General features: G+C 37.8%; 1 protein-coding gene across 4 annotated transcripts; it reads right to left on the bottom strand.

Moving 5' to 3' along the window:
* Positions 1-110,286: 110,286 nt before the first annotated feature.
* TTLL7 (tubulin tyrosine ligase like 7) lies at positions 110,287-264,384 on the bottom strand. Of its 4 annotated transcripts, none has more exons than XM_046017964.1 (21): positions 264,171-264,384; positions 210,638-210,833; positions 210,304-210,435; positions 205,426-205,547; positions 204,512-204,579; positions 200,195-200,353; positions 195,271-195,487; positions 189,739-189,903; positions 184,482-184,640; positions 179,531-179,625; positions 177,024-177,171; positions 176,865-176,938; positions 175,699-175,834; positions 168,150-168,236; positions 163,424-163,622; positions 159,259-159,464; positions 158,135-158,269; positions 156,089-156,169; positions 142,549-142,709; positions 125,337-125,510; positions 110,287-115,050 (listed from the first exon to the last, which is right to left on the bottom strand). In XM_046017964.1, the coding sequence occupies exons 2-21, from the start codon at positions 210,660-210,662 to the stop codon at positions 114,930-114,932; spliced, it is 2,664 nt and encodes an 887-aa protein (XP_045873920.1). In that variant the 5' UTR covers positions 210,663-210,833; positions 264,171-264,384; the 3' UTR covers positions 110,287-114,929. The 4 variants fall into 4 exon arrangements, with proteins under 4 accessions (XP_045873920.1, XP_045873927.1, XP_045873942.1 ...); XM_046017971.1 differs by lacking the exon at positions 264,171-264,384 and adding an exon at positions 247,836-247,925; XM_046017986.1 differs by lacking the exon at positions 110,287-115,050 and adding an exon at positions 124,346-124,716.
* Positions 264,385-288,358: the final 23,974 nt, after the last annotated feature.

The following is a 288,358-nucleotide window of genomic DNA, read 5'->3' as shown; positions in this document are numbered from 1 at the left end:
GATATGGAGTCATTCTCTTCCCTCTCGTGTTTCTAGAACTTGATGTGCCTTCTGATACTGTGGTAACACCACCTTAATGGTCAAGAGGATACAGACAGAAGAAAGGACACTCGTATCTCTCGAACCCCTCACACAGAGTAAGCGCCCAGCTGGATGGCTTCGAGCATCTCATGACAATTCTCACAGCAGCTCAGTTAGGCCAATCTCACGGCTCCCGATTTTTCACAATGAAGAAAAGTACTAAGCAAATCAGGAATAAAGCAAGCAGGTCACAGGCTGGAAAGGGACAGTATCAGATGGGACTGCATACGGGAGATACTCCATGAATATTTGTTAGTCTGTGTATGAATTCGTTTCCAGATACCTCTACTGCTCAGGATTGTGCTAAATCTTTAGTTTCCGTGTACAGCGCCCTACCCCATTACCTTCCATCATCGACAAGTTAGAGATGATTTACCCCATTGTACAGCTGAGGAAATTGAAGTTCAGAGAATACAGTCATACAGCTAGTTAATGTCAATACAGCCTCACACTGGGATTGTCCTTTCGGTGAGCTCATATATGGATATTGATGAAGAACATCAGACATGGTACCACCAACCAATAAATTTACCACCAGAGAGAAAAGTCATGTTTGTCATGAAACCATACAATGTTTTTTTTTTCCAATCTGCGTATCTCATAGGCATGATTATTGACCTGAGCATACTTGACCACAGTGCAAGGTCAGGAGATTTGGTTCTGGTCCTGGCTTACCATTTATTGTAGATACTCAGTTTTCTCATACAGAATCGGAGAATAAAGTATTTCCTTCCATTTTGGCTTACCGTGTATTCCAGGCATCAGTACCTGGAACGAATCAAGTCCTCAACAAGTACTTACTGAATAAATACATGAAATGATTGCCTCACAAGCAGTTACAGGAACAGTGCTTGTTCTCAGTAGATTGAGGAGTGATAACCCCACATCTCTAGGCCTTGGTTTTTTGGGTTTTTTTTTTTCTATTGAAAATACAAGTTCCTAGATATTTATTTATAGAAAGCAGCTGCCTTTTAAAGTTGTCCAAGATGGTACATTTGTGTAATTTATCTTTTAATAGTTCATTTGGTCTGGTTTTTATATTAGTCTTTATTATGCTTTAAGCCAGTAATTGTCTTCTAACTACACAATGCAAAGATTTAGGTCAGGGGTCAACAAACTTTTTCTGTAAATGTCCAGATAATAAATATTTCAGCCTCGTGGGCCATATGGTCTCTGTTAAACTACTCAACTCAGCCATTGGAGCACAAAATCAACCAGACTTTATCTAGACAAGTGAATGGGCTGAGCTGGGTGCCAACAAAAATTTATTTTAAAAAATAGATAGCAGGCCAGGTTTGGGGCTGTATGGTTTGCCAAGCTCTGGTCTAGTATCTAAGTGACCACCAGAGAGCACTGTGTCTATCATTATCATGTTACCACAGGTGCTTTGTAGGGAGTTAGTGCTCAGTACTACTTTGAGGAGCTAAAAGAACTTTTTGAGTTGCGCTAGCCACCATACTGTGCACCCTACAGAACATAACGGAAAAGAAGATGGCAGCCTTGATTGCTTATGTCAAATGGCACACCTGAGAAAAGAGTTCATCAAGAAACACACCCAGGAGGGCTAATTGGTCCATGCAGTCCCTTCCTTGATGATGTTAACACAGACAATAGAAGGTGTTAGAATAAGATGTTCCTTTTAGGTTTGGGGCATATTCGTTCGCCTACAATATATTAAAGTTTCTGCAATGATAAACTATGAGCTATAATATCACACCAAGGACAAAATGAGAAACACATCTGAGTGATCTTTGTCAAGTCGAACACATCAGAAAAAGATCTTAGCAGGAACTGATTTCAGAGCTGGATTTTAAGGGCAGAGCATGTAGAGAGGAAGAGAAAGGTAAAGGCATTCCAGGTATGAGGGAAAACATATGCAAAGCCATAGACCAAAGCCAAGTAAAAGAGAAGTAGGTTAGTTTACATGAAACGGTTGGTAAATAAGGCACAATGTCAAAGATTTGCACAAGACCTCGCTCCCTAAGAGTCCCTCTTCTTTGTACACTTTATTTATCTTGAGAATTGGAACGATGGTCTAACAAAAAGTTCTAAAAAGCTGGCCGCGTGGAATGAGATGATTTGTGGAAATCGTTCTTCCTAAGCACATCTGCCAAAGGTGACTGTTTTAGTATGATGGGTAGTAGACGATGACAGCAAAAAATGAAATTCATGAAAAACTTCTATTGCTACACCCGCTTTGACCCATCAAAATTCCATCAAGTAAAATTCTACCCAAGCAACAGGGTATCCCAAGTGTAAGACCTAAGCACAAGAATTTCCTGGACTTGCCAGGGATGCTGAGCTACCTTCATTCTATGGTACATGTAAGGTATAGTATAGTTTGTCACATACTGTCCCCTTTATGGTCTTGAACTGACAATACTTGCAACAGGCCACAGCTATCAAAATGCTGCTGGCTTTAGTGGACTGGCAAACTTCAGTAGCCAAATCTCTTTTTTTAAATTTTCACCTTCATAGAAAGCAAAGGTCATTTTTAAGGCAAGGGACAAAATAGCTAACCCATATGCTCCCTACTTGGAAAAGCCTCCTATTTGTCCTGGGGTTAGAGTTTTTTGTCCTTTCTGCCTGAAAAAGCTGTCCTCAGGGCTGGGAATATTCAAATGTCTCCCAGGTCGAGACAATACATAGGGCTCAGAGATGGGGTCTCTCTTCACCATTCATCCTGGAAAAAACAAGTGTTAGGGTAGAAGGTGGGAAGAAGCCTTGGTTCACAGACACCTTTAAGAATTTGTGAGTTAAAAAAAAGAAAAAAAAGGAAAAGAAAATAAACTTTCTTAGTTAAAGGAGAAGTTTAGTGCCTGGAGAGTGCCTCGTGAAATACATATTTCGTGTTCCTAGCAACTCAAGTTGCTAGATTTCTAGTTTTGTGGAGTCTCCAGCTTGGTGCAATCCAAACAAAAAAAAAAAAAAAAAAGGAAAGAAAGAAAGAAAAAAGAAAAAAGCCTAATCAGTGCAAATTAAAATTAAAAAGCAGAGCAAAGAAGCAAAACCAAATGGCCAACAATAAGCCATGTAAATCTTACATGGCAAGGAGTCATCTCCGAGATTCTCTGTGGTCCATTGATCTACCACGTGCTGCAACTGTAAAAACCAAAGTCACCTATTACCTGGAATGCCGGAACAGGTGGGTACACTAAAAACAGTTCTCGGATTGACCTTAATTGCGATTAGTAAATTACTCTGTTTCTTTCAAAGCCCAGGCCTTTTCCTGGAAGACTGAGATGGAATTTGTCTTTGATGGGAAGCAGGGAAGCAAGTGCTTCCACGGGGCAAAGCCGTAGCGAGGAAGCACCAAGCACCGTGTCTCACCAGCTCTGCGGCGTGCATTCTTGAAGACAGAGTGACATCTAAAGGGATTTTTGAAATAGCCAGGGCTGCTCTATGGCAGCAATCCTGACAAAGTCAAGGGCATGTCATATTTTGGAAAACTGATGAGTTTTCAGGTTTCCTGTGCTTGATTGTCCCAAGTAACCATGAAAAGAGGATCAAATTCCGATTTTAATGACATGCCTCAGGGTGCCCTCAGGACAACTGCCATTTTTATCTTAGATTCTGCAGGTCCTCAGTGAACAAAAGGGGGGAAAATCAGCTTTGAATAGATTCCTTACGCTCTTGTCAAAAGTAATCCAACTCTGAATATCTATATCCTAAAATATCATCATGCGGGCAGTTTTTATTAACCTAAAGAATTAATAGAGCAGAATATTTAAAATGGGGTTTCAGTTATTGATTCTCCAATTAGATCTCGTGTTCCCTAGGTGCTGTGTATAATAATGGTTTTCGCTCCGTCTCCCGCGCTCGCTGGCTTGCGCTCGCTCGCTGCCTCTCTTTCTCTTGGTGTCTCTGTGTTTCTCCTAAGCAGACATGCTCTGAATACACATGTGATGCATAATGACCAGATCCGGGAGGCGAGGCTGCATTCGCAGATTCCGATTATGCTTTTGAAAAACACCCCCAATCCCCAAATTTAGTCTTTTCCAAGGTTATAATCCCCCACTCTCCTTCCTTCCGCACAAAATCATTTTTACTTTGGAGTTGACTCCCCTAGTATGTGGCAGTTTAGCCAGAATGCAGGGCCTGTGTGCTTGTTAACTGCACCCTGATGTTAACAATGAACTAATTACTTTTACTACTGATGTGCTCTGGGGCATTATTTCCTTTCTGTGCGCTTTCCTACTCAACTATTGTCATTACTCAATCAGAGGACTGAGAAAAGCAAAAAGCAAACAACAACAAGGAAAAGTGAATGTGTTTGCCTTCCCAGAGCGGACAGCAGAGTCCATAGCCTAGGTCTCGTTTTTTTCTCCTCTTTCTTTAATTGTGCCTTCCTTGGGAAGTACGAATGCCTTCCGATGCGTTTTTACTTATTTATGAAAAAGAGTATAAAATCATGCAAGGCTCCCGGGATCCTCTAACACATTTATAACCATGATGCCCCAGTGAACCGCCAAAGCACAGATCAGCTGCAAACCGAGAAGTTACTCTTTATTCTTTACGAAGCTGAGTCAAAGTGGTAAAACAGTTTGTGGTGTATTCCCTTTTCCATAAAATCGCCTCTGGAAAGGAGAAGTATGTGCGTTTCTCCATTTGCTCCATAGTATTTCCAGTTTTATTGGAGTTGGGGGGGCATGGCAGGGAGGGGAAGCGATGAGAAAGGATCACATTAGCCCAGAGAAAGCGATGATCAGAGAACATTTGCAGTGGGATGGCATTTGCAGCAAAAGTGTTATTTTGCCTGAAGACAGAATTTGCTCACACAACTGATTTTCTGTGATTGTTTTTATACAAAACACCCACCCTAGACCCATTCGCACATCTACCCAAACAACAATATTTCACTTTCACGTCAAAAGAAGTTGGCATAGAAAATTCAGAACAAAACATGGAACCTGAGGCGTCGAGACGACAAATAATGACAGGACCTTTCAGCTCATCTTAATAAAAAAGATTAAAGCAACATGTAACCTAAGATGCATGTTAATAAAACAAGCAGTGAAAAATAATACTTGACTACCCTAATAACAGACGCATATCTTTACATTTCAATTAGGCTGTTGTCAATGCTGTCTTTTTTTTTTTCAACACTTACGAATATATTGCAATCGTAGAAAATGATGATTACCAAGCCCGAGTAATTCTTGAAAATATGACTGTTCGGGTTGTTGTTTAAAAATAAGTCATCTTTCGCATACGGTAACTTTTCAGTCCAAGCCATCTCAATTAGAGCAGGGATCAATCATTGTGTGTTCAGATGCTGCTCAGTTTCCCAGGGCTGTCAGAGCCCACACCCTGCCTACCTCAGAGGGCTGGAATTCTCATAAGAAATCAGAAATGTAAAGGCGGGGATGAGAAATCTTGGGGGCATGGGGACAATAACAATTAGAATAGTCTTTACTTCTTCTAATTCACAGACCAGCGTTTAGGGCCAGAAAGAAATCGGCTTCCTACTAAGAGTGCAGCTTGAACTTCATTGCTGAAATATTTCTTTGAGCATGAGTTAGAGATTCTCATTTTGATTCTTTTGTTCTTCCAATAGTTATTTTTGCACTAAGATGTTGAAGGTTTAGCCGTTATCCTGCAGGAGAGAAACTATGCTAATACAATAGGGCTTTGTTCCTGCTTCTTGACCGAGTTAAGCAATAACAAGTGAAAAGAAACAGTAGAAGTGAGGAAGCAGACCGATGGCATCACTCGTCTATTATGCTGTATTAGCGTCACCATTCAATTGCTAAGTCTGGCTCAGCTCTCGTTCCCATGTGAAACTGTAATTTTATGTGGCCATATCGGAATTTTAGGAAGTTGTTTCTTTTATAAAGGAAACAGTCTTGAAGACTGGATTTATGAAAGAGTACAAAGGTAAGCAGTGAAAACTCTATCAGAAGAAATATCTCTGAGAAGGATTATACTAAGCTATATACCACTTAGAGATCTTTCAATAGCGGTAAATAGAATCACAAAACTAAAATGCGGGCCAGTGCATGAATCCAGCGAAAAAAGGAAAACCTTACATTTAAAAATTTAAAATTGAAGCCTCACCAAAAGTCTGCTGACTTGATATTTTTAAAGAGGAAAAATAGGAAAAGCCTCTGATTAGAAAACAGATCATTTCAAGATTCTATGGTCTATTGCAGCAAGAGAGGGAGAAGGACAGAGCGCCAGAGCAAGCACGTTTGGGAGTGAGGCAGCCCATTCATTGCCAACTTAGCCTCTGTGGATTTTCCTGTGTCCTGTGGATGATAGACTTGACTTAGACATAAACTCTTTATCTTGGAAAAAATTAATGAAGGCTTGAGCAATACCAAAATTCAAGTAATGGTTGTTTTTTTTTTTTTTTTATTTATTTGACAGAAATCACAAGTAGGCAGAGAGGCAGGCAGAGAGAGAGGAGGAAGCAGGCTCCCTGCGGAGCAGAGAGCCCGATGTGGGGCTCGATCCCAGGACTCTGGGATCATGACCTGAGCCGAAGGTAGAGGCTTTAACCCACTGAGCCACCCAGGTGCCCCTCAAGTAATGTTTTTTAAAAAATTTTCTTGGGAGTTTCTGCAAGTTTACATCTGAATTATTTGGCCGCGATTTGGACTATTATGAAATAATCTGCTTTTCCTTATGCTGAAACAAATAATCCATAATATTCTCATGCATCACATGTCATAATTTTTTAATGGTATATGATTTAGGCAACACTGGTGTAGAAGCCAAAAGGAAGAAAAGGACGAAGGGCTTATCTAGAGGGATTTAATTCCATGAGCCTCATGTGGCCAAAAGCAGGGTCCCAAGCACTATTTTCTCCTTGATGGAATAATGGTCATTAACATCTGGGAAGAGTACGCGTAAGGGGTGCTTTGGACAGGCCGCCATCAGTTTAAGTCCTAACAAACTGAACGATGCAGAAATTGATGAATTCCACACCCGGCGTCACCACATATCCATCCAAATTGTGAATGGAAAATACAAGATGTAATTACAACGTTGGCTGAGCTTAGCTGACACTATTTCTGTCCTGAGTTACCAAAGACTTCCACTCTGGGCTACACATGCCCCCCACCCCAACCCCCGAAGGAGGGTGTCTTTTCCTAGTTCTAATTTTAACTTGAAAAATCACATCTCAGGAAACCCAATATATTTTTTAAGAGTAAGAACAATCAAAAAATGTATAATATATTCAGTTCATAGCAGAGTGAATCATTGGGGCAACTTCCAAGATATGAAATGTATCTGTTAAAGCTTAGACTTGGCTTTGTCAGAAAAGCAGTATTAAAAATAGCAAGGTGATTATATAACTGTGGGAGGGAAAAGTAAGACATTAGCAAACAATGAATGAAGGGAAAAAATAAATCTAAATACCACCTTTATGAAGGTATCAAGAAATGAATTGTCCCAGAACAAGAGTGTAAGTTTCCAGCCAATGGGGAATCCACGCAAGAAGATGGATGTATTTCCGTTGGAACTAATGAAGCACAAGTTACTGATAAATACGTGGAATGGCCTTGTAGCTTCTCTCAAAACTTCACCCTAGGCTACTTTCTTGTCGTGACCGTGGATTTAGAACAGTATCCTTAACACCATATTGCAGAGGACAAAGCTATGGCCTACATTTAATTCTCCTAATTTTCTTTTTTTTAATGATTTTATTTATGTATTTATTTGAGAGAGAGAGTGAAAGAGAGACATGAGAGGGGAGAAGGTCAGAAGGAAAAGCAGACTCCCCGCAAACCTGGGAACCTGATGTGGGACTCGATCCCGGGACTCCAGGATCATGACCTGAGCCAAAGTCAGTGGCTTAACCAACGGAGCCACCCAGCTGCTCCTCTCCTAATTTTCTTAACATCAACTCAGACTTTAGTCTTTTTCCTTTCTTTTTAAATACCCTGAACCCCAACTAACATAAAAGATACGTGTTTTCCATAAAAGACTCAAACAAACTGAGGGTTGCTGGGGGGAGGTAGGTAGGGAGAGGGTGGTTGTGTTATAGACACTGGGCAGGGTATGTGATATGGTGAGTGCTTTGAAGTGTGTAAACCTGGCGATTCACAGACCTGTACTCCTGGGGCTAATAATACATTATATGTTTATAAAAAAATAAATTTTTTTTAAAAAGACACGTGTTTTCTAAGTGTCTATTGAATGAGGAAACAATTTAATAACTACCTCTGTAGGTAAAGATGTGCAAAAAGAAAAAAAATATTCTCGAAGCACATTCCAAACTTCTGTCTCAATTATTTTTATTACAGATGTTACCTGCAATCAGAAGACATCAAGATTGGCCACAGCATTCATTTATTCAATAAATATTAATCGACGAATACGGTGTGACAGATGTGCAGATACGAAGATGAATATAATCTGGTTTGTGCTCTCAAGAACCCCAAAGGACTGCAAGGCAATGTCCCTATAGTTATAAAATGATATGATAAGTATAGTAATAGACACAGCCGCAGGATACTACAGTAGTTCCAAGGAAGAATACAAAATACAGCAGGAAAATGAGGGGGAGATTCATAAGCAGCTCCCTGGAAAAAGTTATCCAGGTAAAGAGGGAAGGGGAAGGGCATGGGCAGGGATTTCGAGCAAAGGGGTTGCACTGGGGTCCCCAAGGCTACCCTCAGGCTTTATGGTTCTCTAGGAGGACATATGGACTCAGCATATACTCACAGCTATGATCTCCTTCAGGGAAAGGATAAAAAGAGAAATTGGCAAGGGGGAAATGTACATGGTGGTTAGGGGAAACCATAAATAAGATTCCAAGAGTCTTCTCCCAACCAAGTCACACAGGATCCACCTAAATCTCCCAGAAGAGTTGTGTCAACAAGTGTGAAATGTTGCCAACCAGGGACGCTTGTTAGAGACATAGAACCCAGGATTTTTACTGGGGGATAGTCACAGAGACATCCTTTACCTAGAACATACCATACTCTCAGAAGGAGAGCAGGTGCTCAGCATAAACCATATTATTGGCATAGTTATCAGCTCCAGGAATGGTTGGAGCCCTCCTGAAATCCACATTTCCAGATGCAAACCAGGGACCATTTGCCACCAGGCCTTTCAAACGAGAGCTGTTAGGCCTCCTGGATCAACTTTTTTTACACAAGGGGTTAACATGAATAACTTCAGATAAGCAAAAACTAGCTGAAGGCTTGTAAGAGTAAAAGGAAGATCAGTTAAATGCTAGGCCGGATGAAAAACGCCCTTGGTATGGATACACGAAGCAATAGTTCCGTGCGGCTAGAGGGCGTGAGTCAAGCAAGAGTTGGCTGAGGCTAGATCAGGGAAGGCTTTGAATTTTCAGAAGTTTAGTTTTATCCATGGGTGGTGAACTAATGAAGAGTGCTCAGTAGGAGAGGACAAGGCCACAGTTGTCTGGAAAATCTAATCTTTTTAATTGATGAGAAATGCAAAAGAGAAACTGCTTCTCCCTTTCCCTCAATGTACCACGGCAATATAATGCATGGTAAAGAGCATAGACCTAAGCCCCACACTCCAAAATTCTAATCCCAGATCTGCCACTTACTAGCTGTGACCTTGAACAAGTTAACACCCCATGCTTCAATTTACTCACTTCTAAAAATGGGTAATAATTGTTGGTCCCTTCATGGACATTTATGTGGGAATTAAATGAGCTACCTAATATTTCATCAGTTGGAGTCACCATCAACTGTAAGACACAGCAGACAAAAGAAAGCACACTACTAATTAAACAATGGCTCATTGCCTTCTTATCACTTAAAATTTTTGTTTTAGTTATGAGTTAGACATGGCTTTTCTCCAATATTACTATTATGCATACATAAAGGGGAAAACACAATGAAATAAATTGGTTGTTGCTTTACAGGAAAACTTCCAAATTATGAGCAGTCCTCCTACAACATTTGCTTCACTAACACTACACTTTACTGGCTTTTCTTGCTTTTCTGAACACATGCTATCTTTTGGTTTCAGTGCTGAATCATAACGTAATCATTTTTACAGTGTTTACCACTGAAACTCAACGTAGGTACCAAAACTGCATACAGCTCAGAGGAAATGATGATAGTGGGAACAGCCAGCCCTCCCCAAGGTCATGCACACACGTAGGCAACAATGACTGTGCCGTGACTTCTGCCTGGCTGACAGCAATTACAAGATGCCTCAGCTTATAGCACATGTTCCATTTCCAGAGATGTTAAAAACGGCGTTGGGGGTGGCGCGGGATGTGCATCTCAAAATAAATGAAAGGCAGTAATAGAAGTGGATTATTGCAAGCCTGAGGAAGCTTCAGCTTCTCAATCATAGGCCTTTTCCAAAGCCCTGCCGGGAGCCCTAGGAATGTATTGACACAATTACATTGTTTTGAAAATCTTGTTTATCTATTAAAAAATAAAAAAAAATTAAAAATCAGTGATCCAAGCTTCTACTTAAAGAAGCTAGAAAAACAAAATCATATTAAACCAAAAGTAAATAGGAAAAAAAAAGCAAAAAAAAAAAAAAAAAAGAAGAAGAAGAAAGTAAATAGAGAAATAGAGAAAGTAAATAGAGAAAACAATACTGTAAGTTTGGAAATCAGATAAAACATTAAAAAAAATCAACAAAGTCAAAAGTAGGTTCCTGGAAAGGATTTGTAAAATTGATAAATCCTTCAGAAGACCAATCAAGAAAAGAAATGAGAGAAAATGCAAATTGTTAATATCAAAAATAAAAAAAGAATATCACTTGACAGGTATTTAAAAAGATAAGGGGATACTATGACTAACACTATGCCAATACATTTGACAATTCAGATGAAATGAAAAATTCCTTGAAAAACACAACTTAACAAAACTGATATAGGAATAAATGAAAAATCTGAAATGGCTCCATATGTAGTAGACAGATTCTAATAATTACCTAACAATTATCCCTACCTCCTAGTATTCATGTCCTTGTATAATTGCCTTCCCTTCAGAGTGGGTGGGACCTGACTTGCTTCTAATAATAACGTAAGGCCAAGTAGAGGGGATGTCACTTCCACAGCTATGTTACATGAGATTGCGAGCCCTATTGTGCCAGCAGACTCTCTACACACATTCTCCTTTGCTAACTTAGCGAAACTGCCACGTGGAGAGGCCCACATGACAAGAAACTGAGAAAAGCCTCCAAACAGCAGTCAGCAAAGAACTGAGGCCCATATTTCCTGAAAGGAACTAAATTCTATCCATACCCAGACAACCTTGGAAGTAGATCTTTCTCCGGTTGAGCCACAGATGAGACCTCAGTCCTGTTCAACACCTCACCTGCACCTTTTGAGAAACTCTGAGGGAGAGAATTCAGCTAAGCCATGCATGCCTGCCTTCCTGACTTGCAGAAAGTGTGAGGTAATAAATACCTGACGTAAAGCTGCTAAGTCTGTGGTAATAAGGTACCTGGAGGAAAGGCCTCAATGAGAATAGGGTACATTGTCCCCACGATTCCTCACACTGGCCACCTTTTCCCACCTATCCCAATTTTATTTGTTTGTTTATTTATTTATTTATTTTTAAAGGTTTATTTATTTCAGAGAGAGAGAATGAGCGGGAGGGGCAGAGGGAGGAGGAGAGAGAATCTCAAGCAGACTCCACACTGAGGGCAGAGTGTGACTGGGGTCTTGATCCTGCAACCCTGAGATCATAACCTGAACTGAAACCAAGAGTCTGACGCTTAACCGACTGAACCACCCAGGCGACCCTCACCTATCTCTGTTGTAACAGCAAACACTGTCCTTTCTCAGTCCGATCAATCCATATACTCAGGCCACAGGGCGACTTCTCCAGTATGGAGGGGGATGCAAACAATTCATGAGGGGGACAAAGGATCAGTTGGAGCCAGGGTACTTCAGGGATATAGGAGTTGTTAAAATTCTCCTTGGAGGCAGCACAGGGCAGGGGAAGGAGAGACATGCCCAAGATGTCCTGCTCCATCTCTTAGAAAGCTATCCCAGCAATAAATAAATACAATTCATTTTTTATTGAATGTGCAATAATGTTCTCACTTCAAAACTTCAGGCCCAGAAGACTTCAGTGGTGCATCTTACCAAACAACTAAGGAAGAAATAATACTAATCCTACAAAAACTTATTTCAGCATACAGAAGAGGATATTATGAAGCCAATATAACCTTAAAATCAAGATCTGACAAAGTTTTTATAAGAGAAGAAAATTACAAATACATTTCTTGAAGATGGATATAAAAATCTTTAACAAAATACAAGCAAATTAAATCCAGAAATACATAAAAGAGAAAACACACCGTGACCAAGTGGGTTTATTCCAGGAATGAAAGTTTGGGTCAACATTTGAAAATCAATCAATGTAATTCACAGCAGAAGAAATGGTGGGGAAAGATCATCTAAGTAGAAGAAGAAAAAAAAATTGGCAATGCCGATCTATGATTAAAAACTCTCAGCAAGCTAAGAATAATAGGGAATTTCCTCACCCTGATAAAGGTATGTAAGAAAAATCCATAGCTAATGTCATTATTTAATGGTTAAAGGTTAAGACTGAAGACAAGGCAAATATGACTGTTCTCACTACTACTTTTTAACATTACATGAGAATCTCTAACTAGTGCAATAAAGGAAGACAAATACATAAAAGACATAACTATTGAAAAAAATAGTAAAACTGGAATTAGTTATAGACAATACGATTGTGTACATATAGAACCCCATGAATCCACAAAAAATGACAACTGATAAGTGAATTTGGTATGGTTACAGAATACAAAGTCAATATTAAAAATCAATTTCATTTCTATATACTAGCAATGAGCAATTGGAGCATGAAAATGCAGTATACAATACTACCAAAAATATAAAATATCTAGGAAAAAAATTAATGAAAATGTGCAAAAATGTTATACCAGATACTATGAAACACAGCTGAGAAAAGTTATTAAAGATGTACATAGATGGAGAGATATATCATATTCATGGATTGGAAGATTCAATAGTGTCCATTTTCCCATGCTTACCTATATTACCCACCCAATGCAATCCCTATCAAAATTCCAGCAAGCTTTTTTTGAAGCAATTGGCAAGTTAATCTTAAACTTTAGATGGGATATGATAGATCTAGAATAACAAAATATATCTTGAAAAGAAGAATAACCTGGAGGACCTATATTACCCGATTCCAAGAATTATTATGAACCGCAATAATCAAGACACTGTGCTACTTAGTATAAGATATTAAAGCAATGGAAAAGTCAGTCAAGAAATAGACCCTCAGGGACGCCTGGGTGGCTCAGTTGGTTAAGCGTCTGCCTTCGGCTCAGGTCATGATCCCAGCGTCCTGGGATCGAGTCCCACATCCGGCTCCGTGCTCGGCGGGGAGCCTGCTTCTCTCTCTGTCTCTGCCTGCCACTCTGACTGCCTGTGCTCACTCTCGCTCGCTCTCTGATAAATAAATAAAATCTTTAAAAAAAAAGAAAAAGAAAAAAGAAATAGACCCTCATATAGAAGGTCAATCAATTTTGCACCACAGTACCAAATTAATGGGGAAAAGAAATCTTTTTAACAAATGGTGCTAGAACAACCAGATAGCTATGTGAAAAACTAATAAGAAACTTGAGTCCCTATTTCACTCCACACACAAAAGTTAATCTAAATGGATCATAGACCTAAACAAACAAACAAAAACCCAGAACCGTGACATGTCTAAAAGAAAACGTAGACACAAGAGCATGTTTTTGCAACCTTGAGCTAGGCAAAGATATCTTGGACAGGACACAAAAAGCAATAACCATAAAAGAAAAATTTGGTAAATTAGACTTCATCAAAATAACACTTTTCTGCTTATCAAAGGATGCTGTTAAGGAAATGAATGGGCAAACCACAAACTAGGAAAAATATCTTTAAACGTGTATGTATATTGTCTGTATATTTGAAAGGCCATGTAAATATGCACAGATATTAAGAATACATAAACAAGTCCTACAACTCAAGAATAAAAGGACAACTAAATTTGGGCACCTGTGTGGCTCAGTCGGTTAAGTGTCTGCCTTTGGCTCAGGTCGTGATCCCAGGGTCCTTGGATAAACCTGCGTCGGGCTCCCTGCTCAGTAGGCAGCCTGCTTCTACCTCTCATCCCTGCTCATGCTCTCATTCTCTCTCTCTCTCACTATCTCTCTCTCAAATAAATAAATAAAATCTTAAAAAAAAAAAAGGACAATTAAATTTTAAAAGACCAAAAACCTGGGATACTTTACAAAAAAATATAAACAAATGGTCTAAAGCACCATTCAGTGTTCAATATTGGGAAAATTCAAATTAAATCCACAATACGATGCCACTTCACACCCACCATAATGAAGAAAATTTAAAATATTGAAAATGCCAAATATGGGTGAGGATGTGGAGCAACTGGAACTCTCACAATGGTGGACATGTAAAATGGCACAACAGCTTTGAAGAACCGTGTGGCAAGTTCCTATAAAGTTAAATATACATTCTTTGCAAACCTGAAATTCCATCCTAGGTTTTTGCCAAGAGGAAATAAAAATTATCCACACAAACAATTGTACTAGACTGTCAATGGGTCAAAACCTGGAAACAACCATTTGCTATCCATCAGTAAAACAAATGGTATTATATCCCTAGAACGGAATGCTACTTAGTAATAAAATAGAAGTACAAATTCAAGCAACAACACAAAGGAAACTCAAAAACATTAAGATGTGGAAAACAATCCGGATGCAGGAATATACTGCATTTTTTCATTGGCCTAGAATTCTAATAACAGGCCATGGAAGTAGGAAGTGGTTGAATTCAAACATGGGAGTGGACTTGATGAAGAGACGTGAGCAAACTTCCATGGTGATGAAAATGTTCTGTTTTGGGCGGGAGCAGCACTTATAGGTTAGAAAGAATCGGCAGACCTCATCAAATGCATAACTGAGATGTGTGAATTTCATTGTATGTTAATTATATGCCAGTTAAAAATTTTAAATTCCAAATCAGCAAGTATATATTGAAAACCTACTATTTAGAAGACACTATTGTACTGTGAAAATGCCACATTCTTGAAATTGAGAGGAAGGAAGATAGATACACACCCTTAGCCAGGTAACCCTATCTCCCAGCCAGTTAGTTAACAAAAGTTTAATCAAACCTGTATATTCACACCAACTGTACAATCAAGAAATATGTTTGTTCTTTAAAGTTCAGAAGAAAAAGACAGACTTATTCATCCAGACTAAATGGAAAAACGGCTGCCAAGAAGTCAATTTCCTTGAAACGAAAAATCCAGGGCATTCAAACAGGTAGAAAACATCAGGAGTAAATAAAAAGTCAACAGGAGAGGGAAAATAAGGTTGATCATGCAAAGGCGCTTTGGCTAGGATGCCTGTGACCTCTTCTAGTCATGAAGTGACTGGCTCTATCATTGTTCTCGTTCAGGGTTCCCACCGAGTTTCTCACCACGAAGACCAAGGCCTTATCCAATCAGCACTCACTTTGTAGGCAAGATAGTGGGCGAACCTTTTCCACATGCTTTCAAAATGCTGGACTAGGTAATTTCGTTTGACGCTGCAATAAGGGGGTAAGGGGGACTCTTTATGAAGGATTTGAACTCCAGTTACCCTGATCAGTTTTTATTTGTATTTTTGTGAGGTTTTTGCTGCTGGTTTTTTTTGTTTGTTTGTTTGTTTTTTGTTTTTTTTTTTTAAGATTTTATTTATTTATTTGACAGAGAGAGACCACAAGTAGATAGAGAGGCAGGCAGAGAGAGAGAGAGGGAAGCAGGCTCGCCGCTGAGCAGAGAGCCCTATGTGGGACTCGATCCCAGGACCCTGAGATCATGACCTGAGCCGAAGGCAGCGGCTTAACCCACTGAGCCACCCAGATGCCCTTTGCTGCTGTTTTAAAATGAAATCAGTTAATTTAAATATTTTCTGGGATCAAGCCTTAGAAAAATCTACCTTTGCCTTTGATTAAACATCTTTGCCACCATTTCTTCATCCTTCTGCTGTTAAGAAAATATTGTGCACTATTTTATAAGCCACCTAGAAGCCATGGGGACATACCACTTGGTACACAATACATGGGTTCTGATAAATATTTGTTGCCTGAATAAATGAACAAATGTCATGGTTATAACCAACATTTCATAACACCATGTTCCAAATCCAGAACTGAACATGGTTCAAAGTACTGTTCAAATTATGGTCTTTGGGGTCAGTCTGCAAAATCTTGATTCCCAGTTTTCAAAATTATGAGATTATGAGATTATGGGCAATTTCTTCATTTTTTTTTTTTGGTCTCGATTTCATCTTGTGTAAATGGGGATTAAAAACTATTTACACCTGGAATGCCTGAGCGATTTAGTCAGTTGAGCATCCAACTCTTGGTCTCAACTCAAAGACTCAACGGTCATGAATTTGATGGGTGTAGAGCCTATTTAAAAAAAAAAAAAAAAGGAACTATTCACACACCTAGTATCATATAATGTTTACAAAGCATTTTGCAGCTGACTTGTAAAAATCTCTCAACATGTACTTGTTGCTATTATTTTTAAGTTTTTTTCCATTACTGTTTTGTATTATTTTTTTTATGTCTGATAGCAACAGTACAAACTCTGAAGTTCACCCTCTGTGGCCATTAGTTTTCACATCTATATGATTACTGGTAATGGTGGTGGTACCTACTGCACAGGATTGTAAGGAGAATCAAATAAGTTAACAAGTGACATGCCTAGAACTGTAAAAACATCAGTAGAGTTAGTTGTTCCTTTTGGTGACATTAAGTGATGTGTCCACCTGGGTAAGTGTGCTCTGTGTCATCTGGGTTTGAATCCCAGCTCGGCCCATTTCTTTGCTCTGTGTTTTTGAGACAGTTAATTAACCACCCTGTGCCTCCTCTTCCTCATGCTCAAAGAGAAAATAATCCCAGTACCCATCACATGAAATTAGAGTTAGGATCAATGGAGAGAATGCACATAAAGCACTTAGATTAGGGCCCCGAGGAAAACAAGCAAGTAACAAGGGTTTGCTGGTATTGTGAGGAAGTAGCTGTCAATCTTCACCATCATCTCTGCCAAAGGAATCCATACTTACAGTTGAAGGCATCAACAGGTAAGAGCTCTGTCTCGAATGAACGCACAGTCAAGATTCTCCTGTAGCATTTCTTTCATTCCCAAACCCAATGGTTCACAGTTTCAAGGTCCTAAATCTCGTAGCTGTTTTTTTCACTTTCTTGTCCATCTAAATAGTTCAAAATTATAGCTGCCACCAACAAAGGCAACCCTTCCACGTTAGATTTGGAGGTCATTTTCACATGAAGTCAGCTATTTCTTTAAAACTAAAAATATAATAACTACAAATCCTGTCCCATAAATATCAAGACATGTGAATTCTGTGCTTGAAATTGCCACTAAATTAAATGTCGTTGGCTTACTCATCAGTTCTCTGAGTTGTGTCCATTTTTCCTCAGCAAGTATGTCCACAAACTAACCTATAATCTTAGGCACACCCAAACCTGCATGTGAAAAATAAACCAACTCAGGACACCAAACAAATACTCTACATTGGTTGTAATTACCATCATTAAAATTCCAAGAAAGTCCATCCGAGATATGGCTGTAGTTGTCCTTCAGCAGTACTGGCCAAAGCTGGCTATTATAAACCAGTCATGCCCTCTTCATTCTGTCCAGTGGGCAAGTAATATTCAATAGCTACTAGGAAAAAAAAATAGAATTAAAAGATCCCAAAGCTGAGTGGGAAGAGCTATTAGAGACCAATCTGGGTAAGGAGAACATGATAGTAAAAGATGTTAAATAACTTGACCAACACTATAAATTTATTTGGGGTAAATTTAGAAGTCAATTCTTAATGATGGTAATAAAAATATCTTATACGGAAACCCCTTTACAGTTTTGAGAACATGTTTACACTATTGCATTTGATCCTCATGGCAACTTGTTGAGGTAGAAAAACAAAAAGAAGTATTATTATCTACATTTCATAGCTACAGAAACAAGCTAAGAGTGGTGACATGATTTAACCGAAGTAACCCAGTAAGTGCCTAGCAGAGCAGAGATCAGAAGTCTGTTCACCTAGATTCCTGTCTCCTGCTTTTATCTACTGTCTTAGACTATAGTGTCAAGTCATCTAATAAAAGAAAAGCTGTGTGTTATTATAGTCTGAATGTGTACCCTCAAAATTTATGTGTCAAAATCCTAACTCCCAAAGATGATGGTATTAGGAAGTAGAAGCTTTGGGAGGCGCTCAGGCCATACAGGGAAAGCCTTCAGGGATGGGATTGGTGCGCAATAAAAGAGGCTAAGGAAAGAACCCGAGCTTCTCCACCATGTAAGGACACAGTGAGAGGCACTGGCTATGAACCAGGAGAAGGGCTTTCGGTAGAACCGGATCATGTTGGCGCCTTCATCTAAGACTTTCCAGAACAGTGAGAACTAAATGTCTATTGCTTACAAGCTACCCAGTCTGTAGTATTTTGTGACAGCAGCCTGTGAGATTAAGACATGATGTTTCAAGGGTGTGGCTTTTTGTTTTATGGTAGGAAGAATACAGAATATTTCTTATGTATTTTCCTCATATTGTAGAGATGGAAGGATCTCTGAGACTTGATCTGTTTTTATCCTCCAGCATCAAAGCAGGATTTCACATAGGTCATATCTGGTGGACCAGGTATGTATTTGATAAAGTGTTTTTCAAAATCCCCAGGGAAAGTAGTCTCAACCAACATCATTCACAATATGTTTTTTACAAAATAATTTGACCAAATTGGTCTTTTATGCTTAATATTTTATGGAACTCGTAGAAAACTAAGATTTCTTTTGTATTCTAATTCAGAATAATTCAACTATTCTAAACTGAAGAGAATGTTTGAGTATCAACATGTATTTTATTTTAAAATAGCAAAAATGATTGGTGGTTTAAATACTTATAAAAGGTCCTGATTAACCTAATCTTATCAGTGATCTGAATCTTTCAGGCTATTATGATTGGTTCAGTGATGGGCCCATAACCCAGTCTGGACCAGTGAGACAACAGGAGACGGCTCCGAAGGCTTCTGGGAAAGGAGAGATGTTTTCATTTCCTGCTGGATGTGGAAGAAAAGGCACAGTGCCTCAGGAGCTGATCAAAGCACTTTGAGTCAGCAGTCTTGGGCGAAAGCCAACACTGGCAGTTTGGAAAACAGCAACAACAAAACCAGGAGTTTGGTGAAATGGTTGATGCACAATGTAACAGCCTTGTTTAAAACATATCCTATTTATTCACTTTAAGTGACTCGAGCCAATAAATGCCCTTAACTTTTTTTTTTTTCCCCCTTTTATTAATTTTTTCAGCGTAACAGTATTCATTCTTTTTGCACAACACCCAGTGCTCCATGCAAAACGTGCCCTCCCCATCACCCACCACCTGTTCCCCCAACCTCCCACCCCTGACCCTTCAAAACCCTCAGGTTGTTTTTCAGAGTCCATAGTCTCTTATGGTTCCCCTCCCCTCCCCAATGTCCATAGCCCCCTCCCCCTCTCCCAATCCCACCTCCCCCCAGCAACCCCCAGTTTGTTTTGTGAGATTAAGAGTCATTTATGGTTTGTCTCCCTCCCAATCCCATCTTGTTTCATTTATTCTTCTCCTATCCCCCTACCCCCCCATGTTGCTTCTCCATGTCCTCATATCAGGGAGATCATATGATAGTTGTCTTTCTCCGATTGACTTATTTCACTAAGCATGATACGCTCTAGTTCCATCCACGTCGTCGCAAATGGCAAGATTTCATTTCTTTTGATGGCTGCATAGTATTCCATTGTGTATATATACCACATCTTCTTGATCCATTCATCTGTTGATGGACATCTAGGTTCTTTCCATAGTCTGGCTATTGTAGACATTGCTGCTATAAACATTCGGGTACACGTGCCCCTTCGGATCACTATGTTTGTATCTTTAGGGTAAATACCCAGTAGTGCAATTGCTGGGTCATAGGGTAGTTCTATTTTCAACATTTTGAGGAACCTCCATGCTGTTTTCCAGAGTGGTTGGACCAGCTTGCATTCCCACCAACAGTGGAGGAGGGTTCCCCTTTCTCCACATCCTCTCCAGCATCTGTCATTTCCTGACTTGTTAATTTTAGCCATTCTGACTGGTGTGAGGTGATATCTCATTGTGGTTTTGATTTGTATTTCCCTGATGCCGAGTGACGTGGAGCACTTTTTCATGTGTCTGTTGGCCATCTGGATGTCTTCTTTGCAGAAATGTCTGTTCATGTCCTCTGCCCATTTCTTGATTGGATTGTTTGTTCTTTGGGTGTTGAGTTTGCTAAGTTCCTTATAGATTTTGGATACTAGCCCTTTATCTGATATGTCGTTTGCAAATATCTTCTCCCATTCTGTCAGCTGTCTTTTGGTTTTGTTAACTGTTTCCTTTGCTGTGCAAAAGCTTTTGATCTTGATGAAATCCCAATAGTTCATTTTTGCCCTTGCTTCGCTTGCCTTTGCCGTTGTTCCTAGGAAGATGTTGCTGCGGCTGAGGTCGAAGAGGTTGCTGCCTGCGTTCTCCTCAAGGATTTTGATGGATTCCTTTCTCACATTGAGGTCCTTCATCCATTTGGAGTCTATTTTCGTGTGTGGTGTAAGGAAGTGGTCCAATTTCATTTTTCTGCATGTGGCTGTCCAATTTTCCCAGCACCATTTATTGAAGAGGCTGTCTTTTTTCCATTGGACATTCTTTCCTGCTTTGTCGAAGATTAGTTGACCATAGAGTTGAGGGTCGATTTCTGGGCTCTCTATTCTGTTCCACTGGTCTATGTGTCTGTTTTTGTGCCAGTACCATGCTGTCTTGATGATGACAGCTTTGTAATAGAGCTTGAAGTCCGGAATTGTGATGCCACCAACTTTGGCTTTGTTCTTCAATATTCCTTTGGCTATTCGAGGTCTTTTCTGGTTCCATATAAATTTGAGGATTATTTGTTCCATTTCTTTGAAAAAAATGGATGGTATTTTGATAGGGATTGCATTAAATGTGTAGATTGCTTTAGGTAGCATAGACATTTTCACAATATTTATTCTTCCAATCCAGGAGCATGGAACATTTTTCCATTTTTTTGTGTCTTCCTCAATTTCTTTCATGAGTACTTTATAATTTTCTGTGTATAGATTCTTAGTCTCTTTGGTTAGGTTTATTCCTAGGTATCTTATAGTTTTGGGTACAATTGTGAATGGGATTGACTCCTTAATTTCTCTTTCTTCAGTCTTGTTGTTGGTGTACAGAAATGCAACTGATTTCTGTGCATTGATTTTATATCCTGACACTTTACTGAATTCCTGGACAAGTTCTAGCAGTTTTGGAGTGGAGTCTTTTGGGTTTTCCACATATAGTATCATATCATCTGCGAAGAGTGATAGTTTGACTTCTTCTTTACCAATTTGGATGCCTTTAATTTCTTTTTGTTGTCTGATTGCTGAGGCTAGGACTTCTAATACTATGTTGAATAGCAGTGGTGATAATGGACATCCCTGCCGTGTTCCTGACCTTAATGGAAAAGCTTTCAGTTTTTCTCCATTGAGAATGATATTTGCAGTGGGTTTTTCATAGATGGCTTTGATAATATTGAGGTATGTGCCCTCTATCCCTACACTTTGAAGAGTTTTGATCAGGAAGGGATGCTGTACTTTGTCAAATGCTTTTTCAGCATCTATTGAGAGTATCATATGGTTCTTGTTCTTTCTTTTATTAATGTGTTCTATCACATTGATTGATTTGCGGATGTTGAACCAACCCTGCAGCCCTGGAATAAATCCCACTTGATCGTGGTGAATAATCCTTTTAATGTACTGTTGAATCCTATTGGCTAGTATTTTGGCGAGAATTTTTGCGTCTGTGTTCATCAAGGATATTGGTCTGTAGTTCTCTTTTTTGGTGGGATCCTTGTCTGGTTTTGGGATCAAGGTGATGCTGGCCTCATAGAATGAGTTTGGAAGTTTTCCTTCCATTTCTATTTTTTGGAACAGTTTCAGGAGAATAGGAATGAGTTCTTCTTTAAATGTTTGGTAGAATTCCCCTGGGAAGCCGTCTGGCCCTGGGCTTTTGTTTGTTTGGAGGTTTTTGATGACTGTTTCAATCTCCTTACTGGTTATGGGCCTGTTCAGGTTTTCTATTTCTTCCTGGTTCAGTTGTGGTAGTTTATATGTCTCTAGGAATGCATCCATTTCTTCCAGATTGGCCAATTTGTTGGCGTAGAGTTGCTCATAGTATGTTCTTATAATTGTCTGTATTTCTTTGGTGTTAGTTGTGATCTCTCCTCTTTCATTCATGATTTTATTGATTTGGGTCCTTTCTCTTTTCTTTTTGATGAGTCTGGCCAGGGGTTTATCAATCCTATTGATTCTTTCAAAGAACCAGCTCCTAGTTTCATTGATTTTTTCTATTGTTTTTTTGGTTTCTATTTCATTGATTTCTGCTCTGATCTTTATGATTTCTCTTCTCCTGCTGGGTTTAGGGTTTCTTTCTTGTTCTTTCTCCAGCTCCTTTACGCGTAGGGTTAGGTTGTGTACTTGAGACCTTTCTTGTTTCTTGAGAAAGGCTTGTACCGCTATATATTTTCCTCTCAGGACTGCCTTTGCTGTGTCCCACAGATTTTGAACTGTTGTGTTTTCATTATCATTTGTTTCCATGAATTTTTTCAATTCTTCTTTAATTTCCTGGTTGACCCATTCATTCTTTAGAAGGATGCTGTTTAGTCTCCATGTATTTGGGTTCTTTCCAGCTTTCGTCTTGTGATTGAGTTCTAGCTTCAGAGCATTGTGGTCTGAAAATATGCAGGGAATAATCCTAATCTTTTGATACCGGTTGAGACCTGATTTGTGACCCAGGATGTGATCTATTCTGGAGAAGGTTCCATGTGCACTAGAGAAGAATGTGTATTCTGTTGCTTTGGGATGAAATGTTCTGAATATATCTGTGATGTCCATCTGGTCCAGTGTGTCATTTAAGGCCTTTATTTCCTTGTTGATCTTTTGCTTGGATGATCTGTCCATTTCAGTGAGGGGAGTGTTCAAGTCCCCTACTATTATTGTATTATTATTGATGTGTTTCTTTGATTTTGTTATTAATTGGTTGATATAGTTGGCTGCTCCCACGTTAGGGGCATAGATATTTAAAATTGTTAGATCTTCTTGTTGGACAGACCCTTTGAGTAGGATATAGTGTCCTTCCTCATCTCTTATTATAGTCTTTGGCTTAAAATCTAATTGATCTGATATAAGGATTGCCACCCCAGCTTTCTTCTGATGCCCATTAGCATGGTAAATTGTTTTCCACCCCCTCACTTTAAATCTGGAGGTGTCTTCGCGTCTAAAATGAGTTTCTTGTAGGCAACATACTGATGGGTTTTGTTTTTTTATCCATTCTGATACCCTGTGTCTTTTGATTGGGGCATTTAGCCCATTAACATTCAGGGTAACTATTGAGAGATATGAATTTAGTGCCATTAGTAGCCTGTAAGGTGACTGTTACTGTATATTGTCTCTGTACCTTTCTGATCTACTACTTTTAGGCTCTCTCTTTGCTTAGAGGACCCCTTTCAATATTTCCTGGAGAGCTGGTTTGGTGTTTGCAAATTCTTTCAGTTTTTGTTTGTCCTGGAAGCTTTTGATCTCTCCTTCTATTTTCAATGATAGCCTAGCTGGATAGAGTATTCTTGGCTGCATGTTTTTCTCGTTGAGTGCTCTGAATATATCATGCCAGCTCTTCCTGGCCTGCCAGGTCTCTGTGGATAAGTCTGCCGCCAATCTAATATTTTTACCATTGTATGTTACTGATTTCTTTTCTCGGGCTGCTTTCAGGATTTTCTCTTTGTCACTAAGACTTGTCAATTTTACTATTAGGTGACGGGGTGTGGACCTATTCTTGTTGACTTTGAGGGGGGTTCTCTGCATCTCCTGGATTTTGATGCTTGTTCCCTTTGCCATATTAGGGAAATTCTCTCCAATGATTCTCTCCAATAGACCCTCTGCTCCCCTCTCTGTTTCTTCTTCTTCTGGAATCCCAATTATTCTAATGTTGTTTCGTCTTATGGTGTCACTTATCTCTCGAATTCTCCCCTCATGGTCCAGTAGCTGTTTGTCCCTCTTTTGCTCGGCTTCCTTATTCTCTGTCATTTGGTCTTCTATATCACTAATTCTTTCTTCTGCCTCATTTATCCTAGCAGTGAGAGCCTCCATTTTTGATTGCACCTCATTAATAGCTTTTTTGATTTCAACTTGGTTAGACTTTAGTTCTTTCATTTCTCCAGAAAGGGCTTTAATATCTCCAGAGAGGGTTTCTCTAATATCTTCCATGCCTTTTTCGAGCCCGGCTAGAATGTTCAGAATCGTCATTCTGAACTCTTGATCTGACATAGTACCAATGTCTGTGTTGATTAGGTCCCTAGCCTTCGGTACTGTCTCTTGTTCTTTTGTTTGTGGTGATTTTTTCCGCCTTGTCATTTTGTCCAGATAAGAGGATATGAAGGAGCAAATAAACTACTAATAGGGTGGCAAAGACCCCAGAAAAATGCGCTGTAACCAAATCAGAAGAGACCCCAAATTGGGGGGGGGGGGGGAAGGGGATAAAAAACAGGTTCTGAAAAAAAAAAGAAAAAAAAAAAAAAGAAAAAAATTTAAAAAATAAAACAAATAAAAAAATACAAAAAAGAAAGAAAAAATATATTTATTTAGATGAACTAGTCAAAAAACGTTAAAAAAGAAAAGGGTAAAAGTTTTTAAAAAAATTTAGCAGAAGAAGAAAAAAGAAAAAAGAAAAAAAAATTGAAAAAAGAAAAAAAAATAAAAAATTGAAAAAAGAAAAAAAAATTGAAGTAGCCGCAAGACTAAAGAATCATGGGGAGAAAGCCATGAGTTCCATGCTTTGCTTTCTCCTCCTCTGGAATTGCTCTGCTGTCTTAGGAATTGAATCTGCTTTCTCCTTGATAGATGAACTTCGTCCTGGCTGGATATTTTGTTGATCTTCTGGGGGAGGGGCCTGTTGTAGTGACTCTCAAGTGTCTTTGCCCGAGGCGGGATTGCACCGCCCTTACCGGCGGCCGGACTAAGTAATCGGCTCGGGTTCGCTTTTGGGAGCTTCTGTTCCCTGAACGCTTTCCGTAGAGTTCCGGAGGACGGGAATGAAAATGGCGGCCTCCCAGTCTCCGGCCCGGAGGAGCCGAGAGCCTGGGGCCCCACTCCTCAGTGCGCCCCCAGAGGACAGCACCCAATCACTCCCGTATCCCCAGCCTCTAGCCGCGCTCCGAGCTCACCCAGCCCGCGACCAGTTCAAGGTAACCCCGAGCTGAGAGTTCAGTCCTCGGCTCTGTCTTGGCAGCCGGCTTCTCCGTTCTAATAGCTGCGAGCTCTCCGACACTCCGACACCCCCGATCCTTCTGTGACCCTGCGGGGCCTGGGGCCACGCTGGCCCCGCGTGGGCTTCACCCCGGTTTAGCCCCTGGAGCAATGTCCCTCAGTGGAACAGACTTTTAAAAGTCCTGATTTTGTGCTCCGTTCCTCCGCCGCTTGCCGGGAGCCGGCCCCTCCCCCCGTGGTCTATCTTCCCGTCGTTTTAGATTCACTTCTCCGCCAGTCCTACCTTTCAGAAAGTGGTTGATTTTCTGTTTCTAGAGTTGCTGTTCTTCTTCTCTTCGCTCTCCCGTTGGATTTGTAGGTGTTTGCTATGTTTAGATAAGCTATCGAGCTGATCTCCTGTTACCTGATGTAGTCTCAGCCTGCTACTTCTCCGCCATCTTGACTCCTCCCCCTGCCCTTAACTTTTTAGTCATTCTAAACTTCCCAGTTTAAATGCAGTGTATGCAGTGTCAGTGTGTGTGTGTGTGTGTGTGTGTGTGTGAGTGTAGCAGGCAGTTGATGCTGACCCTTCCATGAGGCAGAGGAAACAGAGAGAGGGAAGAGGTCTTTCTCTGGCCACATAGACAAATGACACGTGGCATTACTAAGCAATATATCTTGTGGCCTGCCCAACAGGAGATAGTCAATGATACACTGGCAAGCCCCAAGAGGGGGGGATGGGTGGGAATGCTGCCCACTTTCCTGGAGAGTCTTCTTCTTCACTTGCCCAATGGTCCAGGAACATAAAAGATGCAGAAAATGCAAGCTTTGCGATGAAGGCCTTCAGGAGCTAGTACATCAGCTACGAAAAGCTAAAACTCCAGGTGCTAGTAGATCAGGCCATCATGACCTAGAGACAGAAAAAATGTTGCTACTCAGTCTTACCCCTAACTATCAAAGCCTAAGGATAACAGGTGCCTCCAGAGGGAGCAGCTGATGGGAGAGTAGCTATCATTTTTTTAACACTTTTCCTTGTTCCTGTCACAAGCATCAGGTACCTCAAAATACTAGATAAAAGCCCTACGTTGGAAACAAGATGACAAGAGAAATTTCACCTCCACCAAACTGCTACTTCTGCCCTTGCTTAATGGAGAGACTACCTGCTTCTGTGGTCTGTCGTGCTACTGAAAATTCAACTGCAGTTCCTAGAAGGTCTCGGAGCTCATAAGAGAACTGTTTAAAATTGCCCAAGTTTTAATTTACCCATCCTAAGACTAACAATCAATTATTATAAATTGGATCCTTGAAGAATAACTCCACCTCCCTGTTCCTGGAGACAGCAAACCCCACCACATCCTTGGCTTCTAGAACTCACCACACTCCTCAAACCACAATACTCCCTTTAACAGTAACTATAGCTTACAACTGTATAACCTCTCCCTTTCCTCAAATTACATACAGTAGGAAATAACATGTCCTTCGAAAGACCCTTAGGAAATCCTTGGGTTAGCCGAGGACTCAGATCATCATTTAACAGAAGAAATTCTTGGATAGGATGTTTCATGGGAGATAGCCTGGCTTTTCTCTAAACCCATATGGAACACTAAGCCCCCAGAAAGAAGCTGAGGAGGGATATATGCGTGTTTCCACTAATGCTTTTGGTCTTCCAAGTACAATTTCTTTTTTTCCCTGAGCATCCCCCTCATATTCTGCTTACCATATTCTACAGTGGGAGTACTCAGGAAGGAAGTGCTAGTGTCTTAGTCCAGTCAGGCCACTGTAACAAAGCACTATAGACTGGCTGGTTGTTAGATGATAGCAATTTATGTCTCATGGTTCTGGAGGCTGGAAGTCTGAGATCAGGATGCCAGCATGGTTCAAGTTCTAGTGAGAGCCCTCTTGTGGGTCACAGACTGCTGACTTCTCATGCTATCCTCACATAGCAGAGAGCAGAGGGATGCTAGTTTTCATGATTGTTAAAAGGGCACTAATTCTAAAAGGGCACTAATTCTAATTGGAGGGCTTCACCCTCATGATTTTATCTCATCCTAATTACCTCTCAAAGGTCCCACCTCAAATACCATCATATACTGTGTGTGTGCAGGGGATGGGTGGAAGGGGTTCAACATACAAATTTGGGGGGACACAAACATTCAGTCTATAACACCAAGATACACTGAGATATCTTGGCCAGCTTAAATACTCTATCCTTTGGAAAGGGTGGAGCCCAGATTGCTAGATATAGGAATATGACTCTAACTTCATAACTTTTTTCATCATATATTAACTGAGTAAATCAGGAAAACTCCAGCCCATTTATACCTTTGAGCTAGTCCAGTACTCTCAATAGCTATAATATTTTGCCTCCTGTTTTCCCTAAACCTGTTTTATCTTATTTCTATAATATATAGAAGATAGTTTCACCTGTTTTCAATATGTTCCCTAATACTGAAAATGTAGTCCCAGTCTAATTTTTAAGTATACTCATTAGGGTTATGTATTTCATAACTGATAGTGTCTAGTTTAAAGGGTAGCTTTCTATCTATAGGGAACATTTTCTTGATTTGGGGTTTCAGTGAGGCTATCTCTTACCACTTCATAAGATCCCCATGACTCTTTTTCTAGAAAGGTAGACTCTCAGGGGGGCAGAATGAATACCATACATTGACACATTAATGAAATGTATATAAATAATTGTATTAATATGTGAACAACAGCTTTGAGTGAGGCATAAATTCTTTCCATCACTTAAAGCCCAGAACACACTGGCACTAGGGGAAAAAAATCAGAGACTCTTCTTCTCCTTCTTCCTGTAATTTTCTTGCAAATAGCATATTCACTGATGTTTTTGGAGAGCTCAGTTACTCGGATGAAATCTTAGAAGGAGAAGTAGGCTATAAGATGGAAATATTAATTGATAGTTACCATATTTCCTGCAAGAAATAATCTTTCTCATATTCAAAAATAAAATTAGGGTATCTTATTGTTTCAGGTAACCAATTCATATAGTTAGTAGACAATTATGTATGGTATTTTGTAGGCCACGAAAAGAAGCAACATACCATTTCTGATCTTCAAAGCACACAAACCCGGTTAGAAAAATAGTAAAGGTTTATAAATGCTAGAATATTGTCATTTTTCTTTAAAATAGAGAGCCACATTTTTTAAGACCAACAAAAAAGGTTTTAAGCTTTATGGAGATGGAAACTTCAGATCAGGTCTGGAGAAATTAGGTATGATTTCCAGAAGGAGCATTCTGGGAAAGATTGAAGTAAATCAGTGAGGAAATAAGTAAATTCATTGATTAATTAAGTTATATGTTAATGATGGAACTAAGAAGCTCCCGAATGAGAGCATAATAAATTGTTGCATATAATAAATAAGTAACTAGTATATGCACAAGTAATAAATACATGAAACTTTTCAGTCGTTTCATCTGGAAGGCCGTTGCCCTCAACAAGAACACTTGATGTTACCCTCTGGCAAGATACAGCTGGAACTGTGAAGTTGAGTGCCAGTGGTTTAAATTAAGAAACGGCTTGTGATATTAAAATTAAGACACTTTTGAATAAAGCAACAAGACATATCACAAACTTCACAGACTTATAGAGCCTTTCATATGGTTCAGCAAATACAGGAGCATGATTCTCTTTATTTATTAATTTGATATGCATTCATTAGGTACCAACTGTCTACCCCATATTGCCCTAATTACTAGGAAGATGTAAAAGAAAGCATGGAAAGAGTCCTCTCCCGACAGGTTGCCTAATATCTAAGAGGTGAAATAGAATGTGTAAAAATTAAGTGGGAGGATATTTCTGGACAAAATATGAGAAATTGAGAAATGCAAATGCTACCTACAGTTTTTCTCTCTCCCAGGGGGCTCGCAGCACATCATAATTACCTGGCAGAAAGTATCATTCTCATAAGCATTTTTGCAACGTGATTGGCAGGGATGCAGAGAGTCTAAGCGATCTGTATAAAAACCTTGTGAGCTGAGTGGGAGAACTAGAAATTAGTTTTCTGTATGGTATATTGCCAGGAATATTGGTAGGTCCAGAGGCAAAAGTGCTCAAGGTTATTTTTCCCTCTACTTTTGAGGTATCAGGTAATTCCAGGAAAGTTATTTCTGAAATAAGGTTTCTCCCTCTGTGGATGATATCCTGGGATATCTACCTTATCTACCTCACAGGGGTCCTGTGTGAATTGAATTAGCTGAGGGAGGGGGTGGGGAATTGTAAAGAGCTTCATGATCCACAAAGCATTTTGTAAGTATCTGGTAAAATATCAATATTGATTGATTGATTGATTGTGAGCCAAGATGTAGGTGAAAGGTGAAGAAAGTGTCCCCTAAAGACTGACCATTTGGAGAAATCTGCTATGCCAGTTGGTAAGCCTGCCAGTAGGCATAGTGTTAAGCTTTAGGAGGCAGAAGAAGTGAGAAGGGCTGAGAGATAGATACAAAAAGCCTCAGGTGCCCAGGCACAAATGCTAGAGGATAATAGAGACAGCTGTGGAAGCATCTAGATTACAGAGGATCTGGGCAGCCCCACTGCCTCTCTCTCAACTATGAAAAAAAGCACTGAAGTCTTTCCAATCCCACAAGATGGGTTCATAAATTAACTGAAAAAGAGAGAAAGCCAGCTGGCCCAAATGAGACCCCTTGGTTGTCACAGAGAAGTACCACAAGAGAAAGCAATAAAGACCATAAAATCAGGAACAGTATAGAAACACGGGGATGTGGCTGCTCAGTGAGCACCAGCGTGGAGCAATGAACATGCCCAAAGACCTGCTCCAGCAGGGACAGACAGCACTGAACGGCCGCCTAACTCCCAGGTGATGCCCTCAGCTGTGTCATTCCCTCGGAATCTTGCTGCCAGGAAAAGTGAGATGAAAAATAAAGCCTAGCAAAATCACGACCAGCTGAGTTTCAACATGAAATGACTAAGAAAAACACGAAGTGACCGGGGTCATCTACAGTGAACTGGAAACATTTTCCACCACGAGCGAGTATAGAAAACCTGACATAGAAGTGAGGTATGGAAAAAATGGAAGCAGACGAGTGGCATCATCAGAAAGGAGTGAGAGGATGTTGACAGAAAGAAGTGGGTGGTGGAAGCACACTACAGAGCAGTCCCCAGGACCTCAGTGATCCTTAAATGGTGATGTGCGCACAGCTCACCTAGGGGGCTTGTTGAAACGCATATTCGGATTTTTCCTGGTCCTGAGTCACTGAGGCTGATGCTTCAGTCCACGGAGCGTGTTTTGAGTAGCAAGTGTCTAAATGACAGGTGACTTAAACCTGAACGAGGCACTAACAATGGAAACGCAGAAGGGATGTGGCTGAGAAGCAGTCAGAAAGAGAAAGGACAAGACTCAGAGACTGATTAGGGAAAGAGGAAACATTATAACTCCCAAGATTTTTAGGCCTGGACAATAGGTCAGGTCATCGGGCTATTAATTGAGTCCTTAGTAAATAAAAGTCTGTGCAGAAACACCCTAAGACCTTTCCATATGTGTGTTTTATGCCTACTTACTTCTACCGAGTTACTGAGAGATGCTCCTACTGTGTGAGATTGCTTTTTGGAGTCATTCGAGATCGGGATCCACCTCTCTCTGCTTCGTGGGTCTGGGCGGCTTTGTTTTCGTTGCCCATTGCTCATGGCTTGACCCTGAATAAACTGAAAATAGACCATTAGGGAGATTGGCAGACATGGAATGTAAAAGCACGCTAGGGCAGCAGGAGACCTATAAAGGGAGTTCTTCCTAAGTAAGGAAGAAAACGTGGCGAACAGGTGTTTTAAGATTTTCCAAGTAATAGTCTAGAGAGGGCCCTGGACTCCAGCAGCCATCTTCACTGGCTTGTGAGTTTAGCTCTCGATCCGAGGGAACGATAAACAGATCAGGAGAGACCTCAGATTCCGCGAACACTCAAGAGTCATTATGGGTGCAGGAGAGAGTCCAGAGGGATCTGTGTGGTTGCCAAAAAGCATCCACGGAGATGAGCTTTTGGAAATGGTTGTGAGATTGTAGTTCTTGTTCCAGAGTCTTAGTGAAGTCAGACCAGATTAGACTCAAGCCCCAGTCTGTGCTCTGTGTGCGTTAGGAGTGGGGGGCGCCCCAGGGACAGAATGACAAGGAGGGCAGGAAGGGTGGTATTGTGCTTCTGTGAACTGGTTTCCGTAATGCACCGAGGTAGCACTTAATGGCGGTTCATGGCTTCCCCAGGAAACCATTCTAAGTGGGCCAGGTGCCCAATGGTTTCTATCCCAGTTAAGTAAATAAATGAAATATGCTAATTAGCACCCTATTAGCTCACGGCAGGGAGTAATCCGTGGCATTTTGATTGGAAAGAATTCTATCATCCAAAAGACTGGTCTGTAACAGAATGCAAACTGGCCCAATTTCCTCCCTCCCTTCCCGGTGGCAGTTGTCCAAATGTCTGAGACGCAGACCTCACAACTGCGTGCAATTCCAAGGGTGTCGCGGGGCGCTGTGAGAGCACCTCCTGGCCTCCACGGAGCCTGGCGCCGCGCCGCTCTCTGAGAACAGATTTATACAATCCAGAAATGGGGGCCAGAACTCAGAAGCATCGAGTGGGTTTGGGAGGCGCTTTAGGGGCAGCTCTTTTTCCTTTTGTTATGACAATATCCCCACTTTTATTCTCTGGCCCTCCCCGACTCCAATCCAGAGCGCATTTTCTTGGCTCAAGCAGACGGGCGTGGGGCCGTGGTCCGGTTCTGTGGAAGGAGGGCTTCTTAGGAAAACGCTAGAGCTGCGGAGTTTCAGTTGGGGAAAGGCAAGCTTGGGTAGGTTATCCTCTTTATATTTGTATTGTTTCGGCTGCAGAGAATCCACCTAGTGCCTGTTCTCTTATTCCTGTTTAACTGTCTAGATTCACATCTTGCCCATCTCCTACCATTTTGCAGAAGGAGGGATTTGGGGGCAGCGTGGACCCTGAAGGAAAAAGCTCAGGACGAAAACAGCGTGTTTTCCAATTTGCTCTTTTAAAACATCCACTCTCCAAGAGCTCTGGGTGTTTACAGGGATTAGACATCATGACACATCTGTCAGGCTGCCTCAGAATTTATCAGAAATCCCCATCAGAGTGGGACTTAAGCAATGAAGCTTACTTATATCACCGGGAAGCTTCTAATACTTTTTCTGTTCTTGATACCAAATATTATAGGGATCACCTTGTATTTGCTGATGGCTGCTTAATAAGAGGGGTGAGATGGGGAGATAGGGTTTTTAATCATCTGAATGTTATAGAGGCAAGTTGCCAGTATTGTTGGGGTTCCCCCCCCAAGCGTGGTCCTTTCTATGATGACGTATGAGAACCACATAGATATTGAATGCTTATGACAAGCCATGTGAAAACACTTTTCTCTGCACGCTCTTTTATTTCCTTCCTAATAAAAAAGTGATGATACTTACTTAAAGTTTAAAATTGTTAATGGAATGTACTGGTTACAAGTACATCACTCTTTTTTCTCCCCCATACTCGTTTTTCTTTTTCCTAGGAAGAGAATCTATTAAATCTTGACTAGATACAAATTCAAATCGAATGCTGAATACCAGCTGTTGTATCAGCAACATTTTAAAATTCAACTTTAAGAAAAACCTCATAGTAAAATTTATGTCTCACTCACTAACATTACTATACCACATTGATCACAGTACCTGAAGAAATCATTCAGAACCATATGACATTGATGTCTATTTAGAATGTTTTTTTTTTAAATCCTGTATTGGAAAATAAAGCACATTACCTAAATGATTCAAATGACAAAAAAAAAAAAAAAAATCATTCCTGAAAGCCATCTGTGAATTAGCATATGGGCTTCTGGAACCCAACATCTTGGTTCTGTATGTGAGTCAGAAGAAAAAAAAAAAAAGAAGAAGAAGAAAAGAAAGAAGGAAAGGAAGAAAACGCGATCCTGTCTTTAAATATGAAACATGGAATAATTTTCTCCAATCAAGGGGACTTCAAAGAGGGAAGGCATTTATGACAATAAAGCAATCAGCTGGACCTCACAGCAGCTTGCCCTAAGACTGGTCCCAAGAGCAGTCAGTCACAAAACTTTTAAGTGAGCCAAGACCAGATTCTGCTAATGGAAAAATGTGTTCCTGAACCGGAGCTCTGGAAATCTAGGCACGTTCTGAATGCAATATAGGCTCTGTTGCTTTGGCAAATCTGTCTTGAACTGGAAAGCAGTTTAGTAAGGAATTAAGCGAGGACAGATATGAGTTAAAGACAAGAAGCCTAGCAGTGGTAGCGCCACTGAGATTACTAGGCAAGTGTTAGCGAGCATTGAAAGACCCTCATCGGCACAACTCCCTGCCCCCAACCCAGTTGTCAAAGTGTAACTTCTCTGCTTGGTAAAAAGCTGAATGTTCCTCTTGCATTTATCAGACACTGTATATCTGGCTTGAATATGTAAGTTGATATAACCTAGCCAAATCATGCGGATAGAGGGATGACGCCTAAATGCTTTTACATATTTTGGGTTTCTGGGGAATTTTTTTCCTTGAAATTCACATGTTCCAAATATCTGTCTTACTTTGAGCCTGAATCCGAAACGGAGAACTCACAACCTGGGAGTGAGAACAAAAGACAGACAGAAAGTCTTTGTTGACACTTTAAATTAGATGTGGTTTCGAGGCCACTCAAGATGAAAACTACCCCCACTGCAGTCCTGACTGACAGATTGCAAGTAAACATGCCCACTACCTGGTAATTCTACCTGCTAGTTACTTGGAAAGATTCAGATACTCAACAACGGACCTGAATGTTTTCGTGAGTTTGAGGGCCCATTAGGGAGGGGAGGGCGGATGTCTTTAAAAAAAAGCATGCAGTGAAGTTGACAACAGGACCTGCTGAAATTCTATCAAAAAAAATTCTTGCATTTGAAAAAAAATATATTCTTGCAGCATAATGAAGCTTTTCAAGCAGTCAGTCTCTCCAGACTTTTGCCTTTGCCAACAGTTATAACAATAAGGAAAACTGTATTAGCGGTGTGGCAATTGTGTGCATGTGTGCGCTGACCCTAGAAACGCCCACTGAGCTGTCCGCCGGCTCTGCCAAGGGGCAAGTGCGCAGTGAATTTCAGACAAGAGAAGACTTTGGATTCCAGCCCTAGAGTGATACTTGGGAGGTGCATGCGTGTCTTTCTGTGTGGAGGAGAGCAGACGAGTGTGTGTGTGTGTGTGTGTGTGTGTGTGTGTGTGTATGTGTGTTAGGGAAGCAAGAAAGATGAAAAGAAGCAGATGAAGAAATTCAGAGACAAGCTAACACCACCTCCTTTTGCTTGTTTTTCTCCTACTTGTTCTCAGCCCTCCCAGTGGTATAGCATCCAGGGAAATCCTGGGGCCTCTCCCATGATGAAGGCCAACATCAGTGCTGTGGCTGGCTCTGGTTATGAAAAGAACTGACCCCTGAAGGGAATCCTGGCCATGGAGCACTCCTTGGGGACAGAGCTGAGAAGTCCAGATGGTGAATGACTTGGCAAAGGTCACACAAGTTGCCGTTCAAGGTAAGGATAATTAGTTCATCCATTCAATGGAAATTTGCTGCGTGCCCATTATGTGCTCGATGGTAGAGATACATGGTCCATATACATAATTTAAGGACAATCATAGCTGCTATGGAACTCATTCACTAAAGATGAAAAAAGCATAGTTCCCCACCTCTTGGAAGCTCATAGTTCTAGAAATAATAACTATCCTTATATCTTTACTTTGTACTGTGACAAAAGCTATTTTATTGTATCCTCATTATACCCCTTATAAGGTAAAGAGTATTATCCCATAAATTTATAATTGAGGAAAATGAGCCTTAACCTTGCTCAAGGTCACATAGTTAGGAAGCAGCGGCACCAAAACTTGAACTCAGGTGTCTTGATTCCCAGGTGTCTGGGACCACCATCCCAGCTACCTGGACCTTGGCACACTTGTGAGTTTTGGTGGAATAAAACTCAATTGAAATTAATACCAGAGATCTCCAAGCCCCCACTGGAAGCTGTCCACACTCAATGATGTGTGCCAGACCACTACTACAAAGATGTAAGAAGAGACACAAAAAAAGATATGAAAGATCTCAAATCAATAACTTACCTTTACAACTTAAGGAATTAGAAAAAGAAGAACAAACTAAACCCAAAGCTAGTGGAAGGAAGGAAATTATAAAGATTATAACAGAGATAAATTAAATAGAAAACCAACAGAGAAAATTAACAACACCAAAAGTGGGTTCTTCAAAAAGATCAACAAAATTGACAAAACTTTAGCTAGGTGAACTAGTAAAAAAGAATACGCAAATTGTTAAAATAAAAAAGAAAATGCGAACATTTCTGCTGATTTTACAGAAACGAGAAGGATGGTAAGAGAGCACACTGAGCAACTATGTACAAATAAATTGAATAACCTAGATGAAATAGTAAAGTTCTTGGAAACACAAAATCTCCCAAGACTCAACCACAAAACAAATAGAAAATCTGACTAGACTTCTAGCTAGTAGAGAGATTTAATCAGGAGTCAAAATTCTCTCAACAATAGCAACAAAAGCCCTGGAGCTGGTGACTTCACTGGTGAATTCTACCAATAATTTTAAAAAGAATTAACACTAGAATTAAATTTTTTTTTAATTAAAGTGGAGGGGCCACTCCATAATTTATTTTGTAAGACCAGCATTACGTTAACACCAAAGGCAGACAAAGGTGCTACAAGAAAAGAAAACTGTAGGTCAACATTGGTGCAAAAATGCTCAACAAAATATCAGCAAATGAAATTCAGCAGCATATTAAAAGGATTACACACCAAGAGCAAGTGGAATTTATTTATTCCTGGCTTTCAAGGATTGTTCAATATAGGAGCACTGATCAATATAAAACACCACATTAATAGAATGAAGGAAAAAAAGAACATATGATTATCTCAGTTGATACAAAAATTCAATACCTTTTCACGATAAAAGCATTCAGAAAACCAGTAAGAGAAAGAAACTTCCTCAATATAATAAAAGCAATATATTAAAAAAAAAAAAAAAAAAAAAAGCAAATACACCCAGTGGTTTAAGACTAGAAGCTAGACTAGATTGGGAACAAAGCAAGATGCCTGCTTTCATTGCTTCCATTCAACATAGCATTGGAAGTCCTAGCCAGAGCAATTAGGCAAGAAAAAGAAGTAAAAGGCACCTAAATTGGAAAAGACGTAAAATGATTCTCTTCACAGATGATTGATCTTATGTATAGAAAATTAAAGATTCCACACACACACAAAGAAAACCCTGTTAGAACTAATTAATAAATTCAGCAAAGAAGCAGGATACATTGCATTTTTATACACTAACAATGCACAATCTAGAAAATGAAATCAAGAAAACAATTTCATTTGCAATAGTATCAAAAAGAATAATACTTAGGAATTAACAAAAGAGGTGAAAGACTTGTACAATGACAACTATAAAACATTTTTGAACGAAATTAAAGAAGACAATTAAATGGAAAGCTATCTCATGTTTATGAATTGGAGGACTTAACATAGTTAAGATGCTGAGGCTACCCAAAGCAGTCTCCAGACATAATGTAATCCTTATCAAAATCCCAATGATGTCTTTTGTTAGAAATAGAAAATTCATCCTAAAATTCACATGGTATCTCATCATCCTAGAAGGGAAAAAGCTAGAGAACTCATACTTCCTGATTTCAAACTGATTTCATACTTCCTGATTTCCTTTATTTACTATAAACCTACAGTAATCAAAATAGGATGGTACTAGCATGAAGACACACATACAGACCAAAGGAATAGAACAGTCCAGAAAAGCATCCTCACATATATGGTCAAATGATGTTCAGGGGAACCTGGGTGCCTTAGTTGGTTAAGCATCTACCCCTTGATTTTGGCTCAGGTCATGATCTCAGGGTCATGACATAGAGCCCCATGACCTGCTCCATGTTCAGCGGGGAGTCCGCTTGAGATTCTTTCCCTCCTCCCCTCCCCCAACTCACGCATGCTTGCTCTCTCTCTCTCTCTCTCTCAAATAAAATCTTTAAGAAAATGATGTTCAACAAGGGTGTCACAACCATTCAATGGTAAGAAGACAGTCTTTTCAACAAATGGTGCTGGAAAAACTGGCTATCCACCTGCAGAAGAATGAAGTTAGGCCCTTACATTGTGCCACACACAGAAAATAACTCAAAATGGGCCATGACCTAAATGTAAGACCTGAAACTTATAAAATTCTTAGGAGAAAATACAGGGTTAAAAGCTTCATGAAACTGGATCTGGCAATGATTTTTTTGGATATAACCAAAGACGAAAATAACAAAAGAAAACAAATTGGACTTTATGAAAATTAAAAACTTCTGTGTACAAAAAGACACTGATAAACAGTAAAAACACAAATCACACAGTGTCACAGTGGTTCATGAGATCACAGTCAGCTAGTACTGCAGCCATCTGAAAGCTTGACTGAGATTCAAGGATTTGCTTCCCAGAGGATTCAATCACATGGCTGGTGGGTGGCCTCAGTTCCTCGTTGTCTATTGGCAGGAAGTGTCAATTCCTCACCAAGTGGGCCTCGCCATAGGGCTCCCTGAATGACCTTTCCAAATGGCAGCTGTCTTTCCCCAGAGCAAATGATTCAAGAGCAAGGAGGAAGCCACATGTGTCCTATGACGAAGGCCTGGAAGCCCCACATTATCACAACCACCACATTCTGTTTGTTAGAATCAAGTCACGAAGTCCAGCCTTCACATAAGGAGGAATTAGCTTATATCTTTTGAAAGGAGATTATCAAAGAATTTATGGATGTATTTTAAAAATCACCACAGTAATCGTATTCGGGTTATAAGAGTGTCAGTTTTTCTTGATTAAACCAATTTTCTGTATTGTATTAATTATATTTTTACAATAAAAAAAACTTGAAAAGATAAACTTGTATTTCATCATAAAAATTACCTCTGTATTTCAATGCACTCAGAAAACTTTTTTTAATAAAGACACCTCCAAAGGTCAAATTCAACTCTGTTAATTATTCCTTTGGTCTTTATCACACCCTCTGAAAATAATACATACAACAGAGAGTTCATCCTCAAATTGCCACTATACTTGGAGAGGAGGGAAGATTTGGGGGAGCAAACCGAAAGCACAGGACCCACATCTGTCTACTCCCTAAGGCATTCTTGTGTCTATCCATCAGTCCAGGCCAGTGCATCAGCCTAGCTGCCCTTAGAATTGTCTTAAGTTGTACGAAAGCCCTGTGCCTTCAGATTTTCTCAGTTCTTACAAGAAATAGCCATCTGAAACCTGTTAGTATAAATTTTGTAAATCTGTTTTCAAGGACATTAAATACTATGCCTCTCAGTGTCATTTATAAAAGATTCCGTTGGAGAAATATTTTCTAGAAGGCACTGCCAGGAAAAAATTGCTCCTGTGAAGAGTAAGTGTGCTTAGACATCTCTGAGTTATAAAGCTTGACATTTTCTTTCTTTGTTCTGGCTACAAGGAAACTCATAGTAATGTACTGTCTTTTGCAATTATCATAGGTCTCTTCTTTTCCACTATGTTGATATTATAATACTGTGAACTTATTTTACATCAGCCCTTTATTCAAAGCCATGAAAAGTTTTTTTGTTTGTTTGGGTTTTTTTAGAAAAAAAAAAAAGCATGTAGGAATCACAGCTACTATTTTAGTGCTTATCATGTTAACCACTAGCTAGATCTGTATATATGTAGTGAGGTTTCCAGTAAAGGAGGAACTTTTATTTTCTTTTTAAGCAATAGAAGTACTATTTGAAAGAGGTTTACAGTTTTCCATTCTCCAGATAGAGACCTTTGGAACATCCTTTTGGGAGTAGAAGGTTGAAATTATTATCAGGAAAATGTACTATCAATAATGCAAAGAAAGTTCCTATCCATAGTTTTTGGGGGAGGAAAAAACTGGATGTTGCCATAAATTTTAATGATCATGAAACTAAGATAGTGAATGTCTTGTTTATTTCTACAATATAAACTAGATCGAGACTTAACTATGCTATATCTTGGCAACTGTTGAGAAATGTGTTTCCAAAATATAGATTTAGACTGGATTTTAGAGCCCACACATAATATTGCTTAAGTTGGAAAAGACCTACTTTTTCAACAATATACTCTTAGCTTTTTTATTGTCTTGTCAGGACGATAGAGTTTAGGCCATAACTCTGGGTGGGGTTAGGAACGGTCCTGAAGAAAATAAAAGTTTCCACTGTCAAACGGAAAACAACATGATGGCCTTGGATCCCCACCGATCTCATGCTGAGGACTGAGACAGGTGGGGGTCTGAGGTGAAAAGCACTGTGATCTCTAGACAACCTCATGATGAGTGGGACCTCTCCTGCATGGAAGCCAGTGGGGATCAAAGCAAAGACCTTCAAATGGGGGTCAGAGCCTGTAAGCCCCAAAAGTAATTACCATTGGCAGTAGAGTATATCGTCACTTCTATGTCTTCACTGAACATTTATTGAAGACTTTCTCTTAATCTAATAGTGTGGGGCACCTGGGTGGCTCAGTGGGTTAAAGCCTCTGCCTTCGGCTCAGGTCATGATCTCAGGGTCCTGGAATCGAGCCCTGCATCAGGCTCTCTGCTCAGCAGGAAGCCTGCTTCCTCCTCTCTCTGCCTGCTTCTCTGCCTACTTGTGATCTCTGTCTGTCAAATAAATAAATAAAATATTTAAAAAAAAATCAAATAGTGTGATTTTTATATACACTTCTAACTCACTTCATGTTATTGGACACAATACTGACTCATATTTGTTTTTCTCTAAAATGTTTTCCTCAAAATAAAAAAATTTAGAACATAAACATTTAATTGGCCATCCACTAGAGTCCACTTACTGCCTGTGGATAATACATCAGAGCTGGGGGTGCCAAGGAACAAGGAGGTTGGATGCCACAGACACTCTCATAGGGTAGAACACATTCTGGAATCTTCACTCCTCTATTGTTCCTCTTCCTGCCATTCATTTTTGGCAAATAGTTCTGATGCATAATAGCTGATAAAAGTAAGCAAATGAAGTTTTCTATTTGCCACAAAGAATGAGAATTAAACTCAATGGTTCAAATACAAGTTTTCTGGCTGGTCAAGGATACAATGGAGCAAACCAAGGGTAAAGATCAACAGGCAGAATTTTTTTTTTTTTAATTGATTTGACAGAGAGAGAGTACAAGCAGGCAGCACAGCAGAGGGAGAGGGAGAAGCAGGCTCCCTGCTGAGTAGGGAGCCCCATACAGGACTGGATCCCAGGACCCTGGGATCATGACCTGAGCCCAAAGCAGAGGCTTAACCATCTGAGCCACCCAGGCACCCCAGAAGGGATGGTCTTTTGACATTAAGAAGGACTTCGAAAGTATCACTGCAGAATGGAAGGATATACTAACATTCTTATAAATGGTATCTGCAAGAAACTAACAGCCCAAAGCATGTCATGGCCTGTCTGCTCTTGTGTCCCTTAGAATGTTAATTCATATCAATCCTATTTTTTTTTTTTTTTTTTCAGATTGGGCAACTAGAATCCCAGAAAGTTTTGGAAAAAGCTACTTAATGTTTCCAGCTAAGAATTCTTATACAGCCAGTGTTTGGACACAAGAAATCCGACTCTAGGACCACTTAATGGGTCACTACTTAATGAACCACTTTAATGGTTCACCTAGAGAGAGCTGAAGGCTCTCTGTACTATTATTTTCTTATTCTTCTCTGTATTCAATTAGACTTCATCAAGTAAGGCTCAAGTGATTTTGAGCAGGGAGATGGGGTAATGGTAAAGGAGTGACTGGGTCCATGTTTGGAGCAAAGAAGAACTGGGAGCAAGAAAAACCGTGTGAGAAATTACCAGTTGCCAGCTTCCAAGATCCATATTCCCCTCCTCCTTAATAATAGAATCACCACATAGCCATGTACCCAGCTAATAAGATAACATTTCTGTTCCTTTGCAGGCACTTGTGTCATATGATTATTTTTTGGTCAATTTGATTTATGCACAATGATCCATGCCCACTCCATCCCTCCTCCTTCCTACTACTTAGAATTTGGATAAAATAGTGCGAGCTCCATGGCTATCATGAGCCATCAGATGACCCTGATGATAGAAGCCATATGCTGAAGATAGCGGAACAGAAAAACAAGAACCCAGTGCTCTCTTGACACTATCAAGTGGTCAAATCAGTCCTAGAAAAACCCACTTCATTTGCAGGAGCAGGAAGTAAACTATTATTTTTTTAAGCCAGTATTACTTTGGGATTTTTCCATTACATATAGCAAGGAACTATCCTGTTGATCATGGATATATTGGGGGTTTTTATTGCCCAAAAGTATCTGGCAGAAAAAGAGGGATGGGGTCTGAAATCCAACCTGCACCCCCTCAAATACAGACCATGAATCCTGAGATGGAGCTGAGTGCATTTGGATAAAGAGGACACTCATTTCTCACGCATCCAAAGGACTAATCTTCTCCTGGAGGCCATGCCCCTATCAGAGGGGGCACCTTTTTGTACTACATGGGCTAGCTGAGGTTTCCTTCTAACTGATTCAAGGCCAGAAAAGTGAGGCATGCGATGGCATGGGGTTTTCGGGAGTACCTGGAGCAGGCAGCTCTCAGAGAAATAACTATCACCTTAATTTGCAGAATTTGTATTTTTTTCCGGTATTCCCAGAAATAACTTGGGGAAAGAGAACCCAAGGGAAAATTGGCCTTCCAACAATCCCCAAGATACTGGCCAAGGGTTAATTTCTGAAAGGGAATGTGACTTTATTTTAACCATGGACTATTGTGCATTTATTACCTCATTTAATCCTCAAAACTACTTTGTAATTTCATTGTTCCAGTTTTACGGGATTAAAAACAAACTGGGAGTAAGTAAGTTGTCCGAGAACACAGCTAACCAAAGGCAAAGCCGGGACTCCAGCCTCGATCTCTCCAGCTCCCAGACTTACCCATGTAACCACCACTCAGTACGTCAGCCTGGCTGCACCTACATTCTTGCGTGTCTGAGTTAGTGAAGTCCTAAATCTGGTCAAGCTTAAGCTTGGTGGAATCCTAAAAACCCTTTACGACAGGCCCTGCTGATGCGTGAGGCTCCTGCGGTTTAGAAAAAGAGGTTGCCTCCCCTCTACAGTTCTTTCTGCTTCTGAGAAGAGGAGCACTCCGCAGATGTGTGAAGCAGCCAGGAGTCCGACTCAGCATGACACAGCCCACCCGGCAGCAAGAAGCCAGACCCCGAACCCTCTGTGGAAAAGGGCGAGTCCTCTTTAGCAAAATTTCTCCTGTGGAGCCGTAGCTTCCTTCCCTCTGGTGCTCGACTTCAGTTCATCTTGGGATCACCGTATCCTAAGTTATTTTAAGGCAGTATTCATGTTTTATGACTCATTTCCTAGTTTCCTGCTGGGAAAAAAAAAATATCACAGCTAGGCATTCGGTCTCAGACACTGAAAACAGCTGACGTGTAATTTGGAGATGTGTATTTTATTGTGAGTGGGAGGATATGCAAGAAATAGGAAAATATTTTTGTTGGAGTGATATCTGCTCCTTGTCCTCGCTTTATTCTAATGCCCCAGCAACCACACACGCATACACCTGGGCTTCTGCCGACCTCTGCACTAACATCTCCTCTAGGACTATACAATGTCCCCTGGAGAGACCAGGTTTTGTTACGGAGCAATTTTTGCCTCAAAAAGTTGACTCGAGATCATTTTGCGGATATGTCCTTGGATTATCTTGCCTTTTTATTCTCTCGGCATCTTCTTTAGCCTCAAATATGTGTGTGTGTGTGTGTGTGTAACAATTTGAAATAATATATATTTCTTCCTCCAAATAACAGTTAATCCTAAATAAAGAGAACACTAATGTAATTGGCCTAGTACCGAGGTGAGATCGGAAATGCATGTTTTCACATGCGGTTGAAAAGGACATGAATTGTTAGTATCTCCCTCTGAGTGACACAAAAGGCCCTGGGCTGAATCTATTCCAAGTGAGCTCTCCCACTGACCCCATGCACAGGCAAAGCAGACATTCCTTAGGCCTGCTCCTGGAACTACTTACACCACACCAGTCAGAGGCGAGAAACAGTTTTCCTATGGGTAACTAGTAAAAATTGTGCTAAAAATAAAATAAAAGCAAAGATAAAACAAACAAGAGGGGAAAAGCAGGAACAATGGCTTACAAAAACAAGTTCTGAAAAGTCACTCACTCCACCCGACGGTTGAGACCTGTGGTGCTAGGGTCACGCAGCTGGCCGTAGTCAAAGCTGTGAGGACAAGTGTACATTAGCATTAAAAAGCATTTTATAAAACAGAGATCTGCCACCATCTTACATTTGCATATTGGCAAATTTGTATGAATTTCTACAGACTCATATGATTTTTAAACATACATCCTAGGGGTGCCTGGGTGGCTCAGTTGGTTAGACATCTGCCTTCAGCTCAGGTCATGATCCCAAGGTCCTAGGATCGAGCCCCAGGTCTGGCTCCATGCTGGGCAGGGAGTCTGCTTCTCCCTCTCCCTCTGCCTGCTGCTCCCCCGGCTTGTGCTCTCTCACTGTCCAATAAATAAATAAAATATTTTAAAAAACAAATATATATCCTAAGGAAAAGCATTTCTTTGTCTCATGTTAGAAAAGAACTTTGGGGGGGGGGACAAGAACTGACTTTCCTAATTTGAAATACATAGTTCCCTTTTAAAAAAAAAAATTTAACAATAGTTGAAGGATGACTTTATGCTAATCACATTATTTATTATTTCATTTACTCATCACATACTACATACCTGATATTGGTATTATTTTTCTCCCTTTTTAAGGGATAAAGAAGGTGAGGCATAGAGACTAAGTAACCTATTCAAGGCCATATACTTTTGAGCCAGACCTGTCCCGTTCTACCACTCAAGTTTGGGAACTCAAACTTATGCTCCCAGATGCTTTGTCTAAATTTGTTCAGCAGGAGATGGGGTGAAGAAGGTATCAGTGTAGACTGCTGGGATACATACCAGGGAAAAAGACTGAAATTGTTAGAAGCCCTTGTGTGATACAACATTCTGTGGACACCAGTAACTGAGAGCATAGTTTTCATGATGCACTATCTTCGTATAATAGTTTAAAGATGCACATTTTCTTTGTAATAACCTTATAATAAACTATTGTACATTTTTCCATAGACCAAAGTGATAAAATTATAATCTCATGAATGATCACAAACAACTTGTAGATTCCTACTGAGCAAGGCATCACAATGCTCAATAAATTGAAACTATTACATTGTTGTTGTTTTTGTTCTTATTATAGAAGACGTAGTATCTTGATGTCCTTAGAGCAAATGCATTTCCGCAGTGCATCTCTAACCAAACCACAGAACATATCAGGGCTAATCCTAAATGACTATATCTTTTCATTCAATCACCAAACATTTACTGAGGGCCTTCTCTAGGCCTGGCACTATTCTAGGCTCTGGAGCTACTGCAGGGAAGGAAATAAAATCCCTACATTCCAGGGATCCTCCATTCCAGAGCAAAAGACAAGCTTTGAACAAATAACAAATACATGTTTGTATGTATAGAAAAAGTAAGCTGATTAAGGGACAGAAAGTGGTAGTGCTCATTAGCTGGCCTTAATATAAACAGGGTGATCGGCGAAGTCCTCTCTGAAGAGGTGATATTTAAGCAGAGACTGGAATGTCCTGGCTATGTAGGGAGACGGGCATCCAGGCATGGGAAGCAATGAGAGGGCAAGTCTTACTTGGGACCTGAGCTCTGTGTGGTGGGAAAGCCGGAGCGAGGCCCGTGGGGTTGGAACACAGTGATTAAGGGAGAAAATGAGGAGATGGATTACAGAGTGGGCAGAGCCAGGTCTCTTAGGGGACCTAGACTAAGGCTCTGACTTCTATTCTAGGTACGATGGTAAGCCCCCGGATGACACTGAGCTGGACAATACTTATTATCTGACAAATTTTAAAGAATCACTGCACTCTGGCTGCTGTTTCAGAAATAGACCATAATAACTTGTAGTGAGCATAACATAATGTATAGGCGTGTCCAATCCCTGTGTTGTACACCTGAAACTGATGCAACACTGTGTGCCAACTATACTTCAGCAAAAAATAATAATAATAAATAACTAAACAGACTGTAATATGTAATGATACTAATGCTAGGTGACAGCCACTTAGTGGTTTGGAGGTGACCGTGGTACTAAATGTCAGCCGCACTGATTGCTGGTGTCTCCACCCTTGGCATGCACAGAAACCGAGCCAAGGCAATTCAAACCTGCCCCTGGGGGAAGCGTTAAGGTGGGGGTATGTGAACTGAGCAGGAATGTGAACTTACGTCATAAATATGAACTTAAAAATGTACATGTTTCTATTTTTTTAAGATTTTTAAAATTTATTTATTTGAGAGAGAGCATGCATACATATAAGCCAGGGGGAGGGACAGAGGAAGGGGAAGAAGTCACCTCCCTGCTGAGCAGGGAGCCCAACACAGGGCTCTGTCCCAGGACCCCAAGATCATAAACTGAGGCAAAGGCAGATACTTAACCAACTGAGCCACACAGGCGCCCCAGAAAGTTTACATGTTTCTTCTGAAGCCATTATAGTACAAAGTAACAGACTTCTGTTCTGGCATAAGGTGACGTAGGGCACCTCTGGGAATCCCAAACATTTAACCTCCCCTGTGAGATGGAGAAGGAGACCCTGATGGAGTTACACAGGAATGGTCCAACTATGGAGTGAGCTGGTGATTATTTATTGGCCTCAGTTTAGAGCCAGGAGAGAGGGGGAACAGGGAAGGACAGGCATGAAACAAGAAAGCCAGGGTGACGGGAAGCAAAGTGGGCCTGCAGGAAATTAACTAGGGGGAAATTAACACTGCAGGCGAACTAGGTGTTGGGCACTGTACGAATATGATCTTGTTTAACTGGCACAACAACGCTGTGAAGAAAATGAGGCTCAGATATGTTCAATAGCCAGTCCAAGGTCATGCAATTGGTGAATGACAGAGCAGACATTTAAGCTCAGGCTTTTTTCTTTTTTCCCAAAGCGTGTGCTTTTTTATGCAACATCTAGTTATACTGATGGCATTGGCACAGTGACAGTGAGAAGATTGTCCTAAATAAATGTAAAAATAAATCCTGGGCTATTCATCACCCAAGCTTTATAAAAAAAGCCATCTTTCTCATGGCAGGACTGAGCTGAACTCAAGAAATCTCAATGCACACATAAAGAAGCATCATTTAGTTTACGGTGCCTTTACTTGCTGGATCAGAGGGGCGGGGTCTGGAGGAGGAAATATCCCCCAAACTCTTTTACCTGGAGCCCAGTAAATAAAAAGGGAAACAGAATTCCAGCTAATGGAAAAAGATCTCTCACATCAAGCTCTCCCTTTCATGCAGGAAACATTCATTGTTAGTTTTAACCAATTCTTATTAAATCTCTATCTGCTTTGGAATTTCGATGGAGAACGCAAATTGTAAAATGTTTTTAAAACATAGTCAGTGGCCTGAGTCCACCTCCATGAACATCAGCATCATTGGTTAATGCTTTCTTTTATGCCCTCGTTCAACAAATGTTTATTGAGCATCAATTTTGTGCCAGGCACTGGGGTAATTTGGCCAAGAAATTTCTAAATTCTGTTGGTATTAATGCTAAAGCAACCATGTTCCTCCTGACACATCACCAATTCTTTTCTTTTTTTTAAGATTTTATTTATTCATTAGACAGAGAGAGAGATCACAAGCAGGCAGCGCGGCAGGCAGAGGGAGAGGGAGAAGCAGACTCCCCGCCAAGCAGAGAGCCTGATGTGGGGCCTGAACCCAGGACCCCAAGACCACAACCCAAGTCGAAGGCAGAGGCCCAACCCACTGAGCCACTCAGGTGCATCTACATACTAATTTTTTTTTTAGATTTTATTTATTTATTTGATAGAAAGAGATCACAAGTAGGCAGAGAGGCAGACAGAGAGAGAGGGGGAAGCAGGGTCTCCGCCGAGCAGAGAGCCGGATGCAGGGCTCGATCCCAGGACCCTGAGATCATGACCTGAGCCGAAGGCAGATGCTTAACCCACTGAGCCACCCAGGTGCCCCTACATCACTAATTCTTAATAACAAATACCCACCAAAGACCCCCTTTATATACAGTGAAATTGTATATAAAATCTACTGCCTTTGGAATTTGTAAATTTACATGATATGAAAAAATAGGACGTACGGTTTATTGCCCTTTATTTTTCAGTAGTCTTGCATCTTGTTCTCATTCTCTTAAGTCTGGTTATTATTAAGTAGAGAGTATTCTCAGAACACTACAGCATATTAATTTCCTTTGGCAAACTGTCAACTAGAATGACCGATTTTTATGTGTGGTTGCCATGTGCGTGTACAGAGGTTGCTAAAGCTTCCTCATGAGTTCTGAAACTCAGACAGGCCTGAGTGTGGGAAGATGAGAATCCTTTCATGGACCAGTGTTGCTCCTCTGGCTCGCGACCTTCTGGCTCCACCAGCATCTCCAGAATTGATATTTGGAGGCCCTCCAAGGAAATGTTCTCTGTGGCCAGTTCCCAATTGAGCCTCGAGTCACGCTGCTGGAATTATTCACGCCAGAAGAGAGCATAGATTTATCTCGAAGGCCATCACTGTGCTATTAGACCAGGGTGTGCTCCCTTCCTGGAGTTCCGCATGTCAGAGACACTAATCCTCCTGCCTGAGGAGAATTAAATCAGGCCAAGGTGACCAAACTGCCAAACCAGGCAGCCCCACATTAGTCAGAGACCTCCCTGGGATAGCTAGATACAGAGAACAGAGAGTTTTGGAACAAAGACCACCGCAGAGCTGGTGGTGAGCTATAGTACATGAAAAACAGGAATCAGGGTGTTGAAGTTGAGAGCTAAAAGAGAGCTACATCAACCTCTCATTTTACAAATGAGGAAAGAACCATCCAGAGGAATTAGGTGCTTTCTCGAAAGACATTCCATGTTAAATGGCAAAGCCAGGCCTGGACTCCACAGCGACAGAACTCTCACCCCAGCTGTGCACTTGGAGCCACCGTGAGCAAATTCCCCTGGTGCTGTATTTTCCAGAGATGTGTTTGCAATGGGCTATCCAGGTAACCCCCATGAACATGGTGGCCGAGAACATGTACAGGCCTCTCCATAGGCACTTCTTTCCCCCAACTTTTTTTTTTTTAAATAATCTCAAACTTGGAGAAAAGTTGTACACAGTACAAAGAGCTGTTTTCCCTAAACCATTTGAGAATAAGCGGCTAACATATTCTCCTGAATCCCTAAGTACTTGAGTTTATACGTCCTATAAACACAGACAAGTCTCTCATATTATTTTTAAAGCTCTCAATATATTTCTCTTATATCATCAAAAACAGTCATCAAAATTAGGAAATCAACACTGATACATTACCACCATCTAATCCACATAGCCCGTCCAAGTTTCCTCAGTTTCCCAAAAACATACTTTAGAGCAGAGGAGTCCAGTTGGAATCATGAAATATATGTAGCTTTTATAGCCTTTTTCAACATGGAATGGTTCCTGGGTGTTTTCTTGACTTCTGTGACCTTGACACTTACAAAGATTCTAGGGCAGATTTGTAGAATGGACTCCCTTTATCTTTGTCTGGTAAGAGTCAGGTTTTTACACTTTGGGCCAGAATATCAGAGCAACGATGCCACGAGTCTCATTGTATATAATCAGGCTACACATGATTTCGGTTTTTGCTTCTTGTGATGTTAGCATTGATTACTTAACCAAAGTGGTTTCTGCCAGGCTTCCCCACTGAAAAGTGCTTTTTCTTCCTTTTGTAATTAATTAGTATTTTGTGAGGAATGAGTCAACATGCATCGTTGTCCCATCCCTCATCAAATTTTCAATGTATTCATTCAGTTACATATATCAGCGTGAATACACAGATTTCTAGTTTATTCAAAAGGTTATAAATAATCTGTTACCAGTGTTATTCATTTTGATGCTCACGTTGTCCCAGGATTGGCCAGTGAGAGTCCCATCGGGCTGGAATCTGTGTCCTTTTGGCATGTTCTCATCATTCTTGGAACTCATAGCTTCCAAAACAACAAGATTTTGCAGACTCTTCTTGTTCTTCCCCTGCCCAGCTATTGAATCGGACAAAGACCTGGATGTTTGGTGTGCTTGTTGCTATAGGTCTGCGACCCTTGGCTTACAGGCTTGGGAAGTATAGATACACAGACCAAAAACAAAAACAAAAACAAACAAACAAACAAATAAAAACAAGGCATACTCTTACATTTGTTCCTGAATCTCTCTCCACATATTGAAAATCATGAGTTCACACTGAAAACCCCTAATTCTAATACAACACTACAGTGATCGATCTCATTTTCCCAATCCCATATGTGGAATTCCCTTCTCCAGTGATGGAAAATCTGCTTCACATTATGCTGAACATATTTACTTATCTGATCAATTTATACTGTGGCCGCTGCAGTCTCCTCCTGCAGATACCTTCCCCCGTTCTTGAAGTCTGACACCACGTGGAGACACTTCTGTGGGCAGCCCTGCTTGCCCCACTTTGACTCCAACACCCCAAACTGGGCTGTGACCAGCTGTGTGGACACTTTTTCCCCTTGTATGGAAGGACCACAGAGGCTTCCTCTCACCTCCTGGAGACAACTAGTAGTGGGTGCCTGGGAGACTCAGTCAGTTAAGCCTCTGACTCTTGATTTCGGCTCAGATCATGATCTCAGGGTCATGAGATTAAGCCCTGTGTCGGGCTTCCTGTGGCTCCATGCTGGGAGCCTGCTTAAAATTCTCTCTCTTTCAGGGCACCTAGGTAGCTCAGTGGTTAAAACCTCTGCCTTCTGCTCATCCCAGGGTCCTGGGATCCAGCCCCGCATTGGGGGGGTCTCTGCTCAGCGGGGAGCCTGCTTACCCCCATCCCCCGCCTGCCTCTCTGACTACTTGTGATCTCTGTCTGTCAAATAAATAAATAAAATCTTTTAAAAAATAAATAAATTTTAAAAATAAAAAATTAAAAAAGATTCTCTTTCTCTGCCCCACCCCTCTGCTCTCTCCCTCTCAGGAAAAAAAAAAAAAAAAAAAGACAACTGGTTGGCAGATTCAGTCCTCCCTAAAGCCTTTGTGGAGAATTGTTCAGGAGGAGAAGCAAAGGGGGAAAATAAAGAAAAAGAAGAAGAAACCCTCCTCCCCTTTTTTCCCACATGACCAACTCCCATACTCAGGTCCAGCCTAACACTATTCCATGGTCTCCAGAACCTCCATCACTCCTTTCTTATGTGTAAACTGGCATGAATCCCATTGTATGATGATCACTTGTACACATGTCTGTCCTTCTCACTGACTCTGACCTACTTGAGGCAGGAGGTATAGCCTACTCATTTTTTTTTTTAAGATTTTATTTATTTATTTGACAGACCGAGATCACAAGTAGGCAGAGAGGCAGGCAGAGAGAGAGGGGCAAGCAGGCTCCCTGGTGAGCAGAGAGCCGGATGCAGGACTCGATTCCAGGATCCTGAGATCATGACCTGCGCCGAAGGCAGTGGCTTAACCCACTGAGCCACCCTTGCGCCCCTAGCCTACTCATTTTTTATACCCATAATCCAGCATAATACTTGACATAGAGTAGTGACACAATATATACCTGTCAAATAAATAAATTAAATACTACATAAAAGAATGGATTAAACACTTAAGTTATAGCCATCTATTCACTCCTTAGAAGCATTTTCCTTTTAAATAATGTCTCTTAAAAATGAAATGTTTTCTAGAGCCAAATGAATGAAATAGTTTTGTTTAGTAGGAGTAGATAGGTAGTAAGTATCTTGGTCCATGAGCCCATTCGGGCTGCCATATAACAAAAAACCATAATATCTGGTAAGTGATAATAGTAATTTTAGTAGTCAATACCCTTTAACCTACATACATACTACTATTTTTGAATAATTTCAGCTGGCTCTAGGACATAGGGGCTGTCTGTGGTTGTCTGGTACCTGGTCCAGAGTGTGAGGGCCTAATAAGTGAGATGACAGGGGATGTGGATTTAATCAACTGTTCAATAATGGGAATAGAATGGTCTCTCCAACCATGGCCTCAAAACTGGGTCAAGACAGTATTTTTTAGAAATGTATTATATTAAAACTTATTGTGCTAAAAAGAAATGAGCTATCAAGCCATGAAAAGATATGGAGGAATCTTAAATGCACACTGCTAAATGAAAGAAGCCAATCTAAAAAGTCTACATACTGTACAATTCCCATTATAGAACATTGTGGGAAAGGTAAAACAGTGAAGACAGTAAAAAGATCAATCAGTGGTTGCCGGGGATTAAGGAGGAGGGTGGCATGATTAGGCAAAATGCAGAGGAGTTTTAGGGCAAGGAAATTCTTTTGTATGATGTTATAATGCATTCATCTGAATTCCACAGAAAGTACAACACCAAGAGTGAACCCTAATGTCAACTGTGGACTTTGGGTGATCCTGGTGTGTCATTGTAGATTCGTCAACTATACTACTCTGGTGCAGGATATGGGGAGTGGGAGAGGTTGTGTGTATCAGGAGTATATAGGAACTCTCTGTACTTTCCACACAATTTTTCCATGAACCCAATGCTGCTTTAAAAAAGTAAAAGCTATTAATTTTTTAAAAGAGGGGACATATGAAAGTCATCTAGAAACAAAAAACTAAAGGAGCAATTTCCTCTAAAAATCAAGAAAGAAAGAATGGGGACAATTATGACACCAGGAAGCAATGGAAAGTAGTACAAAGGTAGGTGATGGAACCCTGTTATTACTAAAAGACAATCTAGAAAACAAAACCAGAATCATAGAATATTTATTGGAGGCAGGTTACATGCCAACCATCTCAAGAAGCATTCAAATAATGAGACAGGGGATGCCTGGGTGGCTCAGTTGGTTGGACCACTGCCTTCGGCTCAGGTCATGATCCCGGAGTGCCGGGATCGAGTCCCGCATCGGGCTCCCAGCTCCGCAGGGAGTCTGTTTCTCTCTCTGACCTTCTCGTCGTTCATGCTCTCTCTCACTGTCTCTCGCAAATAAAATATTAAAAAAAAAATAATGAGACAGTATCTCATGTCATCTTATTTAACCCTTATTTATTCCTCATGTAAATGTGTTATTAACCTGTTTTAAGTTGAGGAAATTGGGGATCACAGTTGGTAGGTGGTTTGTCCAATTTGATTAATTCAAGAAAGCAGCGTTGTCTCCAGTGGACCAAGCAGTGCACTACACTGAGAAGATCCCACAATAAGTAAGAACCATCTTCTGAGAATTGACGATTTCAAGAGAAGGTGGCCATCTAACCCACTAACCGTATAGCATTCAGGGCACAGGAAATGGAGAAATGCGTAAAACAACAGACTTCACTTGGAAGACATAAGGAGGATCCATAAACAAGACAGCATTTAGAGCTGGGACTTGAAAGATGAGTACAGTTTTTAATAAGCATGAAATGTAGGAAAAAGTATTTCTGATGGGAATAATGGCAAAGGCAAAGAAATATAAAGAGCTGTAGGCTCAGAGTAGATGAAGTGTGGCCCCAAAGTGAGATAGAGAGCAACCAGATCCTTTGAGGAGAAGGTTACACAGTTCAATATATGGTTTTGGAATATTACTTGTGGAAAATATCAAATATCCTTTGGAATATCATCGTGGCAGTGTAGGACTGACAATTAGAACCAGCACTGGGGGTAAGGAGACCAGAAGGAGGCAAGGGGGCTACAATGATGTCCAAGTAAGGCAAAGACAGAACAGGGTTCATGGAAGGATAAAACAATCAAGTCCGAAGTACTGAGGTTTTAGGCACCTGGGTGGCTCAGTCCCCATTAAATATCTGACCTTTGATTTTGGCTCAGGTCATGATCTCAGAGTCACAGGATGGAGCCTCAAGTTGGGCTCTGCGCTCAGTACAGAGTGTGCTTCTCTCCCTCTTCCCTTGTTGGCTCTAACTCTCCCAAAAATAAATAAATAAAATCTTTAAAAAAAAAAAAGTGCTGAGGTTTTACTCAGAAAAAGTATAGTATACTCTTCAAATTGCTTCTGAGTAACTTTTGCTCTAAGTGTTTGTCTAAATGTCATCTTCTCAATGAGGTCACTGCTAACCACCTAGTTAAAATTGCAACTTCACCTCAGACTCCTGATCTCCAATCTGCCTTACTCTTTTCTTTTTTTTTTTTTTTTTTTCCCTTTTTATTTATTTATTTTTTTCAGCGTAACAGTATTCATTCTTTTTGCACAACACCCAGTGCTCCATGCAAAACGTGCCCTCCCCATCACCCACCACCTGTTCCCCCAACCTCCCACCCCTGACCCTTCAAAACCCTCAGGTTGTTTTTCAGAGTCCATAGTCTCTTATGGTTCGCCTCCCCTCCCCAATGTCCATAGCCCGCTCCCCCTCTCCCAATCCCACCTCCCCCCAGCAACCCCCAGTTTGTTTTGTGAGATTAAGAGTCATTTATGGTTTGTCTCCCTCCCAATCCCATCTTGTTTCATTTATTCTTCTCCTATCCCCCTAACCCCCCATGTTGCTTCTCCATGTCCTCATATCAGGGAGATCATATGATAGTTGTCTTTCTCCGATTGACTTATTTCACTAAGCATGATACGCTCTAGTTCCATCCACGTCGTCGCAAATGGCAAGATTTCATTTCTTTTGATGGCTGCATAGTATTCCATTGTGTATATATACCACATCTTCTTGATCCATTCATCTGTTGATGGACATCTAGGTTCTTTCCATAGTCTGGCTATTGTAGACATTGCTGCTATAAACATTCGGGTACACGTGCCCCTTCGGATCACTATGTTTGTATCTTTAGGGTAAATACCCAGTAGTGCAATTGCTGGGTCATAGGGTAGTTCTATTTTCAACATTTTGAGGAACCTCCATGCTGTTTTCCAGAGTGGTTGGACCAGCTTGCATTCCCACCAACAGTGGAGGAGGGTTCCCCTTTCTCCACATCCTCTCCAGCATCTGTCATTTCCTGACTTGTTAATTTTAGCCATTCTGACTGGTGTGAGGTGATATCTCATTGTGGTTTTGATTTGTATTTCCCTGATGCCAAGTGACGTGGAGCACTTTTTCATGTGTCTGTTGGCCATCTGGATGTCTTCTTTGCAGAAATGTCTGTTCATGTCCTCTGCCCATTTCTTGATTGGATTGTTTGTTCTTTGGGTGTTGAGTTTGCTAAGTTCCTTATAGATTTTGGATACTAGCCCTTTATCTGATATGTCGTTTGCAAATATCTTCTCCCATTCTGTCAGCTGTCTTTTGGTTTTGTTAACTGTTTCCTTTGCTGTGCAAAAGCTTTTGATCTTGATGAAATCCCAATAGTTCATTTTCGCCCTTGCTTCCCTTGCCTTTGCCGTTGTTCCTAGGAAGATGTTGCTGCGGCTGAGGTCGAAGAGGTTGCTGCCTGCGTTCTCCTCAAGGATTTTGATGGATTCCTTTCTCACATTGAGGTCCTTCATCCATTTGGAGTCTATTTTCGTGTGTGGTGTAAGGAAGTGGTCCAATTTCATTTTTCTGCATGTGGCTGTCCAATTTTCCCAGCACCATTTATTGAAGAGGCTGTCTTTTTTCCATTGGACATTCTTTCCTGCTTTGTCGAAGATTAGTTGACCATAGAGTTGAGGGTCGATTTCTGGGCTCTCTATTCTGTTCCACTGGTCTATGTGTCTGTTTTTGTGCCAGTACCATGCTGTCTTGATGATGACAGCTTTGTAATAGAGCTTGAAGTCCGGAATTGTGATGCCACCAACTTTGGCTTTGTTCTTCAATATTCCTTTGGCTATTCGAGGTCTTTTCTGGTTCCATATAAATTTGAGGATTATTTGTTCCATTTCTTTGAAAAAAATGGATGGTATTTTGATAGGGATTGCATTAAATGTGTAGATTGCTTTAGGTAGCATAGACATTTTCACAATATTTATTCTTCCAATCCAGGAGCATGGAACATTTTTCCATTTTTTTGTGTCTTCCTCAATTTCTTTCATGAGTACTTTATAATTTTCTGTGTATAGATTCTTAGTCTCTTTGGTTAGGTTTATTCCTAGGTATCTTATAGTTTTGGGTACAATTGTGAATGGGATTGACTCCTTAATTTCTCTTTCTTCAGTCTTGTTGTTGGTGTACAGAAATGCAACTGATTTCTGTGCATTGATTTTATATCCTGACACTTTACTGAATTCCTGGACAAGTTCTAGCAGTTTTGGAGTGGAGTCTTTTGGGTTTTCCACATATAGTATCATATCATCTGCGAAGAGTGATAGTTTGACTTCTTCTTTACCAATTTGGATGCCTTTAATTTCTTTTTGTTGTCTGATTGCTGAGGCTAGGACTTCTAATACTATGTTGAATAGCAGTGGTGATAATGGACATCCCTGCCGTGTTCCTGACCTTAATGGAAAAGCTTTCAGTTTTTCTCCATTGAGAATGATATTTGCAGTGGGTTTTTCATAGATGGCTTTGATAATATTGAGGTATGTGCCCTCTATCCCTACACTTTGAAGAGTTTTGATCAGGAAGGGATGCTGTACTTTGTCAAATGCTTTTTCAGCATCTATTGAGAGTATCATATGGTTCTTGTTCTTTCTTTTATTAATGTGTTCTATCACATTGATTGATTTGCGGATGTTGAACCAACCCTGCAGCCCTGGAATAAATCCCACTTGATCGTGGTGAATAATCCTTTTAATGTACTGTTGAATCCTATTGGCTAGTATTTTGGCGAGAATTTTTGCGTCTGTGTTCATCAAGGATATTGGTCTGTAGTTCTCTTTTTTGGTGGGATCCTTGTCTGGTTTTGGGATCAAGGTGATGCTGGCCTCATAGAATGAGTTTGGAAGTTTTCCTTCCATTTCTATTTTTTGGAACAGTTTCAGGAGAATAGGAATGAGTTCTTCTTTAAATGTTTGGTAGAATTCCCCTGGGAAGCCGTCTGGCCCTGGGCTTTTGTTTGTTTGGAGATTTTTGATGACTGTTTCAATCTCCTTACTGGTTATGGGCCTGTTCAGGTTTTCTATTTCTTCCTGGTTCAGTTGTGGTAGTTTATATGTCTCTAGGAATGCATCCATTTCTTCCAGATTGGCCAATTTGTTGGCGTAGAGTTGCTCATAGTATGTTCTTATAATTGTCTGTATTTCTTTGGTGTTAGTTGTGATCTCTCCTCTTTCATTCATGATTTTATTGATTTGGGTCCTTTCTCTTTTCTTTTTGATGAGTCTGGCCAGGGGTTTATCAATCCTATTGATTCTTTCAAAGAACCAGCTCCTAGTTTCATTGATTTTTTCTATTGTTTTTTTGGTTTCTATTTCATTGATTTCTGCTCTGATCTTTATGATTTCTCTTCTCCTGCTGGGTTTAGGGTTTCTTTCTTGTTCTTTCTCCAGCTCCTTTACGCGTAGGGTTAGGTTGTGTACTTGAGACCTTTCTTGTTTCTTGAGAAAGGCTTGTACCGCTATATATTTTCCTCTCAGGACTGCCTTTGCTGTGTCCCACAGATTTTGGACTGTTGTGTTTTCATTATCATTTGTTTCCATGAATTTTTTCAATTCTTCTTTAATTTCCTGGTTGACCCATTCATTCTTTAGAAGGATGCTGTTTAGTCTCCATGTATTTGGGTTCTTTCCAGCTTTCGTCTTGTGATTGAGTTCTAGCTTCAGAGCATTGTGGTCTGAAAATATGCAGGGAATAATCCTAATCTTTTGATACCGGTTGAGACCTGATTTGTGACCCAGGATGTGATCTATTCTGGAGAAGGTTCCATGTGCACTAGAGAAGAATGTGTATTCTGTTGCTTTGGGATGAAATGTTCTGAATATATCTGTGATGTCCATCTGGTCCAGTGTGTCATTTAAGGCCTTTATTTCCTTGTTGATCTTTTGCTTGGATGATCTGTCCATTTCAGTGAGGGGAGTGTTAAAGTCCCCTACTATTATTGTATTATTATTGATGTGTTTCTTTGATTTTGTTATTAATTGGTTGATATAGTTGGCTGCTCCCACGTTAGGGGCATAGATATTTAAAATGGTTAGATCTTCTTGTTGGACAGACCCTTTGAGTAGGATATAGTGTCCTTCCTCATCTCTTATTATAGTCTTTGGCTTAAAATCTAATTGATCTGATATAAGGATTGCCACCCCAGCTTTCTTCTGATGCCCATTAGCATGGTAAATTGTTTTCCACCCCCTCACTTTAAATCTGGAGGTGTCTTCGCGTCTAAAATGAGTTTCTTGTAGGCAACATACTGATGGGTTTTGTTTTTTTATCCATTCTGATACCCTGTGTCTTTTGATTGGGGCATTTAGCCCATTAACATTCAGGGTAACTATTGAGAGATATGAATTTAGTGCCATTATTAGCCTGTAAGGTGACTGTTACTGTATATTGTCTCTGTACCTTTCTGATCTACTACTTTTAGGCTCTCTCTTTGCTTAGAGGACCCCTTTCAATATTTCCTGGAGAGCTGGTTTGGTGTTTGCAAATTCTTTCAGTTTTTGTTTGTCCTGGAAGCTTTTGATCTCTCCTTCTATTTTCAATTATAGCCTAGCTGGATAGAGTATTCTTGGCTGCATGTTTTTCTCGTTGAGTGCTCTGAATATATCATGCCAGCTCTTTCTGGCCTGCCAGGTCTCTGTGGATAAGTCTGCCGCCAATCTAATATTTTTACCATTGTATGTTACTGATTTCTTTTCTCGGGCTGCTTTCAGGATTTTCTCTTTGTCACTAAGACTTGTCAATTTTACTATTAGGTGACGGGGTGTGGACCTATTCTTGTTGACTTTGAGGGGGGTTCTCTGCATCTCCTGGATTTTGATGCTTGTTCCCTTTGCCATATTAGGGAAATTCTCTCCAATGATTCTCTCCAATAGACCCTCTGCTCCCCTCTCTGTTTCTTCTTCTTCTGGAATCCCAATTATTCTAATGTTGTTTCGTCTTATGGTGTCACTTATCTCTCGAATTCTCCCCTCATGGTCCAGTAGCTGTTTGTCCCTCTTTTGCTCGGCTTCCTTATTCTCTGTCATTTGGTCTTCTATATCACTAATTCTTTCTTCTGCCTCATTGATCCTAGCAGTGAGAGCCTCCATTTTTGATTGCACCTCATTAATAGCTTTTTTGATTTCAACTTGGTTAGACTTTAGTTCTTTCATTTCTCCAGAAAGGGATTTAATATCTCCAGAGAGGGTTTCTCTAATATCTTCCATGCCTTTTTCGAGCCCGGCTAGAATGTTCAGAATCGTCATTCTGAACTCTTGATCTGACATAGTACCAATGTCTGTGTTGATTAGGTCCCTAGCCTTCGGTACTGTCTCTTGTTCTTTTGTTTGTGGTGATTTTTTCCGCCTTGTCATTTTGTCCAGATAAGAGGATATGAAGGAGCAAATAAACTACTAATAGGGTGGCAAAGACCCCGGAAAAATGCGCTGTAACCAAATCAGAAGAGACCCCAAATTGTGGGGGGGGGGGGGGAGGGGATAAAAAACAGGTTCTGAAAAAAAAGAAAAAAAAAAAAAAAGAAAAAAATTTAAAAAATAAAACAAATAAAAAATATAAAAAAGAAAGAAAAAATATATATATTTAGATGAACTAATCAAAAAACGTTAAAAAAGAAAAGGGTAAAAGTTTTTAAAAAAATTTAGCAGAAGAAGAAAAAAGAAAAAAGAAAAAAAAATTGAAAAAAGAAAAAAAAATAAAAAATTGAAAAAAGAAAAAAAAATTGAAGTAGCCGCAAGACTAAAGAATCATGGGGAGAAAGCCATGAGTTCCGTGCTTTGCTTTCTCCTCCTCTGGAATTGCTCTGCTGTCTTAGGAATTGAATCTGCTTTCTCCTTGATAGATGAACTTCGTCCTGGCTGGATATTTTGTTGATCTTCTGGGGGAGGGGCCTGTTGTAGTGACTCTCAAGTGTCTTTGCCCGAGGCGGGATTGCACCGCCCTTACCGGCGGCCGGACTAAGTAATCGGCTCGGGTTCGCTTTTGGGAGCTTCTGTTCCCTGAACGCTTTCCGTAGAGTTCCGGAGGACGGGAATGAAAATGGCGGCCTCCCAGTCTCCGGCCCGGAGGAGCCGAGAGCCTGGGGCCCCACTCCTCAGTGCGCCCCCAGAGGACAGCACCCAATCACTCCCGTATCCCCAGCCTCTAGCCGCGCTCCGAGCTCACCCAGCCCGCGACCAGTTCAAGGTAACCCCGAGCTGAGAGTTCAGTCCTCGGCTCTGTCTTTGCAGCCGGTTTCTCCGTTCTAATACCTGCGAGCTCTCCGACACTCTGACACCCCCGATCCTTCTGTGACCCTGCGGGGCCTGGGGCCACGCTGGCCCCGCGTGGGCTTCACCCCGGTTTAGCCCCTGGAGCAATGTCCCTCAGTGGAACAGACTTTTAAAAGTCCTGATTTTGTGCTCCGTTCCTCCGCCGCTTGCCGGGAGCCGGCCCCTCCCCCGCGGTCTATCTTCCCGTCGTTTTAGATTCACTTCTCCGCCAGTCCTACCTTTCAGAAAGTGGTTGATTTTCTGTTTCTAGAGTTGCTGTTCTTCTCTTCGCTCTCCCGTTGGATTTGTAGGTGTTTGCTATGTTTAGATAAGCTATCTAGCTGATCTCCTGCTACCTGATGTAGTCTCAGGCTGCTACTTCTCCACCATCTTGACTCCTCCTATCGCCTTACTCTTTTCTTTCACAAAACTTATCAATAGAACTGCTAACATTCTATATAATTTACATTTGTAATTGTTTATTGTTTTTTGGTGTTTTTGTCTGTCTTTTCTCACTGGAATATAAGTTTCATAGAGAGAGACATGTTTAAGAGCGCCTAGGTGGCTGCAAGCATCCAAATCTTGGTTTTGGCTCTTGGTCCTGATCTCAAGTTTGTGGGATCCAGCCTTGTGCCCATCTCTGTGCTCAGTGTAGAGTTTGCTTCAGATTCTCTCTCCCTCTTCCTTTGCCCCTCCATTTTCCTGGGCATGCTCGCTCGCTCTCTCTCTCTCTCTCTCTCAAATGAATAAATAAAATACTTTTATTAAAAAAATTGTTGGGTTTATTGATTATTGCAAACACTTAGAGCAGAGCCTAAGACATAGTAGATGCACAACAAATATTGCTGAATGAATGAATGTGTGTGTGCGTTGACTCACGTCCGGCAGTGCTTTAATGTAAGCAGCTGAGATAGCAGAAGCTCTCCAGGGTACTAAGAGGTGAAATGCTCTCTAGCAAAACACTTATACATGTAACTAGGTATAAGTAACTAGAAAAGGGATCCCTGATCAGTAAATAGCACATAACATCAGTCAAGGAGACCATATTTTTTACATGTACTAAAACCTTCTTTGGTACTAATATTCTCATAGATTGTAGTGATTGATGACAAGGAGGAATGTTGTAGGTGTGGGGATTGAGTCATGGCAGAAAACTGTGACAAGATTTGACACGCCATATTTATCACTTTAGCATGTCAGATTTATTTTTTATATATTTTATCTCAATTTTTGTAAAAGCATGACATCACTGTAAAGTATAGCTATTTCTATCTAATGGAGGAGGAAACTGAGGCTCAAAAAAGGTGACTGGTTTGCCTTTCTGTGACATAGTTCAAACAGGTGCATCCAGTTTCAATGCCTGTGTGCTTATCACTATGCCAAGAAAATTTTAACATAACCAGGGAAAAAAAATATTTTACTGAACATTTATTCTGGACCAGACACTGTGCTCCTCACATTATAAGAACCATATAAGAAGGTGAACATTAGTTTATTATTTTACATATGGGAAGTCTAGCAAGGAGAGTTGAAGTAAATTGTTCATGAGCACATGTCTAGAAGGTTCTAGAACTAGGACTCAAACACAGGCCTTATGGACTCTAATGCCAATGCTCATAACCACTACACCATATTGCCAAGTGGAAAACAATGATAACACCAGATGGAACAGGCTGAGGTTTTGCTGATTTAGGGGAAAAAGAACTAGTAAAAGATCGGTTTCCACAAGGCAAGTGCAAAGAGATAAACATTTAGCAAATTAATGCAGTAATTTGAAGGGTAGTTTGAGCAGATGCCATGTGGAAGCTACCAGAGAAAACATCAGTTCTTTAAGCCAAATGGTATTTTGAGAGTATGAAAAGAATGTAATTATAAGATTTTTTACCATAAAAACAAATCCATATACATAAACACTTAGCTAGAAGGAGAACGGGGCATATTGCTGAGAATATTACATTAAACAAGTCTTTTACTAATTAATAAGATATTGGTCATCATGAAATTATAAGTGCTCAAATGCGGTATATTGGCATTTGATGCACGATTACTGATGTTAATGTTTGTACAGGAATATGACTCTTCCCACTCACTTCTCCAAGCGGTGGGTCCTGCGAGGCCACGACAGAAGCCGAGAATGTCTCATCCGTGACAGTTCAGGGCCCGCCAACTCAGAGAACACAGCCAGGAGCCGTGCTAGAAAAAGAAGTCTGAAGGGAGCTGAAATCCGTCCCCAAAACAAGGATACCATGGCAGAGACCAGCAACCGCCTAAACAGATGCTGTGCTTCTCACGTAAGCCATCTTGCCTCTCGCTTTTATCTGCACATCGGGAGATATGAGACGGAAAGAGCCAGGTGGGAAAGGGAAGGAACTTAAGAGCTGACAGAGAACTCTGACATGTATGAATTACCTTACTGGACGATACATAATTCAAAGGCCGTAGGTAAAGCTAATCCATCTTTGTTACCCAGCTCCGGGTGTGGGCCTACCAAGTTGCTCAGCAAAAGTCTGTTGACAAAAGAAGGACTGGTCTCATCATCAACACACCAGTGATGACTCTTTGACTGGAAGGAGCAGCTTGGACAGGCCAAGGGATAAAAACCAACTACTGAAATCATCAGACATCTCTAACTGCCTATATATAGCTCAGTTCTTCCCTGCCATATTAGGAGATGATTACCAGAAACAAAATTCACTCGTCTGACGCGACGGGTGGCCCAAGTACCTTGGGTCTCAGTGCCTCAGGTCAGGTCAGCAGGTATTAAGCATAGGTGTGCGCATGCCGATGTGGAAAGAATAGGACACGTCTATGCTGACCGTTATGGGAACGAGACGCACACACACGGAGAGAAGAGCTCGCTAATGAACAGCCATCGTTGCACTCAATGGTGAGGAACGCTCACGTCTCTTCCCAGCCCGCTCACTTTGAGGAATGGAAAAAAAACAAAAGCTTTTCTCATTCTATCACATTTATTCTACAAGCAGTAAACATCTCTGCCGTCGCCCTTCTGAATGCCATGCTCAGATGGAAGTCTCTGCCCTCTTCTGCATTGTATAAAAAAATTGTAAGGCAGAAGTGGAAGGAAAGGCAAAACAAGGATGGGGCAAAACAAGAGCAGAGAAATACTTGACCAAGTGAAAACTAACAAACTAATTTGGTAGTTTTTATTTTCCTAGTCATTGGCAAGTCGATCTTAGGAAGTTACAAGTTAAAAATACTGTAAACGATCACGTGTATGACACGTGATTGGTACTCGGTGAATACGTGTCAAATGACTACATTTCTCCCAGCTTTAGCAGGACCATGCCAGGTGCGAAGATTCAGCATCACTGTGTCAACATCGCCAGCTCCACTCACCTGACTTCTGTCATGCCATGCTTTGCTGATTCTCATTCTTCTTCTCCGCCAGTGTCTCCTTCATTGGCATTCCCTTCCTCTGTCTACGCGAAGACACTGCATGCCCCAGGGACTGGATGTAGCTTCTTGTTCTACTGCATACATTCCATGTGTGTGCTTACTCTGGTCTTACCCCCAGCCTACATGGTACTGACCCCATGTTTCCGTCTCTAGCCTAGACTCTCCCCTGAGCTTCCTGTGTCCACCTATCCCCTCCGTCCTCTCCTGCTGCTTCCCCACATCCTCATCAGCTCTCTTCTGGACTACTGCAGTGTCACCCATCCTCTCCCTCAGACTTTCTTCTCAAATCCATTCCACCCAAGCTGCTAAACGCAAACTAAACCGTACTAGTCACTCGCCTCAGGTTGAATCCCCCACCCCAACCACCGCCTATGGCGGACCACTTCACCTTTCTTGTGTGGCAACCACATGTCTCTGCTTCTTTTTCTACCCTCCTCTGTTCCGTTCTTTTTTTTTTTTTTTTTTTAAATTTCATCTATTTGTCAGAGAGAGAGACAGAGAGACAGAGCACCAGCAGGGGGGCGGAGCAGGCTGAGGAAGAAGCAGGTTCCCTGCTGAGCAAGGAACTTGATGGAGGACTGGGTCCTAAGACCCTGGGATCATGACCTGAGCCAGAAGGCAGGCGTCCCTGCTTCACTCTTTATCTCACTCTCTAATCACTAGCAATTCAGGCTGCTTGGGACTCCATGCTGTTTCATGCCTCCCAGTCTTTGCCTTCCTTGTTTCCCTAAACCCCACTTCCTTTCAAAGATCCAGTTCCAGCAGCCACTCCTGCCCTGAGGCCTTCCTGACCTCTCCCGACCCCCTGTAGACTGGGGCAGGCACCCCTGATCCTGAGTTACCCTTTTTCATGCCCAGGGCTATCAGTGAGTTTGCCACACGGCCTTCACATAATCTGTGAGTAATTCCTCCTCCCACAGACCGCACTGAGAGAGGACTAAGACTGTATTTCCTTCAGCTTCTGGTATTCAGCCCATAATGCTGGTCTCTGGTACTGACGATAAAAAAAAACTCAATATTTGTTGAATAAAACTGAACTGATGGTTGCAGATGTGTGAATTAATTAGCATCTCAACAATCTCTGAGTGCCTGAGCACAATCAATTATTCCATTTTCTAAATTCCCCTGAGGAAGGAACTTGCCCCACTCAATGCCATTCAGAGGCACAATTGCTTAACTGATACGGCCAAACTGGGCCTCAAGTAATGAGAAAAGCTCCATACCCTCAGCTGGAAAGGTTCTGGCCCACACAAAACGATGCTAGGATCCTCGTCTCTTGGCCTCCGTTGTTAAGACATGATTCCCCATTAAGTACACTTCAAGTAACAGTGTCCCAGACCAGAAGAACAATTCTGCCACAGGTAGGCTTTCCGGTTAACTTCGCCGGAATTCCCATTTCTCTGTCTCTGCCCTGTGTGCAGAAATAAATTGCTGGTTCTGTTGATGCAAGCACATTCTCAAACAACTTGAAACTACTCCGAATACCAACAGCCACGTGAGAGGGGGAAAAAAGACGAAATGTAGTTTGTGGGAAGTAAATTCTTGATGATGTTGGAATTAAAGGGTATGTGCTTTGCTGCATTCTCAGGAGTTCCAGAGAAGAGGCCCTGTAGTGTTTTACCCCTACGTCAAACACAGGGCTGGCAATTTACTGTGCAAAATAAACAGATGGAGAAAAATAGAAAGGTGGGATGTCTGCTTTTTAACTACATTCCTCAAGGGTCATCACGAAGAGAGAAGTCATAATTATAGCAACAGAGCGGGTGTTCTCCTGCCTCTTAGAAAGCTTTATAGGCCAGTTGTTTACTGCTAACTTTTGGTGAAAGACTAGTTTAAGTATATCAAAGCTTTATGGCCTGAGTGGGAGCCATTACATATGGAAGCTGACCTGACTGTTACTTACCAGGGGACCAGAGACTGGTATTCAAAAAATAATAATGTGACTATTGCAAAGAGAGAACAAAATTGTCCTAGGAGATCATTTTGAGGAATCAGGGCACTAGTTTTCTGCCACCTCGATGTGCAGAGACAATAGGTGCGTTGACCCCACTGAAAGAGAAAGAAAAAGGAAAGAAGCTCTACCCTGAGAATTGGTGAGGGGGCATACACTTCTAGAGTTGGAAACAAGTCAGGGCTAGCATCTGGGGCTCGTTTTGAGGTTACTAAATAGATACAAAATAAAACTCCAAACAGCCCAATGTGTGCTAAAGACTGGCTGACATTCAGCTCTTGGCTGAGCTGTTACAGATATAAAAATGGTGATGAACACAGCAATGTCCAGGTGTTCTTAATCCCTTCTGTTCCTTATGGCTTTTCCCATGGTCAAGAGCTTCATCCAAGATATTATTCTTTCAGACGTACTTAACGGAGCTCCTACCTGAAGACTTCCCCTTTTCCAGTCTCTTCGTTCCAACCTAACCTCCGTTGTCTAGACCTTAAATACTATTTAGGTAGCACAAACATCCACCCACTTCCGTTCCTTCGGGAGACTCTTGGTTCCCTCTTAAACCCTGTGTTTCAGGCTGAGGGAAAGATGCTGCTAATCTTAAGTATCCCCTCCGAGATAAGAGCCTTACCTGGAGGGGATTCATCATGCCTCTCCATTGCCTTTGCTGCAGTTGGTTGGGGTACATGCTCAAAATTTTTACTGGTAAGAAATCAGCAAAATTTGAGACTTCTGCACAGATGGATTTACTGTGAAGCTAAAGAGGTTGACTCCTTTGGACCCATTGCTAGAACAGGCTCCTGGGAGTCCCGGACATGCTGGGAGTGTCCTAGCAGGGAGGGAGGGAACTTTTCAGTCATGTGCATTTTGATGTAGGCATTGCTGGTAACTCACCAAAAAAATAAAATAAAATAAAATAAAAAAATCGCAGGGGATGGAAACCTGAATCTTCAAGACTCCAATAAATTGGTGAGGGTTTTTTTTTTAATTCTAAATAATTTCTAATTTATATATGTAAGTTTACATCCACAACTTTCTATTCTTTTTCTTAAAGAGGGTCCCTCAAATCATATAAATGACAGGCTACTATTCCAAAGCAGAGCTCTACATGTTATCAGTCTTCGAAATCCCCTCTGATATATGTCCCATCCCAGCCCCCTTCCTCACGACCCTCCTGCCCACGTGCATCCCAGGTTCCATCCTCCCCACCTCATCCCTCCTCCAAGGTCCTGCTCTCTCCAGCTTAGTCTCTGCACATTCCTTCCACGTGGGATCAAGTGCAGGGTCAGCCAAAGACCAATCCTTCAGGTCCCGCAAAAACCCCACCTTCTCCATGATGTGATCCCGAATTTTAATTTTACTGTCTTTCCACGCTCCTTGTAGAAAATGAATGAATATTTGCTTAATGAAATTGGATTAGGTTAGGGTACTCATCGCAATAGGCCTTGCATTAGTTACCTGCATGTCCATTTTTTTTTTCATCTTTATGAACTTCTGGAGGTTGAGACTCTATTTGCTTCAAGTTTACATCTCTACAGCCCCTGTCGCGGCTTTGCACAAAATGAGATCTCGACAAATAACCGAACTGAATTGAACAGATGTGCTCATTAAATAGCTGCTGATTGACTACAGGATTTCTATTTTGGCATCTATATCCTGGGCTCAGTGGCCTGGTATGCTGACATAAAGGCAAGGACTTCTTTCCATTTTTTGGATTTTCCTCCTTCAGCACAAGGAAGTGCACGGCGGGAAAACGGGCACAGCTGTCTTGTACTATCCGGAGTGGAAACTGAAGTGCTGTTTAAACAATTTCCCTCCCCCACACATTCCCAGCCCACAGTTATAACTCCTTTGCTCCTGTGAGGCCCTGCCTAGCCAGGGTTATTGGTTTGTGATATCCGCTGGCAATCAATATCTTACCTCCTTACAACTTTCACTAAACAAGCCTCGCTGGAGGGTATCTGAAGAAAGGCATAGCCAGGGACCCTGAGGGGTAGACGGCCAAAGCAAAGCCACTTTTCCAAACCCTCTGTTGAGGCAATAAAATCCATCTACATAAATAAACAGCAAGACCAATCACGTTTCATCGTGGTTAATCCACTTCTACTCAGGGTATATGAGAGGAAAACATGGAAGACTGCAAATCGCACAGGAGCCTGGATTGCTCGGTTCAGATTCAAGGCATATTGCTTGAGGTTACTTGGGGGTGATTTGTTAACCATCTTCTTAGTTTTTGTTCAAAAAAAATTGTTCTTTGTGCAATGTTTAGGTCCAGATCTACACAGCAGGGTCTTTCCTATATTGTATGCACTTCTTACAAGGCCGCTGTTTGCACCAGAATATTTCCCTTGTAAGGCTGTAATTTGAAGCCTGTTCCTTTTGCAAGCTCAGGCTGCCAAAATAAGGAAGGCATCCTTCTTTCCTACCAGCCCCAGGTATCTCACTTACGATGCAGAGAGAGTAGCTCAGTCAGGGGAGTAGCTAGAATCCACAAGCAAAAGGGAAAAGAAAAAAAAAGATTCCATTTTGGGCTCGACCTCTGCCTGGTCCAGGAAGATTGAATTTGCTATCCATGTCTGAACAAGCTCCCAGAGGTTAGTGAGCTCTCCCATTCGAGGCTCCCCTTTGTCACAGGGTAAAGAATTTATTAGTGAAAAATTTCAATGTCAGACCTTCAAATTGCCTTGCTTGGTCTCCAGTTCTGTCCTTACCGTGTATTTTTTAATACACTTCCTACCATTGTTTGAACATCTTTGTTCACCCTGTAATCCCTTCCATGTTTGTTTTTAAAGGGATTTTGTTTTAAAACAGAGGAATTATTACTCCATTTGAGCAGTTTTATACAGTATCCCAAAAGATTCTTAACAGGCTCATGGTAGTTCTTAATGGACTTAGCCAGGAAAAAAAGCTGCACATGCGCAGTGCCACGCGCTAGTCAGCCGGCAGCGCTCTGCGGGTGGGGCGCCCGCCAGCCCACGTGGAGATGGCGTATGCCGATCCCTACCTTCCTTTGCTAGAGCTACCCCAGGAGAGAGCCACAGCCTGGGTGGCTTAAAACAACAGGAACTTGGGGCACCTGGGTGGCTCAGTGGGTTAAGCCTCTGCCTTCAGCTCAGGCCATGACTCCGGGATGCTGGGATCAAGCCCCACATCGGGCTCTCTGCCCAGGAGGAAGCCTGCTTTCCCTCCTCTCTCTGCCTGCCTGTCTGCCTGCTTGTGATCTCTGTCAAATAAATAAATAAAATCTTAAAAACAAACAAACAAAAAAACAGGAACTTGCTGTCTCACAGTTCTGGAGGCTGGAAGACAGAAAAATGTACTGGCAGGGTGCCTTCTGACAGTGGAAAGGGCCGGGGTGGTTTCGTTTCCAGGCCTCTTCTCTCTGCCTTCATTCTCACGTGGTGTTCTTCCTGTGTGAGTGCCTTTGTGTCCAGATTTCTCCCTTTTGTAATGGTACCAGTTATATTGGATTAAAGCCCACACTAATGACCTCATCTTAACTAGTTAAATCTGTAATGACTCTATTTGGAAAAAAAAAAAAAAAAAAAAGGCCACATTCGGAGGTACTTGGGCTTTGGACTTCAACACACGATTTTGGGGATGGGGACACAACTTAAACCATAACCATCACTAAGAAGAGGCCGGGAGGCCATTGCAAAAACCCAGCGCCATGAGTCAAGACTTTATGTCATTTATCAATGATAATCCTGTGCTAGTCGGAAGAGACTAGGATATGTTTTGGTAAAAATAACTCATGGCTTAACATACTAAAGGTTGATGTCTCACTCATGTCAAAGTCTGATATGGGTCTGGTAGCCTTTTCAAGGATAGGAGAGAGACGCTTTCCTTTAACAGTGACTCGGATCCTCCAGGCTGCTTTCACCTTGCATCTCCAACAGCTCACAGTTCTTCCTTTCCAGCCTTGCAGATGGACAAGAAAGAGCATGAAGAACTCACCGTTGTTCTCAACTGCTTTAGATTAGAAGTGACACATACCATTTCTACTCTAAGTGAATAGACCAGAATTAGTCATGTGATCTCAACTCAACTGCAAAACAGGTTGGAAAATGTAGAAAAGCATATGGGCGTTTGGTGAGCACAAGCTACCCTTGCTATACTTTCCTTCACCTAGAACATGATAGATTTGATAAGTGATTCTAGGAGGTAGAATAGAAAAGCATTAGTTTAAAACCTGGAGTTTGAAGCAGGACTGGATCTGAATGCTAGCTCACCACGTAGTAGCTAAATATATTGACCAAGTGACTTCATCTCTTTGTCCCTCATTCTCCTTAGAAAAGGAGGATAGTAATACTTCCTATCTAATAAGATTGTTCTGAGGATTCAGTGCGTTATGAGTTTTGAATATAAGTATTTCTAGGGCATGATATCACAAGAATTGAGCCATTTCATTTGCAGAAGATAATTTACATATCTTAAACAAAAAAGTGGGAGAGGGTCACGTAGGAAATATTTTGTAAATTTTATTAATCTCAGTCCTGAGTAAGTATGTGTCTTGGTGTCGGTAAAGTTTGGCAGCCCAAATGAGAAAGAACAGTTATAATTGATGTCATCACTGTCAATCATTTCACTTACAAGAGTAGGTTAGGTCATGTTGCTCCTATAAAGCTGGGAGCAATTATTTCTGTAGAACATTGCTCACCCCTTACATAGATGAGAGAACCTCCATATTGTGGCAGAATTTCACTAGAAAAATTAGGAGAAAGAGTGTAAGTAATAATCTGGTTCTTAATATCATCCTTAGTAGAGCAAAAAAAAAGATGGGACTTTGTTGAAAAGGACTTTTTTATATTTTTGAACTTTTTAAACTGAAGTAAAATGCACATAACAGAATTAATTATTTTAATATGTGCAATTTGATGGCATTTGATATATTCAAAATGTTGTGCAACCTACTTCCAAAACATTTCTGCAGCCCTAATGGACATCTTATAGTTATTAAATCGTAGTCATTTCCCATCCCCTATGTCCTCTGAGCCCTTGAAAACCAATCCTCTGTTTTCTGTCCCAATGGATTTATCCTAATCTCAGGAAACAAACTGAGGGTTGCTGGATGGAGAGGGATGGGAGGGTTAGGGTGGCTGGGCGATGGACATTAGGGAGGGCATGTGCTATGGTGGGCACTGTGAATTGTGTAAAACTAATTAATCACAGACCTATGCCCCTGAAACAAATAATACATTATATGTTAATAATTTAAAAAAAAAAAAACCTGTAGCCATCTTAGTGGGTAGGAAGTGGTAATTCATTGTGGTTTTGATTTTTAGTTCTCTAATGTTAATGATGTTGAGTGTCTTTTCATGTGCTTGTTGGACATTTGTATATCATCCTTGGAGAAATATCTATTCAAGTCCCATGCTAATTTTTTTTTTAAAGATTTTATTTATTTATTTGACAGAGAGAGAGATCACAAGTAGGTAGAGAGGCAGGCAGAGAGAGAGGAGGAAGCAGGCTCCCCGCGGAGCAGAGAGCCCGATGCGGGGCTCGATCCCAGGACCCCGAGATCATGACCTGAGCCGAAGGCAGCGGCTTAATCCACTGAGCCACCCAGGCGCCCCTCATGCTAATTTTTAATTGGGCTTTTGTCATTTTGTTGTGGGGTTGTGAGAGGTCTTTGTGTATTCTGGATACTAAGCCCTTATTATACATGATTTATAAATATTTTCTTCCACTCTGCAGGTTGTATTTTCACTTTCCTGATAGTGTCCTTTGATAAACAAAAGTTTTTAATTTTGATGAAATCAATTTATCTACTTTTTTTGTTGCTTGTACTTTTGGTATATCTGAAAAAAGCCTCTTAGAAGATATCTGGTTTTTAAAGTTTGACTCACAAACTAATTGGAAAGAAAAACTAATTTATTAATCAGGACCCAGGAAGAGTAAAGCAGTTTTCTGTGATCTTCGCCACTTATCTTTGATCAAGAATTTACTAAAATTAGTTTCCAATTTGTAATATATTTCCCCAAAATATGTATCTGTCATTAGTATGTCTTTGTAGTTATATGGAGAATCAGACAGATATGAGAAATATGCAGAATACAATTAGATATCATTAAAATATCTGTAAGTGCTATGGCCCTGAGGGGCAAAGAGAATATGAAAAAGATCCAGAATTTAATCAGGAAATTCAGAAAATAAAGAGCAAACTGTTGGTAGTTCATTATATCCTGGTTGGGGGCAGAGACTGGCACCTAACCAAATTAGCTGAAGCAATTAGATAAAAACGTATCTTGAACCCAGAAGATAGGAGTTGCCACACAAACCTCATCTAAAGGATATAACTTAGAGTCTTCGTTTTCATAGCAACTACTAAAAAGGGCTCCAGGTGTCCATATTTGAGATAACAAGAATAACCCTGAACATGCAAAGCCTCAGATTCCACATCTGAGATGAAAAAATTTTCATGAGTGTCTTTCCAAATCCAAGATGGTTGAGTATTAATTATACAGATGATGAAGTATTAATACTTTAGGGTCAAGTTCAAGAATAGGTTTTTAATCATCGGGACAATCTGTGCATATTCGGTGTTTAAAGTGTTTGTAATGATTTAGAATTGGTGTAATAGAGATTCTGACAGATTAGCCTTGTGATTCCAATTTAAAATATGTAATTGACTTGTGATTCAAGTTGCAGGTATAAGATTTTTGACTAAGTTTGTAAACAGAATAAGAATGCTTAAGAGAACTAGATTTACTAAATTTATATGTTTACTAATTTATTAGACTGGAAGACAGTTTTGCTCATTAGAGATATAAACTTGTCTTGTCTGGTCAAGTACCTAAAGTATTTAAAAAGAAAACTGAATATATTACATTTATAGCTGCAGTTTAAAATGCCCATGTTTATAAATGAGACTGATTGTTTAAAGAGATCTTAGTTTGTTAAGTCAACAGACACATTATCAATTCCTTAAAGTTATGGTTCTTAGTTACTAAAAAGTTTGTACTTTTAACAACAACCATATTTGTAAGTTGCACTTCAAAATTTAGGAAAGACTACAGGGTCTTAATTTTAAGAATTCAATACTAATTGAAATTATAGGTAAGCCTGATTGTATAAAACTGGATTTTGAAGTTCTCAAATTTTATAAATAATGGTGGTTTTCAGTATAGAGAATCTCTAGTAATGGGACTAATGGATATTATAAAGTAACTTCTCACTGATCTATTTTTGTTTGGATTGCATTATTTAGAAAGAGCCAGAGAACTTTCAGGTTAGCAAACTATAGATAGGATAAGCTGAAAATGGTTCTAGAATTTGGTTACAGTTGATATGAATCCTACAACTTGAGTGCTTTTTGGTCACAAAAAAAATCAAACAAAAAATGAAAGAGAAATGGTCAAAATCCTTAAATAGGCAATATATTTAAGTACCCCCCTCTACAAGCCATTTTCGAGCAGACTCGGTGTTATGTGAGATGCTCTTGGTCATCATCCCCATTCAAGTTGTTTAATCAAGGAGCAGTCTTTCTGGGATAAAGAGAAATGCTGTTAATGAGCAAAGGTCAGTATGAGATAGACTGGGTGTGGGCAATTCGACATAAATTAAGGAAAGGCTTAGCTTTTTTTTTTTTTAGTAAGTGGAAAAGTCAGTTTCCTTCCAAGCAATTAAAAAAAGAAAAAACAGCTTTAGAATAAGGTATTGTTCCCTGAATTCTGCTAATGGAGAAATATAATTGCTGTAACTAATACGTGTCTCTGAAACACTGGTGACCAGACTAAATCTCCCAGGTAAGACAAGGTCTTGACATTCAGGATGGCTGAGCTCAACATCCTTTAAACTGCTTGCATATGACTTTGTGGTTTTAAAATGAAAAACCTTTAAAGACCTGAAGGAGTGAATAACTGATAGAGTTCTCTAGTGGAAAATGAAGTGCCATCAGATGGCTTAGAAGTATGTCTTTGGAGTCAGATACCTTGGGTTCAAATCTTAGCTCAGCCACTTCTTAAATGAAAGACCTTGGACAAATCATTAATGCTCTGGAAGTTCAGTTATTTAGTAGAACCATAAGTAGAGAAGGTAATAACTATCTCCTAGGGTCATGAAATATTATAAAGAGCTTAACACCACAATCAACATGTAAGAACCACTCAATAATTTATGTCACTGCTTTCGCTTGCATTGTTAGAAGTAGGAAATTTCTGTAAAAGGACGTGAATCCCCCATTTACACGGTTGCCATCTTTTTCTGTCTTCAGCCTCTGGCCAAGAAATATACTTTAGTGTTTTACATTAAGTTTGTGTTTTTCATGCTGCTTAAAGCAAGTTGTCTCTTTAAGACTGAAGAGTGATACACTGTCATCTGTTAAACATTTGAGGAAAGGACATAAATGCTGAAGGCTTTTATTAAAATGTCTCTAGATATGAAATAACATTATTCTCATTGAATGGTCATAAATTGAGAAGTATGAAGAAAGCCAGTTGGCACAGCTGTGAACATCTACTTATTGTAAAGCAAAAGTTGACTTTTAAACACTTCATCCATGTATAAAACTACAATAATTAAAATATGTGATAGTTTAGGAATGTTAGACATAATTTTGTTGTTCTCTTAACTGGTGTTCCAAAACTCTACTGTTATTTAAATTAATTCTCACAGATCAGCCTTGACCAGTTAAAAGCATTAATAAAATGACTAGGACCATACCATGTATGTTGTTGGGTAAATATGAGATTCTAGGATGACTGTAGAGAACAGTGTCATGTAAGGTCTCTGAGGACTCCTTGGAAAATAAGGGAAACCACCCTTCTGAAAACTACCCCATGGTTCACATCCAATTACCTAAATTTCCATAAAGACAGTCTTCCTGTAAGAAAACTGCTCTGCTCAATAAATATTACAATGAGACTTGAAATTTGATTTAGTGGCAAATGACATTCTTCAAAACAATGTGTTCCCTATGGTTTCAATAAGTAGCAATTTTTACTGAACTTATAAGAAACTGGGATTTCATTTGTTTTCCTTAATTAAGGAATATTTCAAATAAAGAAATCAAGATTTCATTTTTTAATCATTTTTTATCATGAATAAAGGAATTGTATACAGATATGGACCAGCTGTCCTTGATCTTCATTAGAAGGGGGAAAATTAAATTAGGAAAGGAAGCCCTCGAATGCACAGGACATTTAAAGGATGAGACTAACCGAAGAAGGTTTTGGAACCTTTGTGCTTGGAGGTCTTCCAAAGGACAGTCCACAACCCACCCGGGGTGACGAGGTCCTCCTGGGCCAGATGCCATTGCAAAGCCCCAATTAATCTAAATATTCCATTTTGACAGATACACTCTTGGGGTTTCTATGACAGGAAACTGAAATTTATAGTTGAGAAGTGCATCTATGATTGTTAAGCACTGAAATATCTGCCCAAATTAGCCTGACCCAGGATGTGGACTTTGATCTCAGAATGGTTGAATCCTGAAAATACTGTCATTGTCTTTAAAAGCCCCAAGAACTGGAGACAGCTTTTTAAGTAGTATAATTAGTGGGGAAGCATAACATTCCATGAACCTGAGAGACTTCCTCACACCCAGCAACTGGGATGGTCCCATGTACCAAGTTCAAAAAAAAAAAAAAAATAAAATAAAATAAATAAAAAGTCTTGAAACCAACTAAGGCACACTTAGGGCTCAAAAATTGAAGCACTTAAGAGGATTTATTTAAATCTGCCAAATAACAGCTTGAAAACAAATCCTGTTAAATGCTCCATTTCCCTGTTCTTGTCACAAATTTTTGCTTGGCCCTTTCCCTTTGATTAAACTCTGTAACTATTCATTGTATTGCAACATAACGGGTATGGTTGTTAGCAATCACCTGCAGCTACTGGCGCTTCTGAAAGCAAAGCCTTAAGACTGCTCTTATGGTAATGCTAGATTATGAAGGTATGATTCATCAGAGAAAATAAACGGAGGCAATTTTTTTTGAAATGCTGTGAACACACACCCTCTTCTTCAGATCTTTTCCCCCATTAGCATCATGTGCAAGAAATGTTTGCCCTATAAAGGATTACCAAAACCAAGTTTTCAACTGAATATATAGTACTGTAAAAATCCAGTGGGGTTTGGTTGTCCCAGAGCCTGGTAAGGAAGACCAGCCAGGTCTTATTTACAAGAAACTCAAGGAGTCGGGAAAGCCATGGAAATTCTGGGGCTGACACATGACTTCCAGGGCTAAGATCCTTGCTCTGTCTAGAAGTGAGGCTTCCCACAGGCCCAAGCAGGGCACCTGAATAGACATGGTGAAGGGATGAAGAAGATGATGTTGATGGTCCAATGGGGGAAAGAAGCCATATGAAGAGGAAAAAGTGGAAGTCCCAACACTTGACCAAGGGACATGTTTGGGGAGGGAGGCAGGGGGGGCAGGGTATGGTTAGTCACAAGGGATGAATGACTTCAAATATCTCTTGGTTTCGTGACACTCATTTTCTTCAAAGGAAAACGCATATAAAAATATTGAATCACGTGGAATAGGCAAGCTGTCAGATATGAGAAATGAACAAAGCAAGGGAGAGAAGAGGAGTGTTTTCCCCCTTCCATGTGGAGACCTCTGGAGCAGGACAAAACAACAACCAGAACTAAGCTACTTGAAAATAGCAGAAGAGAACACCACAGACACCTGGGAGTCTCCAAGCCATTGCTGAGCAGCTGAGCAGAAATAACAAGGTGAGACATGGAGGTGTCAGCTGTATCAAAAGACTTGATAAGAGACCCCAGGGTACTTCTTTCATCCATAGGAAGGATTTGGAGGAAGTAGGGTTCCAGTAATTTCACAGGTGGGTGCTAAGCCAGAGATTATTGTTTCCCAACATTTTATTGTGGTCCTGTTGGGGGTGCAGATAAGAATCCCATAGAAAGCAAGTATAAATGGTATACTTAACAATCTGAACCCTAAAGGGCTCAGTCCTGTTGCATACTTCTTATAAGAGAGATACACTCTGACATGATTTCTTCCAATCTCCTCTCTTTATCTGCACCTCCTTGCTGCTGGTGTCCCTTCATCTGGCACTTGGTCAGCATCCTGGCCACATGGTACGAGACCAGCTACCTTCCAGAGTCCTAAAGGTCCAAAAGAAACTCATAGACCCCTACTAGGGCAAACAGTAGTGTCACTGTGGACAGTATTTCCATTCCCTCTCTTCCTGACAATATTTCATTCCCATTTCTCACCAGCTCCTTTACCCTTTTTTCAACTCAGCGAATCCACTTTATATGCAGGTGCCCACCTGTATAAAAGATGTCAGTCTCCCCCTTTTTAAATTAAAGTCCCCCTTACAAATTTAAAAGGTTCTCTTAGATCTCCCCTCACTTGATTTGATGGGTGGAGGAGGGAGATGCTCCAAGACTGTGATACGCACTAAGCAGACAATTTCTCTGATTATTCTTTTTGACGCCTTTATAAAATGAAGAGGATATAGCAGAGCTGGTTTGGCCATTTTTTAAGTAAGTTCTGCAAGGATTTGTGGAAGCTGCCTTTAGAATGGGACACCTGCTGTTCTCCTTTTAGGAGATTTAGCTGCCTATCTGAGGCAAAGAAACATTTCAGTTTGACATCCTGTTATATCCAGTAGACACCGTAGTAGAGAGACGTCAAATGAGGTAACAGAAACACTTCTACTCAAAGGAACAATCTTGAATCTTCATTAAGGTAATGTCACTGTCATTCTGCTGAGACAAAATATGACAGAAATATTATTTTTATCCCCATTCTATGGACAATCAAAGTGGAACTCAGATTAAGCATTTTGCCAAAGATCACACAACTAATAACTAAGGGGTGAAGACAAGTATCTCAGTTCTGTCTTGAACTGAACATGACCGTTTGACTTCTTATTTGTCATACTGTCACTAGTATCTCATATTTTGTCCTCTTCATTGTGAATCTCTTATCTGATTAAATCTGTATCCATGGGTTTATGTGCCTGAATATTTGTTACTAAAAACATAGCGTCTCAAGTAGATGTTACTTGAACATTAGCCTAAACTTACAGCTAGATTCTCTATATCCAAGGGAGTAATCATTTGTAAATTGATTCTTCATATTCTAACTCTAATTGTTTTGGTAAAAGTGAGAATTTATCCTCTAGTCACGTGAGGAGAGCCCAGATTTCACAAGTATGATAGTTCTTAGGTAAATGTTCTCAACTTTACACTACCTTATACATCCTTTAATAAACACAGGCCAATTACATGACAATTAGGTGGTGGGAAAAAAATCATTAGTGAAACTAGATCTAGCACAACTGGCTTCCCAGGCAAATACCTCTGCAAGAGAAAAAAAATTAATCTGACCCAGCTTGACCCTAAAGAAACCGCAATTATATATACTCATTTTATCATGTCCAATACAGCATATCAGCAATACTGGTAAATTTTAACATTGTATCTAAAAATATTGCTAAATAATGACACACAGATTTGATAAACTTTGTATAGGGTAGATAACTTTTAACTCTTTTCAGCTTTTTAGAGACATTGGTTTTTGTTAAGATTTTATTGATCTATTTATTTACTTATTTAGAGAGAGAGAGCATGCACAAGGTCGGGGAGGTGGGCAGAGAGAGAGAATCTCAAGCAGACTCACTGCTCAGTGTAGATCCTGGCTCGAGGCTCAATCCCACAACCCTGAGATCATGACCTGAGCTGAAATCAAGGATCAGGTGTTTAGCCAACAGAGACACCTAGACATCCTGGAATTGGGTTTTGTTTTTGTTTTTGTTTTTGTTTTGAGAGGTTTTAGGTTCACAAAACAATTGAGAGGACGGTACAGAGATTTCCCGTATACCTACCACCCCCACATATACACAGCCTCTTGCATTATCAGCATCACTCGATAGAGTGATGCCTTTGTTACAAGCGATGAACCTATGATACAGACACATGATAATCACCCAAACTTCATATTTACAGTAGGGTTCACCCTTGGTATTCTACATCCTGTAGGTCTGGACAAATGTATAATGACATATATCCGCCATTGCAGTATCACACAGAGTAGTTTCACTGCCCTAAAAATCCCCTGTGCGCCACATAATTTATCGCTCTCCCCACCCCAACCCAGAAACCACTGATCTTTTTACTGTCTCCACTGTTTTGTCTTTTCCAGAAGATCACATAGTTGGATTAATACAGTACACAGTCTTTCAGATTTACTTCTTCTTTTGCTTGTATTCATTTAAATTCTGGTTAGTTATCATACAGTGTAATATTAGTTTCAGGTGTCGAATTTGGTGATTCATCTTACATACACACATACATTCATACTTACATACAACACCCAGTGCTCACTTGGTAATATGCATTTAAGTTTCTTCCATGTCTTTCCATGGCTTGATATCTCATTTCTTTTTATCCCTGAATACTATTCCAGCATCTGGATATACTATCGTTTATTTATCCACTCACCTACTGGAGAACATCTTGTTGCTTCCAAGTTTTGGTAGTTATTAATCAACATCTGTGTAGACAGGTTTTTGTGTGGATGTAAGTTTTCAAGTCCTTTGGGTAAATACCAAGGAAAGCAATTGCTGGATCATATAGTATGCTTGGTTTTGTAATTAACCCATAGCTGTTCTAAAATGGGTGCTGCATTTTATATTCTTATCAGCCATGAATGAGAATCCTTGTTGCTCTACATGCATTTAGTGTTGTCAGTGCTCCAGATTTATGCCACTTTCGTAGGTGTGTAGTGGTATCTCATTTTATTTTTTATTTTTGTTTAAGATTTTATTTATTTATTTGACAGACAGAGATCACAAGTAGGCAGAGAGAGAAGGAGGAGGAAGCAGGCTCCCCATCTAGCAGAGAGCCCAATGCAGGGCTCAATCCCAGGACCCTGGAACCATGACCTGAGCCAAAGGCAGAGGCTTTAACACACTGAGCCACCCAGGCGCCCCAGTATCTCATTTTAATGTGCATTTCCTTGATGACCTAAGATGTGGAGCATCTATTCGTATGCTTATTAGCAATTTGAACATCTTCTTTGGTGAGGCTTCTGTTACAGTCTTTGGCCCATTTTTTAATCCAGTTACTTACTTTCTAAGAGATATTTACATATTTTGGATAACAGTCCTTTATCAGATGGGTCTTCTGCAAATATTTTCTCAAAGTCTGTGGGTTTTCTCCTCATTTCTTGACCAGCTTTTAATTTTGTCCTGAGTTTTTCTAATATGACTCAGGACATGTGAGACAAAGACCAATTTAAGTTCTTAAGACCCGGCAAGGATGAGGGCCATGGCCTGAGCCAAAGTGAATTCACAAAGACAAATGCCACTTTATGAGTTGGGAATGAAGAGACTTTATAGAAAATCCAGTCTAACTCATCTCAACCTCCCCATCCATTATGGGTATCCTATTACATATCATATCTGAAAAAGATTGTTTGACCTGGTGGTTTCCAAACTTGGTTTTATATCAAAAGTATCAAAGAGGTTTAAAAACAATACAACTCCTAGACTCCCAGTCCTGGAAGGAATTCTCAGGTGGGCCTAGGAATCTGTGTATTTAGGCAACCTCTCTAGGTGACTCTGATACATCCTATTCCACCTTCAGACTATGCTGAGGACTAGAAAGTTCTTCCTTTTACTGACTCAAAATGTACTGAACTGTAGATTTATATTCATTAGCACAAATTTTAATTCTTGGAGTAAAAAGAATAATGATTCTTCCCTCTTTTCCTCAACAACTTTCAGATACATAAAGGCAACTACTTTGTCCTACATGTCCTCCTCCACTTTCAAACTATCTCAAGGCCTGTGACTTTCAGCATTTCTCACCTTTCCTCTCATGCCAAGATTTAAGTCCCTTTATCTTCCAGGTTGTCTTTCTCTGATGCTCTTCAATTTATTCTTTAAGTTTTAGATATTTGATTCATTCAGACAATGTACCCATTTTTGCAAACAAAGATCACATTAGCTTATGTTTGGTCATATCACACATGGTCCATTGGCTAAGCTCTCCAAATCATTTTTTTAGCAGAAGTTGTTGCCAAGTTAGTTTCCTCCCTCTTTCCCTGACACTGTATCATTGTAGTTTGTTGACTTTTTATTTGGACCCACATGCATGACCTTACAGTTAACTCCTTTAAAAATTTGTCTTCTTAGGGGCGCCTGGGTGGCTCGGTGGGTTGGGCTGCTGCCTTCGGCTCAGGTCATGGTCTCAGGGTCCTGGGATCGAGTCCCGCATCGGGCTCTCTGCTCAGCGGGGAGCCTGCTTCCCTCTCTCTCTCTCTGCCTGCCTATCTACTTATGATCTCTCTCTGTCAAATAAATAAATAAAATCTTTAAAAAAGAAAAAAAAATTTGTCTTCTTAGATTCCGCTTATCCCTTCAGCTTGTCAATATCTTCAGATATACTTGTCATTTTGTTCTCTATATCAAAGTGCCTTGGTTCTTCAAAAAGTTAAAAATAGAACTACCCTATGATCCAGTATCTGTGCTACTGGGTATTTACCAAAAAAATACAAAAACACTAATTCAAAGGAAAACATGCACCCTATGCTTATTGCAGAATTATTTATAATTCCAAATTATGGAAGCAGCCCAAGTGTCCATCCATAGACGAATAGAAAGAAGATGTGATATATATGTACAATGGAGTATTATTCATCCACAAAAAACAATGGTATCTAGTCATTTGCAACAACTTTGGATAGAGCTAGAGACTAAGGCTAAGTGAAATATGTCAGTCTAAGGAAGACAAATACCATACAATTTCACTCATATGTATAATTACGAAACAAATGAGCAAAGAGGGAGAGAGAGAGAGACCAAGAAACAGACTCTTAGCTATGAGAACAAACTGATAGTTACCAGAGGGGAGGTGGGTAGGGGGGAGTGGATGAAATAGGTGATGCAATTAAAGTGTACATTTATGATGATGAGTGTGGAGTAATCTATAGAATTGTTGAATCACTGTATTGTACACCTCAAACTAATGTAACACTGTACGTTAACTATGTTGGAATTAACATGAAAAACTTAATAATAAAAAAGGAGTAGCTCTTCTGTAAGTTCTTATGTATTTTTTATAGATTTTATTTATTTGAGAGAGAGGATGAGAGAATGAGCAGGAAGAGTGCAGAGAGAGAAGGAGAAGCAGACTCCCTGCTGAACAGGGAGTCTGATGAGGGGCTCCATCCCAGGATGCTGGAATCATGACAGGAGCAGAAGGCAGATGCTTAAACAACTGGGCACTCAGGCACCCCAGTTTTTATGTGTTCTGCTTAGTTTCCTTAACTCCCATTCACCAAATCTCTAGATTCTTAACATGTTCCATGAACCCTTGGGTTCCTAACATGTCATGGGAAGAATGACATTTAGAGTATAACCTTCTGTGCTAGGAGACTCGAGATCATGTAGAATATCTTGGTTTTCTCAAAATTTGTCTCCTTGGCTCTGTTTTTCCTGTATAATTTCAGTTCTGTAATATTTAGTTTCAAGATTAGTTTCCTTCACAAACGACGAACAAAAACAAGTGGTTATGGAGTATTTATTTTTTCTTTTCTTTCAATATTATGCCATCAGTCCTTAACAATTAAATAAAGTTTGTGTTTTAATCTGGTTGATTAGTATAGGGTGAGTCCACTTTCTTTTAATTGTGGTTAAATAGCCTTATTTCAATAATTTATCCATGTCCTTTGAATTCACTTATTCCAAAAATATTTCTGGGAGCCTTCTATTTGCCAGATCCTCTTCTAAGCTGATGATACATTTATGAACAAAACAAGGACAAAGTTCTGTCCTTTGGAGCCTACATTCTAGTCTGAGGAGAAAAAAATCAGCAAACAAGTATAAATATAACATCAGATGGTGAAAGTGCTGTAATGAAAAATAAGGTCATGTAAGAGAGATAACAAATAAAGGTGATGAAGAAAAGCCTCTCAAGGTCACATGTGAGCAGAGTGGAAGTGAGGGAATGAGTTATAAGGATTTCTGGGGGTATAACTTATTAGGCAGATAAAATAAAATAAAGCCTTGAGGTGGGACTGTTTGGTTTGCTTGCTGTAGTGGATAAGTGAGCAAAGCAGGGAAGTGAGTAAAATAAAATGGAATACTGAAAGTAGAAAAAGAATACAGGAAAAAGATTAAAAGTAAACAGATGGAACAAATAGAAAATAAATAGCAAGATGGAAGATGTAATCCAACCATATCAATAATTACATTAAATACATATGGTGTAAACCAATTAAAAATCAGAATTGTCAGTCTGGTTTAAAAGCAAGACTCAACTATATGCTGTCTGTAAGAAACAGCTGTGTATAAGAATCTTTAAATAAAATGATTCAGTAAGATTAAAAGTAATAGGATGGCAAAAAATTTATATATAATCACTAACCATAAGGAACCTAGTATAGGAATACCAATGTCAGAAAAGAGACTTTAAGACAAGAAGGTTTATCAGTATATAAAGAAGGATGTTTTATAATATTAACAGGGTAGATTCATCAGGAAAACATAACAATCATTTTTTATTGTGATAAAATGTATTTATCTTATGATAAAATTTGCTATTTAACCACTTTAAGATATACAGTTCAATGGCATTAAGTACATTCACATTGTTATACAACCAGGTCCATCATTCATCTCCAGAACTTTTTCATTTCCCCAAACTAAATAATTTATACACATTAAACAATAACTTCTAATTTCACGACTACCACCACTCTGCCCCCAGTAACCACCATTTCACTTTCTGTCCCTATGATGTTGACTACTCTAGATACCTCATATAAGGTGAATCATTCAGTATTTTTCTTTTTGTGTCTCGTTTATTTCACTTAGGAAAATATCTTCAGATTTCATTCATTTTATGGCATGCATCAAAATTTCATTTCCTTTTAAAGCTGAATACCATTCTATTGTATGTATATACCACAAATGTCTATCTGTCAATAGACATTTGGGTTGCTTCCACTTTTTGGCTATTATAATTAACACTGCTATGAACATATGTGTACAAATATCTGTTTAATTACCTGCTGACAATTGTTTTAGGCATATATCCAGAAATGGAAATGTTGGATCATGTGTAATTCTATAATTATTTGGGAAATAGCCATACCATTTTCCACAGTAGCTACACCACTCTACATTTCTACCAGCTATGCATAGAGGTTCTAATTTCTCCTCATCAACACTTATTTCTCCTTCCTTCCTTCTTTCCTTCCTTGCTTCCTTCCTTCCTCTCTTTTGTAACCATTGTCCTTAATGGGTATGAAGTTTTATCTCATTGTGGTTTTGATTTATATTTCTCCAAAGGTTAGGGTTGTTGAACATCTTTTCATGTGCTTATTGACCATCTGTGTCTTCTTTGGAGAAATGTTTTTATTCAATTCCTTTATCCATTTTTCGTTGTTTGATTTTATTGAGCTGTAGGTATTCCTTATATATTCTGGATGTTAATCCCTTATCAGGTATATGAATTGCAAATATTTTCTCCCATTCTGTTGGTTGCTTTTTCACTCTACTGATCTTGTCCTTCAACACATATATAAAAATCTTAATGAAGTTCAAAATACATGAAAAAAAATTAACCAAACTAAAAGGATAAGTAGACAAATCCATGATCACAGTTGGTTCTTTTAACATCCCTCACTTAGGAATTGATGGAATAATGAAACAAAATACTTGTCAGGATAATGAAGATTTGAATAACCAAGCTGACCTAACTGATATTTTTTTAAAAGTTAATAACTACAGACTAAAATTTTATAGAATATATTATCTGAGCACAATAGAAGTAGAAATAAATAACAGAAAGAGAGCTACAAAATGCCAGAATATTCTTAAATAACTCATGAGCCAAAAATAAATCAGTTTTAGTTTGATTAAAATAGATTTTAATTAAATATTTCATTTACAAAGAATCAACAAAGAATCAACACATCAAAATTTGTATAATGCAAATTAGAGGGCAATTTATAGGTTCTAATACATATATTAGAAAGAAAAAGTTGTAAAAATGTGATCTAAACTTCTACCTAATGAAGCTAGAAAAGAAAGTGCAAATGAAAGCCAAAGCAAGTAGAGGGAAGGAAATAGTAAATATCAGAGTAGAAATAAATAAAATAGAAAACAAAAAACAGAAGTTAACAAAATCAAAAGATGGTTGTTTGAAAAACTAAAGTTCTAGTGGCCTGAACAAGAAATCAAGACAGAAAAACAAATGAGTAAGAGGAGCTACCACTCCAGATCCTACAGAACTGAAAACTGTATTAGGGTCATTCTACGTCTAGGTTAGACATAGAAAATTGCAAAGGACCATCACTCTCATTCTTTTTTTTTTTTTAAATTTTAGATTTTATTTATTTATTTGACAGACAGAGATCACAAGTAGGCAGAGAGGCAGGCGAAGGTCGGGGGAAGCAGGCTCCCTGGTGAGCAGAGAGCCGGATGCAGGACTCGATTCCAGGATCCTGAGATCATGACCTGCGCCCAAGACAGAGGCTTAACCCACTGAGCCACCCAGGTGCCCCCATCACTCTCATTCTACCAACCAAAACAAGGTAAATCAGATGAACTATAAAATCACAGTATTATAAAACCAATTAAAATACTGAGGATAGAAACAACCACAAATCAATTAAATGCAAGAAATGAGGAGCCATATTAAGTAAGAAAGGTAATACTCTCAAGGGTTCTCATTCCAGGCAGAAATGTGAAGGATAAAGAGTATACCCTATAAAATCAGGATACAAGATAATAAATGCAATTAGATGTCTATATCCTGGTAGTAAAAAATTGGAAAGTAAGAGTTTTTAGCAAAAGATTAGAAAGTAAGAGTCCTCCATTTAAAAAGTACCAAAATTTATAATACTTAGCAACATAACTAACAAAAACCAAGTGAGGCATGTATATTGGAAATCCAAATTATTCTGACAAATATTAAAGAAATCCTCAACAAATGGATGAATAAACTATGTTTAGACAGTAGAAGATTCATTGATTTAAGATGTTAACTTTACTTAAATTGATGTATAGATTCAATGTAATCCCAATCGAAACCCCGAATTTTATTAAAATTGACATACATATCCTCAAATTTCTATTCTAATGTAAAGGGGTTTAAAACAGCAAACAATATCAAAAAAGAAAGAAGGCAAAATAAAGCTGGATTTTTAAGATTTCATTAAAAACCTCCCATAATTAGGTGATATGTATGTGGCATTAGTGTAAAGATAGACCAAAAAAAAATATGAAAAAGATTTGTGAAGATGATCAAGAGATTTTTGACTGAAGTCAAAGACATTCCAATGGGGAGGAAAAAAAAACTTTTCAACAAGTGGTACTGGAACAATAGGACATACTTATGGAAAAATAAATAAACTTCAGCCTCTATTTCACTCAGTACAAAAGTTTCTGATAGATTATAGACCTAACTGCAAAAACTAAATCCATAAAACTTGGAGAAGAAAATATAAAAGAACATCATCATCTTTACAAGAACATGTAAAGGTTTCTTAAATTGGACACAGAAAGGAACACTGGCCATAAAGAAAATGTTGATAAAGCAGCCCATCAATATTAAAGACTTGTTCTTAAAAATATATACAACTTAAGCAAATACAAAGGCAGGCAATGGACTGTAAGAAATTACTAGACTATGTGCATCTAACAGAAGATTTGCAAACAGATACTATAATCAACAATAAAAAGAAAAACAGCCCCATTTTTAAAAATGGAGAAAAGACTTGGACAATTTATAAAGAGATATGCAAATGGCTAATAAGCACATGAAAGGTGCTCATCAGAGAAGCTCGAATTTAGAGGAAAGTGTCCTACCACCTCACACACGCTGGATTGGCCACTATTAAAACACTGACACCATCATATGTTTGTGAGAACGTGCAGCGACTGGAACTCTCATACCCTTCTGGCAGAAGTATAAAAATACTACAACTGGCAAAATTAGCAGTTTCCTCTACAGTTAAACAAATACCTACCCAATTACCTAGCAGTTCCTCTCCTAGATATTTACCCAAGGGAAATAAAGACATATGCCAACAAAAATATTTGCACAAGAATATTCATAGTTGCCTTATTCATAATAGCCAAAAAATGGAAACAATGCAAATATCCATCAGCAAAAGGATAGAGTACAAGCAAACAAAATAATACAACAAGGGCATAGCCATAGGATGGGTGACTATTGAGGAAGAACAAAAAGAATGCATTATTGATTCAAGCACCACCTGGATGAATCTCAAAAACATTATGTTGGGCACAAAACCGAAACACATACTTTATTATTCCATTTATACAAAATTCAGAAACAGGCAGAACAAATCTAAGCATGAAAAATCAGAACACTGACTGCCTATGGGGATGGGGAACGTTCAGATTCATCTCAATGAGAGACGGAGAGAGCTAGAAAAGGAGAGAGAAGCAGAGAGAGCAAACAGAGAGAGAATGGGAAAAAAGTGCAGATGACAAGGAGGGAGAACTCTCTGGGGAAGTACTGCTTTAAAGAGTTTCAGGAAAAAATGGCACAGGAAGGAAATGTGGAATCAAGATAAGATTCTTTTGGGATGCCTGGGTGGTTCATTCAGTTAAGTGCCTGACTTCAGCTCAGGTCATGATCTCAGGTCCTGGGATTGAACCCTGTGTTGGTCTCCCCACTCAGCAAAGGAGTCTGTCTCCATCTGCCCCTGCCCCCCACTTGTGCGTATTCTCGTTCTCGCTCTCAAATAAATATGTAAAATCGTTAAAAAAAAAAAAGATAAGGTTGTTTTTATAAAGTTGGGTGATGTTCTAGAATTTTTGCGCCATGATTTGGAAAAGAGGGGGTATATGAAGATGCAGGGGGAGGGGACACAAAGGTAGAAGTGACATTTCTGAGAAGGAGAAATGGGGGGAGGACCCAGCATCTGAGTGGAGGGACTTTTCAGAAAGGGCTGTGAACAACCATCCTGGTTTCTGTAAGCATCCCAAATTGAAAGAGATATCACACTTAAAATGTTTATTGCAATTATATTCAGTTGTCAAACAAACTCCTGTTGCTGTTCCCCTCTCTCTTCAGTGATAACACAGATCACACAGCCTGGTTGAGATTTCACAACAACGTTATCTTTCTTCCAGCATGCAAAGAAAGCAAACTTTGTTAACTAAGGAAGGCTGATGAATATGGGTTAACGGATGGCAACAAAGGCTTTAGAAACTGATAACTTTAATAGCTGTTCTCAAAAGACAAGCACAGCAAAACGGGGACATGTAAAAAGCTTCTTGGTCCAATTCAAGTTCAAGAGCTGAATGAAGGTTACAGGAGAACAACCGCTAACCGTGCTTTTCTCATTCTGATCAGATTACAAACTCCGACTCTTTCATAAATGCTGCACATATCCTTAACTGCCTGCGATTTCTGCAAGCCTCACTGGTTTAGAATTAATATCAACACTCCATTCTCACCACATACAGGACTCTCCCTCTCTCTCCCTCTCTCTCTCTCACACATGCACACACACACACACACACACATACATAAAGCCTGCACTCCACATCGACAAATACCCACAGTTTGAGATTAATAGTCAGGAATTAGGAGGGCAAGAACCTTCGATAAAAGCCACATGTAAAGGCCAAAGTGGATTTTTAATATTGGGACAACAAGCATTAACTAATTTTTCCTACTGGAGTGCGCTGTCCTTTAGTCTCTATTTTTGCTCCTAATTGTTCCTGCAGGTAGTAGGTTAACACATAACGGTACTTAGAGAAGGAAGCAATTGAAGATGGCATAGATACTGAAAGAAAGGGCTCAATAAAAGAGCAGCGTGTGCTCTAATCTGGCCTTTTACAACATCCACTATCAAAGAGCTTTGGGGGTTTAAGGGGATTAGATACCATAACCCATCTGTCAGGTCATTATGTAAGGAAACACTCCTGCTGTTTTCAAGGGAAGATGCCCTACTGTATATTATTATCATTAAGCGTTTACAGAGGACTGTAGACTCACAAAGCTCTTTCAAGGCATTTTTATTTGTTGCTTCTTACAAAGTACTGTCAACTCTGAGTCTTATTTACAAATGAAGAAACTGAGGTACAGGAAGATGATGGCAAACACCTCAGTTCCCCAGGGAGTAGCAGGAGTTATGAGGGGAACCTGGAGCCTGGAGAAAAGGGAAGATTTACTATAGACTTCCACCTAAAAATACGCCAAAGGTTTTTGGAATTTCGTTCGTTGGCTTGCCTTTTTTTTTTTTAAGCCAAGATTAATTCTCCTGTGTTTTCCTGCAATCTTATACATTATTCTGTAACAAATACTTATGGGTTATGTTCTGTAGATACAAGTTGTATCTTAACAACGGCTGTATATCATGATTGACACTGTTCCATATGGGAGGAGAAGCAGGATGCGTTCAAGCGTGAGCACCGCGCGTGTAAGGATGAAGTGATATATCGTAACTATCATTTACAAAACTGGAGATCCCAAATCTAAGGCATAATGAGGCAAAAATGAAATACTACATGTCTATTCATCCATGTTGCTTATAATTTGCTAGAGATAATTTAGCATTCTAGTAAACCGTAAGCAAGCAACTTAGTATACAGGGGAAAAAATAAAAATACCTGCTGGAAAACAGCAGAGCTATCTACTGTGGGCTCCCTGGAGAGCTCTAACATGTCACAGTAACATGGAGGCGGTTACCTGGGAACATTTATATTTCTAGGGTTTTCCCTCCCATTTAGAACTGAATTATGGGACTCCATTTTGTGAATTGTAACATGAAAGGATTATAGTTTCCCTCTGAAAGAGAATTAATCCCCACTTAAAATAAAGGAATGAACAGCGCTGATATATTTAGACCTTAATGTCAGAAAATATATTCCTCAATTGTGCAAAATTGTACAAATATATTGGTCAAACTTGAAGACTTAATTAAAAGACCATGCTTTGTATCTTTTACAGTTCCTGCATCTTCCCCCATTAAGAAGGAGGAAACTCATACCATTCTTTAATTGTGAGTTGATAAAGTACTGATCTACTTATTATCTACTGAGGACCAACTATATGCCAGACATAATTCCGTTCCTAAGGAGTCTATAGCTGGATAGAAGAGTTAAGATCGGGGCGCCTGGGTGGCTCAGTGGGTTAAGCCTCTGCCTTCAGCTCAGGTGATGATCTCAGGGTCCTGGGATCGAGCCTCACCTCGGGCTCTCTGCTCAGCAGGGAGCCTGCTTCCCCCTCTCTCTCTGCCTGTCTCTCTACCTAATTGTGATCTCTCTCTCTCTCTCTCTCTCTCTGTCAAATAAATAAATAAAATCTTAAAAAAAAAAAAAAAAGAAGAGTTAAGATCTATGCATATGCAACCTTATACAAGGTAGAACGTGATGGTAAGTAAAGGACAGGTAAGTTATTCCGGAGTTTGAGGAAAAGCCCAGCGCTGGACAAGACTACCATCTCCCACTGGGGGAGGCAGAGCAGGGTCCTGTGAGGAAGGAGGAGAGATGTGGAAAAGCTTTACGTGAGAGATTTCAGTTGCGGTGGTCCCCCAAGGGTGTGTAGGAATTGGGTCAGCAGGAGAGAAGGGAACAGATCATTCTAGGAGAAGGTGGTGGCACAGGGAAAGGGGCAAAGAAGATACGCAGGGGAGTATGAAGGACAGTGGGGTAGTTCGTTGTTACTACTGCAGTCTAAATGGTCAATGGCTCACAGCTGCACGTGAAAGGAAACAGGAGAGAAGGTAAAGCCAGACCAGTTAGCGCTATGGTTCACGGGTTTGGTTAATCATCAAGGAGATTCTGACCGAGGGGGTCTGGCATACAGCGTTTCAATCTATGTAGCTATAACTATCCGTAGGTCATTTGGAAATTCAGCCAGTGGCGAGTGGAGCCTTGGCTACTTTCAGTTGTCTCTCATTCAGCTGTCTCCTCAGTTCACACCCACTCCCACAGCCCTACTTCAGGTCTTGTTTACCTACCACCTGGAGGAGCACAAGAGCCTGCTGCCTCACTTCTCATTATCGCTAGAATCATGTTTCTTAAATGGATGTACACTCCTCACCAGCCCACCTCAAAACCATGTACGACTCCACATTGCCTCTTCCAAAGGACATGGCTTACGAGGTTAGTCGAAAGCTGGCCCAGCCTACCTTTCCTGCTTTATCTGCTTCTAGCACAAAGTGTGCTCACCATTCCCACTCCAGAGCCCATTCACCCTTTGTTGGAATGCTCTGTGCCCCCCTTCCTTTCTGGTAAAGATCCAAATGTCCTTTAGCCTTTTGCTCCTGGAATTTATTCTAAAGCGATCATCTAAAGTGTCTATGTTAAAATCATGTTGAAGGACCTCCCTTTAGCCCCATCTCCTGTCGTGTCGCACCCCACTCCCTACTGCCAGGTGTAAGAACTACTTGCAAGTGTTGGTGTCTTCCTGCCTTTGGACATGGTCCACCTCTGCTTGGTGTCTCCTTCCTGGGTAATATTTTCTCCCTGCTTGCTTTTCACCTACCTGTATTTTACCTTTAAAGAACCAGTTCAAAGTCCCCCTTAACAAGTTGTCTCCATTCTGTTAAACAGTTGGCTGTGCCCTTCACCAAACTTCTTAGTGCCTTGACCATATCTCCACGAGCGCACACATCTCACTGCATCAGAACGATGCCCAGTCTATTGCTCTCTAAACCACGAGGGCCCAAAAAAACCAAAAAGCATATCTTGTCCAGCTGTGAGCTTAAATTTATAAATCATGCACAGTAAGAGATTAACAGCAATGACAAATACTAAAAAGAGCACTGCTAACAATATACTGTATTAGAATTCATGTGAATGTGGTCTCTCTCTCTCTGAAAACATTGTATTGTATGGTACTCGCCCTTCCCATGATGATGTGAGGTAATAAAATGTCTACAAGATGAAGTGAGCAGTGACGTAGCGTTAAGCTACTGACCTTCAGATGAGTCTTTAGGAAGAGGATCATCTGTTTCGGGATGGCGGGTAACTGAAAGCAGGAGAAGCAAAACCACAGATAAGGGAGGGCTACTAGGCAGGTTCGTTGCCTGTTAAATGTGAGTGGTAAACCTAAGTGACAAGTCAAAGGCAAAGTCAAGTTTAGGTAATGGGGATGATGATCCTGTCCACAGAAATCAGAAAACGTAGGAGGAGAAAGAGGTTAAAGGGGGGAATCTTGACAAATTCAGCCTGGGGCTTCAGGCAGGGGAGAGAGCTCTGGGTTCCAGACACAAACGCGGTGCCACACGGATCAGCTCATTCGTCCCTCTCCTCAGGCTGGGAGATCAGAACTTTTCCATGCTCTGCGTACAATTCTCCAGTTCTCCGTCTTTTAGCTCTCAGGCTATTGAGATGCAGTGTGGCTTGCTATTAGTCACTGTAGGACCACATAGGATCAATAGATGTGTAACCAGTTTATTGAAAAGGGCTGTGTGTAATGAGTACAAACAGGAAGCATCTGTATTTTCCTCCTACCACTGCCTTTCCACGTGTCAGATTCCCCTTTCCCATACCTTAATGAAATTTCGGGCAACTCCAGTAACTTTCTGGCCATTTTTGGCAATAAAAACAAAAAATCAGTCTCATGTCAGTAATTATGACTCACTTCAAGGTAGTAGAAGGCTCTGTTAAATTTAAGACTTTAATCTCACATCTCATTCACGGCTTCTCCCCTCCCGCAACACAAGCTCTGGCCCAATCCGACACCAGGCTCCTATTGAAGAGAAACTGGGCATCATCTCTCTCCTCTCCCTTCATCTCCTCCATCACTGACTTCTGGCTTTGCTAGAGTCCAAGCAAAATGAGGAGTGTGTACAAAAGGGAACAAAACATTTTCACTTAGGTGGTACTGATTATAGTCTGGTGTTGACTGTTGCTACTTATATACTATCTGTATGTTCATGTTATCTTTTTTGCAGGGTCTGTTTGTGGGTAGTACAAGCCCTTTATGCACTGATGTGGGCCCTCTCCACCTATCTTCTTATTACACACACACATACACACAGACACAGACACACACACATACACACGAAAGTCCCCCCCTCCCCCCCAAAGCATCTGGAGCCTGGTGACTCCAAGCACTTGCTCTACGGGAAATACATATTTGCGTGACACCAGATGATGGGAGCAGAGGCTTGCCTTAATGCTGGCCCCTCTCCCTGCACAGGTGGCTCCATAAGCCCCACAAAATCCTGATGAACCCATCACTCAATAATGAATAGCCTTTTTTGTCTCTGGGAGATCAGCCTTGTTATAACAGGAATGAAAAGGGAAAAAAAAGAAACAGTCAATGCTCAGATTTTAAATTTTAAAGTAGATTTGTGAAACTGATAGCAGAGACAAAAGTGTGAAGGTTCTTGCAAGCTTTTCTTTGCAAGAACCAGGCTATTTTGCAAAAAAAAAGAAAGAAAGAAAAAAATTTTTCTAACTCAAAAGCATGGTTTGGGGAATTGGGCGAGGAATAAGAAGGAAAAGTACTGAAGAAACTCAGGGCATAAAGTTTATGCCCTAAACATTCATTAGAAAGACCAAAAAAGAGCCAGGTTATAGCACTCCAGAGGAGCTAAGGATTCAGAGCGCTGGAGGAGGAGGATGTGACCGGTGGGAGGGGGTCAGTGAGGCCCAGGACGAGGGCCTGAGCCTGCAGGAGAAACAGTGCACCCAGAAACTGCCCAGCCTTAGTCCGGTCAAAGGCCGTATTTTACCAGCACCAGAGAGGCATAGAGAAGCCTCTCATTGCCCTATGTCTATTCTAAGAGCATCCAGTGGGTCACAGCACTTCACTTCCGCTGAGAAATTCCACAAGCTCTTGTCCATTACCATCCGGGAACTTTCTCTGCACCGCGGTGTATTTATCACCTGCTGATCGTGCAGGAATGAAGAGCGCCACCCTGAACCCTCCTTCATAGATAATCCACACCCTCCCACTGGCCCTGCAGTAGCTCCGGACTCTCCGAAGTTCCGACAATATCCCGGAGTCTTCAAACCATAGTGTCCCAGTAGAAGGAGAGGCCCTGCGCCCCCACATTCTACATGTGGATCGTACTGAGTGATTACTGTCACGCAATACCCCTAGCAGCAGCCACCTCCCATGCCAAAACACTACGGTTATATGTCTTTTCTCTTAGGATAAGGTCTAAACACACCTTAAAACCATAAACCATGGCTTACCTAGCAGAAAAGCATAACAACAACAAAAATAAAATCTGTCAATTCGGAAAAACAAAAACAAAAACAAAAAACAGAATAAGGCAAGTTTCCTTCCCAGTACTACAGGTTATTCACATCAGCTGTCATAACCCCTTTCACCACCTGAACATGCAGGAAAATGGGCTTTCCTGGGGAGCTAGGCTTCAGACCAAGTTCTTCCTCGTCTCATATATTAAGAACAGTATAATAAGAATACTACAGTCTTTTCTAGAAGCTAGAAGCGGCTTCAAATAGGTTTCAAGCCTTATCAAAAGAAAACCAAGAAAAGGATACTATGCAGAAGTGATAAGTTTGTGAGGAGGTCCAAAGTCCAATCAAGATAGGTAGTAAGAGACACTGTATACTGGATTTGGTAATACTTGGTTTTCCAAATTAAATACCAAAATTTAAAAAAAAAATTTTTTTTATTTTTTTATTAACATATAATGTATTATTAGCCCCAGGGGTACAGATCTGTGAATCTCTAGTTTTACACACTTCACAGCACTCACCATAGCACATACCTTCCCAATGTCCATAACCCAACCACCCTCTCCCTCCCCCCTCCCCCCAGCAACCCTCAGTTTGTTTTGTGAGATTAAGACAAGTTTATTGTTTTTTATTTATTTTTATTTTATTGACAAGTTTATTAAGATAAACTCTTATGGTTTATTTCCCTCCCAATCCCATCTTGTTTCATTTATTCCCTACCTACCCTCTAAGCCCCCCACATTGCCTCTCAACTTCCTCGTATCAGGGAGATCATATGATAATTGTCTTTCTCTGATTGACTTATTTCACTCAGCATAATACCCTCTAGCTCCATCCACATCATCACAAATGGCAAGATTTCATTTCTTTTGATGGCTGCATAGTATTCCATTGTATATATATATATATATATATATATATATATATATATATATACCACCTCTTTTTTATCCATTCATCTGGTGATGGACATCTAGGTTCTTTCCACAGTTTGGCTATTGTGGACATTGCTGCTATAAACATTCAGGTGCATGTGCCCCTTCAGATCACTACATTTGTATCTTTAGGGTAAATACCCGATAGTGTGACTGCTGGGTCATAGGGTAGCTCTATTTTCAACTTTTTGAGGAACCGCCATGCTGTTTTCCAGAGTGGTTGCACCAGCTTGCATTCCCACCATCAGTGTAGGAGGGTTCCCCTACTCCGCATCCTCGCCAGCATCTGTCATTTCCTGACTTGTTAATTTTAGCCATTCTGACTGGTGTGAGGTGATATCTCATTGTGGTTTTGATTTGTGTTTCCCTGATGCCGAGTGATGTGGAGCACTTTTTCATGTGTCTGTTGGCCATCTGGATGTCTTCTTTGCAGAAATGTCTGTTCATGTCTTCTGCCCATTTCTTGATTGGATTATTTTTTCTTTGGGTGTTGAGTTTGCTAAGCTCTTTATAGATTTTGGATACTAGCCCTTTATTTGATATGTTGTTTGCAAATATCTTCTCCCATTCTGTCAGTTATCTTTTGGTTTTGTTAACTGTTTCCTTTGCTGTGCAGAAGCTTTTGATCTTGATGAGGTCCCAATAGTTCATTTTTGCCCTTGCTTCCTTTGCCTTTGTGGATGTTTCTAGGAAGAAGTTGCTGCGGCTGAGGTCAAAGAAGTTGTTACCTGTGTTCTCCTCAAGGATTTTGATGGATTCCTTTCTCACATTGAGATCCTTCATCCATTTTGAGTCTATTTTCATGTGTGGTGTAAGGAAATTTTTCTGCATGTGGCTGTCCAATTTCCCCAACACCTTTTGTTGAAGAGACTGTCTTTATTCCATTGGACATTCTTTCCTGCTTTGTTGAAGATTAGTTGACTATAGAGTTGAGGGTCTATTTCTGGGCTCTCTATTCTGTTCCATTGATCTATGTGTCTGTTTTTGTGCCAGTACCATACTGTCTTGATGATGACAGCTTTGTAATAGAGCTTGAAGTCTGGAATTGTGAGGCCACTAACTTTGGCTTTCTTTTTTGATATTTCTCTGGCTATTCGAGGTCTTTTCTGGTTCCATATAAATTTTAGGATTATATTTTCCTAAATAATGAAAATTTACCAGGTCCTAGAAAACACTGATATTGCATCATTCCACATTTCTCTAGATAATCACAAGTTTATATGCCATTCAGCCTTAGAGAAATTTTCCAGAAGGTCTTTTGAAATGAATTTGTACTGACCATTTCAGAACCTATCAATGCAGACCTCGACAATTCCAAGTCACAACTCCTACCTTCCAACGCTTTCCACATCAACAGGCTGAAACATAGGTGAAAATCCTTCAGCATTCAGTTAATTTTTTCCAGTCCTTGGAGAAGTGACTAGAGTTTACATAGGCTATTCACGACTAAAGTTGCAAGGTACTTTGTAGGCTATGAGATGGTACTTGATAAAATTGTTTTCTGCTTTTTCAACATTTTAACAAGCTCTTACCAAGAACCTACTTTGGTGTGCTAGAAGCTAAGAACACAAATAAATGGGAAACCACCCTTGCCTTTAGGAAGTTCATAATCCCTTTTATTTGGTGTATTTATATAGCATTATTCTCTTCTTCTTTCTATTCAACTTATCTAGATAAATGAAGCATGCATGTGAAACTTTGCATTAATACCTATGTTCCTGTGTTTGAGGGGAAATCTGATTTCTATCTCCCCTTCTTCGTGGCTCTCCATATGAATGTCCGAGGTCTATTTCTTTTTCTGTTCTTTGTCTCTCTCCACCTCAAACTTCCTTGTATTGATTCTGTTTTCCTGGATGAGTGAGATGAAGGTGCATTTTATTTGCTAGGTTTGTTAAATTTTTGTGTTTCCCTGATCTTACATTTAATTTTTACATTTTGATTTTTTCTTTATTACTTATGTAGCCCTTGTATGATTTCTCCTTCTACCTGTCAGTAGAACTTGACAGAAAAACACATTCCCTATCTTCCTAGCTGACAGATTCGAGGTTTTTATATGTTTATATATATATGAGTGTGTGTGTATATGAATATATCTATATGTTTAGAGTTTATCCCAAAACAGGTACCTATGAAATTCAATGATAATAATAAAAACCCATAAGTAATAGAGGGATGATTACATTCCTTTCTCATTTCTACTTATTGTCTGATAGCAAAAGTCCTAGTCTATGAGTTTCATTAGGCTTGACCCGATTTCTTTTATCTTCGTAGTAAGTGAGCCAGGATAAAGCGATATAATTTGAGAGCAATAAGAGATACCTTTGAAAAGAAATCAGGAAATGGATGGGTTATGAACAAAAATAAAAATTCTGTAATACCTAGAGAATAACATATGAACAAACCCAGTTCAATCACTGTTTTACTTTACTTCATGTCCCTATATAATTAACTTCCTGGTACAAAAGGAAATCAGGTTTTACAAGTATATTAATTGCCCCCTGGTTTCTGAAACTCCCAACATTCTAAAATCAAATTATTCACGTCATTCATTCTTATTTTGGGACTCTTCATTATTAAGCCTTAGCCTTAGCTCAAAGTACTCAGTGACTCTATCACAGCTGGTCTCTCCTGGAAAGTTCACCTCCAGTCTGCTTGTGAACTCCCGGCTGCAGAAAGCTGCAGCTCCCTGTTTCTCTGAGGCCGCACACAGGTCTGAGTTCTCTCTGTGGGGACCTTCCATCCTTTGTTCTGATAGCTGCCTTCTTTCTGGGTCGTGTCACCTGTCTGCATTTGGAGTTTAAAGTGGAAGTGGATGGCACCGCTTGCAAGGCTACCTCAAGCCCCCCTGTGCTCCAACATTTCCGACGCTCTCCTTCTCCCCACCCTGGTCCGCGCAGGCCTCCTGATCAACTCATACAGCTGGACCTAAGGAATGCTTAGAGGTTTCTGGAATACATACTCTGTGCCACACAATCTGATAGGAGTTTTGAGATACAAAACACAAAGAGAGGAACCTTGCATTAATGAGCACACAATTAATAGGAAAAGCATATAATATTTTAGTGCAACTTTAGAGAGAGTTTTAATCTCTCTCTAAAAGTTTTAATGCAACTTTAATCACAAAACATTTTAATGCAACTTTAGAAAGACCTCTATCAGCCTTAACATAAAGGACGGGGAGGTTACTAATGAGGATGTCAGGGGCAGGTAGAGATTTCAACAGATTTCACGTAACAGGAAAACATTTTACAAAAGGAAAAGCAAGGAGGCGAGCAACCACTTCTTCTAAGAATTGCCTCAAACAAATGTTACGGATAAAAAAGAGGCTCAGAGAGGTTCTGTAAAAGGCCTAAGATGGCGGGACAATGTTAGACTGAGAACGAACGCTCAGGTCTGTCTGACTCGAGTCCACAATCGCCATGCCACTGCCTCAGAATGGGATGCGAGTCACTGTCCACATCACACATAGATAACAACATGAGACGCCTTCTCAATGCTGTGTCCATGCTGGTGTTTCCCACAGTATGTTCAACCTAATTTGAGTTTTGCTCTGCTGAAACTGTTCTTGTGATGATCACAAACAGCCCCGTGTTGACCAATGCACCTCTCTCTTCACCTTACTCCACATCTGTGGAACTTTCCTCTCCTTGAACTAACCTTTCCTCTTGACGTCTATGACCCATCATATCCCTGGTTTTCCTTGGACTCCAGTGGCTGCTCGTTCTCAGTCTCCCTTCTTCTCTCCTTCACCACCTCTAACGGAAGAGTACACAGGCATGGCTGTGTGTCTTTCTACTCTCCATCGAACTTCTCTTCCCAAGTGAGCTCATTCCGGTACCACCATTGTAAGTATCTCTGACTCTGTGGCAGAATGACAGAAGTGTAGACTCTGGAACCAGGCTTTCTGGATTCAGATCCCAGCTCCACTGACTAAACTAAGCTGGTGACCTTGGGCTAGCTGCTTAACCTCCCTATGCCTCATTTTTCTCATCTGAAAACGGGATAATAGTAGCTGTTTTTATATATAACCATCTTCTCCTCACCTCTGCTTGGATTTCATATTAAAAGTGTCCCGAACTGAATTCCATATTCCCTAGCCCTCACAAACATATCTCTCCCCGTGTGAAAAAAACACACATCATACACTCAGATATTCGAGTCAAAAAGGTATAAAAACATCCTGATTCTTTGCCTTTACTGACTCCTAGCATGAGCAGTTCCATCTGCTCCTCATCCCAAATATATCTGAAATCGCTCCAGTCTTCTTCACCTTTGCTCTCCCACCCTAATTAAAACCACCATCACCCCTTACCCCAACAATGTTAGTAACCTTCCAACTGGACTCATAGTCACTCTTGCCACATTACAGTCTGTTTTCCACACAGGAGTAGGAATTACCTTTCTGAAAAGGCATAGGGGCGCCTGGGTGGCTCAGCGGGTTAAAGCCTCTGCATTCGGCTCAGGTCATGATCCCAGGGTCCTGGGATCAAGCCCCGCATCGGGCTCTCTGCTTGGCTGGGAGCCTGCTTCCTCCTCTCTCTCTCTCTCTGCCTGCCTCTCTGCCTACTTGTAATCTCTATCTGTCAAAAAAATAAATCTTTAAAAAAAAAAAAAAAGGCATAGCAGCACATCACCCCTCTGCTTACAACTTCCAGTGGCTTCCCTCTGAACTTAAAATCAAGGTCCATACCATGACCTAGGAAGCCCTGTGTCAATAGCCCCTTCCTCTCTATCCTCATCTGTACCGTCCTCCCTGACACATTACAGGCCCGCTACTGGCCTTTCTCTGTTCCTTCAACACACTCTCCTATTCCCATTCCAGGCCCTTTGAGTGGAATGTTCTTTCACTGGCAGAGATATTTTACCACTGGATTTTAGTTCTTACAAGAGTGCCTGAAACATAGTATGTGCTTAGTATATGGCCTGTTTGTTCACTTGCTTGCTGGATTGAGGGTTTTTTAAAAGTCTGTAGGTCAGGATTTCATTCATCTAATTTATAGTTTAAATTCTTTAGGGGAGCTTTCTGTGTAAAGGAATTCTGAAGTAAAATATTTTTAAATGTGTAGAATAATTCCTAAATTATAATTATAGTTATAAAATTGTGACTTTTCAAGTTATATAGTTATTTTGCAGCTATCATATATATGTCTGATCTAGGGATGCTTTAGAAAAAGTGGGTGGATGGAGCACCTGGGTGGCTCAGTCAGTTAGGTTAAGTGCTGCCTTCGGCTTAGGTCGTGGTCCTGGGGTCCTGGGATCAAGCCCCGTATGGGGCTCCCTGCTCCACTGGGAGCCTGCTTCTCTGTCTCCCTCTGCCTGCTGCTCTGCCTACTTGGGCTTTCTCTCTATCCCTCTGTCAAATAAATAAAATAAATAAAAATCTTAAAAAAAAAAAAAAAGAAAAGAAAAAGTAGGTGGTTCACTGAATACATAAAATTCACTATATTCAGAGGTAACCATGTCAAGTATGGAATTAGACCCAGGGTCTTAGATATAATTACTGGTTGTTTGTTTGTTTTGTTTTGTTTTTAAAAACTAAGTATGAAAGGACAAGAGTAACACCAGACCTCAAGGGTACAAAGACACAGGGCAACGCCTCCTTGTGGCATTAACATTCCTAGCTTATGCCTGTCAATATTCCTGAGACCAAGCTACAGAAACCATGCAAATATTTACATGGAATTTTTTAAATCCACAAGCTTCTTCCTATAAAGACTTCTAAAAATAAACCTTTAAAAAATAAATGCCTTTGATGTATTTTAATTTTTAAAAATTTTCCTGAATTTAAAAGCACATGAAAACAACTCTTAAAAGCACAGAATTAATACATTTATTTGTAGCCATGACTTTGGGTTTTTTTTGTTGTTGTTGTTTCTTATTTTCTTTTTCTGCCCTCACCCTGGTAAATGACCCCCCAGAGGTTGAAAGGTATCTAAAGATCCATAAAACATGAATTTAATAAGTATAATAAATCATTTGTCACTGGCATTTTTAAGATTTGGCCTTATCGAGTTTTAACTGATATGTTTTGCAGGTATTCCTGCTGTTATACGGAAGCAATAGAAGTTTAATATTCAGTTACTGCAACCCAAAGACACCATGTTTTACTGAAGTATGAAAACCTTGAGAGGAAATAGTGTCCCCAAAAGACTTAAGATTTTTAAGCCACAGATCCAGCAAAAATTTTAAAGTTAATCACAATTAATTCTTTGAAAGTACATACTTTATTGGTGAAATCTTCACACTCTGCTTTATGGTCAAATGTCAGCTGTTTGTATTTGGGGCAGTGAGTACATTTTATATCACTAATCTCTTCCGAAAGACAATTTCCAGACACACCAGTTTTCTTAAAGTTAGATGTTATGCGCCTTGATTATGTTAAAACAACAGGAAAGTTAAAAATCCACCACTCGTGTATTTAAAATTCTTGCAGTTTTACCTAACTTCATTGTACCAGTTGGAGAAAATAGATCCTGTTGAAAACCATTTCTGACAGGAAAAACAACGCCAATATTCAGAAGCTTATACACATGCACGGTGAGTGAAATCATAAAGAAGAAACACATTATGCATAAAAATACACCTGAAAATAAAATTATCATCCTTACAGAACTCACCATCAACTGCCGATTTGCCTAACTAATCACTGCTCCTTGTCGACAAAGTTCAGAAGCAGGTAAAGTAACAGGTTCCTAAATAAAGCAGGGACACGAGGCCACCACTCACAGCGTTGAATGACCATGGAAGCGTATTTCTGTAAAGTGTGCTTATGTTGCTCTCTCTTGGTGAAAAAGTAGTACTGTTCAAATTGATTGCCACTGATTTTATAAACTTTTTTTAAGGTTTTCTTTTTAAGAGAAACAGTCTGTTTTGATACAGGATTTTCAGTGCCATTTGCACAAATTAAAGTGCTAATTGCTAACCTTAGAACAGCTAGAACTACTTTAAATAATTCTAAGTTTCTAAATTGACATGAATTAAAAAGCCAGTGAAGGGGCACCTGGGTGGCTCAGTGGGTTAAGCCTCTGCCTTCAGCTCAGGTCATGATCTCAGGGTCCTGGGATCGAGCCCCACATCAGGCTCCCGCTCAGCAGGGAGCCTGCTTCCCCCTCCCCCTCTGCCTGCCTCTCTGCCTACTTGTGATCTCTCTCTGTCAAATAAATAAATAAAATCTTAAAAAAAAAAAAATTTTAAAAGCCAGTGAGAGCACAAGCTCAAATGTTTTCATTTATGGACTCACAGGAAATTTCCTTTTGTGATAAAGTAGCAAAGAGAATGAATCGGAGGGTACAAACTCTGTGAGAAATGCTATGTGAGTGTGGAAACCTGATTCACTGGAAGAAGCAAAAATAATTTCAGTGCTGTAAGTGCTCTACTGATTTAATGTTTGCAATAACAAGCCACAGTCCATTTGAAAAGAAAATTTAGTGATAGACACAAGTAATGGCAGAAGGTTTAAATGTTTAAAAACAACACCACCACCACTAGGGTGAAGACCAATTTTAGAATCAGAACCCATGGTTTACTGGAGCCAAATGGTATCACCTTTTAAGACCTGATTGTGCTCCTAACTTCCCAGTTGCATGGTTAGTGACGTAGTGCTGATAGTTGAAATCTGTCACGGCAGGAGTGTTTACATTACAGAAATTGGCAAACACTATAAATTAGAGTTTTGTGTCTGTGTGTGTGTGTGTGTGTGTGTGTGTGTGTGTTGCGTGTGTGTGTTTGGGGGGTCTCACGGTTAAACATTTACCAGCATACCACTAGAAATGCAAAAACTGAAAGAGCATGCCAAAAAAACCCTTTGCCTTTGATCAATGACAATTGATAATCGAATTAGCAAATTTTCCTAATTACAGTGAATGTGAATACTGGATAAAGGACCTCTCAGAAATTGTTACATGTTAACCATTGTATAAGTGCAGATGCTACCAAATTTACTGTGGTATCTTGAAACAAAAGGGCATCTTTCCCCCTCTTTAATCCACTTAGAAATCCAACGATAGGGGCACCTGCGTAACTCAGTGGGTTAAAACCTTCACCTTCAGCTCAGGTCAGGATCCTGGGGTCCTGGAATCAAACCCCGCATCAGCATCATCAGGCTCTCTGCTCAGCAGGGAGCCTGCTTCCCCCCCTCTCTGCCTACTTGTGATCTCTGTCTGTCAAATAAGTAGAATCTTTTAAAAAGAAAGAAAGAAAGAAATCCAATGATAAATACCACTTTGTTGTCAGAATAGAAACTATTTACAATGACTATTTCATCATATCCTTCCCTCCAAATCAAGAGTCCTTTCAGAGAAGCACTCCAATCATATTTTTAAACAGATCTCTACAACGGTCAAACAGAGCTGGGTAACCTTTGGGAAATTTTTAATTTATCAAAATGCCACATTCAACCAAAGTGAGAGAGTGTTTTGTATGCTTTTGTATTTTTAATATGAGACTGAATAAAGTGGATGTTCAAAGGAATAAACGAAGGCATAAAAGATGCAAGCCAAAGTTTGACAAAGACCTTGACAATGATGTTCCATAAGCCAAGGCCTTTGTGTCCTCCCTGGGTGACACTCACCTTTGGGAAGCAAGACTCAGATTTGTCAGTCTTCCTCTCCCTTGGAAGGCTTACTCGTACATTTAGAGAACTAAACTCAAGAAACTACAGTTCGTCTGTTTAAACCTCAGAACAGGTCCTCTCTACAAGACAGGAAAACCGAACTTCCACGCTATGACAGCCTTCTGCTGCTCACATATGTCAAAGGCACTGAAATGAGCTCGTCACGCAAGGCCTAGCAGCCCACAACTGTATGAGGCCCAGCTCACTGTGTGGGGAGGATGATCGAGGGAAGGTCTGATTGATTATTATGCCAGTTCTGCCTGCCCCCTGGACCCACTTGAAGATGTTATACCTCGAGGTTATTATTTTATTGGAAAGAATATAATATTAATTAACGATTACATATAAATAATGGAAAGAGACTAATTGAGCAATAGTTCAGTTAAATGGCTCGGCCGACGTCACTAACAGTGACAGCACAGCTGAGCAGTTGATAAACAGTACCAGACATCGAGGGCAAAAATAGTGCCACTTAAATTCATCTTTCCATGTATTTCTTCATGATGAAAACCAATAATGGAAGCATATTTGAGATGAAAAGATGTTTGAGAAGATTTAATCGTTAAAGCAGCAAGACTCGTCTCTTTATCATTAAAACCTCGGAATGGAATACATCTAGTGATGTAAGATTGTTTCTAGTATTATTGACAGAAGGACAGGAAGATCATCGTATCGATAGCACAGAAAGAGCGAGCTATCGCACTGCAAAGAACAATCAATGGGAGTGCAGTTTTCAGTGTTACAAGTCATCCAATTGAAGATACATGAGAATCGGTTTTAAATACAATCTATCATCAGGATCTATTGTGAAACCATGTAAAATAAAGATGACTTTTTTTAAAACTGCGCCAAATCAGTAAGGTATTTATTTAATAAAATAAAAACCTCACTTCTGGTACAGTTATTTTGAAGGTTGTTTATCATAAAAAATGAAAAGAAGACTTCATCTCATTGAACTCTTCAGAAAGGCACCAATCAATCTTCATAACCACTTATGGCTACTATCACTATTATCCCCATTTTACAGATAAGGAGAATGAGGAACAGGATATAAAAGAACTTACCCAAGAGCAGACTGGTAGGAAGGGATGGGGCTGAGATTCAAATCCTGCCCTTCATCTCCTGAATCCTCTTATCTCTATACTACATACCTCTCATCATTTGGATTCAAGATAAAACTGTAGAAAGTCCAGGAGTCCTTTCTGAAGAAAAAATTTATCTTGAGCTGTTTCTTGTCTCTCGATAGTCTAGAATATTCATCATCAATTCTGCGTTATGTATTACTCATTATACCTGATGCCTATAAGGGCCATTCTGTCTGGGAGCCCAAGCTAGGGCCCTCATATTGCATAGAAAGCTCTGTGCTAACAGCAGTGGAATGTTCTATACAATCCCTTACATATAACTCTGTTATGTATCCTTATTACATTTCATTGTAATGGTTTAGATGAATTTTTCCTGTACTAGAATCTGAGCTCATGGAAAGTGAGGATGTTATCTTATTAATAATAATTTGTTTCTCTGGTATTTAGAAGAGCCCCTGACACAGAGCTGATACTCAATATATGTCTGTTAAAAGGAAATTACATGCCATAGCCAAGGCAAGCAGGTTGAAAGAACAACTTCGGCCTGCATATTAAACACACAATCATTTTTTACACTAAGTACATTTTTTTCACAACAACGAAAACATGTTTAGACAATTCCTCAGTTACTCTTCTTCATTCCTCATACAAAATACACCAAAAAGTTGTAAGGGTTATTCCTCAGAAGTGTTTCTTAAGTCTGGATTATGGCCATCCCACCAAAGTTCAGGCCCTCGTCCTAACCCGCCCGCACTCCAGTCACCGTGCCCTACTTCCCTGCCCCCAAGGCCCATCTTTATCCCTCTCCACAAGGCGACCCCATGACATGCAGACCCCAACTCCTCATTACTTGATATTTAAAAAATGATCATTGATTCCACTGTGTAAAGGGTAAAATCCAAACAGTTAGAGCGGTATCTAAGGATTTTGTGATTTGGCCCCAATCTACCTCTCTCCTTCCATCAACACCCTAACCCACGTTCAGGCATGCTGAGTCTCTGTTCCCTGAGTGAGTCAGGCCCTCTCACCTCGGACGTCCCCTGTGTTTGGCACCCCCCCCTTTATAATCCCATATGTTGAAATCCTGCTCACATACTAAGAGCCAGCTCAAGCGCACCCTTGCGACACTGGCCCCAGGTCTCCCATACAGCATACTCATAATTTCCACTATCCTCCCCCAGACCCTCCTATTATCTGGTAGTGAGTGATGATGTACCTCCCCACCCAGAATGTGAGCTCTTCATATCCAGAGCTCAGTTCAGCAGTGTTTGGCCAGTAGGAGACCTATTGCTGTTTGTGGTGTTAACACTCATCATGCCCTGTTGAACAAAACCAGGAGTAGTCAATAAATCTCTCTCATTTATTATGATTTTTCTCTACACCTTCTTGTTTCCGAAGAGGCATGCGTGTGGTAATTCTATAATGTTTATACCTACCTTTCCTAAGAACAAGTATGACTATTCTTTACAGATTGTTCAATTCACCCTTCAATTCACTGTTTCCTCACAGATCCAATGGTTAGGAGAACTTTTAGGAATTGAGCAACTACTACATTGTCCCCTTTCCAAAACTGACATGCTGTAAGAGGAAGAACAAGGTGGAGAGCAAGGTTAGAAAACGTGTGAAGGGGGTCGCCTGGGTGGCTCAGTGGGTTAAGTCTCTGCCTTGGGCTCAGGTCATGGTCTCAGGGCCCTGGGATGGAGTCCCGCATCGGGTTGTCTGCTCAGTGGGGAGCCTGCTTCCCCTTCTCTCTCTGCCTGCCTCTTTGCCTACTTGTGCTCTCTCTCTCTGTCGAATAAATAAGTAAAATCTTAAAAAATAAAAGAAGAAGAAGACGACGATGAAGACGACTTTAAAAAAAAAAAAAAAGAAAATGTGTGATGGCAGAACTTGGAGCATGATCCAGAATACCAGACTGGCTTTAGGAGCCCTTAATCTTAAAATACATCAACAGAATTGTGTTTCTCTGGAGACAGTAGAGAAAGTCATGTGGAAATAAAAATAACAACAACAAATATCTATTGGGAGGCCTGTGCCAGGCTCACAACTCTACATGGGATATCCCAATTAATTCCCTTCAACACTTTGGAGAAACCCCTACTCTACCATGAGGAAACTGGGGGCCCAGAGTCAATGAGATCCAGGTCATCTGACATCAGAGGTCACTCTTTTCATTTGCATCTTACTTTACTGGGAATAACAAAATCTAGTAGTTTTGGTTTTGTTTAGTCTAAAATTCTTGGCTGTGTAAATAACTTACTTTGTGATTTTGAGAGTGAATTTACTGGGTCCACCGAAGGTTTTTATTGAATGAATGAAGATGATTACCATCTGGTAACAAGTTTCCTTCGCCCCATTCTTGCAGAACATGAAGCCTAGTGATACCCCACCAGGCTGAGAATCACAAAGCAGAGTCTGGTTAGCAAAACCAGGGTTGGAACTCATATCATCTGCTTCCTATTCTACTGTATTTTCTATGACGTAGAAGTAAATAATAAAGCAGATTAAAAATAATAAACTAAGGGGCACCTGGGTGGCTCAGCGGGTTAAAGCCTCTGTCTTTGGCTCAGGTCATGATCCCAGAGTCCTGGGATGGAGCCCCACATGGGGCTTTATGCTCCGCAGGGAGTCTGCTTCCTCCTCTCTCTCTGCCTGCCTCTCTGCCTACTTGCAATCTCTGTCTGTCAAATAAATAAATAAAATCCTTAAAAATAATAATACTAATAAACTAAGAAAAGAGGTGGAGGCTCCAGTCTTTGTGAGGAACTTCATTTCATTTCCCCAAAGCCTTGGAATTACTTGGCAAGGTGTTATGATGCTATAGAGTCTTTCAGAAATCTGTACTCCCCATTTAATAATTACTTATCTAGGTCAGATCTGAAAACTGCTGTGGAAATTTCTAGCATGTACAGGGAGAAGCAAGATCAATATTAGAATATTTCAGGTCTAGAAGTGGGCTTCTCATGGTTTTCCAGGACATATGGTCTCAGGAGATTCTGAGCAACCACAGAATTTAGAGAAGTTTAACCATTCACCTGCTACCCAAAGAAATAGGACACTAGGACTATGAGCCAAATTGGTAAAAAAATATATATAGATAGATAGATATAGAGATAGAGATAGATAGATTCTATCTATATAGATATACATATATCTATATAGATATATATATCTCCAAAAGTATAAACAATAATGCAGAAGTGGGATCTACCTTTACTCTTTCCATACACTTACAGCAAGAACTCAACATTTTAGTTAAAACAACCAAAGTGGGCAGTGATTATTATTCTTAAATGAGAGCAATATGGCAATGCTTCACATGGGAAAAGTGGAACTGAATGACATGAAACGGAGAAACTTAGAAATGGTCAGGAGAAATGAATTCAAAAGCAAACCATAAGTAATCTTTGGCTGAGAAACCTGAGGCTAAAATACAAAATTAAGCTAATTTCTGAAGAATCTACTTATTCCTTATTTGTACTAGATGTTTTATGACAAGTGTATTGCTTCAGTTTGGGAAAAATCAAAAAGATAATAGAATTAGCTGAAGTTGCTTATTTTAAAAATCCCTTCTGTTTCTTCCCTAAATTTGAGTTTTTCTTTGTACTTTTCACATTATGATATAGAACATTTACTGAATAAATACCAATTTGCATGAAAATGATATTAGGTTTTGATGATCTACCTATTTTTAGCCTAAGGACTAAGTGATTTTCTGAATTCACGTTTTCATCATTTTAATGAAAATGAAGTAATAGGCTGACTGGTATTTTCTTAGATTGTATTAAGCTTTACATACTCTAGATTTTTCATATACACTATGTCATACATTTTTCCGTAAGTCAGATATATTACAAACATACAGATACATTTTTACTGCTAACAGAATACCGCAAGATTAAAAATGAATTTTATTATGTTCCTTGACCTTTTAAAAGTTATTTATTCTAATACTAGCAACAGCCTATCTATAATGAAACAGAGCTTTGCTAAATTTATATAGTTTTGAATTATTCTTGCAGGTTTTTGTCACAACAGTGTCAATTTAGTACTTAAAGGGCTTATGTCTGCTTGCACCTGTTCTTAGGACAAGATTTGGAATTTGCTTTTTTTCTTTTTTTTATTAACATATAATGTATTATTTGTTTCAGGGGTATAGGTCTGTGATTCATCAGTTCACAGCACTCACCATAGCACATACCCTCCCCCCAAATTTGCTTTTTCTTACTCTGTGTTTTTATTATTGTATCAAATGTTGAAGGCTGGCTTATTATAAAGATATAAAAATGGTTTCATTTCTGCACAATAACCAAGACACTACTTTCTAAGTCAAAATTTCAACGTTTTTGATAACTATATACAATAGTTCAGTTTAGGCCATTACAGTACCATTCAGTATATAACTCTGTAGATACACTGAACTACATTTTTTAAAGGGAGATTAATTGGGCAACATTTCACAAGGGACAAAACAGGACTGAGTGAGATGAAACTTCTTAAAGCTTCCAAAGTGTCTAACATATTGTTTAAGGAAGACCTAGACAAGGGGGAAAATTGTCTCAATAAATTTTCTCTCATAAATAATACAACAAACTTTTAATAAATTCTAGCTTTGAAGGAAATTTGTTGTAAACCAACAGGACTTTTTGTTTGTATAAGAAAATACTTTGAGGGCGCCTGGGTGGCTCAATGGGTTGAGCTTCTGCCTTAGGCTCAGGTCATGATCTCAGCGTCCTGGGACTCAGCCCCGCACTGCACAGGCATAGGGCTCTCTGCTCAGCGGGGAGCCTGCTTCCCTCTCTGTTTCCCTGCCTCTCTGCCTACTTGTGATCTCTCTCTCTGTCAAATAAATAAATAAAATCTTTTAAAAAAATAAAAACATACTTTCAAATGCTAAGTGCTTCTAGATACACTATGTGTTATACAAAGCTTTTATCTGCTGATGGGTGACAATAGATTCTTATTAAAGACAAATGTTTATCATATTAGACCCAATAAATCACTAATATCTTTTCCTAAGAGCTTGGACCTCATTCTGACCACAATCTAAAACATTTTACACCACTCTGCATATCATCATTATGTTGCAAATGTCTAATAGAGCTCATTTTTACCATTAAGGCAATTTATCTAGGACTATTATTCCTGGTCAAACCAGCCCTCTTGAAACCCTGGTTCAAATATTCCCCCTGGAAATGGCCAAATTCTCAACTGACAAGTGCAAGTAAATTCCTGCACTGTATTTGTCAGTATTCACAATTATACCTCCAGTGTATATTTGATAAATGATTAAATACCTTGATTACTTTATCAATAAATGAATTGGTTTAGTTTGTTGTTTTCCAAAGTTTGGTCAATGGAAGACTAGTCCTCAGAGATGCATTTCAATTAAAGGTACCATAGTGAAATTAGTTTAGAAACTAATGTACATTCTAGTCTCTTGCTGAAAACTCCCTCTAGATCTTAAGATACTAAAGACTCAGAGAGGTCCTGAAAGTAGAGAAACACATCGCAGTTTTTACACCTGATGTTTTACAAATCTACCTGATCATGGGTCTAGACATTGTTGTCACGATGTTCTATACATACAGTGAATAATCATTAAGTGATAACTTTCTCCAAATTAACTTAATAGATTTACTATCTTCCTCTCTGCAAACGAGCAGGTGTTAATTTCAATTTAAGGCACTATGTGATGTTTTGTACACTTGAAATTATTTCAGGATGATTTATTTTATAATATAAAAAGATTTCCAGTCATTTAATTGAATAGAATATATATGTATGTATATATATCTATATAAATCTTACAAATTATCCTATAAAATGGGGAGATACCAAACTATCCACACTGGTCTCATCCTTATCTGTCACTAAAAAAAAATAATTAAAGCATTCATAGAATATTTTAACCTTATAAAAATAATGACAAATTTAAAGATTATATTTTTAAAAGTCATGTTATTACTGCATAACAAGATTTTTAACTGAAGTATTTCCTTTCTTTAAAGGAAGAATATTCTCACTTCTTTCTATACAAACATCTTAAAAGAACAATAGTATGAATACCAATGAGACTAGGATATGCTTCTTATTGAGGGTTAGTATGATGTTTTAATGATGATAAAGCCATAAATTCCTAGGAAAAATAAAAGTCATAACTAAGATGCTGACATAATTCTATTCAGATTAATAATATTGTTGTTATAATCAATGATACTAGAGAGATACAAAAGTGTCATTTCTAAATTCTAAAAGGGTCTGCCTTTCAGCTAACTAGGAGAAAAATTGACACCAATTTTGTTTACTTGATCTAACTTTAATAGCAGTAAAAGTTATCCCCATAGTGCTATCGCTGTCTGTACAGCAGAAGAAAATAACTGCAAAAACATATTTCATCACCTGAAAGCTTAATTAAAACGAGGCTCCTCTACTAAAGTGTGTGTGTGTATGTGTGTGTGTCTGTGTGTGTGTGTAAGACAGAAATAACCATTTGATGACATGTTGTTGCTTCCTTATGTTAAACATTTTTTATTATAGTAATTGAAATAACTTCACTATACAGATATCACATGCTGAAGCATGACAATGCAATATTAATTGCACATAGTGTTGACATTTCAAGCATATTTTCTGTAACAACATTTGCATTCATATACAGGTAGTAAACACATGGGGATAATTTGAGTCATGATTCATGGTAGCAAATGTATTGCTTTCAAGTTAATCTTGAAACCCAGAATCTTCAACAAATCTATTAATAGTTGATATTGTAGCATGTACAGTAGTAACTATACGAACCAAGTCAGGACCAAGAACTACCATTGTTAACCTTTGAAAGAAAAATATCAGCATTATCCGATTACTTTTGCAAGGTAAGTCTTACTAATTGAAAAAATATTGGTCTATTGAGCAATGACTTTACCAACAGTTTTCAAGTTAGTGGTGGGGATAAAATAAAAGTTTTATGTAGCCCTTCTTAGATAATACGGCCCAGTTAATACAAAATATGTTACCTGAATAGTTTTTCTTCAATATACCAGATACCCACTTACGACAAAGTGAAAAATCACCAAAAAGGGTGGCAATCTCAAGGAGTGCCATAAGTTTTAATATACTACTTTTGGTTTGCAAGACTATTACTTGTAGCCATGTATCTTGGTTCAAATAGTCTAGACAATGTTTTTCAGGTATAGAAACTTGATTCTTAAAAGTCTCAGCAGACAAACTGAACTTGATCTAATAACACATTTTACCTAAGTTCAATTTTTGCTGAAGTAAAAATACACCACCATAAAATGCAAGAAAAAACAATATTTAAAAGGCAGGATTTATCCTTTCTGGACTTTGTCCATCAAAGGTCAAAACTTCAAAGGTTATAGGAGAAAGAAGAGGAGGAGGTGAAGGAAGGAAAAAAAGGAAGAAAGAAAAAGCAGCATAAGGAATACAATTTTGATAATGAATATATTTCTAATTTTTTATTTGTAAATAATATTAACCCAAAATATTTAGATAACTAATTCAGAACCTGAAAACATAAGTTTCTCAATTTAAAGAGAAAAACCAATTTTCAAAAATCATTAGATCACAGCAACACAACTAACTGAAGTTACACTTTTTATTGCTTAACCCTTAGAGCCAGTAAACTAAGACTCGAAATGTAAACTAGCAATACAGAACAGAAAAGAAAGGTATTTTCTGTCACTCTTCTCGAGGTATTTGCTATTATTTTTTAAAGAAAACACATTTAAGAATGAATCAGAGCTTTGCAGAAACCTAGAAATAATAGTTTATGCAACTACCAACTTTTTTGGTATATTTGAAAATGTCAAATATGTCTATGTTTAGATTTAAAAAGAATTTTTACATAGAATGGCTTTGATATGATAAAGATGAAAGCATTTGGATTAATTTATAGTAAAATGTGAAATTGCAAGTTAGATAACAAAATTCTATAATCATATGCTTTCCAAATTAAAAAGAAAATTAGATTTAAGTCCTTGATGTCTAGAAGCCTCCATCATCTAGTTGTTTGTAAATACTACATGAAAAGAAAGTTGGGTTTTTTGTTTGTTTGTCTGAGTTTGGTTCATTTTAATTTTAGGGAGGAGGAATTAGTAGGCAATTTTCGTGTATTTAAACCTAATTTAGACATATGAAAAAAAAATCTGTATAAATCTTTGCATCTGGCAGAGGTTATTTCCATATTTGATCCTGTTATAACTTCGTTTTTATACAAGCAAGGTAAATAAAATGCTAGTAAAATAAAATGTGTTGCTAGTAAAAATAAACATAATATGAATTATAATAGTTCCCTCAACAGATTACATAAAGCAAATGGTAACTAATTACAAGGCTGGATAATTAAAGTGAAAACAAATCTGCCATCTCATACCATGTTCATAGATGAGGTTTAAAACGAAGATTGCTTTTTTATAATTTTGGAAATCATTGCAATCATATATAGTTCTGGGAAGCATTCTAATCTTAGATTTACAGAATGAGTAGGGACTTTTTTTTTAATAACAGAATGATTATAACTTTCATTTTAAGTAAACCAAATTCCCTATCAAAAACTCCTGGTAATATTGAATAACTTCTGAAGTTTTTCAAATAAAGTTACTTTCTCTCCTGGAAGAAAGAGAAAATCAGACCCGTACTATCACTTATATTGATATATTTTCACCTTATGAATAAAAAATTTATAATAAAAACTGAGGAATATTTTATACCTCTAAAACATTTCTATGGCCTCTAGAGATTTTCATGGTTTACTACTGAATCTTCTCTTCTTAGTTTCTCATTAGGGAATAAGCACTATGGCAACCATAATCCACAGCAAACCAGGTAGTATATATAAATAATGAGCACATGGCTTTTATTCACAACGTTATCACATCAAACCAGATCAATATAAATATGCAAATGTGAGCAAGGAAAATTCTAGTGCTCAAAAAAACCCAGATCTAAGTAGCTGGAGAAATGAAATTTGTTCATTAATTAATTGGGTAGTTTCACACATTTTAACTTTTTTTTCAAAGGTTCTTTGTAATAGTGTGCATGGGTGTGTGTGTGTGTGTGTGTGTGTGTGTGTGTTTTCTAAGGGGAGAGGGTTCATCCCCATGTTGAGCATTCTTCTTGTTTTAAATAAAAATTTCGCTCTTTTATCATTAAAGACAGAAGTCCCAAAGCACCCACTCTAGCACACTAAATAACCATTTTGATTTAAGTTAATGCAAGTGAGTGACCAACAATCTGGATAGATACCACATACCAGACACTTGAGAATTATGTTTCATTCATGGACCAATCATGAATTTAAAAGAAAAATTATCAAAAATATTTCATGAAAAGACCTACTTGCTTATCACTCTTACAGTGATTTTGTAATATCCCAATTTTTGCATTATTTATTCTAAGAAATCTGTAATATATTTAAGAATTCACAAAATGGAGTTACAAACACTCCAAGTTATACTGTAATTTCCTTTATTCTGACATCCTTATCCTCTTTTTCCTCAAAGACAATAACAAATTCTTCTTTGGGATGTATTTAGCAAGGAAAAGTATCTACTGGAATATGGATGTTAGGTAATCATAAAGAATCAAGTAGTGATAATTTAAGGAAAAACCTATTTTAGCCTATCACAGCCTCAGAATATGGCTTTAAAACTGAAATGGATCTAATGTACAACTTTAGGTTGCCAATTATCCTTTTTGCAAATTAAACTAGGACACTTTGTTTCTCTCAGTTTTCCTGTTTGGTGGCCATTTCTTGATTTACTGGAAGTAGTTTCTAGGATACTAAAAGGTAAAACACTCCTAAATTTTGTCAGTAATTAGTATCTGTGAGAAAGTAAGACTGTTGGGAGAAGTTTAAACGAACTTCTAAAAGATGCATATTGTAATTTCTAAGGAGTTCCATGTCAATGATAGCGCTATTTATATTTTTTATGGAAAACTGAAACCTCACCTCACTCCCTCACTCATTGTTTTTGAAACTATAAGAAAAGGAAGTAAATTGCTATGAAATGTATGCATAATAACTTCGGACAGAAAACTTCATCCTCTATTTTGATTTTAGAAAATTCTCAAGGGTACATCCACGACTAATAATATCTAGTAACCAGAATCTTTTATTGGCAACAATTAGATTATTTTCTATGCTGCAACGTAAAGCTCTATATTAGACTTTATAATGTAAGTTGGTGTCATCATTAAGAGACTTATAAAATAAGTGTGACACATTATCCTATAACACCAAAATGAGTTTGAAATGTCAACTCTTCTACTTCCAAAGAACAGAAGAAACTGTATCTGACCATACATACCCATTGGAGATATACTTTCCAAATAAAAGTGAGTGGTATGAGATACAAAAATCAGGTGGAAATATTCTGTCATTAGCATCATTTTCTGTTCTTTTATGTGACTCCCAATGAAAAGTAGAAAATAAAAGTTTGTTTACATTTTGTTTAATTTTAACCCACTAGATTGTCTTCCATTTTAGATCACTGCATGACCTTCCTAAAGCCTTACTGAAAATGTACATTGTCACAAGTAGCTGAATTTCCACATAGAGGAATAAAAAATTAGGAAAATCAGGTTGAATTTTTTATAGTACTTTGTAGTGTGCTATAGTAATGATAAACCCGTTTTATATTTAATTCTATCATCAAGCAACACCAGGCTTCTAACTTTGTTTTTCATTTTAAATGGCTACTACATATAAGGGAATTAATAAGGTTTTATACTATTAATGCTTTTTCAAGTCGAAAGAAGTGTTATCTAGAAAATAATTTAACACTGAAATGGGATCAATTCTGTTTTATATACTCTGCAGCAAAAATAATATTTCTAGTAGGAAGGTATTAATTATAAACCTAGCAAATTCTAGACATTCACATATTTGTGTAAACAATTTAACATGGTTTATTACATTTCCAGAAAGGTTAAGTCTTATATCCAGTTTTCTGCTAATTCTTCTTTCATATATTATAATAAATACATGTTATTTGAGTGCACATGTATATATTTTCACACATATATGTCATATATACATAAAACAGCACTTAATGGTCACTTTCTTTGCATGTTTAAATTGGAAGGAAAAAATGAATTGCTATTATGCATAATCCATGGCAATCTTCCTTTTGTTTCACAAATGGCCATATCGGGATGTAAACAAAACATTGGAGCGAGTCATTCCAGGTGAACTGTATTTCAAGGTGTAGGTTGGAGTTCTCATGAAGAATTGTGTACTTCCTGGTAATAAATACCTACAAATGACAGTTAAAATATTATACTTTACAAACAAGTTAATATTAACATCTCTCACTAAAGTGTTCTGTGGTTAATTTATATATGCTACGTGAGAAACAACACTATAACAACAATGCATTCTACATCAAAAAAATATTCTCTCCCAAGCTCAGGTGGGAAGGTGGAAGATGGTCATAAAAACTTAAAAAGCTGAATATAGTTGCAACATATGATCTCAGTATCTCAAGACAACCCCGAAAGAGCCATTATACTCACATGCTAGGAAACTATTTCCATAGCTCATGTTAATTAGAAATTCATCATTAATCTCTATAAATAATATATGAAACGAGTCGAATATTTCTTAAAAACATGTGATATGAGAATATGGCTGACCACATTACCAATAATTGTTTCAAAGATGTTGGAACCATTAATTACAATTTGATAATATTTCATTAACATATTATGACTATAGGTAATCTAAGAGAAAAAGACTAAAATTCATAATTATAAAATTTTATATTCCTAGACCACATTGTTCTTATGATAACAGAACACCAAAAATAATCATGATTACAGGTTACATGCAATCCTTGCAGACAAATGTATTTCAGAATACATGAATTTTCCAGATTTTAAAATGATACAGTGTATATACTATATATAATATAATATCACCATTGAGGCCTTGGCGCAGCATCCTCAAATCAAACCATTAATATTTCTGTAGTGAAATGTATGAATATTCACAATAAACAGGATGAAAACAATAAATAACTTCATGTCAATTCAGGTCAGGTCAGATTTGCCAATAAAAAGGTTACTCTTCCTTTCTTTTTAGTTTTTAGAGATTTGAGAATAAGAAATTATAAATAAGAATGTGTATAATTTATTTCTCTCTGGAAAAACTTTGATTAGCATTAGGCCACTCCAATCTATATATCTAGAGAAAAAATGGAAATCCACAAGGAAATCCACATGAGCAAATGCAAGTAAACATGACTATTAAAAGTATAACTGGTAATGACACGATGGACATGCTATAAAGTCAGGACAAAGACATCTATGAGGAATTTCCAAAACCAGGAGTAGCAAGTAGCAATAGAAGGAGATGTGAAATTTTTGAAAAAATGAACAATGGTAGACAATCACCTCATTTATTATTATTTATTTTTACATTAGAATCTTCCAGCAACAGTATCATACTTCCACAGAGACGCAATGAAACTGAGGGCCAAGAGTACTATTAGCTACCTATTCTACATTAAATAATGTTGATAACTACTATGCCTCCATGCCAATGGAAAGTTACATTTATAGTTGAGTTTTATGAATTTTGTAGAAGAATATGAATTCATTATGATCAAGCTGCATACAGCATTCAGATTAAAATGGAAGAATTCTCCATAACATCCATAAACATCATTTTATCATGAATTACCTAATAATATCTTCTAAATCTATTACCTAGTATCACAAACTATAAATAATTGCTCAAATCATTAAGTTAATAGAGCAGTAAAATAATACACAACAAACCAAATTAAAATTGCACAATGGATGATGAATAATGAAACAACTGATTTCTCACATCACAGATTATATAAATTATTTTCTTAATATCACTTGGGTAATTGATATGGATTAATTATTATGTCAAGAGCTAGTGTAGTCATAATGATTAATCTGATATCTTCTGTCATGAAAAGGCTCCCGTCCTATCTAAGGCAAAGTTGCAAAAGAAAATAAGGTGTCTGAACAAAACCCACTACTTTTTATTAGTTGAAAGTTATTCTACCTTCTATTGCAAATGCATTCTGATTGTATTGATAATTATCAGAGCAAACAACAACTTCTACCAACTTCCTTTTGAAGAATTTCTAAGCAAGAGTTACTACTGACATTACAATAACATTGACATACTCTTTTGAGTTAAAGATCTCTAGTCCACAGAGGAAAAATAAAAGTATAAAGTCTAGGGTTACAGCTGACCTATACTATTTTATTTAACACTATGTAATACTTAGTGTTTTCTATGTGCTCCGCACTATCCTAATTGCTTTACAAATATTAAATCATTTACTTCTCATAACAATTCTATACAGTAGATATTATTGTATGCTTCATTTTATAGATGAATACACGGAAGCACACAGGGGTCAAATGTCTTGCCCACAGTTACTAGTGTTAGTTACTGTGTTAGTTACTAGTGTTAGTTACTGTGCTAGTAAATGGCACAGCTTGGACTCCAACTCCAGAATCAGTGCTCCTAGCAACTATACTATATTGTCATTTCTCTGTATGACTCTCAGTTTTAAAACTAATGGATACAAACTACAAAGTATAAAATAACCTAGAAAATAGGTTATACATCCACAAACCTAAACTTTTTAAAAGCAGAAAAAAACTAAAATGAAACTTTTATAAGAAAAAGAGTTCAGTGTGAGCTTAAAAAAAAAAAAAAGGCATATGAAATCACATTGGAGGAAACATTTTGTTTCCCTAAAGCAAGTGCTGTGGGATATTTTAAAGCATTACAGGGAAACAGAATGGATTATCTGCCTTAATATCTCCATTAATATCTCTTGGGAGATCCCACACTAGCTGAACATCAAAGATTATTTTTGGAAATGTTCTTTGCAATGAAATTAAAATACAATTTGATTGTTTTTAGCAAGAAGAATATCTCTGGGAAGTACATTTATAGACTATCTATATCTAAAGAGTTTGTGTTAAAGGACCAAAAAATGTGAAAAGTTTACAGCTTTACCTTTATTCCATCTTACTCCTGATGTATAAAAATAGCTAACTTGTAAGTACCAAGGAGAAATACCTCAGATTACCCTGTTTGCTTCACACATGCACCCTCACTCCTCATCACTGAGGCTATGTGTACACAACCTCACACAGCCATCACATAGACATAAAACATGCATTTGTCCAGTTCCTACTTGATGTAGAAATGGTCTGTCATGTACCGACTTACTGCTGACCATGGGGATCTCTAGAACATAAACATTTCAAGACTGGTAGGGAATTAGCCTTGAAAACTTAAACTACACCCACCTTCTGAGATTTTCCTGAAGTAAGATCAGGACCCCTGATATCCGCCCCCCCCAAAAAAACTCAGCTTCCTGGTTTGGGGAAAAAAGGTAAATAAAGTTCATCATAATATTTATCCTGTGTTTAAAATTTTTTTCTACTGTGGTATTCATATATATATATATATATATATATCTATATATATATATAATCATGAAACTTACTAGTTTTTCATCTTTAAGTGTACAATTCAGTGCATTAAGTACATTTAAAATGCTGTGTAACCATCACCACAACCTAGTTCAGAACTTTTTCATCCCAAACAGAAACTCCTTGTCTATTGAACACCAAATCCCCATTTCCCCCCTCCCCATTCTCTGGTAAACTCTATTCTATTTTCTGTCTCTATGAATTTGTCTACTCTAGCTACCTCATATATAGTGGAATCATATACCATATTTATCCTTTTGTGTCTGGCTTACTTAATTAGCCTGCTTTCAAGGTTCATCCATGTTGCAGCATGTGTCAGAATTTCATTCTTCTATATAGACTGAACACTATTCCATTATATGTCTATATCACATTGTGTTTATCCATTCATCTGTTGGTGGACACCTGAGTTGTTTCCACCTTTTGGCTATTACTGTGAATAATGTTGCTATAAACACTGTTGTACAAGCATCTATTTGAGCCCTTGTTTTCAGGTCTTTTGGGTATATATCCAGGAGTGAAATTGCTGGGTCATATGGCAATCCTATATTTAACCTTTTGAGGCACTACCAAACTTTTCCATAGCAGCCACTTCATTCCACATTCTGAGATAGTGAAAGCAGGGCATGAGGATTCCAACTTCTCAATATCCTTACCAGACACTTAGTATTTTGCATTTGGGGCATAATAGCCATCCTAGTGAGTGTGAATCTTTCCATTGTTTTAACATTGATTTCGGCAAGGGGTTGGGGGAAGCTCTAGTTTCAAGTCCTACCTCTGCGCAGCATAGCTAGCAATGTGGGTTTGCAGAAGTCATTTAACCTCTTCAGGCTTCAGTTTTCAGTTTTCTCATCTGTGGAAAGAGTCCAGTAGTTTCTCCCATGCTTGGCTCACAGAGTATAGAGCCAATGAAATAGTGCACAAGGGTGAAATATAACTTATGTGTTACGAACATCAGCCTCACAAGGCAAGACAATCCTTGTTCTGAAATACATGTTTCAAGCTATCATAACCTGGGGCCATATTGGTATCATGTATTTAACTCAATTGTAAAAGTATAGCACACATTTGACAGTGCATAAAACATAAATGTCCAGCTTAATGAATATTATAAAGTAATTACTTGTATAACTGCTACCAGGTTAATAACTGAATATTCCTCACACCCCAGAGCCCAGTATTACAGAGCCCCTCCCTTCTTCCCAATATCATCCCCATTTTCTCATAGACTGGTTTTTTCCCCCCTAGAAGTTAGTAGGACTTCTTATATGATCTAAGAATCTTATATAGGTTATATGGATTGCCTTCTTCCATTCACTGGCTTGCTTTTTCACCCTCTTAATGGGGTCTTCTGATGAATACATATTCTTAATTTTAATATAGTAAAATTCATCTTGTCATTTATGATCTGCACTTTTTGGCCCTATTTTTTATAATATTTGCATACCTCAAAGTCATGAAAATATTGCCCTGCATTATCTTCTGTAATCTTTAGTTTTGCCTTTCCCATTTGTGTAGACAATTTTTTTTTTTGCATATGGCTTTGGTAAAATCAAGTTTCTTTTTCTAAATTATTATTTAGAAACCCAACTGTCTCATCACCATTTTTTAAAATAAAATTTTTCCCATTTGTCATAAATCATATGTACCCCTTTTTCTCATAAATTAAGTCTCTATATATACCTGGATCTATTTATTACTTTTCTGAATGGTTTCATGGTCTGTCTATACTTTTGACAATATTACACTGTCTTAAATTACTTTAATTTATTATAAGTCTTAGTACACTATAGTTAATAAATCTTACCATTATATTTTTCTATTTTAAGAGTGTCTTATCTATTCTTGGCCCTTTGTTTTTCTGTATAAATGTTAAAACAAGCTTTGGTCAAAGACGGCCTCCTCCAAAAAATTTGTTGAGATTTATATTATGACTACATTGAATTTAGAAATGTTCAGAACTATTTATGAGCTGACATTTGATTATATTGATCCTATGATGAATAAGGTATATCTTCCCATTTTTTACATTTTGCTAAATAAAAGTCTTATACTTTTTCAACATTTATTACTAAGTATTAATTATTCTTTGATATCATACCTAAAATTTCATATTCTTGCTATTTGCTGCTAATATTGGAAAAATACAATCATTTTCTTATCTTGACTTTGATTTCATTAAACTTGTTAAATTTACTTAATAATTTATCTGTAGATTTATTTTGATTTCTACAAACAGAATCATATCCATTAGTAAAGAGTTTCAGTTTAGTGCTTTTTATTTCTTTTGCTTGACTTATTGAACCAAGTAGGACCTCTACTACAATGTTAAATAGAAGTCATAATAACAGGCAATCTTGTCTTATTCCTCATCTGAGAAGGAAAGCCTTCAACATTTCATCCTTAGGTATGTTTTTTATAAGTTTTGTAGTTATTCTTCATTAGATAAAGGAATTTCCCTTTTGTTTCTAGCTTGTTACACATTTTTAAAAAATAATATATACTGAATTCTATCAAATGATTTAGCTGTATCTTTTGAAATGATCTTTTATTCTATTAAAATCACATTGATCACTTTTTAATGTTATTTCACCCTTAAATTGATGCAATAAACAGAAGTTGATCATGGATACATTATCCAATTTAAAGTTCCTGCGTTCATTTTGCTGGCATTTTATTTAAGACTTTTGCATCTATGCTCAGGAGTAACACTGAACTTTCACTATCCTTTGACATAATGTTTTGGTTAGGTTTTAGAATCAACGGTATGGGAGTTTCATTAAACAGGATGCAGAATGTCCTCTCCTTTTCTGTTCTCTAGATGGGTTTAATAGAACTGGATAGTGAAGACCTGTGAATCTGGAATTATCTTTGCGGGAGGGATTTTAATTAGATTCAATTTCTTCCATAGTTAAGACTATTTACTATTTTTTATATAGGACTTTCTAAGAAGAAATTTTGTCATTTAAAAAAAGAAATTTTGTCATTTTTGGTAATAAGTGTTTTTCAGGAAATTTGTTAGTCTAAATTACCAAATCAGCATGAAATTGTTCATATTTTCTTATAAAATTTTCAATGCTTGTAGGATCTGTAGTGATGTTTTGATCTTTGTTCTTGATGTTAGCTCTTTTCTTTCATATTAGTCTTTCCAAAAACATATTTGGCCATGTTGATCTTCTTTATGCTGTTTGTTTCATTATATTATTAATTTCTGCTGTCATTTTTATTCCCTTTCTCTACATTCTTTGGGTTTATTTTAATGTCATTTTGTCACTTTTCAAAATCATTGCTGATGTTATTTAATTTTTGTCTTTCCTCTTGCCTACTGTGTTCATATAAGTCTATAAATATGCCTATAATAATTTGTCTACATATTACAGTTTTTTGTGTGTTATCATCCAGTTCAAAATACTTCCGTATGTCCATTATGATTTCGATTCATGAGGTAATTAGAAGTATTTTTTTTATCCTTCCAAAGTATGGATATTTCTATTTTAATTTTTGCCTTTGTTTTCTAGCTTAATGGCATGGGGTCAGGAAAAAAAAAAACAAACCCTGTGTATGATTTAAGTCTTCTGAAACTTGTTGAAATATGCTTTATTATTGTACTTTATGATTGACTTTTGTAAAAGTTCCTGGTGTACCTGGTGTTTCATATTCTGAGATTATTAGATTGACTTCTATATACGACAGGTCTGTTAGTTACATTGTTAACATGGTCTATATCTTTAATTTTTAAAAAATACATATATATGTTGAAATATACATATACATACAAATGTAGAAAAAACATATCTACAGATAGGATAGATCAATCAATCTCAAAATTTCCATCTATGGTTGTAGATTCTTTTATTTTTCCTTGTAATTCTGTTAACTTTTGCCTTGCAAAACATTGGGAACACTGTTACTCCTGGGAATCTAGGATGTTCACCAACATTCCCACCTTTGGTAGGCCTTGAACTCCTACTTTTTCCATTATGCCCATGAGTCTATCAAAAGTGTTACTCAGTACTAACAAGCACTCACTAAGTACCTGGTTAACTCTCCAATGTCTTCAAGCAAGGTTTTCGTACTTTGTCTAGCTTTTCTAGTTGTCATTAAAGGGAGGATTTGTCCAAAAGCCCAGTGCTCTGTTACCAAAGGCACAAGTCTGAACTCAGTGGTTTTTAAAAATATTTTTAACCATGATACCCCTTATGAAATGAGTTTACATGGAAGTTCATGAAATATAGAAACACAGAGATGTTGATGATAGAAAGTATTTGGAAATCCCAAAGCTTCCCAAGTAAGTGTAATTACAGTAAAATATTGAGCTGGTCCCAAGAACTTTAGTTTCCTGGAGATAGACAGATATCTGAGCTTATATATCAGTTCTATTTGCTTAGTTAGGAGTCTAAGAAATGGCTTTCCACTTGGTATGCCTGTTAAATTGTTATTTTTATAAGTCTTAAAGATTCAAGGCTACTTTGTTCCATGCAATCAGTGACATGCATACTTTAAAGTCTCTTTCAAAAGAACATGCAGATCTTTCATCAAGATAAATATGGTCCATAAACCTGACTGATGTTATCTCTATTTTCTTCTCTTTAGATTTTACAGATAAATTACCTAAATATATATCTCCTCATGAAGTGTTTAGGTATACCTCATATATTATTTATTTTAGGCATACCTATGAATTTATAAATATTAATGTATACTTTATTAGGTATACTTCATAAAAGAAATTTATCTATTAATAAATATCAAATTAAGTGACTTCTACATGTAAAGTAAAAAGCTATAGGTTCCTAATTGATAAGGGAAGAAAATATGGCCAGTTTTCACGTTTTTAAATTAATGTGACATCAACTTGGGTTTTAATAGCTAGGTATGAGAAGGACATGTTTATTTCTCTCTCCTCCTTGTGTTTCAAGTAGAAGAATTTCCACCAAATTTCTGGCCTTTTACCAGAAGTGAGTTATCTGATTTTCAGGTTTAAAAGAAGGAAGCAGGTATGCCTGCCACAGTCCCTTTCTCTTGTTGGATCAGCCTATCTGCAAAAAGGAGGCATCCGGGGCGCCTGGGTGGCTCAGTGGGTTAAAGCCTCTGCCTTCAGCTCAGGTCATGATCCCAGGATCCTGGGATCGAGCCCCGCATTGGGCTCTCTGTTTAGCGGGAGCCTGCTTCCTCCTCTCTCTCTCTCTCTCTCTGCCTGCCTCTCTGCCTACTTGTAATCTCTATCTGTCAAATAAATAAATCTTAAAAAAAAAGAAAAAAAAAAAGGAGGCATCCTTACTTGCTCACTAGCCAACACTAACAGAACTAGACTTTATGGGGTAGTGTTAGTGGAAGGTTTGGGTTGATCTAGATCTGCCCATCACTGGATCAGTACATTTAATTCTAGAAGTCAATTTTAGAAAACTCACTTGGCTCAAATCTACACCATAGTCCCTCAGTGCAGTAATGAATCTACATTCTGATGAGCGTCTGTCTAATTCCTACATTTCTCTGTCTCAAATGGTTCTGAACTTGGACAGGAATAAGGGGTGTGTTTTACTAATCCCTCTTCCCCCAGAATGCTTATAATCATCATATTGGGGTTATACTGAGTATTTAACAGAAGTCCAGAACTCAAGATTCCAGAATAGGAATATCTCTCCTGACCACCAGAAAGGGAAGAAAATAAAAAGGCCTGACACAATTGTAAGGTATAACTTCTCCCTCCAGAGTGATCTCATTCTATTTTGCCCACCTACTAAAGTTACAAGAGCCCTCAAAAGCAAATGTGTTACAAAATCTATAATTGCAAGTGTGACATTAAAGAGTCTGAAACCATCCTTCCTAGACTGGAACTTAAGATTTTCCTGATCATCACTCCTTAAAGTGAAGCCTCTTCATTTATATGTTATAATGTCTTAATGATGACCACCATGCTTTTAAATCATATAAAAATATTAATGAAAATAATGTTTTATTTCAATAATTTCCTTCAGTCAAATCATTAAACTGTAGAATATTGTTTTGATATTTATATATTTCAAATACTAATGGCTAGTTTCACCTCTCATTGTTGTGATCACTGCTGAATGATTTACAGGGGGAGAGTTAAAATAAGTTAAAGGTATGACAAAGTATAATGTCAGAATCCAAGACAAACAAAGATTAAAAGTATATCTTTCAACACTTTTTGTGAAATATACTCCAAGCCATTCTGCTGTTGCAGGTCACTTTTTAAAAAGTTAGCTTTATTAAGTATTTTCTATGATCTCTTTAATAAACAGATCAATTTCTAGGTGTTTCAAAAGACAATCCCGGCTATGGTGTTTCATTTTCCTCATCGCTTATTCAACCGTTAGTTGAATGCTATCATCATTTGACTATCACTTAGTTTTTCAAAGTCATAGTTCATTCTCTTCTATCCAGAGTAGTACTGTAACTTATACCTGTTAAAAATAAAGTCACATGTTCATCTTTAATTCTAATGGGCACTATGGATTATACAGAGAAATGGTAAAATGTACTATTTTTTCAATCTGTGTATTTTTTGCAGCTTAAAAACAGTAGTATTTCTCATGATTTGTTAAACTACCTATTTTAACAACAGCATTTATTAAAATTCAATTTTAAAATAGAACTTAATGAAATTCACCTCCCGTAGATGTATGTCATGATGAAGGGAGTAAAGATGAAATAAAGGCATCTTCGCAACTTATCAGGCTGAAGGATATATTTGAAATCTCCCTATTGGTGAAAAAAGTCAAGTTTATGACTATTTTTGGATGTTTTTCCTTGGCATTTGAAAGCAAAATTATATAAGCCAAAGAATCTTATTCTTAAGTAGGTTATTTCTGTCACCTTCAGGTTTGTGGTTGCTGTCCTTGTTCGGTCCTTTAAAAGCAAAGATGGTGCAAATTAAAAGTCTTTTGTAGATAAGAACATGTATGAGTTTTCGGTCTTTAGCTTTTTCTCTAGCTATATAAACAAAAAGAGACTTTCAATTTCAAACTGCACCGTGGCATTACTTTATATAAAACTCACAGGGTGTAGAAACATAAACAAGTACCTGGAATTACCCCAATCAGTACCAATGCCTGAGACTGATCCTCTTGAGTCAGTTGCATATTTGTAAACCACTAGCAGGCACTGTTTACAAAGTTCAACCAGGCGCTGGCAACATTGGAGCTGCAAAGGAGTCACCACCTCTGGGCTTTTACTGAAAATACTCTCCCAAGAGGATCTGTTGGCATGGAAACAGAAATGACCTCATGTGGCTGTTAAAAATGACAACCAGCTTTATCACTTACCTAGCAACAAACCAGTAAGGAAAAGTAGAAATGGACTCAGACATTTGAATTGACTACAAATGGTTGAAAGGTATAAAACAAATACAAATTTGAAAATTAATCTTTATAATAAAAAATACAAGACAGAATTCACATACTATTTATCTTTAAAGATTTTTACTGATGCCAAATATGGGTAGCTATCAGGATGGTTTCTTAACACCTCTGAAAAAAAAATGAGTTACTCTATATTAAGGCATATGTAAAATACTGAGCTTATTTCTCAAAAGTCAGATATTCTAAAACTTTAGGTTTCCTAGAAAGCCATCTTTACCTTTACATTAGTAATGACCCCACAGTAGAGTTTAAAATTTGCTTCAATTTCACTTGTGGCCTCTCTGTATTAGGAGAATTTAAGTGAATCCCTTGATTATGACCACTCCTCTCAAAACACTTTGAGGTGTAATTATGTCCATGATATTCCTAGCGTACAGGTTCTGTATTCTAGAAGTCATGTTACCTCAGCAGTGCTGCCTGACCATAATCACAAAGGTAAAACTTCCTCCTTAAGTTCACTCAGTTTATACCAAAGCATGTGGTAGTACAAACTATCTTGGTAAACTCCAAGTGTGTGTGTGTGTGTGCATGTGTGCATGCACACAGGTAAAAAAATACATATAATGTACTTATAATTCCTAAATTTACCATACTGACTCAAATCAGGAAACACCTAACCACCCCAACCACCAAAAAGAGAGAGAAACAGAGAGAGAGGAGGAGACTTATTTCCTTAGTGTAAATGAAACTTTTCAAATCTAAAGGGGAAAGTTTCGTTTGATACTTGGTGATGGTTCAAGTCTCATTTTACATAAACTGATTCACTTAACCCTTAGAGAAAGAAAAGAGTAGATTTTCAGAAAAAAAAAATATTAAGGAAAATATTTTTCTGAAGAAATGTACTTCCCAATGGGAAATTCAAAGACTCCATTTTCAATCTTCTATGGACATTTGATACCTTTGGAATTTTTAAAATGTTTTAGAAACACAGAAAGGTATTTTTTAGTAGAAAGGTTACTGTTTATTTTTTCAGGAGAAACATGGTCCTAAAAAGATAGCATGTCATCTGTGAATGACAGGTATTCTTAAAAGGAATTGGACTCAAATGAGTAGACTGAAAGGAATACATTTTCTTCCATATTCTGAGATGTTTGGAACTAAAGATAATACTGTTTTATTATTTTAAAAAAGTTATTTCCATTCAAGAAACAGGAATATGCTAGTTAAATTAACTCTAAAAATAAATTTTAATACTAAATATAAGAAAAACTGGCTATAATACATACGTGTTTGCATATATCCATATATATCTATACATGTGTATATGTGTAATCAACTTAATTTGATCAAGAAAAATACTGGAGAATACCAATTAATTAGGGAATGTGTTTATAATTAGTATGTCCTAATTTCAAAGCCCTATACGTTTAGGCCCAGAGAAATAAAAATTTCATATAAATACATATACATACAGGAAAACCTCCTGTGTTTTGACTGTCTGCTTAGCACTTTCCTCTCCACTGAAATTCTGAGCATTGCTACATCCTCTCCTCTCAATTTGGATATATTTTTATTTTGATCCTTTGGAGCCATTTGATTAGATCCACTATCAAGTTACACACATCATGGTAATTTTTCTTTTCCTGATTTGGAGTATAGAGGTAAGAAAAGAACAAATAAAATGGAGGAAAGATAAAAGAGCTTCTTCTATCATAGTTTAATTTGATGTAACATTCTGAATACTACATTATAATCTGACCAGCTTTGGCTTCTCATTCTCTCATTCTTCCTTAAATATTTAAAATAAACATATGGACTAAAGTCTTTTACCAATTTTTGGTGTGTATGTTCCCCACCCCTAGCCAAAGACCACATTCTACTCTGTTAATCCATATTTAAGTGTCAGCACACCAGAACTCCTTATAAAGAAAAAAAGAAAATGAACAGGTTTTGCTTCATTTGGTACCAGGTTAACTTCTTGTGCACAAAGGAAACCTATCCTTCAAACTGAATGTATTAGAACTACGTCCCTCATCTCCTATCCACCAGCTGGCATAACTGAGTAAACGTGCAATGCCTCTGTAACACTACAGTGTCTCAATTTCAATACTAACACAAAAAAAGTTTTTTTAAGATTTTATTTATTTATTTGACAGAGAGAGATCACAAGTGGGCAGAGAGGCAGGCAGAGAGAGAGGAAGGGAAACCGTCTTCCTGCCGAGCAGAGAGCCCAATGCAGGGCTAGATCCAAGGACCCCGAGACCATGACCTGAGCTGAAGGCAGAGGCTTTAACCCACTGAGCCACCCAGGCGCCCCTAACACAAAAATTTTTAAGAAGGTGAAAGGATGTAGAAATAATTTACAATAGCAGTGCCTTTATCAAAGAACTCAAGGTCTTATCTGCTTTCTTTCTGAATCTAAATTCCAAAACAAAACAGAATTCAAAAAGAAAACTTAAGTGGTTAAGAAGTTCATTTGGTCCTCCCTAATCCTCAGAGATGTTTAACAGGAAAGAACTTTAAATGACACTTTTTAGTAATGTAACAATAAGATACAGAATACTAAATACTTCTATTTAGTATTCTAAATACTAAATACTAAATACTTCTAAATACTAAATACTAAATACAACAAAGGGGAGCTATTATTAATGAAATCCAGAGACTTGAAAAGCCTCTCATTGTCCAGCAATCCAATATTTTTCACCAACTTTCTCATCAAAACATTTAAGAAAGCAGTTACCTAAAAAGTAAAACTGATTCATTTCTTTCTCTTTCTTTGGTAGAAGTCCGAATGCATGACAGAGTGGACCAAAGTAGCAGAAAGGAGAAAGGAAAGTAAAATCAAAGCAAAACAAACAAACAAAAACTGGACTATACCAACTGGATAAATAGCAACAATGAGCTGAAAAGTACTAACAATAATGTATCTAATTGAAAGTGATATGAGAACATAAGATTCAGGTCATTTTCCCTCTGTATGATGCATACATTTTTAAGTAGATAGTAAGTCTAGAAGTAGACTGCTTAGAACAATCCTTACCATTTCCTCTTGCCCAAAGATTCTAAATGAAAAGGTTTTCCATGAGAAACTTCCACTGGAAAATGCCTTTGGCTAAAGGGTCCCAAAAGATTCTCTTCTTTGGGGTTTACATATCCTAGTTTTGAGTGGAGTTTACCAAACAATACATTCCTCTCCCATTTACCCACTGCCTCCTACTCTTTGTTTTACCTGGAAAATTCTTCTTCCTCTTCCTACAAGACTCAGCTGAAATGTTACATCCTTTGGCCACATTTCCTGAGTTCTCAGGCCTGAGTTTGAATCCCATAGCACCTAAACTTCCTATATCCTAGTAAAACATGGCAGATAATTTTATTCATGAAAATTCCAAGAGCTATTCTCCTGTAGAAAATACATTCAGAATGTGATAACAAGAAAAGTTTCCATCTAATAACAAGGGTCACTGAGCATGGACTTCAGCAGTCTGGAAGAACAAGAAAGAGGGATAAAGGTGTGTTCTCTGTTAATGTGTCAGTAAAATCCCTGGACCAACTCTAGGAAAAACTGCCACAGAGATCTTCAATATTCTTGGATGTTTCTGGATGTTGACAGGGAGTTGTTTATTTATTTTGTTTTATTATTGGGGTATTGACAGGCAGAGGCAAGAATCAAGGTGGCCAAGTTATTTGGATTACACTTTTCCAAGATCTTACACCTAACTGTGAAAGACAGTTATGCCTTTTACTAAAATCATTCCTTTAAAAGATACACATGTAGTGAAAAGAAGGGGCACGTGCACCCAAATGTTCATAGTACAATGTCCACAATAGCCAAATTGTGGAAGGAGCTAGATGCCCTTCAGAAGATGAACGGATAAAGATGTGGTTCATATATACAATGGAATATCACTCAGCCATCAGAAAGGATGAATACCCACCATTTGCATCGACATGGATGGAACTGGAGGGGATTAAGCTAATTGAAATAAGTCAATCAGAGAAAGACAATTATCATATGGTTTCACTTGTATGTGGAACATATGCAATAGCACAGAGGACCATAGGGGAAGGGGGGGAAAACGGAAAGGGGAGAAATCAAAGAGGGAGATGAACCATGAGAGACTATGGACCAGGAAACAAACTGAGAGTTTCAGAGGGAAGGGGCTGGAGGTGGGATAACTGGATAAAGGGAATTAAGGAGGGCACATGTTGTGATGAGCACTGGGTATTATATGCAACTAATGAATCATTGGACACTACAAAAACTAATGATGTACTATATAGTGGCTCACTATATAGTGAACATAATAAATTAAATAAATAAATAAAATCATTCCTTTAGAAGTGAGTTAAGAGTAGATTTTTATGACATCTTCATTGCACCTGTCCCCACCTATGATCTGAAACCTGCACTGCTCTAACAGATGCTATTAAAATTAATCAGATTAATCAAATTAATCAAAAGTGAGCAGCGACCAATACTCATTAGTAACAGATGGCTGTAGATCTGAGGTTTAAGTCCTCATGAACCAGCTTTGGAATTCTACTGAATCCTTGGAACAGCATGACTCAGCTCAAACTTCCCTCAAATCCTAAAGAGTCAGATAACCCATGGCTCAGCATTTGTCCTGACTAGGTTAGAAAAGGCCTTTCCCTAGAGTGAGTCATCAGCCTTATAAGAGCCATAGTTAGACATATTTTGACAGTGAAAAGAAGGGGTTAGAGCTTTGAGTAATTCTTTGTAATTAATAAAGTAAGGCATTGAAAAAAAAAAGAGTAGATTTTTACCTTGACTACTAGGCTGTTAGGCCAAAGGTTAAAGGGATATTCATTGATTAGACATGATTCAAAGGATTAATTGAACTACTCTGGGTCCAAATTGAGAATCAAAACACACACAACGCTCTGTGATGTAATTAAATTAAGGAAGTCTAAGAAACCCATTTGTAAGGTTACAAAATAAAATCCAGTGTTAAACTCATCTCTACAGACCACCAAGGTTTTAAAGAAATGGATGGAGAGTGGTCAAATTGGACTCAAAGCTACTCCTGCTCTATTTGCCCAGATGCAATGGGGCTGGGGATTTGGCTAAGACTACGGGACTTAAATCAAGCAAGCCAGGGTGGCTGGGTGGCTCAGTTGGTTAAGCAACTGCCTTCAGCTCAGGTCATGATCTCAGAGTCCCAGAATTGGATCCCACATCAGGCTCCCAGCTCCATGGGGAATCTGCTTCTCCCTCTGACCTTCTCCCCTCTCATGCTTTCTCTCACTCGCTCTCAAATAAATAAAATCTTTAAAAAATATAATAAATCAAGCAAGACTGTCAACCACTGGGAATGCTGCTTTGAGGGGAGTGAATAAAACACAGTTAAGGGCTTGGGCTCTTGACTCAGAAAACTTGGGTTTAGATCCTGGCTCATCTAGGTACTATAAGAACTTGGGCAAATTTTATGTTCTCTTTATGCTTTAATTTCCTCATCTGTACAATGAGAATAATAATAATAATAATAATAATAATAATAATAATAATAATAATATACTCAAAATATTAAAGTGATAATTATAAGAATATATAATATGTAGGATGAATACCCAATTTTTGCATCAACATAGATGGGACAGGAGGAGATTATGCTGAGTGAACTAAGTCAAAAGCAGAGAAAGTCAATTATCATATGGTTTCACTTATTTGTGAAACATAAGGATAGTATGGAGGACATTAGGAGAAGGAAGGGGAAAAAGAAGGGGGGAAATCAGAAGGGGAGACAAACCGTGAGAGACTGTGGACTCCAAGAAACAAAAGGATTGTTTTAGAAGGGAGAGAGTTGGGAAGATGGGGAGCCTGGTGATGGATATTAAGGAGGACACGGATTGCATGGAGCACTGGGTGTTATATGCAAACAACCATGGGAATACTACATCAAAAACTAATGATGTACTACTGTATGGTGACTAACATAACATAATAAAAATTTTTAAAAATTTTAAAAAAGAACATTTGATCTACAGTAAAAGAAAAGACTATATGATATGTAAAATAGTATCAAGCATTTAGTAAGTCAAATGCTATTAACTCTCATTATCAACACTAGTAGTAATAGATACCACCAGGGAAATTTAAGGGGAGTATTGGCTAAGGAAGAAAAAAATGATTCTGAATCAATTAGAATATATTACCAATATAGTTCACAGAAGAGGTGTCAGAGGAAAAGAAGAACCCAACTTTATGGGCATCTTTAGGGTATGGAGTTAGAGATTATCTCATGGACTCAAAACTACCAATACCGATTTCAGTAAAGACTATCTGACCGCTTTCCCTGCTGAAGAATAGCTAGGATTCATATACAGCATTCTAACTGATGTGGAAAACAAAGGCAGATGTAAGTATAGATAAAGTTCCTTATAACGTGCAGCCCAATGACAAATACTTGAGGTGAGCAGAGTATAACCTTTCTTCAGGAACTCCCAACTGTCTTAATGTTAATGCTTTGCTAGAGGGAAAAACAACCTTAGCTTGATGGTAGCTAGGTCTCCAGATTTCTGTGCGTCTTCTTTAGCATACAAAAATCAGGAAGCTTACCTGATCTTTACCTCCCCCAACTCCCCAATAATTGTTCACAAACTGTTCCTCACAATACCAGGGAAGTCTTTCTGCCTGGCCATTCTTTCTGAAGCATTCATTCTTAGCCATTGACTCTGAACCCCAACATTTCCACATCACAACCAATGGATCAACAAGCAGAAACAAAATTCCAATTATAAGTCCAGATTGAGAGAACTTCTACAGAAAACCAACTAATAGGCCATGGAATATAGTTCAAACGTTCCACTTAAATCTCTGTAGAAATAATTTATAGCCAAGATTACTCTCAGATTTTACCACAAGCCAGAGCACCTTATAAATTCTTTCTGTTTTTAAGTGGCTACTGAGCAACATGATAGTGGTGAGAATAAGTCTTAAAATGGTATGAATTAATCAGTACTAGATGACTAGAATATTTAAATAGAGGACATTGGAGATCATTTCAGACTGTGATAGTCTAAGATTTTACCAAAAAGGGGGATACACCCTAGGTGTTTATATTGCATTTAAATAATACATTAAGGATTGGAGGTTTGGGATTGTAGAAGGCAGCCCATTCAGTCACTCAATAATATCAAAACCTCAGAGCAAGAAAAGAATAAATTTTAAAATTATTTGAAAAATAATGAGTTTCTTTTTCTGGAACAAACTTTAAGTAAAAGAGTAATGAAAGGGAAGATTAGAGAAATAAGAAAGCACCCATGTTAGAAAGTGTTGTGTCTCTTGATAAGTCTAAACTTTAATGATAAATGAGGGAAATCACTAGAGATTTTAGGAAATGACCCTGAGAGTAGGATAGATATGGGAAACAAAAAGCTGGAGACAGAAATGTCTAGAAATCTATTAATTTTACCCAGCCCTTCTACCAAAAGGTTCCTCCTACCTGAAATCCGATAATACTTTATCTAGGTCTCTTTCATAATCATGACTTTTATATATATTTTATTTTATCTACTAGAAGCAGCAGAACTTACTGGTTCAGACTATAAACTCTGGAGCCAGGCTCCCTGAGTCCAAATCCCAGTTGCACGAAGTCCTTAGTGCCTATCTATGCCTCAGTTTCCTTATCTACGAAGTGGAGATAAATCATAGAACTTGTTTCAAGTGTTGTTATAAAGATTAGATCACTCAATATACACGAAATATTTAGTACAAAGCCTGGCACATAGTAAGTAGAATAGCTTTAGCAATTACCATTTTTAAGAGTCCTGACAGCAGATCTGTGTCAAAATCAACTTTGTCTCTCCAAAGGTATTTAACACAGTAGTAAGTACTGGATAATTGCTAAGAACAATGAAAAAGAATCTAAAGTAGCCACAGTGGGAATGTGACGGAAAAATCAACAGGATTCAGCAAACCACTGAATAAAGACTGGGAAGGAGAAGACATATGTAGATGCCCATGAGATATCAAACCTAAGTGACAGTGAGGATAACGGGATTAAGGGAAGGCCAGAAAAAAAGCTGTTTCTGAATGAAAGGGAGGTTCAGAATGTCTGGTTTTAGACATCTTAAGGCTAATATGACAATGAGTTACAACAGCTTTGGCAGGACTGAAACTCTGGTGAGGAGCACAAGTGTAGTCATATTTTGGAAGTCTGTTACACGAAGACAAGAGCAGAAGAACCTTAAAGATACTGATTTGTAATTTAGATTTTTCATTAAGACTACCTTGGCACTGAGGTGGGGGGAGAGTTCCAAGATGGTGGAGTAGTAGGGGGACCTTGAACTTGCCTTGTCCTTTGAATACCATTAGATCAACTTTCATATTTTGAACAACTAGGAAAAGGATCAGAGGAATACAGAAACAACCTGCAGAGCTGGATCCAGAGAATTTGGCAGAGGCAAGTTTCAGAGCCCTGTACTGGGGGATAGGGAAGCCGCGCAGCCGGAAGAGGGGGAAGTCCAGTTGGAGGAGCAGTCAGGAAGAGGGAGAAAGTTGGACAGATTGCAGCGGTTTATAACCTCACAATAAGCCATGACGAGTGGTTCTCTGTGTTACTCAGGGAAAGAGTGCTCCCTTTCCTCAAGGGCATTTGGAGGAGCATATTTGTCCTCTCCAGAGACAGGGACAGCTGGGAGCTGTTGAGTGGAGCTTAGCAGCACCATCAGAGGAGCACCCAGAGGGCAGAAAACCTCTTAACTTGTTGGTGTGAACCACAATAGTCTTAAATCTCTGTGTGCGTGCCAATCGACCCCTTTGCTGGGACTGACAGAGCAAGGGCAGACTGCAACAGATTGAGGATAACCTAATCGCTGCTTTTTGCTGTCTGGCACAATAGATTCAAGCCTCTGCAATGGTTTTTCTGGGACAAAGGGGCGTAGGGGACTGAGTTGAGTGCAGATGGCTGATAACCTGGCTCCAGCTTTTCGCTGAGCATTACAATAAATTCTAGCCTCTGAGTGTCCACTGTGCACCGGCTTTTAAGGAATGGGTCAGTGCTGGGCACACCCTGAGCTTCCCCACTGAGAGGGCATGCACACTACCAGGGCCTTTAAAACTTGGGAGTTTTGAATCCCAGCCACTGGCCAGAGTTAAAATATAGGAAATTTCTAGCTCTGGGTGTACCAACAACCTGGGCACAGCCAGGTTAGGGCAGGGAACTGATGAGGGCCCAGGTCACAGGAGATTGCTCGCTTTCGTAAGACAGACAGCTGAGCAGGAGCTTCTGGGAGTCCTCCTCCCCAGAGACGAGGGTGAGGTGATGTCATATTCTACCTCATGCACTATCCGTTCCTCCTCCCACCCACCAGCACAGTCAGACGCCAGAGAAAAACACAGCACCTCTAGTGGAGGTTGGAGTCCCCTACACTAAACCCCACCCCTCTCACCTGGCAGGAACATCTTTAGGAGAACAAGTCAGTTTGTTAATGAGCACAGAAGGCCTCTCCCTCAGAAGACCAACACAAATCACCCCCCCCCCCGCCATACTAAGTCTACTGATTAAAGAACATCAGCTCCCAGCTTAACTTCACAAACAAGTCATAGCATACCTACTTAAAGGAAAAAACACTTCTCACTACATGCAAGGAGGAACTATGTAGAGGAAGGACCAGGGGAAAGAGCAGTCAAAACACAAAAGCAGAGTGTACACAGCATGTGGCAGAATTGCTCCCTGAAAATGTTGTTGTTGATATTATTGTTGCTGTTTTTGCTGGTTTTTTTTTTTCTTTTTTTCTTTTTCTTTCCACCTTTCTTTTCTGGACAAAGTGACTGGAAGGACAAAATCATAGTAAAAGAAAGAACCAGAGGTAGCATTCTCCAATAGATTTAATCCATATGGATATAAGTAAGATGTTGGACCTAAAATCTAGAACAACTATAAAGATACTAGTTGCCCTTGAAAAAAGCATAAAAGACATTAGAGAATCCCTTACTACAGAAATAAAGGAACTAAAATCTAATTGGGCCAAAATTAAAAATGCTTATGGTTCGCCTCCCCTCCCCAATGTCCACAGCCCGCTCCCCCTCTCCCAATCCCACCTCCCCCCAGCAACCCCCAGTTTGTTTTGTGAGATTAAGAGTCATTTATGGTTTGTCTCCCTCCCAATCTATGTACTCTGAAAAACAACCTGAGGGTTTTGAAGGGTCAGGAGTGGGAGGTTGGGGCAACCTGAGGGTTTTGAAGGGTCAGGGGTGGGAGGTTGGGGGAACAGGTGGTGGGTAATGGGGAGGGCACGTTTTGCATGGAGCACTGGGTGTTGTGCAAAAAGAATGAATACTGTTACACTGAAAAAATAAATAAAATGAAAAAAAAAGATAAAAAAAATTAAAAATGCTATTACTGAAATGCAGTAAAAAAAAAAAAAACACAGAGCCTCTAACTTCTGAGTAAATGAGGCAGAAGAGAAGGTCAGTAATTTAGAAGACAAAATGATGGAAAGTAATGAAGCTGAGAAAAAGAGAAAAACAACTACTGGATCGTGAGGGGAAAATTTGAGAAATCAGTGATACCATAAAGCACAATAATACTTGAATAATAGGGGTGCCAGAAGATGGGGGGGCAGGTTTATTTGACCAAATTAAAGCTAAGAATTTCCCTAATCTGGAGAAGGAAACAGATTCAAATCCAGGAGGCACAGAAAACCCCCATCAAATCAATAAAAATAGGTCAACACCCCAACATATACTAGCGAAGCCTGAAAATTTCAGAGATAAAGAGAAAATCCTGAAAGCAGCTTGAGATAAATGGTTCTTAACCTGCAAATGTTAACATAAGCCAGAAACAGACCTATCCACAGAGACCTGGCAGGCCAGAAAGGACAGGGTGATAAATGAGAAAATATGTAGTCAAGAATACTTTATCCAGCAAGATTTTTATTCAGAATGGAAGGCAAGATAAAGAGCTTCCAGAACAAACAGAAAAGAATGTGTGATCACTAAACCAACCCTGCAAGAAATATTAAAGGGGATCATTTGAGTGAAGAGAGAGTACAAAAGTAACAAAGATCAGAAAGGAACAGAGACAACCTATAAAAACAGTGACTTTAAAGATAATACAGTAACAGCAAATTTATATTTTTCAATAATTCCTCTGGATGGAAATGGACTAAAAGCTCCAACTGAAAGACAATGGATATCAGATTGGATTTAAAAAAAAAAAAAGACACATCAATAGGCTGTCTACCGGAGACTCATTTTAACAATTTTTTTTTTTTTTTAAGATTTATTTATTTGACAGAGAGAAATCACAAGAGAGGCAGGCAGAGAGAGAGGAAGGGAAGCAGGCTCTCCGCTGAGCAGAGAGCCCGACGCGGGACTCGATCCCAGGACCCCGAGATCATGACCCGAGCTGAAGGCAGCGGCCTAACCCACTGAGCCACCCAGGCGCCCCCGGAGACTCATTTTAGACCCAAAGATTGAAAGGGGGCAGGGATAACCATTTATCATGCTAATGGACATCAAAAGAAAGCTAGAGTAGCAATCCTTATCTCAAACAAATTAGATTTTTATTTATTTATTTTCAGCGTAACAGTATTCATTGTTTTTGCACCACACCCAGTGCTCCATGCAATATGTGCTCTCTCTATTACCCACCACCTGGTTCCCCAACCTCCCACCCCCCACCCCTTCAAAACCCTCAGGTTGTTTTTCAGAGTCCATAGTCTCTCATGGTTCACCTCCCCTTCCAATTTCCCTCAACTCCCTTCTCCTCTCCATCTCCCCATGTCCTCCATGGTCTTTGTTATGCTCCACAAATAAGTGAAACCATATGATACTTGACTCTCTCTGCTTGACTTATTTCGCTCAGCATAATCTCCTCCAGTCCCGTCCATGTTGCTACAAAAGTTGGGTATTCATCCTTTCTGATGGAGACATAATACTCCATCGTGTATATGTACCACATCTTCCTTATCCATTCGTCCGTCGAAAGGCATCTTGGTTCTTTCCACAGTTTGGCGACCGTGGCCATTGCTGCTATAAACATTGGGGTACAGATGGCTTTTCTTTTCACTACATCTGTATCTTTGGGGTAAATACCCAGCAGTGCAATTGCAGGGTCATAGGGAAGCTCTATTTTTAATTTCTTGAGGAATCTCCACACTGTTCTCTAAAGTGGCTGCACCAACTTGCATTCCCACCAACAGTGTAAGAGGGTTCTGCTTGGGGCGCCTGGGTGGCTCAGTGGGTTAAAGCCTCTGCCTTCGGCTCGGGTCATGATCCCAGGGTCCTGGGATCGAGCCCCACATCGGGCTCTCTGCTCCGCGGGGAGCCTGCTTCCTCCTCTCTCTCTGCCTGCCTCTCTGCCTAGTTGTGATTTCTCTCTGTCAAATAAATAAAATATTAAAAAAAAAAAAAAGAGGGTTCCCCTTTCTCCACAACCTCTCCAACACACGTTGTTTCCTGTCTTGCTAATCTGGCCATTCTAACTGGTGTAAGGTGATATCTCAGTGTGGTTTTAATTTGAATCTCCCTGGTGGCTAGTGATGATGAACATTTTTTCATGTGTCTGATAGCCAGACAAATTAAATTTTAAACCAAAGACTGTAGTAAGAAATGAAGAGGGACACTATATTATAATTAAAGGGTCTATCCAATAATAAGATCTAACAATTGTAAATATTTATGCCCCTAACTTGGGAGCAGCCAATTAACTAATAACAAAGTTAAAGAAACACATTGATAGTAATACAATAGTAGTAGGGGACTTTAACACTCCACTCACAGCAATGGACAGATCATCTAAGCAGAAGATCAACAATGAAACAAGGGCTTTTGAATGACACACTGGACCAGATAGACTTCACAGATATATTCAGAACATTCCATACTAAAACAATGGAATACACATTCTTCTTGAGTGCACATGGAACATTCGCCAGAACAGACCACGTACTGGCTCACACGTACAGGTCTCAACTGGTACCAAAAGATGAGGATATTCCCTGCATATTCTCAGACCATGACACTTTATAACTTGGAACTCATTCACAAGAGAAAATCTGGAAGGAACACAAATACATGGAGGTTAAAGAGCATCCTCCTAAAGAATAAATGGATCAACCACGAAATTAAAGAAATTTTTTAAAAATCCATGGAAGCAAATGAAAATTAAAACACAAAATTTCAGAACCTTTGGGATGCAGCAAAGTTGGTCCTAGGAAGGCAGTATATAGTAATACAGGCCTTTCTCAGGAACAAGAAAAGGCTCAAATATACAAGCTAATCTTATACCTAAAGGAGCCAGGAAAAAGCACAGCAAATAAAGGCTAAACCCAGAAACAGAAGAGAAATAATAAAGATTAGAGCAGAAACCAATTAAATAGCAGAAACCAATTAAAATAAAAAAAAATAAAAGAAGAACAGTAGAACAGATCAATGAAACTAGGAGGAAGTTCTTTGAAAGAATTAATAAGAACGATAAACCCCTAGCCAGACTTACCAAAAAGAAAAGAGAAAGGATCCAAATTAGTAAAATTACAAATGAAAGAGAAGAGATCACAACACCGAAGAAATACAATTATACAAATATATTACATCAACTATATGTGAACAGATTAGGCAATCTGGAAGAAATGGGTACATTCCTAGAACATATGAACTACCAAAACTTAACCAGGAAGAAATATAAAAACAGAACAGACCCATAACCACTAAGGAAACTGAAGCAGTAATCAAAAATCTCCCAGAAAACAAGAGTCCAGAGCTGGACGGCTTCCCAAGGAAATTCTACTAAACATTTAAAGAATTAATAAGTATTCTTCTGAAGCTGTTTCAAAAAACAGAAACAGAAGAAAAACTTCCAAACTCGTTCTATGTGGTCAGAATTACTTTAATCCCAAAACCAGACAAAATCCACCAAAAAGGAGAATTACAGATCAATATCCCTGACGAACATGGATGCCAAAATTCTCACCAAGATACTAGTCAAGAGGATCCAACAGTGCCTTAAAAGGATTATTCACAACCAAATGAGATTTATTCCTGGGCTGCAAGGATGGTTCAATATTCACAAATCAATCAATTTGATATCCTACATTAATAAAAGAAAGGACAAGAACCATATGATCCTCTCAATAGATGCAGAAAAAGTATCTGACAAAACACAGCATCCTTTCTTGATTTAAAACTCTTCACAGTATAGGGATAGAGGGAACATACCTCAATATCATAGAGGCCATATATGAAAAGCCCACAGTGAATATCATTCTCAATAGGAAACAGAACTATTCCCCTAAGGTCAGGAACCCAACAGGGATGTCCACTTTCACCACTGTTGTTCAACATAGTACTAGAAGTCCTAGCCTAAGCAATCAAAGAAAAAGAAATAAATCAGCATGCGAATTGGCAAAGAACTCAAACTTTCACTCTTCACAGATGACATGATAATCTTCGTGGGAAACACAAAAGACTTCAACCCCAAAATTGCTAGAACTCATCAGGAATTTATCAAAGTTACAAGACATAAAATCAATGCACAGAAATCAGTTGCATTCCTATACACTAACAAGGAAACAGAAGAAAGAGAAATTAAGGAAATGATCCCATTTATAATGGCACCAAATACCATAAGATATCTAGGAATAAACCTAACCAAAGAGGTAAATGATCTGTTACCCAAAAGCTAGAGAACACTTATGAAAGAATTGAGGAAGACATAAAGAAATGGAAAAACTGTCCATGCTCACAGATTGGAAGAACAAATATTGTGAAAATGTCTATAGAGCAATCTATACATTCAATGCAATCCATATCAAAATACCATCAACATTTTTCACAGAGCTGAAACAAATAATCCTAAAATTTGTACAGAACCAGAAAAGACCCCAAATAACCAAAGGAATGTTGAAAAAGAAAACCAAAGCTGTGGCATCACAATTCTGGACTTTAAGCTCTATCACAAAATTGTAATCATCAAGATAGTATGGCACTGGCATAAAAACAGACATACAGATCAAAGGAACAGAATAGAGAACCCAGAAATGAACCCTCAACTCTATGGTCAGCTAATCTTTGACAAAGCAGGAAAGAATGTCCAGTGGAAAAAAGACAGTCTTTTCAACAAACAGTGTTGGGAAAATTGGACATCTACTTGTAGGAGAATGAAACTGGACCACTTTCTTACACCAAACATAAAAATAAACTCAAAATGGATGAAAGACCTAAATGTGAGACAGGAATCAATCAAAATCCATGAGAAGAATATGGGCAGCAACATCTCTGACCTTGGACACAGCAACTTCTTGCTACACAGGTTTCCAAAGGCAAGGAAAACAAAAGCAAAAATGAACTATTGGGACTTCATCAAGATAAAAATCTTGTGCATAGCAAAGGAAACAGCCAATAAAACTAAAAGACAACCAAGAGAATGGGAGAAGATATTTGCAAATGACATATCAGATAAAGGGCTGGTATCCAAAATCTATAAAGAACTTATCAAACTCAACACCCAAAGAACAAATAATCTAGTCAAAAAATGGGCAGAGGACATGAACAGACATTTCTCCAAACATGTCAGACAGACAGATGGTCAATAGACACATGGAGAAATGCTCAATATCGGGGCACCTGGGTGGCTCAGTGGGTTAAAGCCTCTGCCTTCGGCTCAGGTCATGATCCTGGGGTCCTGGGATTGAGCCCCACATCAGGCTCTCTGCTCGGCAGGGAGCCTGCTTCCCTTCCTCTCTCTCTCTGCCTGCCTCTCTGCCTACTTGTGATCTCTGTCTGTCAAAAAATAAATAAAATATTTAAAAAAAAAAAACAAAAGAAATGTTCAATATCACTCAGCATCAAGGAAATACAAACCAAAACCACAATGAGATACCACCTCACACTGGTCAGAATGGCTAAAATGGACAAGTCGGGAAACAAGAAATGTTGGTGAGATGTGGAGAAAGGGGACCCCTTTTACACTGCTGGTGGGCATGCAAGCAGGTACAGAGACTCTGAAAAAAAGCATGGAGATTTCTCAAAAAGTTAAAAATAGAGCTACCCAACAACCCAGCAATTGCACTATTAGGGATTTATCCTAAAGATACAAATGTAGTGACCTGAAGGGGCACCTACATCCTTAATATTTATAGCAGCAATGTCCACAATAGCCAAACTATGGAAAGAGCACAGATGTCCATCGACAGGTAAATGACTAAAGAAATGTGGTATATATATATATATACATACATATGTGTATGTATGTATGTGTGTATATATACATATATACACACATATATATACATATATATATTCTTTATTCATATAAATGTGATGGAATATTATGCAGCCATTAAAAATTAAAATCTTGCCATTTGCAATGATGTGGATGAAACTAGAGAGTATTATGCTAAGTGAAATAAGTCAATCAGAGAAAGAAAATTATCATATGATTTCACTCATATGTAGAATTTAAGTAACAAAACAGAGGATCATAAGGGAAGGGAGGGAAAAATAAAAGAAGGTGAAATCAGAGAGGAAGACAAAATAATGATAGGAAATTAAACTGAAGTTTGCTGGAGGGGATGGGGTGGTGAGATGGGGTAACTGGGAGATGGCCATTAAGGAGGGTACTTGATAATAATGAGTACTGTGTGTTAACATGCATCTAATGAATCACTAACCTCTACCTCTGAAACTAGTAACATACTATATGTAAATTAGTTGAATTTAAATAAAACAAAATTAAAGACGACCTTCTTTCCACTGAATTCAAATTAGTTAGGTGTTGTGTTCATATTCATTATTTCATCTAAATCAGTCTGCTATAAATTATAGCCAAATACAAATCTAAATGAAGTAAAAAAATTCCATATTTTAACAGATCATTATAGAAATTAAACCATTTTATTGGGCTTCCTATATAACTAAATAGTAAAATGTTAAAAGTTAACAATAATAAAAGGTAACTTAGAACTTACCCTGAGTCACAGAAACAGTTCCACAGTCCTTGGCCATGACTCCAGAGTAGGCGATTAAAAACCCGGTTGAAAATCCGATATAAACTTACTTCCTCAACATCAGGTACCTTCCAGATACGTGGAAGAATTGTACGAATACTTGTTTTTACTATGTCCAGAACCTAGTGGAAAAACCAAAGTTATTTCAAAATCTAAGCATGTAAGTGTGTGTCTAAAATTCTAAGATGAATATATATAATTCAAAGACAAATTCATACACACACTTATACACACTCATTCACTGAACAACAGCACAGAGTAAAAATCCCAGAAATAGGTCCATGCATTTGTGAAACTCTAGTGTATGATGTAGGTGGCAAGTCAGACCATTGGTATAAGAAGAGATTAAGTTTAAAATTTAAACTTCAATTAAATCTAAATTAAATCAATAAATGGAGACTGAAAAATAGCAAGTTTTACTAAGAAAGTTGAATCCTCACTCAACTAACACAAATCAACTCTAGAGGGATTAGGACTTTAGGCTTAAAAAATAAATCATTAAATATATTACTGAAAACTCACTATTGGTGAATATCTTTTCATTTTTAGGTTAGAAAAAGATTAAGTCATAAAAAAAGTATAGACCATAAAATATTAATAAATTGATTATACTAAAGTTAAGAACTTCTGGACATCAAAAGATACCTTAAGGAAAATAAAAGATCAAGTTACAAACTTGGAAAATATATTTAAAACATACACCTCCAACAAAAGTTTAATATCAGAAATACATAATGAATGCCTAACAAATTGTTAACACAAACACTCACAACGTAGGGAGAAGAAAACGGACAAAAGTACATGAACTGGAGTTTCACAGAAGAGGAAATAAATTTGCCCAATATATATAATAGATAAATATTAAAACTATAATAAGATATCACTTCATGTCCATTTAACAGACTAAAATTAAAAGTCTGACAATACTAAGTGCTGGAGAGCTAGGGTTATGCAGGGTTTCTTAGACATTATTGGTGGGAGTACAAATTGGTGCAGTCGCTCAAAAACAGCTTGGCATTATCTCCCAAAGTTAAAAATTCATATACCCTATAACCCAGCAATTTTATTCCTAAGAAAAACTCTCTCAGGGGTTAAAAACAAGACTCATGTACAAGAATGTTCTAACAGCTGTTCATAATTGCAAACACCTGGGAACAACCCAATTTTCCTTCAGTGGGAGAGTGAACAAATATACTGGTACACTCATTCCTTGAACTATATAGTAATCAAAATGAATGAAATACAATGCACAAAACACACAGTATCCTAGTAGCATAATATTAAACTTTTTAAAAATGCAAACCTGAGATTATAGATTATATCCTAGTAACATAATATTAAACTTTTAAAAAATGCAAACCTGAGATTATAGTATATATAGTATTTTTTTAAAAGATTTTTTTTTTAATTTATTTACTTGACAAGTAGATAGAGAGGCAGGCAGAGAGAGAGAGAGAGGGAAGCAGGCTCGCTGCCAAGCAGAGAGCCCGATGCAGAACTCGATCCCAGGACCCTGAGATCATGACCTGAGCTGAAGGCAGCGGCTTAACCCACTGAGCCACCCAGGCGCCCCAGTATATATAGTATTTTAATAGAAGTAAAAACAACTAAATTTAAATTCCATATGGAGAACAAACATAGACATAATAAGAATTTATAAAGAAAGAAAAGAACTAGTGAATCCTGAATTTAAGAAAATGGCTACCTGAGACACAGGGAGGATGTCCAGGGAGATGGAGGAGACCCATTTGGTTAGATGAATAAAGATAATAATAATAATATTAAGATAATAATAGGATAAGAAGATAATAATAGGTCATTGCCAGGAACATAGCTTTAGTTTTGGATGTTAAAAACACTAAATGAAAGCAGGCCAAAGACTTACCAATAATGAGAGAGTATCATGAAATAAGGACTATGATTAATCTAATTCTGAACAACTGAAATCCTAGAGGTTCTAAAAAAGAATTGTAAACCCAAAAAGTGACTTTGTCCAATTTGCATGTATTTAATACTTATGCAATGCAAGTCAATGAAAACTTTTTTTTTTAAAGTAAGCACCAACAAATATAGTTATTCAAATTTCAGTTCACCAAAGTAGATTTTCACTTTTTTTTTTAAGTAATCTCTATATCCAACATGGGGCTCGAACTCACAGCCCTGAAAGTTGCATGTTCTACTGACTAAGTCAGGCACCCCAGGTGTTTGCTTCTTATTTTATGTATCTGATTGAAGGAACTGCCTATAAATATGTGTGTGAGTGGTGAGGAGAGAAAGAAGCTTGCAAATGTAAGGGCTGGAGGAAGATGGATTTCTCTTAATTGGCACAAATGTATAGAGAGTTGGAAGCAGATAAAAGAAGAATTTAATTTGTCTCTCTTTAAAATAGCCACAGTTTAAAAAGTGATACTCCTTATTTCTGATAAGGCACATGTAGAATAAACATCCATCAAGTCAATTCAGTAAAAAGTTTTCAAAATATTTTATTTTGAGAAGAATGTCAACCTCGGCTCCTCATGAGGAATGGCATGAGCAGCCTCAGGCTTTCCCTTCCTGTTCCTGCTTCCTTCCGCATGAAGGGGGAACAGTACTGCAACCCCACAGCAGGTCAGGGGCATGTCAGATGAGGGGCGGAGAAAAAGGAGAGAGAACGCAATCTGCAATAAAGTCACTTGGGAAAAGCTTGTTACTACAGACAACAAATGCTTAAGAAGGATTTATTTTTTAAACTTTACTATGATTTACTCACAAGAATACTGCTATGTCCATTGGGCATGAATGCATACCTTTAAATTTTTTACAATTTTCATTTAATCTATTAGTTTAACTCTATTATTTTTTAAGGTGGAAAGCAGTACTCATGACTTATGTGGTAGAAATGTCTACACCAGCAATAAATGATACATTTAAGTCATTTCTCTTTTTCCTTCCTACTTTATCTTTAAAGATTTTGTTTATTTTTTTTATTTAACATACAGAGATCACAAGTAGGCAGAGAGAGGCAGACAGCAAGAGAGAGGGAGAAGAAGGCTCCCCGCTGAGCAGAGAGCTCGAAGCGGGGCTCGATCCCAGGACCCTGTGATCATGACCTGAGCCGAAAGCAGAGGCTTAACCCACTGAGCCATCCAGGCGCCCCTCCTTCCTACTTTCTATGTGAGTAATAACAGGCCAAAAGTTGTAATGCAGGAAAAAATGTAAAAAGTAGCCATGTTTACATTAATTTCATATTCTACTATTTTTTAAAGATTTGTTAATTTATTTTACAGAGGGGAAAAGGACAGAGGGAGGAGAAGAGCAGACTCCCCTCTGAGGGCCTGAGCCAAAAATCAAGAGTCTGCCACTCAAAGGACTGAGCCACCCAGGTGCCCCTTTCATACTCTATTATTAAATAATTATTCAACTTTATAGCAGTTGAGATTATAGCTCACTTATTTCTTTTTGGATACATTTTATGGTAAAATGTATGTGATGCATAAGAACCAAAGAGAAGGGCAGCTAACATGTATGGCCTGCCTGCTCTATACGAAGCACCATACTAGTACATTGTTTCGTGGACACCTCTTGGCCACTACTCTGTACAGGCTTCATTCTTAGGTTAGAGGGAATTTTAAAACCATGATGGTCTAATGTTCTCACCCACACATGACAAAAAGCAACTTCTGAAAGTGGCCAGGGAGGTAGGGGTGACGAATGTTTCTGCTCTACTCCTGATGTTTCCTCCAACATGGAGAGATGAATAAAATATTCTGGGCCTCCTCGAACACAAGCATCTCTGCCTGAGTGGTTTCTCAGAATCGTGAGACTAGTCTGATCTAGGCAACCCAGGAACTTGCCCCTGTTTCTCCTGAGCCGCTTATGGGGAACATACATTCTCCTTTGCTTCTCCTTACTTCAGTTTTAAAGAAGGCAAGCTCCCTGGCCTGAAGAAAGGAATAGACAGACCTATAATTTAGCGATCATTTACAGGGAGACCTTTACCTGCCACTGACCTGTAATCCCTTCATCCCCTGTCCTTCCCCTATTAATAATTAGCTTGATTTATTTTAATTTCCTGTTTAATTAATATAGACCATTACCCACATAAAGAGAAGCATTATGCTCATCTTGGGGGAAAAAAACTTATCACACTCCCAAGGCTCAGCAGGTGTTTATCTTAGTGAAACTGTTCCTTGAAGCCAAGTGAAACTTATGCAGACAAGGTAAAAATCAGAGCTAACACTTATTGAGGGCTTACTATGGACCTCGCTGTGGACCAGGCACTGTTCTAAACACTTTTACATATATCAATTCATTTAGTCCCCAAAACAAGAACATAAAGTAGAAACAAATTGGTCCACGGTCCCTTTTCAAAACATCTTGAGGCTAGATTCCATAATCATACACATTACTATTGCTGCAGGAAAATATGTGAACATGCAAACCAGGAGACAAGACAAAAATAATACATAACTTCCTGTCAGGTCATTGTTACCAAAGGAATTCAGGTAAGTTAGGTTGTGTTGCCTAATGGTTATGAAAATTTTTTTGTTTTGAGGACATTTTTGGGTCTCTTTTTATGGATGAGAACGCTCAGGCATGGAGCAGATAAGCAACTTCGCCAAGATTGCACAGCTGGTAAGTGGACAGCAGTATAAACAGATCTCTCCTCCTAAGCACTACCCAGCAACTCAAAATTACTTCACAATTACTTCGATCTATTCAGGTATCAACAACAAACCCTAGAAAAGAATCAAATTGTCACTTCTTGGATTCAGATTTGCCTCTAGTCAAGTAACACTTGAGAAAATGGGTGGGGTCATTGTGTACAGAGAAGACTGCCCGGGCACCCCCTCCATCAGGGCCAGGGCAAAGGGTCTAATCTGCTTAAAAGGCTATACAGATGGGGAGACACTGACTGCACCTTTAGCAAAACGTCCACTGAATAATTTTAGCAAGGCAGAGAGCAGACAGGCAAGAAATCAGACTGGAAAGAGGTAAACTAATGCTAGCTCATGTGTAATGCTATTTTGGATAACTGGGTGCTTTGGGGTTAGAACAAAAAGGATAGAAGATGACTAATTTGCAAAACATGAAAACAAATGGCCAGCAAGGTGCCCTTTGTGTTTATCTGTGGACTCAAGTGAGGCTAAGTTGTAGAATACAGGTATCCTTTCCTGACATTGCGACTCTTAAAAGCATCCTGATCCAACATTAAGTCTCCAAGGGAAAAAATAAATGGGAGATTCAGTCAATAAAAACATTAATAAAATGGAAATATTTGTCTTTTCCATATGAAATATAGCACATGTGAAGGCATAAAGTACACAGATTCATATTTTGCAAGAACATACAGATGTTGAGTGACAAACTGCTCCATATGGCTGAACAGTTGTTTCTAAATTAAAATAATGGCATGAGGTGAGGGAGGTTTAGAAATAACATTAAAATCACTACATGCTGTACTAATGGTGCATGCAGTAGCCATGGCTATAGGGTAAAGGCATTTCTGCTGATGCAGAATAAACCACTCTGTACAGCATCGATGTCAGCCCAAATGAAAAAGAGATGGAAAATAATAACATCAAAATGCATGCAGAAGCAACTACACTGGGTATTAAAAAGAAATTGCTATTTAGAGAAGAAACACTTGATCAACAAAGATCTTTTAGAAACCCCACATAAATGCAAATATAGTATAAGCTTAATATCACTATATATTTCTCTTCGGCCTCCAATCTTAGTTTATGCCTACATATCACATCAGAGAATAAGCTTTTCAGCAAATCTGGCATTCTTCACAGTGCACCAACACTGCAATATTTTCATACTTCACATATATTCCTTATAAATTATATAAAGCAGCTGCATTCTTGGCAGAAAGCTAAATTATGCAACTGTGGAGTTACCACAACATGATGTTAAATAAGATTAGCTGTTTCCATTTTCACCTGGTGAGGATTCTTTTCAGTATTTAATTCCCTCATCCTTGACCTTTAAAGTTTACATCCATTAAGGAAAATCTGATATAAGGCACATGAAAGAGTTTGTGTTTGTGGGTTCTAATCTTAGCGTTGTATAACATTTTAGTGAGCAACCAGCAAATGCTTTGATCCTGAAACAAAAAAAGGGAGATACATATTTCAACAGTGGTCTATAAATGGAAAAAAGATTTCAATGAGAGTTTCAGGCATTCTGCACCTAGAATAGTGCTTGGGACATGGTGGCCCCCCAATCAATATTGTTGAATGCATGTTAGAATAAGCAAGTAACTAAATGAATGAGTGAACAACTCCCCAAATCTCCAATGTGCTTAGCATAGTTCTTGTACAAAATGGTGACCAATAAATGTTTGTCAACTTAAATCATATCACATACAGCCTCTGTGGGATGCCATTGGACTCACCCTGCTTTCAAGAGTGCAGTTAACAGACAGCTTCCCCGTTCAAGAGCCACTGCCACATTCAAGCTTATGCTCTCCTCTGCTCCCAACCAAAGGATTGAGCATGGATGGGAGAACCACAGAGGGGTCATTTTCATCTAGCAAGGTCCCTCTACAGGCAACCTTTGTTCTGGCTCCCTATCAGCTCTCTGAGGCTCTCTGAGAACTTCACTAGTTTAGGTTCTTCTTCCCCAACCCTCCTGAGCTCCCTTCACCACTGTCAGGTGCAAATAGCAATCTGAAGGCTCTTCCTACATACTTGAACTCTCTCTTATTTTTTGGAGGTGTTTTCTCTTATAAATCTCTTTCACTTCCAATTCTATCTTATCTCTGCTCCCCCAGGAGACCGAGCTGACACAGCTTCCAATGATTACTATCATCCCAGCCCAAAGAAGGATAGATCTGATTAACCCACATCTAAATGTAAAGTAGTTAAATCTCTGGTCTTCTAAACAGGTAATTTTTTATAATATCTAATTCTACATGCTATGGCTGACCACATTCTAGGTTTCTTTATGTTCTCTTAGATGCAGTTTTTGGCTTTATAGTAAGCAATAGCACAGGTTTCAGACAGATAAGCAAATAAATGGCTAATATATTACAACCCGGCAGACAATTTTTTACACCTCATTTCTACATACATCAGCCTGCATTTCATACCTTCCAAGGCCAGAGCACCCTCTCTATGAAGTGTCACATCACAAGAACCCTCCAATACTTAATGTTAAACATCTCAGAGAAGTTATGAGAAGTCACCTGCCCCGAGTAAAGGGCAGAGGCAGTAGTGAACCCAAATTGATGTGACTACAAGTCTAGTACCTCTTTCCACTATGTAATATTAACATATAACATTTTTAGCTTTTAAAATCTTTTTCAATGCACTTTTCAACTCATTATTATACCGGCTGTCATGTTACAAGAAAAAAAATATTTCAGCCAGTCATTCTCTGATCCCACTTTACCTCTCATTTCATCAGAAATGAACACGATTGGGAAGAGGCAGAGGAAAAATATCTTTATGTATAACATATTATATATACATATATAAAGAAATCAAACATATTTAACTTTGTCTCAATGATTATTTTCACCATATATCTCTATACTTATCCTACCTAAGCTAAACGTTAAGTATTTCATTTAATTCATTCTAATGCTACTGATTAAGTGAACAAAATGTTAAAAAAAAAAAAAAAGTCCCAATTAAAAACTCTCTATGTCAGAACTCAAGATCTCTATACTACTGGCTGGCCTGATGATTTGCATTCATGATGAGTGTATTTGTTATGCTTCCTTTTGTGAGCATGGGTGAAAGAACCTATAAACTTGGCAGGGTTAATTTTACAGAAAGGAAAAGTTTTCCAGAAATTCATTTCCTTATTATTCAAATAATTACTCATGGGTGAGAGCTCTTCAATGACCCTTGCTTAAGTAAGGGGAGGAATGCCATCACAATATGAATGCTGCTGAAAGCTGCCTTCTGTTTCTTTTCCTAGGAGTGTCTCACCTTCTACCAACATATCTGAGCAATTACAGTCTGTTTTGGGAAAGGGTTTTAAAGAATAAAATGTTTGAGGGAAGAAAGGGAAACATAGCGATCATGACCACAGCAGGAAAATTGCCACAAATAGGTTGCAAAGGTGTAAATTCTGGGCTTTCCCTTTGTCATCACAGCCTAGCCTACCATTCCTGAGCCATCTTTCAGGGCATCCATGAAAGTGGTCAACTTGCCAGGATGAATTTGGTCTATTAAGATCAGCCCTTACTGCTTAGAGTCAAAATTCAAGCTACAAATTCTTCTGCCAAAAATAGAACCGTCTATTAAATTACCTATGTAGAAGTTCTACTATAATTGCTTAGGTAGTCTAAACTATGGGACTTTAACAAGCTTTGTATTGAAGATGGGATGTCTTACTACTTTTTACAAGGATGGAAGATAAATAGTACTTTTGGTTTATGCTGAAAGTACCAACAAAAGGGCTCAAAAAAAAGGTAACTAGGTATATAAGTTGTACTAAACACCATGACCCCCACACTGATGCTTTCTCCACTTCTGTAACAGAACAGTTTGGATAAACACAGAGATGGAGATGCGGAGGAAAGGATTACACAAACATAACTCCTTCCAAATATTTGTAGATTAAATCAGTAAGGGAGAAGCAAATACTGGCAAAAGTACTTGCAAGTAGATTTTTAAGCAACTGTTTAATTTCACTCAAAATTTATAAACCAAATTGAGTATAACAATCCTAAAACATGAAACAGTTTCTTCCAATTCACAAATATTACTATGCACACACATCATCTGATCATCCCATACCATGTTTATCAGACCTCTCAAACCACATTTAAAAAGCAGAATGACAGTGTCTTAACTTGTTGATACTGTTCAAATAAACACACATCACTAGTGAAGAAAAACGGAAGCAGAAAGAAGCTAGCCTGCCATTGACAGAGTTCTTAAAAGTCTAGAATTGAATCAACTTAATAAGTGTTTACAGAAATCCTCCTACAGGTGACTACAAAGTAAGACAAGCCCCTGGCTTTTAGGGAAGTGGAAAAAAATTAGTACAAAAACCTCTCAATGCAGATCGTGTAAGTACAAATGAGTAAAAGTACCATAAGGACTTAGAATAAAGAAAGTTAATATCTGATTGCAGGGGGGCAGGGCGGGAGGGTAGTCCAGACAGCCTGTGTCATTCTGTTATTTTTAAAAAGATTATTTTAACTTGAAAAAAAATACAGGGAAATACACAAGAACAAGAATGACACCAAATATCACCACTTTCGTTTCCCTGGCTCAGTATGTCTACCTACCCTTGAGAAAAACATTATCTTAACAACTTGGTACCTGGTTTGTAAAAATTTTAAAGAAAAAAAATTTTGGAAGTACGTACACATAAGTCATTTTTAATTTTTTAATAAAATAGTTTATTTTATATATAAAATAATAGTTTATCTGTAAATATGTATAAAATAAATTATATATGTAAAATATAAATATATATAAAATAAAATACTTATTTTAATAAGTAGTATTTAATTTAAAATAGTATTTTAATAAAATAGTTTAAAAAAGTACATGCACGTAAGTCATTTAAAATGGGACAATATATATTATTGTACAACATGATGTGTTCATTTAATTTGCTATCTTGATATCCTTTTTGGCTGGTATATAGAAGGGAAAAAGTTGACAGAGGCATCGCTTCTTAGAGATGCCCATGACAATGATGACCTTACTGGACATTTTTGCAAACCGTCTAATAAAATTTTCTAGCAAAGAGATAAATGAGAAAGTTCTATCAACTACAGTAGCCACTAGACACATTTGGCTATTTAAATTTAAATTAATTAAAATTAAAAGTTTAATTCCTCAATCATAATAGCCACATTTCAAATGCTCAATCAATGGCCACATGTATCTAGTGTCCACTGTACTGGACATCATGAATAAAGAATATTGCCATCTTTGCAGAGAGTTCTATCAGACAACATAGTCAATCAACCTTTTCATTTCAGCTGGCTAGAGAATGGAAATTAGTCACAAAGACTACACGGGTGACTAATGGAGAAGGAATATGAAGGCCACGCAAATCTGGAAGTCTCCCTCTGTACTAAGGTGATCCATACATAGTTGGCACTTATCACCCTGAACCCAGAATGCCTCTGGACATTTGAAAAGGGACACCTGAGAGCTGATGCGCTCACGGCCTCCTGGGCTTACTGACTGTATCCTTCAGTCATAATTAGTAAAGTTTGGCTAACTTTACTAATGTATGTATGTTTCATATGTTGTAAGTCATAATCCTGTTCTACCTCTCAGGTTAAGATCTATGATTTCAGCAGAGTATTCAATGTAATGCAATTTAATAGTGTGAATGCACTATAATTTATTTAAACATAAATCTACTGATAAGACATTTAGGCTGCTTCGAATGTTTTACTTTCACAAATACCATGGCAACGAATGCTCATGTATGTCAATCTTTCCTATACTCACACAATTATTCTGTCAGATAGAACGCTGAAAGTAGTTTTGCTGAGTCATAAGGTTATGAACATTTGTAATTTTAATAGATACTCCAGTTGTACCAATGTATTCTCCCTCTAATTGTATAGCAAGAGCTCTTTTATGCATACTATTTCCATCACTGATATTATCTGTCTTATTAATTTTTGCCAATATGATGGTTTTTACTTGCTTTTCCTTCATCATTAGTGAGGCCAAGTACCTATTTATATGTTAATTGGCTATTTGAAGATCCATAAATAGTCTTTTCATGGCCTTTTTAGGTACTTTGCCATTTTATTTATTAATATTTATAGGGTAGTTTGGTTTTTGCTGGTTGATTTGTAGGTTTTGTTTTATTGGTGTTACTTTGGGTTTTATGTGCTGCAAATATCTATCTTCCTCAATACCCCTCACCCTATTCTCCTCACAGCTTCTGCTTTTTAATTTGTTTCAAAGTTTTCATGTAATCAAAGCTGTCAATATTTTCTTTGCGTTTCCTGGGCTCGAGGTCTTTCTTAAGAAGCGGTTCCCCCACTGTAAGGTTACAAACATATCCTTTTCTTTTAAGCTTTTAATAGTTTCTCTTTTTTACAAATAAAGCTATAATCTATCTAGAATGTATTTTTGCATATGATGAGAGATAAGGCTCCAACCTAATTTTCTTACAAATAGGTAGCCGATTGTTTTAGTATCATTTGGGGGGGGGGTAATTATCTTTCTCTACTGCTTTTAAATAATAAATTCTTTAATCTGCTTCTGGACTTTTTCATTTTAATTAGCAACTTAACCTACAGTTTTCCATCTTCTAGATTACAAAAGGTATATGGACTTGAGGAAATTTAGGGTTCCAATTCTAGTAAGAAGTCCTTATTTTAATCAATCAAGGCCACAGTCAGTGACTTGGCAAACATGTATTCAGGGGTTATAATATGTTTTCAGTCTACCTCTGTACCAGCTTTGCTATAGCTTCCTCAACAGTAGCCCAGTATTTGGCACATGTCAGAACACCAAGTAATTATTAGTTGAATGTGTTAATGCTAAATTGTGAATTCAGTTCACTCAAATCTAAGTATATAATTTAAAGTCATCACTTGGTCAGTGTCAACTTTCAGCTTATTAGCAATAAATCTTGGAAGAGGAAATGATAGCTTGCATTCCCGAAGGAATACAACTTCATTAAAGCTACTAATATAATATACCTCCCCCCAAATAATATTGCAATGCACTTGATGGGCTAGGCAGGCTTGCTGGCCACTCCCCTCTCCTACTGTCCAAGATAACTATCACATACATTTTACCACCTCCTTCAATCTCTAAAACCCCTCCCCAGCAGAAGAAAACCTTTACATCTACCCTCCATGATGCCAGACTCTGCCTTCTCCTACTAGAACAAATGCTCTTGGTTAGGACAAACCATCCCAGCTTACTTACACAAGGATTTTCTATCACCTCTATTTTCTGTGCCATTCCTGTCTTCTACATCATTTTCATCAGCACACAAACAACTGCAAATATCTTCATCTTTAAAAACAAAACAAAACAAAACCTTGTCATTAACCCACATCGCTCTCCAGCTACCATATTTTCCTTATCCTCTCTACAGAGGATATCCTCTGTGCCTTTCATGTCTTGAAACTAACTCCACTCAAGTGTACTCCCTTCCATTCCCCTAATTGTTATGATGAGGTAACTGCTAACTTCCTATTGATGAGGTAACTGCTAAATTCCTATTGCCAAAAACAGCAGTCAGGTCTTCCTGCTCACCATATAGCCCCGATCAGCCACATCCGACTCAGCTGATCACTCTGTCCTTAAAATAATTTCTTAGCTTGGCTTCAGAAACACCCAGTTCTCATGGTTTTTCATGCCACACAGGCTGCTCCTTCTTGGTCCCCTTAACGCCCTTCCCCCGACACACACACACACACACACACACACACACACACACACACACATCCCTGTCTCTGATTTCTACAGGTAGACGTGGCAAAGGGCTCAGCTCCTGAAACTCTTCTCTTCTCTTTCCTGACCACACTCACTCTGGAGGTAATCTTATCTAGTCCCACCAGTTTAAATATCCTGGTTGACCCCTAAATTTTGTATCTCCATACACAGCCTTAGCTCTGAACTCAAAAACTCATATATACAGCTACACAGTCAATACCTTCAACTGGATGCCTAATCAATATATCAGCCTTAGTACGTCCAAAACCAAAATCAAAGTGAAATGAAACAACAGTAATAACAGCAGGAAATCTCTGCTCTTCCCCAGCATCCGCCCATTCAGTTACTCCCCCCAGCTAATCAACCATCAGCTCTTGCCTCCATCACTCTAAAAACCTTCTAATTGGTCTCTGCTTCTATGCTGCTACATTCCCTCTCCCCCACTTTTATTCTCTAAGCTCTCACGATCCTTATAAACTATAAACCAGACTATGTAACTCTTCTGCTCGAAATTTTCCAGTGACCTCCCATCACTTGGAATAAAAGCCACAGTGTTCATATAGCCTCTGAAGCTGTGATCTGACCCCGGCCCACGCATCCCATTTCAGTGTTCACTACCACTTCACTCTTCACCGCCACAGGCCAACTATCCTATCAAAAGGGAATGAAATGATGCCTTCTGTGCCTCATGCACACATCAAGCTGACTTGTGACTCAGGGCCTTGGTAACTGCTCTTCCCTCCTCCTGATACCTCGTACTTGCAGGTATCTGCACAGCACTAGTCCATTTAGGTCTCTGCTCTAAGGTTACCTTCTCGCTGTTTTCACCATCACTTATTTTTCTTCGTGGAACTTAAAACTACCCAACATTCTATTACACATTGTTTATTATCAAACACCTTAACTAAAATATAAGATCTATGAGATGATGGGGCTTTTCTTAACTTCATTTTTTTTTATCCTCAGAACCTAGAACAGTACCTAAAACACAGTAGTTGTGTAATAAATACGTGGTGAAGAAATGAGTAAATAATTGAACACGAACATAGTTTGATTATGAATATGATTTAATGATCTTAATACATAACCCCAAAGGGCAAATCAATTTTTTTGGCATTACTCACTTTCCGTTGTTTTACAGAGTCCAATTTTATAAGCCAATATGAAGCCACTTTTGTTTTATGATACTTCCAGTTATCAATGATCTGTTTTGGGGGAGAAACATTAAGAAATTTAGTTTAAAATTTTCCTCAAAAGTAATGAAGAATAAATGAATGAGTTGAAATGAATTTTACTAATCTGTGAAACAGAAGCAGTGTAGTATTACTTGCAATAAAGAATGTCTACTTTCATAAAGACAAGTGCAAAGATTTCTAAGTTAAAGTAAAGAAACCATCAGAATCCAAAGTTTCCTCTTCTTGCTATAAAAAGTACACAGTCTCTATAAATGGAAGTCAAATGTCTTCAGGTACATAGGATTGGGAAGAAACCCAAAACACAGATTTTCTATTTTAATTCCAAGACCTATATTTACCACATCACCCTATATAATAACAGAATATTAAACAATACATTAGAAGGTAGCTTATATATAATCAGGATTCTATTATTCCTTTGTTTCGTTTTTACTGGGTTTTTGCTGGTAAAAATCTGCAAAAGTTCTGAATATATACTCTAGCAATATATATTCAGTAGCAAACAAATTAAAATATTTTCTGCATATAGTAAATATATAGTAAACAATCTAATGTCTTATATAATTATCCATTATATTTTATTAATTATGTAAGCTGATATCTTTATAAAACAATCACATCAGCCACAAATATTAGTTCTACTCTCTGATTATCTAATTTTTCTTCTACCTGATTTAAAAGATTGGTGTATAACTAATATCTCTAAGAAATATAAGTAAAATGGTACAAAATTTTTGTCTTTACCTAGAAGAGAACTTGATTGAGTAAGGTGATATGCAAATAAAAACACAGCTAGAGAATGCTGTATAACTAGTGTTTGTTTTTCCTTTTTTCCTTGATGTAACAAATATCAGCTTGTTTGTAAGCAAGATACCATTTTCAGTTTTTTAAATATTCATATAACAAAATAATGTATAATATTTGGGGACTTTGTTTATAATTATGTCATAATTACAAAACAGAAATTGTCACTTTTAATTTTTTAAATTAAGAAAGTTAAATTTTTATTGTTATTTGTTGGGGGGCTTGTTCATTTTGTTTCAGAAAGACAGTTGCTTCAGAGAGGTCTAAAGTAATGATAAAATGTGAAAAGCACCAAGTGCATCATTCTGGGTCTTATCTTCCAACTGGCCACTAGATGGTGCCTTCTCCTCTGGAACAAAAACAGCAACAACAAAACCCAAACCCCCCCAACAAAAAAAAACAAAAACAAAAAAAACCCAAAAACTGCAAACCAAAAACCAAAATCCCAACCAAACTAAACAAAACAGGGAAATCAGAAAACAATCTTCTGTTACTAAGGGATTACCTAGGAATGTCAATTTGAGACAGATGTTTCTAAAGGAAACCAATCTTTGAAGGAATGCTCTTTCACCTGAAATATCTGAATAACTTGACCTTCTTTCTAAAATAGAATTAAGTCATTGACTTTAATGGGAATTTTTAGGCCTGTGTCATTTTAGAATGTTCCACTGGGTGGTGCAAATGTGTTTATAACAAGAAAAACACACCCAATATAAGCCACTTCACAATTTAACAAAAACCATTCACGGTGTCACATTCAAATATTCTTGACATTTTATACCCAGGGCTCTATTTTTTTCATTACAACTCATTCCATGTTAGATCCTTCTAAATCTTTACAGAAGGAGGCTTAACTTTGATATTTCTTTCATCATTAAGAGCAGTAATTATTTAACAGTAATTATTCTCGCTTGATGAAGAAATTGCATCATTAAACAGGACTAGACACTAAAAGATATTTTGCATTATTCATTATGTGATCTCACTGCTCATGGATCATAATAATTAAAATAACCCCTGTATTTTCTAAAGCTTGTTGAGGTTGAAAAGAACATCAGTTAAGCTTACCATGTCATTGAGAATAACACCATCAGGAAATAAATTTTAATATTTTAAAGAATAATAAAAAAAAGTGAGCTCCTTGAAATTTTGTATATGTCATATACTCACATCTTCTATCAGAAGTAATGATTCTGCATCTGATTTTCCTGGAAACCGGATCTTCATGTCCTTGAGGACAAATAAGGTCTGACTTGTTAGATCGTCATCTTGTTCCTTTGTTCTCAGTTGCCGCAAAGACTCACTCTTAAATTTGAAAGAATACAGATATTTGGAGGGGGTCTTATTTCATTGTGCCACTATAATCTGAAAGATATTTCTAGGTAAAAATGATGCACTTTTAATTAAAAAAATAACAGTGAAAAAGAAAATAATTTCTTTTACATTTATTCTTAGGATTAAATGGATATGATTTCCCAAGAGTGTCTTTGGCATTTCCACACAGTTATAGTTTATGTAGCTCAAAATAAAACAAAAATATAAGTGTTTTAAAAAGACTTCCTGGTCAGTTCATTTGTTACATATAACGTAGGCAATTCTTGATTAGAGAAAATAATTATTGATTATTACCAAGTGAAATTCATTCACTTATATTTTCTAAACTCTTCTCTTTGGGAACATGATCCACATTAAATAAACAAATTAAATAAGTTCCTGGCCTATGTGTAGGTACAAGGAGATATCTATTTGAGCATCCACAAGTAAGCCTGGTTGCAAAATAAATTCGCTGACTTCAACACGAATCTCTGGGATTCATGCTAAGGAGAGAATGCTATATGTTACTTTAAATATAAAGAAAACATGATCAATGATGTTAATACTTCAGTGCTCTAAGGATAATTTGTCAATGGTTTGGTTTTTTAACCTATTAATCAGAAGTCCATTAAGGAAAATTTACCATCCAACAAATTCCCCCAAATTTACAGCTGTATTGCATAGTACACTGCAAAATGATGTATTTGATCTGGTGAAATTCAACAAAATTATCTGACACCATTAGCAAATGGAAAATAAAATGCCATTCTCAGTGTCCATACCCTATTCTATGAAATAGGGGAGTCTGCTTTTTAAGTTATAGGTTAAGAGGATGAACAACCCAAATTCCACTAGACCATGAGCTGAATTATAGCTGGGATCTGGAGTTCAATCTGTCTTCCTCCCAGCCAGTCCCTCTGCCACCTAAATCCTGAGTATAGTGCTTCCTGTGATCTCAGAGGACCGAATGGATGACTTACCATCTGAGAGTTAGGAAAGCTGGCATCATTAGTGTGAGGCAGGTGCCTCATGTAGGAGGAGGCACGGTTTAAAGAATGTGACCGAGACCCTGAAGTTGGCCGGGATGCTGGTGTCATTTGTTGAGCAGAAAAGGGGCGGCTGTCTGCGCTGGAAGGTGATTGAGAAGAGATGGACCGAGGGCAGCTGACTGAACGCCTAATGGAGCCTAGGATAATGGAGCAGAGGGGTAGTACAGCAGCAGAGTTAGTAAAGTTTCCCACTGTATTGGAGTTAAACTAACAATTAGACCACATGGTGGCAAAACAGCAATAAATTTAAAAGAATAGTCATCATCATGAGAATATAAGCATAAGTTAATGGACATAACCTTATATTTAGGGATGTATTACAATTTAAACAGTAAACTTGGTGCAGAACCCCTATAATGTATTAAGAATGGCTACAATAGGGACGCCTGGGTGGCTCAGTCCGTTAAGCCACTGCCTTCGGCTCAGTTCATGGTCCCGGAGTCCTGGGATCGAGTCCCACGTCGGGCTCCTTCCTCATTGGGGAGCCTGCTTCTCTCTCTGCCTGCCACTCTGCCTACTTGTGTTTTCTCTCTCTGACAAATTAATTAATTAATTAATTAAAAAGAATGGCTATGATAAGAATGATTTTTCTAACCAGTTCTGTTCTTGAAACATGACTTAAAAGAACCAGAAGAAAGGAAAAGTAGCATTCATGAAGCACTTTCTATAAGCCAGGCATCTTCCTAGGTGCTACCCTTTAATCTTAATCCTCACAGAAACCCTCTGAAGTAGGAATCTGCATCGCCTGGAGACTCAGAACTTTCCCAAGTCACATGACAAGGAAGTGGCCAGGCTCAGGTTTAAGTCCTGAACTATATAACGTCAGTGTCCTTCCTCTTTCTAAAGCATGATGCCACCTATTATCTTTGCATTAGACTGGTCATTTATTAGAATTTGTGTACCGATTCTATAAAATAGAATACTTTATAGCAAGACTCATAGAGGGGGATGGAAAGGAGTCTAGAGAGTGGTCAGAATAAATGGATGTTACAGAATTTAGGGCACAAAAGAAAAAAACCCATAAAACAGAAGAAAAACATAAAGATCATCCTAATGGAGTTTAAATATATAATTGGTTATTACAAGAGTAGTAGTAGACAAGTAGTCTTATTATTTACAGGAGAAAAGAATGAAGAAAAAAAACTAGATTTAAATTCCCACAGTAGAAGATTTAAGTCAAGGAAAAAATGTCTGGATCTAAAGGGTTGTTATCAGAACAAACTAGGGAAAACCAAAGAATATCTTTCCCAATTAATACCATTTAAAAAAAGAGAACCAAGTGTTCCAGGTAAATTTTGACTCCTAAAACAGGGAAATAGAATATCCCTCAATATCATCAAAAGTTATATCTTTTTAGTTCATATTTTGTAAATTCCCTCTGTTCCATATTCTCTCTCTGCTCAGGGAATACATCAATCTTCAGTAATTAAACAATTTAATAAAACTCACATGAGGCAAGTTGAATACCCAAACATTTCTCTTCATTAGCTGTTGAAAAAAAATTAAACCTTTGTAAAGGCAATGGACATACATCTTATATTTAGGGATATATTTCTATAGGATATTTTGAGTCAATGATAATCCTAATACCATTTGGGTTCCGGTGAATGTAAAAAATACACTCATTAAAGCTACAGAAGATGTTTAAAAAAACTTCCATTTGTTCCAATTATTAACTTTCTTCTGAAACTAAAAGTCACATCCAATTTTTGTTAAAGGACCATGCTCCTAGAAAAGGGCTGTGTGAGGAACATATCACTGGTCAGTCTTCTACTAGGAAAATACACAAAGCATGTACTACTACCTACACCTTGGTTCTGCTCTCTTTGAGGGCTTAAAGTGGTAGTTTGGAATGTATAATCTGATCACAGGTGCAGAAGGAAAATATCCTTTCTCTTGAATCACCACAGATTCCCACTTTTTCCCTGCATACACTGGAAATTCAGACAGAATAATTAAATCACTAGATATGGTAATAATATTTAGGTAGATTAGCAAAAAATGGTTATAACTTGCACATACAAGTTATGTGAGAAAACTATTTCATATCGTTTTATGTGTGAACACCTTATATCAACCCAAAATGTATCTTTGAAATTACAGCAAGGGTAAATTTCCTAAGTTATCTCTACACCAGAATATGTTGCACATAATCTGGATTTTGCCCTCCATCATTAGCATCACTTTGGAAAGAAAACTCAAGGAGGGTTTGTGGCTATGGTATTCTTTAGTGTAATATTAAAGAGAGAACATAAAACAAGTGGAAACCTTCATGGTAATTCCTAACGACTATGAAAATAATATATAACTAAAAAGGGAAAATACATATAACTGAATTAAGCTAGCTTTAAAATGTGAATTCACACTCAAAAACATTTTTAGTACACTATTTTTCTGATTTCAATTTATTTTTAGCCTGAGAAAAAAGAACAATCTCTGAGCTTTAGGAATCTCGGCCACATTTCCGCAACCCCAACCTCATCCGCTGTTGGCTCACAGTCTTAGGGATGCCCACCTTTAATGAGGGATTAAACAACTGGTAAGATCTGGACAGGACAATGTCAGCTTCCAAAAGAGAAACAGAGCCATACTTTCAGACACACACTGAAAGCACGTAAGGCATCTTTAGGAAAAAAAGGAAGTAATTGATAAAATAGATTGCAACTCTAGAACAGGTGCTCAATAGACATCTTAAATAAGTACATACATGAAATGGAACATAGTACATTATTTCTCCTCCAAACACATGAACTCTCAAAGACAGGAACACTACCATGTATCTTTATAAAATAATTCAGTAAAAGAAAGTAAAGGAAAAGAAGAAGGAAAAGGCCATCAAAAATCTTCATGATAATTTGGTAAGAGATAATTTAAAATCTTCGTCTGTACTGTATTCCTCATGGCATTTTGCCATAAGTATGCAAGGCCAAGTTTAAAACACACTCATTTCCAGAGAACTGACACATTAAATAAGCCACTGCTGGAGATCAAAGAAGGCTCACAGTTGTGTTTACTGCATGACTGAACTGGTCCCTTTCCTGGAGCCCTGGGACAATGGAGGACGAGGCAGAGACAGGAGAGATGTGAGTTAAGAAAAGCCCTGCCTTGGAGGCAGCATGGGGAAGGGAGATCCAAGTGAGCCTGAGAAAACAGCAATACCACACGGGACATTTGTGGATGAAAGAACTGTGAACACACCTGAAATCAAAGAAGGGATGAATGACCAAATGGAAGAGAGAGAGGATGTGAAAAGAAAGGAAGAAAGAGAAAAGAGGAAGGTGGAAAGGAAGCCGATAGAGCAGCTGGTTGGTTACTGTCCGGAATACTTGCTGTAGGTATCCCAAAGCCCTGACTTGAGTGCTCAGCCCTGATGAAAATAGGAGGAAACAAAACTTCAACTATTTCACAATTGCACGGCTCACAGAGATGTTCAAGTCAAGTACCTAGAGAAAGACACACATTTTTAAAAAGAGGTGAACAGGGGCGCCTGGGTGGCTCAGTGGATTAAGCCACTGCCTTCGGCTCAGGTCATGATCTCAGGGTCTGGGGATCGAGCCCCGCATCGGGCTCTCTGCTCAGCAGGGAGCCTGCTTCCTCCTCTCTCTCTGCCTGCCTCTCTGCCTACTTGTGATCTCTCTCTCTCTCTCTCTGTCAAATAAAAAAAAAAAAAAAATTTTAAAAAGAGGTGAACATATAAGATAAAATTGGTGACCAAAAGGGAGGGACAGCACAGGGGCGTGGGTGGAGAATGGAGCAAGGAAACATAACAGTCTTAAAAGAGAATGCAGCCCCCAGATCAGCTGCCATGAGGCCTGTTTCACAAAATCCATGCAATAATCCAGGACATAACAAAAACTATGAAATAGAGAAGAAAGGGCTCTCAGATATCCTTCATTCAACCTGTTTGTTTTCCCTCTGCAGCCCCTGGAAGGGACTGTGCAGTGTGCCCAGGTCAGGGTTAGGGAACGAAGTGAGGTGGAGTCCAGGTCCCCTCACACAGGACAAGGGTCCATTTGCCCAAGGTCTTTTACTGAGTTCAGTAACTGCCGTTCCGTAATTCTTCACATAACAACAAAACTAGAAGAAATGAACTTACTGGATTGTTGAATTAATTTGTAGTTGTTGGACTGTTTAAAGTTATACGTGACTTGCTTTCCTCTGTTCTTATTTTGGTGCTCTTCTTTCTCATTGTCCTCGGATTCCGAAGCACTGCTGCTACTGTCGTAACTGCTGTCACTGCTGTAGTATTTCTGTCTTTTCATTACCTCAGAGCTCTCAGGCATGGAGGACAGAGGCTGAACCAGAGGGAAATGTGTACTGTTAGAATTCAGAGCAGTACTAATGAACTATGAGCATGATCAGCTACTATTTTCAATTTCCTGCTTACGCTGGCTGCTTTTCACCAAAGCCTGAAACCCTCCCAAAAAGCATGACTGCTACCGTGTGCCATTAGCCTACTGTGCTCTTCATTGAGGCTTCTGTTTCTGCAAAATGTTCCCTCTTAAATGGTACAGATTTCGGTTGTGATGAGGAAAATGCTGTGTGATGTGAAGAAATGACTAGAGTACCCACAAAAAACAGCAAAATAAAATATTTGAGATGAAAATGAAAATATGAAAATCAGAAACATAATCAGCTTTTCTTCATTCCATACAGAGAGATTACTCATTACTCATCAAAACTCAGAGCTGTACTTTTGTTGTATCACTGATGTTCAGAGCCAATCAGTAAATGCGCGTTTGTGGGCTGTGTGTATGTGAGTGTGTGTGAGTATATGTGTGTGTTGCTTTTGAGAGAGAGAAGAAAGGGCCGGGGGAAGAAAGGCAGAAAGAGTAAGAAAAGCCAGTTAAACCACTGCAAGTAAAGGGGCACCTGGATGGCTCAGTCGGTTAAGCATCTCCCTCCGCTCAGGTCATGATCCTGGGGTCCTGGGATCGAGCCCTGCTGGGCTCCCTGCTCAGCAGGGAGTCTGCTTTTCCCTCCGCCCCTCCCCCTACTTGTTCTCTCTCCCTCTCATAAATAAATAAAATCTAAATAAAATCTTTTTAAAAAATCACTGTAGATAAAATAAGAAAAATTACTGTAAGTATAGTAAGGCCACATCATAAAACAGAGCCTATGAGCCTATCCACTCACATAATGTATAACACGAAGCAAGATAGTCTTTACATGTCTAATTTGCTCTGGATATTTTTACAAATCAAAATTTTTAGTTAACTGTCTACTTTCCAAATGGGTTCTGAACAGCTTGTGCCTCTTCTCACAGGATTTCTGAATCTGACATAGAGGTTTGGCCATAACGCAGCAACACTGCTTTTCATTGTCCATGCTACCCAAAAAAGTGGTATCATGTAAAAATGACTACAGCAAGAATTTTTGGAGGATAGATACCATGTAGAAGGGTAAAACTGCAATGCTTAAAATTCCCTGCTGTTATGTTCCAGTATTTCCATTAGAATTACTTGTCTCTAAACCTCCCAAGCACTGTGTTTCCAAGGATGCCAGGTGAGGGAATAAAAAAGATAAGGGAAGCAGGACAGCTTCACTTCACAAAGAATGTACACAACCAAGAACAAGACATTTTTACGACTTAGTCATTTTAAGAGACTATTTATTATACAAACCATATGCCTCTTGCTCCTGCTGGGACAGGTTCCTGTAGCTATACACTAGATTCTTGTTCTCTGTTTAACAAAAATGCTTTGATGCTAGCATACACAATAAGGAAAGCCTTGGTTACCATGGGACTTCACTGAAATAAGGTATATCTTCTCATGTGTCAGTGTAGAATGAAAGATAAAGAGAGAAATAGCATGTCATGAAGTGCCTGGAAGACACCGTAAGCCAAAGCATGATCCTCTTAAAGTTACCGCCTTTGCAAATGGTGTAAAAATACCCAAAGTAGGGTAAGTAATTTAATACACTACGGTACCAACTTGCATTTGAAAGTGTTTTTCTTTTGATAGTCCAATATTTTCCTGAGCACTAAAAATGTTCAAAGAGATATGCATAGAAACACTGACTAGTACACAATCATGGAACATTTTGATAGTCTTGGGGAATATGAATTCTAGAGGAAGCCTGTTTCTTCAGAAGTCTTGCAGGTCCCCAAAGAGACAATGGCACAACCAGGCTTGCTAGTAGTGTCCTCCTTCATGTAGTCAAACAGCTTTCAGGTTTCTCAAAGAGCTTGACTACATAATGAGTTATTGGATCCTATAATGAATCGCTAGGGGAAATGGATAGCTGAACCTTTGTGTCATATATGCATTTGGGACTTTTTGACCAACACACTGTTCAAGCAATAATTAACAAGAAGTGATAGTAGTCTGAACTTCGAACAGTACCTTAACTGCAAAATGGAGTTTATAAATTGGCATTAAGTTAGGATACACATCATACTATACTTATTTTTATGTCCTATTGTATTATGAACTGGGCCATACATAAAAATATATAAATAGCATAAATATTAGTAATCACTCAGCTGAAAAAAAGAACAATGCTCACAGCTAATACCTTATGTGCTATTTATTATTTATAGAACGAATTAATATTTCCTAGTTTCTCAAATAAGTGAAAAATTATTATTTCTCCTAGTACAAGTTTCATTTAACCTTCACTATCTTCACTTATTCTTCTACTATAAACATACTGAAAATTAATGTTTACCATGTGATAGCATACCTCTAAAATGAAAGGCTGCTTTGAAGTTTGGCTCACCCCAGATCCTCAGCGTACATAAAGTTAAAAGTTATAACATGTTTTTACTTCAGACTGATTATGCAACTTTCAACCATTTTGAAATATTACTGGCATTAAGACCTACAGAAACTAGCCAATTCATTTCATTTCAACAAATACAGTTAGCTTCTACTACTTGCCTAGAATAAGAGGGGTTGAAAAAAATATACAATGTGAATTCTGCCTTCCAGGAGCTTATTTTTTTATTTGGATGCTAAATCTTATTTAATGAAGCAAATAAGAGTATGATAGATGGTCTCAGGGCCTTTGCATTTGTCATTCTGCGTCAATTCTATGCCTGCAAGTTGTCTCACAACTGGTTTGCTGAGTTGCAATGATTAATACACAAAGCTTAGAACCTATTCACTTTTAAAGATACTCTAAAATATATTAGAGGCATTATCAACAGCATCAGTCACAATTCTTCAGTATAAAGCACATATTTCAGAAGAAGGGTGCCTGACATCCAAGGTCTCTGATCTCCGCCAGAAACATATTTTTCACCAGGTTCATCTTGTACTATTTTACTCCCCAGGAATCTTCCATTTGAGTGATACCAAATGGTGTCACACCTCTATGTCTTTGCCTTAAATATTCCCTCTAAACTGAATATCCTTCCCCTCGTCCTTAATGTTTAGAGCCCTACTCGTTTTTTAAGACCCAATTCCAACGTCACTTCCTGTGCAAGGGCATCCAGTATACCAGTCCTTTGCTTCTCTATGTAATTATAGCACTTTCCACTCCCTTTATTAAAGCACTTGCCACAATACAGCCTGGACTTTGGTTCACCTACCTGTTCTTCCACTAGCCCATGAGGTCATTGTGGACACATTCAACAAATTTAATTAATGGCTTTTGACAATCTTCTAAGTACCAAACACTGTGCTAGGTGCTAGAGATAACAACATACTTCCTACCCTCAAAGTATTTACAAGTTCATTCTAAACCAAACATGCACACAATTGTCATAACTCACTTAAAGTGTTATTTGTAGCACAAGAGAAAAGGCAGAAGAAGGAAGATCTAAGTCTAACTAGGGGAATGAGGGAAGATTTCACAATGGCAGCAATGGTTCAGCTGCATTAGAAGGGGATCTGTAATCAAGCAATGAATGGATTTTTTTTTTTTTTTAAATAGGAAGGCATTCCCAAGGCTTGGAAAAAGCATGAAAGCATGACAGAGCATGATGATGTGTATGAGGACATAGTGATAGCTTTGTATTGCTGAAATGTAAACTAAAACAACAGCAACAATAATAATGACAACTGAATAAAAAAAGTTTCCAAGACTTTACAAATTCAACACTTTCCAACTCTATTAGCAAGGCCTTTAACACATAAAAAAGGACCATATAGATCATTACTACAAAGAGAATGAAGGTAAGGCAAACACATGTCCATTTTTGCCTGCATGATAGCTTCCTGTTTATTCCTAGAAACCATACCTATTTTAACTAACACAATTTCAATGTTACTGGGTCAACAATAAGTGGGGCTCCCCATGAGGATTTCCAGAGTCATAATTTGCCTTACCTATAATGCTACACATCTCTGAAAATTGTTAAGTCTAGAGACAGGAGAAAAATGTGATACTGAGTATAGAATAAGGGTACTAGTTTTAAGTCCCTCTTAGCCCTAACTAATAGGGTCTTTACTAGCCTTAGGGAAAGAATTTAAAAATGAAGGAAACTTGGAGTACCTGGGTGGGCTCAGTCAATTAAGCATCTGCCTTTGGCTCAAGTCCTGATCCCAGGGTTCTCGGATTGAGTCCTACAGGGGGCTCTCTGCCTCTCTGCTCAGCAGAGAGCCTGTTGTTTCTCCCTGTCCCTCTGCCTGCCACTCTGCCTACTTGTGCTGACTCTCTCTCTCTGACAAATAAATAAATAAAATAAAAACAAATAAAAATTGAGGAAAACTAACAATATGTCTCTTGAGTATATCTCCCTAACTCTAACTGTACTGGTTCATACAGTTCCTTGAAAGTGGCATCAGTCATTCTTACGGTAAGAATAAGGAAGGTAAAATCAACTGTACTTAGTAGCATCTACTATGATAGTAAAGAATGTAGAGGTACTGCACCTTTGGCCCTCGAGGCTTGGCAGTTTTGCCCATCAATTTTTCATCGTCAATTTCACATTGTTCCAGAAGATCTAAAATATCTTCTTCCTTAAAAAAATATTAAAATTGTGATCACTAATGGACTCTACAACCTTTCCAAGGTCATTAATGTCCATAAAATAGTGTACAACAAGGAGTCCTAGAACTATTTAAGGAAGATTGCTTAGATCAAATGAAAAATAAAGAATCATGGAAAAATCTCTTGAGGAAAGCTTCATGGAAATCTGGCAATATAAACAATACATAACTGAAATCTATCATGCATTAATATCATAAACAAATATGTCTTTACATTATAGTACACTATTAAAATCTTAGAGTACAATACTTCAATAAATTACCCTATTGATCATTTGTATTGAGCATATTGAACATTAAAATTTCTAAAAGTGCACTCTAGTTTTCCAGAGCACAATTTCGTCAATCATCTCTATATTAATTAGTGCAAAACAATATTACAACTTCAGAAGAAAACTGATGATGGCCTAATAGTTTCATTTAGAATGATCTAATGTATTTAGTAAATGGGTACAATTTAAGGTGACTCTTTCAAATTTTTAACTATTGTGCAAGAGTACCTTTAGAACTTAGTGAAAGATTTTCATTCTATGGGTATAATACTTGCTCTTCCAGAATCATTGCGAAGTCAACAGGCAAAGTCATACTAAAAACATATACTGAAATAGATTTTGAGCAAACCAAAGCGATAGGAGTATAATAGCTACACTGAAAGAGGTTCCTTGAGTTATTTATTCAATCTATAAAAAATCACATCTCCATTTGTATATTTAAGACATGTTTCAGTGTCTCCTATAAAAAGGTTTTTGAAGAAACTAGAAATCTCACTGTGCAATGGAAATTTGTAAAAATAAGTTACTCTTCATCCCAATCCAATAAAGCTTAGGTATTAAAATACCAAAATACTTTTGCTATAATGTTTTGATTAAACAATAATCCTACAACGAATTCCCATGACAGCAACACAAGATAGTTAAAAAGAAACTCAAAGAGTTCTGCTTCTGCTTAGGAGAAAGAAGATCATAACAGATAATACTTTCATTATAGCAGCTAGAAAAAGACAGATAAACTAAACAATCATAGTTTTTAAGACATCAGAAAGCTGTGGATATAACGTAGTGTAAAATAAACTAAATACCAGAGCGGGGAAAAGTTCTAGGCAAGCAGAGATGAGTAGCCATTTTCTACTTCGGAATCATTTGTCAAGCCTGCACACAGATGGGCAGAGACCACGTCTATAAAAGGCTGGGATAAAGAGAAGAGTTTTCAATGGTCATGTGAGCTAGTGTAACATCTAGAACTGCCCCACAGAGCTTGTTCTCTTGACGTGCTGGGTCTCTCTGACAGCAATTTGAGTGAGCATGTAGTGGAGGAGGAAGATAGAGGCATGTGAAAGCCAGTCTTACAGTTTTTAGATACCAATAGAAAATGAGGTCCATAACAAACACTGAATAAATTTCATCCTTGAAAATGAGATCTTGCCATTTGCGATGACGTGGATGGAACTAGAGGGTATTATGCTTAGCGAAATAAGTCAGTCGGAGAAAGACAACTATCATATGATCTCCCTGATATGAGGAAGTCGAGAAGCAACATGGGGGGGTTGGCAGGTAGGAAAAGAATAAATGAAACAAGATGGGATCAGGAGGGCGACAAACCATAAGAGACTCTTAATCTCACAAAACAAACAGGGTTGTGGGGGTGGATAGGGAGAAAGGGGCAGAGGGGTAGGGAGAGAGTGGTTGGGTTATGGACATTGGGGAGGGTATGTGCTATGGTAAGTGCTGTGAAGTGTGTAAATCTAGTGATTCACAGACCTGTACCCCTGAGGCTAATAATACATTATATGTTAATAATAAAAAAATTTTCATCCTTGAGACCCTTGAAACAAGATGGTAAACTAAAACTACTACAACCCAGACTGGACCAAGTTTAACTTTTCTCTTTTTTTGATAGAAATTAATTTGACATATAACATTGTGTAAAGACACATTTATATATTTCATATGACTGTCATTGTAGTTAATAGCTTCTCCATCATGTCAAATAGTTATTTCTCTTTTGTGATTGGAATAATAAATATCTGTTCTCTTAGCAAATTTCATGCTTAGAAGACAATATTGTCTATATTCACTATACTGTGCATTGGATCTCTAGGACTTATTTACTACTAGTTGCAAGATTGTATCCTTAAACACTCTCTCTCCTATTCCCCCACATCTGAACCCTGGTAAACACCATTTCACTGTTTTTATGAGTTTGGCTTTTTTGGATTCCACATGTAAGGGAAACCCTATAGTGCTTGTCTTTTTTGTCTGACTTAATTAACATAATGTCCTCAAGGTCCATCAGTGTTGTTACAATGGCAGGACTTACTTCTTCCTCATGGCTGAAAACATTCCATTGTACACATATACCACATCATCTTTATCCATTCATCCACTGACAGGCACTTGGAAAATTATTTCCAAGTCTTGGCTACTGCGAATAATGTTGCAATAAACATTAATAAATAAACAGAGTGAATTTATTGCTCTGATATCCTGTTTTCATTTCCTTTGGATATAACCCATAGGTGGAATTGCTGGATCATATGTTAAATCTATTTTTAACTTTTTGGGGAACTTCATATTGCTTTTCATAGTGGATGAACCAATTTATAATCCCACCAACAGTATGCAGCATCCCTTTTCTCCACATCCTCACCAACACTTGCTATCTCTTGTTTTCTTGATGATAGCCATTCTAACAGGTGTGAAATGATACTTCATTGTGGCTTTGATTTGCATTTCCCTGATGATTAGTGATGCTGAGCATTTTCTCATGTACCTATTGGACATTTAGATGGCTTCTTTGGGGAAAAAAAATGTCCATTTAGCTTCTCTGCCCATTTTTTAGATTCTTTTTTGTTGTTGTGGGTATATAGTTCCATGAGTTCTTTAAATGTTTTGGATATTAATTCCTTATCATATATATGATTTACGAAATGTTTCTCGTATTCTGCAGGTCGCATTTTCATGTTGTTAATTATTTCTCGTGCTCTGCAGAAGCTTTAAAGTTTGATGTAGTTCCATTTTGTTGATTTTTGCTTTTGTTCAACTTTTCTTTGGCTCAAAATGATTAGCCCCTTACCTTAGCACCCTGAAAGAAGAAAGATATACCTTTTTTTGGAAAAAATAATATCAGTTCAGTTTTTATGATTCTTTTATAGACACTGTCAAACAAATAAAAACTGTAGGATATCCAAAATAACAGGAAAATGTGACCCATAATATAAAGGAAAAAACATTTTAAAGAGCAGGTCCTTAAGTGATCCAGATGTTAAAATTAACAAATAAGGATTTTAAAATAACTACTACATACATATTAAAGAAAATTGATGAAAAATGGACAAAATGAATGGAAGATGCAGAAGTTCAACAGAGAAATGATATTTTAAAGAAGCAAATGAACATTCTTGAGTTGAAAATATAATCAAAAATTAAGAAGTGACTGGATATGCTTGTAGCAGACTGGGCACAGCAAAGATAATCTCAGTGTAAATTATCCAAACTGAAGCACACAGAAAGATAAAAGAAAAACAGAACAGAGTAAACAAGATACATGGGATGCTGTCCAATCACCTAATATATGTGTCATTAGCGTTCCATAAGAGACAAATACAAAATAACATAGCAACAGTATCTGAAGAAGTAACGGAGGAGAACTTTCCAAAACCAATGGAATACATCAACCCAGAGCCTCAAGAAATTGAGAAAACTGTAAGCTGGATTAATACAAAGAAAACCACACATAAACACATCAAAGTCAAAATGCTGGTGGTGGGGGTGGGGGTGGAATCAGCCAGGGGAAAGGACACATTACATTTAGAAGGAAAATAAAAGTAAGATGGTTGAATCATGAATAGAAACAATAGGAAAAAGCGGACAAATAAGTGATGGCTCTAACAGTGCTGAAACAAACAAAAGAGCCTGTCAAGACAGAATTCTATATCCAGTCAAACTTCACTTAAAGAAGACAAAATGAAAAACAATTTCTTACCAAAACACAAGACAGAGGGAAAACTAATCAATACCACATTTCTGCTACAAGGAATATGAAGTACTAAAGAAAGTTTCTCAAACTGAAGAAAGACAACCCTTGTTAGAAGCACGAATCTGCATGTCAGGAGGGAAGAACACTTTAAGAAAGGGTATATATGTGAGTAAACAGGAAATGTTACTAGACCACTATTAAAGACCACTGCTTGCTTAGACAATACTAACAATGTATTCTGAGGTTCGCAAGAGCAACGTAAGTAAAAGAAAAATATATGTTAACAGCACAAAGTCAGAGGGATGCTACAATATAACTAAAAGCCAGAAGAGAAGATAAAATAGTGTAATAAAAAAATAATTGATTTTTCCAAAAGAATACAGGGAACAACAACAACAACAAAATAATGAACAGATGGGATAGAGAACAAAGAGCAAGAGGGAAGACATAAACCCAACTATACTAGTAAATGTGTAAAATGACTATGAGACAGATAGTGTCAGACTGAATTTTAAAGCAAATATGACCCAACTACATGGTTTTCCCCAGAGATATTTTAAATATAAGAACACAGATGAGTTGATAAATAGATAGAATGATATATCAATCAAACAGGAACCATAACAAAGAAACTAGTTATCCACATAAGTCACACATGTAAGCTTTAAGACACGGGATATTATCAAATGAAAAGGTAAACATTTCATAATGATAAAATAGAAAGGATGAATTCATTAGAAAGACAACTTCATAACTTCAAAGTATATGAAACAAAACGACAGAACCGCATCCACAGTCACAGTTGGTAGTTTTAACAATCTTTTTCAGGAATTGCTAGAACAAATAGGCCAAAAGAAAAAAAAAATTGGAAAGGATTTAGGATATTTGAACAACACTAACAGCCAAATTTACTTTTAACATGTATAAAACTCTATAACCAACACCTGTAGTAGCCTATTATTTTCATATACTTGGAACATTCACAAGAATATGTACTCTATTGACTTAAAGCAAGTATCAATTCATTTTACAATATTGAAATCAGAATGTTCCTAATACCAATGAAATAAACTAGAAATTTTTAACAAAAATAAAGTGAGAAAATTTCAATATATAGAAATTAAACAAAAAACTTCAAAATAACCAAATAAAAACCAGAAATTAATTTAGGATGGCAATTAATAAAAATATAATATATAATGTATAATGTATATTATATAATAAATTATTATATATAATAAAAATATATAATATATAAAATTGCTCTAGGACAATATAAATATAATTGCAAGGACAATATAAAAAAATCAGATGTTACAATGTGAAAAAATTTAAAAGTGAAAAATTTTTTAAATTATATTACTTGCAACAGCAGCAAAAACAACAAATAGTTAAGAATAAATTTAATTAAAGATGTGCAAAAACTATACACCCAAAGCTATAAATACAGTTGCATAATGGACTCAAGTACATGGAGAGATATGCCATATTAGTGGATCAGAAGACTCAGTACTGTTAATATTACTGTTAATATAGATTCCTCACAGTCCCAACTAAAATCCTAGAAGCTACTTTGTAATAAAAAATTAATCAAAATTTAAAATCAAGCCGATCCTAAAATGTAAATGGAAGCATTAAGGACCTACAAAGTCCAGGGGCGCCTGGGTGGCTCAGTGAGTTAGGCCTCTGCCTTCAGCCCAGGTCATGATCTCAGGGTCCTGGGATCGAGCCCCTCATTGGGCTCTCTCCTCGGCGGGGAGCCTGCTTTTCCCTCTCTCTCTGCCTGCCTCTCTGCCTACTTGTGATATCTCTCTGTCAAATAAATAAAATCTTAAAAAAAAAAAAAAAAAAGGACCTACAAAGTCCAAAAGCAACAGTAGAAGAAGTAGTAGAAGATAGTGTGATATTTGTGTAAGAAGAGGCTCACAAACCAATGGAATAGAGCAAGCAAACTGGTGACATTTAAACTAGATTTTGAAGAAGACAAGGAAGAAGGGAATTAGGATTCGAAACCTATTATGTGACAAGTACTTTAAACAGACTATTTTAATTAACCTCAATTTTATTTTAACCACAAGCCTGTTACAGTTTTAATACTACTACATTAGTGATGAGCATACTGATCAAATAGTTAAGTCTAAGGTTACATAATTTACATATGGGGGAGCTGGAATTTGAATGTACGTCTATCTGCTCCAAAATTCCAAGGTTTTCTAGCAGAAAAAGTGGGGGTAGGGGAGCAGAGTAATGAGAAGATGAACAGAAGTGTTAATCACAGGAGAGACCAGTACAGAACAGGTGACAGAAAATGAACAAAGGTCTCCTACTATCTTGATCAAGAAAAACAAAGGGCCACAGAATATAATTCTACTGGTGGAAATGTGTATGTCAAAAGAAAGACTTTTGGAGGAAAAGAACATTGAGGTCCACTTTATTCCTTCAGCTCCTGTCTCAGGTGTAGCCAGCTTGAAAGTGGCCTTGTACTTTGTTGCAGAATTTGAGTGAAAAGACCATAGCAAAATCTATGAATAATAAATTTTATCATTTTTTAATGACTCAATATAACAGGGTATCCAAGAAATGGGAGGTTATCACTGTAGTGAAATGTCCAGTAATATAAACTGCATTTTAATGAGTCCACACAAACTTATTTGTCCAGTGAGATTTTAGCAAGCACAGGCTTGACGAGCACTTGCACACTGGGTATGTCCTCTTGAAATGCTTCCTTTTGAAACTCCAAGCTACCATGTTATGAGATCTGGCTACCTAGCAAAGAAATCATGTAAAGAGAAAGAAACATCAAGCCAGCTCCTCAGACGTTCCAGCTATCTTACTGAGGCACCAGACATGTGAGGCCTTCCTGGATTTCTAATCCCAGTTGAGCTTCCAAGTAAATGCAACTATGATTCACTCCAAGCAAGCCAAGCTGAAGAACTACTCAGCTGAGCTCAGCCAAGATTACAGAATATAAGCAAATAAATGGTTTACTATGCAACAAAAGATAACTGATAGATATTTTGATAAAGAGATTACTCTGTGTGTGTGTATGTGTGTTTTAATTACTTCTCATATACCAGGTCTATGCAGTGTATCAGGGGGAAAAATACTGTATAAAGAAGTTAGTTCAATCCAAATAATGAGAGCATCACAAAACACTAGGTTAATTCAATGGATTTTTTTTTTATTCAGGTACCTATACACACCTCTGTAAGAAGACATGTTTACTATAATAAACTGATATTACAACATAACATCAACATTCTCTACGGCATAATTTGTCCTGTTAGCTTACTTAAGAAATCACTTGGTTGGTTATGAAATGCTAGCAACTGCTAAAATAGAAGGAAAGTGCATCTTAAAACAAATGTTTTTACAAGTGGCGCTAAGGTGGGCTGCTTTTAAAGACATATTATTTGGCTTCATTCACTTCTGTCTTTATAAGCACTCATTCCTTTACCTTCATCCTTTTCAAAGGATTATTCAGCTCTCGCTGGAATGAAGCTGCTCTCCCTGAAAGGAAGGTCTGAAAGGCAACAGCCAACAAATTCTCATACTTTTCAAGCAGAGTTTTATCTTCGGGAGGATAAATTCGTCTACAATAAATCAGACAAACCAATTTGTTTAAAAGAAGCTACTGTAGTGCCATAGCTAAGTTCAATTACACAGACAGTTCTTGACCACCTACTCTCTACCAGTTGCTTCACTAGGTGCTAGAAATAAAGATGAATGCAGCTATAAGAAATTCACACAAATTTTCATCAGTTATTTACACAAATTAAAGTTTATCTAGAGAATGGTCATTAAACAATGAAGCTCCAGAAAGCACAGTAAAAGGGTTTGGTTGTGGAGCAGTGGTTGGAGAAGAATTGCAATTAGGCATATTGAAGAAATACGGATCTTCATGGGACAGAGCAGGTGATGAGGAATAATCTGGAAGTAGGCAATTACTTCCATGTGGTTACTGACATATACAAGAATGTGGGCATTCATCTTGATATTCTCTTTTGGGATGGTGGAAAGTGCCTCTCTGAAGAAGAGAAGAAGGTAGAGGTAGAATGAGAAGAATGTGTTCTCAGAGTTGCTGTTGATGGTGTTAAGGCAGAAAAGAATGATTTACTAAGAGTATAAGAAGCTCTGTGGCCCCAAGTCCTCCTAATCCTTAATGACATTAAGTTAATGTCAAGCTTGGGAAGAGGGGCACTCTGTCCAAGAACACAAGGAATTCAGAAGGGGTGTCCTCTTTTATCTTGTCAGAGGATACCATGGAGGTCCAGTTCAACACAGTCCACCCCTCTTATTGTCTCATACCTGCCTCCTTTAAACATTTTCATTATTTGTCTGGTTCCTGATATATGTGAGTTTAAACAAAGTAGAGCAACCACTCTGAACTGACAGAGAGAAAACAATGAGACCTAAAATCTAACTTTCTCAAAATACTACATTATAAGTAAATAAGGTCACAGAATAGTATCAGATTTAAAAGATCTCATACAACCACCCATGAAGCTGGCTAGCAGGAATGAAACAAACAGTGCTCAAAATAAGTATAAAAGGTTAAAAATGTAGAATAGTTGTTTTGACACTTTACTTTTTCAATCTATAAGAAAATGGAGGCACAGTTACCTATAATTCCCCATATGCCGATTTTCATGTTCTTCTTTTAAAATCTGCTTTCGTAATTGAGCAAGTCTCTCTTTCTAGAAATGAAGAAATTTGACAAATAAAATCTGACCAATGAATTATGCAATTCAAATTCTGAGTATATTCTAAAAATTTTCATACCAACTCTCCTTTCCGCCTCTCTAACTGATGTCTCTGCTGTTCCCAGTCTGAGGACCCTGGTAAGAGCCTTTTAATTGAATTTTGACCATATAGTCTCCTTTGAGCCTCAGCTTTTTGTTTGGCCAAGTTTCTCCTTTTATCACTGGTCCTGAAATTTAAAACACAGGAATTCAAGTAAGTCCCGATCTCCTCCCTGTGAGGAGAATGAGCAGAAGAGGAGACACAGTGGAGCTATGAATCAATGTTTATATATATCCACGTCCGTCATATTCATCTAATCATCCATCAACTATGGGTCTCCTTATACTAAATTGAGGTTCTGTATTCTCAGGAGCTGTGATGGAATACTCTGAGCAATCTACATTCTTTGGGATTTTCTTGAGATTAAAAGCATATATCCTTACAAAATGAGCTTTGAGGTATATATGGAGCCACACTCTAAGTAAAACATTGTGTTAAGAATTGTGCAGACTTGAAAGACAAGTCTAACACATATATGCCCATGGAGCACTCCATCTGGATGGAGAGAAAAGGCACATCTATAATGTAAACTTCATTAGCATATGCCAAAGTGTTAAGAATTGTACTAAATTCTTTTAGTGGAACAACACTAAGAAAAATAAGGAAAACGAATTCCAATTTTCCTTTATTTTTTTTTCCCTTTTTATTTATTTATTTTTTTTTTTCAGCGTAACAGTATTCATTCTTTTTGCACAACACCCAGTGCTCCATGCAAAACGTGCCCTCCCCATCACCCACCACCTGTTCCCCCAACCTCCCACCCCTGACCCTTCAAAACCCTCAGGTTGTTTTTCAGAGTCCATAGTCTCTTATGGTTCGCCTCCCCTCCCCAATGTCCATAGCCCGCTCCCCCTCTCCCAATCCCACCTCCCCCCAACAAACAAATCCTTTATTTTTTTAATTAATTAATTAACTTTTTTTTTTTCAGCATAACAGTATTCATTGTTTTTGCACAACACCCAGTGCTCCATGCAATACGTGCCCTCCCTATTACCCACCACCTGGTAATTTTCCTTTATTTTTAAGTCTAGAAATTTCTCACCTTTTGAACTATGTATATCTCACTTTTAAGAAGACAAAAACACCCATAGATTATGTCCTGAACTGGTTGGCAAAGACACGCAAAAAACAAAAACGAAAACAAAAAAATAATAAGGCTTACTTATATAATAATTGTAAATGTAAAAGTAAGTATAGGTATACTGTTTGAATAATCCAAAATATTTGATGCACTTGTGTAAACTAAATAAACAAAAATTTCACTTTCTATATCTCCTCTATTCATTTCTTTTAGGATAATTGAAATGTCAGTTTAAATTGAGGTGAATCATTCTTTGCTCAAGCAAAAAAGGGGCCATATGAAAATTTCTTAACAAATTTACCTATAAAAAAAAAACAGAAAAACAAATTCATGTATTGATCTCTTTTTTTAATAATGCTTCCCAAGCAGGCATCTGCTAAATGCTTAGAAACATTTAAAATAAATAAATTTCTTGGAAGCATCCCACAACTCTTTTAGAGTTCTTTAAATGACGATTAGAATCAATTGAAATAATAAAATCCTGGGCTTAAATGACCTCAGAGGTCCTTTAATCCAACACCCTAAACACTATTTGAACACTTACAATGGTAAACGCCTTACAACTTCATTAAGCAGTTCAATTAAACTTCTAACAAATTTCTTTCATACTGAGCCAAAAGCTTTCCTACAATATAGCATTTTAAATATTTGAGATCCATGATCATTTACACTGCAACCAACCTAATAATATTCTGTTGGTGCAGCAATCCCCCTTCCAAGTACATATCCAAAGGAGCGGAAATTGGGCTGCAAAGAGATACCTGCACTCCCAAGCTCATTACAGCATTATTCTCAATAGTTAAGACATAGAAGCAAACTAAATATTCCTCAATAAATGAATGATAAAGAAAATGTGGTATATACATAAAATGCACTATTATCCAGCGGGAGGATAGGGAGGAATTACTGGCTATGCTTTTCAAGGAGACGGTTAACCCTGCCTTAACAACTTAACGACTGCCTCTTTTTTCTGTTTACCCAGGCAGCAAGACCCAGTGGGAAGACCTCTGAACAGAAAGGTAGGAAATCCATGTGTTTGAGGGTTGTTACTTTTTTAACTTCCTGAATGAACTCTGCTTTAGTTTCTTCTTGTGAGGTGAGGAAGATAATTGAGATTTTCCTCAGGTATTCTCTAATACAACCTTACACTCTATATTGAATAATTATACGAACACTGTAATTTAACCCATTTACTGAAGATTCAGAACATGATATGGAGAGAAGAAAAAGCAGTTTGTAGAGAGGAAAAGATATTTAAAAAGACAACACTAAATGGGTTTGAAGAATGGAATCAAGAAATTCAAAATATCAAATATGAAAAAATTACAAGCCAATCCCATGTACGAGTGATTGTTCTATGCCAAAGGTGGCAAAACCCCTCCAAAAGATGGAGGAAACACTTTACCTGATGTTTAGTAGCTTTAGTGCATTTAGCAGGACTCCCCTTTTTACATCATAGTCTATTTTCTGATCAGTTCCAAAGCTTGGAGCACGATTAATCTGAAATTTACAAAGGAAAGATGGGAATAGCCAAATGTTGGTTGTTAATTAATATTCAAAACATATTTGTTAAACTAATGCAAGATCCCAACCAGTAGAAAATCTCTACAATAAATCTCAAGGCTCTGCATGGTAGGTGATCCAATTACCACTGCCATACCTCCCTTCCCCACTACCCTAAGTCAAAGAGTTGCAAGGAATTGACTGCTCTCATGGTCCACCTCCCCCTGCTGCCTTAGCTCAGGATCTTCAGTCAGCATTTGTGCCCTCTCCCTCTTCTCCAACCCAACACCTCATGCACTCTAGGTTTTTAAGTTTAGAGAAGTTAAAAGTAACTCATCCTGACAAAATTTTAGAAGACCAGTATTAACAATAATAATAATGATGTAACAAAAATAATATGCATGTTACCAATACAGTAATAATTAAATGTATTTATTTAGCATATAGAAACTCTCAGTGCCCTCTTTGCACTGCTTCAGATCTTCTGGATGATTTCATCTATTTCTGCCTAAAAAAGAAATTATTTTCTTTCTACCTGGATCAAACAATAAATCATCAATTTTCATTTCCAAAGACACTTGACTATAAAGCTCAGAAGATACCATTATAGATAACTGCAGATTAACTTCTATGAGTTTCTCTAACTGTATAAGGACTCATGGGAATAAACAAGCCATTTGTGGGTGTTCTTTTCAACATCTTTTCCAGGATTTCATTAAGATGAAAAATAGGAAGTAACAGTAACTGCATATACCCTGAAATCCATTTTACAATACACTACCACCTCAAGAGCAGGAATTTTTGTCTTTGTCTTTTTTGCTATGAAAACATAACTAGAATAGCAAGTGTTTAAGAAAGTTACTTAATTAATTCAGTTGGCTAGAACACTGCTGAGTTCAAAACTACAGCTTAGCTTCATGACCACCACCAAACCTCATAGCCTATCTCAAAAAAATATGACATCATTAGTCATAGAAGAGGGTTGTCTTATACAATTCTATCCCATAAGAGAAAAAATAACTAACAGTATGCATTTCACAACTGGCAGCTGTAAGAAATATAAATAAGTACAAGTATGTATGTAGAAGACAAACAGACAACAAAAACATCACCTGTAATCCCATTACCCAGTAGACTATAATCCATCTGATAAATGGTGTATTGCTAACCATTTGATAAATGATAAATTTTTGTTATGCATACATATTTATAATTTTTATTTTATCTTCCAAATATATACCTATACTAATGATATTATTCTATAATCCAAGTTTTTAAAAATATATCATGAAAATCTTTCATGTCATCATTTTGACCATGGTATTCCATTTATAGTGATGTGCCAAACTATATTATGCTTTGCTGATCTCTGATTTAGAAGGTGATGGACATATTTCTGTCCATGTGATGTGGTCTCAAGGAGAAGGGAACAGCATGGTAACTGTAAGAACATCCACTTATTTCAGGCAAAATTTAAGAAAGGTAGTTTATTAATCTATTACTTCAAAACTCTAAGTATTTCCACTTACAAGTGTGAAGAAAGGATACAGTAGTATCTTTCATATGAAAAATTTGTAAAAAATAAAGTATTTTCTATACTATTCTATTCTGATTCAAATCTCTGCAATTTGTTATACAACTAACAATAGTTCTGCTGCTACACAGGACAGGATTATAAATTGAACCAGACATTTAGGAACCAATGACTAAATGGGTCACTGAAATGTTATCTATCTTTATAGAATTCCGTAGGTGTTCCATTCCAAAATTGCCATCTGGAATTCTACCAGACATATCTGTCCTCCAGGATGGAAGTAACCTCAGACCCTCTGTTACCTATGTCAGAATATTCCCTCTACTACCATAGAAAAGAAATTGGTCTACAGAGAAATGTACCCACACAAGGTAAACTAATATGTGAAATTTTTTCAATTCACATTTTGGATTTTTCAAAAGTTTTATGAGAAAGGTAAAGTAAAAAATAAAGACAGAAGAAATTCTGAAAAGTAAGGTTCTATTCAGTCAAAATTCTACTCTGGGGTGCCTGGGTAGCACAACGGGTTAAGTGTTCAACTCTTGGCTTTGGCTCAGGTTGTTATCTCAGGGTCATGAGATAGAGCCCAGCATCGAGAGACTCTCTCTCCCACCTCCTATGCCCCTCCCCACTGCCTCTCTCTCTCACAAATAAATAAATAAGTCTTTTAAAAAAAATCTATTCTGTGATGTTGATGGCTTCTTTGGTTCTCATTTCCTACCCCAATTCTGGAACAAAAAAGCTCAGCAGATGTAGAGTCAAAGTTCAGTAGCTTGTAAATGCATGCAAAAATGAAAACTATTGGAAAGAAAATTAGGTTAAATATTATTAGCCAACCAAATCATAATTTTATTACCAAAACAACCAAAATCATTTTATGCATATATCAAAGTATCCATAATAAGATTCAAGGCTCCCAAATTACTGTTGTTCCCTTGGCCCAGTAACTTATCCCCACCCCACCCCCATTTTTCCTAACCCCAGTCCCCACTGCACCATCCATAGCCTTAAGCACTCTGCTCAGATGTTCCCTCCTCTGCAAAGATTTTTTTAACTGCCAAATAAACACATGTACACAGAGAGATTAATCACTCTATTGTTTGTGCTGGTACCCTGGTTCCCTACTTTTACTCGTAACTATTATTGTAAGAAACATATCTGAGTCCCCACTAGACCAGGGTAAGTATTCTGTCTTCTTGGATCTCCACCCCCTGACACAAGGACTTGTTGAAATTAATTCATGGGTAATTAAAGTATCAACAGCTTATTCCTATCCTACCCAATTTCCATATTTCCCCCCCAAAAATTTTCTGTGCTTGAAAACTTCTGCAATTTTGCCACTATGAATCATTACCTGCAATTATTCCAGTTAACTAAAAGTTATCATATTCTCAGATGCACCTTCTATCTTATTCCACTTGATGGTGCCAAAAGGTTTTTAACAACATATGTTAGAACCACTAAAATTGCAGCTGGGAGAAAACACAAAGAAGCAAGATCTAAATAAGATTCTTTTAATTACTTTAACATAACAAATCTTTCATTATCCATAGCTGTTGGTTACTGTAAAGTTTTTGTAATGGTTCTGACTGATCTGGAAATAAAGAAATGAATCAAAAATGAAAATACATTAATGCAAATATTATTATTTAGCTCTTGATTATTGTCAAGTTTTTAATGGTTATTGATCTGGACATGATGAAGAGAATAAAGTATGAAGAAACATTAATAAAAATAATGGTGTTTTGAGCCATTAAAAAAATACAAAATTCAACCATTCAGTCAATTCTGGTATACCAAACTCATACAAAGCTCATTAGACAAATGCTTTTAAAACCAGGTCAACTAATCATCTATAGTCATTATTCCCCGATATACTTTCAGTTCCACCTCATACATGTGCCTTCACTTCTTCCCCACCCCATCAAAGACAAAAGACAAGCGGCAGGATCAGGAAAAATGTATCTATACATTTTTATATATAATATATATATCTATAGTTAAGAACAGGAAAGGAAAATTGCAGACAAAGTAGGAAACCTAAGGAAGAAAATGTCAGGCCCTCTTAAGATGCAAAGTCAAGTGCTTTCATATACGTGTAATGAAGGAAGCAAAGAGACAAGCAAAATTCCTCACATTTATCTTATTTTGAGGACCCAGGCAAGAGCAAAATTAGAACATCTGACACCTATAGTTGATTGGAAACATAAGACACATTCCTGGCACATAGGAGAATGAACACACATACACACACACCCCCCATAAGCCCTCAAATTGGAAAAGTGCTCGTTCCTAAAGATATACTTTGAATCTCTTGATTATCTATCACTCATTCAACTTGCTTTTTCAAGTTACAGATGGAACTTCCAACTTCAAAATCATTACCAAAAAAAGAGATGATCAGCTTAAAATGAAAGGTACTTGGTGACTGTGCCTTCTATAGCGGTATGTCCCACAGTGTAAGTAATCTCATCAACACTGGTGTTAGGTATGTGCTGTTTTCCTGATAAAGTTTCCTAAGCACAGTGTTCTGTGCCCATGCACTCTGTGACTCCAGATCTGGGGTCTGAGAGGGAGCTGCTGAATGGGGTAGTACTGGACCACATAGCTTCTAAGTTTTCTTCTGGATGTAACATAAATATGACTGGAAGGAAATGTACAAAAATCTTAAACACAGAATATTCTTATTTTTCCCTTATATCATCTCATCTTTTCCTAATACTAAGTGACCTTTTATAATAGGAGAAAAGTAATGATGACTCTGACCATAGCAGGGACTGGTAACAAACCCAAAGGAACACAGTTAACAGGCTGGGCATGAGCAGAGCCCCAGGCATATTACATGGCCTTAAGGGAGAATCCATGCCAGCTGGGGTATGATGTACTGTATACTGATTAATGAACCAACGGAGCCTCTCTCTTCTTGGAGAGTTTGAATGGCTGTGGTCCTGAAGCCCAGGCACCCACACAGAAGAAAGACAACACCCAGAAGTCGTGCAGTGGTAGAGGCCGTGAGGCTGGGAAAATAGTGGAGAAAGTAGGTAACAAATCAGTAAAAGCAGATCCATGTTCAAAATTCCTGGCCTAGAAATTCACTCGACATTAGTTTGGGAAAAGTAGTATCAAGCACATACTGGCCCATTCCTGGATCTGTTCTATTCTCTGAAATTTTGTTCTCTTCCTCCCACATGCTCCACTCAAGCCTCTTTCTGCCCAAGAGTTAACAAGCCAACTGTGCCAAGTACACATTTAAAAAACATTTGTTTTCATGCACAAGGACAGTAGTAACTTCCCTCTCTTCTTAAAAGAAATGCCTTACCTCCAGAAGCCATGGCTTTAGTTTTCTGTCCAACAAAATATCAAATCCCAGGACTTCGAAACAGACACTTTCACTTCCTGGAGGTTGACCAGGTCTGCACATTCGATATGCATGCAGGACATGAGGCTCTGCTACAATCAAAGTCTTTACAACCAACTCCTGCATGTATAGTGATTTAAAGAAAAAAAAAAAGGTGAAAATGCCTTACAGGAAAATGTTTACATATATGGAAATTAGGCCTGCACCTACAAACAGCAGCCTGGCCAAGTTCCCAAAGCTCTATGGCATGTGACCCTGCCACTGCTCTGATTCCACTTCATGCCACTCCTGCCCTGCTCCCTACACCCCGCACAGGCTTGCCTGCTCAGGGCCCCTGGCCATAACTGGTTCCTCTTTCTGGATCACCCCTCCTGATAGTCCTATGCCTATGCCTTGATATTCAGAGAGACTTCCCCAATGCTGGAGTCGAAAGTAGCCGCTCTCATCCCTTCTTGCACCACTTCACACGGTATAGAATCAGCACATCTTTTCCTTTTTTTTGTTGAGAGCCATGTCCTTGTGCCTATGTTAGTGCCTGTCATTTAGGAAATGCTCAAAATAGTTATAAATAGGGGCGCCTGGGTGGCTCAGCTGTTAAGTGTCTGCCTTCAGTCCGGTCATGATCCCAGGGTTCTGGGATCAAGCCCCACATCAGGCTCCCTACTCAGCGGGAAGCCTGCTTCTCCCTCTCACACTCCCCTTACTTGTGTTCCCTCTCTCACTGTGTCTCTCTCTGTCTAATAAATAAATAAAATCTTAAAAAAAAAAGTTATAAATAAGTAAAGAAGTTGATAAATGTGGCTTCTATCTGTTAAATAAATAAGGCTAAGATCATATGCTAGCCTTCTCAGAAACCATGCAGAAGGGTTTAGGAGTGGCAGGGAAGAAAAACTGCAAGGAGGATAAACTATTTCACAGACAGCATAGAACTTCCACTTAGACAAAAGCTGGAAAGGTGGGACAGAATCTAGAAGAGGTGGGCTTCTTTGTGTGGTAGTGATTTTGCAGTTCATAAGGTTAACCTGAGATGAGAGTCCTGCCAATTACAGAAATAGCTATCAACACTTTGAGAGGACACACAACACTACTAGAGTGAGTTATGAATGCTCATAAAACAAAAGTTGGTTTACTGAAGTTTAAGAACAAGTTACGGATTGTGGAAAAGCTGTCTTGCAGGGGGTTTTGGCTTAGGAATATATGTATTTTTAAGTCCCTCTCTACAGGTATATGCAATTTAGCAAGGCAGTTAAGAGCTTAGCTCTAAAATCGGGCTTTTTGGGTTTATTCTTGGCTTTGTTTCTTGCTAGATGTACAACTTCAGTTACATTGTTTTAACTTTGTGAGTCTCACTTTCCCCAAAGATAAAAGGGAAGTAGTAGTAATACCTATTGCAAAAGACTGATGTAAGGACAGAATGAGACTCCATATAAAACTCTCAGCATAGTGCCTTGAACAGAGTAAACCTTCAGTAAGTGTTAACTACTACTATTGTTACAGTTACTCTAACATTCTTCCCGAACCCCGCCTCCTGTGTCAGGTCAGAAACAAACATTCCACTACCTGGTGGCAGCAAAATTCACTGAATGAGAGAAGAAAATGAGAGACAGAAATTAACTTTACCAGAACCCCAATCCAGATCATATGTGAGGTAAGTATCAGAGATGGCATGAGAGGCTGTTTTACAAAATTTTCATCAAAATAAAAAATTAACGGTAACACTAAAGGATATAAAGACTAAAGTCAAAAAACCACTTCATATAAGTCTTTGGATATACTAGTGAAGTCACTGGAGAATAGGGGAAAAAAAGTTAAAACCTTGGCTAATAAGTATCTGCATGAAACAACTCATGCAGGGTGGGGAGAGTGAATAAACCCTGAATTACAATCTGTGTTTTTTCTAGATAAAACACACATGTGTAAGGAATGCAAAGCAAGACTGCAGATATATGTGAAAATCAGGAGTGATATAACCAAACATGAATCAAATTCCACGAGTGCTTCTGAGAATTTCCAACATAGCATCATTGCTTTGAAATATGATTTGTAGATTTGTACATATATGTAAGTATATAAAAAGCATTCAGTAAGGATGGTTTTATGAGTGATTACAATGGTTGTAATTTCTGTGGCTTGATTTTCTATTGATTTCTTATTCATTTTTGACCTACACAAAAGTATACATCTCTGTGCTATATAGGGGTTCTACTGTATGTTAGTTTTCAGACACAGTTACTTTTTAGAGAAATTACCCCCCTAAAAAAGGTCATTAGAAAAAAAGTCCCAAGTTAAATTTATGAAATTTGCAAACTATGACATTAAGATAAAAATTTACTGATTGACCACCTTCTCTACCTCCTCCTGTTTTTCTATTATTTCATTAACTCATCTTAAACAGATATCTTTATATACAGTTCTTAGTAAAGATAAATATAATTATAAAATACAATTATAAGATAATTATAAAATATGGAAAAGTTAATAACTTCTTAAGTATTAACTCATTGCTTATTTGTAGATTGTTATTATACATTGTAATTAGGCAAGAACGATGTAAAATTTACCCATTTATAGAAGGGATCATAAATGTTTCTGAGCTTATAGGTGCACATTGACCACATTTAAGTTGTATATGAAAATTATGTTTTAGGCTCTAACAGAAAGGTTCATTTCTATACCCTCTTATTAACATGATTCTTACTTCTATGCCTTCTCCTAATTCAATCATGTAGGGAAAGTACCACTTAACGCCAGTTTTTCTCTCTGATTGATTCTCTCTACTCATTCTTCACCAAGGCCGTCCAAGAAGTTACACCTTTGCACGAGGATTTCTCTGAAGAAGTGAAGACCCAGATGGAAGTGAAAAATTTGGTAAAGAAAAAGGAACATCACAGGGCACAGAGAACTTTCTTGTTCTCACTGAGCTAGTCATCAAATGATCCATTCATTAAATCATCCAGGTATCATCATGACTGATCTTCCATGTATGAGCTACTGCCCCCCAAAACAAATTTCACCCCTTCGATGAATCTAACCTGCTATGATAATAAACTATTATTATTAAAATATTTTTTTGAATTTCTGAAAAACTGGCATTGGTAGAATAAATAAGTAGATAAAGAAGCATAGCATTATTGTACTCAAAATTCTTGTTTGGATGTATTTAGGTTATCAGGAAGATAGAGTAGAAAGTTAACAAGTTGGTGGGCCTCTTACAAAATCCAGTGGACAAACATTTATGCTGGATCCCCTGAATTTCTAAAAAGTTTTGAATGTGTTGCCAATATTTATAAATCAAGAGACTTAGAGTTTTCACTGGCAAATTAGAAGAATGAGTCACACTGGGCCCAGAATACCATGTAGCACCAAAAGACTGGTGCTGAGTTAGTGTCCACCCCCTTCAGATGTCTTATGCTTTTCAAATCACCACGGTAAACACCCTATTTACTTCTTTGCAGACCATTTCACTCCTTTTCACTTGTCTGACACCCAAGGCTCTCTGGATTTATGTTCTGTGATATAAAAAATACGGTGTAAAAAATATCAACCAATAAAACAACAAAAGGATAAATACAATGATGCTAATTTTTCTGATTTTCTCAAGAGAACCAAATTAACTATGAACTTTCATGTCCATTTTCCATGACAGATTTATTTAAATTATATAGTATTTGTCCCCAAAGGCAAGCTAAACCATACTGCATAGCCCTCTCATATTAAGTCCTCTTCTAACTTTTAATACCATTGTGATACCTCTGCTAGGATTAATAAAGGGTCAGATTCGCTGAGGTTATCTTCTCAGATCTTCTTCCTTTATTCTCTTTATCATTACCATTTGCAATGCCACCCACTCCTTTAAGTATCAATCACACCCCAAACCTACACTTAGAACTGCCTGCTTGATCTTTCTACCTGAGAAGCATTTTAAGTTCAACAAATCTCTACTGGAACTCATCATAGCCTCGTGACCTTTTAACAGTTTAGTGCAGGTGTCAGTGCCTCCAGAAAGCCCTTCTTCAATCCCCACCCATAGAAAGCTACTATCTGGTCTTCCTCTACATGCCCACAGAATCCGGTGTGTGGCTCTGTTGTTGTATGTGTTAAATTACACTTTATTAAAAACTTCTATGTGGGTCTTTCCTACCAAACTCTACGTTTTTTGAGGATTGGAGCTGTATCTCATAAATCTTCAGATTATCAGCCAGAAACAAGCGTATATTATGGGTTCATTAAGTGTTTACTGAATGACTGAATGAAAGTAATGAATATAACTCTTTTCCCTCACCTATAAAACTCTAGATTGTCTCAAAATAAATTCCTTTCTACTCTATTTCAGATAAAGCCATGCCCATTCTCCCTATAATTCCTCCTTAAAACTGCAGAGGAATGTCTGACTACTTCTCCCTGATTTTGGACCTTCAGTTAATGTCAATGCTGACCCCACTGTCACCTCTTCTCCTGTGGTTCAATTCAGGCCATTCTTTTCACTTAAACTACCTCTAGGCGCCCTCCTTTACCTACTCTTGGTCTATACTAGACCCATATTCAGATTTACCTTTTAAATTCACAGTCATTGGCCTTACATACTCTCCTCCTACTCTCCTCCCTTAAAATCTGGAAGGAATGAATCCTTACTGCCTATCAAGTTAAGCCTTGATTTTCAGACCTAAAATTTTGCCTCCACATATCTTTTTAGCCATTAAGTCCCCACAAAATTCCCAAAATACCATATGTGTCAACCTGGGCCACTTAAAACTATTTTCACACATCTGTGCCTTTACTTTTGCTTTTATTTGCACCTAGAACTCCCTCTCTCCAATCCCTAGCAATAAAAATAGCATTTATCAAGGTCTGTCACAATTCTCACTTCCCTCATGAAAATAGTGTATCTGCCCAATCTAATGGAATCTGTTCTTTATTTAAAATGCTGATGATGGGGCGCCTGGCTGGCTCAGTGGGTTAAAGATTCTGCCTTCAGCTCAGGTCATGATCCTAAGGTCCTGGGATCGAGCTCCGCATCGGGCTCTGGGCTTAGCAGGGAGCCCGCTTCCTCCTCTCTCTCTCTCTCTCTCTGCCTGCCTCTCTGCCTACTTGTGATCTCTGTCAAATAAATAAATAAAATCTTTTTTAAAATTTTTAAAAATAAAGAATAAAATGCTGATGATCCTTTAAATTAATCTGAAGAAAGACAGTTACAATTGTGAAAATGGTATGATCTTACTGAAATATCACTCCAAAACTTAGCAACATCATGTTGATTTGCTTGTAGGAATTCTGTAAACCACTTGATGGAACGTTTGCTGCCTTTATTTTCCGTCTCATCCCTTTCAAAACGCTCATTGTGCTTGTTCACAGAGTAGTTTGTTAGATGCATGTATAACTGGGTCTGTAACAAGTAAGAACCAAAGTTGTCATCAGCTATGAAATTCTAGAACTGTGAGGGTTCACAGACCATAAAGCAACCAAAGATGAAAGACAATTTTAAAGTTTTAAAATATACAGATCAACAATTTCATGATGATTTAGATAATTTTCAAATTAAATACAATGGCATATTTCTAATAAAAGGATTACAAATGTAGTCATCTACAAAGTTACTTTATATATTATTCAAAATATATCTACCATAAAAAGCATTAAAATAATTATATGAAACTGAAATTACACACTGCTAAGCAAGAAAAACAGTTTGTTTTTGTTAATTTGTTTTTAATGTTTTTACTGATAGTTCTCACCCATATTTATTTTGGGAAGAGAATTTTCTAAGAGAGCATTCTGTGTTTTTTCAAAGAAAATTAAAAAATGAAATCTCAAGTAATGAATCAAAAGGCAGGACTACCAAACACAACCTCTGCCTTGCATAGGAACTAGGAGGCCACCAGAACTCATTCACGAGACAGAGCGCACTTTGAATCAGCAGACAGAAGCAGCACACAAGGCTGTACAGAGTCTAGATGATTAATAGTAAATTAACGTACTCCTTACTGGAGCTGTTATGCCTTAGCCTCTTTACACTTTTATATTTGTTGTTCCTGTTATCCTCAAATAACTTGAAAAAGAATCCAAAATTTTAATCCTTTCGTAATTGTCAACTAATACATATCTAGTGATTCCTTATCAATCTAGCATAAACAGTCATCAAATCTGTATCTCCTACCCTCATGAGCTTATTCCCAGGAGTTACTTTAGAGAGTAATGTTGCATCACAATGAATATATACTTCATGTACATGATTATTATTTAGGTTTGTTAATAACCAAGTATATTTGTATCATATTTTATTTTCACTGCAGTTACTTAGGTCTACAGTATAAAATCCTTGAAACAAATGTGCAGAAGTGATCATTTGAGCTACATGTTGTTTACTAACCCAAGTGCCCATCACTAATTAAGAATTTATTTTTTCATTCTGGGGCACCTGGGTGGCTCAGGTCCTGATCCCAGGGTCCTGGGATGGAGCCCCACATTGGGCTTCCTGCTCAGCAGGAAACCTGCTTCTCCCTCTCCCATTCCCCCCTGCTTGTATTCCCTCCCTCGCTGTCTTTCTCTCTGTCAAATAAACAAAAATCTTTAAATTAAAAAAAAAAGAATTTATTTTTTCATTCATTAAACAGTATTTATGGAGCACCTACTTACTATCTGCAGGAACTGGCACTGGGCACTGTGGATACATAGATAAACAAGACAGATACAGTCCCTACCCTAATGAAACTTAGGAAAAAGCTTTAAATTAAGTGATATTTAAAAGCAAGCATAAGTCTTATGCTTGTCTAACTGTAAGTGTTTGACCTGAAGAAAAAGAAAATTAATCGAACTATAGAATTTCCTAGTTGCCAAAATATAAATCATTTTTCAATTTAAAAAAAGTTGGAAAATAATTTTTTGAGGGGTTCTCCATTTGACAAGAATTTCTTGAAATAAATAATAATAGCAGTAATAAAAACTCTAGCTATCCTAGTGAAAAAGTGAGTAAAAAATGGAACTGTTCATTTTTCTTAAAACAGGATCTTTGGGGGCGCCTGGGTGGCTCAGTGGGTTAAAGCCTCTGCCTTCGGCTCAGGTCATGATCCCAGAGTCCTGGGATCGAGCCCCGCATCGGGCTCTCTGCTCAGCAGGGAGCCTGCTTCCTCCTTCTCTCTCTGCCTGCCTCTCTGCCTACTTGTGATCTCTGTCTGTCAAATAAATAAATAAAATCTTTAAAAAAAAAAAAAAAAAAAAAACACGGGATCTTTGAGGCACCTGGGTGGCTCAGTTGGTTAAGTGACTGCCTTCAGCTCAGGTCATGATCCTGGAGTCTCGGGATCAAGTCCCACATCAGGCTCCCTGCTCGGTAAGGAGTCTGCTTCTCCCGCTGACTTCTCTCCTCTCATGCTCTCTCTCTCAAATAAATAAATAAAATCTTTAAAAAAAAAAAAAAAAAAACAGTATCTTTGCAAGTAGGATTGGAAATTCTAGTTTCATATCCACCTCAACAAAAATCCCCTTCTAAGTAGTTCATTTCCAGTTGGACATTGGCCATAAGCAGTGAAGACAGCTATAAACCAAATAGTAACTTGCAAGGAATGAAAAGGATAAAACTATTCTCTACCCCATTTTTTAGCATGTAGTCTCAATACATTGAATTAGGATATACAAAACTTTTTAAGAACTGGCCGAATGTAACATTGGTAGCAAAAAATAAATGGTTATTATATTTCAATGCCTGAAATTCTCTGTCTTATGATCTCCTTATATACAGTTTACCAATATTTAATTCTTAGAAATACATACAGCTCTTCACAAAATACATGCTATTTTAAAAACTGGAAATAGGAAGAAACAAATACACAACAGTATGCCAGTGAGAAGCACTGATTTATTTTTCTAGCCTTTTTTTCTTAAGCTTACATTTTACATAATTGGGATCTCACTTTACATAAAACTTAAAATTCTCTATATTTTTTTTTACTCTTTCATATCTTAATCTAGGAATCTTATCATGGAGTTGAAAAAGGTGAACTTTTAGACTTTAGAGACCTATTAGGAACACTGACACTTATATAGGAGAAGATCATTATTTTTACATGTGAACCAAAGCCACAAGATTACATAATTCAAAAGCAACTGGAAAAGTGAGACCTTGAGGTTACATTTCCTGACTACCATACTTTCTTTATGATTTCCTAATCTAGTGTATTTAAGCAAATCACATACATATAATTTAAGACATTAAAATAAATCACTTTATTACCTAAAAGAGCTTTTAAGTCTTATTACTCTTTTTTCTCAAAACATGACTATCTACCTTACAATGGATTATTCACACCAATTATTTTAATTATAAGCTAAGAGCTGACGAGTCTCAAATTAGGCCTATACCTTGGTTCTCTCTTCCGAACTCTACACTTATGCTATACATCCAAATGCTTATAGCCTAGATCTATTTGGAGGCTGTGCAGGTATGTCAAATGAAACACACTGGCTTCCTGCAAGACCTTTAATAGCCCCTATATTTCCTACCACGGTGAATCACACATCATCCATCCAATTGGCCCACGCCAAAATTCTTGAATTTTATCCTTAATTTCTCTCTCCTTTTCCTCTTGTTCTACAAATCTAACCTGTCAGTCTACCAATGTTTTCCACATTATCATAAATATATCTTAAATCTATATTCTCATTGTTAGTATAGTCCTTCTGCTACTACTTCAGATAAGGCCATCTTTCCCCTCACAGGTGTTTAGACTGGAAAACAGCTTCTCCCGTACCCTCACCTCTCCCATCCATCTAAATCTACATCCATCTCTCACATTCCCCACAGACAGACCAGGTGACTTTTTAAGATAAAAATCTCACTCCTTCTTTACTTCTTTAAAATTTTTCAATGCTTCCCTTCTTCTTAGGTTAAATTCCAAAATCCTAGACATGGCCTAAAAAGCCCTGAAGGATCTGTTCTGTAGGCTCTTCATCCTCATCTCTGAACACCCACTCCGTCATGGTATGTATTTAGCCACACTGTACATGAGTGCTTTCTCCAGACACACCATACCTCTGGGCCATTTTTCTCTATGAACTTCCACCCCACCCCACCCTGCCCCCAACCGGGCTAGCCTTTCGTTATTCATATTTCACTTAACAATCTCCCTCTCTAAACTTTATCTCCAGCTGCATTAGATGCCCTCGCTATGCACTGCCTTAGCACCCTCAGTGTCGTAGACCATTACACTTACCATCGGGTATTACAATTGCTTATTTTATTTTCTGCCTCCCCACTAGACTGTTGCTTTTGAGAGGTCAACCACTGTATCTGTCTTGGTCACTGTTTTTCCAAAACCAGCACAATGCCTAGAATGCAGTAGAGTTCAAATATTACTTGGTGACTGAATATATTCACACTTTATGACCTTTAAAGAGATGATTCTTTCCTTTATCTTCCTTTCCAGTGAAAACTTTTACAGTTCTCTTATTCTTCCTTTGCCAGGTTTACAACATTTTCCATTAATTGAACATAGCAACGTTTGTGATCAGTCATTATGTAATTTTTAAAATATGACTTTCAGTGCAGTTAATTGTGTGCATAACATTGGAGGAGAACAATAACTAGACTTTTGACAAAATGGGAAATGATCGTAATAATTTTTATTATAAATAGTAGGTCCAAAAATAGGGTAGAGGTTAACTAAACTTTTAAGTATGGATAATAAAATTTGTGACTTTCATGATAAATTATGATAATAAATTTGTTTGACCTTCATAAACCATAAACTGCTATTTTGACTTTCATCAATGTGTTATGCCTATACAAAGCAAATCTTTGTATAGGCATAACATATGGAAAAATGGATGGAAAAATATCTATAGAAAGCTCCATTTAATAGATTTTATTTTTTTTAATATTTTATTTATTTGACAGAGAGAAATCACAACTAGGCAGAGAGGCAGGCAGAGAGAGAGGAGGAAGCAGGCTCCCTGCGGAGCAGAGAGCCCGATGCGGGGCTTGATCCCAGGACCCTGGGATCATGACCTGAGCCGAAGGCAGCAGCTTTAACCCACTGAGCCACCCAGGCGCCCCCACTTAATAGATTTTAAAATGCACACTGAGACTACCAGTTTATGTCTCTACTTTACATTTGGTCAATATAAATTTACCATCTTTTTTGTGCAAAGTGACAAGTTAATAACTCTACTTTCTGATAACTCTCACTTTCTCTGTTTCTCTACTTTCTCCCACATCCTACTTGTTAAACCCCAACCTGTGACATAAAGCTTGCTCCACTACCACCTCCTCCAAGAAAAGCTAAACATAAACTATCCCTCTACTCAACTCCATGATACCCTGTCTGTACTTCTCAATGAGAAATTATTTTTATTTATATTTCTAAATAAATCATTTCTATCCAGGGCCAAAGCATACACACATGTGCTTTGAAATCCATTTCTATATAGGGTTACTGTAAATCCATGTGTACATGTCACTTCTATGCAAGGCCACTACATACACATGTGCTATGAAATCCAGCCTTGTGCTTGCAGATAGCACCCAAAGAGAGTGCCCTCTCCTAATCAGCCTGCTGGAGGGGACACCTTTTTATCTTTCTAATTTTCACAAAGCTGTCTAGAAATGAGAAGAAGTCTTATTTATGTATACAATTCCTAACTGTAAAAACCTGACAAGGGGTACTTTGATTCATATAATCTTTATACACAGTGTATACCCTAAGAAGTACAAGTTGAACAATGAATAAAACCATAGATTCTGTCTGTTATCACTTACCAAATTAGACTCATTAGGTGGAATGTATTTCTCTGTTCCCATTCGCACAAGTCCATCATGGTAGAGAAATATTTTCAGCGGATCACAGGATGTCACCAGAATATAAATTCGTAAATCAAACTTGTAACCTTCCATTAGAAAAGGCTTTTCAATGTATTCTTGAACAATCAAATGATCCTGAGATGGAAGTTTGTCACCATTTCTTATCAAAGAAATTCTAAGTTTAAAAAAAAAGAATTAAAAGACTAATTTGATATGGGGTCAAGATATTTACAAAGTTACAGGTAATACTCAAGAGGAAAATGGTGGAGTAGGGAATCCCAAAGTCTGTCCCTCCACAAAAGCAATAAACAGCCAAAAGATAGTCAGAATCAACTTTTTTGGAAAACTAGAAACTGACCAAAAGCTTATAACAACCAAGGAGCACTTAATTTAAAAAAAAAAAAAAAAGCCAAATCTATATAAAATGAGCTTTGTGGCATTTTAACTTACTCTGGCCCATTCCCCAACCTCAACTCATCCCCAGGCTTGAACAATAGCCCATGTTCCCAGTACAGGTCCTGGTTCTGGAGGGAACAGGATAGACCTTATTCTTGTAGTAGTTTTGTTGCTCTTGTTACTGTTGTTTTACCTGTCTGATGGCTCCCTGAAGGAACTCAAGGACCACTTTTATCTTGCCTAATTAGGAACTCTCCTAGTGTTGAGGCAGCTACTTGTGGGGAAGTGGGGGGGGCGGAAGGGGCATTGTTGAAAACATTTGAAGACAAATGTATTAGTTCCTGCTGCCTATGACAACCAATAAATGTTGGAGAAAACAATATACTAACTAAAAATATTGGAAAGAAAAACTAAAGTATGAGAACCTTTGGGGAATAAAAGTTTTGAAAAGCTCAGACATATTTCTGGGAATCTAGAACATCATGTGCATGCCCAAGGCTAAGTGCATGCTCAGGAAAGACTTTAAAGGCCCTAAGCTCTTACCTCTGGTTAACCATCAGGCTCCGCACAATCATGAAATGAAGACGAGGGCAGAGTTTTAAACTGCCTAGTTGAATGCTGAAGGCATATTCCAACACACATATACACCCCTTCTGCAAGGACTGGGAGTTTGGGTTTGGGGGAGGTTTTCTTGGTTTGTTTCATTTTGTTTTGTTTTGTTGGTTGCAAGTGTTTGAGGAGATGTCTGTCCACTTACAAGCTAAGCACCCACCCAAAAGAACAGGAACTTCAGTGCCACACACAACAAAAAATACAGACTTCACAAAATTATTTCAGAAAGATAACTAAACAAATAAAGAGCAACCATAACAAGCAGCAACAAAAAACCTTTCAGGGGGGAGAATCTGATTTCCAGCATTGCTACATTATAATTCAAAGTGCCTGATTTCCAACAAAAAACTATGAGTCATGCAAAGAAAATTAAAGTATGGCCCATACACAGGAAAGTTACCAATTAATAGAAAGACAGACATTGGACTTACTAGACAATCAATTATTTAGATCAACTGTTTTAAATCTGTTCAAAGGGTTAAAGAAACCATATGGAGAGAACTGAAGGAAACCACGAGAAGAATATCTCACCAAATAGAGAATATCAATAGAGATAGAAGTTTTTTGTTTGTTTGTTTGTTTGTTTGTTTAAAGAAGAGTGGAGGGAACCAAACTGAAATCCTGGAGTTAAAAAATAACAATAACTGAAACAAAAAAATTCATTAGCGAGGCTAAACAGAAGATACAGGAAGTCAGGAAAAAAATTAATGAACTTGAAGGTAGATCAATTGAGACTGACTAGGTCTGAGGAACAGAAAGAAAAGGAATGAAGAAAAATGAACAGAGCTTAAGAGTTCTATGGGACTCCATCAAGAATATCAACATATGAACACATGAAACAAGATGGGATTGGGAGGGAGACAAACCATAAATGACTCTTAATCTCACAAAACAAACTGGGGGTTGCTGGGGGGAGGTGGGATTGGGAGAGGGGGAGGGGGCTATGGACATTGGGGAGGGGAGGCGAACCATAAGAGACTATGGACTCTGAAAAACAACCTGAGGGTTTTGAAGGGTCAGGGGTGGGAGGTTGGGGGAACAGGTGGTGGGTGATGGGGAGGGCACGTTTTGCATGGAGCACTGGGTGTTGTGCAAAAAGAATGAATACTGTTACGCTGAAAAAAAATAAATAAACAGTTATGTTTCCTGTTAAAAAAAAAAAAAAAAAAAAAAAAGAATATCAACATATACATAATAGGAATCTCAAAAGAAGAGGAGAGAAAGAGACAGAATATTTAAAGAATTAATGGCTGCAAACTTCCCAAATTGATGAAAAACATTAACTATATATCCAAAGAACTCAATTAACTCAAAGTAGGATAAATTCAAAGACATCCACACTGATACATATTATAATAAAACTGTCAAAAGCCAAGATGGAGAGAATCTTCAAAGCAAGACTAAATCTACTTATCACACTCTCTTGATCCTCAATAAAATAAATAGCTGATTTCTCAATAGAAACAATGGAGACTAGAGGCAGCAAAATGATACATTCAAAGTGTTGACAGAAATACAGAGGAAAAAATAGAATAAAATAATGTAAAATAAAATAAGATAACCTGTTAAACAATAATTCTATATATGGCGAAAGTATTCAAAATTGAAGAAAGTAAGATATTCCCAGATAAAAACTGATAGCTTGTTAATAATATAGTTGGCCTATAAGAAATGCTGAAGAGAATTCTTCTGACTGAAATGAAAAGACACTAGACAGTAACTCAAATCCACACAAATAAATAAAAAACACCTGGTAAAGGTCACTACATAAGTAAACATGAAAGTCACTATTAATGTAGTTTAGATTTGTAATTCTTTTTTCCTATTTTACATAAAATACAACTGCATTGAAAAATAATTATAAATCTATGTTGATGGGCACACAATGTATGAAAATGTAATTTGTAACAATAATAATATAAAAAGGGACAGAGCTATATAGAAGCAAAGTGAGGGGCTTTTTTGTTTTTGTTTTATTACTGTAATTAAGTTGATATTAATCTAAACAAGATTGTTATAAATTGAGGTATTAATTATAATCCCAGGGAAACCATTTTAAAAAACCTCCAAAACAGATTCAAAGGGGGTGCATGCAACCTGGTGTTTATAGTAGCAATATCAACAATAGCCAACTATGGATAGAGCCCAAGTGTTCACCAACTGATGAATGGATAAAGATGTAGTGTGTATACGTGCAATGGAATATTACTCAGCCATCAAAAAGAATGAAATTTGCCATTTATAGCAATGTGAATGGAGCTAGAGTGCATTATGCTAAGCAAAGTAAGGCAGTCAGGGATAGGCAAATACCATAAGATTTCACTCATATGGGGAATTTAGGAAACAAAATAGATAAACATGTGAGAAGGGGGAAAAAAGAGAGAAGGAGTTGGGGCAAATCATGAGAGGCTCTTAAAAACAGAGGACAAACTGAGGGCTGATGGAGGGAAGTGGGTGGGGAATGAGCTAAATGGGTGATGGGTATTAAGGACAGCACACATGTATGATGAGCACTGGGTACTGCATGTAAGTGAGTCAAAAAATTCTATTCCTGAAAAAAAAGTTAAAATAATTTAAAAATTTTTAAACTCATAAATATATAGTAAAAGAAATGACAAGAAAATAAAATAGACAAGAAAATTAAAATTAAAATAGCACACAATATTATTTAATATAAAAGAGAGTAGAAAAGGAGGAATTGAGGAATGAAAACTATATTAAGACACAGAAAACAAATAGCAAAATGGCTGAGGTAAGTCTTTCCTTATCAATAATTACAAATGGATTAACTCTCCAACTAAGACTAGCGTTGGCAGAATGTATTTTAAAAAAAACATGGTCCATTCATACACTGTCTATAAGAGATTCACTTCAGATTCAAAGATACAAATAACCTGAAAGCGAACAAATAGAAAAGATACTCCATGCCGAAAGTAATAAAAAAGAACTGGAGTGGTATACTAGTATTACACAAAATAGACTTAAAGAGAAAATTTGCTGTAAGAGACAAAGACAATATGTAATGATAAAATGATAAATCAAAAGATTAAAACAACATATATGTGTTTTTATTAAAAGCAGCCTCGGGACATCTGGGTGGCTCAGTTAAGTGTCTGCCTTCAGCTCAGGTCATGATCCTGGGGTCCTGGGATCAAGTCCCGCATCCAGCACCAGCTCAATGGGGAGCCTGCCACTTCCCCTACTTGTGTGCTCTCTCTATGACAAATATGTAAGTAAAATCTTTAAAAATAAAAAAATTAAAGCAGCCTCAGCCATATTTTCTCTGAAAAAGTACACTGCAGAAAATGAACATTAGAAAGCAAAAGGACACAGGAATAGTAAGTTGTGTAATCTATGTTCAGCTAACACATCTAGTTCATGGTACCTTAGCTTAAAATGTGTTTTACTCATTCTTAATTTAATCACCATGGCTCAATAAAGAAAAAAACTTATTTGTAAAGCAAAGAGGATATAATTATTTTGCTTTAAATGTCTAGCTATTGATAAAGTAACTACCTTACTATTTTTTTCTTCCAAGTCAATTTGGCTCTACTATCAACTGAATTTTATCCTCCAAGGTTACTCTAAAATTATTATAAATACAAATTTTATGTTTAAGAAAAAAATCAGAAAACATCTTTTCTCTCTATTTTGTTGTCTCCTATAAAAGTCTTTCAACTGATTTAATCTTTAAATTGAAGAACTGAAGCCTGTGGGACAGGAAAAAAATAGCTCAATAAATATTTAGTTCCAAAAAGCAATAGAGAGCCATTTTATTATATTTTCATATTCAACCATGAGTGAATGCTCACATGTATTCTTTTCCCTCAATTTTTTTTTTAACTTTTACATGTTCTGGGTGAAAAATACCTACCCGTGACCCATTGCACCATTGGCTGGTTTTACTATAAAAGTTTTCTGCTTTCTTTTTTTCTTCAATTCTTTCATGTAGTTCTGGAATTGAGTATATTCAGCAGGGAAAATCCATGTTCGAGGAACAAAGGTATAATCCAGAGGCCGGGACTTGATCATTCTGTAAGTTAGAGATAATATGAAAAGTAATTTCTATTCACACTTTTCTAAATTTTCTTTCTCTGTGCCACTGGCATTTATTGCAAGGATTTAAATTCCCATGACTTCTTCATTTACTGATTCATTCAACATATGTCTATAAAGCACCTACTATGTGCTAGGCATTATTCTGGACACTGGGGATACATCAGTGAAAGAAAAGGACAAGATTCTCTGTCCTATGTACCAATTCATATATTGGTAGATCATTCGAGTATACACTATATGCTAGGCACTAGGGATATTAAGATAAACTAATATTCTCTACCCTAAGGAATTTACAAATAGGCTATTAAATACAATGTGGTAAGTGCAATAAAGACATACATGGCAAGGTAACAAGGAAATAGTCATTAACTCTGCCCCTGGGATGAGAGGGTGGGTAGCAGGAAATAGTTCACCACCAGATGCCGTTCATGTTGCATCTTTGAAGATAACTTTGAGTCCTCTGAGGCACCCATAAGGAGCAGTTTTGATCATTTTTTCCTATACTATTTTTGAAGTTTAACTACTTTTCTGAAAAAACCATGTGAACCTCTGAGTATACCAGAAATTTTGTTTCATTTTGTTTTAACATGAACTACATATGTCTCTACATGTGGTTTTATGGCTACAATGTATGTCCTGATATTTTTATATTTGCTACTAATCAGGCTCCTATTTGATACATAATTTAAGGATAAAACTAGGTATAAAATGCTTACTTTTGATTAATCCCAAATACTGACTATTTCGTACATACTGATTCCCAATAAAAATGAAGAAATTAGAAGAAATATTTTAAAATATTATCTATTAAAGGAAATCTGATTATTTCCCCAAAAAAGCTCCTTTTAATAAATGTAAGCAAGTCTCTTATAGATAAGGAGATATTGTCCCCAGATGAGACTGGTAAAATCTAAAATGAAACCACAGTACATGGGATGCACAGAGGTCAGGCCAACATTCTAAAACTAGGGTGTGGGGCGCCTGGGTGGCTCAGTGGGTTAAGCCGCTGCCTTCAGCTCAGGTCATGATCTCAGGGTCCTGGGATTGAGTCCCGCATCGGGCTCCCTGCTCAGCGGCGAGCCTGCTTCCCTCCCTCTCTCTCTGCCTGCCTCTCTGCCTCCTTGTGATCTCTCTCTGTCAAATAAATAAATAAAATCTTTAAAAAAATAAAATAAAATAAAATAAAACTAGGGTGTGGCATATGGAAGCCACATGGCCTTCCACAGCTATAGGTTCCTATGGTTATTATATTTCAAGTGCTCTTTCAAGAAAACCCTCTAAGAAAGTTATATTTCCACCATGAGAAGGGAAATAATTACCAACTCTCTCAAATACAGAATAAGCCAATAAATAAATAATCTCAATACAAAATAGGCTAACACTGACTGGTTTGGAAAACACACATACACACATACCCACAAAGCTAAAGGAAACACAGGAATAGTGCTGATGTCCTTGTTTTTGTGTCCAATACCTTTAAATGTATTTATTATATTTTTAACAGTGATATGAAATTAGATCAATTTAAAGTTTTAATTAAAATAATATATTTTAAACTAACCACACAGAGTATTTATGAATGATACCATTCTTTCACATACATACATACTTGGAAAAAATCCAAGCACACATATATTCAAGAGAAAACTTTATTCCATTTAGCAATCTAGCACAAATCATTTGGTGTAAAAATGTATAGCTTCAAAACAGACATGCAATCTTACTTAGGAATTTGGAAATATGGAATAATTTCTGTTCATAGTAGTCATGGATTTACTAAATGATATTAAGCATGTAATTTAATTAATTTGATTTTTATATAAGTAGGTCATTACTTTCCATCTAATAGGTTCTTTTTTCCTTAAGGAAAATTCCAAGGATCTTAGAAAAATAAGAAATTGCCTATGTGTAATAACTACTAATGGGTCTACAGTTAACCTTCTTGTTCTCTACAAAGCAGGTAGAATGATCTTTTCAAAATGCAAATCTGTCATTCTACCAGCTCCCCACCCCCCCACTCCTCCTCTCCTGTGGATAGGATAAGGACTATAATCCTAATCATCACCCTTCAGCAATCTCTCCCATTCGCATCAATGTCTCTGTGCTCCAGCTACACTTGACTTTATTTCAGTATCCTGACTATTCCTGCTTTCTCCCACAATATGACCTCAGACCATACAATTTTTCCTGCCCAGAAAACTGTTCTCTACCATTTTCACCAATAAACTCCTCCCAGCATTCATATTTAAGCTTCCATATCACATCCTCAGGGAAACTCTCCAATGTCTCCCTCAGCCCGAAGTCCTTCACTATCCACAAATTGACTACTATGTAACTCTACTTCATTGCACTTATCACAGTTACAACCCGAAGTTGTAAAATCCACAAGTCTGATTTTGATTACCTGATGTGCCCAAAGGCCAGGACATTGCCCAGCGTATAACAGATATTTAATAAATGTTAGATGAAAGTAAATGACTTCAATGAAACACATGTCCAAAAATTTATGGAGGGAATTCCCTTTCCTCTGAAGTCTGTTCTTGCTACAATCCCTGTGTTAGTAAATTGCCCCCACCTACATGTTTCCTAAGCTAGAAGTTTAGCAGTCATCTTTATCACTTCTCTCCTCCGCCCCTTTGATTCGCACCTCATAGCAACTTTCCAGTCCTGTCAATTCTATCTCTTCCCTATTTTCCAGATGCATTTTCTCTCCCCCCTTCCCACTACCTCTCCTTTGGTTTATCAGATGTTGATAATCATCACCTCCTTCACGGCTTCCTCCCTCCTTTCTCCCCCTTCCTTGAATCCATTATCTACAGGCCCACCAAGAGTACGGAAAACATATCATTTCTCTACTCAAAGCCATTTAAAAAGCTCTCATTTTTTTCAGGATAATCAGAAATGTTTGCTAAGTAGTTAAAGAGATTAAAGAATCAATGATTAAATGATTGACTAAAACGTAGTAACATGGTGAATGCAGCCTGGCCTTTGCATTTACCTGCAGCAGCATCACAAACTGAGCCTCCCGAGACCCTATAAAACCACAGAAACTACTTAGAAGTTCCCCCAAACATATCATGTTGGTTTAAGTTTCCATATAGTTCCTCCCACTGCCATCTTTGCCTACAGTCTCCTTGCCTTCTTCTCAAAGGGTGAACTCCTATACACTTTTCAATACCCATTTTGCATTTGAATTCCCCAGAAAACCATCCAAATCCTCCTGGAAATAACCTCTGTCATCATCTCTGTCACTGCCATACACTGACTCTCCCCTAATATGGTACCATCAAACTGTATAATATGTACATCACTCCTTCTCCCTTACTAAAATTTGAGTTCCAGGCAGGGACTAGGCCTTATTCATCTTGTTTACCTGTTAGCAGTCTCTAGTCTGTAACAGACACACAAAAAATATTTGTTGGGTGAGTGTATAAACTTTCACATGATGCACATAAATATTTAGTTATATACCAAGTTTCCTAACCCTTCTCTGTTTGAGTTTTCTTTTTTAAAAATTTTCTTAAACTTCCTTAAACTAAAAAAAAAAAAAAACCTAATCCACAGAAATATAAATTGCATAAAAATTCTGCAGTTCATTTGGTATAAAGTTTGAGAACTTGTGAACAGTTTTTCCCATAACAGTAGATTGTTACTCCAAATAGTGGTCTCAGAGAGAAGTAAATATATATTTATCTCAGAGACATGGGTAGGGACATACACATATGCCTGTGTGTAGGTGTGTGCACAAAATGCACCTACTCTAGTGTCTGGCACACATTAGATGCTCAATAAAACACAGATGTTCAATAAGCACGATATGAACACACACACAGTGTATTATGTTGTTAAACTGCAGTGAAAAGAGTCTGAGATCCTGGAGACCAGGATTCTGCTCCAGCTCTGCTATTAACTATTTGTTTTACTTGTGCAAGATATTCATTTCTCTGATTCTCAGTTACCTCCTCTGCAAAATGAAGAAGAACCAGGAAACGTCTAAGATCTGCTAGCTCTAAAATTCTATCTCTTCCATCAAAATACCATTTCAAATCAATGTAACCTGGTGAAAGATGCACTATAACATTCAAAACAAACTTTGAAAAGGTCTTCTCTATTATAAGAAAATGAAGATTACTTGGTCATATTTCTTGCTAAGAAATCCTTTCTACAGATCTCCCCCATTCCTGGAAAATGGTTGATCCTCTGGAAAATAAAAAGGTAAACATTAATATTCCCATGGACTTAATGAATACATTCATTTACACTACAATAAAGTTACATCCATTCTCTGAGTTTAATGTTCTTAAAAAAACTGACTATTAATGTAAAATATTTAAAATTAAATGACTATAATGACTTTATAGAATTAAAGAATCTACAATAAGCAAAGAAGAAAATCGCAATTTTTTTTAAGAAATCAGAAAACCGTGTTTACAGAGATATCAAAGTTACAAATTTCCATGTTGAATAACTGGTCATTCAATGTCTATTTCTAGTATTTTAAATTAACTATATTCATACAGATAAGCATTGTAGAAATATTAGCAAGAATGGCCTTGTTAGTTTCCTATAGCCAATTTTGTATTACACTCTATACTGACAAACTATACAAAATGTTGATTGTCTAATATTCTGTGTATTTGGCTTTTTAGTTTGATGTCTAGTTTTTAATATGTTTGTTTGACATTCTACAAATAAAAGAATGAAGCCCACATGGCAGACATTACAAGGTATTTCCACTTCCTGATTTCTCTGTGCAATTTTTCCACGTCACTCATCTTTAAGAGTAATGCAAAACACCTGTGTAGGAAGTGTTTTCTCCTATTAATCCTTCCTTAAAGATGGAAAGAGGTTAAAAATTAGATTGGAAGGAACTTGGGCTTTTATGCAAAAAGTCAGTACTACTGGACAGCAACAAAACAGGCTATTTAGGTAAGTTAGAAATGAAATTTAATATGTCCACACATTAAAAATTCCTATCTGAGTAAAATTATGATGGAATTCACAGAACTCTCCAAAAACCAATAACTGGTCATGATTAATCCCCACCTGGTAATTTTGCAGCTCTGCAATCTTCTCCTGCTGAACCGCAGAATCACACCATATAAGGTTACTTGTTTCATCCTCATCTGGAGTTTTCATAAATCCCATTTCATCTATTACTAAACGAACTGCAAGTAAATGATTAAGTTAAATGAAAACTAAAATACTACTGAAATATATTCATTGTGGAAACAGTTTTGATATATGTAAATTTTATCTCACAGTATTTCATTTGCAAAATATCCATTAGTTATAGCATTCCCTTATTTTTAGCTACAACAGTTTATCTAGGGCCAAATTATACTCACAGTAACTGAGAACTGTTTTTAGGTTGCACTCAAAATCCTTGGTTTCAACCGTCAGTTTTAGCAGGTCCACAACTCTGCTAAAAAGTTCAGTGATTATTCATGGCACAGTGAAAACATACACACAGCTGAGACAACACCTCTACTCAGGAAAATGGGCTTCATAGCTTTTTTTTGTGACCTTCGGCTAAAAGGGAAAAGGTAAAAATAGTTCCTGATCATTAGACCTATCCTATACTTTCCACCTCCCCAGTTCAAATTATTTTTAGCAATTAAAACCAAGTCAGTTGTGTTGACTCAGGATATGAAATAATGAAGCAGAATTCACCATAGAGATCTGGAAACTGGCCCTCCTATCTGCTCCTAACACCTTCATCCGATTGAAAAAATTTATGCTCAGAGGAAAGCTTGTTTTTCAGTACAAACTATTTATATGCTCCTCTCTGATCTGGATACCAAATTAACATACTAACACTTTTCTTCCAATGAATTTCAAGTTTAGAATAAAGATAAGCAAAATATTTAGGATAAATTTTCGATCCCAACAGAATTCTGAGTCTTAACAGAAAGGTGTAACTATATGGCAGCCCTTCGATGTTTTCTTTTTAAATGTTTTCCTTCACTGTACACCTTATGCATGAGGAGAAATGGTAAAGGGGGATCAATTGTCTGAATTCACTTGGCTCAAGCACAAAACTGATGAACACACACTTGTCAGTCTCAAGTTTGAGAGATTCTTGATTGCTTTTTGGCTGAGGAGAAAGAAAAGACTTTTTATGCAATGGTTCCTAGACCACAGACATAAAAGAAGAGAACAGTGATTGGAGAGGGATGATGGTAGGGTGGGGAGGAATGCTGAACTGAAATCACCATTCTCCATGAAAGGCTCCGAAAAACTTGGGGCTGTTCTGACGGTGCAGGTGACAATGTACAAAGCAAGACTTGGGGGAAGGGCCGTTGTCTTGTCTGCTCCAGACCACCACGCAACTTTGCTGACCTGAGGGCTCACAGGGAGGGCAAGGACCGCAGCCACCCAGCCTGGGAGACTGCTGTAACTCACTCATAAGCTGTAAAAAATAAAGAGGCCAGAATAGCCGCTCACAAGCAGACCTATTCCTGAGCACAGGAGGTACATTGTCTGGGGTTGTTCAGAGATAACTGAGAAGACCTTAGAGAGAGATGGAACTGGCGGCAGTTCCAGAGGGAGGGAGTATAATGAACTACTAAAATGTACGCATGAATGTACACATGATGAACGTACACATGAACCAGTGAGGCTGGGAACATTCGGGTTACATAACAATAGTGGAAAAGATCCATTATTTCCTTAGATTCACAAAACCAAATCTGTAAGGTCAGTCATATATAAATCTCTTTTATTAAGAAATTCAAAGCTTGGAGAGCTGACAAAGTTGAACTTCAAAGAAAAACACAATGCCAGGTTGTTATAAAGTCCCTTTTCTCAGGTAAGCCATTTAATCAAATTTTTATTTGAACTGAAATTTTAGAAATCAATTGGAATCTTTTAAGGATATCATCCTCCACTGCATGGAAAACAAATTCCTTTAACACATCAGTTCCAAATAGAAACTTGTTGACAGCAAAAGCCTACCTCCATGCCTTGAAATGCTGATATTTTAGGAGCTCTCTTTTAAAAAGGGGGTAAAAAAATAATTGTCTCTACACTGAATTTCTACCAAACCAAACACTCCATTGGTAAAATAGAGATAACCATATGAACCATTTCCTCACATTTCCCTTTATATATTACATACCTCCCACTCCAATTCTTCTTGTCCCTATTAAATAAAAATTACCAAAAGTATACTCCTCATAATTTGTCCTATGATCTTTTCCCTTGATCCATAGAGCTTTCAGAGGCTGTTCAGGAGTTTTAAAAATAGGAATCCAACACTCTCTGAATCTTAGATATAGAAGATACATTTGTGTTTCTCAATTTAAATTTCAATTCACATTTTACTTAGGCAATATGATATAGTAAAAAGAAAACTGAATTTAGAAACAAATGAATTTAGGTTCAAGTTCCACTTTTATCATCTGTGAGAACTTGGGTAAGATGTTAACTCTCACTGGACTTGTTTATTCAACTTTCTATAAAGGATGTATAAAAATAATGTGGAATTTCATAATGTAATAATTATAGAACCAGTGAGAGAACACACTTCATTACTCCATATGTCTTCATATGTCTTCATAAGAAACTATAAGAGAAATTTCTCTCAAGCCTCAGGAATACAGAAATCATATGTCCTTCGAATAACCAATGATTTTATCTTCTGGGCACTGTTCAGTCTATAACTGATTATGTTTTAATATTTGCTTTGGTTGCTAGGAAGCTACAGAGAGTCTCACAGTATGTATTTTGTACTCTTACAGACCCCAAGATTCATCTTAGTTAATCGTCTTTATTTTCCCATGTTTGTCTTCTTAATGCTATTCATTTTCACTTCAAATTCACCTCACCATTAGAGTGTAGAAAGGCAGGGGAAAAGGAGGAAGGGAGTAATGCAGCCTATTTTACAGGGTTATTTGGAAGATTAAATGAGGTAATGCATTTGGAAATGTTTGGTCAACGGCTATAAAAATATTACTATTAAAACTATAGCAAAGTATTCTACATGAGGAAACAGGCAACACCAGGGCAAAAACACAGGTGTTCTGATTATGGCTTAAGTGTATTTCCATTATATAATTCAAAATGCCAAGAGAGCAGTAATTAAATTATAAGAAGTAAGGTGTTGCATAAACTTGCTTAAATAAGGGAAAAAGCAAGGTAGCTTTCTTTCTCCTTGACACATGGCCAATTCCCTCTTTCTCTTCCCTATACTTAGCTCTGTATTCTCCAAACAGTCCCTGATCCCAGGACTGAGCCAGGAATTCTGTTAAACATCTGAGGACTGAGCCAGGAATTCTGTTAAACACCACAGCACAGCAAGGAGGTAGGAATCAGTATAAAGAAAACTGGTGGTGGGTATTAAGGAGGACATGTATTGCACGGAGCACTGGGTGTTATACATAAACAACGAATCTCGGAACACTACATCAAAAACGAATGATGTGGGGGCGCCTGGGTGGCTCGGTGGGTTGGGCCGCTGCCTTCGGCTCGGGTCATGATCTCGGGGTCCTGGGATCGAGTCCCGCATCGGGCTCTCTGCTCAGCAGCGAGCCTGCTTCCCTCTCTCTCTCTCTGCCTACTTGTGATCTCTCTCTGTCAGATAAATAGATGAAATCTTAATAAAAAAAAAAATTTCTTAAAAAACGAATGATGTATGGTGACTAACATAGCACAATAAAAAAATTTTTTTTTAATTTTAAAAAAAGGATGCCAAGGCAACTTCAGCCTTGGGAAAATTTCCTGGGAAAGTGAGAGAGAACTGAATTGAAACACTCTCCTGTAGATCAAGGTTCCTTATGAACCCCACCAAAAACTTAAAGTAAATAATAGGATACCACCACCCATCAATCACTTTAACAATGGTCACCTTACTCTTGTTTCTAGAAAACATGCTGCAAACAAACCCTGAATCTTTCACATCTCACCCTCCCATGCTAACTCGCTTCAAGTCCCCACCTCTGAGGACCACTTATAGGAACAGAATATCAGGGTACCTCAATTCCAATGAAATATTCCCACTGATCATTCAAGAACTTTGGTGAATTACTATAAATGGAAATGAGACTCTCAAAGATGGATAAGAGTAAGAATAATTAACATACTTTGATTTTCCTTAACTCTCTCAATACAAAATGGCTAAGAAGAAGATTAGTTGAGTATTTCTGGTATTTGTTAAGAGTTCTGCAATGCTAGGGGCGCCTGAGGAGCTCAGTAGTTAAGCATCTGTCTTTGGCTCAGGTGGTGATCCCAGGGTCCTGGGATCCAGCCCCGCACCTAGCCCCGCATCTGGCCCCCTGCTCTGAGAGGACCTTGCTTCCTCCTCTCCAGCTATCCCTGCTAGTATTTCCTTTCTTGCTGTGTCTCTCTCTGTCAAATAAATAAAATATTAAAAAAAGAAAAAAAAAAAGAGTTTGGCAATGCTGGGCAAGTGTATCATAATTTAAGACAACTATTCTTCTTATCTACTCTCTATACCATAGATACTGCTTATACATAAAAACTGGAACTTCATTAATAAAAAGCAACAGCATCATCAAAAGAATTTTTTTAAAAACACAGAGAGAAATGTGTTATTCCTCTATTCCTGAAGTCAGTCATTGTTTGATAAATTGTTTGATAAAAATCTCAAAGTTTGTAATTTTTTAATTTTACATCTAACATTTTAATCTCTGTAATGTTTACTTCATACTTGATTTAAAAATTAAGTATTAATCAAAGTCACGTATATATAATACCATCCCATTAATAGCTAAAGCCTTTAGTTTACATTGACGTTCTTTCTGTTTATTAACATGTTAAATATCTCATTAAAAAGAACATTTTATAGAAGGCAATTAAAAATGAATTGCACAAACGGTATCTCCCTGAATTTCAACATTGTTTTCAACATCAAACCAGTCTTTCCAACAGTGATGAAAATCTCATGATTCTGAGGAGACCTACCAATTTCAAACTTTGTCCCAGCAACATTTGCTGTAATGGTTCCCTTCTTTTTCTTTTTTCTGACTTTCCTTTTCATTGTGCTTTGGTAAGGCAATTCTGTATTCAGATCCAGGGGAGAGGGTCCCTGAATAACTTTAAAAGAAATGTAAACCAATCAAGTATCACTAAAATAACAAAAATATCATAGCAGAGAACACAGATGCCCCCCCCACCAAAAAAAAAAAAAAGTAAAACTAAAAATTCTGGTTCGTTAAAAGTCCTCAATTAATTTTTCATTCTTAGAAAAAATTCTCAGTGATGATCTATAATAATATGATTATGTCAATCCACTTACCTCTTTCTTGAGGCAAAGATGGCATTATTGCCTGTGCCTGTTACAATGTGTGCTGTTGTACTAAGCTCTCAGGATATCTGGAAGGCCTGCATTAGTCTAAGTAGGATATGGCTCCAGATCACTGAAAGTTCCTATCATATTATCTTGGTGGAATCCTCAGATTTCAGGACACTGAAGTTATGGGATAAGAAGTTACCTGTAGGGATTTTAAAACAAAGTCATTTAGAAAACAATTTTTATGAAATGTTTCTGTTCTTTTTAAAAGTCAAGTAAAGGTGAAAGTTAATGTACATATTCAATCAACGAATATTTGTTAATTCATTAAACCTTATGCAAAATGCCAAGTGATGGCTCCCTGTCCTAAAAAGTGCACAGAGTAGAAGGGGAGATTTTATTTAAGTCATATATTTGCACACAATGAATAACATGCCATACACCAACAGTAACGATAACCATATTCACTACCAACTATTGAACACTTGCTGTCATGGGTCACTTAAGCCACTTAATCTTTCAACAAAACTATGAGGTAGAACTTTTATCCCTGTCTTACATTTAAGTAAACTGACCTCAGAAAGGACAAATCTTTACCAAAAAAAGTGACAAATTAAAATTAACATCTCTCCAATGTCAAAATCAGTACCCTTAATTAGGACTCCACATAACCTTTAACACAATGTCTGAAACAGGTACAGCATTACTTTTCATCTGAAACAGTGCAGTAAGTGCCAGGATAGAGATCACATAGCAAGAGAATATTTAAAAAAAAGGAATTTCTCATTAGGGAGGGAGGCAGTGGTTAGCGGGGAGGAAGGTGACGACTTTATAAAGTAGACCACATTTGAATTGTAGCTTAAAAAATGGAAACAATTTCGGAAAGGCAGAAAATGAGAGGAGTCGTTATTACAATGAGCTTATCTGGGCACATAGAGGAATGCTGTAAACATTTTTTAATGAACAAATTTGATTTGGCTACACCTCAGCATGGCATATATGACACCTGTATTTTCACTGTGTATGTAGAACCCAGGTATTCATGCCCTGACTATACTGCTCAGTCTATACTATCAATTTCCTAATTTTCCCCTTCACAATGTAAGAATTGTTGAATTCTTGGAAATGTCTCTAAACACAATGAAAAATTATAAAAGTTATCATGACAAACAAAGGTATGGTATCAATCCATTTACCAGGAGATTATTAGGTTTATCAGAAATTCAACTATGTAAAATGTGACTCATATACATCACACCCAATAGTCATTATTAATAATAAGATTCATTATTAAAGAAAATTTAGATCTTAGTTTGTTCTCAGGTACCATTTTTAGTGGAATAATTACCTACACTAATTCAATCTGAAAGCTAGGAAATATTTATTACAGACCAACTGTGGGTAGCACTGTTAGGAATCTAAAATATCTTACCTTATTAACAAACCTGGAATTTAGATACGACTTCTGCAATTTTCGAGATAAATTAAGTCTAAATAAGTTAAATAAATCAAGGTAACAATTTATAAATAGAAAACCTAGGCTTTGAGCCCCATTCTGTCCAATTGTTCATACTATTCACAAAGCCCCATTATTTTCAGACACTGTGCTAATATGCTATGTAGATGTAAAAAAAAATTTTCACAACCCAATTGTATTACAAGCTGCAAGATATGGGCATATTGAGGGAAATCTCAATACTTCAGACCAAACAGAGAAATCACAGTAAACACCCCTAGCCTGATCAAAGCTCGCAATTCCAAGCTGGAAACAGACTGGATTACTTTTCAGAATAAAAGAAAGGAGTGATCTAAAGTTCAGTGTGATTTCTTTCTGGAAGCTCTCTGATACCTCAGGGAGGTAACGATTTGGGTTTATAAGTCCTTGTCCAACATCTTGTTACTGGAGTAAACAAAGATCCTCTTATGGAAACAGAGTACGTATTACATTGAAAGTAGGTGACAAAGTCAACAAGAGTGTGAGACAATGTCTGCCTAACTATACTGACAATAAATTAGTAATTGTTACAGGCTCTAAAACAGATTTGTTAATTTGACTTAAATAATGAGCCAAACACTCTGATTAGAACAAGCTCAGAACAAGAACTATTATCTCTTCCCCTACCACACAAGAATTTAAAGGCCTTTAATTTAGTCTCACCACATATTTGCCCTATTTAATTGCATTTATGTTTTGGTAAAAAACAGTAAGAGTGCTTTAACAAACTCAAGAACTTCATTCTACCGTCCAATTCTAATCATTTCACTTTATTCTTAGTGAGAGACGTGAGACGACAGACTGATCACACCACTCAAATGAGCCATGGTTACCTACTTTTCAGAAGCACACAGCATGGTTCAGTTACCTCCGAAATACTTTAGCCAAGGGTTTCTTAAGCTTGGCTGCAAAGTAGAATCACTTGAGGAACTTTTGAAAATCCTAGTAACCAAACCATACCCCAGACCCCCAGTGGGGCCCAACTATCAGCATGTTTTAAGCTTTCCACATAACTATATCATGCAGCCAAGACTGACAACCTCTGCTCTAAGTATATAGTAACACTGAATCAAATAATAGTTAGTCATAACATACACATATCCAAAAAAAAGTAAAACAAAGAAAAAAAACTCAGCACCTATATAAAAAAAAGGCCAAGTATTTAGGTAAAAATCATCCATTAAAATCCTCATTTCTAGTTGAAGTAAACAAACTGAAACAAAAAAAAGAATTAGAAAATCAGCAGGAATTGGTTTCTCTTTTTTTATTTTTTTTATTTTATTATTGTGTTATGTTAGTCACTATACGGTACATCAATAGTTTTTTTTTCTTTTAAGATTTTATTTATTTATTTCACAGAGAGAGAGATCACAAGTACGTAGAGAGGCAGGCAGAGAGAGAGAGGAGGAAGCAGGCTCCCCGCGGAGCAGAGAGCCCGATGCGGGGCTCGATCCCAGGACTCTGAGATCATGACCTGAGCCAGAGGCAGCAGCTTAATCCACTGAGCCACCCAGGCGCCCCACATCAATAGTTTTTGATGTACTGTTCCATGATTCATTGTTCATGTATAACACCCAGTGCTCCATGCAATCCGTGCCCTCCTTAATACCAATCACCAGGCTCACCCATTCCCACACTCCTGTCCCTTCTAAAACCCTCATTTAGTTTCCTGGAGCCCACAGTCTCTAACAGTTCGTCTCCCATTCTGATTTCCCCTTTCATTTTCCCCTTCCTTCTCCTAATGTCCTCCATGCTATTCCTTATGTTCCACAAATAACTGAAACCACATGATAATTGACTTTCTCTGCTTGACTTATTTCACTTAGCATATTCCCATCCAGTCTCATCCATGTTGATGCAAAGTTGGGTATTCATCATTTCTGATGCCTGAGTAATATTCCATTGTATACATGGACCACATCTTCTTTATCCATTCATCTGCTGAAGGGCATTTCAGCTCTTTTCACAGTTTGGCTATTGTGAACATTGCCGCTATGAACACTGGGGTGCAAATGGCCCTTCTTTTCACTATATCTGTATCTGTAAATATCCAATAGTACAATTACTGGGTCATTGGGTAGCTCTATTTTTAACATTTTGAGGAACTTCCACACTGTTTTTCTATGTGGCTGCACCAACTTACATACCCACCAACAGTGTAAGAGGGTTCCCTTTTCTCCACAACCTCTCCAACACTTGTTTCTTGCCTTGTCAATTTTTGCCATTCTAACTGGTATAAGGTGTATCTCAATGTGGTTTTATAATTTGAATTTCCCTAATGGCTAATGATGATATCTGCAAATGACACTACAAAGGGCTGATATCCAAGATCTATAAAGAACTTCTCAAACTCACCACCCAAAAAACAAATAATCAAGTCAAAAAATGGGCAGAAAACATGAACAGGCACTTCTTAAAAGATGACATACAAATGGCAAACAGACACAGAAACTAATTTCTAAGACAAACAAGCAATTTTACTTTGCAAATAAAGAAGTCATTTCCAAAAGGAATCAATTTCCCAAAATGTTAAGCAAATGGAAACCTCAAATGTAGAAGCTCAAGTGTTACCATGGAAAACAATAGATACATAAGACTAAAACAAAAAAACTGTAATTCCAATACATTTGTGTTGGAGTGCCCTTTCTTCCCAATTCTTCACATTGAATTACAACTTAAAATTCAGATAAACTTCCACTTTTCTCTTAAAGCTTCCTCTGATTATGTTTGAAGAAATTCATTTCTCCCTCTTCCATCCTATCACAGAGGCCATCATATCACCAACCATGAATTAGGAAGGTAAACTCTGCAAAGACAAGTGGTTTTCTTCTATCTTGTTCACTCTTCTGCTCCCAGAGCTTAGAATATTGCCTGACATAATGCTAAAGAAGCACATATTCATGTTACTTACTGCCTGGGAGTAAAGAGAGTTAGTCATGGAGTTCTGAGAAGCAAATACATATCATTTACAAAGATTACTTTCACATTTTTAAATGAAAAAGCAAAGTACCTAAAAGTTTACATTTGGGTAAAATAACAAGAAAATGTGGAATATATGCATTGAGTAGTGGTGGTCTGCTGTGGCTGGGGGCAGAGCTAACAAAGACTTACTTTCATGTACAACTTTTAGTATTCTGTGCATGTATTACCTATTTAAGAAGTAAAATATATGTGATAAAATTGTGTTACAACATTAACATGTTAATAACAAAACACATCAAACTTTGTATTTCATTTATTTTCCTTAAAGATTTATTTATTTGAGAGAGCCTGCATGCACATGAGCTGGGGTAGGGGGAGCAGAGGGAGAGGGAGAGGGAAACGGAGAGAAGCAGACTCCCCACTAAGCACAGGGCACTACATTCAATCTCACAGTGCAAAAGGAATGAATTGATTTTTCCCAGTGGTGGGATTAAGGAGGGCACCTATTACATTCAGCACTCGGTGTGGTGCATAAACAATGAATCTTAGAACACTGAAAAAATAAAATTAAATTTAAAAAATCAAAATAAAATATTTTGCCAACCAATGAAGATAGCATTGGTGGTATTTTTGAATCAACAAGATGAACACAAAACATCTTTTGTATAAATTACACAAGAGAAACTCAGATCTTCCCAACAATCCCCAGAAATACATACCCTGGTGAATGCTATATTAAATGGGTTCTTCATATATACTGGTGAAATTTTAGCTTACCATGGATTGCTAAAACAATCTTCATTAAAGATCAGTGGAAACCAAAATTAGGTTAAGTTGAAAATACATAAAATAACATTAAATAAAAATTTAATAAAAGTTGTTTTTATGGTGAGGGGAGGGAAGAAGAAAGAAATAGATATAAACCAGTACCTACTGTGTACCAAGCATCTTCACATAACTTTGTGTGTATTTACCTCACTCAGTAAATGCCCCAGTATGTTTTATTCTAATTTTACATATAGGAAAATTTAGACTTCATGGCTAAGTAACTTGCCCAAAGTCACACCTAACATATGACAATGAAGAGGCTTGTCTCTAAATTCCATGACATTTTCCACTTTGTATGTTAACTCCAAAATTCAGTCTTTAAATATGATATATTGAAGATTTCACAAAGAAGCTCAATTCTGCTTGCCTGGAACTATTTTAAAAGCTAGGGAATGAGAGCAAGAAAATCAGGCTATGGTTTAAAATGTAGTTGAGATCACAAAGTTGCATGAGAATTATTAATCTCTCTTCTTTGAACACCAGGCAGCTATCGATATTCAGACTGTCTTCCTATTTTTTTCCTTCATGAAGGTACTACAATTCAACAAGTACTCTCATGTAGCAGTATCTATTCTCAGTGAACATAACAGATAACAATTTTCTTTCTTTGTGGTGCTTGCATTCTAGTGTGGGAGAGACAAACAATAACAGCAAACATATTAAGTAAACCATAGAAAATGCGAAGTAGGGAGAGTCAGCACAACTGGTCAGGAGATCAGGAATGTAGGGGAAAAGGAAGGAGAAGAGTTGGAAGGAAAAGTTTTAAATACTGAATCCAGATAGCCCTCATTGGGAAGGTGATATTTCAAGGAGGATAATGACATGTCTCAATTGGAGTTGATAAAAAACCAAATGTATCCTGGAACACTGAAAAGAAATAAAATAAAATGGAAAAAAATAGATATATATGTGTACATACGTGCATGAAAGCATGTGAGGATGTGAACATGTGTGATGGGGAGGGAATGGGGAAACATCATTTCTGAGTACTGAACACTCTTAAAGCCCTCCAATATGGTTCTTTTTCCTAAATCCTGGTGTTCCTAAGTATCTATTTTCTATACTGATTTTTAAATTACTATATTTACACTGACAAGGAGAACAAACATGTTTCACAGTATATATAACTAGTTCAATGTACTTTTGATAGTGTATCACTCTTCTGATGGACAGGGAGATAGGAGGGGCAGGGAGATCCCAACCTTTCCGTGTACTTTGTGTCCCCATTACTGTCAATAGATTTTCACACACTGCTAACTCTCTTTGGTTCTTGTCTCTTAGCATCATAGTTTTTGGCATCTAAATTACTCCCATCCCCCTTTCATACTTACTGCCCTATTGTATGGCTTTTCAGTTCTCAAAACCCATCAAGAAGAATCTGTATTAGGACAGGCTACACTTCATGGCAAAAACATCCCTAAATCTCAGGAGCTTAAAATAACTATGGTCTATTTCTTAATCATGCTACATATCCAACAAAGACCAGCAGGGGTGCTCTGCATTTCACAGTCACACAGGAACCCAAGCTGTTACAGCAGCAATCATCCTAAAACCAGCCACTGCACCAGAGGGAAAGAGTTTTGAAGGATCTCATATAGGCAACTAATAACACATAAAATTTCTACTCACAAGTCAATGACCTAAATAAGTCACATGACCTCTACCAACAAGAGTTCTGGAGTACAGTCATACCATATGGCCAATTGGAATAAAAGCCACCTGGGTGGCTCAGTTGGTTAAGCCACTGATGCTTGATTTTTGGCTCAGGTCATGATCTCAGGGTCATGGGATTGAGACCTCTGTCGGGCTCCACGCAGGGCATAGAGCCTGATAAAGATTCTCTCCTTCCCTCTCTCTTTGCCCCTCCCATAAGAAATGAAAGCTAGTAAGTAACACTAACAACCATTAACCATCACAGATTCCAGTCAATTAATTACTCCCTATTTTAAATTTGCCACCTACCCCTGGACACTATTTTCTAGTTCTCCATAGCTCCACTTTATAGTCTGACTGAAAAAAAGGTGGGGGGGAGCTGAGACTTGTACTGAGTCCAGTCCACCCCTTGACTTTACACAATGGATAATTAAACATCTCTATCCTTGGCCGCTATGGACTGTAATAACACTGATGAGGACAAGGAAGAAAGGGAGAAGGATGGGATTGATGCAGTCACTTAATGTAAAACATGCTATGTGCCCAGGCACTCTTCTAGGTTTTTATATATAAAACTGATCTTCTGGGGCGCCTGGTAGCTCAGTCGGGTAAGTGTCTGCCTTCAGCTCAGGTCATGATCCCAGGGTCCTGAATCAAGCCCCACATTGGGCTCCCTGCTCAGTGGGAAACCTGCTTCTCCCTCTCCCACTTCCCTCTGCTTGTATCCCCCTCTTGTTCTCTCTTTCTCTGTCAAATAAATAAATAAATAAAATCTTTAAAAATTAAATAAATTAATAAATAAATAAAACTCTGATCTTCACAACCGTGAAATATGCCCTGTTATTATTATCCACATAGCTGTCTAAAGAAGAGATGTATAATGAACAATGACATTGAAACACAAGGTATAAGAAAATTTTAAAATAATAATTCTACAAATCTGCCTAGAAGTAATCTTCTCTGCATTTCTAAACTGTAATTATCTGATGAAAGATGTTCCTACTATTACTTCAAAATAATTGAAAAATATTAAATATAGCAAAAATTATATCAAATTAAGCTTTTACTTTGGGGAAAAACACTCTCCACATATATGGTGTATTACTGTAAAGAAGTTATTGCATATTGCAGTCAGAAATCTATTACTTCATGAAAATTATCAAAATGAGGCAGGTTTTTTTTGTGCATAAAGAAGGTAATGCTTCCAGACATCAGGTCATGAATACAATTTTGTCTATTGTTGCACTGTAACACATCATTAAATTTCAGCACTTGGTCCCCAAGCCAAATTTGATAAGCTATTATTATTTTCAAAGAGATAGTGCTTTTTCTTAAGTATAAGAAAATGAAAGTGAGTGAAATGTGTGCCAATGTTTAAACATTAATATCCGAAATGTTTCTTATTTGATATTATCAGGATTGGATTTAATGTGATCTCTAGACCAGGGGCTTCTCAAACTTAATGGCAAGCCAATCATCTGGGAATACTGTTGAAGCTCAGATTCTGATTCATTAGTTCTAGGGTGGGACCTGTGAGTCTACTTTGCTAACAAGTCCCCAGGCATGCTGGTCCACAGCTCACACTTAGAGGAGCAAGGTTCTAGATGACCACAATGTTTAATACTATGCTGACATAATATTTTTAACTTAAAGTCTTTCTGTATAACATGTGACAATTACAAAATTATAAAAATGATTTTAAAATTCATATAAGTGATGTAAAATTACATATTAATGTTAAAAGGCCCCATGAGTCAAAAAAATAAAAATAAAAAATTAGGAAATGTTGACCTAGAGCAGTGGTTCTCAAAATATGGTTCAGGAACAGCAAGCAGTGTCAGCATCACCTGGTAATTTATTAGACATGCATATTCTTGGGCTCAACCCCAGAATTTTTTAATCAAATTCTGGGGGTAGGCCCCAACAACTGACAAGCCCTGCAGGTGATTCTGATGTAGGCTAAAGTTTCAGAACCACTGGACTAGAAGGACAACAGCTAGTAGCATGGGCAAACTCCCAGGAAATGGAGGACACTACTGCTGGAGTCTGCTGGAGTCCACTCCCACCCCACTGGTCTTCTAAAGTAGAACCACGTGGATGACTTAGAAATCCCCTGGCCAAGCAAGAAATGCAGGAGAAAATATTTGCCAAGCTGGACTCTGAGCAGCGAGAAAGGAAGACACTTGCTACAAAGGATCTCATTTACTACTGGAGTAAGCCCTGCTAAATGAGGTGAGGTTTTGTTAATCTAGAAAAACAGTTTACATTCCTTCTTTGAGCCCAAACTAGCTACCAATGCTGACCAACCAAGACATTTGTTTTAAAGATAATCTACCAAAAATCATTAAACATATGAGGAAGATTAACAGCAACCACAAGGATTAATAATATACTCTCTCCTCCAAAGCACTGAGCCAAGAGCATGGTAACTTGACCTTTTTAGAAATGAAAAGTTGGGGGGAGGCGGGGAGAAGGGCTGCAGATGGACAACAACATTGTGTATATTGTTGGTGCACACATACAATGAAAGTACTACACAAGAAAAAATAAATGAACCAGAACTACATGACGAATCACGCAAGTAAGGCTGAGAAATACAAACATTAGTATACTATTAATATAAAGTTTAAAAAATTAGATAAAATAATAACACACGGTATACACCATACATGTATGGTCAGTTAGGAATTAATACATATTAAATAAAAGTGTAAAGAACTACATGGGGATGATAAACATCAACTCTGACACCTCTTGAGTGGAAAGGAGAGGATGCAATAGCCAGTCCTGTCCTACAGAGAAAAAGCACCAAAGATGTCATTCCTAACGTAAAGAATGAATATACTTTTATCATGGCTTAGCTTTCTGAAATAATAGGTAAAAATAAAATAGCCAAGATTCTTTTGTTCGAACCATCATATGTTTCCTTGGAAAAATTGTGTTCTAAGTCACACTGTTGGAAACTGAGGTCTGATCCTGACTCACAAGTAATGTGGAGTCAGTGACAGACTTAAAGAGGAGTAACACAATCCAATTTTCTTTTTAATAGACTACGCTGACAGTAATCATGAGCACTGGATGGGAGAGGGGCAAGAATGGAGACAGGGTCCTAAGAGGGTGTTACAAAATCCAGAAGAGAGATGGTACGAGCTTGCTCACAGATAGTAGCAAAAGATACAGGGCAAAAGAATACTGTTACTACAGAACAGGAACAGAAGTTGGTGATCAATAAAAGAAAAGTAATCTCAGACAACCTGCATATTTCTGATTTAGAGGAACTGGGTAGAAGATGGTATCATTCATCAAGAGAACGCCTGCAGAAAGAAGAGTCACTTTGAGGGGTAAGATGGTATCAGTTTTATATTTGCAGGAAAGGACAGACAGAAAAAAAATAGAAAATTACACAACAGAATTAGTGACTGACTGTAGATAAGGAAAGCCTCTACTTTTATATATAAAATGGTTTAATTAAACACAGAAAGGTCCATTCCAAAGCTAATGGCTCCCATTTCTGTGCTCTCTGCCAAGAAATTACAATAGATTTTCAAAATGCCCAGCTGCCTATCTGGTGAACAAATGACATCACCCAAACAAAAGTCCTAACAATAATACATTGGCACCACTCATTGTGTGTACAATTTTAAAAGGTTTTCAGAGAAGCTACTTACTCCCTGAACATAGAAACTTTTGTATCCCTTTCTCGGAGTGGGTATATTCCAAAAGGCTAGATCTGTAGTGTTTTAGACCTGAAAAAAAACATTTGATCAACCACTTCCAAAAACCTGAAAGAGGCCAAGTGTGACATTATATAAGAATAAACAGAAGAACTATTTGTTCATTCTAGTTACAATTAAAATTGACTTTGAGCAACGGTAGCTCCCTCTAACATACTGCTTGTTTTCCAAATTGCTTTCACCTGCTTCTTATTTGTTTAATGTTTTTGATTTAATTGCAGCATCCACAAAAAACCATCCACTAAGTTCTGTGGAATGTATTATCTTGGAAATTTAGCCTAGTATGACATGAAAAAAAACAAACTAATAAATAGGTAATGATAATACAGCATACCTTGAAGGTACTGTTCCCTTATTAATAGCTGTTTTATTTTCAGTACTTAAAATTATGAAAAGGGCTTATTCAGTAAATGTTGAACTAAATAAATTTCAAAAAGGTTAACATCTATAATTCAGTTAATAAAGGGACAAAACATGGACGGGACTGGAGGTGCTTGTGCTGAGTGAAATAAGTCAAGCAGAGAGAGTCAAGTATCACATGGTTTCACTTATTTGTGGAGCATAACAAATGACATGGAGGACATTGGGAGATGGAGAGGAGAAGGAAGTTGGGGGAAATTGGAAGGGGAGGCGAACCATGAGAGACTATGGATCTGAGAAACAACCTGGGGGTTTTGAAGGGGGGGGTGGGAGGTTGGGGGAACCAGGTGGTGGGTAATAGGGAGGGCACATGTTGCATGGAGCACTGGGTGTTGTGCAAAAACAATGAATACTGTTACGCTGAAAAAATAAATTAATTAATTAAAAAAATAAAAATAAAAAATAAAGGGACAAAAGACAAGGTGATTTCATAAAATGCTCAAGTAGAGTTAAAAGCCATGATGGGTTTATTTCCTTTAGAATATAATCCTGCAGTTCTAATTCTCAGTAGACTAAAAGAAGTCTCACTTGCTCCTTAGGAATAACATGTGATGTTATCAGTTAATTTTTGCATATATCACTCACTTTTGTGAATCCATTTGCCTCCTCTCATTCCCTTGCCCTGCAAAGAACAATACCGTTCTAATAGAGTTGAGCCTCACATCCTCAAAACCCCCAACCTGTGCTTGACTACACCAAGACTTCTCTTGTTCTAAGCTATGGAGTTGGAACTGTGGTCCTGGGGATGCAGCTCTCCCTAACTTTCAGTAACCTAGATCACAAGGTAAAAGAGAGGGACTAAGAGAAGCAGAAAATTTCTAAAATACCCAGTTCTCTGTTCTGTGCCAGAAAATGCACAATAGATATCAAAATGTGCAGCTGCTTAGCTGGTGAACAAATGACATCACCCGAATGTCATCTGATACCAACATTTATAGTTTTAAATGTCCAAAACTTAACTCTTTAACTTCCCCCTGAAAACCTGGCACTTCCTCTTATGTCCCTTATCTTGGCAGAGGACATCACTACAGCCAAACATCTAATAGGCAGATAAATTAGAATCATCTCTTGTTTGGTTAGTTTATTTATTTATTTATTTGAGAGAGAGAGAGAGAGAGAGAATGAGCAGGGTGGGGGGTGGGGGAAGAGCAGAGAAAGAAAGGGAGAAGCAGACTCCCAGCTGAGCAGGGAGCCCAACCCTAGGCTCAATCCCAGGACCCTCACATCATGACCTGAGCTGAAGGCAAACATTTAACTGACTGAGTCACCCAGGTGCCCCAGTCAAAACCATCGTTAACTCTTACTTTGAGTCTCTTATTTGACACCAATTCACTGCACACCTCGTTACCAGTTTTAGGGTATGATTAGTTTTATTATTTATATTTCTACCTACTTCTAAAATAGTTTTAAATCTTATATATATATAAAATTCATTGGGTGGTTAAATAAGCCTCCTATGTCATCCATATCAGTTAATAACACGTGTCCAAAAACCACTAGCTACCTGCCTAATAGCCATTCACTAGTTCTTCCATACTAACAAAATACTTACTGGGTTGTTAAGGGTGGCATTTGCCCCAGTATGAATAACCATATTTCCCAGACTTCCTTTCAAGTGTATATGGTCATGTGACCAATTCCTAGTTATTGAGAGAAAAGTCTAAGTTGTTGAGTAGGAAAGTCGACAATTGGTAGACACTCATTTACTTGCTTTGTTTTTTCCCCTTCCAGCCTGGAACATAAATGCAACTGCAGGAGCTGCAGCAATTCGAAGAGACATTGGTTTCATCGTGGAAATGCTACATCAGTCTTGGACTGCCTACATCCAGAGAAAGTAAACCGCCATCTTGTTAAGCCATTATTATTTTAAGTTTCTGTTATCCCCATCTAAATGCACCTTGTAATGGACGCGCTATGTCAATACAAATTATTGTTTTGGTTTCTGAAAAAGAAATATCAGCCTAAATGCACAGTCATGACCACAATGCCTTTGGACATATCATTTTTGCCACAGCCCACATTTAACTATTTCCTGTGAACAGTAATCTGGATATCCACTGGTAAAGCACTATTCCCCTTCAATCTATGTGCTTTAGATGGAGTTGATGCCAATCCTGGCTCCAATGCTGGACAAATGACTTAGATCTAAAATAACTGTGGAATCCCATCTTCCTGGCCATGCAACTGGTTCAGAGACAAACACAGGATCCAAATAAGACCAGCAAGAGTCAAGCCCAGAACTCATTTCCAGATTCTTAAAGTATATAGTTTCTCTTTTGAGCCAGATTTGAATCTGAGATGGTACCTACCTGCATTGCTGGTCCCCATCTCAAGCCTACACAAAACCTAAGGATGCAGCCATATAAAGAAGGCAGAAAGATAGATAACACGTTCCCAAACTTTTCAGCAACAGAAACTAAAAAATTTCTTTTTTGCTTCAACCAGGTTCCTAACCAATACAAATAATAATGAATTTAATTTCCATTTTTAATTCTGTTTTTTAAATAAAGAGAATTACCTCAAATGTCCTTGCACAAAATGCCACAACTCAAATGAAATAAAAGGAGGCATCATCTACATTTCCTCCATGAGACAACTGGCTCCCAGGCAGCAGCTTTAAAAATGTCTTTTAATTTACATATTCCTCAATCTCAAACGCAGAGTCTGAAATATCGGAGCTAAACTGCTGAGCTGCTGTATCACAGGAATACTATTTGTTAGGATGTTTTGAGCTTAAGATAAGAAATTTTCAATGGTATTAACTTCTAGAATCAGGTAAATTTGTCACGGCTTTCAAATCCCTATAAATTAAATTAAATCCCAGTAAAATTATGCCATGGTCTGAGAGTCATGCAATCAAGGTTCAGAAAATCCATACAGAAAAAAGAAAATGAACAGGCTGAGTTCATATAATGCTCTGCCTGTCTCCATCAGCTAAACTAAGATGTATAAAACGGTTAGATCTTAAGGAAGGAAAGAATAATACAATTATTTTGTTTCTAGGTGCAAAATAAGACACAATGTGTCTTACAATGAACATAATCTTAACTATGATGAAAAATAGCAGTGTATTAACTATCAGAATTTCTAGTGTGTAGACACTGTGGGCTTTTCCTCTATGCTAGCAGTTCTCGAAATTAAATGTGTATCAGAATCTCCTGGAGAGCTTAAATAAGATTGCTGGGCCCCAACCCTGAGCTTGTAGTTCAAGGCAGCACAACTCATACAAGACCAATCTTTAAAGGCCAATCTTGTAAAGAAATAAAATACTAATAGCCTTTATCTAACAGGCCCACTATTAAGAAAACTAATTAAACTTAACTATGTTTCAGTAAGTTTAGCTTATTTTAAAATACGAATATTTCCCAAAAGTCATTCCAGGCATTTAAAAACACCATCTCTCTGGAGCTGTAATCTTTGATGTGAAACTAGTCCTTTTATGGAAATGCAAAGGAAAGAACTATTTTTGTCCTTTATTCTAATGAACAATAATGGAACACAGAACAGAAGCTTTGCCTAAAGTTAACCAGACAGCAGTAATATAACATCTATAGATGCTATACTCTCAAGTAGTATGAATTTATTTTCTAATTGTTCTTTCTTTCTTGGCCTCTCCATTTCCTTTATACATGGAATAAGTAAACACTATCAAGGTATATCACAAATCTGTTTAAAAGTTTACTTATACCGGGGCGCCTGGGTGGCTCAGTGGGTTAAAGCCTCTGCCTTCAGCTCAGGTCACAATCTCAGGGTCCTGGGATAGAGCCCCGCATCAGGCTCTCTGCTCTACAGGGAGCCTGCTTCCTCCTCTCTCTCTGCCTGCCTCTCTGCCTACTTGTGGTTTCTATCTGTCAAATAAATAAATAAAATAATAAAAAAAAAGTTTACTTATACCTTCATTATTTCATTACATTTCTAATTATAGCAATAAATATTTTTTAATGCTAATCATTTTATAAGATGCTCTTGTGAGGGGGAAAAAAAATGTGCCCGGCTTTTACTATCTACATTTTCTTTTAGCAAAGTTAATTAGTAAATCCCAAATTACCCAAAAGAATTCATCCAAAACATATATGATATACAACTATATCAACATAAATACACTCAAGAATGAAAGTTGATCCAAAATATCTATAAAATTATGTATGTAAACATATATAACATCTATATATAACATGAGTCTCAGTGTTGTAAGTTAAATATTATACTAAATCAACAAAGCTGATTTTCAGTTATGCCTCATAAGATTTGGGTTAACTATTTTTAAATCTTGCCTAGTATTCAAAATATCCATGTACACAAGCCTCACTAGGGGAAAAAAAAAACTTTAATCAACGTATTGCAGAATTATCATCTACTTCTGTCTTGAACTGGCTTTGGTGACTGTTACATTACTGGATTTTATACTACCAGATTATTTTTAAAAGCTTCATTTATATTTTCCCAATCTATTGAAAAAAACAGGTTCGCTTTCATAAAGGATATGTAAAAGAAAAAGAAGCAATAACATTATATACTTGGTATGCAATTTTAAATATTGTCTCTATCTACATTATTGCTTTCTGCTATTGTTTGATTAAACTTCCATTTGAATGTCTTCTTTAAACAGCTATAATATAACCTTCTGGGCAGTGCATATATGCAACATTCTCCACAGCACTACACATCTTCAAAATGTGGGTGGGCCTCATTCAATTACCTGAAGGCCTTAAGAGAAAGCACACAGAGGTCCCCCAAGAAAAGAGGAAATTCAGCCTTTGACTATCTTTTTTTTTTAAGATTTTATTTATTTATTTGACACAGAGAGAGAGATCACAAGTAGGCAGAGAGGCAGGCAGAGTGAGAGGGGGAAGGAAGCAGGCTCCCTGCTGAGCAGAGAGCCATCCCCCCCCCACCGATGGCGGGGCTTGATCCCAGGACCCTGAGACCACAACCTGAGCTGAAGGCAGAGGCTTAACCCACTGAGCCACCCAGGCGCCCCAGCCTTTGACTATCTTTGGACTTGAGCTGCAACATCAGCTCTTCCCTGGGTCCCAGCTTGACAACCTACTCTGCACATTTTGGACCTCCATAGTCATATACATACTCAATCTCCATAATCATATAACCCAATTCATACTCATTTATTCTCTCTCTTTCTCTCTGTCTCTCACCCCATTTCCATCTGCTCTTACCTCTCTTTATGTGTGCGTGTGCATGTGTATTACTGGTTCTATTTCTCTAGGGAAGCCTGACTAATATATTCATTATTCTACGGGGTCAGCTACATTTCTTTTTTTTTTCTTTTTAAAGAGTTTATGTATTTATTTGACAGACAGAGATCACAAGTAGGCATAGAGACAGGCAGAGAGAGAGGGGAAATAGGCTCCCTGCTGAGCAGAGAGCCCAATGCGGGGCTTGATCCCAGGACCCTGAGACCATGACCTGAGCTGAAGGCAGAGGCTTAACCTACTGAACCACCCAGGTGCCCCAAGGGTCAGCTACATTTCATGAGACTAAAAATCTATTCTGAAATACTCTTTAAGGCAAGAAGTTTCTGGAGAAAATTATATACCAGCCTAAATATAACCAAGGCCTAAACTATAGATGGTACATTATTACAAAAAGAATGAATCATACAACTGTCTAAAGAACGACTTATGAGAGTTATCTCTAGAATACAAGTGGTAATGGGGACGGCACGTTTTGCATGGAGCACTGGGTGTTGTGCAAAAAGAATGAATACTGTTACGCTGAAAAAATAAATAAAATGGAGAAAAATATATTAAAAAAAAAGAATACAAGTGAGGAAATGAGTAGATAACAGACTACTCCATAATTACCATCATATTTCTTTGATTCTCAGCAATACTGTTTGGTTTCCTAAGAACTTTAAAACATCTGAAATTGTGATGCATCTTATAATCACTGTCAGCCAGGTGGCAGTCCTGAGCGGCTATCATATGCCTGTGTCTACACATCAAAATTAGCCAACTCCATGCCAGGTGCTGAGAGAAAAACTCAGATGTATAATAATAATGGAACACTCTTTTATGAAATGTTGCAATACCGACTCTCCATGACACAGAGGATGATGATGTCTGGAAGAGCCTGCACAATGAATGAAGGAGACATTCAAGTATCTGTCTTTGAATTGGATGAAGTTTAAGGAATGCTTTGATCAATTTATTTTACTTACATTTTCCTTTTTTGTATGCATAAAGTAATGACATTTTTAAAATTTACCTTTCAAAAGGCTCTTCCAACATGTATATAATTATACTAGAAAGAGCTATTCCATAATTGAAATTGTAGAGGTGTTTTTCCCCGAGTAAATAAAAGAACAATGTGTCTTACAATGAACATAATCTTAACTATGATGAAAAATAGCAGTGTATGGACTATCAGAATTTCTAGTGTGTAGAACTAATGACAACTTCAAAGACACTGTGGGCTTTTACTCTATGCCAGCAGTTCTCAAAATTAAATGTGTATCAGAATCTCCTGGAGAGCTTAAATAAGATTGCTGGGCCCCAACCCTGAGCTTGTAGTTCAAGGCAGCACAACTCATACAAGACCTCACTCAGCCCAGGGCTGAGAATCTTCATGTACTCTTTGAATTGGGCAGGATTAGCTCAGGGGCAAAGAGTTGAGCCTGTAGAAAAAGGATGTCAGTACCTGTCCCTCACAGGGAAAGAGGAAGCAATGACTGACTGCCTTGTGAGTGATCCATTTCCAAACCCAATTCTGACACCAACAATCTGTGTCATAACTGCACAAGGCACTCATGTTTCCAATTATTAATCTGAAAAAAAGAGAAAATGGAATTAAGACCTCCTCTAGCTCTAAAATTCTATAATCTTTGACTACAAAAAAAAGTATAATTTAGAGCATTCATGATCTAGAATGGTTGTCTACTCAGGCCTCATTCAAAATATAGCTTCCAACATTCCCAATTAAAATTGGACTCTGATACAGATACAGATGTAGTGAAAAGAAAGGCCATCTGTACCCCAATGCTCATAGCAGCAATGGCCACAGTTGCCAAACTGTGGAAAGAACCAAGATGCCCTTCAACGGACGAATGGATAAGGAAGATGTGGTCCATATATACTATGAAGTATTATGCCTCCATCAGAAAGGATGAATACCCAAATTTTGTAGCAACATGGACAGGACTGGAAGAGATTATGCTGAGTGAAATAAGTCAAGCAGAGAGTGTCAATTATCATGGTTTCACTTATTTGTGGAGCATAAGGAATAACATGGAGGACCTGGGGAGATGGAGAGGAGAAGGGAGTTGGGGGAAATTGGAGAGGGAGACCAAACCATAAGAGATGGTGGACTCCGAAAAACAAACTGAGGGTTTTGGAGGGGTGAGGGGTGAGAGTTTGGGTTAACCTGGTGGTGGGTATTATGGAGGGCTCATATTGCATGGAGCACTGGGTGTGGTGCATAAACAATGAATTCTGGAACACTGAAAAGAAATTTAAAAAATAAATAAAAATAAAAATAAAAATTGGACCCAGAATGCAGAACTTCCAAAACAGTAGAATGAGGAGTTCAGCAATTCCTCTCTCCAAAAACAATGATAAAATGGCACAAAATTGTCCCAGCTCTTTTCAGGAGCCTGGGAAAAGCTCAAAGGCTAACAAGAAAGCTTTATTCAGGGGCGCCTGGGTGACTCAGTGGGTTAAAGCCTCTGCCTTCGGCTCAGGTCATGATCCCAAGTCCTGGGATCGAGCCCCACATCAGGCTCTCTGCTCTGCAGGGAGCCTGCTTCCTCCTCTCTCTCTGCCTGCCTCTCTGCCTACTTGTGATCTCTGTCCGTCAAATAAATAAATAAAATCTTTAAAAAAAAAAAAAAAGAAAGAAAGAAAGCTTTATTCAACAAGAACTACTGAACTTGGGATAAGAACAGAGGAAGTGGCATTTGAGCTTGGAGCTGTCCCCATACTGCAGCACCCTCCACTTCCATCTGTGTAGCTGTTCTATCTGGGCTGGACAAAGCATGAAAGGCAGCAGTTTTGCTGCTTCAGGGAACTCACCTGATTTGGAGCAAAGTGTGGGAAAGCACCATGCCCACAGGCACTGTCAAAAAGGAAAGCAAGCTCTATGGCAAAAATCAGAGAAGGCCACTATCATGGTTGCATGTGGTTGTGACCCTGGCCAACATTATTGGATGAGAAAAATACCACAATCCTGAGTACCTGCCCCTCTATCACACCTAATCCCCAAGGAAGTTGCCTGCCAGTTTCTCTGCTCATCACCTCTACTCCTCACCCACCCACTATGGGGATAAGAATTTTAGTATGAGATTCAAAGGCAAACAGATTATACCTAAATTCGTGTTTTCAATGAAGACATCAATCCACTTCTGCTTTGCAGACAACAATTATATCTACTTCTTAACTCTCAACTGGGTTCTAAGTAGATGAGACTATAAAGCAGCTGAGCTCCAATAAGAACAGGTTTTATCACGAACACTAATTAAAATCAGCTAGGATACTGGAATGGAAAATTACCACTTCTTTTGGCCTCTTGTAACACTGAGGCTAGGGAACACAGTTATTTTTCTCAGCCTTGGCTGAGAAAGATAATCCCCACAACAGAAGTCCCATCTTTTGCTGTCAAAAAAAATTGAGAACACTGACTTCATAATCTCAATCTATAAGGCTGGGAAATGGAATTTTCCTTCACCCAAATAGGCGATAAGTTGCAGTGAGGAATATTCATAATAAACATTAAAGATGTAAAGTTAATAGTAAACATTAAGGAAGTTCTCCCTGCCGATGCTTCAATTTTATAATTTACTTTTATATAATTTATTCTTCTTACTGACAAGGATGAGCTAAAGATTGATAGATGTTTATTTCAATATAAAGTCTATGTTAAGAAAAATTTATACACAAGAGCAATTTTCCCTTGAATTCAGCAACACCTTCTGAGCATCATAGGCACTCCATAAATGTCTTGAATTAAATTAATAATTTTAAACAATTGTTGCAAAAAAAATTCTATTCCTTTTTACTGTTTACAATTATCTGAGAGCAAATATGTATATTCTTAGAAATTTATCAAGAACATCCATTTGATGATATTCAATGTTAGTGCTTTCCTGGTTACATTACTTTACTCAGTATACTGTTAGTAAAATGACCACGAAGTAATGAAGTAATCTGGTAAATAAAATATTTAGGTTTCTAGAAAGGATACAAATACACTAGAACAAGCTGGTTATGACAGATAATGGTTAAATTTCCCAGTTTACTCTCTAGATAATACTAACTCCAATCAATGTTACATCAATAAATTTGAAATGTTATTCATAAGTAATATCTCATATAACAAAAAATTAAACATACTGTTTTGTGTAAATAAGTTATCACTTTAAGAATAATAGGGGGATAGGAGAAGAATAAATGAAACAAGATGGGATTGGGAGGGAGACAAACCATAAATGACTCTTAATCTCACAAAACAAACTGGGGGTTGCTGGGGGGGGTGGGATTGGGAGAGGGGGAGCGGGCTATGGACATTGGGGAGGGGAGGCGAACCATAAGAGACTATGGACTCTGAAAAACAACCTGAGGGTTTTGAAGGGTCAGGGGTGGGAGGTTGGGGCAACCTGAGGGTTTTGAAGGGTCAGGGGTGGGAGGCTGGGGGAACAGGTGGTGGGTAATGGGGAGGGCACGTTTTGCATGGAGCACTGGGTGTTGTGCAAAAAGAATGAATACTGTTACGCTGAAAAAATAAATAAAATGGAAAAAAAAAACTAAAAAAAGTAAAAAAAAGCAAACAAAAAAAAGAATAATCTACAGACTTTAGTACTATTAACATTAGAAAACTGAACATAATAAATTAAAATCCCAATAACTAAAACCAAACTCAAACCAACATGTTATTAATTCACTCATTTTAAGGTAGCTTATAATTTTTTTCACTCACTAAAGAAAATATTCTAGGAAGCAATTAGAAATATAGCAAGAATCTAAATTATGTATATGTTTAAGCTCCTGACTTCATAATTCCACTTCTAGGAAAATCCATCCTAATGAAATCACCCAAAATGTTGAGGCATATTAGTGAACAGGGATGTATCAAGACATCATTTACAGCTGTAACTGAAAACAACCTAAATGTATCCAATAGAGAAATTTAGTAAATTATGATAGAGCCAAACAATGGGTTATTGTATGATCACTTAAACTGGCTATGAAGGGGTGCCTGGGTGGCTCAGTGAGTTAAAGCCTCTGCCTTCGAGGTCCTGGGATTGAGCCCCTCATCGGGCTCTCTGTTCAGTGGGGAGCCCGCTCCCCCCCCCACTCACTCTGCCTCCCTCCTGCCTACTTGTGTTCTCTCTCTGTCAAATAAACAAATAAAATCTTTAAAACTGGCTGTGAAGAATTTTTACTCATGTGGGAGGCATATAATTATTTGAGAAAGAATATAAATGATTCACAATAAATTGTATAATATCATTTATTTTCTCATTAATGAATGAGTGATAAAATTGTAAAAAGTCCATTTTAATTCACCAAACCTAAACAAATATACCTCAGCTGGGATATTATATTCACCATCTATCCACTTTACATGTCACATTCCATTTGTTTTGTGAAAGTTCAGAATATTTTAAAGCAAAGATATGGAAATACTTGGTTACGAATCATATGTCAGGATGAATTTTTCTATACAGTATTAATAAAAAATCTCTTAAAATAGATCTATAAAATGGGCTAATTCCAAAAGAGACTGATTCCTAAGTAGTAGACAAGTATTGAGTGTGAATTACATTTTGCATTTATTTTGGTACATGGAATATTTACTAAATGACCTCTGAGGTTAACACTTCCAGAGTAAATCATTACTTGATTCCAGGAATTCAAGCCAAGATCAGATCATCAAGTAAAAATAGCTAGCAGTGAAGTTACAGTATCATTTATATTTGTTTTGAAGTGCTATTCACACCCCAAATCAGAAAAATTAGGAACATAGAGTACGTACTAAATTCATTTAGATTTTTTTCCTTTTAGAGACAAATGGAAAGAAAGTAAAATCCTAGAAATCTTTTTTTTTTTTTTTCCTAATGAGAGTGGGAGCAACTGTTTTTTAAGTACTGATTTCAATTTGGCCATGTCAGGTTTGAGATTATCAACAGCATGTCTACATAGAAACTCCAGGCAACAGTCAGAAGTTAAAGTAGTTGTTAATCAAAAATAAATAAATAGCCTGAAGTTCTTCCCTTACCTGTCTTTATTTGTGGGTATTATCCAAAAGACCTTGGTTTGAGTTCCCCAGAAACAAATTCTAAAATTAGGATTCAAGTACAAATAGTTCATTTGGAGATGTGCAAGAAACACTGATAGGGGAGCCAGGCAGTGAGACAGGGAAGAGAAGGCAGCCAATAAAGTGTAAGTTACAAAGCCAGCTACACTCCGGGAAGCTGGAGTTTAATTCCCTATGGAACTCCGAGAACAGTGTAAAATATACCTGCTTTAGAGTTAACCCAAAGAGGATTCAATCACTGGTTGAGGGCCACAGTCAAGGTACAATGTGCATTAATTTCATGGCATTTCCAGCCCGCCTGGGGGGAATGAGAATGAGAGCTGGGGGGAAGGAGGGCTGCATAGGGAAGGGGTTCCTAGCCTCATGGCCCCCAGAAAAGTCCTCTTAAGTTAAGCCCTAGGGAAAGAAATGTGGAGATTGGCAGGCAACTGTAAGTAGGAAGAGCATGAGGTGGTAAGGTGCCACGGATTGGGCAAGGCACTGAGGGCGTAAACTCAAACAACTATCCCTAAATCACATTATTTATCCCCAAGACTTCAATCATCTTTTACCTGATGGATCCATTCCACACATGGCCTTTAAATTCAACCAAAAGACCATCCACCATGGCCTGACTATCATGTAAAAGCAAGTTAAAATATTAGCACTGGTTCTTAGCAAAGTCTGGTATCCAGTTTCCATATGGGGGATTTAAGAATGACAATCTGGTTTAGGTGAGTGGCGAAGAAGATTTGATATTGCGTAGCATACATACTATAATTTATATTGTTTGTTGTATTTGCATAGCAGGTTTCTATATTTACTTGGATTGAGTTTGCGTGTGTGTGCAACTTTGATGGAGTTGATGGAGAATGGTCATATGTGGCTCACATCTACAGGATACCCCTCAGTGACCCACTGCTAGAACCTTAATTGTCTGTCAGCTCTACTGCATTGCCTGGAGTTGGCTGGTCTCTAGGCTCAGTATCCCATCCCTGAATGCATCTTCTGGGCCCTTCAGTCTTACAGCCCACTCATTCTTATCTTCTAGCTCTTGGCACACAATCCTCGGTTCTCCCTACTGTTAAGGTTTTGAGGCCTCTGCCATGTCCAATAATGAACTCCCCATTCTAGTCCCTCTGCCCTGTAAAAACCCATCAATAGTCCTAGACATCCTAAAAATAGTAAGTGAAGGACAAAAGAAGAGATGGAAAGAAGGGATTTAGACCAGTTGAACCTCTAGTTCCTAACTCTCCTTAGAACTCCAGATCCTATTGCCAAAGCTTTTCCCTCACATTTCATACTTAGTGTCATTTTCTATCTCAAAATGTCAACAATCCCAATAAGGGCATATGTCTACCAAAAGACCTAGACAAGACTGTTAATATCAGCTTTAGTAATAATAGCCCAAACCTGAAACAACCCAAATATCAACGAAATGTAATATGAATACATAAAATGTGGTATATTCATATGATGGAACTACACAACAATACAAAAGAATGAACTACAGTTATTCACAACATGAACTACTAACAGTATACTGATGAGTGAAGAAAGCTGGGTACAGAAGAGTGTGTCCATATATTCTGTATTATTTCATTTAGATGTGGCTCAAGAATGGAAAAAACGAAAACTGGACCACTTTCTTACACTATATACAAAAATAAATTCAAAATGGATTAAAGATCTAAACGTGAGACCTGAAAACGTAAAAATCCTAGGAGAGAGCATAGGCAGTGATTTCTCTAACATCAGCCGTAGCAATTCTAAAAATGCCTCCTGAGGCACGGGAAATAAAAGCAAAAATAAACTACTGGGACTACATCAAAATAAAAAGCTTCTGCACAGCAAAGGAAATAATCAATAAAATTAAAAGGCAGCCTACTTAAAGGGAGAAGATACTGTAAATGACATATCCAATAAAAAGTCTCCAAAACATATAAAGAATTTAAACAAATCAACACCCCAAAAAACAAATATCCAATTTAAAAATGGGCAGGAGACATGAAGAGACATTTCTTCAAAGAAGACACCCAACAAAGACACACAAAAAGTTGCTCAATATCACTTATCATCAGGGAAATGCAAATCAAAATTACAATGAGATATCACCTTGCACTTGTCGGAATGGCTAAAATAAAAAACACAAGAAACAAGTGTCGGTGAGGATGTGGAGAAAAAGGAACCTTTCTGCACTGTTGGTGGGAATGCAAACCACTATACAACTGTGGAAAAAGTTCCTCAAAAAGTTAAAAGTAGGACTACCCTATATTGTGCTACTCCATATTTAGCCAAAAAACACAAAAACACTAACTCAAAGGGATACATGGACCTCTGTTTACTGCAGCAATGTTTACAATAGCCAAGTTATGGATATAGCCCAAGTATCCATCATAGATGAATGGATAGAGAAGATGGGGTATATATACGCAATGGAATATTATTCAGCCATAAAAACAGAATGAAAGCTTACCATTTGCAATAACATGCATGGAGCTAGAGAGTGTTATACTAAGTGAAATAACTCAGTCGGAGAAAGACAAATACCAGATGAGTTCACTTATATATGAAATTTAAGAAATAGAATAAATGAGCAAAGGAAAAAAGAGAGAAAGAGAGGAGCCAAGAAACAGAGCCTTAACTACAGAAAACAAACTGATGGTTACCAGAGGGGAAGTGGGTGGGGGGATGGGTGAAATAGGTGATGGGGATTAAGAGCACACCTACTGTGATGAGCACTGAGTAATCTATAGACTTGTTGAATCACTGTATTGTACGCCTAAAACTAATATAACACTGTTAACTATACTAGAAGTAAAAGACAGGAAAAACTAAATTTAAAGTGATAGAAGTCAGAATAAAGCTCACTGCTAGGCAGGATCAGGGATCACTGAGAATAGTCATGAGGGAACATTTTGGGGTGCTGGAAATGTTCTATATCTTGACCTAGGTGATGTTTACAAAAATGTATACATACTTAAAAATCCATCAAGCTGTACCCTTAAGATGTGTGCAGTTTATATGTTACATATTTGTGTGTGTGTGTGACCTTCGTTTTTAAAAAGGTAGTAATATATAACCATCAGAAATAGCAGGGGACTCCAGGGTCACAGAATTCAAGGGAGAACAAGATTTCCACAAAGATATGAGTAAAGGAAGGAAAGATCCAAAAAGGAAGAGACTAAGAAGTAGTCATTTCATTAGGAAAGTGGAGGTTGTGATTATTTTGCAGACAGCAACAGAAAAAGATTACCACCAGTTTACTAGACAGGAGGAAGAGATGACCTTCAAAAAGTAACAGCAGGAGGGAAAGATGGCATGAAGTTTAATGGAAAGAAGATCTAAAGGAAAGATTTAGGTTTTCTTTATTTTGTTATTGTTGCTGTTGTTGTTGTTTTGGTGAAAAGGAATATGATAGTAAAAAATACGTTTGAGAGCCAGTATGTTAAAGATAATTAAAAATATAAGAGAAATGAAATGCCTAATGGGTTAGGCACAAGGGTCCAACTACAGTGCACACACCAAATCCAGCCCACTACTTATTTTATAAATAAAGATTTAGTGAAACACAGAAACCCCCATTTCTTTATGCATTGTCTAAGACTGCTTTTGCCCTTTAAAAAGGCAGGATTGAATAGTTGTAATAGAAACCATCTGACCACACACAGAAAAGTTTACTGACCCCTCAACAAGTGTCCTCTAGGAGTCAAGAAGAGATAGAATTAACAGAAGGAGAGAGGTCACCCCTCGGAAAAGAGTAGAAAATGTGTGATTATGCCAATATGTAGTGGATGAGCAAAGGAGGGATATAAAAAAAATTAGTCCTGGGCCACCCCGGTGGCCCAGTCAATTAAGCATCTGACTCTCGGTTTCGGCTCAGGTCATGATCTCAGGGTCATCAGATGAAGCCCTGTACTGGGTTCCAAGATCAGCACAGAGTCTGCTTAAGACTCTCTCTCCTGGGGCGCCTGGGTGGCTCAGTGGGTTAAAGCCTCTGCCTTCGGCTCAGGTCATGATCCCAGGGTCCTGGAATCGAGCCCCGCATCGGGCTCTCTGCTCAGCAGGGAGCCTGCTTCCTCCTCTCTCTCTCTGCCTACTTGTAATTTCTGTCTTTCAAATAAATGAATAAAATCTTTAAAAAAAAAAAAAAGACTCTCTCTCCCTCTACCTCTCCACCCCTAACCCCTCTCTAAAATAAATAAATTATTATTATTTTTAAATTAGTCCTATTCTGTGCTAGGAAATGAGCAGTGCACTGAGTACCAATAAAAGATAAGGAATAATTTCAGGCTCCCAGAAACTAAGTCAACTGTAATATTAACAACTACTACTGATACATCTACAACTACAGCAATGACTAATGTTGATATCATACTGCTTACTGAACACTTCCACCTAGATATTCTCAGTGCCACCACAAACTCAAAATATCCAAAGCAAACTCATGATCTTGGCACCTTCCTCTTTTTCAACCCCTAGTAATTCCACCTCTATCCTATTTTCTTTATCCTCTGAGTATCTCTGGAATCCATCTACTTTTACCATTCCCTTAACCTCCACATCTACTCCTAGCTGCCATCAATCTCTCACTTGTACCACTGCACTAGGTTCCTAACAGAGGTACTGATACCCATGCTTAGTCCCCTGCAATCCACTTTCTACATACAGATTCAAAAAAATGTGTGTGTGTGCGCACACACATGCACGCGTGCAATGGAATATTACTCAGCCATAAAAAAGAATGAGATCTTGCCATTTGCAACAATATGGATGGAGCTAGAAAGTATTAGGCAAAGTGAAATAAGTCAGACAGAGAAAGACAAACACCATACAATTTCACTTATATGTGGTATCTAAAAAACAAAACAAATGAACGAAGTAGAAACAGACCCATAAATACAGTGAACAAATAGTGGTTGCCACAGGGGAGGGGACGGAGGTGGGCAAAAAAGGGGTGAAAGGAAGTGGGAGATACAGGCTTCCAGTTATGGACTGAGTAGGTCATGGGGATGAAAGATATAGCATAAGGAATACAATCAATAGTAACGTAACAGCATCGTATGGTGACATACACTGTGAGCACAGCGTAATATTAAAGTTGTCAAGTCACCGTATTGTATACCTGAAACTAATCTAAGACTGTGTCAACCACACTTCAATTTTTAAATATGCAAATCCAATCACAAATCATGTCGTGTTACTCTCCCATTTCCTTCAACCAACTACCCTAGCTGGCTTAAACTCCTTTGATAGCTTTTCAATTCTCATCTGATAAAATTCAAAAGCCCACTCATGACCAAGAAAGACCTTTCCAAATAAAGCCCTTGGTACTAGTCAATTTAACTAAGCTAACAATATTTCCTAGAAATTAGCTCCAGGTTATTTAGTCAAAAAGAAATCTGCATGCAATTTTGAAGGCACAAGTAAAGCAACAGACATTGTGCTCTGAAGGTCAGTATAAGGCACCATGTGCTGTTTGCTTGTACATTTTGACAATGTTTGCTCCCCTATTGAGATAGGAAGCCACTGAGCCTGCAGTTACTCCAGCTCCTTGCCAGATCTTCAGGTTTCTGAATCCTAACACATCCAGCTTCCCTGGACCAGGCATATGTGAAGCTCTTGGCAAAGAACATCAGCTATTTCTGGGGGTCACCCCCACCGTCAAGACTGGAGGGGTTAAGAGTCAGGCATAGGCTCTAGTTTCATTCCTGTGGGCTCCAATTTATCCTAGTGGGATCTAGTTCATCTCAGTTTTCCCTTCTAACTGCTAACCCTGCTGACCCACCACCAGATATAAGATACAAGCCCTCTATAAACTTCTTCTCATCCCTAACGTAAATGTCTTTTCCATATCACTCTTAGTGATTCTGTTTCCCTGATGGAACCCCTAACAGATATTGTCTACTAGCCTGCTTATCTTTCCAGCCTGATTCTCAGCTACTTTCTCTGTCACTCTCTGTGTCATAACCACCCACTGCATAGACCCACTACATAGACTTTATAATGCTATTCTTTCTGACAGAATCCAACCCCCATCTGTCCCTGGCCTTTGCCTAGTTAGAGCCCACCTTTCCTGACATTACTCTCACAGCATCACGTACCTTTCCTTCATAGCACTTACTGTAGAATTATATATTTATTTTTAATTAATTCTATCTCATTGGCCTAAAAACTTGCAAAGAACAGGGACTTGGATTGATTTTGCTCACAGGTGTATTCCGAGAACCCAGAAGAGCACCTGGGACATGATAAACACTCAGTAAATATTTGTTGAGTAAGTGAATGAATGAATGAATACTTATTCTGTGCCAAGCACTACGTTAAATGCTTTATGTAGATTATCTCATATAATACTTAAAAAACACTTTGAGACTAGTACTATTATCATCCTCATTTTGCATATGAATAGAGGAAATTACATGCTATAAGTGATAAGACTCATATCCTTCCATTTATGTACAAAGAACAGTTTTACTCAGGCATTCATTCTCTTAATCTCTTTGCCCTTCACAGCACTGTAAGACCAGTTTAATACGACTATTTATTTTTTTCATGTAACAAATGAAGAAGCTCATATTTAAGAAGTTAGTTAACTTGCTTAATGCCATACAAGGTATCAGCTACAGCTAGAACACAGATCCAACACCAAGTTCATTGCTTTTTTAAAAACTTGATCCCTCTACTTCCTTACACCAGGCCCCAATTTTATCCCTATACTGCAATCCACATTCAGATTCACCAAATATCTCCTACCATGACTGCCTTCCACAGTAAATTCTCTACAAGCACTATCTTCATTTTAGAAATCAATAAAGGTGATGGGAAGACATAGCACAGCACCTTAAACAATACGTAGTTGTATGGTAATGACAAACAATGCCCTGACTTATACTTTACTAGGATCATTTTAACATATCTCAAACTCATAGTAAAAGGGAATGGGGAAAAATATATAAAATACTATATTTATGTGAAAAAGTTTTTCAAAGGATGCAGTTAATTTTTTATAAGAAGGAAGGAAGAAGAAAGAAAAAGAGTAAGGAAAGAAAGTGAAAGGAAGAAGGTGGGAGGGAAGGGTTGAAAGTTAAATTTTCCTTCCCAGCAAAATCAAGCCAGCTTTTTCAGTCACATGGGAAAGTAAGATTTCATTAGCCTCTACACAATATGCTTAGTCATTAATCCTAAGTAAATCACATGGCCTCTAACAATGCTGTCCTAAAAACCTATCTGTGTGACACATTCTATATTTCAATTTTCAATCAGAAGAGATCCTTACAGTTCCACAATGTCAAAGGAGATTTTGAGAATGATGACAGCAGAAAAAGACGACAAGGCAGATAATCACACTGACAACACATGTCAGTCTTCGTAAAACTCAACTCAATGGTTTAGCTACTTCTCACAAATTCTAGAATCCAATCCAAGTCAATTATTCCTAGCTTGGGTTTTACCATATTCAAATGCCTTAGAAACAATCCTTCATTCAAAACCTACATTCAGAAAACGTTCTTCCATTCTCTATTAATATTTTACCTACAAACTGTTCTATTGCTTTTGAGTGAATTTAATCTTGTGTCTACAAAGGCTAACAATGTAAAGGATTAAGCACTTCTTTAGGCTTAAAATTCTTCAATTTTCTCAATATTCTTTTTTTTTTAAAGATTTTATTTGTTTATTTGACAGACAGAGATCACAAGTAGGCAGCAAGGCAGGTGGGGGTGGGGAGAGCAGGCTTCCCACTGAGCAGAGAGCCCGATGCGGAGCTCGATCCCAGGACCCTGAGACCATGACCCGAGCCTACGGCAGATGCTTAACCCACTGAGCCACCCAGGCACCCCCAATTTTCTTAATATTCTTAATTGCAAAGCTTCTTAAACTAAATTATCTGTAAAGTCTCAAAAAGTTAATTTCCCCTCACAGAATCAGACACTTCAACATTAAATACCTAATTTTAACTTTGAGTATATGATGCCTGTTGGTTTACCAAGCATTTCATTTTCAAGTGCACTGACAAACAGGAATAGCAACTTTTATTCTTAGTCACAAAACTTAAGTTCTTTAATTTCCTTTGCAAATACTTGGATCTACCATAGTACACTTCTGTGTTAGCATTTTTGTAAGTCACTGGCACTGGACCATGAATAACATGTACTAAATGTTTAATAAGCACCAGGTACTACTCTAAAAACTTTACATTTATTAACTCATTTAAGTTTAAGGCTACAGGCACCCCACAAATTTATTACTAAATAATAAATTAAATAAATTAAATATTATTAAACAATATAATTGATTATTAATTTAATAATTAATAGGGCAAAAGAAAACACGCAAAGGAAAAAATTAGATTAATAAGATAAGCATGGGGCGCCTGGGTGGCTCAGTGGGTTAAAGCCTCTGCCTTCAGCTCAGGTCATGATCCCAGGGTCCTGGGATCGAGCCCCACATCGGGCTCTCTGCTCCACGGGGAGCCTGCTTTCTCCTCTCTCTCTGCCTACTTGTGATCTCTGTCTGTGAAATAAATAAATTTTAAAAAAAATAAGATAAGCATGTATTTCATCTAAGCAAAGTTGATATAGCAATTTATAAATCTATTTACTGGGGCCCCTGGGTGGCTCAATGGGTTAAAGCCTCTGCTTTCGGCTCAGGTCATGATCCCAGGGTTCTAGGAAGCCTGCTTCCCCTCCTCTCTCTCTTCCTGCCTCTCTGCCTACTTGTGATCTCTGTCTGTCAAATAAATAAATAAAATCTTTTAATAAATAAATAAATCTATTTACTGGACAGAAGAAATGGTTTGTTGTTATTTGAAGATGTGCAAAACATAAAAAACACATACACCCATGAAAAAAGAATGCTTCCTTTTTGGGGGAGATGGTTTACAAATACAGTTTTTTAAAAATGCTTTCTCAGTCACCATTATAAAGGCTTATTGAAAACCAAGAAGCAAACTAAAGATTATAAGAATGAGTAAACTTCAGGGGTACCTGGGTGGCTCAGTGGGTTAAAGTCTCTGCCTGCTTCTCTGCCTACTTGTGATCTCTTGTCTGTCAAATAAATAAAGAAAATCTTAAAAAAAAAAAAAGAATGAGAAAAATTATATTTAAATGCAAAGAAAATGGGTAAATTATATATTTGAAATAAATCAATAATTTAGATGTTCTTTTTAAACCAGTTACTATAGAAAATTACATTGCAAAATAAATATAATAAATATACTTTCTAAGACCAAAATCAAAACAACAATAACAAGAAACATACCAGCAGATTCCTAAATATATCTACTTCATAAAATGGAAAATACAGACCTTGTTAACAAACATGAAAAATGTTCTTGTCATCATGACATTAAGCCTAACAGATTTTGGTGTCAAGTGAATGATAACATGGAAGAAGCATTTATAGGTTAACACTCACTCCTTTGGGAAATCTAGAAAATATATACCAGATATCATCTACTACACAGTACCAATATACTTCTGCTAAAATTAGGATTGTTGCATATTGGAGGTATTTATCTGTAACAAATTAATGTTACACCTGTCTGCAAGTCATTGTGTAAAGTTTACACTGTAATTTAAAATGACTTTAAAGTATTCAGTCTATATTATTGAGGCAGTTCAATGAAAGCTAACTCCATAACTCATTGAAATAATTACCTGGGTAACTAAGAGCCTGATGATAAAAGTAGCCATTTCCTCCCTAATAAGCAAGTGCTCTCCCTTTTTATGTTAGCCATATGGTATTTTATTATTTGACAGAACAATAACAAAAATAAAGCACAGTGTTTTCTACATAATATGAAAAGTGTTGATCACATTGCCTAAAACACAGTAAGCGCCACAAAAAAGTTAGTGATTTAAAATCATAACTGTTGGGGTTCCTGGGTGGCTCAGCCGTTAAACATCAGGCTCCCTGCTCAGCGGGAAGCCTGCTTCTCCCTCTCCCACTTCCCCTGCTTGTGTTTCCGCTCTTGCTGTCTCTCTCTCTCTGCCAAATAAATAAAATCTTTATAAAAAATAGCCAGACTATGGAAAGAACCTAGATGTCCATCAACAGATGAATGGATAAAGAAGATGTGGTATATATACACAATGGAATACTATGCAGCCATCAAAAGAAATGAAATCTTGCCATTTGCGACGACGTGGATGGAACTAGAGCGTATCATGCTTAGTGAAATAAGTCAATCGGAGAAAGACAACTATCATATGATCTCCCTGATATGAGGACATGGAGAAGCAACATGGGGGGGTAGGGGGATAGGAGAAGAATAAATGAAACAAGATGGGATTGGGAGGGAGACAAACCATAAATGACTCTTAATCTCACAAAACAAACTGGGGGTTGCTGGGGGGAGGTGGGATTGGGAGAGGGGGAGCGGGCTATGGACATTGGGGAGGGGAGGCGAACCATAAGAGACTATGGACTCTGAAAAACAACCTGAGGGTTTTGAAGGGTCAGGGGTGGGAGGTTGGGGGAACAGGTGGTGGGTAATGGGGAGGGCACGTTTTGCATGGAGCACTGGGTGTTGTGCAAAAAGAATGAATACTGTTACGCTGAAAAAATAAATAAAATGGAAAAAAAAAAAAAAAAAAAATCAAAGTTGTTGATATTATTAACCAAGGAAACCAGACATGATTCAAACACCTACCATGTTCCACACATTGCACTACAGCCTTTATGATTAGGCATTTCAACATAGACTGTACCAGAGGAGCTTTAAAAAATATCAATGCCTGTAAAATACTTAGGAATAAACTTAACTAAGGGTGTGAAAGACTGCAAACTACAAAACACTGATGAAAGAAGTTAAAATAGACAAATAAATGAAAAGATATCCCATGTTTGTAGAATGGAACAATTAATACTGTAAAAATGTTCATACTACCCAAAATGATTTATAGATTCAGTGTAATCCTTATCAAAATCCCAAAGGCACTTTTTACAGAAATAGGAAAAACAACCTTAAAATGCACATGAAATTATAAAAAAAACCCAAGAAAACAAAACAATTTTAAGAACAACAAAGCTGAAAGCAGCACACTTACTGATTTCAAAATACATTACAAAGTTTAGTAATTAAAAGAGTAAGATACTGGCATAAAGATAGACGTATAGATCAATGAAAACTAGAAAATCCAGAAATAAAACCATGTAAATACACTAAACTTATCTCCAACAAGGGTTCCAAGAATAAGTGAGGAGAAAGGATAGTCTCTTCAACAAATGGTGTTGGGAAAACTGGATATACACATGCAAAAGAATGAAACTGGACCCTGATCTTACACAATACATTAAAAATCAACTCAAGGGGCGCCTGGGTGGCTCAGTGGGTTAAGCCTCTGCCTTCGGCTCAGGTCGTGATCCCAGGGTCCTAGGATCGAGCCCCACATCGGGCTCTCTGCATGGCGGGGAGCCTGCTTCCTCCTTTCTCTCTGCCTGCCTCTGCCTACTTATGATCTCTCTCTCTCTCTCTCTGTTGAATAAATAAATAAAATCTTTTAAAAAAAAAACTCAAAATGGATTAAAAACTTAAATGTAAGGCTGTAAAATTCCTAAAAGAAAACAGAGAGGAAATGCTTCATGACGATGGTCTTGGCAATAATTTCTTGGATATGACACCAAAAGCACAGGCAACAAAAGCAAAAATAGACAAGTGGGACTACATCAAACTAAAAAGCTTCTGCACAGCAAATGAAACATTTAAGAAAAGTGAAAAGACAACCTACAGAATGAGAGAAAATACTTGCAAACCATGTATCTAAAATGGGCTAATATCCAAATATATAAGAAACTCCTTCAACTCAATAGCAAAAAAATAAAAAGGGCAATTGTTGTCATGAGCACTGGGTGTTGTGAGGAATCACTGAATTCTACTTCAGAAACCAATACAGTGTATGTACACTAAAATTTAAATATAAATAAATAAGCAAGCAAGCAAAGGACTTGAATAGACATTTCTCCAAGGAAGACATGCAAATGGCTAACAGGTGTATGAAAAGATGTTCAACATCACTAATTATTAGAGAAATGAAAATAAAAGCCACAAAGAGATTATCACCTCATACCGATTGAAATGGCTATTATAAAAAACAGAAACAAAAGATAGCCACTCTTGGTGAGGATGAAGAAAAATTGGAATTCTTGCATGATGTCATTGGTATATACAATGGTGCAACCACTGTGAAAAACAGTATGGAGACTCCTCAGAAAATTAAAAAGAGAACTACCCTGTGACCCAGCAGTCCCACTTCTGAGTATATATCTAAAATAATTTAAATCAAAGTTATATAATAAATCAGGGTTACAACAAAGAGATATTTGCACTCCCATGTTCACAGCAGCATGATTCACAAAAGCCAAGATGTGGAAACAGCCTAAAGGTCCATCAGTGGATGAGTGAGTAGATAAAAGAATGTGGTGTATACATATAGATGGAATATTATTCAGCTTTAAAAAAGAAAGAAATCTTGCTCATATATGACAATACAAATGAACTCTGAGGACATTATGTTAGGTAAAATAAACCAGTCACCGAAGGACAAACATTGCATGGTACCATCTTTATGAGGTATTTAAAAAAGCCAAACAAACGGAAACACAGGTAAAATGGTGGCTGCTAAGACATGAAGGGAAGGACACACGGAGAGGTGCTATTCAGAAAGCATTAAGTCTCAAAAGAAAAAAAAAAAAAATACTGATGGATGGGTCCCAGCCCCAAACATTCCAATTTAATTGGTTTGGAATGCAGCCTGGGCACAAAACTTTGTTAAAGCTTGCACATAATTTAAATATACAGCCAAGTTTGAGAACTGCTGTTTAAATAGATATGTTATTTTATTTAGTCCTCAGAGACTGTATTATTAATTCTATTTTACAAAACAGAAAACTGAGACTCAGAGAGATACAGTAACTTGCCAAAGACCCAGATCTGTTCAACTCTCAAAACCTTTGCATTATACTATGTTGCCTTCTGAATTGTAACTATTAAGGCCATCAGTCTGTTTCTTACAATCTTCAAATTCTGCTGAGAAAAAAATCAACTAGTTGCTTTGCAAATCTGCACAGTGGTATTAAAGAGGTCTCCTTATGAATTCTGAGCTCTGGTACAGGATTTTGTTTTTGTTTTGCTTTCAAAAACAGACCTTGACCCACAGAAGGTCATGAAATCAATTCAGTGAGATTCAATAGCATTTTTAAATTAAATAACAGAAGAGATAAAAATGGAACAGTGCCAGACTATATTGCATGTAACAGAAAAAGTATTAACTGTAAGTACTGAGTCTTGAAACTTTTATTTCTGTGTGTGTATGAGTGTGTGTGTGTGTGTGTGTGTGTGTGTGTGTGTGTGTAATGTGTAATATGGCAAGTAGTAAATCCTATTTCTCACCATGAGTTGCAGCCAAATATGTTTAAAAGTTATTCTAGTTGGGATAAAATCATAGGATAAAAAGACAATCCTAAAAACACTATTCATTTTCTTTTTTTTCTTTTTTTTAAGATTTTATTTTTAAGTAATCTCTACACCCAATGTAGGGCTCAAACTCATAAGCCCTAGGTCAAGAGCCACATGCTCCATGACTGAACCAGCCAGGTATCCTTGTTTTCATCTTCTGAATTGTGTACACTTACGTTTAATTCTAGAATGTCTTCATTTGCTACCCAGCATTCAAACCACAGCTTAGCTGTCCCCTCCTTTTCTTCTATCTCCTAGGCAGAATTAACTGTTGTTAACTACTGTTAACAGTATCAAACACACTGTATCATATTTTTAAAGTATTTGATTTAAAAAGAGTAGTATCTCTCATTCTCAGAAATATGAAAAAACACAGAGCCTGATACATAGCATAGCTTAATTTTTTTTTTTTTTAACAATTAGGGACAGCAAGTCTCTATTATTTCATTCATGAAATTCTGATGATACAAAACATAAATTAAGAATGAATCACATCTTCTATCTTCCTGAATAATCACAAATTAGCACTAGAGTTACTTTAACATCTGGCTTATCCACACCTAGTCTAGATGATACTTTTCTCTGCCAAAACCTATATCAAACAGGAAAGAAGACAAACTTTGAAATTAGGTCTGTTGGATTAGCTTACATTGTTTTTACCAGCCTTCTCTCTCTTTTTTTTTTTTAACCAGCCTACTCTCTTATCTTATTCTAATATTAAATAACCTTCTCCAATTCCTATTGCTATGCTTGCTTTAAATTAAATAAATTTATTGAGTACATACCAAATAAAATGTGCTAAATAAGTTGTGATTTGTTTCCATTTTATGAATGATAATAGGAAAAAAATTTTGCTAAAATGCAAATCCAAAGGGAACAAAAAAAATCTATTCTCTTGATCTTAAATTCTTAATTCCATCAAAGTTTTTATCATCTATATTCATCTAAATAAAGGCATTTTAAATCTTTCCCATGTCTTAACTTTACTGAAATATTGGGACTATTTAATCATTCAAGAAGGTATTTTAAAAATAAATATTATATATATACACATATAAGTATATATATACAAATGTAAAAATATATGAGTTTAATATCTTATATTCCTGACTAGCCAAAATTCAAATATTATCATAATAATCTGAATAATTGAGACTTAACAGATATCATCTACTATATCTAGTAAGTTCCAAGTAGCTACAGAAAAAAACCATATAAATTTAAATAAACTAGAACTAAAATTTATTTAACATTAGAAGAAAGTTAAAGTTATAATAGGACAGAAATGAAAATTAAAATTGGAAGAAAGCCAGAGGGCATGCTCCATAAAAATCTATTTCAGTAATCCACGTGAAAAATTCTGCCAGTCTTTCTGCAAAGTTAACCTTGAAATTTTATAGTTACAAATTTATGCAATCTTAAAATGTGAAAAAGAAAACCACATACCATTTCTTTGTTTCAAATTTTTGGCCCCAATTAGATGGCTCTACAATCTACATTATACAGCTTCATATAACATTATGGGCCCATCTATTAGAGTCAACAGCCAGCCATGGTTGGAGCTGACTGGTAGACAGCATCGCTGATTCATCTCAGGAATAAATAAGACGCAGCATCCAGAGCTCTGGTGATGCCCAAAGAGGGTAAAGAACTGGTCACAAGCCAAGTATTTCCTCTTGGAGCACAGACAGGAGGACTCTATGTAGACATTACTCAGAACTTGTTACATTTGAATCTTAACTCAAATGTAGTACTTTGGGAACAGAAAAAGAGGTAGGGGAAGGTATAATTAATAATTTCCAAAGCCATACCATGGTCCCAAGACAGGACAACTTAGGCATGTTTTTGGGATACAACAAGGTTTTCCTTTGTCATTTAATTCCAATAACAAGAGTTATATGACTATACTTATACTATGCTAAATACTTAAGTTCACACTTTAAACATAACTCCCTCTAGGTAGCCTATAACAAAACAATGAATTACTTGTTTCCCTTATTCATTTAATTCCAATAACAAGAGTTATGTGACTATTTCACCTATAGTACACTAAATGTTTAAGTTCATACTTTAAATGTAACTCTCTCTAGGTAGCCTATAACAAAACAATGCATTTATTATTTTCTTCATTTCAGTGCATTAGATTTTATATACTATTTATCTCACCTACCAACTACATATCTAAACATCATAGAGTTAAAATAACCCTTTATCTATTATGGAGTCTGAGGCAACTGCTTAAGTGGGCCATGATGCAGACACCAGTCAGAAAGGGAGATTGAGTTACAAATGTGCCCAGGAGGGCTATATGAACCAAAGCAGCTCTCCTTTCTCAGCTTCCCAGTCCATTTAGCTGGCTCCTCAGATAAGAACCAACAAATTAAAGAATGCAACCCAACCAAGGGACCCTAAACCAGAATCATATCCAACACTCAAATGAGACAGGTAAGTGAAGGAAGAAAGGAAGAAAAGAAGGAAGGAAAGAAGGAAGGAGAAAAGAGGAAAAGAAAGAGAAAGGAAAAGAAGAAAAGAAATGAGAAAAAAGAAAAGAAAGGAAAGGTTGCTCTCCTTAATCACTCTTTAAAATGGCATACTGGAGATCTTATAAATCATGGAGAAGAAATGCTCTTTGCCAAAAATCAAACAGCTATCCTATGAGAAACTACAAATCCAACCATGAAAGCAATATTAATAAAGAAGTGGTATAAATCTAATCTTCAATCTTCTAATATTTTTATAATTGGCTTTTTAATTTATTTTATAACTCATTTCTAAGGATCAGTTTAAATCAAAAGTATACCAGAAAACATTCCAATAAAGCAAGAGGTGTTTTCATATTTGCAGAAGATGAAGCAAATGAGAACTAAAATTTATTTTATTATAACATATAATACTATATATTAGTAATTATTAATATCTAATAATTATATAATTAGTAGAATTCCATTATGTATATATTATAAACAAATGAGCCTTATTAAAACCTGGACATTCTAATCTGGCAGTGATAAAAATGGAGATTTCTCATGTGAAAGACATTTGGCTATGTTATTATGAAATTAGTTGCCTACAATTTCAAAACAGTTATGGGGACTAGGATATAAACTTGATTCTAATTCATTCATTAGTTCAATACATATTAAAAGTACCTAATTGACTCTGAACCTACTAAATTAGTTTGGACAAGAAAGATCTGGGCTTTTCATTGAAGCAGAGAGAAGGGAGTATGCTCTAGCCACTGCAGACAACCACAGTGAAATCTGAGTTAGTCCTCATGGGTCACCCCAGAAGGCTTTTAATGATGTGGAAAATGGATAGGGACTGTAGGACTTGCTTAAGGCATTCTCAAGGGATTACTACTGAAAGAAAATTCTACTCTAATAAAGACTCGAAAGATTTTAAAAATCACACACTGATTTACACTGTTTTGATAGTTGACTTTAAAAGACTACTAAGGAAGAAAACGAATCTTTTGGAATGTTTGCAAAATTACTACAAAATAACTTTATTGCTCTGTTCAAAAAAATCTAGGGCCTAATTCAACTTTTACTAAGTGAGAATTTACCAGACCCCAACAATCTGGTTTTTAGCCTCCCTCTATAGAGACTTGACTGATGGTTTAAAAAACACTCTAGAAAAAATACTTTGGTCTGAAGAAAAAAAAATTATGTTTCTCTATAAGAAAGGTGGAAGTGGTAGTTCCACGTCTTTTATTTGTACAGAAGACTGTGCCACCTTAAATAAGCATTTGAAGCCACATTCCATGTCATAAGTTTGGGCTTCCATCACCCACTTCTGTGGTGCAAAACTGACTTTGGAGGAAGTTTTAAAACTAGTCTAGGGTCATTCCTTTAGTGGAGACCTGCAACAGCCTTCTAGTTAGGTAAGAGAAATTTGATAAGACCCTGTCACTCAACCCAGCAGACTCTCAAATCATGGGATTCTTTACTTGTCTGAAAACAAATTAATTTGAGGGAATAAAGCCTCAAATGCATTACCCCTCAAAATAATATGCGTGAAGGAATTCCTAAAAGATATGCAGAACTTTCATTCTTTGAGACACTATAATGTCCACTCATGAATGAAGCCAGCTTATCAGAGACTATGTACCGGGCGCACACCACAGCCACCCTAACAGAACTGCTTTAAGAAAAAGAATAGTTATTTATTAAGCACATACAATCTTTACCAAGATAGATGTTATTCTCAGGTTAGAGACGAAAATAATTAGATCTCAAGAGGTTATTCCCCCGCAAAGACACAGAGCCACATCATGGGCCTAGATGAAGGACATTATGAAAAATGGCCCAATGAATCCTGCTAAACTTTAGGTGTAAGAGTGTTGAGGAAACTGTATTACACTATACTGAATCCACTTTTAAGGAAACTATAGGAAAAATTTCATTCTGGATTCTAGACAGGAACAGTTTTGTTCTTCTTGGGCAACTGGTTTGTTTTTCTCATAGGTGAGCTTTTCAATCATCACATTTTTCATGTTTTCCTCTTTGCCTGGAAGTTAGAAAACTCAAAATTAAGTGTGTGCCCAGCTCTAATACACATACAGGATTTCAAACATGGATTTTATGAGTTAATGTTTCTCCTAGCTCCTTTCATCTTGTTTTATTCTTCATTGATATTCTCAGATTCAAAATTCTCATATGTTTATCCTATTATGAACTATGTATTTTCAAATGCTATTTTGCAAAATCTTGCAAAAACTCTCCAAATTATACATTATACAATATATGTTATATTCAATAAAGTACAAAGGAAAAACCATTTATAATAATCAAAATCAAAGACAATAATTCAAATATCTCCTATACTATCTCTGAGTCAATTCTTGACAAAACACTTTAAATTACTTTTTCCTTGCATAAACAATCACAGAATTAACATTATAATTCTATATGTGGATTTATTAAAGTTAGAATGGAGATAATTTTGAGGGATTTCATTTCATAAAGATTACATTGTAAGATTCTATTGGTCTTTTTATCATATTTACCCTTGGGGAAAGGAATACATATTGGTGAGTCATTGTGGATGAAAAAGCATCTTAGTTTTATAAGTCTTAATGGGGAAAAAGGAAAACAAGCACATGCAACAACTTGGTAAAACCAATGCCAGTGTGAGAGGCACATGCCCATGCCTTTGGCTTTACTTTTCTCCTTGTCTTGGTTGTCTTGGTAGTGAGTCTCTAATTTTTTTGGTGTTTAAAGAACTCTTTACACTCTTTAAATTTTGTTGACTTTTAGTTTTTGTAGGTTATACCTACTAATATTTACCCTATTAGAAACTAAAATTGATATATGTTGAAAACCATTTGTGTATCAATAAGAACATTTTACTTTTTTTTAAGATTGTATTTATTTATTTGACAGAGATCACAAGTAGGCAGAGAGGCAGGCAGAAAGAGAGGAGGAAGCAGGCTCCCTGCTGAGGAGAGAGACTGGGCTGGATCCCAGGACCCTGAGATCATGACCTGAGCCGAAAGCAGAGGCTTAACCCACTGAGCCACCCAGGTGCCCCAAAAAACCTTTTATTTTTAAATAACTATATGTTTTTCAAAAAAAAAAAGAAATGAGTGGTGCTTTGTACTTTTATTTTTTTTAAGATTTTATTTTTTTTATTTGACAGAGACAGACACAGCGAGAGAGAGAGAGAACACAAGCAGAGGTAGAGGGAGTGGGAGAAGCAGGCTTCCAGCCGAGCAGGGAGCCCAATGTGGGGCTCTATCCCAGGAGCCTAGGATGATGACCTGAGCTGAAGGCAGACACTTAAAGACTTAGCCACCCAGGCGCCCCAAGTGCTTTGTACTTTTTAAAATCTCTTTAACATCTTGCTTCATAGAGCAGATTCTCATATCCACTTCTGCATATATTCTGAGAAGTTGTTTTGTTGGAAGTACATGAAAAAATTCGGCCACACAGAGATATGTAGTGGAAAAAGAAGTATTTTAATAGCCTTCTCAGGTAATTATGGATATCTGAATTTGAAACAACCCCAAATTCAATGAATTGTAGTTTCTTAGTACCACATGAGGCTGGTAGTATTCTAACAAGCAGACCGAAATAAAGAAAGTACAACAGAAAGGAAACCACAACGATTATCCCTCTTGAACTTAAATACAAAAATCCTTAATAAAAATTCAGCAAATCAAATTCAACAATATGTGTGTGATATGTTTATATGACCAAAAAGGATTTAATCTATGTGTGCAAGGTTCATTCAATCTTCAAAAATTAATGAGTGTACTCCACCATATCAAGAAGATAAGGAAAAAGTTGTACGTTCACATCAATTAATGCAAAAATAAATCTGATGTAATTCAACTTCCATTCAGGATAAAAAAATCTCAGTACACTAGAATCCAAAGGGAAATCTTTTCAACCTAATAAAGAACATCTACAAAAAGCCTACAGTCAACATCACATTTAATAGTAAAAGACTGAATAATTTTCCTTTAAGATCAGGAACAAGGCAGGGATATCCACTCTCACCATTCTTATTTGGCAATACTAAATTTTCTAGCACATGCAATAAGGCAAGAAAAACAAAGATGTACTTTAATTTTAACAGACTGAAAAGAATGAAAGAGTCTTGGTTTGCAGATGATAAAGAAAAAAAAAAAATTCTCAAAGGATCTACAATCCTAGATCCAAAATGTGCCTTCAGTAAGGTTTCAGGATACAAGATCAATACATGGAAACCAACTGCATTTTTATATATTGACAACAAACAAATGGAAACAAATTAAGATGCATGTCATTTACAGTTACTTCAAACAAAATGAAATAATTAGGTTAATTCTAACAAAGGGACACCTCGTGGCTCAGCTGATTAAGCATCTGTCTTTGGTTCAGGTTCTGATCCCAGGAGCATGGAACAGAGTTAAGCATCTAGGCTTCTTGCTCAGCAGGAAGACTGCTTCTCCCTCTGCCAGCTGGTCCCCTATTTGTGCTCACTCGTGTTCTCTCTCACTCTCTCTCTCCTGACAAATAAATGGGTAAGATCTTTTAAAAAAAATTCTAACAAAACATGGGTAACATCTGTATAATGAAAATTATAAATTGCTAATTAAGGAGATCAAAGAAGACCTAAATCCTGAAGACATTCCATGTTTACAGATTGGAAAAGTGAACATAGTAAATAAGTCAAGTCTCCCTAAATTGATGTACAGGTTTAACACAATTCCTATTAACATATGGTTAAATTACAGCAATCAAGTTCTTACACTGGACATTTTAAAAAGTGACTCCTCAAAAAAAACTTCTTTAAAAATTCAGTTTAATTTGTTTAATAATTACACCAGTCATCATAATTCCATAATCTCAAAAATAATCATGTACGCGTGAAAGAATAAGGTAGGAAAGAATTAGTAAACAGCAACTTGGAACAATTCTGTGAATACATTTTTAAAATGCTAAAAGTAATCAATGCTACGTGGGCAACAAAAGCAAAAAAAGAAAAATGGGACTATATTAAACAATTTTTTTTTTGTACATCAAAGGACACAATCAATAGAGTTCAAAGGCAACCTATGGAGCAGGAGAAAATCATATATCTGATAAGGGGTTAATATCCAGAATATAGAAAGAACTCCAACAACTCAAAAACAAACAAACAAACAAAAATGCAATAACCAAATTTAAAAAATGGAGAAAAACCCTAAGTAGACATTTCTCCAAAGATGATATACAAAGAGCTGACAGGCACATGAAAAGATGCTCAATAGCACTAATCATTAGAGCAATGCAAATCAAAATCACAATGACATATCCACCTCACACCCATTAGGATGACTACAATAGAACAATTAATCAATTAATTAATCAATAACCAGTGTTGGTATGTGTGTGTGTGTGTGTGTGTGTGGAAAAATTCGAATCCTTACACACTGTTGGGAATGTAAAATAGTGCAACCACTATGGAAAACAGTATGAAAGTTTTCCAAAAAATTAAAAATAGAACAACCCTGTGATCCAGTAATCTACTTCTGGGTATACATCTAAAAGAATTGAAAGCAGGGCCTCAGGGAGATATTTGCACAATTATGTTCATAGCAGTACTATTTTCAGTGACAAAAAGGTGAAAGCAACCCCAATGTCCACTGACAAATGAATGTATAAACAAAATGTGGTCTACATATACAATGGAACATTATTAAGCTTTAAAAGAGAGGGCAGGGGCGCCTGGGTGGCTCAGTGGGTTAAGCCTCTGCCTTCAGCTCAGGTCATGATCTCAGGGTCCTGGGATCGAGCCCCACATCAGGATCTCTGCTCAGCCAGGAGCCTGCTTCCCCTCTCTCTCTCTCTCTCTGCCTGCCTCTCTGCCGACTTGTGTTCTCTGTCGAATAAATAAATAAAATCTTTAAAAATAATAAAAAATTAGCGAACCATAAGAGACTATGGACTCTGAAAAACAACCTGAGGGTTTTGAAGGGTCAGGAGTGGGAGGTTGGGGCAACCTGAGGGTTTTGAAGGGTCAGGGGTGGGAGGTTGGGGGAACAGGTGGTGGGTAATGGAGAGGGCACGTTTTGCATGGAGCACTGGGTGTTGTGCAAAAAGAATGAATACTGTTACGCTGAAAAAATAAATAAAATGAGAAAAAAAAATAATAATAAAAAATTAAAAATTAAAAATAAAATAAAAGAGAGGGTGATCCTTACATATACTACAAAATGGATGAACCTTTAGGGCATTACATTAAGTGAAACAAATCAGTCACAAAAAGACAAATACTGTATGATTTCATTTATATGAAGTATCTAAAGTAGTAAAATTCATAAAAAAAGAAAAAAAAATCATAAAAACCAGGGACTTGGGGAGGGGGAAATGAAGGTTGTTTAATGAGTATAGAATTCCAGATTTTTAAGATGAGAAAGTTCTGAAGATCTGTTTCACAACAATGTAATTATATTTAGCATTACCAACTGTACTTAAAAATGGTTAACATGGTAAATTTTATGTCATGTGTTTTTTACAACAATAAAAATTATATAAAAATATTAAATATTAAGTGGAAGAAAAAGTTGCATTTGTGGAATCCCTACAAAATGTCAGAAATCACCCAAATAAATACATAAGTCACATATTTTTATTTTACTCTGAAAGAAAAAAGTTATTACCTTTTTCTTCTAGAAAGCATGATAATCTATTTCATAATACCATAATATGTTTGGTTATATCAAAGACAGCAAAACTACTGGACCACTAGGTAATTTTATCTAGAGATCTAAATATATATAAACATGGACATTACTAAGTCTATTTGCTTAATTTTATTCCCAATAGAAGCTACACTTTAGGGGTGCCTGTGTGGCTCAGTCAGGTAAGCTGCTGTCTTCGGCTCCGGTCATAATCCCAGGGTCCTGGTATCCAGTCCCTCATCAGGCTCCTTGCTCAGTCAGGAGCCTATTTCTCCTTCTGCCACTCCCCCTGCTTTCCCTGCTTGTGCTTGCTCGCGCGCTCTCTCTCTCTCTCTCTCTGACAAATAAATAAAATCTTTAAAAAAAAATAAAAGGAGCTACACTTTAGGAACCTTACTTCATCTTTTTATTTATTCTGGTTCCTTATAGATTCTAAAAACAAAATTCACAGATATACTCTTAAGTACGTTATTGAAGTAAATATGCTATACTATAACCAATGAGGAAAACATTTAACTTTTAATTCCTTAGTTGAGGATGAAAATAGCTATCACATATTCTATGCCCAAGATAAATTTTTAAAAAAGAGAAAATGCCTCCTATTCTGAAATGACAGCCCCCTCACATATGGAGCAGTAAACTTTTCTTTCTTCCTGAAATACTCATTTGGCACTGATTTTCGACAAGCAAAAAAGCTTTTCCACACACTTACAGTCCACCTGATTTTTAAGAAGCACTGATCACCGCTCTTTCAAACTTTCCTTAATATTTAAGATGTCTACTTTCCTTTAATTTTTGTAACAAGTTGCAGAAATAACTTTTGATTTTCCAAAAACAATGGGTTGAAATGTGTGTGTTGACCAAGGGGAATGCTGATGTGGACTAAATGTAGATGTCAGAGATATTAAAAAATATTCAGTGGGGGCACCTGAGTGGCTTAGTCGGTTAAGCGTCCAACTCTTTTTTTTTTTTTTAAGATTTTATTTATTTATTTGCCAGACAGAGATCACAAGTAGGTAGAGAGGCAGGCAGAGAGAGAAGAGGAAACAGGCTCCCTGCAGAGCAGAAAGCCTGATGTGGGGCTCAATCCCAGGACCCTGGGATCATGACCTGAGCCGAAGGCAGAGGCTTTAACCCACTGAGCCACCCAGGCACCCCAAGCTTCCAACTCTTGATCTCAGCTCAGGTCTGGATCTCAGTGTCATGAGTTCAAACCTTGCACTGGGCTCCACACAGGGTATGGAGCCTACTTAAAAAATATAAAGGAATGAAAAAATGAATGAATGAATGAATGAATGTTCAATGAATTTGACAAGTTATTTTTTCCTCAAATATCCTAAAAGAAGTAAAACTATTAAAACTATTGATTAAATGAATAAAAGTCATTCTTTTGTTAATATATAATAGTAAATAGGAGCACCTATTATCAAAATTAGTATCTAAAGGGGCAGCTGTAGATCAATTTTTAATTGTACTATGTTTGGGCATACAAATTACACCTTTTTTTCTCTCTCACTTGATTTTTTTACATTGTTTAAATTAAGAAACAATATTTAATATTCTAGATTGAGACACACTAAGTAACTAAATGTTATCATCTTGCATGTGATCAAACCTAAAGCTAAATAAAAATGCCCCCATCTGGTTTCATGTAAATTGAGCTGATTATAGAAAGTGTCCAATTTCTATCATTCCTCTCCATAAAGTAGCTAGCATATATTTGTTGGGTAACTGCAGACTGACTGATTCTAAATATAAATCGAGCTGAGTGCTAAAATTACTGTCCTGATTTTTTAAGCAATCACTATGAGTATCACGCATGGTTACAGATTTTATTAAGTACCTTGAAAAAATAGTTTAAATAATAATGACAAAACTACACATGAAAATTCTCCCATTAAACATAATGATTCAAATTAAGTCCATAGTTGCTAACTTCTCATACTCCACACATATAGTCATCCATATCATAAAACCCATCAAACCGAGTATTAGGACCACATCAATTAAAGCAGATTTTACACAAAAAAGTTTTAAGTGAGATCACTTCTCTTACAAAAGAAACATGATACTACTTTAAAAGAGAGGTATACTTCAGCAGCTCTAAAATTCTAATCTAACAAAAAGCCTCAAAATAATCTTGAAGCTGTTACCTGGATTACTGCTGATCCATCTTCCAAATCTACAAATGCTCAATTTACTTTAAAAAGTCCATTTCACAAAAATACACTAATGGAGAAGAAAGGAAAATTTGTGTAAAAATAAGCTAATGCCATCTTATTGAATTAGATAGATGTGACACAGGCCAGACTTGGCAAAGTAGTGGGTAAAAGAGATAGAAATGTTTGAAATAATCCTTTGTCAAACATAATGTTCCATTTCACATGGCTAAGCAGAAGAACAAAATAACATAGAAGTTCGGAAACTCAGAAGCCACAACACAATGTTTAAAAAATCCAACAACGTGGATGGTTCAGTGTACCCAGTGAACCAAGAATACCATCAATTTCAAAGGCAAGGAGTTCTCAGACCTCTGGGTCAGCCTCGGAGAATACCCAGTGATCACTTGGCCACCTAACTCCAAACCTTCAAAGGAGTCAAAGGAACATAGGTCAACCAGTCACTTGCAAGAAAAAGTGAAGGAAAAAAGAGTAAAACTGTTTTATCACTCACTTCCCCAGAGCCCAAACAATCCCAACACTTAGGCTTTGTCAACTACTATGTATACTATGGTGGGAGTAGGTAAACAAATAATGTTAAATAGGAATTAACAGAAATAAGGGTAGTGGAGAAAAATAGGCAAGCATATTTTAAGTTGTTTAACTTTAAGTTAACCCTAGGGAAACTGTTGGCTAAGCCCAGTTCAACTTTGACAGATAATACCTAAAAGGAATGGAAATAAATTTGCCACTTTCTAAGAGTTTAAGGAAATTGTTTTAAATAACATGTCTCAACTACACACAGGACAAATTCTCCCTCAATGTCAAGCTCCACCAGAAATCATCTCTCAGGTCCTAAGAAGGGGGTGCTATTTTGGATATGTAAAGTTGATGCTTCAGTTTTCATTTCCTTTCAGGTCTCCCAAGACTAATAGTGCATTACAAAAACCTGCCTATGCCCCATACTTGCGCCCTCAAGGTACATTCATATCCCAGTGATTCCACTCCAATGGTTCCCAGTGACCCTTAATGGCCTCCCTGCCTCAATGGCTTCTGATATTCCAAGTAGGATGGGAGTAGGACCCAGAGGAAGCACAGGTGAGAGACTGTTCAGAGGAATAAGAGACCCAGCTAAAGCAAAGGAGGTAGTGTCACTCATCACAACTGGTGGAGTAAGGGAGGCATAGTCTCTCTCCTCCTTCTGGGGAATTTCCTTTGGTGGAGGATTACTGGAAACAAGGGGAAGGTAGAGGGTTACTGGAAACGAGGGGAAGGAAGCATCTGAATGCTCAGGGGAAATGCTGGGAATGCCCTGTGTCTCTCAAAGGCCACTATTCTCAAAGGCTGTCTCTAGCAATGTCAAGGCAGAGGGGGCAGAAGTCGTCGACGTCCACCACACTCTCTTGTTACTTGTAACCAGGGCTTCTGCTGAGAACTGAAAGGAGGTCTGAAATCCCCACCCTCACCCACATGGATTCTCTAAATTAGAGTGCAAGAGTAAGTTCACATGCTTTACATTGCCAGGATACTGATACAGGAGGACGGAAGAAGTTGAAGCTTGAAAGACATAAGGGCGGGGGTAGATACTTAAAGGGAGGATGGAGGGAAGGAAATTGAGGCCCACAAAGACAATGCTAAAACCAGAAGGTAGTCCATCATATATTCCCTTCACTGACTATAAACTCTTGCCAACTCACCAAACATGCTCTCCAGCTTCATTTATATCTTCTCTCCTTGGGCCGCAACTGCCTGCCTTTCTCCCACTGCTCATAACTTTTTTTTTAATTGAAGTACAGTTGACATACAATATTACATTAGTTTCAGGTGTAAAACAAAGTGATTTGACCATGCTATACCTTATGCAATGCTCACCACTGCACCAAATAAGTAGAGATATCATCAGTCACCATACAAAGTCATTATAATATTACTGACTATATTCTCTATGTTGTCCTTTTCATCCCCATGGCTTATTTATTTTATAACTGGAAGTTTGTACCTTTAAATCCCTTTCATCTGTTTCGCCCAATAGTCATGACTAAAACAGTTTTTCTAATCAGAAGAGAGAGTGCCTGAAAAAGCATAATGTGAGGAACCACAAATAGAAGTGTTAGTTAATTAATAATATGCCAATATCTTATACTTAATTTGTGATATCCAAAGAACATGCAGAATCTAGTAGAGTTTCAAAAGTTGCATAAAATAGTCAAACTACACATCATAAGAAAAAATAACTGTAACTGTGTGATGGATATTAACTAGACTTAGTGTGGTGATCATCTGCAATATATATAAATACCAAATCATTATGTTACACCTGAAACTGATATGTTATATGTCAATTATACCTCAATTTAAAAACAATTTGAACTAAGATTTCATACTTTTTTACCCAGAAATTTCATTTCTGAGGCTCTGCAGTAAGAAACCAACTTCTAAAATATAGAAAAAAGTTTATGAACAAAGATGTTCACCACAGTGTTAGTTGTTATCATCAAAAAGGTAGTTGGGGCACCTGGGTGGCTCAGTGGGTTAAGCCGCTGCCTGCAGCTCAAGTCATGATCTCAGGGTCCTGGGATCGAGTCTCACATCGGGTTCTCTGCTTGGCGGGGAGCCTGCTTCCCCTTCTCTCTCCCTGCCTGCTTGAGATCTCGCTCTCTCTATCAAATAAATAAATAAAATATTTAAAAAAAAAAGGTAGCAATGCTGAGAAATGGTTAAGAAATTATTGTACATCTACCTAATGGAAAATTATGTAGATATTTTAAAAGTTCACTTTCCAGTTGTAATTAAGTGAAATTTAATGTTATAAAATTTAAAGTAAAAATATTTTTTTAAGTTTTTTTTTATTTATTTATTTGACAGAGAGAAATCACAAGCAGGCAGAGAGGCAAGCAGAGAGAGAGGAAGGGAAGCAGGCTCCCCACTGAGCAGAGAACCCAATGTGGGGCTCGATCCCAGGACCCTGAGATCATGACCCGAGCCGAAGGCAGAGGCTTAACCCACTGAGCCACCCAGGCGCCCCTAAAGTAAAAATATTTTAAAAGTTATATATAAATATCATGATTAAAACCATGCACAGAACACTCAGTGGATTAAGCCGCTGCCTTCGGCTCAGGTCATGATCTCAGGGTCCTGGGATCGAGCCCCGCATCGGGCTCTCTGCTCCTCAAGGAGCCTGCTTCCTCCTCTATCTCTGCCTGCCTCTCTGCCTACTTGTGATCTCTCCCTCTGGCAAATAAATAAATAAAATCTTTAAAAAAAAAAAAAGAAAATATCAAAATCATATCAAAATATTAATAGTGCCTATCTTTAGTACAAGTATGGTGATTTTTTTCCCTTTTATATTCTTATAGTTTCTAAATTGTTCATAATTCTCTAATGGAAAGGGAATGCTTTTAAAAGGGCAAGCTTCTTTGAAAGAGGAAAAATGTTACTTGTGTAGAAAACTCTTTCTGGGTTCAGTTGACAATTATTCCTCTTCATATCAGTATCCAGGAACTAAAGCATTTTCTGGAAGGGCACTTAGAACAAGGAATATGGAGAATGTGAGGAAGACCAGCCAAAGAGAAACCTGGCCTGCTTAGTAACCTACACTGCTAGTTCCCTATCTATGACTACCAGAGGAGGAGCAGAGTTCAGTGCCTGAGATGCAAGGTTCTTCACAATTTGTCACTGTGCATTCAAACAGTATATGAGCACTTAGCTGAACTTCCTTGTCTGGCTTTGTCTTTCCATGAAAATCCTTCCCATCTGGCAGAGTAATTTAATTCACTTCCACTCGTGAAGAGTTTCCTGATTCTCTTATGAAATCAGCCTCTATGATTTCTCCTTCTTTGGGGGTTCATATAGCATTTATAGCACCACCTTTCCCTGGTATTAGGCCAATTCTAATTATTTTGTTGATTATTCATGTGTAAGTAAATACCTCCCCAGCTAGACTTTTAAGTTCCTTGAAGTCAAGAATTTGAAACGTCTGCAGACAGTAGTCATTCAACAAATACATAGATTATGTAGAAAGAGAGACAGAAGAGTAAGAAAAGACGCAGTGCTAAAGTCAGGTTGGTATTATATTCATACTTGGTGATGCTTTCTAAATAAAATGTGTTGCCTCTATTTTAAAATGTTCCTCCTGGGGTGCCTGAGTGGCTCAGTGGGTTAAGCCTCTGCCTTCAGCTCAGGTCATGGTCTCAGGGTCCTGGGACGGAGGCCCACATCGAGCTCTCTGCTCAGCAGGGAGCCTGCTTTCTCCTCTCTCTCTGCCTGCCTCTCTGCCTACTTGTGATCTCTCTCTCTCTGTCAAATAAATAAATAAAATAAAATAAAATAAAATAAAATGTTCCTCCTGACCATCACTAGGACATGCACTTTCTTTCTTTCTTTTTTTTTTTCAAACAGCAGTGGGATCATAGTTTTGCTTATTTATTCATACCAATTCTGCCATCCTCCTTATAGTTAAACAGATTGGACTGCAAGATGCCTCACTGAGGTTCAGGATATAGTCAACAACCACATAATCAACAAAAAGAAATGATCTCCAAGAAATCAAATTTGAGTCATCACATGATACTACTACTCTTACAGTCTTGTGAGAACAACATATATAAATTTGTGCCTCCATTTTATGGCCTTATTTAGGCAATGGGCTTTAGTCTCTCGATATCCTCATTAATAATTCTTCAATGTAAATAGTTCAATACTTTAGAAATGACAAACTAAGATGATTGTGTTCCTATCTGCCATCAAGTTACTATTCCAGTACTTAGAGATAATGAGCATTTGTACTATAGCAACCTGCCTCCGGAGACATCAAGAAGAGTTTCACATCTTAAGGGAGAATATATAAATCATAAATGAAAGCAAATCCAATGGCCAAGCAACAGACAAAGAAAAACCCAGCATCCGTTATTTTTTCAGAAAGAGTACACAGGTCAATATAATTGATACAATAATATAATTGTTGACTCTGAAGGGCAGAGCAAAAACAAATCAATGCAGTTTCCCTGTAGACAGAACTACGTTTTGCTACAAATCACATATTTTTTTTGTAAGTCAATGTTTGTCCAGATTCCACCACTTACTAGTCATGTGATTTTGAACCTTCTATTTCAGTTCCTTAGTCTGTAAAATGGAGTTATCACCTACTATGCCAAATCACAGTAGAAATGAATCAAATAACATTATCAGTCTGGGTTTATCTGAGTTTATCAGTCACCCTATTAGGGGATGACACACCCCATAAAAACAGTTCAGTCACACACCCCATGAAGTAAATAACCATTCTTTTGCAAATGTTTCCATTAAGTTTTAAAAAAGAAAACCATTTCCAGTTGTTTTGTTTTATTTTACTTTCCTAGTTGATTTTCCAACATTTGAGCATTCATCGTGTATCACTGCCAAAAACGTGTTAAACATCTGCTAGACCTAGCTCTCCTTTGCAATGTTGTCCAGATACTTTTTGTCATATGCTTTCTAAGAAAATGTTTTTTTTCCACATAATTCAAAGCCTTTTCTTACTAAAGGAACAATAATTCCATATACAGTAAGTTTACAGGCTGTTGCTATTGTTTAAGATCCCTCTTATGGAAAATTAATTTTGTTTAATATCTAATGGGCCATCTATATGTTCGCTTACATTTGGGACACACAGCTCTGTAATACAGGGGAAGATCCATGAGCTTTGGAGTCAGGGAGACTTGTATTCAAATTCCTGTTCTGTGACCTTGAGCATGTAATTTAACTTCCAGGCTCCTCACTTTCCACCTTTGGTTTTGGGTAGTTGTGATGATTTAATAAAATAATACATCTAAAAATAAGTGTCTAGACTCTGAAACTATTACGTCCTACCTCCTTTACATCTTCTCCTCTGCCAAGACCAAGCAAACCCACTCCGAACAAGACAACTTGGACGCCGCATCTGTTTCACACATTAGCAGGGGGATGCTATGCAATCAAAAACGGAGCGGACCATGGCTTCAGTTAGGTATCCAAGGGAGCAAGAAGTAAAGAAACTGACAGGTATAGACAAGCGCCCCATACTCCACTCGCATGTGGGAAAAAGACACTAATCTGACACACTTTAAAGACTGCACGGCACACTCACAGAGCTCTGTACCACGCTCTGGGAAAAAGACGGAATTACGGAACAAGCCAGCAGGGAGCCTCCTTGTTCACCCTACCCGACCCCGCCCGCCCGGGTGGTACCTCAGAAGCCTAGACACTGAGGGGACAGCACAGCGACTGACCTCGTCCCCCCCCCCACACACACACACCCTCCCCCATTCTGCCCAAATCTCTCTCGGGGCACGAATGGTGCTGAATCATTAGTCCTCACAGTAGCAGTTCCCGGTTCCGCCGCTCCCGCGAGAGCCAGGGTCCCTAGGGCTGTGACCGTCCCCGGTGGGGGCCAACACCTCGGGGCGGTGGGGGCAGTGAAAGGGGGTCGGGAGGATCCGGGCAGCAGGTACTCACCGGGGTGAGGAAAGCCCAGCCCCGGTCCTCGCCTCCCCGCTTGCAGGCGGTCCCTCCGCGGCCCGTCCGCTTCCCGGTTGGTTTCCCGCGGGCGGTTGCCCCCCGGGCCCGGCAGCCTGCGCTGGTGGTCCGGTGCTCCGCTCCGCCCGCCGCCCGAAGCAGCCGCGGCTCGGGGCTCGGGCGCTCCACCCGGAGCAGCTGGAGCAGCTGGAGCTGCCGAAGTGGGTGGCGGCTACCGGCGGGCCAGACCATTCGCGGGCTGCGGCCGGGGGTGCGCGACGTGCGGAGCGGGGCGGACGTGGAGGGCGCCGAGGACCGGCGACGGTTGGGAGGAACCAAGAACGAGGGGAATCCTCCGCCTCCCAGCCGCGCCGGGAGGGCTTGGGGGCCGAAGCGACCAACAGAGGAGCCGCCGTTCTCCCTGACTGTTGACTGAACACAACCCCTTCTCTTTTCCGGGCACCCCCCTCCGAGTCCGCCTTGGTTCCGCTCAGGACTCCTTTAGAACGCGGCAAACAGAGGACCTAGCAACCGGCGCGCCTGGGCGGTGGCCCCTGCTGGGGAGATGCGAAAGGGCGCTGGCCGAGCCCTGCTTTCGAGCCACCACCTCCTGCTCCACAGTGGGGCCCTATGGCGCCAGTTTCTGGGGCATCTCTTACTCTAGACGTCTTGCCACAAAACGGAGAGGGACATCTGGGTCCTTGAAGGGGCTCCTGAGATCTTTTACTTAAGCATCTTTGTGGAGCAAAGAATTAAAAGGTATCTAAGCCCAGCCTGAGAGTTAGAAAATAAAATTAAATGAGCCCCCATCCTATAGGTGCTTTGTAGATACAGGAAAGTAAGGGACAGTCTTGAATCACAGAGTTACTGTTCCACAAATGTTAAACCACTACAGTTGGAAAATGTACATTTAGGAAACCCTTTTAACAGTTTTATAAAAGATTAAACAAATTCAAAAACACTTCACTTTCCACCATTTTAAAGATTAGTGTCTTGGGAGTGAGGAGGAAATCATACCCTTATATGAAATTAACTTTTATAGAACTGGAAAGAGAAGTTCCTGCCACAACATCCCTTACACTTTACTGAAAACACTCAAGTGGTCCCTGCCCCTTTCACAACCAGGCTAAAGCAGGTTCATTTCAGACCATGGTGAAGGTGGAGACAAGTGTATAGTTTTCCTTATAGAAAGAAAAAAAGAGTTGACAACTACCTTTAAAATGTAATTTGGGGCGCCTGGGTGGCTCAGTGGTTAAAGCCTCTGCCTTCAGCTCAGGTCATGATCTCAAGGTCCTGGGATCGAGCCCTGCATCCCGCTCTCTGCTCAGCGGGGAGCCTGCTTCCTCCCTTCTCTCTCTCTACCTGCCTCTCTGCCTACTTGTGATCTGTCAAATAAATAAATAAAATCTTTTTTTAAAAAAGTAATTTAAATGTGGGGGATTAAAGACCCTCCAAATACCTGTTAAAAGCCCTTCCACTGTTAAAAAGCCATTTACTCTGAATTAAGGTTTTTTTTTTAATTAAAAACCATTTACTCTGAATTAAGGTTTTGTCCTTCTTTGAGTTAACATAATTTTTTAACATAAATTGAGCACGTACTATGGACCACACTGAGTGTTTGCAGTTTTAATCCTTCATTTATTCTAAAAACTCCTGAAAAATTGGTGACATCATTGCTATTTTTAAAATGGATTTGGGTCAGAAAGTTTGTTGTGCTGGGTTCACATCTCATAGTTAGTGAGTGGTAGAACAAACATTGCAATCTAGAGTTTCTGACTAGTGTCTTTCCACTAGAATGCTCCGGGAAACATACACTAACCCTTACCATATCCAAGATTGGTCCTTGAATGTGAGTTTATTTATTCTTCCTTTATGAAAACTAGGTTTCATGGTGGAGAAAAGGACATTTAAATACCTAAGGTGCATGTCACCCTGAGGTTAGAAGTAGGGATCTGAAAAGGGGGGCTGTATTGTACCCAGAATTAACCTGGAAACATTAAAATTTTTTTTTAAATTTAGAAAAAAAAAATCATGGCTAGTGTCACATGAGGGTTAGGAGGAATTCACTGCTTTTTATTAATCATTTTTACATCATCATTTATACTATATTGTGCATTATACTACCCTTAAACTATTATTCTATATTAAGCTTTGTGCTATTATTCTTCCCAAAAAGGAGCAAGAGTTTTTAAATGGACTTAATGTCATGGGTCCTCATATACTTTACCAGGATTTAAAGAAATAGGCCATTAATAACTCTCACACCATGTTAAGGAAACTTTTTGAGAAATAAGGAATAAAATTTAATGGTTACCCCATATTGTGCCATTGTTACTATGTTAACTGTTATTGTAATTTTTCACACATCAGTACCAGCAAAACAGAAATCCCCAGAGTGCCATGTTACTGAGGAGCTAGAGTTCTAAATCCCTAGTGTGGCTAGGCATCTGTGCCTCGGGGCTGGGATGCCCTCAGCCTCAGAAATATGTGATTCTTCTCTCCATATGCAGTTTCACTTTCAAAGGAGGCAAAAAGGAACAGAATTGCAATGCAACAAAAAGTATTCTCTCTCTGACTGATAGGGATATGAGAAGGAAGGAAAAGGTCTCAGGTGGTTTACCTAAGACCAAACTGTGATTTAGAAGCTGGTTACCCATGACATCTCCCGCCATCTGTCTGTATAAGTTGAACTTCTTGGAGGGTATGTTTCTGACTGAAAGGAAGGGGATATTTTGTGCCGGTGGCCTTGAGAAACTGTCAAAAGGAATGAAGTGAATAGTGTGATGCCTGTATTCCCTCCTCTCCCACAGAGTCTTCAAATGCTTTTGAGCCCATTGGGGAAAGAAGTTAGGAATTATTTTTACAAATGACTTTGTGCAATTTCGGGTATAAGAAGTACTGTTTTGGACCCTAGTGACACAGAGCTAGGGGAGAGGGCCATTCTCTCACCCAGTCTTCCATAGACCTTCATGCAACCTTGCCACCAATAAGGAAGGGCTCTGCCAGGGAAGGTATATTCTTATAAAGGGCAATGGCAGCCAATACACAGTCAAGATAACTTGACTAGGAGCCCAGAGCATTAGTAGAATTGTTCCAGAGCACCTGGGAAACCCATCTGAGGATTTCCTGTCACAAATGAGGGAGGTTGGTGGGGGAAGGTGATTGTTAAACTTAGATGATTATTAAACCTTACGTAGGGGGCGCCTGGGTGCCTCAGTGGGTTAAATCCTCTGCCTTTGGCTCAGGCCATGATCCCAGGGTCCTGGGATAGAGCCCTGCATGGGGCTCTCTACTCAGCAGGGAACCTGCTTCCTCCTCTCTCTCTGCCTGCCTCTCTGTCTGTCAAATAAATAAATAAATAAATACCTTATGTAGGCTACAGTATTAAGGTGAATTTATTTGTATTTACAAAACCAGCATGACCTGGGGACATTCAAATATTACTTTTAAAATGAAATGAACAAGAGAACTAGAGACAAAGAAAATAGGTAATCCCTTTGATAAAACTACAGTATGAGCCACACCATGTTGAGCTTCGATTCAAGAGTATTAAATACCTGGGGTGTCTGGGTGGCTCAGTCGGTTAAGCATCCGACTCTTGATTTCTGCTCGGTCATGATCTCAGCATCGTGAGTTCAAGCCCTGCATTCAGTACACATATGTACTGAAATCAGTAAAATGTACTTCTCACTGTGGATTACTGTTAAAAAAAATAAAGAATATTAAGTACCTACTATGTATTGGCCACATACTAAGGCCAAGGTATGACATTAACATCCCAAGGTACTCTTGTTGAGAATATTTAGTGGCATTATCTCTGTTTGTTTTTAACTATTATTTTTTTAATCATAGTATTATTTTTAATTTAATTTATTTTTTCAATGTTCCAAGATTCATTGTTTATGCGCCACACCCAGTGCTCCATGCCATACATGCCCTCCTTAATACCCACCACCAGGCCCACCCAATCACCCAACCCCCACCCCTCCAAAACCCTCAGGTTGTTTCTCAGAGTTCACAGTCTCTCACGGTTTGTCTCCCCCTCTGATTTCCCCCTACTCACTTCTCTCCATCTCCCAATGTCCTCTGTGTTACTCCTTATGCTCCACAAGTAAGTGAAACCATGATAATTGACTCTCTCTGCTTGACTTATTTCACTCAGCATAATCTCCTCCAGTCCTGTCCATGTTAATACAAAAGTTGGGTATTCACCCTTTTTGATGGAGGCATAATACTCCATTGTATATATGGACCATATCTTCTTTATCCATTTGTCTGTTGAAGGGCATCTTGGCTCTTTCCACAGTTTGGCGACTGTGGCCATTGCTGCTATGAACATTGGGGTACAGATTGCCCTTCTTTTCACTACATCTGTATCTTTGGGGTAAATACACAGTAGTGCAATTGCAGGATCATAGGGTAGCTCTATTTTTAATTTCTTAAGGAATCTCCACGCTGTTTTTCAAAGTGGCTGCACCAACTTGCATTCCCACCAACAGTGTAAGAAGGTTCATAATATTTCTGAGGTAAGTACTATTATTATGTGAAGTACTATTTTTTTAAAGATTTTATTTATTTTATTTGACAGACAGAGATTACAAGTAGACAGAGAGGCAGGCAGAGAGAGAGAGGAGGAAGCAGGCTCCCTGCTGAGCAGAGAGCATTCTTATCCTCATTTTATAGGTGAAGAAACTGAGAATTACAACAATTAATTTCTCAAAGGTAACACAGCTAGAAAGCGGCCAAGCTGGGTTCCAAACCCAAACCAACACATGACATTACTTTCCACATACCTTTACTGCCTCCTGCTAGGCAGACGCAGGTTGTACATTGCAATTTTTGTTACAATAGAAAATCTATTTTGTATCTGTTCTTTAAAATCTATTTTCAACTCTCCCCTTAAAAGGAAATGAGTCAATTCCAAAGAGGATTTAAATGAGAGTCCTCCCAATGGAAACATTGGGTACTCTTTTCCAGGTTTCTGTGCTTAGAAAAGAAACCCTGAAACAAGAAGTGATCATTGCAGCATAGAGTTGGCCTGTGATTTCTAAATTCTTGCTACAGATTCTGATTCCAGGAACTCTTGGGTGAGACCTTGGAATCTACATTCCTATTAATCATCATAAGTGATCCTAATGCACAACTGTTTGACCAGTTTGACCACACCATACAGCACAGTAGCATGAGGCTCACAAACCTCCCGTCTCCTAGACTTAACCCTCTAACCCCATCACTTGTTGAAAAGGAAATGGAAGGCTAGTCTTCACCTTTATTATACAGAAATGTATTTATTAATTTTCAACCGCCTTTTTCAGTATTCTTTTGATCATTCTGAAAAGTCTTCAGAAATCTTCAAGTTAAAGATTCTACTCATTCACAGTTACTATTGTATGTGGATACTTAGGGCTCTTTTCAACTATTACATGGTATTTTACTTTAGAGAAAAAAAGAGACTAATTAGCACAGCATTTCATTTATGTACGAATTTCTGGAGAATTATCATGTTGGTAACAGTAAGACATTCCATCCAACATGATAGCCTTCTTCAATTTTCTCTATTTTAGCTTGCATTTCCCAAGAATATTCTTATAATTTTTTCATGTATGTTCTGCACTTCTCTTACCAAATTATTTTTTGGCATTTGTCTTCCAAATGAAATATTCTTCCCACTTAACTTTTCTATGTGATTTTGCTTAAATAGAGATGGGTTATTTCTGTAATTTATTTTTTGTTAATCCAACACAACAAATTCTCTTACTGTTTTTTCATGAAAATCTCTTGGGCTTCTAAGAAAACAGGCGTATCATAGCAGCTGGAAATTTATCTCTCTTTCTGTTATTTATTCTTGTTATGTCATTTACATTTGCTAGACTCACCAATACAAGTGATTATAGTGTTGCCTGTCTCATTCCTGATTTTAAGTGAAATATTTAATTTTTGCCATTTCAGATTTGTTATTGGGCTTTTCTTTATTACATAAATAATTTCCTTCTGTTCCAGTTTTGCTCCAAATTTCTCTTGGTGTTGGTTGCTTGACCTTTATCTAATGGCATTTCACCACCTATTGATAATGGTTGGATTTTTCCCCTTTAATTATTAATGTAATCAATATGTAGATAGACCTCCTGGAATTGAACTGCCTTTTCACTCCTATGAGGCTGTTTTGTCACAAGTGGATTAGTCTTTTGTTTCATTCCTCTATTATATTCTCTAATATATTATTTAAACCTGTGGCTTCTATAGTCAGAGATGAAATTGGCCCATACTTTGTCATTGTTGTTGTTGTAGTCCTTTTTGGTTTTGGTGTTGAGATATTCTGGGTTCATAAAATGAACTGGAGAATTTCAATCTTTTTCTAAGTCCCACGATAGTTTAAATAATATTGGAATTATCTCTTCCTTAATGGTCTGATTAAAAATTCAGCTGTGCATCCATCTGCCTGCTGCCTTTTTCAATAGGAAACCATTAATCACCTTTTCCATCTCTTCTGTAATAATTGGTCTACTTAAATTTTCACTTTTTCTGGGTCATTTGTGGTAATGTATATTTTCCTAAGAAAATATTCTTTTCTTCTAGGTTTTTATTTTTTTTAATGTACTCTTCCAGAGTCACCTTTAGTATTTACTTAAAATTCTTTTCATCTCTTTCCTACTTTCATATTGTTAATCTTGCCCAGCTGTCAGGTTCTAGTCCTGAGAAGAGGAGGGCTCAAGAAAAACTAAAGCCTGTTTTATTAGAAACCCAGTAAGACATCGAAGGCACAAAACATTAATATTTGGGACCGCCCTGATTGAGAGGGGTGGGAATCTTTTTGTTTAACTTGGGGGTTATTGCTACTTGTTTGTTTTCCTAATTTCAGCTGGGCCCATCTTGAGGGCACGAACTTATCACAGGGATCAGCAATACCAGCAAACTAGAGAGGAACAGCACCAAAGACAGCAAGAGAGTCTGATGTCTTACAAGCTCAAGCAGAGGGGCAGGAAAATGGCAAATGCTTTATGGTAAATGGATGTCCTAAGTTCTGAGGCAACTGTGTCCAGACTCATTTCCCTCCCTGAAATAACTGAGGGACACACTGAGTGGAATTAAAGGTACTTCAGGGGAAGATGAAGAAAGAAAGAACCTAGAAAAGATGGAAAAAGAAAGCAAACAAGAATACTAATTGTTATAGTTACAGTGCCTCTACTTTACCCATAGCTACTGAAGTTTAAGGAAACAATTTTGTAATAAAAGTTTGATGGAGAAGAAAACTGAGTCACAGAACCATTTCCAGAGTCAAAGAAGAAATCAAAGTCTGGTCCAAGGAGTAATATCTAGCTTATCTAGTTTATAACCCATAATGTTACCCCTCTTTCACTTAGGAAGGAATGATTCAAAATAAATCACCAACAAGGCATATAAGAAATAAAAACTCTCAAATATTTGCCCTCCTGACGTTGATTCTATGATTTTATGATTGGATTTGAAGGACTACAAACTTACCTTACCTTACCAAGGAAAGAGAGTGATCTTCAGTCTTGTGGAAGGTTTCCATGTAAGACTGATATGTCTTGAAGAAGAAAAGTGGTCCTTCCTCTGCAGGGCAACACCACTTCTTCATTCCATCAAGGATGTGGTTTATGGCTGTTTGATACTCCAATGACAGACACCTTTTTTCTTATAATTGTAATTTGTATGTCTGGTTATTTTAACGGTGAGACTGTAACATTTATGGTTGATAATTATAATAAGCCAATTTGCTAATAACAGGGTTTCAGTTCATCAAGTTCATCTCCAGAAAAAATTGTAAATAATTTAATCTAAACCATCTGGAAAAGATATGAGCCTGGTAGATTATTATGGTAAGAGAACTAATAATAATAGATTATTTATAATGATAGTTATTTTTATTCACTTTTCCATAAGTAAAATACACTATACTAAGTACTTCATTTACTTCATACAATCCTCACTTAAAGCCCATGAAGAAACCATATCACTCTCATCTTATAGGTTTAAAAACTGAAATTTTAAGTGTATTAAGTAAGTTCCCCAAGGTGCCTGGGTGGCTCAGTGGGTTAACTCTCTGCCTTTGGCTCAGGTCATGATCCCGGGTCCTGGGATCGAGTCCTGCCTTGGGCTCTCTGCTCAGCAGGGGGCCTGCTTCCCTCTCTCTCTCTCTCTCTCTCTCTCTCTCTGTCTGTCTCCCTCTCTGCCTGCTTGTGTTCTCTCTCTCTCTCTGTCAAATAAATAAATAAAATCTTAAAAAAAAATAATAAGTTCCCCAGTGTTACAAAGCTAGAAATTGCCAAAGTAGGACTTAAGTGCAAGTTTTTCTAAATCTAGCTCTCTCTGATTCCTAAGCTCCCATCCTTATTGTTCTGCTTTACTGCTTTACTAAGAGAAGCTGATGTATCCCATCCATTTGTGGACCCAAGTATTCCAGACATTTGACATTTTATCACCAGGCCAATTCCTTATTGCCAGGCAGATAATACAAAATTAAACTTGCAAAACTTTTGGCCCACTCTCACATTCCAAGAAGAGTAATTTCCTTAGAAGTACAAGGAATGAAAATATGACTCACAAGAAATAATTCTATCAAATATATTTCTGTACTGCCTCTGACCTTGCCTTTTGGCTTAAATCACTGCCAAGACTAATAGATCCCATAATACTTTCAGGATATAGAGAATAATTAATGAAACTCATCTAATGATACAAATTTAAAAAGTATTTTTGATACTAGAGGTAACATTTATCTTCCAAAGTCTATTATTCTCTTTTTCTTAAAGTAACCTATAATAATCCACATGATCATTTTGCATTTTCAGTAAGTAAAAATAGGTTCCCTAATATTATTGCCTATTCTTCCCTTATAACTCACTGCCAAAACAAAGTAGATTTGCATTTCACATGCTCATTATTATCTAAATATTCAAAAATAAGACCAAGAACATGGAAGAAAGCAAAAATAGAATACATAACAAAAATGAATAATTTGATTCATTAAACATTTATTTTGTGGTCATTTGTCTGTAATTCTAATAAGAACATTTTCTTGCATATAGCAAATACCTAAAATAGTTGGAATTCATTCCTTCCATAAAGGTAACTTGACAAGATAATTAAGAAGTCCTTGTTCTACCTCCTTTCAATAGATTACCCTAGTTCTTATCTAATTTGTGCTTGGTTCTTTACCTTACTTGTGGCTTTTATTGATTCTCCAGTATCAATACGTCAATATACCAAGATTTTCTGCTTAAATTATCCAGAATTAATTTCTATAACTTAAAAATGAAAAACACAATAATTCAGCTCCCACTTAGGATGTACAAAGTTGTAAAGATTATCGCACTGGAACTAAAAACTGAAAAGAAGAGTAGTTAATTGAGAAGAACATAACTTTCCTTGAGGTTCAGAAAGTTGAGATCACAAAGCAGCTGAGTAATCTGGGTTCCAATGAGGCACAAGCTCCTTCAAGGAGAGCTAGAACACATGAACCTTTTGACCTATAGCAGTGTAGGGGGAAAACTGGAGATTGCACTCACCCTCAAGTTTTCCCATAGGCCTCTATAAGGTAGTCACAAAAAGACTGGTGGCAGGGAGGAGATTTGAGAGAGCCACTTCACTAAGGCAGGTATAAAGAAATAATAAGTGACTTCAGAAATGAGCGCAAGGCCTTACATTCTTCCCTGTTTTCTCTTATATGAAGCAAAAAGTTTAAATCACAGGGAGGAGAGGCAGAAAACCCTCTTGCTTACAGATTATAGGCAAAAAGTCAATGCATCTAAGGAAAGACTAGAAACGAAAATCACCTGCTTCTGGAGGAGATACCAAAAGCCGATCTTGGATCTTGAATCTTACCAAATTTCTGCTGCCACTGGACCAACGCCAGACATAACGCAGAGTTTGATTGCCACGGGCAGGATGTGTAGACATACTGAGAAAACTCAACCTCCAAACCCTAGCTGTATAAGACTTACCAGAGAATGAGTTTGGAACAGGACAACAGAGAATCTGTCCTGCAACAGCATTCTACCATTGGGGGAGGGGCAAGTGTGGGAGCAGAGATCAGACCCTGAAAGTGGAGCAGAACCAGTGAGAGAAACACTTTAGCACTCTGTCTCCCATCCAAGCCACAAGGAGTAGTAACTCAACTGTTAGAAGAATTTGAACCCTGTGGTACACTGAAGGAAACAAAAGCAAAAAGAATACCCAAACCTAGTTCGACCTTTCACTATATTGACCCAAACCCACACTAAAAGTCTGACAGAAGAGGTATTTCTCTAACCAGGAGTAAATATAACTTACTTTTGTCTCTACTCTCTTACACATAATGTCCAGCAGTCAATAAAAAAATTACAAGATTTTTAAAAAGCAAGAGAAAACAACCTACTGAGAAGAAATAGAACAAAAAACATAAATAGACTCAGAAATAACACAGATGTTGAACTATCCATTTTTAAAATAATTATGATTAGTATATTAAAGGATCAAATGTAAAAGAGAACACAAAAATCAATGAGGAATTTCAACAGAGAAATAAGGAGCTTCCTAAATGTCTGAAGAAATTATATTATCAAAGAAGATATGCATATAGACTAAAACACCACTTAACTCTGTGAGATTTAAAACAAACGTAGGTTCCCAAACTTGTACCAGAAAAAAATGATGAGCTGTGAAATGAGCTGTGAAAGCTGGACAGGGCTGTCCAGAAGGATTTGCTTGTGGATTGGACATGGGTTATGAGAGAAAGAGAGGAGTCAAGCAGGCCCTATTCATTCTGACTAATTGGAAATATGGACATATATTAACTGATCTCTAGAAGCATATGGGAGAAGAAGGTTTGTTGGAGGTATAGGGGAGAGGTTGGAGGGAGAAATAAGAGTTCCATTTTAGACACGTTAAGCTTGAGATATTTATCAAAGATTCAAATAGAAAGTGAAGCAGTCAAATAGAAAGTTGTATGTATGAGTTTGGAATTTGGTAAAGATATCTGGGCTTGAGAAATAAAATTGGGAGTTAAAAACATATAGATGGGGTTTAAAATCATGAGTCTAGACAAAAGTATTAAGAGAATGGATATTCATAAGAACAGAAAGGGACCCAAAACAGCATTCTGATCTTAAAAGTTCAAGAAGAAGAGGAGGACCCAACAAAGGAGGCTGATCCATTATCCCTCAATACACCTTATTGTATGAGGGACTGTATAATCCTGACAGACTGACAGTTATCACTGAGCCATATTTGATTGGTCACTTTAAAGATCTGGAAATATGCTCTATTTAAATAAAAAGTCATAATATTGTTTCTCCTGTATTAGATTTTTGAGCTATTTAAATTTTTCTTGCCAAAGCAAAATAATTTAGTATGAAAAAATGTCATTTGCTGTTCCTACAGTATTTTTTTAAAAGGTACAGTGTGGTTAATTTTGAAACAATTTGCATTTAGCCAAATGTCATACCATTTATACAATCTGTCAATGTAGCAAATGAGATAAGAAAAGAAGAAATAAAAAAATTTGACAAAATTTATTTTTTTTAAAGATTTTGTTTATTTATTTGAGTGAGAGAGAGAGAGAGAATGCACAGGTTGGGAGGGGGGCAGAGGAAGAGGGAGAGCAGGGAGCTGAGCAGGGGGACCCATGTGGGATTCTATCCCAGGACTCCAGGACTGCGACCTGAGCCGAAGGCAGATGCTTAACTGACTGAAACACCCAGGCACCCCATGTTTTGCAAAATTTACACTTAAACATGAGCTATTCCAAATGGTAGTAAAGAAAGTAAATTTGAAGTTAAAATTGAACTATGGCTTTTATGTATTGATGAGAAAACTTTAAAGTTTTTCAGAGTTTTCTGTTTTCATTATGAATTGTGGCTGAATATTTTTCCGACTCAGTTATGAAGTATGACATATTTCTGTGCAATAATCATGTGATCTAGCTTCTTATTTTGACACTTTGCCATCCGGGGCTTTGCTGAACCCAGAAGGACTATTCCTCCCAGGGAAAGCTAATTCCTAGAGATTCCTAGCAAGATGCTAGCATGTCTTTCATGTAGAAGCTACCAATTCAGAGTCCACATACCCAACCACATCCTCAAATGGACTCTCAAACTCTGGGCCACTTTTACTAATAACCCCAGGGCCAGGTACCACTCAACTAGCCCAATCTCCCAAAGACCAGTGAAATTATTCAAACTAGCAAATCATAAACCTGCTTACCCACCTCCCCTGTTTCTTCCCTCAGAAACCACAGTAAGGTTCTTGCCCACATTTTCCTCTCTTCCTTTGCCTCTGGGCTTGCTGTGATATTCCCTGTGTGGTCTTGCAGGATGTGCTTGGCCTTCTCCCTCCAGGGATCTGTGGGTATAAACTTTCTTTTTTTATTATTTATGTTTTTATTAACATATAATGTATTATTAGCCCCAGGGGTACAGGTCTGTGAATCGCCAGGTTTACACACTTCACAGCACTCACCATAGCACATACCTTCCCCAATGTTCATAACCCCAGCTCCCTCTCCCTACACCCTTCCCCCCGGCAATGCTCAGTTTGTTTTGTGAGATTAAGAGTCTCTTACGGTTTGTCTCCCTCCCGATCCCATCTTGTTGCATTTATTCTTTTCCTACCCCCAAACCCCCACGTTACCTCTCAACTTCCTCAAATCAGGGAGAGCATATGGTAATTGTCTTTCTCTGATTGACTTATTTTGCTAAGCATAATACCCTCTAGTTCCGTACACGTCATCACAAATGGCAAGATTTCATTTCTTTTGATGGCTGCATAGTATTCCATTGTATATATATACCACCTCTTCTTTATCCATTCATCTGTTGATGGATATTTAGGTTCTTTCCATAGTTTGGCTATTATGGACATTGTTGCCATAAACATTCGGGTGCACGTGCCCCTTCAGATCACTACATTTGTATCTTTATGGTAAATACCCACGAGTGTGATTGCTGGGTTGTAGAGTATCTCTATTTTCAACTTTTTGAGGAACCTCCATGCTTTCAGAGTGGCTGCATCAGCTTGCATTCCCACCAACAGTATAGGAGGGTTCCCCTTTCTCTGCATTCTCGCCAGCATCTGTCATTTCCTGACTTGTTAATTTTAGCCATTCTGACTGGTGTGAGGTGGTATCTCATTGTGGTTTGGATTTGTATTTCCCTGATGCCGAGTGATGTGGAATACTTTTTCATGTGTCTGTTGGCCCTCTGATGTCTTCTTTGCAGAAATGTCTGTTCGTGTCCTCTGCCCATTTCTTGATTGGATTATTTGTTCTTTGGGTGTTGAGTTTGCTAAGCTCTTTATAGATTTTGGATACTAGCCCTTTATCTGATATGTCGTTTGCAAATATCTTCTCCCATTCTGTCAGTTGTCTTTTGGTTTTGTTAACCGTTACCTTTGCTGTGCAAAAGCTTTTGATCTTGATGAAGTCCTAATAGCTCATTTTTGTCCTTGCTTCCCTTGCCTTTGGCGATGTTCCTAGGAAGAAGTTGCTGCAACTGAGGTCAAAGAGGTTGCTGCCTGTGTTCTCCTCAAGGATTCTGATGGATTCCTGTCTCACATTGAGGTCCTTCATCCATTTTGAGTCTATTTTCATGTGTGGTGTAAGGAAATAAACTTTCTTCATAACAACATCTTTGTTTGCATCTTATATCATGTGATTAAGATAAATCCCAGATAACTGATTAAAACAGTCTACATTTCACCCCACAGTAGGAGCTTTACTGTAACAATACCAAAACACAAAAACTAGCTCAGAAAAGGCAAAAATCCTCCCAATTCTAGCTTTTCTTAATGTCTGGCTGGCTTCTTACTTTGGGAAACAAACAACAGGTTAACTGTCATTTGCTGCAGGAAGTGTTAACTAGGAGAATAAAGCTTTCCATCTTCATCGTGCGTAATTGAAGACCTCAAGGTGAAAGGTTTTCAGTTTTAGAAGCTTTCATCATGTTTCTCTTTTTCTTTGGGTTATTTTTTTTTAATTCATCTTTGAAATGATAATCTTACTCCAATTCTACCATATTTTCCAGTTTTCTTTTCTGCTAATTCTGTGCAGCCACTTTAATTTTTGCCTTTCCTATGTATATCTCAAATTAATGCAAGTTGAGTCTTAATAAATTGCTCTTTGACATCCTTTTATTGAAGTTATTAATGGGGAAATTAATGATATTTTAATATGGGGAAAAGGATGTGGAAAGTTTTTGCCCTTAAGACATCTAAAGTGAGATTGAATGTTTATCTTTCGTGAGAGGAGATGCCCTAAATCTTCAGAAGATTTGACTGCTGTGTCTAAGGAGCACTCCTGTGCATCCTTCCAGGGCCTCTCTCTGTCCTGCATTCAGAAGCCACTGAAGCCATGTGGTGCTTGTAGATGGAGGTTCCTCTGAGTGTTCTAATGACACTCCATGCTCTGACGTAAGTTCAAAGAAGTCCCAGGAGTCCGAATCATTAAATTGTGTTGGTCTTTAGGATGGTTTTGGATGAAAGCTTTATAAAGATTTATAAAGTGATAGATGTTAATAATATGTGTCAATATCACTTAGCAGTTCACAAAGAAATTAGCTGAAAGTACCCAAGTGGAGGATGCTATTATTCATATTGGGCTGAATGCAAAATAAAATTCATCACCGCATTAGTTTTTACTTTATTATTGATTTTTACAATAAATTCAAATTTATTGTTATTATTTTAATTTAAAGAGTTCTCTGTCAAGTGGTTGGGGTCTTCTGTGGGGAGGATGATACCAAAGGAATCCTTAAAACATTGAAAAAATTTAGATTGCATTTACCTAATTCTTTTTCCAATGAAAGGACTGATGTGCATAAATAATAACTATTGTCAATTTCTAATCACTTAGATTCTGAGTTAGGTGCTAAGGTGTCAACCTCCTTATCATTTTAAATGTTAAAACACTAATTCTGGAGTAGATCACAGCTCTTCCCAAACTAAGTGTATTCTTCTGTATGTTATTGTCATATCATATTATAGCATATCATATTATATTGTGTCATATTGTGCTGTAAGAACCGAGGCTGATAGAAAGATAGAATTTCAGGCAACTGAACCCAATTTGGAGTAATGAAGAGGAGGCTATCAAAGAAGCTAGAAGGGTCACGTAGAAGGGATGAAAATATAACTTGCAGACACCTTATTGTCCGGCATGAGAGCATTCAGGAGAGTATGCTGCTGGTTGACTTGTATGGAATACAACCTTCTCTACAATTGAGCTCAAAATAGAGCTTTCTCCTGTCCCCCATGGGGTTATTTTTGTCATTCCTTTTTGTTTGTGCTGTTTCACCAACTCTGTTTTTGATCACTATCTGAAATTAAATAGGTCATGACCTACCACAGGTTTATATTTTGCATGCCAAATTCAAGTCCAGTCTCACTGGAGCAATGATTGGTTCACTGTACTGGGCTCTGGGACATATACTGCAGATCCCTGAGTGGCCTTGCTCCTTGCTCTTTCCTCATTCCTTTCCTGCTTCCCCTCTCCACCCCCCCCACCTTGGGACAAGGGTGGGGACAAGAGCCCAGGAAAGTTTTATGAAGCCCTGTCTCAGATACACTACAGAGTGCTTGCCAATTTGCAAATTAAAAATTTCTTAAAAAAAGAAAATTTCTGGTGCATCTCAGGACTATGTTACCAATTTAGGATTCCTGGAGACAGCTGAAAGACATATCAATGCTAGACTAGTTCCAAAGACACAATACTATTCATAAACAACAATTATAATGATAGCTGGTATAATTATTGTGCTAGACACAGCATTATTTCCTCTAATCATGCTAAGAGTCTTATGAGGTAGGTACAATGATCATCCCCAGCTTACAGTTAAGAAAACTGGTTTAAAGAGGTTACCCAAGATGACACAGTATATAGCAGATTTGGAATTCAAACCTAGGACTACATAACATCTAGACTCTACTTCTGCACAAAAGAAATGGTAATTTATTCCCTCAAAGTCAAAATTTGCATCTCTTTCTTTATGCCAAACTGCCTTTTACACAGACTACCCTAAGTCCTCTAATTGTAGGTAGCCAAAGCCTACTCTACTTCTCATCATGCATTTTATTACCTTTTTTGCTGTCTGCCTTCTGAGCTCTGTATGGGTAGAACCAAGTCTGCCTTACTGCTCACTCTATCTTCCAGGCCAAGCACGTAGTAGTCACTCAATAAGAGATTCTGAGTATTTTTAAACTCTCATAATTTTGGAGTTTTCACTTTAAAATAATTGAAGCATATGATACACACACCCTTTGCAACAAATTCTTTTCTATATGTATTCCTCATGAGATGAATACGCTAAATCAAAGAATTTGACTCCCTATGAATAAAATCTCTCTTATAGTAGCCGTATATATAGAATACAGAATATGACCATTAGAAAATGATCAATTCTGTTATTTAACAATTACATGACTAGACCAAAGTCACTTAGTTATGTATAACAGCTGAAACCAGAAGCCTGACTTCTAGTTTAGTGATCTTTTGAAGTCCACGTATCATTTAATTCAGGTGGCAGCTTTTCATTTATGGAAATAAAAATTCAGGGGTTTTTTTATTGTAGGGGGAAGCAATCTGACCAGTGGAGTTTCAGGGGGTTTAGTACCACGTGTACATGTAGAGAACCTGGGGGATTAAAAGGTACCAGAATAATACTGACAGAATCCTCAGGTGTATTCAATCCACTCAATGTCAAAGATAGCATAGAGAAGAATAGGAACTGGGGTGGAGTGTTGGCAGTAAAGCAACAAAAGAAACTTGGACTTCTTTGTGAACATAAAAATACTTTTCTCTTTTTAGATTTACATTTATTTTCTCTGCTTCTTTAGCATTGTGATCATTGTCACATTATGTTACATAGCTTTAAGCTTTTCATACACATCCAGCATACATAATATGGGAGTAGACTCCCCGCCTTGTCTGGCAAATAAATAAAGTCCTGTTGGTGCTGATACCAAAACAAATACTCCACGATATGATTTCTGAGGGTCAAGAGAGCCATAATACTCATAAAGCCTATGCATCTTTAAAAACATGCTTGAGAATCCCCTACTTTCACTCACAATATATTCCTCCAAAAGTCAAATAAATTTGATAATTCAAATAATAGGCAGGCATGTTACAGAGTCCTCCTTCTCATTCAGCCTTCTCATCCAATCAGTCACCAAGTCCTATTCTTTTAACTCTGATACTTTTCCACTTGTTTTAACTTTTCTATTACTACTGGCCCTGGCCTAGTTTTAGGGCTTTTCACTTCTAGCCAACATTACTCTAATTCTAATAATTACTTAGTCTGCCTTGAATTTTGTCCCATTTCCAATCCAACCTCCATATTATTGCCTGAGTGGTTCTGATCTTGTCTCTTGCATGCTTAAAAAGCCTCTTTATTAGCTCTCAATAGCCTCCAAAGTAAGTGCAGACACTTAGTTTGCTATAAGAACCTTAGAAATCTTCCCTCTTCTTATCTCTTTTATTTTGACCCAACTCCATCACCAGCTTCTCTACCCAGCCTAGCAGTCTGTACATAAAACAGGGTCATATGCCTATCATCCAAGCAATTCACATGATGGAATTACAGAGAATAATTCTGTATCTCTAAGAGTAATTATCTAAAAAAATTTTAAAGATTTATTTATTTACTTATTTATTTATTTCAGAAAGGGAGAGAGTGTGTATGAGCAGGGGGCAAGCAGAGAGAGAGAGAGAGAAAATCCTTAAGCAGACTCCATGCTAAGCACAGAACCCGAAATGGTGCTCGATCCCATGACTGGGAGCTCGAGATCCATCAAGAGTTGGCTTCTTAATTGACTGAGGCATCCAGGTGCCCTCCAAATTTTATTTTTAAAGGACAGAGCTTTAATCAACTATATTAGGTCGACGTAGATATTTATATTTCTATAAGTTTCTTCGTAGACAATGATGAAATATAAGAAGATGCTTTTTTCCCTGCAACTCTGCAACTATCCCTGCTACAAATGTCTGGTTAGTTCCATTTTCTCTTTCTGCACTGAAGTAGGTAGTAGGTTTTTAGGTTACTCTAATTTTTGGTGGGAGAAATTACCTCCAAAATAAATGTTATATAAAAAAAGTATTTCTTACTCCCTAGAAGTTATTTATTTTACCGTGTGGAATTGCGAAATGTCAAATCATGACTATAGGACTTTATATAGCATGTTAAGGGTAGTCAAAATATTTTCTTTCTCTCAGGGCCATCTTTCCCATCCTTTTGATGGCAGGCTTAGTCATATATCTTGCTGTGACCAATGAAATGGAGCAGAAATGGTGACACCAACTTTAAGCAGAAGTTGTAAGGGCCTTCTTGTGGTTCTGTAATTCCAGCAATGTCTAGATGCAGGCTTCTTTTTCAGTCTGGACTTTGAAGAGAGTAGAAGATGTGGTCCAGAGTTTAGTCAGTCTTCAGCTTACACATAATGAGAGTACAAAAGAAACCATTGTGTAGCAAGCCATCAACATTTTGGGATTATTTGTAGCTCTACCATTTCTAGTAAAAGTGGACTGCTGCAGTGGGAGCTTCGATATTTTCCTGTTTCATTGCTCCACCATGTGGATTATGTGGATTATTTACACATCCTCATCCATAATCATTTAAGTATCTTCAGTTGGCTTCTATATGGACCATAGACGGCTCTTAGCTTGGATCTTCAAAATTCAAAAGGGAGCAGGCATTTACTCTCAAAAGTCTTGGGTTTGAAAAGGGACCCTATTGTCATTTGGCCCAATTCCCTACAATTCCCAATATTCTATTTCATATCCCTGACAGACTTCTGCTTAAATAATTCTAGTGATGAGAAATTCACTCCTTCCCAAAGAAGCTCACATCATTTGAGAGAGTCTTACATGTTAGAAAATTCTTTCTCACATTTAGTGGAACTTAGTTTGACCTTAACTTCATATAGCTAGTAATTCTAATTCTACTCTCTGTGACCATATGCTTCTCTCTCTTTTCTTTGCCCACTCTCCTCTAGGCAAATTATTTCTGGATCATTCCAATGTTTGTCATAGATCACAATTCAACTTTCTCATTACTGTAGTGGTTGCTTTCATCTGAAAGCACTACAGTTTGCACTGTTCCTCTTTTTTTTTTTTTTTGTAAATATTTATTTATTCGAGAGAGAGCACAAGTGGAAGAGGCAGAGGGAGAATCTCAGACTCTGTGCTGAGCACAGAGCCCAATGCAAGGCTCAATCTCAGGACCCTGAGATTAGGATTTGAGCCAAAACCAAAAGTCACATGCTTAACTGACTACACTACCCAGGCACCCTTGCGTTGTCCCTTTTAATGTTGTATACTCGGAACTGACTATAGTAATGAGAATAGATTTTGATACTTTATGCAGTGTAGAGAGAACTGAGCATCTCTCTTTTTCTGGATTCTACATTGTAATTTTTTTGACAATTGTATCATATAATGGGGGAAGAGAGTTTTTTAAGTACTATTGATGTTTAGAAAAAGAAAACAGAAAAAAAACAAATTGTAAATATGAATGAAATCATAATACTGGATATGGCTGAAAAGTTTTGCATTATATCTCAAAACCATTTCAATGGCTTGAGCTAAACCTCGGGAATTTTTGCCTTTGATTTCTCTATCTAAATAATCTTCCTCAACATGTTCTTAGAGAAATACACTTCTCCCTCAATTTGAACTAAAAAATCATCTTGTTTTTATAACATTCCCCAATTTCCCTATACATTGCCTTCTCCCTTTTTTTGTTTTCCTATAGCACTTTTAGATATTTCTATTAAGCCACTTACCACACTGCATCATAGTTATGTAGATATTTCTGTAAGAATTCTCCTAAGAGATACTGTCAAATTTAAATTTTTCTCCCTTGAACTTCATAACTATGTGTTTATGGTTGTACACAAACATACTTAGTATATACCAGATGTTGTGTTAACCATTGTACATATATTATCTAATTTAATGCTTATCACAACTCTATGAACTAGGTACTATTATTATCCACATATTTTATATGAGCAAGTAAAGGCTAGAAAGGGTTAAATAACTTGTCCAAAGTGGCACATCTAATAAGGGGGAAGAGCTGGTATTCAAATTCAGGTCTGTCTACCTCCAGAGTTTATAGCAAATTCAATAAAAATGTATGGTTTGGGTTATATGTTAATTTTTCAAAACTCTGATGTTATGAATATAACAAAAGTACTGTTTCAAATAAAACATTACAAAATAGATAGCCAAAGACAACATTCCTTAGCAATCACTGCTCCAAAACAAGTGAAAGTCCTGCCCCAGATCCTTCCCATTCCTTAGCAGGGTCCTGGTGTTTGTTGCTCATTTGGCTTTCCTCTGGGTTTCTGTCCATCTCTGCTCCACTACTTGGTTAGATGCCTCTAACACCATCATTGCCTATTTCAAATCTTGTTGGCTCTGCTTCTTAAAGCTTAAATATGTTGCCTTTTAAAAGAAATATTAATTCTACTGGAATGACTGGATATCCACAAGCAAAAAAAAAAAAAAAAAAACAAACAAACAAACTAGGCAGACCTTACACCCTTCATGAAAGTTAACCCGAAATGGATCATAGACCTAAATGTCTGTGGCTCTCAGTCAGCCTCTTTCCCCAGTAACCCTTGCATCACCCAATGGGCTCAAGAATAAAGTAGCCATGATGATAGAGATGAAGGTTATGCATGGGTTCAACAACACTGACTTCCATGACCACAGCTGAGTATCCAATCTACTGGCATCAGAAACTTACCTGGGGCCCTCAATATGACACCATTCCCCAGGGTGATCATTCAACTATCTAGCAGCAGATTGATTACATTGGACTACTTCTATCATTTTGTTCTTACTGACATAGACACTTAGTCTGGATACAGACTTGCCTTCCCTACATTCAACACTTCTGCTAAAAGTACCATCTGTAGACTTATAGAATGCCTTGTCTACCATTAAGGTATTCCACACAGCATTGCTTCTGGTCAAGGTACTCCACAGCAAAAGAAGTGTGACTATGGACCCATTCTCATGGAATTCGCTTGTTTTATCATGATCCCCACCATCTGGAAGCAGCAGCTTTGACAGACACTGAAAGGGCCTTTTGAAAACTTGGTTCTGACACCAGCTAGGCGGCAATAACTTACAGGGCTGGATCAGGGCTCTCCAAAAGGTGTATATTCTTTGGATTAGTGTCCAGTATATGGTGCTATTTCTTCAAAACTGAGGATTTATGGATCCCGGAATCAAGGGATAGAAATGGAAAGGCACCTTAATATGACCCTTCGTGCCCCACTAGCCAAAATTTTTGCTTCTTTTTCCCAGGACCTTATGTTTAGAGGTCTTAATTCCAAAGGGAAGAATTCTTCTACCAGGAAACACACAATAATTTTATTAAACTGAAAATCGTGATGGCTTTGCAGCCACTTTGGACTCCTTCATGCCTCCAAATTAACAATAAGGAAGGGAGTTACTGTGTTGGCTGAGTTATTGATCCTGACTACTAAGGAGAAATTGGACTACTACTCCACAGTGGAGGTAAGGACAAGTATGCCTGAAATACAAGAGATCCCTTAGGATATCTTTTAGTATTACCATGTTCTGTGATTTACAGTCAATAGAAAACTATAATAATCCCATCTAGGTAGGAATACTAATGGCCCAGACCCTTTAAGAACGAAGATTTGTGTCACCCCATCAGGTAGAGGACCAAGATCAGCTGAGGTGCTTTCTAAAGACAAAGGGACTACAGAATGCTAATAGAAGAAGGTAGTTATAAATACCAGCCATGTGACCAGCTTTAAAAAATGCAGACTTGAGGGGCGCCTGGGTGGCTCAGTGGGTTAAAGCCTCTGCCTTCGGCTCAGATCACGATCTCAGGGTCCTGGGATCAAGCCCCGCATCAGGTTCTCTGCTCAGTGGGGACCCTGCTTCCTCCTCTCTCTCTGCCTGCCTCTCTGCCTACTTGTGGTCTCTCTCTCTGTCAAGTTAATAAAATCTTAAAAAAAAAAAGAATCTTTAAAAAAATGCAGACTTGTTAAGAGTATTCCTCCTTATTTTGTTATAAATATGTTTGTGTATGTGTGTATACATATAATATCCAATGTCTCTGATTTCTTCCCTCTCTCATTCTCTATTATGTGACATATGATGTATTGACTTATTACAAAGTATTATTAATCTCGCATCATTGTATTTATGTTATGGGATATCAAGGAAAAGAGTAACCATTACTTAAGGACATTATCTTCTTTACTGGGGAAAGGGTTAGTGCATTTCAGTTGTATGCAGAATAGCTGCATCATGTTAGGTAAAATTATGACCTTGTGCTGTCTTTATTTGGAGATTAAATATGATTTAAGGAGATGTGTATGGCTGCCAAGTTGACAAGGGGTGGACTTGTGATGGATAATTTTATGGGTAAACTTCTGTTAATTTCATGTATCAACTTGACTAGACCAAGGGATCGTCAGTTGGTTGTTAAAACGTTATTTCTGGGTAGGTATGTAGGGGTGTTTCTAGATGATAATTAACATTTAAATTGGTAGACTGAAGAAAGCAGATTGCCCTCTCCAATGTGGGCAAGGTTCATATAATGTGTTGGTGGCCTGAGCAGAACAAAGGCAAAGTATGAGAGACTTTGCTCTCTATACCTGACTGTATGAGCTGGGACCTTGGTATTTTGCTTTGAACTGGGATTTACATTATGGCTTTCCTGGTTTTCAGACTTTTGGAACTACATCACCAATTTCCCTGTGTTTCCAGTTTGCAGATGAAGATCGTGGTATTTTTCCATAATTGTGTGAGCCAATTCCCTATAATAAATATCTTAATTAATTAATTAGTCTGACATGCACATGCATCTACTGTTTCCCTGGAAAGACTTAACTATCGAGGGCAATTTTCTTCAGGATGTAAATGGAGTTATTTTCAAACTCAAACATCCATCTGGCTTTTCATCCTTTTCAAGGATTATCTTCTCACTTTTTTTTCCTTCAGTAGTTCTGGATACAAAGGAAATAAAACCTTGAATCTATCAAATTCTAGCAACCATAATTTTCTGTATTTCATTGCCTCATCTTTAAAGTAGTGACAATAACACTACCAATCTCAAGGGTTATTAGAATTAAATTAGAGAAAGCGTGTGAACACTTAGAACACCTGTTCTACAACATAATAAGTGCTCAGTAAATGTTAGCTATTATCATTGTAGTGGAAGAGGGGGCTTTTGGTTCTCTTGATGCCCTTTTATTCTTACCTGCCTCACCTGCTGATGGTGTAGCTTGTCATCTGATGTCTGAGAGTGAGTAGGACTGGATAAGTATCCCAGGCATCACTGGCTCTCATATGCTTGATGGTTCTTTGAGAATCTTCATCTGGCCTCCCTATTTTGGGCAGTCTATCTGTAGCTTTTGCTTACAGGGTTTCCTGGCCTCCTGCTGTAGTGACTCCCTATATGACTTTTTGACTGACAGTTATTTTCTGTGCCTCTGAGGAGCTGATGTCATATTCCACATTTTGCTCTACTCAGCATTTATTTTTTATAATATTTACACTCTAGTGCTAGAGGCTTTGGCTTTGATGATCCAAACTAAATCTTTTTAGAAATCAAAATAAACAAATTTCCTCTGAAGTCCTAGCCCTTGAGAATCAAAATCTCTTTGGTTTCAGACTGTGATGCCTGCTGAGTATTTTAAAAATTCTATTTAACATTTCTACAGACTTCTTTGTTGTAGAACTTTATTCTACTTTGCCCTGAAGCAGTGACTATTAAAGCCAATAGGTGGAGAATTTAGGGGCAAAGAAAATAATTTCAAGGAAAGAAAGAATTCCCAAATAATAGAAATGTGGCAGATATGATGGATAGATCTGACATGGAAGATATATTATGTACCCGCTTTAAACACAGAAACATTGCATAAAATACAAAACATTTTTTCAACTTATTGGTGAACTCAAAAATAAGAAAAGGAAAATCCAAAGTGCCAGAAATGAGCAGAAATTCAAGTTGGAATGGTAAATAATAGCTTATCAGGACTGAAAATAGTCTTTAAAAGCAGAGAGCTAGAATTTTAATGTTTGTATGGGTAGGCAAATCCATGGCATAGGTGCCATGCAGGGTTGACAATAGAGTTGAAATAGCTACATAAAGCTGGGGAAGGGGTTGTCTGCCTGACTCAGTTGATAGAGAATGAGACTCTTGACT

This window comes from Meles meles, chromosome 1 (genome assembly GCF_922984935.1).
Source record: "Meles meles chromosome 1, mMelMel3.1 paternal haplotype, whole genome shotgun sequence".
Taxonomy (NCBI): domain Eukaryota; kingdom Metazoa; phylum Chordata; class Mammalia; order Carnivora; family Mustelidae; genus Meles; species Meles meles.
This window is presented reverse-complemented; position numbering and strand designations above follow the sequence as displayed.

Bases quoted from the DNA above. Each gene is read 5' to 3' on its own strand.
- TTLL7 (XM_046017964.1), bottom strand. From the start codon at position 210,662: ATGCCATCTTTGCCTCAAGAAAGAG. The intron at 177,172-179,530 runs GTAAAGTGTTTC...TTTAAATTTCAG, and splicing joins CTAAAGCTACTAAACATCAG to GACCAGTGATAAAAGGAGAA. The intron at 163,623-168,149 runs GTGCAGTACCTC...CCTCTGGTTCAG, and splicing joins CCAAGCCTCGAGGGCCAAAG to CCTCTGTCCTCCATGCCTGA.